This window comes from Phymastichus coffea, unplaced genomic scaffold (assembly GCF_024137745.1).
Source record: "Phymastichus coffea isolate CEN01 unplaced genomic scaffold, Cenicafe_Pcof_1.1 PCOF00004, whole genome shotgun sequence".
In the NCBI taxonomy this organism is placed as follows: domain Eukaryota; kingdom Metazoa; phylum Arthropoda; class Insecta; order Hymenoptera; family Eulophidae; genus Phymastichus; species Phymastichus coffea.
The window spans coordinates 5,574,945-5,862,605 of NW_026706815.1; the positions used below are offsets into that span (position 1 = coordinate 5,574,945).

General features: G+C 38.9%; 1 protein-coding gene and 2 long non-coding RNA genes across 4 annotated transcripts; 1 reads left to right on the forward strand and 2 right to left on the reverse strand.

Annotated features, from left to right (window-relative positions):
• The first annotated feature begins 9,766 nt into the window (after nucleotides 1-9,766).
• On the forward strand, nucleotides 9,767-233,488 carry LOC131666856 (uncharacterized). Its single transcript, XR_009302138.1, has 4 exons — nucleotides 9,767-10,075; nucleotides 94,406-94,594; nucleotides 125,648-125,789; nucleotides 233,203-233,488. It is a non-coding gene; the product is annotated as an uncharacterized LOC131666856 (long non-coding RNA).
• Nucleotides 136,332-137,353, reverse strand: LOC131666860 (uncharacterized). 2 transcript variants are annotated; one of them, XR_009302140.1, is made up of 5 exons: nucleotides 137,319-137,353; nucleotides 137,062-137,172; nucleotides 136,870-136,963; nucleotides 136,475-136,607; nucleotides 136,332-136,412 (listed from the first exon to the last, which is right to left on the reverse strand). It is a non-coding gene; the product is annotated as an uncharacterized LOC131666860 (long non-coding RNA). The 2 variants fall into 2 exon arrangements; XR_009302139.1 differs by lacking the exon at nucleotides 137,319-137,353 and having other exon boundaries at nucleotides 137,062-137,195.
• A 42,706-nt stretch (nucleotides 233,489-276,194) lies between the features above and the next one.
• LOC131667097 (uncharacterized) lies at nucleotides 276,195-276,910 on the reverse strand. Its single transcript, XM_058940302.1, has 3 exons — nucleotides 276,890-276,910; nucleotides 276,269-276,825; nucleotides 276,195-276,213 (listed from the first exon to the last, which is right to left on the reverse strand). Exons 1-3 carry the CDS (start codon nucleotides 276,908-276,910, stop codon nucleotides 276,195-276,197), a joined length of 597 nt encoding a protein of 198 aa, XP_058796285.1.
• Between the last annotated feature and the right edge of the window lie 10,751 nt (nucleotides 276,911-287,661).

Here is a 287,661-nt window from a genome sequence, read left to right on the forward strand (position 1 = left end):
TGACTATAAAATATGGTTCTTTAGCCATCGTGATTGATGACTGATTTACCCTTGAAAAAAAAATAACATTTTCAATTTCTTTACTTAAAAAAAATTAATAATCGATTAGTCACTCATTTTGATTCATTTAGGTCATGGATACATTCAAACCTCAATTACGCTTAAAAAAAATTTATTTGAAAAAATCAAAAAACTACTCAACAGTTTTTTTCAAAACTAAACTTTTCTTTTCGTAAATTCTAAAGAACTTTTTGACGGGTGCTTGATTCTCGTAAACATTAATTTTTTTCATAATGCCTCCGAGGCTGCATTTATCTGCCCCAGAAGTCGGTCAGCTAGTAACTCTTGTTCAGGAGGGGTATAGGTATCGGCAGGTGGGTGAACGACTTGGTGTCAGCCCCTCGGTAGTGTCTCGTGCCTACAACCGATACATGGAAACAAATCGATTTGAGCGACGCCCTGGACAAGGCCGACATCGAGAGACGACTCGCCGAGACGATCGAGCAATCATTCGACACCCCCTTCAAGAACCTTTTGCTCCAGCAAACATCAGCGCCCAAAACTTCCCCAACCGTCAACATCAACGACAACAACATCAACGATAACAACAACAACGACGACAACGACAACAACAAAGACCGCCTCGAAACATTTCTCGAACAACAGTAAGGAATCGCCTTCACGAAGCTGGACTACGTGCTCGAAATACTGCTCGTGAGCCGATGTTGACCGCTGTACATCGTAGAGCTCGTTTGCAGTATGCTCGTAACCATGTGAACTGGCTCATGAGAAACTGGAACAATGTTCTTTTCTCAGATGAATCTCGATTTTGTCTGTATGGTAACGACAGAAGACTTCGAGTTTGGCGCCGTACAGGAGAACGTTTTGCACAACGCTTGGTGCGTTCAGTAGCCGCTTACAATGGAGGAACAGTAATGGTTTGGGCGGGAGTTTCACGAGGATCTTGAACTCCTTTGGTTATTGTTCGAGATAACCTCAATGCCAGGCGTTATATCGACCAGATTCTGAGATCTCATGTGTTACCAATATGGAGAAACGCGAGAAGATTCATTCTTATGCAGGATAACGCAAGGTCTCATACGGCAAACATCACTCGTCGATTCTTCGAGAGAAACGGCATTCAGTTGTTCAGGCATCCTGCAATGAGTCCTGATCTCAATTCAATTGAGCATGTCTGGGACATTTTGGGCCGCCGATTGCGTTAGAGTTACCCAAACCTCCGAAATTTAGCTAAATTAGAGATTGCTTTGATAAGAGTTTGGCGTCAGATTCCTCAGCGGATGATCCGCAATTGCATTTCCAATATGCGGCAGCGATTGCAAGCTGTGATTCAGAGTAGAGGCGGAAATACTCGATACTAAACACACACACATACACTTTGGAAAGTAAGTTTGGAGTCGTAAAATACTGTGGAGCCGACGAGCCACGGGTCTCTTCTTTCTAAAAATCATTCGCCCACGTGCGTAAGCACAAAAGAATCATAAATTCGACCGAGGAACCTCCACGTGGTATGCTTTGGATAACGCTAATGTCGGCGGTAAGTCGGTCATCAATCGCTAGAGAACAATATTTTATAGTCAACGGAAAAAATTTTTTTTTTATTTTTGAAAAATGTTTTTTTGATTTTTGAAAAAAAATGTTTTTTTCAATTTTTTTCAAAATTAATCGTAAACAGACACAAAATTGTGTAAACAGACGAAAAAAAATGGAATTTTTTGATTTTTAAATAGTTTGCTTCAAGTTAAGGAACAAAAACCTTTTTCCTTTAATTTTTTATAAATTTTAATCAATTGGTCCGGAAAAGTCGCTGAACCGATCGCTCTAAAAATTTAGGGGGTTCTTTAGGGGGCATTAGACTGTAAAATTTCTCTTTAACCGTACCTTTTCCGCCCATATTACTGAAGATACAGTCAAGTAACCAAAAAAGGGGAAAATGTCACTTTTTTTCACTTTTTTCAATTCAATGTTAGAGATGGAAAAAAATTTTTCTCTTTACTAACGTTTGACTGTATTTCATCGGAAATTTTATGCAAATGATGAAATTCGGTGTCCGCTCGCTGTGCGACCAGTAGTTCCAGAGATATCGAATTTTGAATGCAAAAGGATCCTTTTGCATTCAAAGTTTGATATCTTGGAGACAAATGATCGTAATTGAGCTCTGCGAAAAGCAGCGTGAAACTGAATAAACAGGCTAAAAGACCTATTGGCGTAGCTCGAACAAATTTTTCCATGCCCGTAGAGTAAGAAACAAAATGTAAAAAATTTGGATAAAATTTTTTTTGCGCTTTGTATAAGGATTGCATGAAATACGGAGCTCCAAAAAATTTTTAACCAAAAAAACTAAAAACTAGAATCTTCAAGCTTCAACAACTTTATTTTTTTATTTCCTGTACGACCATTTCTCTCTGAAATTATTTGATAATAATTATTTGATTATTTGATTGTTATTTATTGTTATTATATTGATATTTGCATGAAATACCGCCTGTTGAAAATCAGCCAAAAATTTGACAAATTTTTTCGTTCCCTTAATTTTTGCGAGGAGTGTACTTGGACTTTCTGGTACTATGAGCAGGACAGGACCAGCAAGAGATTACCAGCTTTGATACAGCTGAAGACTCTTCGAGGTAATAAACTTTTGTTTTTGTCACATTTATTTACATGAATCACAACAAACAAGCAACAGGATGAGACAAGGATGTGATGACATTAGGTTTAAGCAAGGAATAACGATCCATGTGGGAAGATGCTGTCAACAAAAAACAAAGATCAACCAAGCTGGACCGCTTTTGGCTAGAGATTCTGCTCTGTATGATTGCTGAAGGTTTCAATTAATATTCTGATGATGTTTGCGTTTGGAAATTGCTGTTTGGACTGGAGATACTGACACTTCTGCTAGCGTTATGGAGATTGGGTAGTGTAACAGCGTGGTTACGGTAAGGCAAGAAATGTACGACGATTCACGCGATTAGCGCAAGGGCGCCAGGCACTGAGGGGAAGTGAGGGAGCAGTGCCTCTCCTTTAGATATGGCTAGCTCTAATATTGAAGAGCGGGAGCAGGTTCCTGTGAATTTACCTAGAGAAGATGGGATAAGGAACTGGGGATTGCATACAATTAAATGTCTATCATAAAAATTAAAGTAAATGATAATTGTGAGATTTATTATAGATTGAACAAACAACTACTCGTTAATTAAATTAGGCAATTAATCGTGATGGTATTCGAACAAATAATACCGTGATAATGAGCTTCGACTTACTCATTTAGTTCGACAGCTAATTAAACAAAAGATTTAAAATTGTAATTTTAGAACTTTGGCTCTCTTCGGCTTGACCGTACGATAGTCAAGCCAGGCATAGAGGAAAACAAAAAGATTCTAATAACGCGAGGTCACTTACAATCGCTAATGATATAATTGATTCGCTGATAGTCAAATTTCCATTTAGAGTAAGATTTGAGTCACACACATGAATGATTGAAGCAATTTAATAAGCATGAACTGACTGTTACCTTAATTGCTTACAAAGCTATGATAATTCACTTACTGATACATGCTCGCTGATTAACACAGAACAAGACCTTTGACGGTAGGTGATTATTTAGGCAAAATAACGACAAACAATGAATTGTAATCACTATGATTGAATGAGGCACACTTTAGCCAATCAAAGAATGAATTTGCAATACAATTTCGAATGCCGGAGAAAGCGTTATCTCGGCGCAGTATGATGAACGCGGGTTTAGAACATCCGGCGTTGACCGCAGCCTAGAACTCTCTGCCGAATTCCTTTTCTTCTCCGTCTTTGCTAGCATTGCCCCTCCTCTCGTTGTACTTAGCTTCCGAGTGGGCTTGGTAATTGTTTGTGTGTACTTGGTAAGTGTGTTGTAAGTGTGGTGTGACGTCATATGGCCTTGACTCAGGGAAACATGAAATAAATACAAAATATGAAAATATCGTGTGACCTGTACTTTGTCAAATACGTCGCGTGAGCCAATATTACTCATTGCGCATGAGAGAGTCAGCAGCGGTCAATTAGCCTACCGCTGCCTGATCTTGTCCCATGTTACAGTACAGACAATTGTTTATTTTAAGCTTGCGTTTGTTATTCTTATATCAGAAGGATTACCTTTTAACTAGATTCAAACAAAAGTAAATTATAATATTTGTAAAGCACAGTAACATTAAACAATATATTCATATTTCAGACGCTAATTGAAGGAGAGGTTGGGGATTACTTCGAAAAATCAGATAGAATATCAAGCTCATAGAGACCCTATGATGAAGGTTGGAAGTAAATTTTCCATGTCTTGGTCCTGTCCTGTTCATAGTACCAGAGAGTCCAAGTATTTTGCAGAGGATGCTTGATTAATAACTCTGGTGGGTAATCTTCTAAAGCAATTTTTAAATAAAACTATTAATTGTTCCATTCGCTCACTAGACACTGCAATTATATATATTTTATTTATATATATCACTGCTTACCAAGTGTTCAGGATGTTGAAGTAAATTCAAATAATTCAACTTGAGTTAAATAATTCATTTCAATAAAGTAACTCAGGGAGCTCAGGCACTGAACACTGTGCATTTTAGCCTCAAATAATACTCTCCACCAACCAAAACAAACTTGAAACACGGAATTCGGACACGGGATGAAGAATGAACGGTCATAAGTACATGTTAGACCTAGATGCACTACGAATAGGGAAAAACAATTTTTTGGATGGGTGACCGGATTCTCATCACTGCCTGTGAGGGCTGTGAGCCTGTCTGCCTGCGGTATATACAGTTTACAGTCCTTCTTTCGGTTTGACTATCTTGATTGATTTGATTCGAGGGAGCAATTTGATAACAATAAAAATCCATTGAGTTTTCATAAAATTATTTACTTTTTTTAATTACGTATGAATTTAGGTTATAATAACACATTTATAAACAGCTGTGCACTCTTGTACAGTTGCATTGTTTTATTGGAATACTACCAATAATAGTTCAGAAAGGTAGGTAAAAAAATGATTGTCCAAAAAGTTTTTCATTCAAAGCAAAATAAATAACGTATTTAACAATGGCTGTATGATTCTAAATTTACAGTTATAGAATTTATTGTGAACAATTTCTTAGACAATAGTGTTAAAAATGGATATAGATAGTTCTTCTAATAATATGGATACCACATCTATGACTAGAAGTCACGAAACTTTTTCAATAATGCACTTCACTCAAATTCTTATTCAGACATAACAGCACATTCGTGTAGTTCAGATAATGATACTGATAGTTTATTTATAAAATTAAGGCAGTCTTATCAACTATCATTTACAGATAATAATGAACAATCAGGTTTCAGTGTGGACGTCCTATCCAATTCAGAAGGTAATACAATCAAGTTATTACTGATTTCTATTTTTTTCGTAGATTTACTTTTTGCTTGAATAATTGAAAATATTGAAAAGTTTATAATAAAATAATATTGACTTTATAATCTTTTGAAAACTATAGAACTACGTTTGAATCAATTTTATTCAAAATTATTCAGTTATACATGCCATAGAAAAGTATTAACATTTTGTAAATAATATTGGATAAAAAATGATTGGATAATTCTTTAAAATTATACTCAAATAATTGAAAAATATTAAAATCAAATATTTTATTTAGGTTTCAATAATCTCACATACATTCAGATGTTAATCAATCTCAAACCCATTCAAATGTCAACAATCAATCCTGTGCATATTCAGATATAAGCAATCACTGTCATATAAAGAGAGATGAAATCAGTGTACAAAATAATGTAAGTTTGCAATTGATGATAACATTTTCATAGGGTGAACAGTCGATAAATAGATACACTATGATGGCTCTATAAAAGAATATCACTTGAGCTTTTTTCACATTGGAATTTTCATGAGACTTATTATATAATAATTTATTCATTTACATGGACAATTTCATATCAGTTCAACGGTTCAAAATTTACGTTTAAAATTTTAGAAAATGTCTAACTTTTTAGCAGATCAATTTTGGCCATGAAGGACTCATTTTAGGGATATATATATGGAATAACAAACAATTTATGCTGCTAAATGTGTTTTGAGTCAAGTGTGCCGTCATCTGTATTTTAAAGAAAGCATTAGGATATTGCAAAAACACATGGAAGCTAAAGACGATTCCACATGTATACAGTATGTCAAATACTTAGATAATGGATTTGTTGAAAATAGAGTTAAATTTGCATTCAGATATTTCGGAAGGATAGCAGTTGACGACAGAATTATGAGCTTTTCCAATTTCCCAAAGGGCAAGTAAGAGCTTATGGGAAAATGGTGAAAGATAGGTGCTTATTTAGATCTTCTACAAAATAGTTATTTAGATCAGACAATTCATATGCAGTTTTGAAAAACGAAAATTATATAAAAATCGAGCATTTTATCATCAATTTTCATGATGGAAAAGAGTATACAATATATAGGATGCTTCAAGTCGATAATGATAATCTAATAGGTGATGAATTACGCTATGTCAAGATAGTTACTGGAACGTATTTACATATTGATATAACAGAAACTAAAAATATTAACAAATTGTGTGTTTATATGAATAATAATAATGCCATTTACATTTCATCACTTCCCAATATGTATTGGAAATAATAAGCAAGATGATTAAGGAGGTTGGAAACACTCGCACACCTCTACGCATAACCTACAAATAAGTTAATCGGCTTTAATGCCGAAATGATGTAAAAAATACTGCTAATTTATGGGCAGTTATCGTCCTCTATTAAAATTGTTGATTTTTATTAACGTTTGTCTCAATTATATTCAGTCCAAATAAATTGCAAGAACGCTCAGAATTTTTATTTTTTATTTTTATAATCATTATGTAAGTATTTAGAAATTAGTTTGTAATGTTAGTCTAGTGAGTAGAATGTTTTTCTACTGATAATATTCACTTTTGTAATGTATTGCCTCCGCGAATGTAATATACTGAACTGTATTTTGGATTAAATAAAGAAATAAATTTAAATAAAATAGAGGAACTCACATTCAAATAAAAGCACCTGGGATTCTAAAATAATTGCCCTTTATTTTTTCAAGAAATCGACCCCGAATGTAACTAAAAAAATTTACCTCGATTTTGTCCAGTACTATATCTAAATTTGCTCAGAAATCCATCTGTAAATACCAAAAAATCCACCTGGAGTTGCCGAGAAATCCACCTGGATTTGTCAAGAAATCCACCTGGATTTGCCAAGAAATCCACCTGGATTGCCGAGAAATCCACCTGGATATGCCGAGAAAACCATCTGAATTTGCCGAGAAATCCACCTGGATTTGACGAGAAATCCACCTGGATATGCCGAGAGAACCACCTGAATTTGCCGAGAAATCCACCTGGATTTGACGAGAAATCCACCTGGATTCCAGCTGGATATCCATCCTGAAAATCCAGGTCAAATCCATATAGAATCCATATCAATCCAGCTGGATATCCAGCAGGATTTCCATGTGAAAATTCAGCATGAATTTCCAGCTGGATTTTTTCAATAAAGTTGGCTTCAAGAAAGGTGAAAAATTAATTACTTCATAAAAATATTGATTATTTATCAAGAAATTAATTAATTTTTAGTTTTCCGCCTACGTTTCATACGAGGGTGGTCCGATAAGTGCTTAGCCTCACCGCCCGATGGCGCCACTCTCGCAAAAGAAACATTCTATCACGTAGTACAACCTTCTCGATGGTTACTGTCAAGATTTCAGCCGGATCGGAGTTGTAGTCTATTTTTAAGAGTGTGTGAAAGCAAGTATGTCCGTTGATTTTTGAAAAATGGAAAAAGAGTAGTATCGGTCGGTGATTCGATTCTTGTTTTTGGAAGTGAAATCGCGCAGCGAAATCAAAAAGCGCTTGGATGCTGTGTACGGTGACTCTTCTCCTTCGATGGCGACCGTCAAAAATTGGTTTAACAAGTTTCAACGTGGTCGTACGTCGATTTTTAAAGAGCCACGTCCAGGTGCTCCGAAAATAGCTACCACGGAGGATAACGTGACAAAAATTCACGATCTCTTATTGGCAGATCAACAATTGAAGGTGCGCGAGATAGCTAAGATCGTAGGCATTTCAAAAGACCTCGTGGGTCATGTCCTGCATGAAATTTTGGGCATGAAAAAGCTGTCGGCGCGATGGGTGCCGCGTTTGCTCACTCCGGACAACAAGCGCAACCGTGAGACAACTTCAGAGTAATGTCTGACGCTGTTTAAGCGCAATCCGAAGGAGTTTCTGCGTCGTTTCGTGACAGTCGACGAAACATCGATCTACTGGTATACACCAGAGACCAAGGAACAGTCGAAACAGTGGACTTTACCCGGCGAAAGTGCTCCGAAGAAGGCGAAGACTGCCCCATCGGCCGGAAAGGTGATGGCCACCGTTTTCTGAGATTCACAAGGTGTGATCTACATCGACTACCTGGAGAGGGGCAAAACGGTCACAGGGCTGTACTGTGCCAAATTATTGGACCGATTCGACGTCGAATTGCAGAAAAAACGGCCCCATTTGGCGAAGAAAAAAGTGCTGTTCCACCATGACAACGCACCGGCTCACACCTCCGCCGTCGCCATGGCCAAATTGGTCGAATTAGGCTACGAACTGCTGCCCCATCCACCGTATTCTCCAGATTTAGCCCCGTGCAACTTCTTTTTATTTCCAAACTTGAAAAAGTCACTCGCCGGACAGAAATTTGAGTCGAATGAGGAGGTAATCGCTGCCACGGAAGCCTACTTTTCAGACCTCGAGGAAACGTATTTTTCAGACGGGTTAAAGAAGTTGAAGCATCTCTGGGCCAAGTGTATCGAACTAAAAGGAGACTATGTTGAAAAATAAAACGGCATTTTTCCAAAATTTTCGTTTTTCTTTTGTAGGCTAAGTACTTATCGGACCACCCTCGTAATTCGCGTATACAGCTTGAGCATTTGTACTGCGTTGAATGGAGAATCGTTTCTATTAATTATTTGTTATTAGCATTAACGATTTCAAAAAAGTAATATAGGCTCAATTAAGATTAGCCAAGGTTCACAGGCCAATTTTTTTGAACAATTACTTATTAACAATATTGATTATTTTTTGAGACATCGCTGTTGAACGATTTCGTTAAACAAGCAATATTCGTTAATTTTTTTTTAATGAACTAGAATAGTGTTGTTTGAGTTATTATCAAATTTGGTGGGAGCAGTTAGACATAATTCAACTGGTATTTCTTTGTTTTGTAATTTTGATTGTGTGCCGATTGGGTAGTGATGAGAATCCGATGTAGATACAAAAAATTTTATTTTCTTGAAGTTGTATCGCATTTACATCTTTTATACAACTATGCCCAAGATTCGTAGTTGGCAGTGCCAATCATCTTGGATATAGTTGTATAAATAATATAGACATCATATGACTATATGAAAATGAAATTTTTTGTGGCCTCATCGAATTCTCATCACGGCTGGGGTAAGGTAGGTTATTTTGAGATGGTCTAAATAAAGACGAAGCTAATGGCATATTTTGTTTGTCAAAAAAATCGTTCATGCTTCGGCCGTGATCTTATAGACAACTCTGATTGAACCGTAATAGTTTAATTTATAAATTTATTTATAGAGATCTGAGCAATGTATTTCGAAATGTAACACTAGTCTCGTTTATAGTCTTCATCAGTTTCCATAGTCTCCATGTACTAGCCTAGCCGCTACGTTATCTTTAATCTACATGGTCATAGGATTAATTATTTTTTCACTCGAGAATTAAAGTGGTGTTTACGGTAAAACGGAAATAGACCAGGTTTGCTTGTAATTAAAAACATTAATTTAACTTCAATTCAAAATTTTAAGTTAACTTTAATTAGATTTCGTTGAATAATTGATTAAAATTTCAATCGATTGATTAAAATAATTGTTCGTTTCTTCTAATAAAATCCAGTGATATGTCAACAGAATGGTATTTAATCAAAGAAAATTGTTTTAACACTCTTGTGGAATTCAATTGTTGTTAGAAATATGGACAGAGATTAATAAATGGTTATTATTGAATATTGTTAAAATTTATATTATAAACTACAAAATTATAATTATATTAGAGTTACTTATTGATTAAAATCCAAAATAGGATGATAAATGAAAATTAGATGTAAAATCAGATAAAATAATATTTATAAATTATGACTGAAGCTATAATATTTACAAATATAAAAAATTTGAAAAAACATATTACAACCATGAATGTTTTTCAAATCATGTATTATTATTTTTCTTTGGATAAACTTGCAAAATATTTATGAACTAATATATAATCATAAATGTATAATCAAGATGACATATTTTATGACATATATTATCAATTCTGATATCTTTTCATTTGTTTCTGGCTGACTAAGAAATCTATTAAAATTTTGATAAAAATCATGAATATTTTTTTTTAAAAGAAATTTGCATATTGTTTGTTAAATAAAAATATGCTTCTAATATTTTCCAATAATCCTATCAATACATTGTAACTTTTCTTTTGTTGATAATGTTGTATTCAGTTTGACAAAAAATAGAGTTGAATTGTTTTGAAATTCATTGGGACATTTCTAATATATAATATTAGAGGTCTAACCTTCTTTTAGTAATACTTCAGTGAGTTTTGTTAATAACATCTTCATAAAGTTATACATTAATTTTCAAATTTTAATTTACAATAACTTTCACCAGAACCTATGAATCACAGTGAAAATTAGTATTTCACTCTATTATAAAATTAGTAAATATTATACAATTTTTTAAGTATTTGATATCATTTTCAAATGGTCTATACAATTTTGAGCTCATTATTTATAGGCTAATGTAGAAAAAATTAAAATGGTGAGTCAAGCCTTTGATAAAATAAAGTCAACAATGAATTGGTATCTTAAACATATTAATTATCTATAATATATTTATTCTGTATACAAACTGTATACAATAGATTATGTGTAGAATAAATCCGTGCACAATTTTCTTCGTGTCCACCTTTCAATCATGATAAATTCAATTTGATAGTTATTTCTTATATTTTATATAATTGATAATATTTATCACGAGTCAAATAAATTGATGTAATAAAAATATAATTTATGTCAATAAGAATTGCTTAGTTACATGTAAGTATTATTCTATACTGATTAATGAATATAAGGATTTTGGAACTTACAAATCATTTGTAATAGGGTTTTTTTGTAATGAATTAATCAATTTGAAAAATTTTGTGTGATTTTAAATGAGTCAATATAAATGGTAATTTGGTAAGTCATTTAGATTGCAGATGGATTTTGAAATGATTGTTAACTCTATGAATATCCCTTCTTTTAACTAATTATAATTTGTAGTAATGTATAATAAGCATAGCTTAGTTCAATAAAGTTTTAATTAGTAATTAATATTTTAATTTGTTTAAATTCAAACAAAATTATTATACAGCAATTATAAATGAGATTATAGGAATGATCCAATCAACTATTTTAGAAATTTTCTTATGTTTATCATCAAATTGATTAATTTAAAATAATTGAAAAGAATTAAGGTTAGTTATAAATTAATAAATAAATTTCGCATTAGGAGCAATCAAATGTGTTCAAAGTTCTAAAATTTCACTGTGAACGAAAATATGATCTTTTGAAATATTCATTCAAAGTAAAATTTATTAGTTGAATATGAAACAAAATGTACATATTCGACATAAAAAGTCAACTAGATCATAATATTCTTATAAACTACCCTTAAATAATTTACTTAATCATATGCTTCTCTTGAAGACATACATACAAAACATCTGATTAAATAAAAACTTGTACAAAACCAATGGCTAATGTTTCGTAAAATTTTTCTTGTAGAATGGATTGGCATGACCAGATTTGTAAAAAATAGACTTGGTAATTTGTTTAAATAATTTTTTATAAATAATTGCAAAAGACAAAAGAAAAGATAATTGTACTTTTTTTCGTTAGATTTCGTTTCCAACAAATGGTTTAATGCTATCTAATCCAGTTTTGGCCTGGGCGTTTATGGGTTAAATAATTATGATTTAAACAAAATGTACAATTTTTTCGGTAAAACAATAGATAGTCCGGGCGCAGGGGGGGGTTTCTGTAGGCCCTTGGAGCTCCCCTCGGAAATTCTGTTGACTCTTATGTTTTTTGGTGTGGAAAAGCGATTTTTCGAGGGTATTTAACCCAAAACCCGTTAGTTTTTTTGTTATTAACAATTTAATTGTTTAAACAATCAGAAATTTTTTTTTTATAAACATAGAGCAACAAAACTAATGCCATTGTGTTCCTTTTTTTATTTAGAAACTTTTATCTCAGGAAAATTTTTCTCTATCTTGTTTCTAGAAAAAGTTATAAACAAAAAACCGCACATTTCCATGGCTTATGCAACTTAAGCTCACTATTTTGTTCATAACTTTTTTTCTTTTCGACAGAATGGAGCAAAATCAGTCTCATTTTCAAGCTGCGATCTTTCGCTACAAATCTGTCTAGTTTATTTTATAAATTTTGGCTTTTTACAACGCCAAAATTGTTAATAAACACGATTTTTTTTATAAAATTTGTAAAACTAATTTGTTTATAAGGGTTTATTAACAATTTATTTTTTATTAACCTCAGGATTTATACATGAAATTTATTTTATGAAGTCTACAGATTATTTTGAGCTTTGATTTTTTGAATCGGTTCATTTTTCGCCGAGTTATGGCCAAATTAAGATGAATGTTCGAAAAAAAGGTATATTTGTTCGGTGGGCGTAGTTACTCATAATGCAAGCAGTATATAAACCTATCTTAATTTGGTCATAAATCGGCGAAAAATGGACTGATTTAAAAAAACCAAAGCTCAAAATAATCAGTGGACATCATAGAATAATTTTCATGTATTTTTACTGAAGTTAATAAGAAATAAATTACTTTTGTTGAAAATTTTGTTGAAAAAAGAAGTAATGAGTCTCAATTTTTCAAATATGGGAGCAATGTAATAGCTTTAATTCAATTGCTAATGAATATGATTCGTTCTGATCGGTTAGGAAATTGGAAATCACACGTCGAGACAGTTAAAAAGTTACTTCCATTGTTTAGTATTTTTGATAGGATAAATTATTTGCGATGGTGCTCATTGTATTTTCAAGATATTTTAAAATTATCTGAAACGATGCCAGAACTGTACAACGAATTTATGAAAGGAAAGTTTGTTGTAAAAAGGTCCAACGTTCCTTTTACTTCTGTAGGTGCTGATCAGGCCTTAGAACAAACTATCAACAAAGCACAAAAAAATCGCAAAGAGGGAATAATAGGATGTACCGCAAATAAAGAGTACGTTGCACCGTGGAATTTAAATTATCATGAAATCCTAGCTGATTGTAATTTGCATAGAGATATTATAAAGGTCAAATTGGAGAATGACGAGTTACACACGCATCATAATTTCTCTAGGACGTATACATTTAATCATGAAGAACAAGTAAATAAAATTATGTCATTTATACGCAGTCATGGAAATCCTTTTGCCAAGGGCCAACAACCCCTTAAAAATTTTGCTACGCAGGAAATGCCTACTCATGAAACCACTCAAGCACTTTTAAATATTTTTCCAATTGCGTGCGATCTTTACAGTAAGTTTTATACAGAAAGATTTATAGATAAATCCAAAAGTTTGTCCGATACTATTCAAAAATGTAATCTGCCTAATTTCGCTACTATTCAAAACGAAGCTGGTAATATAAAAACTATATCATCTAAAAAAGAAAGTGTGATTGCGTATAAATTAATCGAAATTGCAAAGGAAAGAAATTTTGATATGAAAAGATTATTTTCTTTTGAATTAGTCACGCCAAATATTTTGCACAGCGACGATGGAACACTCAAGAAAGACGCAAAAAAATATCTGCTTGTTAAAGAATTAGAAACAATATCGTCTGCAGAAAACATTATTCAACTAGAGGATTTGAGTGGTTATACGTTGATTGTTGATGTTATTTGTCGTCAATTAAAATGGACGACTATGGTTACCTTTAATGATTTCACAGAAGCTTTTTGCAAGATGATTCTTCATTCCTCGAAAGACGTCAGTAGGATAGATTTCGTGTTTGATTCATACATAGATGATTCAAAAAAATTAGGAGAAAGGTAACATCGCTATAAATCACGCAGCATAGAGCTGCAAGACGTTACTTCATCAGGTATCATGCCTAAGGATGAAAGCTTATTTTGGGGCTCAAATAAAAATAAAGTATTGCTCCAAAATTTCTTACGAAATTATATTTTTGCGCACTCTCATCAAAATTGGCCAGGAATACAAATAATATGTAGCGCTACGAACGAAATTCCTTGTCAGTCCAATTGGCAAATTAATGGTCGGGAATTGGATATTTTGCAAAATAAAAGTATAGAGGAAGCGGATTCTAGAATTGTTTTACACGCGTTTCAAGTAAGCAATGAAGGAAAAAAAAAGATATTGGTACTTTCGTCGGATACTGATGTGGTAGTCTTATTATTATACTACTGGTCTCGTTTCGAACAAAAAAATTTGCAGGTTTAGTAGTACTTTTTGTTTAAATTATTTAAAATTTATTATATTGTATTAACGCTATCTTAAAAATTAATGAAATCAGTAAAAATACATGAAAATTATTCTATGATGTCCACTGATTATTTTGAGCTTTGGTTTTTTTAAATCAGTCCATTTTTCGCCGATTTATGACCAAATTAAGATAGGTTTATATACTGCTTGCATTATGAGTAACTACGCCCACCGAACAAATATACCTTTTTTTCGAACATTCATCTTAATTTGGCCATAACTCGGCGAAAAATGAACCGATTCAAAAAATCAAAGCTCAAAATAATCTGTAGACTTCATAAAATAAATTTCATGTATAAATCCTGAGGTTAATAAAAAATAAATTGTTAATAAACCCTTATAAACAAATTAGTTTTACAAATTTTATAAAAAAAATCGTGTTTATTAACAATTTTGGCGTTGTAAAAAGCCAAAATTTATAAAATAAACTAGACAGATTTGTAGCGAAAGATCGCAGCTTGAAAATGAGACTGATTTTGCTCCATTCTGTCGAAAAGAAAAAAAGTTATGAACAAAATAGTGAGCTTAAGTTGCATAAGCCATGGAAATGTGCGGTTTTTTGTTTATAACTTTTTCTAGAAACAAGATAGAGAAAAATTTTCCTGAGATAAAAGTTTCTAAATAAAAAAAGGAACACAATGGCATTAGTTTTGTTGCTCTATGTTTATAAAAAAAAATTTCTGATTGTTTAAACAATTAAATTGTTAATAACAAAAAAACTAACGGGTTTTGGGATAAATACCCTCGAAAAATCGCTTTTCCACACCAAAAAACATAAAAGTCAACAGAATTTCCGAGGGGAGCTCCAAGGGCCTACAGAAACCCCCCCCTGCGCCCGGACTATCTATTGTTTTACCGAAAAAATTGTACATTTTGTTTAAATCATAATTATTTAACCCATAAACGCCCAGGCCAAAACTGGATTAGATAGCATTAAACCATTTGTTGGAAACGAAATCTAACGAAAAAAAGTACAATTATCTTTTCTTTTGTCTTTTGCAATTATTTATAAAAAATTATTTAAACAAATTACCAAGTCTATTTTTTACAAATCTGGTCATGCCAATCCATTCTACAAGAAAAATTTTACGAAACATTAGCCATTGGTTTTGTACAAGTTTTTATTTAATCAGATGTTTTGTATGTATGTCTTCAAGAGAAGCATATGATTAAGTAAATTATTTAAGGGTAGTTTATAAGAATATTATGATCTAGTTGACTTTTTATGTCGAATATGTACATTTTGTTTCATATTCAACTAATAAATTTTACTTTGAATGAATATTTCAAAAGATCATATTTTCGTTCACAGTGAAATTTTAGAACTTTGAACACATTTGATTGCTCCTAATGCGAAATTTATTTATTAATTTATAACTAACCTTAATTCTTTTCAATTATTTTAAATTAATCAATTTGATGATAAACATAAGAAAATTTCTAAAATAGTTGATTGGATCATTCCTATAATCTCATTTATAATTGCTGTATAATAATTTTGTTTGAATTTAAACAAATTAAAATATTAATTACTAATTAAAACTTTATTGAACTAAGCTATGCTTATTATACATTACTACAAATTATAATTAGTTAAAAGAAGGGATATTCATAGAGTTAACAATCATTTCAAAATCCATCTGCAATCTAAATGACTTACCAAATTACCATTTATATTGACTCATTTAAAATCACACAAAATTTTTCAAATTGATTAATTCATTACAAAAAAACCCTATTACAAATGATTTGTAAGTTCCAAAATCCTTATATTCATTAATCAGTATAGAATAATACTTACATGTAACTAAGCAATTCTTATTGACATAAATTATATTTTTATTACATCAATTTTTAGCGGTAGCTACGTGAGCTAAAGCGTGCATTACATACGCTTACGCTCTTGGAGTCGTGGGTTCAAATCCGATCCACGTTAATTTTTTTCTCTGTTTTTGTGTTTTACAATTATATTTATTCTTGAAATCAACTCATCAAAACAATACATATTATTTTTAATATTTTTATCTATATCATCTATATTATTATCTATATATCATAGAGTATTTCAATAATAATTCATTGAAAAAATGTATTTTGCTTTATGAACTTACTATATTTCATCAAATTATTCGAATTATTACGTTAAATTTATGCATTTGAAGTATAGTAATACGTCAACTTGAAGTATAGATACAAATGCAAATAAATTTATTAACATCAACCCCTCAAAGTTCTCAAAAAAAAAAAAAAAACTTGGCTATGTAATCAGAAATTGTAAAAAGTTACCTATAAATGGCTGTAACAGGCTGTCGTTTAACTGTTAACCTATTAAACCTATTTGTTATTTCGGTCAAACGACGCCTTGTTATCTACGTGCCGTAAGAACGTCAACCTACCTTGTCCGGGAGTGCGCCTGCGCAGAGTTCCCTCGCCAAGTGGAGTTGGGTTCCCGAACTCGCCACTTGGCGGCGCTGTCGCGCTTGCTTAGCGGCGCTCCGTCGGCCGCTGCTGGAAACTCTGGTTGCAAGTCGCTTCTCTCGTTGTCTACGCGATCCGTGCCTTTTTACCGGCTTATTCGAATAAGACGTAAACAATAACATGCATTCCGGACAAAGGAAAGACGAAACAATAACTCGATTACGAATAGCTGTTAAACGCTTTATTGAATTCAATCAATTACACGGGAGGGATTTGCCGAGAGACTCACGCACGCGAAATCGGTTGACAATATAAACGAGGGGAGAGAGAGAGAAAAACTCGCGATCGTCGCGGACTAAACGCTCGCACGCTCTATAACTTCGCCGCGCACGCTGCGCGGGATCGCACGCCAATTACAATAAATATGATGTCGTGCACCTACCGCGGAGTTGCTGTGGATAACGGTGGCCAACCGTATCCGACGCTCTAGCTGCAGGACGACCGCTCCTACGCTCGCAAAACTGCTTGTTGCTGTGCTGCCGCCGGGATCACTCGCTGCTGGGGGTGCTGCTAAGGCTGTTGAGCGAACCTTCGCAACCTCCGAGGTCGCGCACGTTGAACAGTGCGCGCGCTCGGCACTTCACTCGTGACAGTCACTCCTGCTGCGAATGCACACTCTGCGCACTGCACCCTTTCACCTCCGCACTCACTAGTGATACGCTCGTCTCCCTGGATCTCTCAGAAGCTGCGCGTTCGCGTTGGTAGCTCACAAAGGGTAGCTCGATGTAGCCGGACTGAGTGACACAGTCATACTGGCTTACGAACTCTCCCCTCCCGGCCATTGCCCCTACGCGCCCTCTCTCTCTCTCTAACCGATCGCGGCTGCCACGCTTAGCCGCTTCTTAACCTACGCGAGTCGAAACGATTTTCGGTAATCGTTGCATGGCATAGTTAATTTGAGGCCAACATAGCCTAGTTTTTTAGTGGATTTTAATGGGTTACTTTGCAATTAAAAATTTGCGCTATAATTTTCATATACACTTATATATTCCATTACTTATTATATACGTACATAAGATTACTAACTATATACATTACATTTTTGTTATATACAGTACATTTTTTACTATATATTATATTTATATACATGCACTACACAGCCAATAATAAAAGTCAATATATTTACATCGTGGATACGCTGAACAATTTGAGACATAAAATTTCTACACATTCCGTTATTTTTACTAAAAACGTAAGTGAGTGATAAAAATAAAATAAATTAAAAAATAGTGACCCAAAACTCAAGTAGCTTCATAATTAGATTACGTAAATATTTTCACAGATGCCATGAAATGAATCGGGTCGGAAATGAATCTTCGTCTGTGATTGATAGGATGTCTGCAGCTTACAACTTCTTCGCTTATGTCATTGCTAGTCCATACGTATATTTCGATTCACACTTGCAGCGTCTGCACCAATTGCATCTACTTTCAAACCTGAGTTCTCGAAACGTGTCTGAGCTTCTAATAGTATGTGGTCTAAAATATTACCAGTAGTTTTGCTTGCAGTAAAAGCTTCTATTGGCTAGTAAATAAACATTTCTTATTATTAAGATTATAAATAAACGTTACCAGGTACTCTCGCGGAGTACTAACTTGAAAAATTATGGAAGCAGCGAAAAAAAAATTGAAAATGGTTTTATCTACATCTATGACCCAATAAAGGGCTTAAACAGCAAAATAAGGACTTTGTCAGCATGAACGTTGTGCAAATCATCAAGTGTCCAGGATCCATTATCAGTGTATCCTTGAACTAACCAGTTCTTATTAAGAGCAACAGCCTCATTAAGAGCCATTTTGACTACCAAAATAATACCTACCAAATTATAATGAATACATGTAATTTGTATAATAAAAAAATGTAATTTATAAACAAGTTTTACAAAACTTAGAGACCCACCTCTTTTTTTGCTGACTTTGTAAACTACTAGCCTGTAGTTTTAGATTCTCAAAAACTGGATCAGTTTCTATCAATGGCATCTGCTTGTGTTTCGAGAGTATTTGGGCTAGGTAAAGAAAGGATGTCTCGTTCTCATATATTCATACGAAACATTGCTTTTTGTATGCATGAGAAAACTCTGAAGACCCGTTCACTAGAATAACGAATCCTATTTTCGTTTAAACCTGCAAATTTAATGAACATACCAATAATTTTTCTTTGGATCTCGGGCAACTGGTCTAAAAGTTCGTTCTGCGAGTTCTTTTCCAAATGAAGAATTTCTTCTTCCAGCTGAGTGATACGTCGCTTCGTCTCATCATACTAAAAACCAAAATAAATAAATTTTAATGAAAATAAATATTTTTTAACGAATATATGGACACGCAAAGTTAAAATATTATCTTTTTTCTTGCAATAATCATTTTTTTTTGCATCGATCTGTTGCTTTGGAATAAACTGTTATATTTATTCTCAGCATATATTTATTGTTTGTCAATTTCAATCGACCTTTTGAGCATAATGAACACCTTCCACCAATATTACCATTAATGGAGCAATTTTTACCTCGGCTGTAAGAGAAAGAATTATTTTTATTGGTTTATCGAATGTAGAAAACTAAAACACATGCACGAAAATAGTATAAATAGTTTGTTTAAAGCTTTCATACTTATGCCTTTTGGCGAAAGATCAGTGTCCACATACAATTGTTGATTCTTTAGGCGTTGCAAAATTCCCGTGATATCTTGAAATGATCTAACTAAAGTTATACCCGTGAAGATGTAAAATTTTTGCTTATTGTTCAGTAAAATCTACAATATTAAATTAATATGTTAATAATTTGAAAAATAATTATTTTTAAATGTGAAAAATGTTAAATAATTTAACTGTAACTTTCACATCAGAATGAAATGGTAGACAATACCTTACTGACAGTACATTTAAATTAAAAAATTTAAAGAAAATACTATCATCCTTTTCTCCCCATGCTCAATTTAGTCTCAGATAACATTTTTGCAACATATGTACTGTGTGCGGTACATTAAAATACATTTCAGTAGTGCTATCAGTAACATTTTTGCCAGTGACAAAATTCACATACACACACACATACACGCACGCGCGCGCATACACACGCACGCACGCGCACACACACACACACATACACGCACGCGCGCGCATACACACGCATGCACGCGCACACACACACACACACACACACATATATATATATATATATACATACACACGCACTACCTACATGCGTTTAATTAAATCGATATATTAGTATACTCCAAATACATCAATTAACGCAATATTTGAAAACGTTAAGGAAATACGTTCAATAAGTAAAATACATTTCTTTTCAATTAATTATTATTGAAATACTTTTTGTTACAAAAAAATATAAATGAAAATACTGAAAATAATACGCATTGTTTTGATGAGTGGATTTCGAGAGTAAATATAATTATAAAACAACAAAAACAGAAAAAAAACAACGATGATTGGATTTGAATCCACCATTCCAAGAGCTTAAGGGAAGGAAATTTAACGCATGTCTTAGCTCACATAGCTATTGCAACATCACAGTGATCTTACTTACAATGGAACCACCCTAACCTAATTCCGCCGATTTTAATGATTTTTAGATGTTGTAATACTCGAAAAAATATTCGACATGTGTTCTTTTTTATCGACTGATATCCATTTTTAAGGGACGAAATCCACCCCTGAAAACCACCTCAAAAATGGTTTTTTAATATATCTCTGCATCTAATAAATATTTTTACATAAAATATTATCAATAGAAGCATCTAATTATAAGAATTTTTTTTGACATTTATTTTATTTAAAAATATTCATTAAATGCAGAGGTATATTTAAAAAAAATTTTTTCGGGGTGGTTTTCACGGGTAAATTTCACCCCTTAAATGTGGATGTAAGCCGATAAATAAAAACGCGTGTGGAATATTTTTTCGAGTATTACATGTCTAAAAATCATTAAAATCGGTGAAGTCGGGTTGGGATGGTTCCCTTGTTAGACTATGTCACCTATGTTTACACAGTACTCTAGGGCTTGGGTTTATTTATTGAGAATGTACTGGCGATTAATAAATTTAAAACACAACTTGAATGTTATTTTATTGATATACGAGGTGTGTTCAAAAAGTAAGGTAAATTTTTCAATTGGGCGGGCTACGTAGATTCGATCATCGATATTTTTTTTATTATGTTGGTATACATATCTCTCACACATGCTCACAGTTTCAGCCAGTTTGTATGTTTAATTTTGTTTTGCGAGACAGAAGCGTTCGACGTGTTTTTTGTGCTCGGCGATTTTCTGCTGTCGAAAACAATGGATCAAAGAGTTTGCATAAAATTTTGTGTAAAAAATGGAATTAAATGCTTCAAAACACTTGAAATGTTAACAGTGGTATACGGTGAGTCTACTTTAAGTCGAAAAAATGTTTATAAGTGGTGTAAGCTCTTTCAAGATGACCGAGAAGACACCGACAATGAATCTCGCTCTGGATGCCCCAGTACTTCAATAACTGATAAAAATGTTGAAGAAGTGAAATAAATGGTGTTAAAAAATCGGCGAATCACTATTAGAGAAGTGGCTGAAGACGTTGGCATCTCTGTTGGCTCGTGCTATGCAATTTTTTCCGAAGTTTTGGGCATGAAACGTGTTGCAGCAAACTTTGTTCCGAAACTGCTCAATTTTGAACAAAAGGACTGTCGAACCTCAAGAGCTGTTAAAGACGTCATAATCCTGATATGTTCAAAAGAGTCATAATCATGGGTTTATGGTTATAACGTCGAAACTAAAGCCCAATCGTGCTAATGGAAGACTCCACAAGAGCCAAGACCGAAAAAAGCACTGTTTTCTTTTATTATCGTGGCATAGTACATCAAGAGTTCTTACCACAAGGTCGTACGGTCGATAAAGAGTATTACCTTGAAGTTATGCGCCGTTTACGAGGAGCAATATGAAAAAAAAACGTCCGGAATTGTGGAAAAACAATTCATGGACTTTACATCACGATAATCCACTTGCTCACTCATCGTTGCTTGTGTTAAGCTTTTTGGCCAAAAACAAAACCACAATCATGCCTCAGGCACCATATTCAGCGGATATGGCCCCCTATGACTTTTTTCTGTTTCCAAAACTCAAGAAACCCATGAAAGGACAGAGGGTTGGAACGATTGAGGAGATAAAGAAAAAATCGTTGGAAGAACTCAAGGCTATACCAGAAAGTGCTTACCAGAAGTGCTTCGAGGATTGGAAAATGCGTTAGTAGAAGTATATTATATCTGAGGGGGATCAATTTGTAGGGGATAATATAAATATTGATGAATAAATAAATATTTTTTCATACAAATTAAAAGTCACCTCACTTTTTGGATACACTTCGTATTTCCGTTACCGAAAGTTGTGCACGATATTTACCAACTGCGTACACCGTCAATAACCCAACCCTCCTTGCTGATGTTCTCATGGCGTAAACGAATACCGATTGGTTGAAATTTACTGAATAACTTATAATTTTTCGTATTTTACAATCATATATTTGACAAAATTTTAGCATTAGGTAAAATAGTTTTATGATTATATAATATTGTGACGGCTAGCCGTAACTAAATTTTTTTTATTTAATTATTAAATATGACGAACGGAGTGGGAACCTTCCTGATTTCCCACGATGAAAACGCATTCGAGATAAAGTGTTTATAGTGGCCCGAGCCTCCGTACTCGGCCTTACAATCAACGCTATATCCTACTTTGTCCCACGCGCATGTGTTGACAGGAGCCTACGATCATCGCGTATACATCGTGAAGTGCTATCACGCTGATAATGGAAGGGGACCATAAAAATGCAATCTATCTTTTTTTTCCCACCGAATTTTAAGAAAATATCCGTAATTTTAAATAGGTTATCATCAATTTTGTAAGCTATTATAATGCGCATCTTTTTGTCACCGAATAACCAATAAATAGAACAATAATGTATTTTATAATAAATCGTAAAAGGTTTGGATTTTTCTGAATTTTTTATAATAATCATTATGTATCGTTTATAACGAATCGCTTGTATATTCGTTATGTCTCTCTCTCCCCAAGAAGCCAGTGACTAATATATTTATTAAACATTATAAATTTTCATATCGTTTGAATAGTTACAGCATTGCGGACGTCAGCGAACTGGTAAGCGACGCGACTGGCGTACGATAATCGATATCGACTCGCGGCGCGGACCTCGCGGAGAGACGCTTCCTTGCGAGGAGAGAGAGAGAGAGTTTCGAAAATCGACACAGTTGGCTTGCAATCCGCGACCGGCTAAGACTTCTCGCACGAGTCATCACAAGTTCTCCGGCTTTTCTTCGCGAGGAATTAGTATTAGGAGGTAGCAGAGAACATCGCTGCAGCGGGGCTGAAGCAGAGGCCTGCTACGGACGATCAGCACCGCTCCTATCAGGGGAGAAGCGTCATCGCCAGTTTATCGACGACAAGAGCGGATACACAACAGAAGCGAGTTCGCTACTTAACGCTCTTGGACAGCGGCTAGATTAAGCGTGCAAGCGGCGATACTGTAAGTACCAGGTCTAGCGCTTGTCTTCTCTCTCTATGCCGCTCTCTCTCCCTTTTATTACGTTAATAAATATACCGCGCGTTTACGCTCGCCTTTTTTTTCTTGTGCGCGTTGCGCCGCGGCCGCCGTTGATACCGGCATGTTCTCTCTCTCCGCGAGTGCGTTGTCGCTTTCGTACTTTCGTCGTACTTTAACTGAATAAGTGCCGCTTGCCGTGTGTGAACGCCCGGCTCCTACAAGGCGATTTTGCTGCTACTTGATCCGACAAGGTTAAGCGCTGTCGCCTCCTCGTTCGAACGGTGCGCGCCGGTTCGCGGTCGTCATTGTGCACAGCTCACAACAGAGCGAGTGCTTGCGCGACCATAACCGCACAGCGCGTGCGCAGCCTCGTCCGCTTCACCGTCAAATTATTGCGAGTTTCCTTGCGTTACGATTGACTTTGTTTATATCGACGCGTTGTGATATTATGTACTCCATTGTTGTTAATTAAAATTTACACGCATCCACTATTAATCGTAATTGAGTGTTTATTGTCCGCCGACTCCCCGTTCCTCGAACCGTAATTGTGTGTGCGACCGTACCCGCGCGAGTCTCTCTTCTTGGACGTCGCGCATCTTCACGCGTAGCCTACGACACTCTCCGCGGGCCAAATTTTCGACTCGAGAAGGAGGCAACTGAGCTGCTGGACCCAGGACGTTCGGTGCAGGAGTGCCGATCTGCTCTGGAGAGCCATTTATCTACTCTTCCGCGGTTACTTTTATATAGCGTGTCCCGCTCAAGCGAAGCTGAGCAGGAACCCCGTTACATTATTGGCGCCCAACGTGTTCATCGATTTTCGTGTGACTTTGCTGCGATATCCTTCGCGGAAAATTTAGAGAGACGTACGTGTGGCAACGTAAACACAACAAATCGACCAAGCTAGTTATAAAAGCTGCTTGCGATATCAATAGTGTTGAGGAATTCAGAGTGTTTACGTCGTACAGACACACTCGGCGATAAAAGCCCTCGAAACGAAAACCGCTACCCAAGCGTATATTTATATTAATGCGTATTGTCCGAACATTTTCAATTTAAACGTTTGCGCTGTACATTATGTATATGGTTACTGCGAATATAACGATTATTTTGAATTCCACTGTGTATGCATGTCAATCCTGATTTATATTATATATCGTCATAATTTATAGCGATTATAACATAATTTATAATTATTTAAAACGCGCATATAAATCAAATAAATTCTAAATTAAATAATACAAAATTATTTAAAAAGAAATACAGGAACCAAATCAAGAGTCATAACAAGATATAATAATTAATAATAAATAAATAAATATAAATAGTTAACAAATTAAATTAAATTAAATATGGATAACATTAGCGATTTAACGATATTTAAAGATGAAATTGATAACAAAATTAAAGATTGGATAAAATCTTTACCCAGTGACACGTTAAATAACATTTTAAATGACCTTGAAATAGATAATAACGGTTCAATGTATGAGCGCGCTAATAAACTTTACAGGCGACTACAAGGTGATTATTCAACGGATGACTTTATGGAAACAATCGACAATTTAACGCTAAAAGCGAAAGAAAGACGCGATAAACTATGGGTGACGCTGATGCAATCAGAAATCATACCGGAATCTTTACGCGACGATCTTAAAATTATTGCGGAATTGGATAAGGAAGAAGATCTTGACAATACGGATAACACCAACGATGAAGAAGACAACGTACACAAGGACATGTCGTTAACACCAACATCTAACACGGCACGAATTTTAACAAAGGAAACTTTAATCAACAATACGATCGCAGGGAGCACACATACGGCACAGACAATGACAACAACAAGTTTTATCAATACAAGGCCGAGGACATCGACATGGGAGAACAGATCGACAAGCGAAATATCACAGACGCCGGAGAAAATGGTATGGTGTCTGCTACCAACAGGGAAAACGCAGCACATACCAGAATCTACGGCTAGAGAGCTGAAAAAAGCCATAATTGCTGCGACTACGCTTCAAGAAAAAGTCGATAACATGGAAAACGACTTATCAAGAATGCAAAACGAGAACGCTAGACTCGAACACGAAATCGAGTCTCAGCAACAACAGATAAAGTCGATGTCCGAAACTATCAATAACTGGAAAGCAACAAGACAGGACAAAAATGTGAATTTTCGTGATACCTACAGTCTTATAGATCCAGAGTACGATTTAACAGTAATTGAAAAGTCAAAACTGAATCCGAATGCAGCTTTGTTTTCGTCAACGAGAAGATCGCAAATAGCTACCAACAGAACAAGCATACTAAGGAATGCAGTACCTACTGGAACAGCTAATGCGACAAGTACGCAAGACCTTCGGCCTTGCGGAATGACTTCTACCCCCGCAGCTTCGAGCTGGGGAAGGGGGGTCCTAAGAGACGAAGCGTTTTCGCTCTCGCATGCTACGGGATCGCAACCAACAAATCCAACACGGCAAGCGACCACTAGTCACGGACTTCCAAATTGGAGAATAAACGCTAACGGCCTCGACAATACACGAATTCAAACAAGAAACCTGGGAAAAACGGTCAGAGACTGGAAGATCCAGTTCTCCAACGACTCGAGTGCCAGCATCGAGGAATTCCTGGAGCGTGTAGAAGAAAACTGCTGTTTAGACCGTATCACGGAGGATGAAATCCTGGATTCACTGTCTACGCTTTTCAGAGGTCAAGCGCTCCACTGGTACCGCCTCTTGAGACCAACATGGAATACCTACCAAGAGTTTCGAGATGCAGCGCTAACCGCTTATAGCAAGTCACGTCGGCACAGCCGAAACTTGTCGGTGGAAGCGCATTTAAGGACGCAAGGACCTGATGAACCCGTGAGAGATTACCTGTCAGCCCTACATACGATTTTCAGCCGCTTTGAACGACCATGGAGTATCCTTGACCAAGTGGACTTGGCAATAGATAACATGGTCCCAAGACTCAAGAAGGAGCTAAAGAAGCAGCAACACACCATTGCGTCGCTAGCTCAGCTCCTCCATCGAGCGCAAGAGGTGGAAATCGCGGAATCCGATGAACTTTGGAAGCCGCCGCCGTCTCCAGAGCAGAGCTTGCTCCCAGAGGCCGCATATAAGCCGAGGACCAAGACAACGACGAAGTCAAAGGCGAATATCGCTTCAATGGCGGAAGCTTCGAGTTTATCGGACGCTGAGTTAGAGAAATCTCTCCACAATTACCTACTGAAGAAATACCAGGAGCTTACAGTGTCTTCTCCCAAAAGCCTGCCTATCGCTAGTGTGGATACCACTCCAACTTCGACGAAAGCTGCAGCACGACAGTCACCTACTTCTCCACGAAGAGGATCCGATTCTCGTGGCAGAGGGGGCAGGAATGGAGGGCGATGGAACGCTAGAGGTGGTCGAGGAGGTGATCGACTGCCTGGAGGTCGAGCAAGAGTTATCACACCACGCTCAGACAAGAATAAAGATAAAACTCCTGGACCAGACGCAGATAAGTTACTCTGCTGGGAGTGTAGTTGGCCCGGTTATACTAAGGCTACTTGCCCTGAATGCTCGAAAAATGAGCCTGCAAAAAACGCAGACAGGAGCGAGTAGACGGGGTCCCTATCGCTCCCCTGATTCCGAGGGCCTCATCAACTAACGCCGACTCAGGAGACCGTCAGGCACAGCAATCAGCAAAAGTCGTCTGTTCGCCGGCACAGAACGATCAAGCGATTACGCTTCGGCAAGACCAAAGTACTGCGACGTGCGCTTTAGTTGAAACATACCCTCGGTGGTGGCTACCAGTACAAGTAGGCCACTTCACTTTTAGAGCACTTTATGACACCGGTGCATCTCGGACTGTCTTAAGCCCCATTGGCCTTCAAATAGCTGCGGCCCTGGATCGTCCGGTCACATTGTACGACGGCCCAGGAGCGCGCGCTATCGATGGACATTACGTGCCCATCATTGGCAGTGTTCAATTACCGTTTTCGGTCGCAGGAGCGTCTTATATGATAGATGCCCTTATTTTAAGCGAAGCCGAGTCTGAATGTACTCTAGGAGGAGACTTCATTCGTGCGTTTTCCGCTTGTCTTGATCCCGAGACGAATACCTTACGGGTAAAAGGGTGTGATCAACACGTGTCACTTACCCTCTCGTCTTTGAGCGTTGATAGTCCGCTCGCTCTGTCCGCACTTGGTATTGCAGAGATTACTCCAGAGCAACGAAAAGGGATCGACCGAGTAATTGAGGAGATACTGCCGGAATCAAAGAATGGCCACATCGGATGTACTTCATGGATTTCCCATGACATTGACGTTGGAGATGCCCGGCCGATCAAGCAGAAATATTATCCTGTTTCGCATGTTATCGAAATGGAGATGCATGCGCAGGTATATAAGATGCTTGAGGCGAAGATAATTCGGCGTTCGAAAAGCGAATGGTCGAGCCCTGTCGTTATGGTTAAAAAACCAGACGGTTCGTATCGCTTTTGCGTAGATTTTAGAAAGGTCAACGCAGTGTCCAAAGTTAGCGCTTACCCGCTTCCTTTCATGGACGTGATTCTGCGAAAACTGCAGCACGCTAAGTATATTAGCGCTCTTGACTGCTCTGGGGCCTTTCACCAGATCCCTCTTACGGAGCGATCCACGCCGATTACAGCATTTACTGTTCCTGGCCTCGGGCTATTCGAGTTTGTGCGAATGCCCTATGGAGTGGCTGGAGGACCAGCTACCTTCCAAATGCTGGCGGACATGCTGATACCGCCTGAGATGGAGCCCTACGCCTTCGCCTACATAGATGATCTCATCATAGCCACCGAGACCTATGATGATCATCTGAAATGGCTCTCGTGCATCCTTAATCGGATCAAAAAGGCGGGCCTAACCATCAACTACAAGAAGTCGCGCATTTGTATGACAGAAGTTCGCTACTTAGGTGTTTTAGTCAACAAGGATGGGACTCGTCCTGATCCTGAAAGGGTTCGTCCTATTTTGGACTATCCGCCGCCAAAGAATCTGAAGCAGTTGCACAGATTCCTCGGCATGGCGTCCTGGTATCGGAAGTTTTTGCCCGATTTTGCGAGCATAGCGGATCCGCTTACCTTGCTAACCCGAAAAGACACTAAGTACGAGTGGACGGAAGCGCAGCAAGACGCTTTCGAGCGCATCAAAGGACAGATCGCCACTGCCCCAGTCTTGGCACGGCCCGATTTCGCGGCCCCATTTATAGTCGAATGTGACGCAAGCGATTCAGGACTGGGCAGCGTTCTCCTACAACACATTGGAGAAGAAGACAGAGTGCTCTGTTTTGCCAGTCGAGCACTCAGCGCTACGGAAAGGAGGCTCTCAGTAACAGAAAAAGAGTGTCTCGCAGTAATTTGGGCGATTGAGAAATTTAGGCCTTATATAGAAGGTTATCATTTTACAGTGATAACCGATCACTATAGTCTGAAATGGCTACGAGATTTGAAGCATCCGAACGGTAAGCTTGGACGCTGGTCGTTGATCTTACAGTCGTACAGTTTCGATATAGTGCATCGCAAGGGAAAGTTCAACGTCGTTCCAGATGCCTTATCACGGATGCACGAAGAAGATGGCACGACTACTGCCACCGACTTAGCATCGCTCTCAGCGCTAACTCCAATCAAAGACCCTTGGTATTTGAAATGGGTTCAAAAGGTTCGAGAGAATCCAACCGAACACCCATATTGGAAGTATAGCGGAGATAAGCTATATATCTACAAGCCGGATCCTCTAGTTGACGATCTGATGGGCGCGGACGAGGACGCATGGAAACTAGTGCTCCCGCGAGAACGCAGAGCTCAAGTGCTTGTAGAAAGCCACGATAGCCTGACAGCAGGACATCTAGGGCGATATAAGACGCTAAAGCGAGCAGCGCTGAAATATTATTGGCCTGGCATGAATAGAGACGTGGCACATTACGTCCGTAATTGCCTTGTCTGCCAACAAACCAAAGTGGAGCAAGTCGCTCCCGCAGGTTTAATGGGAAGGCACATAGTCTCTCGGCCATGGGAAATAGTGGCAGGCGACACTATGGGCCCGTTTCCAAGGTCAGCGCAGGGCCACGAACATCTTCTCATTTTTGTTGACCTCTTTACTCGCTGGATAGAGTGCATTCCATTACGCAAAGCTAATGGGAAAGCGATCCGCCGCGAGTTAAAGGAGCGAATCTTTCTGCGATTCGGAGTGCCCGATAAATTTTTATCGGATAACGGTACGCCGTTCAAAAATAAGTTGGTGGATGAGTTCTTGGACTCATGCGGCGTAACGCACAGCACGTGCGCGCCGTATTCTCCTAAGAGCAATCCGACGGAGAGAGTGAATCGCACTATCAAGACCATGATTAGTGCCTTCATTCAAGAAAATCACACCACTTGGGACGCGCACATAGCGGAATTCGCTTTCGCTTACAACACTGCGATACATGAAGCGACGCGCGCTAGTCCAGCTTTCCTTAATTACGGGCGGCACCCTGAACTTCCCGACTCCAAGAAAAAAAGGGAAGATAGAGACCGAGTCCGTAACCTTGAAGCTGCGGCGGTGGAACACTGGCACGCAAGGATGGAGAAATTGGATGATTTCCGTGCCGTCGCTAGGGAAAATACTCGGATTGCGCAAGATCGTCAACAGAAGTATTACAACCTAAAACGAAGAAACGTAGAGTATTGCATTGGAGATAAAGTCTGGGCCAAAAACCGCCTACTCTCTTCAGCAGCGATGAAAATAGCTGCTAAGCTGAGCCCGAAGTTTGCGGGACCATTCGTCGTGACCGCCCGTCTAGGCCTGAACTCATACCAATTGAGCACCGAAAAAGGCCACGACGTGGGTAAAGTTGCCGTTTGCGACTTACGACCTTGCCACGACGAGGATCAATGCCCGGACGCGGACCAAGAAGTAGAAGAGGAACCTAAGTCCGAAGAAGAGTTTGACCTCAACGATCTGTTTTCTCCAGTACCCGTCGAGAGCGCGTCTAAACCGAATAGATCGGAAAACAGCGAGGCGAACGCCGAACCGCGGAAAAAACGCGGCCGACCGAAAGGCAAGAAGAGACCCGCGTTGCGTGCGAATCCGCCGTCACCGAGACGGCTCCGTTCCAACCGAAATTAAGCGACTCAATTGCGCCTTATTTTTGTTTTTTTTTCTTGCTTTGTTTTGCTTATGCTTTTACTCGATCTACTGTCTTTCCAACTTCTGCTTTGCTGCTTTACTCCGTCGCTCTCTAATGCTTGATCTTCTCCTGCTTGCTGGGTCACCTTGATAGCTCCAAGAGATACTACTTTACCTTGGGATTTTTCAGATGGAATCTACGCAGCAGAGCTCCGAGGGAGAGCCCCAGCGAGTCGTCGCTCCGGCTGAAGGCGCTGTCGCTGAAGACGCGGTCGCCGAAGCCGCGGTATGCGTCGAGGTCGTAACCGACGAAGGCGAGGAATCGCTGAGCGCCGAGGCTGCTGTCCCCGGGGAAACGCTTGAAGCGACCGGGGAAGAGGCCCTCGACGTTGGAGCCGAGCCCGCTTCGTCGCCTGAGCTCCTCCGACCAGCCCCTGAGGCCGAAGCTCCCGACGAGCGAGTGAGGACGCCCGAGGAAGAGCCGAGCACTGAGGGAGACTCAGCGGTTGCCGCGGACGTCGCTTCGTCACCAGCCCAGGACGACACCGAGTCCAGCGACGACGCTCCCTCCCCCGTCTATGGGCCAAGGGCCCTTAAAGAGGCCTGGGAAGAACTCTTCCAGCGGGTAAAAGGCGCCCGCGCTGCCCGTATTGCCGCCAACCTGGAGGAGACCGCCGTCTTTACGGAAGCGGCGGACTTCATCCGCGTCGTTGGCCCCGAGGCAAGGCGGGTCGCTGGCGAGTACGCTGCGAAGATCCAGCAGGAGCTGGACTGGAAAGCGTACGTCGCTGACGTCCGTACTGAATGGCTGGCGCAGCGCATGGCCGAGGAGGAGAAGCGAGCGCTCGCTGCCCAGATGAGGCAGCTGGATCGCTTGGCGGTGGATCCCCGTCGCCACGCGCTCCGTATCTGCCAAGCCGGAAGGCCCTGGGACACGGAGTCTACCTCTGACCAGGCGGGACCGTGCGCAGAAATGGTCGTCGCCCAGGCTCCGGCCAGGCCTGGAGGCCTGACCCCGAGCTTCGCGCGGGGCACCATTAAACGGCCACCCGGCCACATGGCCCTTAAGAATGCATTCCGCACGGAACCCTGCGGAAAATGGGACGGACCGCGCGACGACCTCATAGGCGTAAGATTTTGCCGCATGTGCGGCCTGACTGGCGTAGCTCGCTCGACTGACTGCCCGAACTTCTCGCTCCACCCGCTGTGGTTGTCGGAGCAGCAGGCGCAGTACGCCTATACGGCAAATGAGCTGCGCGCCCATAAGAGCAGCAAGTAAGCGTTACGCTTCGCGTACACGCTAAAAGCGAGTTTCGCTACCATTTTTTGTTCTTTTTCTTCCCATACTTGATTGTTACGCGGCGCGCGTAACGCTAAGCGAGGGCTGTGCCCCTGATCAAAAAAAAAAGATATAATGTATTTAGTTGCTCACCTTTTTTATTACATTTGTAGCGAATAAACGCCTGTTTTTGTAAGGGAGAGAATTATTCTAACTACCTTGCCCTTCCTATCCTTTGTGGTTGCGCTTGTTTTGCCCTGACATGATGGTCTGCGCTTTAAATTTTCCCTAGGAGGTAAATGAACTCATATGCATGCAGAGAGAGAGACTAGGCTTCGATCTGGTACCCACTGGCAACCAGCGTCTGGGGAAGGGGGATATAACGAATCGCTTGTATATTCGTTATGTCTCTCTCTCCCCAAGAAGCCAGTGACTAATATATTTATTAAACATTATAAATTTTCATATCGTTTGAATAGTTACAGCATTGCGGACGTCAGCGAACTGGTAAGCGACGCGACTGGCGTACGATAATCGATATCGACTCGCGGCGCGGACCTCGCGGAGAGACGCTTCCTTGCGAGGAGAGAGAGAGAGAGTTTCGAAAATCGACACAGTTGGCTTGCAATCCGCGACCGGCTAAGACTTCTCGCACGAGTCATCACAAGTTCTCCGGCTTTTCTTCGCGAGGAATTAGTATTAGGAGGTAGCAGAGAACATCGCTGCAGCGGGGCTGAAGCAGAGGCCTGCTACGGACGATCAGCACCGCTCCTATCAGGGGAGAAGCGTCATCGCCAGTTTATCGACGACAAGAGCGGATACACAACAGAAGCGAGTTCGCTACTTAACGCTCTTGGACAGCGGCTAGATTAAGCGTGCAAGCGGCGATACTGTAAGTACCAGGTCTAGCGCTTGTCTTCTCTCTCTATGCCGCTCTCTCTCCCTTTTATTACGTTAATAAATATACCGCGCGTTTACGCTCGCCTTTTTTTTCTTGTGCGCGTTGCGCCGCGGCCGCCGTTGATACCGGCATGTTCTCTCTCTCCGCGAGTGCGTTGTCGCTTTCGTACTTTCGTCGTACTTTAACTGAATAAGTGCCGCTTGCCGTGTGTGAACGCCCGGCTCCTACAAGGCGATTTTGCTGCTACTTGATCCGACAAGGTTAAGCGCTGTCGCCTCCTCGTTCGAACGGTGCGCGCCGGTTCGCGGTCGTCATTGTGCACAGCTCACAACAGAGCGAGTGCTTGCGCGACCATAACCGCACAGCGCGTGCGCAGCCTCGTCCGCTTCACCGTCAAATTATTGCGAGTTTCCTTGCGTTACGATTGACTTTGTTTATATCGACGCGTTGTGATATTATGTACTCCATTGTTGTTAATTAAAATTTACACGTATCCACTATTAATCGTAGTTGAGTGTTTATTGTCCGCCGACTCCCCGTTCCTCGAACCGTAATTGTGTGTGCGACCGTACCCGCGCGAGTCTCTCTTCTTGGACGTCGCGCATCTTCACGCGTAGCCTACGACACTCTCCGCGGGCCAAATTTTCGACTCGAGAAGGAGGCAACTGAGCTGCTGGACCCAGGACGTTCGGTGCAGGAGTGCCGATCTGCTCTGGAGAGCCATTTATCTACTCTTCCGCGGTTACTTTTATATAGCGTGTCCCGCTCAAGCGAAGCTGAGCAGGAACCCCGTTACACGTTATAATTAATTAAGTTTAGTACGATTTTGTATAAGTAATTATAAACTTTAGCGTTACTCTTGCTCTTAAAAGTGGCACTCCGAGAGCCATCTCTGGAGAAAAGGGCCCAAGTTAAAAGGGGGCCGCCCTTTCTCTCTCTGAAAATTCACGCCCACAGACCAATAAAGAAATCCTAGATATGATTAGAAAATTTCCCACCAATACAAAATTTCGCCGTTATCGCTTCATGGGCCTGAGGAAAGGGATTTCCACCCAACCACCCACTGCTTATAAAAAGCTCTGTACAAGACTGGAGGGCAGTGTGGAGTGGGCACCAGGAAGTGATTATTATCTAACAAGAAGTGATTACCAGTGAGTGAGTGCTGGAGGAAGCATCAAAGAAGAAAAAGTCAGTCAAAATTCAATTAAGAAGCCACCCAAGTATATTCAGAATATATAGAGAGAGAAAGAGGCCAAAGAGCAGAGAGAGAGCGCAGCCTTAATAATAAGTAATTAGAAAAAATAAAAGTAAGTAAAATCTTATATCTGGCTATCCTTTTCTTTCTTCAACAATCCGCCCTTTTTTTTGGAAATTCATTGAGCGTGAGTCTGGTGAATTTTCATTAAAGTCCCTTAAGAACACATTAAGAGTGAGTCTGGTGTGTTCGTAATAACATTTGGTTATTACATTCCGCGCTAGCATACAGTTTTCTTAACGCAACAATATTGCTCGTCCCGGCTAATGTGTTACACGATAGCCAAATGAGAGCAACCCTGAGTTTACGTTTACTCCAAGCGTACCTGAGAGTGACTCCGACGTCTCATAAAAATTTTGGAGGCCCCGGGGGGATTAAATTCTTGCAAGAAAACTGTTAGGGCTTTCCTTTCTTGAATTATATCAGTGATTAATTAGAGAAAAATAAAATTAAAAATAGATACTACTTAAAGTAGTTTGTTGAATTGGAAATCTGTGAAGAATAAAATATAGTAAAGAGATAAAATTTTTTTTTTGAATAAGAATACAAATTTATTAGTCAGAAAATCACTGATTTAATTGAGAAAATAGAAAATAAGTTTTGTGTTAAACAAGGAGATAGCTTAAATTGAAAGTGAAAATTAATTGGAGTTTATTTGGATTGAACTTAGGAAAATTTTGGAAAATTAATGGGAATAGTGAAATAATTTAGAAAATTATTGAAATTTGAACGAGTAAATTAATAGAAGAGTTAGAGAAAAATAAAGAAAATTAAGTTGTTTAAGAAAAGGCTTTGAAAAGTATTTGAAATTTGAAGAAAGTTTTCTGAGAGGAATCATTTTTTATGAAATTAAAATTATAAATCAGAATAGGAAAATTGTCAGAAAAAAAAAGTCTTTTGATCTTGAAGAGAAAAATTTGAAAAAGGATATTAATTACAAAAATTGTCTGAGTCGCTAACCAGAAAAGAATATATTAGTAATAAAAATTAACTTTGAGGAATTAAAAAAAAAAAAAGTGTTTTTACGAATAAAACAATCAATATAGATAGAATAAAATCCGTCTTGGGTTTAATATAGAAAAGAATCAATTGATGAAAGATATATTTAAAACTACTGATCAAAGTAAGTTTTGAAAAATTACAAAATTGTGCTTATTGAAAATTGAATTTGAATTTGAAAATTATTGACTAAAAGTATACATTTATTTTACTCAGAAATAGGGAAAGATTAACGAATAAGTTTTAATAAAAATTTGTTGTTAGATAGATAAAATTTTTGATTTTTCTTTTAGTTGTAATGCCACCGTTCGTAAGTTTTAATACTTTTTCTAACGAAGTAGTCGACACAGTAGATGAATTAATCGAAGACATTACACATTTAAAGGACAGTCAAATATCCGTAATTAATAGGGTTAATAATCATAGTTCCGATATCACAAGAATAAACAATAACGGTCGTAGTCTTAGCGCACGTGTCGCGAAACTTCAATTAGAGAATGAGCATAGAATTGAACAAATAGCTAGTTTGGGAAATATTTGTGTAGACTAAATCAAAACAAATACTGCCCTAAAGAAACAAGTTAAAAATCTTAGGAAGCAAGTAAAAATTAATAACAAATTAATTAATAGGAACACGATTTCAAAAAGGGCTTTAGCAAATAAAGTAGATAAATTAGCAAAGTCATTTGAAAATTAAAAATTATAAGTAAAGTAATTCGCGATAATTCTTAGTTTATACACAGAAATAGATAAGGTTTTATTACAATAAATTAGATTGAAATTTCTAGTAAAAGTATATGAAGTTCAGGCTTTTTTTTGAATCATTCTAATTATTGAAATATGGTATTAATATAAGTTTGGTGTCTCTGTTTCGATATTGTTCTAGTGGAATTAGGATATAGGACAACTACAAACGGCTAACTAAAACACAACAAAGAGCTCTCGGGAGAGAGATTCGAAAGCACGAGTTAGGATTGCCAAAGGACGAGTATGAAAATGGATTAAAAGAGATATCTAAGCAGAATAAAATAGAGTTAGCTCGTCCGATAGAGTTTGGTCAACACCAAAAGACTAGGTACAGGGTCCACCCAAACAACCTGCACCTTCATCAAGTAACTTGCCTACAACATTAGAAGAAAAGGTCACCCAATTTCGAAGATGTTTATGTCGACATTTTGTTATCCAGGAAAAGTGTGTTCGTTGTCAACGATCATTTAGGAGGGAATACAAAATACCGTTTTGCGAAAATCAAAGATTAAAAAAAAGCATAATATTAAAGACGCTGTTATTAAAATTGCAAAAAGTGACGAGAAACTTAAAATACTGAAGGATGGTACAAAAGTAAACCCCGAGGTTTACAAAATTATACAAAAATCTTTACGCGCAATAGAAAATCTGAAAATAAAGAAAATTATTAAGCCTGAAGCCCCTCCATTCCCAGAAGCCTTAGCAAACCCTCCTACATCTAGTTTAAATAATATTTTGCAATTCAAAAAATCGCTCTAAGTTGTGTAAAATAAATTTATAATAAAACTAGTAAAATTAATTTCCTTGTAAACATTTTTTTTATTTTGGGACCTAAAGCCTAATATAATTCAATATTTAGAAAATAGAAAAGAACTCTATCTTTTAATTTTTTTTCCTCTTCTCTGTCCTTTCTTTCTCACATACCAAGTAATATTTATGAGTGATAACGAAGATAATAAACGTTATACGCGTAGTCAATTGAAACATTAAAGTCTTAGTTGGACTATAAGTAAAACTAGCGGAAATTTAAGACGATCAACCGAGTCACTTCCTAATATAGAAAAAGGTGAAGACAGTTTTACTTCAAACCGGAATACAAATAGAAATTTGCATCGAAACAATTCACTAACCAGAATAGAAAAGAAAAGGACCGAAGCTGTGTCCACTACACAGTCCTTAGTTAATATTGATACAAGTATCAGTCCACCGAATCCTTCTTATATTTTAATCCCATCGAATAATAGTAAAGTGCAGCCAAAATTGGATAATAGCAATAATGCTGAGGGAGTTACATATGCCGAAATGAAAGTAGTTCCAGGACATGTAGTATCATTAAATGATGCATTAAGTGTGGGGTCAACATTTGATGGAAGACCAAGCCAATGGACGCAATTTGTAGAAGGATGCAAAGAAGCACTAAGTATAATACCACCAAATATAGAGGAAAATTTAACCAAACGCTTAAGATCGAAATTAGAAGGAGAAGCACGTGCTACAGTAGTAGGACAAACATTTTCGAGTGTAGATGAATTATTAAATCATTTAGCTGACATATTCGGTCCTATCCAAACACTAAATCAATTATTAGGTGAATTAGGCAATGAATTTCAAAGGAACGAGGAAAAGGTATTAACTTTTGGAAATAGGTTACGACTGTTAAGTAGTAAAATTATTGAAGCCAAAAAGAAAGAAGAGAATTGAACAAAACATATTTGAATGCTTTAGAAGAGGACTAAAGCCCGAAATTCGGCTAAATTTACCTAGTGACACCACTATCCTAAATGCGCTAAAGAATGCCATAAAAGTGGAAAAAGACCTAGAATTACAATCAACATTGCGAGCACGAGCCTCTAATAATTCTCGTTCTTTCAGATCAATAACCCTCTGTCAAAATTGCAATAAAGAAGGCCACAATGCCCTAAATTGCAATAGTATAATTAGAGGAAGTAATAATAAACGATGTAATTTCTGCAAAAAGGTCGGTCACGAAGAAAATTCATGCTTCTCCAAGTTAAGGAATAATATTACAACATGTCAAATTTGCAATAGGAAAGGTCACGCTGCTAGTGATTGTCGAACACATCTCAAATGTCAAATATGCAATAGAAACGGCCATATAGCTGTAGACTGCCGAACTCGAACACAAATAAGAATGATAAATCAAGTTATTTGTCAAATTTGTGATAAACCTGGCCACTCAGCGAAAGAGTGTCACAAAAACTTAAGCAACAACCGTGATACAGAAGTTATTTGCCAAGTTTGTCGTAAGTCAGGCCATTCAGCAAAAGAATGTTATAATAGTAATAGTGTTACTCCAAACACTAATTGTTTTTATTGCAAGCAACCAGGCCATTATATCGCTAATTGTCCAAAAAGACAACCGTATCGCCATCAGTTTCAGGGAAACGGGCAGCAGTCCTCTCATCAGAGCGCGATGCAGAGGACCAATTCGAATCAAGCGCATCAATTACAAGAGACGGAAGTATCGCTCAGTCTCATACCGTAACAAATGAACCAAAAATTTCAGCTAAAGTCCCAATAATTAATGCAAACTTCTTAGGTGATATCAAATTTCAAATTATGAATGATACAGGCTCAGAAGCTAACATAATGAAAATAGGAATGATTCAAAGTTACACAGAACATATAAATAGTACTAGATGCAAACAGTTAAAGAGAATAGGCTCAGAGGTGTATATCACATTATGAACAATTACACTATCAATATTTGGTTTACCGACGGAATTTCAATTAGTACCAGATGATTTTCCAATAACTTGTGAAGTAGTTTTAGGGGCTACATATTTTTCAGAAAGCAATTCTGTAATAAATTTCGCAACACGATAATTTATTGTAGGAGATCATGTCATACGATTTCAAGAAAATAATGTTCAATGTAGCAATTTTTGTCTATTTACATAGTACAGAAGGAATAGAAGAAGTTAGTATAAATGCAATACAAAAGGTTTCTTCAAAAGTCAAAGTTTTGAATTCAGCAACTAGTACCAAAGAATATTTCCTAATAGACACCGGGTCCGAAGTCAATCTAATAAAGAAACGTCTTCTGTCACCTGGAAACGAAATTGATACCATGCAAAAAACACAAGTCCGAGGAATAGGAAAAGAAATAATATCAACTCTTAGTACAACCGAAATAAGGATATTTGACACTTACACTATTTTTCATGTAGTCGATGATACTTTTGGAATGACTTACGAAGGAATATTAGGCGCTTTATTTCTCGAAGAAGCTAAAGCCATTATAGACTTTGAATTTAATAATTTTAGAGGAGAAAACTTTGTTGTACCTCTATTATTAGAACGAGACCTCGGAAAAATCATGCCAAGACCACAAGTCAATAAAGTGCAGTTTAGTCCTGATGAGTTTGACAGAATATTAAACGAATTGATACCCTTAGATTTTGGAGTACCGTTTAATTCGGCCGTCAAACACGTTTATAGTATTGCACAAGACAGCGTTAACGAGGAATTAGATATAGAAGATATAGATAATGATTTAGGGATAGCCACGTAATCTTAGACGAAGCCAACGAAGATAGTAATAAAAGCATAGAAGATTATTTAGATTTAAGTTACCTGAACGATACTGAAAACAGTTACATTGTTAATCTCATTAAGGAAGTACGAGATGTCTTCTATCTTCCTAGCGACAAGTTACCGGGAACCGATCTTGTCTTGCATGAGATAAGAACAATCGATGATGTACCAGTAAATAGTAGACAGTATCAATTTCCTCACGTTATGAAGGATAAGATTAACTATCATGTCGAAAAATTACTAAAAGCCGGTATAATACAAGAATCTATTTCACCATACAATATCCCCATATGGATTGTACCTAAAGCAACAGACAGTAATGGAAGAATGGTGTTGGACATGAGAGGATTGAACGAAAAAACAATTGCTGATTCGTATCCAATACCTAACATTACACAAATTTTTGATCAAGTAGGAGGTGCTAGATTCTATTCCGTGCTCGATCTCGCCATGGGATTTTACCAAATCAAGATGCACCCAAAAGATACGCATAAAACGGGTTTCAGTACTCCTTTCGGCCACTATGAGTTTGTGCGTATGCCATTCGGTTTGAAGACGACTTTTCAACGTTTAATGGATACGTTGCTTCGCGGACTTCAAGGGCTAGATCTGTTCGTGTATTTAGACGATATAGTTATATATGCAAATACACTTAAAGAACATGATCGCAAATTCCGAATGTTAGTGGAAATATTATGAAAAGCAGGATTGAAATTGCAGATTGGAAAATGCAAATTTTTAATGCGACGAGTTAATTACTTAGGTCATATAATAAGTGAAAATGGTCTAGAGCCAGATCCGAAAAAAATTGAAGCAGTTAAGGAATTCCCAAGACCAAAGTCGATTAAAGCTGTACGTCAATTTTTAGGGTTATGTGGCTATTATCGTAGATTCATTAAAGATTTTGCGAAAATTACTAAACCTTTGACCAGACTTTTGCAAAAAGATACGGTGTTTGAATGGACAGATAAAATCGAAAGTTCATTTTGTGAACTTAAAGAGTTGCTGTGTAGCGCTCCATTATTACAATTCCCAAATCTTGATAAAGATTACATAATTCGTACGGATGCCTCTGTAATTGCAATAGCAGGAATACTTTCACAAGGCATTATTGGATCGGACCAACCTATCGCATACACCTCTCGAGTACTACGTGGTCCGGAGTTGAATTACGAGGTTTACGAAAAAGAAGCGCTCGCAATTATTTATTCACAGTATCAAAGAATTCAAATCATATGTCTTCGGAAGGAAAATCACCATTATTACTGATCACCAACCTTTAGTTTGGTTTAAGTCAGCCGACCTTAATACCAGGGTTTTGAAATGGCATTTCCAAATTTCTGAATATAACTATGAGATAATTTATCGCCCAGGTAAAGCCAATGCGACAGCCGATGCATTATCACGGAATCCGATAGAACCAGTTAATGTAAAACATATACGCCAAAATGATAGAGAAATTAAAAATCTAGTTTACTCTTATATTAGCAAACAGGCAGTTGAAGAGTTTCAATTCTTAATTGATTCTACTTCCACTACCAATATCATTAAATCCTGTTGTGTACCGGACGATATACCTATCCAAATGTCCAATATCTTACCCATGCAGAGTATTTTTGCTGAAGATGATTACCAAGAATGTGGGTTTGTCAAGTTAACAATAGTCGGAAATGAAATAGTATTTTATGTTGTTGCAAATTGTCAAATGCCATATCACGGAATCATAGGTAAAAATTTCTTATACAACACCAGTACGAGGATAAACTATAATAACAATAGCATAAACGAAAGCAACGCAATAAAACCTGTTGTTAGTGATAGTAACATGCAAAAATATAGAAAAATTTATAATTTATATACGCCACTCGTTGACGAAGAACCTCCTTTATTGAATATATATAATCCAAAATACGGATGGACACAGTATACGATTAATAGTTTATCTGAACAGAGTCTAAAAAAGGAAAAGTATGCTTTAGGAATTCGTGATGAGACCGATCAAATTGACCTAATAGATATTAATGGTTTAACCCATAGAACTTTAGGATCAATAACACTGAAATTATTTGAGATACCAATGAAATTCCATATTGTACAAAATGACTTTCCTGTTAATTGCGAAGGCATAATAGGATCTGATTTCCTTTTTTCTAGTAAAGCAAGTGTTAATTTTGACACAAAGACAATAAAAATAGGAAACACTTACATTCCTTTTAGAAGACGGAAAATACCAACACAAGAGAATGATAGTTACATATCAGTAATCACCGAAGCAGACAAAACACATCAAATTCCTGAAATAAATGTAGTTACTAGAAGGCAAAGACAACAAATGGAACAGTCATCTGACCCTTTGGTAGTTCAAAAGGAAACTGAAGAAATCAAACCAATAAAACGTTCACGTGGACGACCCCGGAAAATTCCTGTTAATAATGATAATAAAAATATTATCCCACACCCAAGAACACCTCCTGTAGAGAAGTTGCCCATACCTGAATCTGTCGAAGTTGTTTCAAAACGTTACCGCAAAAGAACTCGAAATGAGATACCTGATTACGTAGAAAGTGATCTAGACGATAGTGAACTTGAAGGTGAGGCACGAGTTATACCCAAAATACCTGTGCAACCCAATCAGAATCTGCCTCACAATATACAAGATCCTGATTCCGAAGAGGACTCAATGAATAATAGTTCGGGTGAGTCCGTAAATAACGACAACGACACCGCTAATATAGTTAAGGTTAAAGAAGCCATACATGTGCGCAACGACAATGTTGCTTATTTTATAAGCAGCAATGGACAACCTTGTGATGAAGGCGCTCGAAAATTGATAGAAAATAAGAAAATTAATACTAAGGTAATCTTACAAGTGGGTGAAGTCTCAAAAGAAAAGAAGAAGAAGAACTATCATCAATTTGGACTCTGCATACGAGGAGACTGCCTAGAATCGTTAACTTATATTAAGGATTATATACATATTACTTTAAAAATATTAAGAGATTTACTAATTAATACTAATCAAACTAAAGTCTGTATTGCTCAGAGTAAACATGTAGAGAATTTAAGTTGGTTAGAAATAGAGTATTTATTAGATAGTGTCTTTAGAAATAGTGGAATAAAATTAATAATTTGTACAGATAAGTTAGAGTATGTACCCTCAGAACAACGCGACGGAATCTTTTATGAATTCCATAAATCCCCAATTGGAGGACATCGTGGCGTTTCAAAGACCTTTCATCGGATCAGACAAGAATATTATTGGGAAAATCTAAAAGACGATATACAAAGGCGAATCCAACAGTGTGTGGAATGTCAATTGAAGAAATTAACTCGTTTACAGACCAAACAACCTATGATAATAACTGATATATGTGTAACAAAACTTGATCCTTGTTACCAATTCTTTTGCGGGGTAAGTGAGGCGCTTTCGCTCATGACAATTGAGAGGGGAGAATGAGGGGAGGTTGATAATAAATTATATACAGATACGAATCAAATCTCACTTATAACCTATTATTATTAATAATCATTCACACTAAACAAACGCGCGCGCATAACATAATCTCAATTACCGACTAACAAACTAAAAATCGAACAATGAACTACTTAAGATAATCACAAATGAACATTTCGCATCTCACTAATAACAAATCGCATACTTAACCTATTACAAACTTCCTTAAAACTACGCGGATTAATACCGGGAAATTGCCCGGCACGTGGGCGCCTGGACAATTCACTGGTCGCAACTTATATCACTACAAATTAATATTAGCGCGAACCTTCAGATAGCCGGCACGTGAGTGCCAGGCTATCTCTTTCACCGCATACCGGTCGTCGCATCAACAGAGAGAGAGAGAGAGTATAGAGAGAAAGAAGAAAAGGAAGACTTGACCTTTTTTTTTTCTTTGTTCCTTGCAACGTTGAGAGTCCTGGGCGAAGTGCTGCCGCAGGACGTACCGGGCGTCACTGGTCAGATCGTCGCTACCCGCTGTCGCTGACCAGGTCTCCGTCGGTGGCGTTGGCTCTCTTTTGGCAGGCGGGCTGGCTGTTGTTGCTGGCAAAGCCGTTGCCGGTAGGGTTAGTCGTCCTTCCTTCCGGCTATCCCAACTGCTCTCTCTGCAGCGCTCGGACTTCCGTACTCTCGCAAGACTAAGCGTAGACTCCCTCACTCTCGTAAGGCTCGGCTGCGACTCTCTCACGCACTAATTCTTACGCGCATTCTTGCAGTCGCTCTGCTGCGCTCGCTCCTCTCCCTACCTTGACCTATTAGTTAGGCGGCACGCGACGCGTCGCTTATCGGTCACGCGTTGCGCGCCTGCCAATCCCTGCATAGGCCTAATGCTCTCTTTCTCTCTCTCCCTTTCTCTCACTCTCTCTCCGCGCTCTTCAACTTTTCTTGCGCTCAACTACGCTGGCTCGTCCTTAGCGCTGAAACAAAAGACCAAGTGTTAGGCGCATACTTAAATGCGCCCAACGTTGGCCACCACGCTTAGCCGAGTGGGGGAGGGAGAAACGCGGACGAGAGACGGGCAAACGGCCTGCTCTCGTCACATATGTGCTACAGTGTTTGATAAAATTGCTATGGATATTGTAGGCCCTCTAAAAAGAACAATAAAAGGAAATGAATACATTTTAACCTTACAGGATCAATTAAGTAAATTTTGTCTAGCTGTCCCATTAGCAGACACCTTATCATCAACAATAGCGGACGCATTTCTTAAGAAATTTATTTGTGTTTTTGGATGTCCGAAAGCTGTGCTTACTGATCAAGGCAGAAATTTTTTGAGTTCACTAATGACGCGTATTTCCAAGCGATTCAAGATAAAGAAATTAAAAACCACAGCATTCATGCCTCAGTCGAACGGTTCCCTAGAGAGATCTCATCACGTATTAATTAAGTACTTAAAGTAATACACCGATCTTGACAACGATTGGGATGATTGGCTCAACCTAGCTATCCTAAACTACAATACCTGTGTACAAGAAATTACTAAACATACGCCGTATGAAGTTGTATTTGGCCGCTTAGCTCGAATGCCCTCAAATAATCCCGTTCGTGAAAGCGATACGTTACGTACATATAAACAATATATAATAGATTTAGTCGCGCGTTTATGTAGTATACGAAAATTAGCTTACGAAAATTTAGTTAGCTCTAAAGAAAAATCAAAAAAATATTATGATAGACATATAAATCCAAAAGACTTTAGTTTAGGTAATTACGTTTTCTTAAAATCAGGACCTAACCCAGGGAAATTCGGGGATCATTACTCAGGGCCTTATAAAATATTTGGTATTCTTCCAAAACATAATGTAAAAATAGAGACTAAAAAGGGCACAAAAATAGTTCATTCAAATAGACTCTGAATTTCGCATATAAACAAATCAACCAAAGAAAATAAGCCGAAATAGAAAAAGGGGGAGAGAGGAAAAATATAATATAATATAAAATAAAATGAGATAAATCATAAAACAAAATATATATATTATGAAACGAACAATAGATAATTGAACAAAAGGAACATATAATGAAATATTTTCTGATTACAGAACCGAAAACATGATGCATTCTTCTCTGTTATCACTGATATTTTTAACAATAACTAATCCAGTTACAGCCATCATAGGATACGACTGCGGAGCAAGATCTCTTAATATAACCACTATATCTTTATTAAGCGTGGAAGAATGTGAAATGCCTTCTACAAAAATAAACGTAACAAGAAAATACATTCAATTATTACAGTTAAATAACTATGAAACTGCTCAAGTGATTCAATGTAAAGTCCAAGTAGACCGAACTGTTTATTATTGTGGAATGCATTCACATAATTCCATAATAGAGAATAGCGCAATAGAATATTTAATGGATGTAAGCCAATAAACGTGTTATGATTTACACAAAAGCGGTACATTTTATTTTGACAATTCACATGTATTTCGAGATATTAAAGTTAATCAAACCACAGTTAGACCCGCTATACTTGTAGGAAGCGTAGATCATAATGGAGAATGTACCTATGGTAGTTATTCCGATGCTTATGGAAGCTGCATTGCAATTCCGTAGTTGTCCAAGCTAAAATAAAAGTAACTTTACAAGAATATACCGCTTCTGTCGATTTAGATAATAACCAAATAATATTACGTAGTGGCGTTAGATGTATTTTAGGTAGTGAACATTGTATAGATTCTGAAGTAGGAGACACTTTTTGGGAAAGTGTACCTAAAGATGTATGCAAATTTAATCGGTATCAAATATTGTATGAAGGAACAGCTAATCAAATTGAAGGTGAAAGAGAACAAACTTTATACTCGTTAGTAACACAAGACATTGCTTTTGCGTTAATATCCAAATCTAAACGTAATCTATGTGGTTACGAAATTATAGTTATTGAACACCCAAAATTATTTGTTTATATTGTCGAAAATAATGCATTTTTTCTAAGTAAGAAAATATCAATGAACAACCTAGATATATTTGCGTATGTAAATTCTAAGTTTGTATATGTAGAACGTCACATAAAAGTACAATTAAGTGGTATGTACAAGGATGTTGTCGTACATCAATGGAATAACTCTACATAGCATTTATGGATGGTATTTTCATCTGATTGGGGCCATATGGAATAGTTTAACTACGTTTCTGATACATTTAGCACCAAAACCCACAGAAGCGAAAAGGGATGTAGAATCACCAGCAAATATTGCCACCGCTCCTCGACAGGAGTTATATCCAACTCTACGTACAACAGAAAATGAAATAACACAACACAACCAGAGTAATTCGATTCCAGCATCACAATCTCAAGCAGTTAAACCATCGTTTGGGTTCCTCCCATGTTAGGGCAAGATCTTCGAGATTAATAAAATATCAAATAAAATGATAAAACCTTGATTACAGCATGATACGACAAGATCTTTATAATTAGAATAAAAATTTCGATTGCTCTTCCTCGTTGCACTCCTCTAGCAATCGTTTAAGTGTGGGGGTATGACAGCTAGCCGTAACTAAGTTCTTTTTATTTAATTATTAAATATGACGAACGGAGTGGGAACCTTCCTGATTTCCCACGATGAAAACGCGTTCGAGATAAAGTGTTTATAGTGGCCCGAGCCTGCGTACTCGGCCTTACAATCAACGCTCTATCCTACTTTGTCCCACGCGCATGTGTTGACAGGAGCCTACGATCATCGCGTATACATCGTGAAGTGCTATCACACTGATAATGGAAGGGGATTATATAAATGCAATCTATCTTTTTTTTCCCACCGAATTTTAAGAAAATATCCGTAATATTAAATAGGTTATCATCAATTTTGTAAGCTATTATAATGCGCATCTTTTTGTCACTGAATAACCAATAAATAGAACAATAATGTATTTTATAATAAATCGTAAAAGGTTTGGATTTTTCTGAATGTTTATAATAATCACTATGTATCGTTATAATTAATTAAGTTTAGTACGATTTTGTATAAGTAATTATAAACTTTAGCGTTACTCTTGCTCTTAAAAGTGGCACTCCGAGAGCCATCTCTGGATAAAAGGGCCCAAGTTAAAAGGGGGCCGCCCTTTCTCTCTCTGAAAATTCACGCCCACAGACCAATAAAGAAATCCTAGATATGATTAGAAAATTTCCCACCAATACAAAATTTCGCCGTTATCGCTTCATGGGCCTGAGGAAAGGGATTTCCACCCAACCACCCACTGCTTATAAAAAGCTCTGTACAAGACTGGAGGGCAGTGTGGAGTGGGCACCAGGAAGTGATTATTATCTAACAAGAAGTGATTACCAGTGAGTGAGTGCTGGAGGAAGCATCAAAGAAGAAAAAGTCAGTCAAAATTCAATTAAGAAGCCACCCAAGTATATTCAGAATATATAGAGAGAGAAAGAGGCCAAAGAGCAGAGAGAGAGCGCAGCCTTAATAATAAGTAATTAGAAAAAATAAAAGTAAGTAAAATCTTATATCTGGCTATCTTTTTCTTTCTTCAAGCAATCCGCCCTTTTTTTTGGAAATTCATTAAGCCTGAGTCTGGTGAATTTTATTAAAGTCCCTTAAGAACACATTAAGAGTGAGTCTGGTGTGTTCGTAATAACATTTGGTTAGTACATTCCGCGCTAGCATACAGTTTTCTTAACGCAACAATATTGCTCGTCTCGGCTAATGTGTTACACGATAGCCAAATCAGAGCAACCCTGAGTTTACGCTTACTCCAAGCGTACCTGAGAGTGACCCCGACGTCACAATATACATAAATATACACAAGATTATATACTTTCATTCATAAAAAAAATACATTCGCATAGCATTCACATAATATTTACAATGAATATTATAATAAGAATTTAAATTGTTTTCATAGACTTTTGGCTTTTTGTTTTTTTTGCACTGTGAATTTCATTGTGCCTCTTGCACGCCATCTTCTCCCGACTCTCCAAATATTAAATAATGAATTTAAAAGTTAGATTTTTAGAATATGTTTGAAATTCCGTCGGTAATTTGTTTGTGGACCACTAGTAAGGTGGCACTGTCAATTACGTAGAGTAAGGGGCGAGAGGGGGACGATAGATGAGATTTAAAAAATTTTTGTACATGGGAATAGGTTTGGTAACTCTCCTATATACTCGTATAGTCTCCATACAGCATAGTGATAGCTACTTCGCTTACTTGTCTTCCTAGTCGCGCATGCTTACTAATATTCCGTAAGTTATGATTCAATGTAGAACTTAAAATGTATATTAATAAAGGTTTGAATTTTCGAAGGTCAAAAATTTCATATTTTTTGTTAACTTTGACTTTTCATATCTTTTGATGTGTACCTTACTTTTTAAGTAAAATAAACGTGATTATTTTACCAATTTTCTCCTACAGGAAATACCTGTTAGCTTATATTTTGATTCATAAGGAATTGTGCAGGATAAACATGGAAATTTCGCGAGAGCAAGTTGGCAAGTTCATAGGTGGTACATAAGGCGTTCACAAGTGAAAACTTGAACTTAACTCTTAGATGTCTATTTACAATAAAAAAATACCCCTCAGTAAAATATTGTTGACTAATATGACGATAATAATTATGAATTTTAATGTATGTTTAGCATGGTTTATATGGACTTCCGTAAGGGAAGTTTTTTAAGCTTAAAATTAGTAGAATCAGATATTCCTAGGATATATGCCAATGTAATGTTAATCAGAAGTAATAAATACAGTCATTACATTGATTTTTTATTTTTACCCCATTCTCAAGAATTAAAATTTTAATTAATAATATAATAACCAAAGTAAATATAAGTAAAATATATCAACTGCTACATGTGAACAATATCTTACGGTACGGTTCCCATTGCTACAACTACAGCAATATCGTTTGATGCCACTGATGCCAACAGTATTCGAACAGTAGTGTATGGAACACTTGTATGTTTTTCTGTTGATATGCCTAGAGCGTATTTCAAATTGTACTATCTTGGGCTTTTCTTTGGCGTAACTTAGCATAAGAGTATTATCGTCTTGAATCATTTCGGCTAGATAAGAAAGAGATTGTGATAACTGATATGATCCTGTGAAAAGTACTTTCATATCTCTTTTCATCAAAGTCTAATAAGTCATTTCAAGACAATTTCTGAAATGGCTATTTCTTTTGATTCCAATTTTTATCCCGAACTTAATCTGCTAATGTATTTTCTACATTCTTGGTGAGATTTATTCTCTGTATGATTTCGTCCAATAAGCCTACGTCAAAATTCAATCTTTTCCCAAATCGGTTGTTCAAGAAGCAAGCAATTTTACAATACAGCCCGGTTTTTGGTAATGAAGCATTATAGAATTGATGATGTAACAATTTAAACTTCTGTCCTATAATCCCATGAATGGCTTCAACAACCCACCTGAGTTTGGTTATCAAGCGAGACGAATTTGATTCTTGTGTAGTGAGTTGAGATCGTTTACCTTTTAGTGCTGGCATTAATACTTTGAATCCTTGCTCGATCATCCAATCTACAATATCTCGCAATCTTCTGTCAAGAATAAAAATATCACCTTTTTCTAAAATCCGTTTGAGACCATTTGGTTGACCTAGTAAAAGCTTTAGAATTTGCGCATCATTAAGATTTGCTGTAAATGGACCAGGTTCATCCGTTACATAACCATTGGTTGTGGCAACAGTGAATGGTTTGCACTATTAAATATTGTGACGTAGGATCAATATATAAATGTTTAGTTCGATTCATAATTGATTAATAATAATAATTGAAAGTTTATTGTAAATAATCTCATGATTTGTAAGATACAATTTGATTACGTTTGATTACGTTTCTTATATATATATATGAGCCATTACGAGATGCGCTCGTTCGCTGGCAACGTGGCAGACTAACTATACTGCTCGCTTTCTATACACACATGCATCTTTGTCGCTGCGCGCGCATCCTCATACTCTATCATACATATGCCATATATAGATACTCGTTATAGCATACAAAATTACTCTAAAATCCAACATGCACAATGGAACTTTTTTCTGGCCGGAATACGATTTACGCTGATAACCATTATTGCTACTCTTTTGATGACGTAGATATGTACTATCGCATATTATATATAGCGTATCGATTTCAGAATCATGGAGCCTTTTGGCCGCTTCAGCTGTTTGGGCAAGAAAAAAATCTCTATTGTGAGAGTCAAATCCAAAATTGCCAGACAATATATCTTCTTCAAAACATTGCAATACACTATCTATGATGTTTTTAACTTGTTGTTCCTGTAGACCAAAAATCGCAGAGATACATCTGTTTGAGTTACCAGTCCTCATCTTGAATAAGAATATAACTAAGGCTTACAATATGTTTCGATTATGGGATGATCTCATGGACTTCATCATACTTTCAAGTTCCTTAATATTGTGCAATGAGCCTGTTAGAGCTTTTATACGCTCTTCTGTGATTACATACGTACCAATTTGGTCGTGAAGCTTTGAGTCTGCTTTGTCTGATAATTTATCCATAAAGTTAGAGAGCTCTGTTTCTACAATTTCACAATCTTTGGAGTAGATCTGTATTTTTTCGACCTCGTTATTATAAAATCTTTTGTTTAACAATTGAAAACTACAACATTTATTTTTTTGTGGGATAAAAATTTTTCGAGCAATAAAAACTTGCATTCGAGCTTCAAATGGCACATCTTGAATATTTTCTGTACATTTACATATGAAGCAGTACCGATGACGAATGACGACTCTTGAAAATGGCATATGTACGTATTTAACTTCGGGTTTACTGGCTGGAACGAAGCCTGATGTATCGTTAGAGCTTTGGCTACAGCTTTCCCTCAATTTCTGAGTATAACTTTGGCTATCAGTTTCATTCAAGTAACTTCGATTAGAACTCGCTGTTACTTCTGATGAACTATCATTTGATAAAGTGACCTTACCAATGTACTCTTGCATTTCACTAGGGTTTGAAATCGCATCACTTGTATCCACATTATTAGTGTCTGGATCTAGTATCTATTCTTCAACGGGTACTGCAACAGTTTCTCCTTGCTTTCTTCTGAGATTTCTAAGAACACGACACTTTGAACAAATAACTTCATCTTTCTAAACGAAGAACCTTTATTTTTTATTAAAATCTTCAGCTTCTTTTCGACTGGTAATATACAAAGCCGCTCTATTCGTTTTGCGAATGAACTTATCACATTTAGCGCATTTAGTATTATTTGTTTTTAAGCATTGTTTTTTCATCGGCGGCTCTTCTGTGTTGTCCATTGTAATGGTCAATTCTGTTTGAGAAATACATGATATTAATTTAATCAAATGATAATAAATCAGCACTGATATAAGACATGATTATAAAGACTATGAATGTATTGATTACAATGAGAAGATATGTACTAATTGTTCTTATAAATAATAGGGAACTTGAATAAATGAGAAAAAAGCAAACTAATTGCACATATGGGTAGAATACACATGTACGGTCTACCTGTTACGTGATGGACTATTTTCTTTTTTTTTTGCAACCGTATGCTTGATTAGATTCTCGCTTTCGATCCCATACATACACACTCGTGTGCGCGTCTTGACGGGAGCGAGTGGAAGACTCTGAGCACAGCTGCTGAGGTATGCTGCAAAAGCATGCTGCACTCAGTGCCCTGATCTAAGTAATGCGAAACGATTAAAACGTATGCACTAGAGAGAGATGGAGTGTGAGGAACGAGAGGGTAAAAAAAGATATATAATCAACCGGTGAGAATCAGCAAACCAGATTCTTCAGTTAGCAGTGAGCGCTCAATCAAGAAGCCTGCAATTTTTTTCGACTGCATTTAAATCTCTAATAAGAATTTGAGTCATAACAAAGTATCAGAAGTGTCGAATACATTGGTTTAATAATTTTGTGTAAAACGAAATATCAGGAAGTATCATTTTATTGTGTATCATCATATTATCCGATAAGAAAATATATTTCGGACTAGTTAATCTGACCCAATTGGACAATGGAAAAGCGATTGCCCACATAATAAAACGAAAAATATATCGGACCAGTTAATCTGATCAAATTGGAAAAAGGAAAAGCGATTGCTCACATAACAAAAAAAAATATATTGGACCAGTTTTATACTTACAATATTAACAAAAAGTGAGTACCACTCTTTATGTAATAAAAAACATAATAGACGACGCGAGGTGAAGATTACCCGTCTATATATCTCTCTGTATTTTTGCTTAAGTTATTTATGTAGTGAAACTTACTAGAATAAATATTATAAATATAAACGCGTTTAAGTGTATCTATATGCTTCCCCGTTATATTAAAAAAAATTCTATTACATTCTTTTTTTATAAACGAGCGAAAATTGTTATTAACGTCCGATTAAATATCTTATGATCGCGGTGTCGAGTACCGGATTAAGATTAATAGGGATTTCATTATTAACGCGCGAACGGGCCGGGGTACCCGAAAGCCTGACTGCTGCCCGAGTCTAAGACCGCTCGGCTGTTGAAAGGCCTACATACGAGATAAATTCGCCTTGCGCGAATTGTCACCTATCAACTGGTATCAGAGCGTGGTTGCTCAGGCTTTTATCTTTTCTCTTTTCTTTCGAGTTAATTAAATTTTTATTAATTTATTAGACAACTTCATAAAATTAGAATACGTATTAATTAATCCAACGTCATTATTATTAATATTATTTTACTCATATATCATATAATATTTTACCTTAATTTTGTATAATATTTAATATATAATAAGTTAATATTTAATATATAATATATTTAATATTTCATATATATATTTAATATTAAATATTTAATATTTTATATTTTATAATATAATAAGGCGCTCATTTCCGAGCAGGCTAAAGCCACGCTGCAGACGTGGAAAATTGTTTTTATTATAATTACTCACACGATCGGGTGCTTAGGAATTCGGCGGAGTTTCGTTTTTTTTCTTGCAACGGTCGCTTAACCGTAATTAGTGCTTTCATTTCTAAAACCGGGTGCGTCGTCCTTCCGTTCCCACATTTTGTGCTTACTTGGCCGAATGTTGTGCTTATTGGCAACGTCATTCTTTTGTTTAAAAATATTTGAAAGACGATACGCGGGTTAGCAAAATTCCTTTTAGGTATTATTTTACGAACGATCGTTTGAAATTTGATGTACGCATTTGTGAAATATTTCCTTCTGTGAAATAGTCGAATTTATTTATTTTTATTCTGTTGTAATAGAGGATTAATACTTGGCATTATACTGTACCATCCTGTTATTAAAATTTCCCTTAATTATTTTTTTATTATTAAACGATTGGTATATATCATTAAAAAAATAATTAGTATTTTGTTAATAATTATTAAAGGAATTTAGCTTAATAAATTATTATCTTGTTAGGAATCATTATTATTATTTTCTTTATTTATATTGACAGCGGAAAATTTCCGTATTGTCGTCCTTATTTATTTATTATCTACAATATTAACAAAAAGGGACCCTGGGCCATATATAATCCGTAAACTACTGCGGGGAAAATGTAGTGCGACGTTATATGAAAAAGAAAGCGAGATACAAGCTGTAACAGGGATTCAGACTTTCCCGTGGTGGGTGATGCTAAGTAGCTACTCGGCTCGTTGCAGGCTCAGTATGGGGTTACGCGGAACCCAGCCCAGTAGCTCAGCTATGCCACTTGAAGGCGTCCTTGCCTTCGGCCCGCGGAGAGCGTCGCAGGTCAGGTAGTTTCTGGCGGCGCGAGTCAGCTCGTGTATAGCGCGGGAGGCGAGAGCGCCGAAAGGAAAGACACAGTGGTTAAGAGAAATAGCATTTACTAAAATGAAGGAAATAAAGGAAGCTTACAAATGATATGCGCCGTGAGAGTGACAAGCAGGAAGCGAGCGAGAGATAGATAGATAATCGAGCAAGTACTTACACGTCGGCTTCACAGTAGCCTCGAGCTCGCTTCCGAAACACACAAGTATTCAGCCTCGGGGCAGCCTTCTCGACCCGATCAACAGTTCGTCAGCACGCACGCACACAGCACACAGTCCGCAGGATGCACTTCGGCGCCACGGTCTTCCACGTGATCACGCGCACTCTGCACTCTCCGTACCTAACGACCAAAACGCAGACTACGTAGCACACAGGAATCTCCCAATCGCGCGTTCACCGCTACGCGTGCGTACCTCGCGAAGGAGGGCCGCTCATCCTTCTTCCCCCGCGGAAGAGGTCTTCTGTTAGGTATTCATAGTTTTCCTTCTTCTCATGTTGCATATACACCGATGCTATCATGTATTCCTTCCGTCCGATCTTTATTTCTCCTACTATTACCTCACTTGTCCTTTCTTTCTTCCATTCAACCTTATTCATCCCTTTCCTCTCTCTTACCGCCATTATTCCTCCCCCTATTTCTCTCCCCCTTCTTCCTTCTCTTCTTGAATCCCTCCACTCTATACTGTACCCTTTCAGTTGTTTCTCCACATCAGTTCTTGCCCCTTGCCACCCAGGTTTCCGTTAGCCCTATTATTTCGAATTCCCTAACATATTCCCAGTCGTCTTCCTCCAAGCTCCTCATCCCCGCCACGTTCCAGAATAGTATCTTTATTGCCTTTCTTCCCTCACTGTCCCTTCCCTCCTCTCTCTCTCTCTTTTATCCCTATTATTTTCGAAACCCTTCCGCCCTTTTTCCTACCATTTTTCCTTCTTTCTCGCTCCATCACCATTCTTCTTCCTCTGACTTCACCCCGTTATACCACATCTTTACCTCTTTACCTTTACTTTTTATTTCTCTCGCTTTTCTTCTTACTTCCTCTCTTATCTTCCTCTGCTTCCACGTCCAGTCCTGATCTATGCATATCTTTTTCTGTCCCAGCTTCTTTTTCTTCTTCATAATTCCTTCTGTTTGTTCCCATGAAGCGCAGCTAATTTGCCACCTATTTTTTCCTCTTTCTCTCCGATCATCTCTCTCCGTTGTTCCTCCTATTCTTCTCAGATTCACTATCTCTCCTTTCATTTCTAGTACCTCCCTTAACCAGACCTCTGCCTCCCCCTTCTTTTCCCATCTTAACTCACCCTCTAGGTCTGTCACTATTATATTGTTTATCCTACTTTCTCTATCCATTTTTTCTCTCATATGCTCTAATTCTTCCTTATTGCCTACTTCTGTTCCTCTTTGCTTCTTGTTTCCTCCTTCTATGCTTTCTTTTAGTTTCACGCATTCCTCTTCCAACTGGTCCATCTTCTCTCCCCATTTTTCCTGCAGTTTCTTTTCTCTACGTTCTGCTTTTTCTCTTTCTTCTTTCATCTCTTTCTTTCTTTCTTCTCTCTCTCTCTCTCTCTCTCTTGTTATTTCCTAACTTTTCCTATTTCCTTCTCCCACCTTTCTTCTCTTCTTTTCCCCTTTGCCTCCATTCTTTCCATTTTTCCCATTATTTCTTTAAACATTTCTGTCCATTCTTTCCTTTCCTCCTCCCATACCTCTCTTAATTCCCTTATGTCTGTCCGTATCTTTTCCATTATTTCTTCTGAACCACTACTTTTTCCCCCTTCTCTTATCGTGTTGTTCAGTCCTTCTCCCCCCTCCCCGTCCATCTCGCTTCCCTCGCTCTCACTCTTGCATCTCTTTGCCTCCCTCATTTCTCCTCTAATATTCTCCCTTAGCCCCTCCCCGCTCTCTCTCCCCCTCGCCACCTTTACTCTTTTCTTCTTTTCCATCTCTGGGCCTTTCTTATCCACCCTTCCACCTTTATCTCTTAATTTTTCTGTTGTCAGAAATCTTTCCATCCTATCTCGTACGCCTTAATTCGATTCTCTATAATTACCCGTGACCCCACCTTTATTCCCTGTCTTACCTTTTCTGTCTCTGCTTTTACTTCTTACCGCCCCTCCTCTCTGCCTGTCTTTCCCGCTTTCTTATTTTCTCTCTTAACCTCAACTTTTATTTTTTTTCTTTATTCCTTTCTCTCTGCTTTTTCCTGCTCCTCTCCTGGCCTCTCTCTCTCCTCTCCACTCCTCCTCCACCTCCACGCTCTTTTCACCTCTATTTCTCTCCTCAAACACTTTTCCTCTTTGACTTTCTCGCCAAAACTCGCGCTCACATCCAAGACACGTCCACACTTCCCTCAAGTGAAATCTAACCTCCCACTGGACAATATTTTGCGTCATTATTAGGTTAGCTGAAAGAAAAAATCAGAGAAAAACCTCCTCACTTGAACAAAAAAAAATGCTTCTTTCTTCAAGATAATGCTCGAGTTCACATGTGTGCAGTTTCGATGACAAAAATTAACGATTTAAAGTTCGAATTATTTTACCATCCACCATATTCGCCTGATTTGGCTCCTAGTGACTTTGCTTATTTCCTAACCTCAAAAAATGGCTTGCCGGACAACGATTCACGTCGAATGAAGAAGTCACCGCCGAAACAAATGCCTATTTTGAGGGTTTTCAAAAATTATATTTTTCTGATGGCTTAAAAAAACTGGAAGGCCGTTTAATAAAATGTATCCACCTTCAAGGAGATTATGTTGAAAAATAATTCAAGGTAATTTCAAGATCAAGGTCAAAGTCATATTCGGACGTGAAATTTGTCTCTGTTTTCAAATTCGCAATAAAATTATGGTTTGTTATTTATAAAAGTAATGTTGACCTTGATTTGACCTTAAAGGGCAAGGTCAAGATCAAATTCAAGGTCACTACTGGATAGCCAGGGAAATTATCTAAATTTTTTGTAGTGATCATTTAAAAAAAAAATTTTTGAAGAGTTATCCAAGGGTTCCCATACTTTTGCAGCATCTTATATAAGAACATAAGCCATTCTCAAATGGTATCCTTCTAACCCTAGTATTAAAAATAATTAGACTCAATAATAGATAATCTTAATAAAACTGTCATCAACGTTGCAAATAAATCGATTCCAAAAAAAAGTGATAATAGCAAATAAAAAGCAAGTCGCGTGGTGGAATGATGAGCCAGACCTATAACGCTCCTAGTAAGGTAAATGCTCTATTGTGTAGATCACACCCACAATAGAGTAACGCTAACTTCCGGCGTCCACGTCGAGCCCGCTGGAAACGTCAATATCGCGTCGATGCTCTTTGCAGGAGCGCTATAATAGAGACGGCTAACGGAAGCACTGGCTACAGCCGCCAATTGTGGTAGGCAGTAAGGCTGTACGCAACCACTCATCACACAAAACCTACACATCTGATTGACTGTCCAAAAATTCTCTGGGAGCATGAATGAAGGGCTCTATAAACGGGTATTGCCTACGTATGAGATGGAACTCTATAAACGGGTATTTTTTCCAAGCGGGTTGTAAATGAGGGGGCTCTATAAACGGGCATCTCTCGAATGGATGTGAAACCAGAGGAATGACGGATTAGTCGATCAGACTCAAAGCAGAACTTTACCAGACGGTGGCGAGAGCAATCACGAGAGAGTTTACCCTAGATTGTGTGTGTGCCGACTCTGGAGGGTACAATCATAAAACCAGTCTCGCACTCCTGGGCCACCAGTAGTTGGAGGGGGTTGGACTCAGCTCAGCCAGCATGGGAGGCTCGCCTTACACAATGGTAAAGCGCCTAATAAGCGCCAAATCTCGCTTTCTGTAGTAATGCCGATTGGCGATCGGAAGGGCCCTTGCTTCAGGGAGGGGGGAGGAACGGTCGAGGCCACCGGACTCTAGGCACGCTCGGTCAGGAGGTCTACTCAGGAAAAATTGCAGGACTCACTATACCTGGTAATTAGTTCTGACTACTAACACATAAAACACATAGTAGAATGAAGGAGATGAAAATGAGATGAAAGGTAACGAAAATTTTGCAGGTACTAGAGTGCCGCCTGCGCCCATCGACTCAGGAGAGTCACTGGAGCTGCCCAGCTGCCCCGTTACCCCAGTAGGAAACCTGGCTGAAGGACGGGTAATTGCGACAGGAAAAAGGACAGGGTCAACATCGCCAGAATCCTGGGACGCTGTGGAGAGTAAGATGCGAGAACAAACTGCTGACCATACATAGCGTCCTAGGACAAATGACGGAGAAGACAAACGTCTAAAAAAACGTGAGCCGCGTGATTACGAACGGTATGGCTGAGATATATGAGGCTGTAGAAATTTGTATGTATGAACTGAAGCGAATGCGACAGATCAGACAAAAGACGAACGTAACGGAAAGACGAGCGAATGTAATGGAGGAAACTCCAGGACATAAAAGGCGACGGCTAAAACAGACCCCAAGCCCAGACCAAGTAGATGACGAAAGACGGAGAACGCTCCTAGACGTTGCTGCCACACAGCAAACGCCGGGGGTGAATACCGGAAACCGACAGACACCTGACGAAGGGGACACCACGCATACCACTCAACAAAATCCTTCGGAGGATGTTGAGATGAGAGCGAAGGTGTCAGAGGACTGGGCAACCGTCGTAAAAAAGAAAAAGAAACGGAACAAGAAAAAGACCGACAAAGAGATGGTATAAAAGACGACAGACAGACATAGAAGCCAAGGATCGGAGTGTCCCAACCTGAAAACTAGGCACGGGACCATTCTGATCAAGCCGGCGGAAGGACAACTGTACGCCGATGTCTTGCGGACTATCAGACAGATGTAGACCCCAAGACAGAGAAGATAGACGTTCAGACGATTAGAAAAACCAAGGACGGTGCTGTATTAATGCGTCTGGAAAAGTCGCAAGACAGGACTTCCAAAGAAGAAGAAAGTATTAGGACAGACTTCGACAGTCAAAGACTTAACTTCCAGGGTGACGCTGGAGTTTGCTGACTTGGACTGCGTCACGACGGTACAGGTATCGCGAACGCGATAAATCGCGAACTAAATACGGACTCGGAACGGAAAGTGCATCTCTTTGCACCAAACGCATATGGGAATGCACGAGTTGTTTGCGAGTTCGACACGACGGAAGCAACGAGACTGATGGGCAGGGAACGCATCAAAATAGGATGGATGATTTGTCGAGTTCGACTCCGCATTCATCCTCAAAGATGCTTTAACTGCCTCGGGTACGGATATATGCGGAGAGAATGTAAAGGGCCGGACAGAAAGAACTGCTGCATGAAATGCGGACAGACGGGTCACGTGGGCAAGGAGTGTAAAAACACTGCTGACTGCTTCCTCTGTAAGGGGATAGAAGAACAGAACCTGGCCCACGTGCTTGGATCAGGCGGGTGCGCCGTATACAGAGCAGCACTGATGGAACTGAAGACGAAACCGAAAAAATGACCCTGACGATACTACAATGCAATGTGAACAGGAGTAGCGTATCACACATGCTCCTCCCTCAAATTGCGATGGAGACGAACGCAAACGTGCTGGTTATACGCGAACAATACAGGAACAGACTTGAGCCATCGTGGTTCGCTAGCAAATCGAACACGACAGCGGTGTGTGTACGCGGAAACGAAGCGATGCGAGTCTCGGCTAACGGGTCCGGGGCGGACTATGTTTGGGTGAGGATGGGCACTGTCGTTATCGTCAGTGTGTACCTGTCACCGAATTATTCCGCGTTGGAGTATACCAACAGACTCGCAGATATCGTAGACGCAGTGAGGGATATATCCGGAAATACGATCGTGTCGAGCGATTTTAACGCGCGGGCGATTGAGTGGGGTATGACGCGGATGGCTACTACTAGAGATGGCCGCGAGGCTGGAATAAGTAGTGGTGAACGAGAGAAAGACGGCGACATTTAGACCACCGGGGTGGGGTCAATCTATACCAGACGTGACCTTGGCCACAGACAGACTACTGACGCGAATAAGAGGATGGAAAGTGATCGAGGAATATACAGCCAGTGATCACCAATACATCATCTTTGAAGTGATAGACGAAAATACAACTAGACGAAGAGGTAACGTGTTACCCCCTCTATGATGGGACACGAAAAACCTGGACAGAAAAGAACTCGACAGACTACTGCAAAACGCAGTGCCTTTTACGGAAACCACTCGAAGTGGTACGGATCGTGACTCGGAGAAGTTAGCTGAGGAGGTGGAAAAATACCTCCGTCACCTATGCGACTCTACGATGCCGAAAAAACGATACGGACGCGACCGGCGACAGATGTACTGGTGGGGGCAAGAAACCGCAGACATCAGACACGAATATCACTGGCGACGTAGACAGGCACAAAGACAAAGAAACAGACATGACGAAGAAGCCTTGAATAGGCTCTTGAGCCTCCTCAACACGACCAGCAAATTATACGAACTAATACTGAGACCAAGACTGAACGCGGCGGTGCAAGCCGCTGGCGACCTATCGGACCGACAAAGCGGCTTCCGGAAAGGACGCTCAATGATAGGAGCAATCATAGACGTGAGACAGGTAGTTGACAGAAAGAACGAGATTTGCTACGGAGCCAGACCTATAACGCTCCTAGTAACATTAGACGTGAAGAACGCATTCAACTCTGCTAGGTGGGTGGATATTCTGAGAGCACTAGACGGCTTTCAAATGCCCGCCTACCTTCTAAGAGGCTTGAAGGATTACTTAAAGAACCTAAGACTGACGTATGAAACGACGGAAGGATGGAAGCACTGGAAAATTACAGTGGGAGTGGCACAAGGATCCATATTGGGTCCCGACCTCTGGAACGTACTGTACAATGGACTAATAAAGCTCGACATGCCCCCGGACACGCGTCTGGTCGCCTACGCTGACGACATAGCAGCTGTAATAACGGCCCGCGACACACATCTAGCTCAGCTCCAACTGAGCCAAGTGATGAGGCGTTTGGATGGGTGGATTACGGACCACGGACTGAGCCTGGCTCTTTTTAAGACAGGCTTACTGATACTGACGAGAGAGAGAATAGACACGATAATACCGATGACCATAGGTACGGAACGACTGGAGACCAAAAGTGAGGTAAAGTACCTGGGGGTGACTCTAGATACGAAACTGAACTTTTGGCCCCACATACGAGACGCGACCGCCAGTGCCAGCGAAAGGAACAAGGTCTTGAGTAGGCTGATGGCAAATACGAAAGGACCGAGACCGAGTATACGAAGGCTGTTGATGGGCGTAACCCACTCCATCATGCTTTACGGAGCAGAGGTATGGGCCAACTCGTTACGGGTGAGGAGTCGCGCAAAGACTATGACGAGCGTACAAAGAATGGGAGCGCTAAGAATCGCGTGCACGTACCGAACAGTCTCGTTATCCCAATCGACCTCTTGGCAGGCAAGTGGAAACGTATTTACGACCGAAGTGCGACATTAGGGAGGGCCGACGCTACAACAGAGGAACGAACGAAAACGACAGAACAATGGCAGACAAGATAGACGGCAGACGTTCAAGGACGATGGACCCACAGACTGATACCAGACGTTGGTCCGTGGAAAGACAGAAAACTTGAGGAGGTGGATTTCTATCTCACCCAGTTTCTGACCGGACACGGATACTTCCGAAAGTACCTGCACAGAATGGATAAGGTAACTTCCCCAGACTGTGTGTACTTTAGGGGTTCTTGGGACGACGCGAAGCACACGTTTTTTGTGTGCGACCGTTCGGCCGAGCAAAGATTGAGACTGGAGACAGAATTAGGGCCGATTACACCAGAAAATGTGACGAACGTAATGTTGACAACAGCCGACGCATGGCGTAAGATCGCGCTGTATATTTTGAATGTGTTACCAAACAAAAAGACGGATGGATGCTTGGAAAATTGAATGAATGAGAACATTTCAGAGCCTACTTGGGAATGAATGAGTATTAAAGGGATGAATGTATGCTTGGACACGCAATGACAGCCACCCAGTCTGAAGTAATGTGATAAACAGTTCCGAGCTGGTTGCGGTGCGAACAAGAAGAGATATGTTTGGTGGGTATTGGTGGTCTAAGCCACTGAGTTCCACTTTTGGCGGACTTCCGTCAGTTGTCCGTAAATGGATTCAAACTCTCCTAAAAAAAAAAAACCGTGGTGGAAGAAAGAATGTGACATTGCAACAAAGAATCAAAACGTCCATTTAATTGAAATAAAAAACTTAACACAATAGTAAACAAAGTAGAGCACAAGCGCAAAAAATTTGCAAATGCATTTTCAACGAAAACAAAGAAAAAGTTCTGGCTTAAATTTTTTTCATCGTTCAATGCCCATACATCATTGCTTACTATCCAGACTGTCTGATGTGTCTTTGTTATCACCAGATTGAGTCTTGGTCAAGGTGAAAGAAAAACAAATCTTGGATAATTGAGTTGAGAAGGGGCTGACTTAAACAGGATGGAAAATACTCCCAATAATCACTTTTGTTATTTCACTTGAAAAGCTTTTGGAAAATCCACAGGAAAAACCTCTGAAAAGGCTACTGGAAAAACCTCTGGAAACTTCTTTGCTTGATAGTAGGTACTGAAAATCATAGGCGGTCTCCACGGAAAAGCCTTGGAAAAAGGCATTCAAGAAGCCTCTGGTAAGGCCACTGGAAAAGCCTCTAGAACTCTCTTAGTTTGATAGCAGGCACTTGTAGTCAAAGGTAAACTTCAATCCCTGACAGAAGGCTGGAGGGCTTCAAAGATATCTGAAGCTGTTTAAGCTGCTAGAATTAATGGGTTTAATGATTGAAGAAGAAATCAAAAGAGCTTCAGCTGATTATAAAGCTGTGTATATGAGCAAATCTACAGAAATAGGCTAATTTGAAAATTAAAAAAAAAAATTTTTTTTTTGGAGCACCGTTCTGAAAATTTGTATCGGAGTACAGTTTCGGCTTCCAAATGAGAACGTACAACCATAACTCATTTTTTATATGGGCACGGGGGTTAATTTCATGGAATTAAAAAAAAGACAATATTTTAAATCAGTAGTTTTGTAACGATATATTTCTTTTGAAATAACATAAATAACAAGTAACAATTGAAAATTGCAACATTTAACTATAATATAAATAGTAAATAATAATCACCAGTATTTATAATACTCATAACTCATTTTTTCCACTTGTTGATTTTTTTTCAGTACGAGCTTTCTCCTTTGATTGTCTTGTTGCTCTTGTACTTTTCTTAGTTGATTCCAATTTTTTTTTCTTTTTCGGCATTTTAGACGCAGATTTCATTTGTTTTTTCCCATTATTATTTTTACGTTTTTTCAGGTTGGTTGATTTTTTTAGTTCTTTTGACACGGGACGTTCAGCTTTTGTTTGCTTTCTTTTATTTTGATTCTTGTTAGATATTTTTGGCTTCGCGTTTTCTGCATTAAATTCAAATCCTTTACTAGATAAAGAATAATGGATGCAGGGTTTAGTTAAACATGACAGACAAGATAAATAATAAGTGAACTGTGATTCTTCATTGTCTTTCATCCAAAATAACTGAAAAATTTTCATTGTGTTTGGAACTGGTTTCAAATGTTTTGGTAACATTGCGTCTATTCTATCAATATCTTCTGTAGTCACCACAAAAATCTTAGGTTTTCTTTCGTTAGAATTTTCAACAACTTTTACGACATCACTTGCAGACATTACATCTTGCCCATGCAGTACGGCAGGATCGCATAAGCCTTTGATGCAACCACCAATAGCATCCGCAGCACTTTTTCCATGTCCTGAAGTCGTAAAATTCCACGTTGCATTGTTCAATTGTAATAATTTATTGTGTTCTTTAAATAGAAAAAAATTACTTTTATTACGATACTGGGATGTTGGGCCGTCAGTCTTGTAATGCAAAGTTGTAACATGCGGTACTATTTCTTTTATTTTTTGGAGTATTGGTTGCAGGTGTGCCCAAATGGCTGAAGCATCATGACGTAGGTTTTCAGAAGTGGTACTGAAGGAATAGCACTGAACTTTTTTATCTGCCAAAGATTTATAAAAAAAAGCACCTGTATGCATACTTATTTGTTTACTAGATGCCCCAAAGTGAACGCCTTGCACTTCTTCTGCATATTTCCCATTATAGTTTTGTGAAAAGTCACCAACCAGCATAACTTCATTCTCAGATAAATTTTTACACATGTTAGTGAGAATTTTGTATTGGTGAGTTGTATCAAAAACATGTTTCAAATAGTTTACTGTTTCTGAATTTAATTCTTTTATAAGTTCATCAATAGTGCAGGTGATTTTTGTTTTACAAGTAAATTTAACATGATACATTAAACCTTTAGCTCCAGGCCTATTTTCAGTCTTCATTATTCATTTGTGATACCAGGTTTTGCTACTATTATTTTTTAATCCTACTTTTTTATGTTTACATTTGGTACATGTTCTCGTCATACACTCCTGGTTTCCTAAGTCGCAAACTATGGGTTGAATGAAATTTATAGAACTATTAGGAGACAATATTTTCAAACTTGAAGCTCGATTTAACAGGAATTGAAAATTACTGTGCTGTTTGCAAAGACAAGTGTCGCGCCCGCTTAATTTCTTCGTCACTATCCAGAACGGTTTTAACCTATAAAATAAAGCTCTAGATAATGTTACATGACCTTCACTTTTGTACTTTAAATATAGATTATCAACTGTATCGAGGATGAATCTTTTTCTTTTTTTCTCTCCAAACTTAGTGATGGTATCTTTAATACCGGGTGCTATTACTGAATTCTTATCATCTTCAAAAAAACTTTGTACACTCATCCTCAACATTTTTTCATTAAGTTTTCTTCTCTTTTTCAACAGATCGAGGCATCCAAGTGTTTCATTTTTTCTTTGTTGCTTAGCAGAAACAAGGTGGGAGAGTGCAGATGATAATTTGCATGTTTTAATTATCCTTCCGCAAACTATTCGTGAAAACACAGTTTTTTCATGATCACTCTTCAATCAACTCTTATTTTCAAGCAACTGTTGCTCTAAAGCTTCAACAAATATATTAATTTCTTTCTGATAGCAGTTTTTCCTAATTTTTCTGTTTGTAAAACTTTATCTAAAATGGGATCACTTTTTTTCTTTTTAGCTTTGGATCTTTGTATTCTCCTTTGTAAAGTCTTTACTTTCTTTTTTAGATTTTCAATAACATTATTCAATTGTGCTTTTTCTCTGCGAATTTTGGCTTCCCTAATTTTCACTGCTTTCAATGATTTTGATAGTTGATCGACTTTTTTCAGTAACTTTGCCTTCTCATCTAATAATTATTTGTTCTGTTTTCTTAAATTTTCATTTTCGGTATAACCTTGCAATTCAGAGTTATCATTGACAACTGACGAGCTATTGTCTCTATTTAACAATTCTTTATCATTTGAGCTATTAGTATCAATAAATATCATATCGGTATTGCAGTTAGTTGTAACTGACTAGCTCAAATTGTCTACTTTGTTTTTCTTTGATGGAAAATAATACATTTGCCAGTTCAACGTACGTTTGTTTACATCTCTATTCGATACATTTTCTGTTCGAGTACGTCTAATGTCATGAGACGTTACTTCATTTGATATATCAGTCTCTCCACAACTTGAAATCTCTATTGATAACTGATGCGGGTTAGCATTTACACTAAAAATTTAAATATTAATATTATTTTGAATGAATCCAAAGTATAGCATATATAGTTTTAATAGTTACGTGTTTCCTGCAAAAGATTTCGAAGCCTTATTATTTAATCTCCATTCTGCAGTAGATATTTTTTTTCTTTCTCGCTCCTGTTTTTCTCTTTCCCTTTTTTTTCATATGCATTCGCTTTTTTCAAGCTTTGAATTTCTGTCGTTAACTGGGTCACTCATTTTCATCACTATTCACGCTTTTATTCACAATAGAGCTCCATTCCGACGATGTTGTTTGGTCAACTAACGTGGTAAGACTGATTTGTTTATTTACATTCGACGTAAGACCTATTATAATCGCGTATTATATGATACAATCAATCTATGGCCAAATACTCGTCATTTTGAACATCCAATAATTTTATTTTATCAAAGTATGTCAGATAATACAATAATTTATGATTATAGAATGTTATGGAAATTTACATGAAAAAATCATTTTGAAAAACTATTTTATTTTACTATTTTATTTGACGCAAACAAGTGTACCAATGTTTTTATATCGTAATTCCATGTTAGTATAAGATTACACTATGTTTCTTGAATAAATTTTCAAAATTCGAAGTGTGCCATCGTTAAAACATCTTTTTTTTTATGAGTTATGCAGCAACACAATTTGTTAGAGTGGCTCGCATTTCGACCAATTGAAGAGCACATATTTCGAATGAAGCCCATTCTCTTCATTTTTTGCCGTAGAATACGATCCATTTATTTCCAAACTGAGAAACTGAAGGCACGAGGTTTAAAAAATCAGAAAACTAAAAAATAAAAATTTTCGTCAACATTGGCGACACAAGTTTAAGTCCCTATCACACCTTCAATATTGATTGCACCTATTCGGGATAGCGAGAATCGGTTTCAGCGTAGCAAAATGACTTAAAAACAATCTTGCACATATAATTTTTCTATGGGCACGATACTTTAAAACATTTGAAAAGAACAAAAAAATCGTTGGCGACATACTGTTTTTTCTAAAAATCGAAATTTTCACAAATTACTCAGGCATTATTAACTTGTAATACCTGAAATTCATAGTACACCCTCGATTTGATATGTATGTTCAACCATTAATGGTTATAATAACTAGAACATATTTGCATTGAAGAAAAATACTGGCGACACACGATGGTCCATTTCTGTAGATATGCTCATATAGTAGCAGTTGTAAGCTAGAATCATTACCTCGCATATACGCTTAAATGTGGTAGGGTAGTTGATCATAATCATGGACCATATAAGGAGTGTTGGGTCACTCCCGTACGAAATTTATTACTCACTATGCAAAATCGACGATTATAAACTTTTGTAATGAACTCTTGAAAAGCACTTTTTTAGTTAACTTTAATGCTCTGATCTTGAATTTAAGCTTATTATGAGTATTAATTAAGTATTACTTAGTGCGATTTATTTTATAAGTATAAATTATGAATAATTTTGCAATAAACAAATGTGATGCGAATTTGAATATAACACAGCGAAACTAACGTCTTAAGAAAGAGAAGCAAGAATTTGACACATTAAATAGGTAATCTTGATTTTGGATAATGTTCTATGTATGATAAATAATTTTTTCGTCTAACAAATTTGTATAATTCTATTATAAATTTTATTATATTCATTTAATCAACTTTAATTGTTTATAATATTGTGAGGAGATTTTTTAATAAAAAGTGATTTATATTATAAAATTCAGCGTTTTTAACTTAATTATTTAAATCACAACTTTATACTTCGTGCACGCAATTTCGCAATAAAGTTTGTTTAAAGTTTGTGCAAATTGATGAAAACAGCATTGTAGAGGCAACCTAGCATGAAAAGACGAGAATAATCCCTCTTGGGACTACCACATACATATCAATACTCGTTTTTTCTTATAGCAGAATTTGTTGTACAAAATATAGAAAAAATTGTAAAAAAAGTTTAGATTAATCCTTGATATTGACAATAGCTTCTTAAGATAAAATTAAACTATTATAGCAGAGCAGTTATTATTGGTACCAAAAATGGCCATGTATTTATTAGAATGAGTGCTTTAGATTAATTTTGATTTGATAATATATATTTCGTTAATAGGTGGCATATGCAAACTCGCAACAGAAAACTAACTTTTGAAAACTTATAAACAGAGCTGTCGCTCTCTACAATGTAATTTTTTCATTGTGCCGTGAAGGTGTTTTTTTAGTCCAAACACACAAATATTTCAATATTGTTTTTGTAATTGCTGAAAATAATGTCCTTAATAGCGATGAGTCTGGACCGGAGGCAGAACTGGATACAGAAAGTGAAGAAATCAATGACATCGATTCAGAAAATGATTCTAACGAAGGAGAATTTTTGGAAGACACACATTTTTCTCTCTCAATCAAAACTTTGAAGGAAGTTCCAAAATAAATCTGAAAATCTCTATAATAGGGAATAGGCCAATCGATTATTTCAATCATGTTTGTGATTCCTCTCTAATTGAAAATATTATACAAGAGATGAATAGATATAAGATACAATGCATTAACACACCATATGACAATACGTTATCTCGGAAACCATTTAGAAAAAATGAACTTTAAAATTTTCTTGGTTTTTCAATTTTAATGGGTCACGTTTACACAGGCAATTTGAAAAGATTAGTCTGCAGATCTTATGATTCACACTCCAATTTTTTCTCAAATAATGTCTCGCGATAGATATGCTCAAATTTAAGGATATTTGCATTTGCATGATAGTTCAGAAAATAAGAGTCACTATTTACCAAAACTAAACCCGGTAACTAAACACCTCCATAAAAAATTTTTTTATGTTCTTTCCAGGAAACAATTTGTGAATAGATAAAAGTTTGTTGTCAGGAATGGTAGGCTTTGTTTCAAGCAATACTTTTCTGTGATGTATTGCTTTGAAACCATTTTGGCATCAAGCTTTTTGTGTTAGTAGATTACGAAACTGGATTTATATTAGATTTTGTTATTTACGTTGGTATGGATACAAATTATGATAAGTTTGTTTTAGGAATTCCAGGTGATTGCTCACTTTCTGCCACATTATTTTCATAAGGATCATGTTATACAGGGTGAGTCATTTTAATTTCCCCAGTCTAATAACTTTTGAAACAAGCAAATTACGCAAAAATGTTTCAGACCAAAGTTGTAGGGGTTCAAGGGGGACATCTAGGGGTGACTTTGAAATTGACCTTGAGCTTGACCTTGACGGCTTTCTCAAGGTCAAGTCTATTTTTTTATTGGGAACCCCTATTTCTGACCTCGGAATCGGAAAGAGCGGGAAATTTTACATCCAGATAACATCTTTTAACATGGGTCAAAATAAACCCTTAAGGTCATGCTAAGGTCAAAACTATCCTGGAACAAGAATCGAACAATGTAAGCAAAATACGAAAAAATAACTCAGAAAAAAGTTGTAGGAGTTCAAGGGGGACTTTGAAATTGACCTTGAGCTTGACCTTGACGGCTTTCTCAAGGTCAAGTCTATTTTTTTATTGGGAACCCTTATTTCTGACCTCGGAATCGGAAAGAGCAAGAAATTTTACAGGATTTAAATTTTTTAAATTTTAAAATTTTTTAAATTTAATTTTTTTAAATTTTACGGGACTATTCTTGTTTCCGTTCCCTATCCTTTTTTATTTTTCACCGGACTGTATGATTTGTAACGGGGTATGACCGTTTAATGATTATATCGCGCGATTATATTAATTGGACACGCGTAAATCGTCAATGCTCACTACTATTCCGGGAGAGCACGAGAAAGTATGCGCCAGTCAACCGATAATCGTTAATAACCTGTACTAGATTGAGTGGAAGCTATGTGAGATGAGAGAATCAATGAAAACACTTGTTAGTAAGGTAAATCGGATCTTTTATTATTCCTCAAAACTCACAAAAGGTCGGCCCGCGCGTTTGTTTACATGACGCTCGCTCATCGACAACACGCTTTGCCGGTACGCTCGCCGCTCTTTGTTACGAGAGCCATTACATGCACGCATTAAATGTTAGGATCGAGTTATTATTTGTGTAATCACGATCGCGAAATTAAGCTGGCCAGCTTACCTTATAATTGCAGGCGATCGGAGAACAACACAAATACCTCGCACAGCACGGAACAGTTGTTTATCGTCTTTATTGTTCGCGAGTCGCGAATGCGCGCACGCACTGGTTTCGCCCTCGATGGCGAAACCTCACACAATCTCTCTCTCCCTCGATCTGGCCTCTGGCTCGTAGCTGGGTAACTCCTTGGCGGCTGCAATCCGGGATCTCCAATTATTGCTGTTTTGAAGCGTGTGGATGTCAAGGGCACGTGAATTGTCGATAGCGGTAACGAAAGCGGGCGGACGCTAGGATGATCTAGGCTTCACTAGCTCGATTTCAATCGCGCGCGTTCCGTCTGATCGCGTGCCGAATTCCTTCGTTACGTATTTTGTCCCCCCGGCAGGTGCTGCCCTCACAGGCAGCAATTAAGTTAAATAATCAGCGCTAATTTGACGTTTACCGTCACAGATTATTATTAATAAATTTTAAATATTGGAAGTTGTTGCTAATAATTTGCTATTACAAGTCTATTAAATTAATGAAACTATTTCAGTATCAATCTGATGTTCTGCAAAGAAATAAGAGTAAAAGTTAAATACATAAGGATAAATTTCATGTTCAATGAAGAATCTACTACATTTGGAAGTCGTTTAGAAAGTAATCGCAATACGTTCAGTCGTGATTTCAATTTTGAAAAAGCTTTAAATATTACTTTTGTTTTAACCATGGTTGTGTTCATTGTATCACTATCATTATTTCTTCATATTTGAATAAGAGACCTTTCTTATTGCCATCGATCATATGAAATCTAATTTGGACAATATTGCCTCTGTTTTCAGTAATATTTAATTTATATCACCTTTCTATGATCTTTGCCTTTGTTGATTTGTATTGAGGTTTTTTGAAAAAATCTTTTAAATATGGCTGATTTTACCCCAACAGAGATAGTTGATATGATTTGGATTTTAGGAGAATGTAGAGGTAATTACCGTGAAGCGTCAAGGTTGTATCGAATTCGATACCCACAAAGGCGCCATCCTGATCACCGTACCATTCATCGTCTTGAAGAAAGAGCTCGACAAGGGCATCTACGAAGAAGTCGACCAAGACATGAGTATGATGATAGAGATGCTAGGGTTTTGGTTGTCTTAGGATTGGTTCACCTAAATCCTCATATCAGCAGCCGACAAATAGAGAGAGAAACAGGAATACCTCAAAGAACCGTTATTAGAATTTTAAGAAGTAATAGATATCATCCGTATCATATTACCTTAACGCAAGCATTAAACGCTAATGATATGAGAAACAGAGTAAATTTCTGTCGGTGGGCTCTACAGATGATTTTGCAGGATCCGAATTTTTTTAATTATGTCCTTTTTTCTGATAAAGCTACGTTTCATAGTACTGGCCAATTGAATCGTCACAACAGTCATTATTGGTCTGATCAGAATCCTCACTGGTACATACCAGTCGATAATCAACATCGTTGGAGTGTAAATGTATGGTGTGGAATAGTTAATGGTCATCTCATCGGGCCATTCTTTTTTGAAGAAAACGTCAACGGCAATGCTATTTTAGAACTTTTAAGGGATCATCTCCCACTTTTACTTGAAGACGTAGATCTTGAGACTAGACGTCGAATGTGGATACAACTGGATGGTGCAGGACCGCATTTCGCTTTAATTGTACGAGAGTTTTTAAATAGAAATTTCCAACAAAGGTGGATTGGAAGAGGTGGTCCAGTTGCTTGGCCTGCACGATCACCGGACTTAACTTCCCCAGATTTCTTCCTTTGGGGATACTTAAAAAATACTGTGTTCACCGAAGCGCCCACAACAAGGGAGAATATGATAGAAAGGATTAGAGTTGCATGTAGACAAATCTCTAGAGATATCTTACTGCGCACTATTGAAAGCTTCGAACAGAGGCTCAGGCAATGCATCGACGTAAATGGTAATAATTTCGAGCAAAACCGATAGGAAATAAGTTTATTCTAGTTTCATCACGAATTGTGAGAGGCAAGGGGACTCACATTAATAAAGCACCCCAAATCGTGAGAGGCAAGGGGATTCACGTTAATAAAGCACCCCGAATCGTGAGAGGCAAGGGGACTCACGTTAATAAAGCACCCCAGAGGGAACATAATCCTATTACGTCCACGTCGTTGTTCCTGGGTAGTGCTAAAGATAGGAAGTTTATGATCTTAAACATCAGCATCGTTAGTACATGGCCAGTCCCTTATTCTTTGGAAGTTTATTTAACAACGGTCATATGCGATAAAAGCTTCGCCTCGAAATGTAACAAAAATAAGGGAATTTTCAAGAATTTGACCTTTGCTTCACATTGAGAATAGAAGTACGACAAAGGTCTTCGATGCTCGTTAAACCTTTTGATGTTTGAAAGCGGCTTCAATTTCTTAAGTAAAAACTGAAATATTGTTTATGTTCTTATGAAAAAAAACTAAATAGATACTTGAACGTAAAATTTCCCGCTCTTTCTGATCCTGAGATCAGAAATAGGGGTTTCCATTAAAAAAATAGAAATGACCTTGAGAAAACCGTCAAGGTCAAGCTCAAGGTCAATTTCAAAGTCACCCCTAGATGTCCCCCTTGAACCCCTACAACTTTGGTCTGAAACATTTTTGCGTAATTTGCTTGTTTCAAAAGTTATTAGACTGGGGAAATTAAAATGACTCACCCTGTATACAGGGTGTCCCATTTTAAAGAAACCACCCCGAAATTTTCGACGGTCGGCGTTGTACAAAAAAATTGTTCTGATAACAGTTATTTGGAACAATGGGGGCAACCTTTCTGTGAAATCCGATTTGATTTTGAGATTTATTTTCAAGGTCATTTGAAGGTCAAAGTCATTTTTTGAATAGAAACCCATATTTTTGATCCCGGATTCGGAAAGAGCAGAAAATTCTACGTTTAGCTAACGTATTATGTGTGGGGTGAGGTTAACTCCCCCCCCCCCGTCGCCTAAGGTCATGTAGGGGTCAAATTTATAATTTTCTTCATCTATGCACAGGGATGATCGGGCAAGGGTAAGGTTAATTGTAATAACCCAATAACTCCAATACCCAATAACGCGATAACCCCAATAACCCAATAACCAAGAGATATTTTGAATAAGGACCCCCCTTTTTTATCCCGGATTCGAAAAGAGCGGGAAATTCTACGTTTAGATAAAGTATTATATTGAGGGAGCGGTTCATGTCCCCCATCTCACCGGGGCAAGGGTGAGGTTAATAAGGTATTGACTACCCAGCCAGTGAAGGCAAGGTATTGATTACCCAGCCAATGAAAGCAAGGTGGGAATGCTCAGCCGATCAAGACAAGACGTTGACTACAGATAGAGTTATGGTCAAGATTGTAACACAAACATTTATCTCATAAGATGTTCAAAAATACCCCCGTTCAAATTTATGCAGTGTTGAATTCTACGTTCAAAATTTTCAACTGTGGACATCAAAACGTGACGCGGAATAGCTCTGCAAGCTTGTATGATGCGTTGCATCATATCTTGCCGTGTTATTGGTTGCTGTGCATAAACAACATTTTTCAAATAGCCCCATAAAAAGAAATCTGGACTTGTCAGATCTGGTGATCTTGGACACCACTCAGTAATGTCACTACCAATGCCTATCCATCGTCTTCGGTATCGTTGGTTCAAGAAGTGACGAACCATTAGTGAGCGATGACACGGTGCACCATCCTATTGAAGCCATAATCGTCTTCTGGCTTCCAAGTCCACATCTTCCAATAATTCTGGTAATTCATTCTGCAGGAAATCAAGATATGCTGCGCCGTTGAAACTCCCATCGAAAAAATAAGGTCGTATCAGATAACCATTTATTATACCGCACCAAACTACGAGGCTCCATCTATGCTGATTATCAACATGACGTACCCAATGAGGGTTCTGGATAGACCAATAATGACTATTATGGCGATTGAGTTGCCCATTACCATGAAATGTAGCTTCGTCCGAAAACATGACGTATCTGAAAAATTCAGGATCTTCACGAATCCTTGCTTGTGCCCAATTGCAGAATTTGAGTCTGCGGCGGAGATCATCTGGCATCAAAGTTTGAGTCAAAGTTATGTGATACGGATGAAATCTGTACAGCCGCAAAAATCTAGCGGCTGTTGATCTTGGAATTCCAGTACGTCTCTGGATTTCACGCAACGAGATATGATGATCCAAATCAACCATTGCTAAAACGACGAGAATTCGTGGATCATCGTTATTCGGCATCATAATGCGACGACGATTTCTGCGTATTCGGGGTCGATGTCTCTCTTTTTGTTCGATGATTCGGATTCTCACGTGGTTCTGGTAGTGAAGCCTCCCTGGGTAATTTTGGCGGTAATACCTTGCCGCAGCACGATATCGGCCTTGACATGCCCCGAGAGACAACAGAATATCAATTTCGTTTCTCGAATAATCCGGCATATTCCCTCCTTTTAAGTCGACTAAGAAAATTACACATGAACTATCCAGAAGGACTGTTCGCGAATCACTATTGTCATAAACAATACTAAAAAAGTGTTATTAAACAATTTAGTTGAAACTTTTTAGGCTTGTGCGGAATCAGACCAGAAAAAAGAATGGAAATAACATGTTATCCCACAAAATGGAAAATGACACTTTTCATGAAGGCTTTGAATACATGAAGTCGACTTTGAAAATCAACCTGAAGTTTAAGCTCAAGGTCACTGATGTTTGACCCTATAATTTTTTTGGGATATTGGGGTTATTGAATTATTGGGTTTATCGGGTTATTGGATTATTGGGTTATTTGGGTTATAGAGTTATTGGGTTATTATAATTAACCTTACTCTTGCTCGATCATCCCTGTGCATCGATGAAGAAAATCATAAATTTGACCACTACATGACCTCAGGCGGGGAGGTTAACCGCACCCCACACATAATACGTTATCTAAACGTAGAATTTTCCGCTCTTTCCGAATCCGGGATCATAAATATGGGTTGCTATTCAAAAAATGACTTTGACCTTCAAATGACCTTGAAAATGAATCGGATTTCACAGAAAGGTTGCCCCCATTGTCCCAAACAATTGTTGTCTGAACAATTTTTTTGTACAACGCCAACCGTCGAAAATTTCGGGGTGATTCCTTTAAAATGGGACACCCTGTATATATACATAGGGAGGCTCTAGGAAGGACTGGTTGGCGGAAAAAATCTAATCTTTTTCGTTGTAGAATGCTACTGAAAACTTATTTTCAAGATTCATTTCAGATGTTTTTTTCACTATCTTAATGGAGGATACCCTTTGAGAAAATCAATTGAATATCGCAAAACTGATAGTACGGATGTTTCTGTGGTCGCCGATTACGGGTCTCATATCAGTTTGTAGAAATTGCGCAATCTAAGATGGCGGATCCAAGATGGCGGACAATATTTGTCATGACCTTTGTAGTGGTCAAGGTTATGACCAAGTTATTGAGAGTCTAGGTCATTTTAAACGAAAAAATCAAGATTAGATAGGGACAGTGGACATGTTGCTATTTTACCATAAAATCGAACTTGACTACGAGGGGGGGGGGGCAATAAGTCTTTTCAAAATCCAAGAGATGGCGCTCGTCACGCTTAAACTATGATGTTTTGGCAAGCAATACTACTAACTAGATATCGTACAAAGTTTCAGCTCGATTCATTAAGTCGTTTTTTTGTGATCGTTGGTTGAAGAAAACGTTATTGGTTTATTTGAAAAATGGAAAAAACAGAGTTTCGAGCGGTGATAAAACATTTTCATTTGAAAGGCCTTACACCAAAAGAAATCACAGTTGAGTTGAACGTCGTTCATGGCAAGTCTGCCCCTGTGTTTAAGACTCTTTATAACTGGGTAAATGAGTTTAAACGCGGCCGTACAACAATAAAAGATGAACCTCGTTCAGGACGCCCCGTAGAAGTGAGTACGCCCGAAATGGTCAACAAAATCCAGGATATGGTGTTGAGTGATTGAAGATTAAACTTGCGAAAATTAGTTGAGGCCACAGGGGTATCGAAGGGTACAATAATAATAATTTCAATTTTGCATGAAAAATTGGGGATGAAAAAAATATCAGCAAGATGGGTGCCGCGTTTGCTCACTGTTGAAAACAAATGAATCCGCGTGGTCACCTCTGAAACTCTTTTGGCACGTATACGTCGTAATCCGGAAGACTTTTGGCGACGACTCGAGACTGTAGACGAAACATGGGTACACCACTACACTCCTAAAACAAAAGAACAGTCTAAACAATGGATTACCGCAGGAGAACCAGCTCCAAAGAAGGTAGACAGTACATTTTAAATAAAGTCACTGTGTAATGTAAAAAATTCTAAACCAAAAAAATTTTTTTTTCGTTTTATAAGTTTATAAATAGCTTTTTCTGAACAGAATGCAACAACTTTTTTCTTTAGAAGTATTCTTTAGTTTTTTTGTTAAGAGTATATTTTTTGAGATATAACAATTCGCTTCGTAACATGTGTTTTTTAATAAAATACAATATTCGAGGGTGGTCCGATAAGTACTTAACCTTACCGCCCGATTGCGCCACTCTCGCAAAAGAAATATTCTATCACGTAGTACAACCATCTCGATGGTTACTGTCAAGATTTCAGCCGGATCGGAGTTGTAGTTTATTTTTGAGAGCGTGTGAAAGCAAGTGTGTCCGTCGATTTTTGAAAAATGGAAAAAGAGCAGTATCGGTCGGTGATTCGAATCTTGTTTTTGAAAGGGAAATCGCGCAGCAAAATCAAAAAGCGCTTGGATGCTGTGTACGGTGACTCTTCTCCTTCGATGGCGATCGTCAAAAATTGGTTTAACGAGTTTCAACGTGGTCGCACGTCGATTTTCGAAGAGCCATGTCCAGGTACTCCGAATACGGCTACCACGGAGGATAACGTGACAAAAATTCACGATCTCGTATTGGCAGATCGACGATTGAAGGTGCGCGAGATAGATAAGATCGTAGGCATCTCAAAAGACCGCGTGGGTCATGTCCTGCATGAAATTTTGGGCATGAGAAAGCTATCGGCGCCATGGCTGCCGCGTTTGCTCACTCCGGACAACAAGCGCAACCGTGAGACAATTTCAGAGCAATGTCTGACGCTGTTTAAGCGCAATCCGAAGGAGTTTCTGCGTCGTTTCGTGACAGTCGACGAAGCATGGATCTACTGGTATACACCAGAGACCAAGGAACAGTCGAAACAGTGGACTTTACCCGGCGAAAGTGCTCCGAAGAAGGCGAAGACTGCCCCATCGGCAGGAAAGGTGATGGCCATCGTTTTCTGGGATTCACAAGGTGTGATCTACATCGACTACCTGGAGAGGGGCAAAACGGTCACAGGGCTGTACTATGCCGAATTATTGGGCCGATTCGACGTCGAATTGCAGAAAAAACGGCCCCATTTGACAAAGAAAAAAGTGCTCTTCCACCATGACAACGCACCGGCTCACACCTCTACCGTCGCCATGGCCAAATCGGTCGAATTAGGCTACGAACTGCTGCCCCATCCACCGTATTCTCCAGATTTAGCCCCGTGCCACTTCTTTTTTTTCCAAACTTGAAAAAGTCACTCGCCGGGCAGAAATTTGAGTCGAATGAGGAGGTAATCGCTGCCATGGAAGCCTACTTTTCAGACCTCGAGGAAACATATTTTTCAGACGGGTTAAAGAAGTTGGAGCATCGCTGGGCCAAGTGTATCGAACTAAAAGGAGACTATGTTGAAGAATAAAACGCCACTTTTCCAAAATTTTTGTTTTTCTTTTGTAGGCTAAGTACTTATCGGACCACCCTCGTAGCTCAAAAAATCGTATGAAAAAGAATTTCTCAGGCATGAGTTTTGTAGCACTTGAGACAAGCTTTCAAAGGGTAAAGACAGATTTTACCTCCCATTACTTCTCTTCAAATTATAACGCATCAAAGTTGGAAAAAAAATCAATTTCATTTTTTTTTCTGACGTCATAGTTGTGAAAAATAATTAAAAATAGATATGTAGTGTACGCCACTTGATAGATACTAGAAAACCTTACAAAATGAGTACAACCAGGATTTTTTACAACTCGAAGTCGAGATATCAAACTTTAAAGTGTTAAGTTTTTAATCCACAGGGTGGCAAATGTCATTGAGCGGTACTGTACCTTTGGAAGTCCTTTTCTATTAGATTTCACAGTACCACGTTTTTCTGTATTGCACTCGTGTAAAAAATCTGCCAAAGCAGAATTACGTGTACCATCTGTCCAGATATACAGGGTGAGTCATTTTAATTTCCCCAGTCTAATAACTTTTGAAACAAGCAAATTACGCAAAAATGTTTCAGACCAAAGTTGTAGGGGTTCAAGGGGGACATCTAGGGGTGACTTTGAAATTGACCTTGAGCTTGACCTTGACGGTTTTCTCAAGGTCATTTCTATTTTTTTAATGGAAACCCCTATTTCTGATCTCAGGATCAGAAAGAGCGGGAAATTTTACGTTCAAGTATCTATTTAGTTTTTTTTCATAAGAACATAAACAATATTTCAGTTTTTACTTAAGAAATTGAAGCCGCTTTCAAACATCAAAAGGTTTAACGAGCATCGAAGACCTTTGTCGTACTTCTATTCTCAATGTGAAGCAAAGGTCAAATTCTTGAAAATTCCCTTATTTTTGTTACATTTCGAGGCGAAGCTTTTATCGCATATGACCGTTGTTAAATAAACTTCCAAAGAATAAGGGACTGGCCATGTACTAACGATGCTGATGTTTAAGATCATAAACTTCCTATCTTTAGCACTACCCAGGAACAACGACGTGGACGTAATAGGATTATGTTCCCTCTGGGGTGCTTTATTAACGTGAGTCCCCTTGCCTCTCACGATTCGGGGTGCTTTATTAACGTGAATCCCCTTGCCTCTCACGATTTGGGGTGCTTTATTAATGTGAGTCCCCTTGCCTCTCACAATTCGTGATGAAACTAGAATAAACTTATTTCCTATCGGTTTTGCTCGAAATTATTACCATTTACGTCGATGCATTGCCTGAGCCTCTGTTCGAAGCTTTCAATAGTGCGCAGTAAGATATCTCTAGAGATTTGTCTACATGCAACTCTAATCCTTTCTATCATATTCTCCCTTGTTGTGGGCGCTTCGGTGAACACAGTATTTTTTAAGTATCCCCAAAGGAAGAAATCTGGGGAAGTTAAGTCCGGTGATCGTGCAGGCCAAGCAACTGGACCACCTCTTCCAATCCACCTTTGTTGGAAATTTCTATTTAAAAACTCTCGTACAATTAAAGCGAAATGCGGTCCTGCACCATCCAGTTGTATCCACATTCGACGTCTAGTCTCAAGATCTACGTCTTCAAGTAAAAGTGGGAGATGATCCCTTAAAAGTTCTAAAATAGCATTGCCGTTGACGTTTTCTTCAAAAAAGAATGGCCCGATGAGATGACCATTAACTATTCCACACCATACATTTACACTCCAACGATGTTGATTATCGACTGGTATGTACCAGTGAGGATTCTGATCAGACCAATAATGACTGTTGTGACGATTCAATTGGCCAGTACTATGAAACGTAGCTTTATCAGAAAAAAGGACATAATTAAAAAAATTCGGATCCTGCAAAATCATCTGTAGAGCCCACCGACAGAAATTTACTCTGTTTCTCATATCATTAGCGTTTAATGCTTGCGTTAAGGTAATATGATACGGATGATATCTATTACTTCTTAAAATTCTAATAACGGTTCTTTGAGGTATTCCTGTTTCTCTCTCTATTTGTCGGCTGCTGATATGAGGATTTAGGTGAACCAATCCTAAGACAACCAAAACCCTAGCATCTCTATCATCATACTCATGTCTTGGTCGACTTCTTCGTAGATGCCCTTGTCGAGCTCTTTCTTCAAGACGATGAATGGTACGGTGATCAGGATGGCGCCTTTGTGGGTATCGAATTCGATACAACCTTGACGCTTCACGGTAATTACCTCTACATTCTCCTAAAATCCAAATCATATCAACTATCTCTGTTGGGGTAAAATCAGCCATATTTAAAAGATTTTTTCAAAAAACCTCAATACAAATCAACAAAGGCAAAGATCATAGAAAGGTGATATAAATTAAATATTACTGAAAACAGAGGCAATATTGTCCAAATTAGATTTCATATGATCGATGGCAATAAGAAAGGTCTCTTATTCAAATATGAAGAAATAATGATAGTGATACAATGAACACAACCATGGTTAAAACAAAAGTAATATTTAAAGCTTTTTCAAAATTGAAATCACGACTGAACGTATTGCGATTACTTTCTAAACGACTTCCAAATGTAGTAGATTCTTCATTGAACATGAAATTTATCCTTATGTATTTAACTTTTACTCTTATTTCTTTGCAGAACATCAGATTGATACTGAAATAGTTTCATTAATTTAATAGACTTGTAATAGCAAATTATTAGCAACAACTTCCAATATTTAAAATTTATTAATAATAATCTGTGACGGTAAACGTCAAATTAGCGCTGATTATTTAACTTAATTGCTGCCTGTGAGGGCAGCACCTGCCGGGGGGACAAAATACGTAACGAAGGAATTCGGCACGCGATCAGACGGAACGCGCGCGATTGAAATCGAGCTAGTGAAGCCTAGATCATCCTAGCGTCCGCCCGCTTTCGTTACCGCTATCGACAATTCACGTGCCCTTGACATCCACACGCTTCAAAACAGCAATAATTGGAGATCCCGGATTGCAGCCGCCAAGGAGTTACCCAGCTACGAGCCAGAGGCCAGATCGAGGGAGAGAGAGATTGTGTGAGGTTTCGCCATCGAGGGCGAAACCAGTGCGTGCGCGCATTCGCGACTCGCGAACAATAAAGACGATAAACAACTGTTCCGTGCTGTGCGAGGTATTTGTGTTGTTCTCCGATCGCCTGCAATTATAAGGTAAGCTGGCCAGCTTAATTTCGCGATCGTGATTACACAAATAATAACTCGATCCTAACATTTAATGCGTGCATGTAATGGCTCTCGTAACAAAGAGCGGCGAGCGTACCGGCAAAGCGTGTTGTCGATGAGCGAGCGTCATGTAAACAAACGCGCGGGCCGACCTTTTGTGAGTTTTGAGGAATAATAAAAGATCCGATTTACCTTACTAACAAGTGTTTTCATTGATTCTCTCATCTCACATAGCTTCCACTCAATCTAGTACAGGTTATTAACGATTATCGGTTGACTGGCGCATACTTTCTCGTGCTCTCCCGGAATAGTAGTGAGCATTGACGATTTACGCGTGTCCAATTAATATAATCGCGCGATATAATCATTAAACGGTCATACCCCGTTACAAATCATACAGTCCGGTGAAAAATAAAAAAGGATAGGGAACGGAAACAAGAATAGTTCCGTAAAATTTAAAAAAATTAAATTTAAAAAATTTTAAAATTTAAAAAATTTAAATCCTGTAAAATTTCTTGCTCTTTCCGATTCCGAGGTCAGAAATAAGGGTTCCCAATAAAAAAATAGACTTGACCTTGAGAAAGCCGTCAAGGTCAAGCTCAAGGTCAATTTCAAAGTCCCCCTTGAACTCCTACAACTTTTTTCTGAGTTATTTTTTCGTATTTTGCTTACATTGTTCGATTCTTGTTCCAGGATAGTTTTGACCTTAGCATGACCTTAAGGGTTTATTTTGACCCATGTTAAAAGATGTTATCTGGATGTAAAATTTCCCGCTCTTTCCGATTCCGAGGTCAGAAATAGGGGTTCCCAATAAAAAAATAGACTTGACCTTGAGAAAGCCGTCAAGGTCAAGCTCAAGGTCAATTTCAAAGTCACCCCTAGATGTCCCCCTTGAACCCCTACAACTTTGGTCTGAAACATTTTTGCGTAATTTGCTTGTTTCAAAAGTTATTAGACTGGGGAAATTAAAATGACTCACCCTGTATACATAATACGGGTATTTTCACATTTTATTTTTTTTCTTCGGATCTAAAAATGATATCGATAGCGGGTTTCCGGCATTCATATTCCCAGAAAATGTAGTTTCACTGTGATCCAAGATTATTCCAAGATTACAGACTTATGGGACCTAACCTAAAAAAAAAATTTTAAGCTTCAAACTCCTCTAAAATTCAGCCATATTGACGTACAGACATAAAATTTTTAGAAGATATTCAAAGTTATCTAAGAAATCTCCTTAAATTGGTTTGAAATGGTACGCCATCTTCAAAAATGTAAAAAACCCGTTCTGTAGTGGTTTTTGGCCCTTGGCGCTCTACCAACGGCAGCTTTGGTAAAACTAATATCACCATCGTATTCTACGGGATAAGATACATCAAAAACATGTATTGTATGATCTCTTTACTATTTTCTACTCTGCGGCAAACAAAAGAATAACAATGGCGGGTACGCCAGGCATGCCAAAATAGCCTCCCGCCTCTCATGACTCATACCTTTAAAGCTAATTATCAAAGACTTTATCCATCCTTACATATATTCTTTCGTGATTTTTCCCGTACAATACGATGGCGATGTTTGTTTTACCGTTATTGAGTTTCGTGAACAGCTAACGGACGAAAACCGGGTATAAATCATGTTTTCAGTCGTTTATCAGCGGCCTTTCGCTGTTACCACTTCACAAAACTCAGCTTCGGTAAAAATAACGTCACCATCATATTATATGGAATAAAAGACATTGAAAACATGTGTAACTCCATTTATAGATCTATTACGACCATCTAAAGAATCCAATGACGCAAAACCGCACTGCTGTAGAATCACGAAAAAACCCATATTCTCGTCGTCGATTCCGTCATTGCTTCTCAAAAACACTCTTACCTCGTGCTACACGTATATTTTTCATATATTCTTCCTAGAATACGATGCATCGTATCCTCAGCATTTACGTATGTATAATTAAAAATCAGGTAAAAGTGAAAAAAAAACATACATTATACAAATGTTGATAGATACACTTGTGCCACGAAATGAAACAATATAATCTTGAGTCTAATAGTTGAACCGTGTGGACTAGAAATGAGTATTGATGAATGCGGGAAACATTTTTTTACTATTTATAAGTATAGCACTACATGATGTCTTTATAGGTTAACCTTGACCGTATAGGAAGTGAGTTTGCAGAATGATTCTGACAAATTGAAAATGACACGAATTCTGACATGTAGAAAAAATATTTTAAGCTTTAGTATACTTAAAATGTTAAAGTAGGCATTATCGTAATAATTAATTGCACTGAATATGATATAAAAAACATTTAACACTTTTTTGTACACGCAGTCTTTTAATAACATGACACAAATCTTGTCATAATTCATGTCATTTATGCTATCTGACGACTTCCATCTGTGAAATTGATTTTGAGTTTTTCATGTTATTGCAATTATGTTATTATAATTTTATTAACATTCCTAGGGGTTTTTAGCCAATAATGAACCATCTCTACACTTGTAATATGTCAGAATCCATGTCTTCTTCAACGTGTCATAATCGTTGTGTTGAGACTTTGTGTTGAGAAGTTTCATGATTGAATGAAAAACTATTCTTGAAAATATGTTTCAGATGTTAATCATAATTTAAGCCTGACAAGCGCCATCTCTTGTATTTTGTAAAGACTTATTGACCTCCCCCCTCGTAACATTTGACCGGAGGGAATTGAGAAGCTTTGCGATTTATTATCTTGTTGTAAAATATCAAGTTTCAGACAAAAAAACTAAAAATTAGATTTTCAAAAGTAATTTTTAATATTTTTTATTTCAAATAAATCGCTCTAATTTCATGAACTATTGTTTGAGCTAATGAGAAATGGAAATATTTTTTTTTAATTATACCTTAGTTTTATTTACTCTAACGATAAGCAATAATCGAGTAACAAATAATCTATGATTATATGATATTTTAAACACTTAATACAAAATAAACTCATTGAATGGTTCACTGTATACAACACAAACACTTGACCTAGCTACCTCTTATTTTAAAGGCAGTAATTTATGAGATTGTATTTCAGAAGTATAAAAATTAAGCTGACTATGTACAAGACAGACAATGGAAGGATGACGACACCTTAGCGCTCGAAGGTCTGATCGGGTCTGGCCTCCTTTCGTGAACCGCTGTTAACAATTTTTACATCTGTCTTTCTGCTGCTTTCCCCTGTTCAAAGTCAAAAATCCTGGTTGGCACTTTTCCGAGCCTGATCGACAATATTGTGCAGCCTACTACCTCGCTCCTCGTAAAAACAAACTCCTTCGGCCTTTGAGATACTTTTTAAACCTCCAATCCGAAATTATATTGAGAAATTACTTCTCTATTCCTCCATATGGTACGAATATGAAATACTTCATGAAACATCAAACGTCTATGCATGTAAATCTAGCATTGATGGCCATGATAGTTCATTTGCAAATGGTTTTTATCTTTGTTGTTTTGGCTTGAGTTGAGCTGGACAAGCAATAGAAGGTGGAGGTACCTTTTCTTTCAATAAATTTAGGATGTACTTGCTTCTCAGAGAAAACATCGGATGTCCGCGTTTCAAGTGACATTGACCTCTCGTTTGCCACGTAATTCATGATCCCAGTTCGATTCGGTCACTCGCTTATTACATCGGTGAGTCCTCCGTTGTCGGATTCATTCCTCATTAAGTCATTCTTCACATAATTTTCTTAGTTTATCGGTCGCATTCGATTGCCCTCACACAATTGCATACTTACACTGCCGGTCCCCTACTTTGGGCCTCCCGCCGCAAAATTAGTCAAAACTTTAAAGTTCAATATCTGTAATAAAAATTAACCTACATAGTTACCCAGGGCACGTTTGAAAGGTCTTTCCAAGAGCTGTCAAATTGTACGACTCGATTGTTTTTTAATTTTTTGCAAACAATAATTCAACATTGAAAATTCGGAAAATTTTTTGCTAACTTTGAAAATTTGCCAAATATGGAAAAAAAAATCTTACGAAAATTTGATTTAAAGCATTTTTTAGCTTTTACTAAGATCTATCTGAATCACTTATCAAAAAATTATTTTCGTCAAAACCGACGCGCGCACGGGTAATTTTTCCGGGAAGTGACAGTTTTTTTAAGCATTTTTTGTCTCCGTAAATTCTGAAAAATCAAAAAAAATGTATAGGAGAAAAAATGTTTAATTTTACAAGTGGAATACTAATCTAATAATACTAGTCTAAAAATACTAATCTAATAATACTAGTCTTCTGCAATCAATTTATGCTGCTGTTCACTGCTGCTGTATTTTGCTGCTACTTTTATTGTCCGCGTTCATTCGCGCACGCATTCAAAAACCAAGTAAACTTTCGAATTGAAATAACGGCAAAATACAGAAGAAATCTATTTGGCAGTACTCTCTCACAAGCAACAGCTGAGACTTAACTGAAAATTTGAACTCTCATGCGCCCCCTCTCTCTTTTAGACGTTCACTCAAGCTTCGCGAGTGCTACCGAATTGCGAACGTATCGATTGATCGAATAGACTACCGTTGCAGCCCCCTCCAAGTCCTGACTACCCGGACAGGACGAATACCCGCGGTTCGCCGTTATCAGGAACCTGTTAAAGTAGAGAGGAAAGAAAACAAAAGACCAAAAACCCTTCCCTTTTTTGCCTTAGGGCTACTTTATTAATTGCTCTATAGGGCCTACATTATTTCTTAGCTACACCTGGCGTTCTGTGCTTCGGATAGCACCAGTGTGTAACCTTCTTCGAGCACTGCTGGGAGTTGGTCACCCCAGGCTCCCCGCAGATATAGCAGCCCCTCAGCTGCGATCGGGACTGAGTAGCTTCCCGATCTGGTGTAGTCTGCTGGGCAGACCGAGGGGACTACTGGGCGCTGACTACTTTGGAGACGGTGATTGTCACGCCTCCCACCGTGGTGGTCGCACGTCCATCCTGCGACCTAACCACGATCGTGGTGTCGGGAGCCACGCGCCCGTCCACGTGGACCGTGAACATCGACCCAGCACCAGTAGCTCCCGGGGTCCTCTTATCTTAAGTCGTCGCCGGGAGCGCTGCGGGGAACTCCTATCCATTATCCACCCGCAGCAGGGCCTCTCCATAAACCCTCTGGCGTTGAGACACCTCTGCCCATGTACCGAGTAGCTCTTCTTCACCCTGGTGGTTCAGAAAACGTCTCAGGTGCTCATGCACCTGAAACTGGGGATCTTCGGTGAATCATCAGGCACTCTCCACCTTGTTCAGCCCCAGACGTACATGTCTGAAGTCGAGGAGGAGAGTCTGCTGCTCGGGGATACGTGGGTTGTTTCAGACCCAGTGCTGAGCTCCACAGATCTCCCTGGGCCCAGGGCATTAGCTCGCACCCTGGTGAACCTACGCAGATCTTCAACTAGCTGCGTTGCATCAGAGCTTAGCTGAAGATGCAAGTGCATCTGTGTAACAACCTCGAAGGTCTCCTCCTCCACGACGATTCTCCGGTCCATTTGTAACATCCAAAAGAAAAAATTTGAATGAAACTACCTGCACAAAGAAATAATCTACTATGCCACATCCCACCGGGGTACGCGTTCCCTTGCTTTTCCTTACGTGAACGCCCTGGCCCTCGTCGGTTACCGCTCCCTTTTCTTCTCTTATTCGGGATGATCGGCCCAACCGTCCTTTATACGACGGGCACGGTCTTTCGAGGCCTACCTCTCCCTCTAGATTCCTTTAAGGAAGAGCTGTCGCCTCCTGCCTGATTGGTGACCGTCTCTGGGACCTTCCGAGGTCGATCTCGACCTCTCTTGGTTGGTGCGGATATCGGTAAATCGGACGACTCGGTGGGATAGTTACCTACGGCCGTGGGGGCCGCTATTTCGATAAATCTCCGCCCGGATCTTCGCACGTTCTCGCGGAATCGCTCGCCTCCTTCAGTCCTTCTTCACGCGGCTCGCGAGGTTCTCTGTCGGTCGCTTCTTCGCTCTCTTCTTCGTCCGGACCATAATACGGTTTAAGGTCTTTGGCATGGAAGAGTTCGGGCAATATCTCCAGCTGATTACCCAGTTTGTACGTGTTGGAACCACATATCTCTTCAATCACGTACGGACCGGTGTATTTCGGCGCCGATTTGACTGATATGCCTCGGGTAGCCGAGGAGAGTACCCTGTTTCTCTTCCATACCCAATCTCCGACCTTAAACTCTGGTTGCCGTCTCTTCCGGTCGTAGTAACCCGCCTGACCCGCTGCTTTCTCCTTTGACTTGGAGTTGGCACGCTCCCATAAATTAGGAAGCTTCTCCATATGTTCAGCCCAATCCACTACAGCTTGGCTCTCCGAACAGTCAAGGGCCTGCTGATCCTGGGATCTTCTGAACGTCAAAGGAGGTACCGGCCCAAAGATGAGAATCGCAAGATGTGATACAAACTGACCGCAAGGATCGGGTGGTTGCAGTATTGGGGCGGAAGTCATCGCCTCCTGCAACCTCGTGAAAGCTCGCTCTTGCTCCTCCATGCAAGAAAAACGTACATTCTTTTTCATCAGGCGGTTTATAGGTTCAGCGATCATGACGAAGTCGGGTATAAAACGTCTATACCACGATGTCATGCCCATGAATCGCTTTACCTGTTTGACTGTCCGTGGTGTTGGATACTCCAGTATCGATCGTATCTTCTCGGGACCTGGTCTTACTCTGTTCTGATTCATGAGAACTCCTAAGTACCTTACTTCCTTCTTACAGAAGTGGTTTTTGGCTTTGTTGATGGTTAGGCCCGCACCCAGAATTCTCTTTAATACCTTTTCCAGGTGCCACTTATGCTTCTCAAATGACAAATGGCACAGCCTAAAACCTCTCCTACGTCAGGAATCAATCTTCTGACGAGTTCTTCTATTTCCTCCAGCTGTGTTTCCGTGGCCTCCCACAGTCCTACCGGTGCGAGAAATGCCGTATCATCAGTTCCAGCCACTTCCATTGGTACTTTCACCTGGGCGTCCTTAAGCCATAATTCATCCTCATCGGGATCCAACACTGCGCGGAACTCTCTTATAAAATTCGCGCCTACGTAGCAGTCATCCGTGAGCAGTGGCGTAATGTCGACTCTGATCTCCTTCGTGATTCCTTCTACCTTAAAGGAGAACATCACGTGACCAATGACGGCATGGGCGCCCGTCGGCGAGCCTTGCATCACCCACCCTAGTCACATCAAGCCCGAGTTCCATCTCCGTTGCCAATCTCAGCCCTAACTAATCCATTACCGTAATTGAGGCGCCGGTATTATAGAGTGCTCTAATCTTAAAGTCACCTATGTCTACTCGGAACCACCATCTGGTCTCATCCTCTGGGTCGTATCCACGAGTCGCATCCTCTCTTCTATCTTTCGTGCTTCTTAGCGGCTTTTTTCTTTCCGCTGCTCCTACGACGATGGGCTTGTTCATACTCGTGGATTTATTAGGTGAGCTTTTTGTGTGGAGGATCCCGAACCTTTCAGATCTTCGGGTTGCTCGATCCTCATACTAATCGAGTCTTCTCCCTCCTCCACAACTTGTATGTGACCACCTGGTCCTTCCAAGATGACCGCTTCCTACTTTACCGAGGGCTGGCATCGAGCTCGATCGCCTTCTGTTCCTTTACACTACTAGATCCTGAATCCTCTTGATGCCCTACTAGGACCTATTTGGATGCCTGGATCGCCGACAACTTGCTCTTTCCAGTCGACGACCCGCGGCGAGAGGTCGAACTCACTGGATAACCGAAAATTTGACAATTTCTAGATTAAAAGACATTTTTCGTGATCATGGGATCATTACTACCGGTAACAAAGCTGAATTAGCTGCCTTTGTTTTGTAATTGAATGTATAGAATACTATTATTGAAAGATTGGTTGACGAAAAAAAAGGCTACTAAACAAGTGAAACTCAAAGAAACGAAATATTAAAAATGAAACAGCAAACGACCATATCTCCGTTGAAAAAATTATACAATTAATTTTAAATAGTGCTTTTTGTAGCCTAAGAGTCACACTTTTAGGAACTGTGGTTAAAATTACGCAGAAGAAATCGTTCGTCACGTTACAGGTGGTCAAATATAGCAAAATAGCGTGTTTTTGACGCTTTTTTTAGATGAACATATTTGGAAAACCAAGGGTGATAGAGCAATTCTGAGCCTAGATTCGTAATTAGCGCATGAAAATCTATTATGTATACTATGGTTTCAGGTACTTAAAATTGATGACGTGTGTTATCTTATTGAGGATATTCCCGATGAAATTTTACATGATCAAGTAAAAATGCAAAGGTTTGAAAATAAAGAGGAATTACTAAAAGCTGTTGAAAAAATTAAATTAAATAATAAATCAACTTTGGTTACTAACAGTAACGAAAAGATTCAGGACTCAAATATCAACAAAGTAAAAAATAAATATTACTAATTGTCAGACAAACGAAAATGAAAATCAAAGTTCTGAAAAGTCTGCCGATAAAAAGAGAGCATAGTGTTACAGCTGCAATCGTTCTGGACATTTTTCAATAGATTGTAAAAGAGAGAATAGACACAGAAATTCTTATTTTATTTGTTTATCGATAAATCATATAATTAAAAACTACTCTAAAAAAAAACTTGAAAATTAGGTAGTAATAAACATTGAACTTTAATTATTGATATTACAATTGTGTTATTATACTAATAATTATTGTTATTATAATAACAACAATTATAATGTAAGACTGCGAATTTCATTCGAAAATTTTATTTGTTCTGAATATGGAGGTGAGCGATTTGAAATGAATATTGTCCCTTTATTGGATAGTGAAAGTCCAATTAGCTTTATCAAATATTAAAATTTTAATATAATTAAACTATATACTAGTACAGAGCTTTATAGCGTGAATGACACGAAATTGAACATTGTTGATAAGACGAAATCAAAGTGCGAATTTTTGATTGTACACATGATATTAATGTATTGGTAGTGGAACATAACACAATGGTTTTGTTAGTTGTTCTGGACCAGCTATATTTAAAAAATTTGGATTAGGAATTTCGAAAGAAAAAATGATAACATTAATAGTAGTAAATATGTATTGGCAAATATTGATAACAGTATAAATCATATTATGAATATTGAAATTGTTAAAACTGAGATTGTTGATTTATTAAATAATCTATTCCTCATAACTACTGAAAGTAATTAAAAGAAATGTTTGAGGAAACATATTGCAACAGTAGTCGATTCAATTAATCGAACCGTTCGCGATTCTGATTTTCGCGCGTTAGTTCTAAGAATTCAGAGAGAGAGGGGGCGCGCGATCTTTCAAATTAGCAGTTACGCTTCAGCTGTATTCGAACGAGCATCGCCGAAGTTATTTGCACTGTTTTTTCTCGCCGACTAATAGTTACTAGTCCATAATAATTACGTGCGTGAGTGCAACAACGAGACCTACAGATTGCAGCGTTTTGGTAGCAGCAGATTTGCAGCTGATAGGTGGTACGAGGCAGCACAGCTGATAACCTAGGACCGGAGGCAGTTGATATTTTGTTGACATCAACAATTACGGCTGATCACCGTAATTGCACCGCAGGGTAGGTGCACCTCCCTTTATTATCGCGTGTCTAAATATATTTATTATTTTGCTCAGCCGCGTTAGCGTTGATAATTTTGTATTCGCGCCGAGCGTTAGATCGCGCCAATTTTCGTATCTTCTCTCTCTCTCTCTTTCTCACCGAAAGTTGTTTAATTGTAAATCCTGTTCGCGTGCGTCAGTCTTTCGGCCCGATAAAGACTGTAGAGATTTTTATCAATAAAATCTATTAAAATTATTCGCCAATTTCGTCATATAATTTTTCCTAATAGATTAAACAATTGAAATAGGCTTAAGTTTTAATCCGATCACAGCTAGGGGATTAAGTGGATTAGGAGCAAAGTCGATTACACTTAAAACTCATCGTGTGTCACAGGGCACGTGACTTAAGGTGAGTTCAACTCCGCTTGATCGAAGACAACCAAGTTAAGTCAGCTGACGTTAAGGCGAATACACGTATTAACATACGTGTTAACGGAGCGGCGGTTTGCTCTGCATCGTGGGAGTTTGCTCTTATATAAATTTCTCATTTTGCAGGTTTACCCCCCCGTTACAATATATTATAGCTGAAAAACACGAGAGACCAAAAAGAGGCGGAGCTTCAACTAGACTTTGATTCCTTAAAAATTTTTTATATACCTCAGTCACAGTCTCGATGTCTAAAATAAATATTAGTAAATTTGTCCGAATATAAGAATTTATTGTTTAAACAAAATTACGGCTAGTATAAAAATTTTATTTACAAATTTAACAAATTTTTTTTTTCACAACTATAAATTTTTGTAGGAAGTTTCTGTGAACAGAATTATCGTGAAATTGATCAAATAATACACTCAAATTTTTCATAACATTTTTGAATTTTCGAACTTACGGATTCGAAAATTCGAAAATTGTATCAAAAAATTCTGAAATAATTCTAGGATACTCTTTGAATAATTCTAAAATATTATTGTTCTTAGAAAATTTGTTGTAAAATATGTAGTTTTCGAGTAAAAAAATTATCGTTGAGTAAACTTTAAGAATTTTTTGCTCAAATCAGTTCTATGTCTTTTCGGTTATCCACTGCGTCCGTTTTCGTCCTTAGAGTTTCTGTGGGGTAACTTCGGCTGACGTAGTTACCTCTACTAGTAGTTCTTCAAAGCTTGATCTATCCAGTTTTCGAAAGTTCTAGTACTTAGAAATGTAATCTGCCGTTTGTCTGTTTCACGTTCCTTACTGCTTGGTTATTTTAAAGACGATATGCTGGTACTTGCTGGCTGTATAGTTGTCGATCAACTGCCATTGTTTTATCTGCGTATTGATCCGGTCCGAAACCATGGTCACATTGGGTATAGAAAAACCATAACCCACTCGTCTATAGGTCAGTATTATTCCAGTGTTTTTTACTGCCAGGTCTAGTCTTGTGGCCATATCCAACAGTAGTCTATCTCATCTACAAGTCGTTATCATATCCCACTCGATCATCCCGGAGTTCAGATCGCTCGCAATGATAAGATCAACCGGGCGGTATCTTAATGTATGCTCCAGCTTACCGATTTTATCTTCGAAGACTGCCATCGTGCAGTTTGGCGTAAGGTATATACTGACGAAGGTGATCGTGTCTACCGTTACCCATACGTAATATTCCCCCCTTGCAGATGGTTCTTTTTTACTTACCGGTTTATCCTTTACCCAAACGGCCGATATGCCGAAAGCATTTGAAAATCAGCCGTCATGTGTACGTAGGTTCCATAGCTGCTCACTCAATATCGGTATGTCAGCGTTTCGTTCTTTCGCTGCTTATGAGAGCCGCAGCTGAGCGGCTTCACACTTGCGTAGGTTACCTTATAGAATTTGTCATTTTGGATTTACTTCCATCGCTGCTCCAGCACTATCCGACAAACCGCATACGCTCCTGTTTCCGGAATGTGCGCATTTCCTAATCCGATTATTATTATTATTACTATTAATATTATTTGGTGGTAAAAAGCAGGGAATCTGTCTAAACCAGACCATCTTGTCTACCAAGGTAGATGTCGAGGATCCCGCCGGTATGACGGGAACACGTCATCCTCAGCAGAGGGTAAACGCAATTGCTCCAGTCCATCTGTGGCAGAGGCTTCAGTGCCTATGCAGACCATCTAATCGGCCATTTGTCGAGTATGCCCTTGGGGGGTATTTAGAAACATGCCTCTCCGATGGAAAATTCTACCTTCTGTCTAATCCATAGCGTAGGACTTCTTTCGTAATAATTCGCTACTACGGATTCTGTTCAAACGTCTGTTAGTTTCATTAGTTACATCTTTCCGTTTATTTCATTTGTTGAGTCTTTCGTACATTATTAACCTGGGATTTCTTATACATTCATCCAAATTTCAGGTATCTGTCTGTCTTCTTCCCTCTCAGAACAGTCTTAACAAAGGTAGCAACCGCTGTAAAGTTGTGCTCATCGCGTAACAGCTTCGTCACAGTATTGTTTGGCGTGATTGTACCAATTATCGTTTTCAGTTACAGTCTGTCCGTACTTGATTGCGTCTAAATAAGTTGTCTGAAGTATCCGTGTCCAGTGAGGAATTAGGTCAAGTAGAAGTTAACCTCTCCGAAACCTTGAGAAATTTGAGGCCACTTATCAAGCGTCTTGTCCACGTTGATGTCTCGTTTTATATATATTATATTACATGATTTGAACGTATAATTTCCTGCTCTATCCAAATCCGGGTTAAAAAATAGGGGATTCCGTTTGAAAAAAACAAAGTTGACCTTCAAACACCTTGAAACTCCAGTTCAAGGTTAAATCCAAGGTCACCATTGAATTCCTTGAAAAAAGTTACGAAAGATCTGACCCTAGCCTTTTTCGAAGATACCTTACCTAAAAAAATACAGGACTGTTTGTTTCGGTACTTTTGTTACGCCCTGAATAAGGCCAAAAGGTCAGCTTCGTATCCAGGGTCACCCCTAAATATTTCACCTTTCCCTTGGTCTTCATCTATTCTGTCCCTATGGATATTGGAATAAGGGTTTGAATCATCTCACTCATCAGCAAGATTAATTCTGTCTTTCCTAAAGCCTGTGACAGTCCGTGCTCTGACATCCACCTGTCTATCCGTCGCATGACCCAGTTCAGCGTCAGCTATGTCAATTCCGGGTCTCGCTGGACGATTACAACCGCTACGTCATCGGCGGAAGTGACCAGTAAGGCGTTCTCTGGCGTGTCCAGTCTTAACAGGCCGTCGTAAACCGCGTTCCAGAAATTTGGTCCCGAAATTGATCCCTGCGCAACGCCCGCAGTGATGTATCTGTTAGCTTGTCCTTCAGTCGTCTCGTACGTAATTCGTCTGTCTCGTTGGTAATCCCTCGTCACCCGCATGAGATAAGCGAAACTCCAAAAGCTTGTAGAGCAGCCAAAATGTCCCCTAACCTGTTGGAGATAAAGGCATTTCTCACATCTAATATTGCAAGCTAAACCAATGGTCTCGTACCATAACATACTCGGTTTACCCGGAGGAAAGTCTCAGTAACCTTCCTTATTATTCTTATCATTCAGTGTCCTTTGCGGAAGCCATGTTGATTATCAATTTTAGGCTGCCATATTGGATCCGCCATCTTAAATTTTGATAATCTGATGGTAAATTCATAATCAGCGACCCAAAAAACTCCTATATATGATATTTGATGAATATTGATAAAAAAAATATTGTTTTTCCAAAAAGTACAAAAAGTAGCAAAAAATTTCCTTCTTTAAACCGCCATATTGGATGTCGTTATGTTGAATTTTAAAAAACCTACCCCTATGATTTAAAGTCCAGAAGTCGAGGATGCCTTTTATGCGCTACTCATAAAGATCTACATTGAGATTCAACTGGAAAACAAGGATTTAAAAATTTTTATCACTCAAAATTTCGCATTATTTGTTAAATAAATAATTATAAATGTATTAATATGCATTTTTTTCACAATTCTGACAATGTTAATCCAAAGTTCAAACAATTTTCCGTCGGAAATGTTTTTCCCTGATTTTTTTGAAGACCGACTCACATTCAAATAAGCAATTGAAAACAGTAGAAAAAAATCGCCGATTTGGGACTTCATGGATTTTGAAGACAATAATCTATTTGTATTATTCACACTCATATGCATTATAATGTCTCCGTGTTCACATGTTTTTAATTTATGTTTCTCTCTGATTCTTTGATTAAATTAATATTTCGATTTTTAAAAAACTCATTCAACTATTTTAAGACGCTCAAGAAAAAAAGTTCATCCAAATGAAAATGTAATTTACACAAAAGTTTATTTTTGAGGCTAATGTATGTATCATTAGTCTACAACTATAATATAATCATAAGAAATCTCTATTACTTAATCTTTTATTATTTTTACAGATATAGAAAATTTCTAGCTATTCATTGTAAATTAAAAGGACAATTGGGATATTTAAATAGAATGGAATGGAAAGTTTGTTCAGGGATATTGTGCTAATAATATAAAAATACTTTTGGAGTTCCATAGAATCGTTTTAGGGAATATCTGCTTCAATATTCTCATTTTTGCATTTGCCGTTGTAAAGATTGGTGAGTAATTGTTTTCGCTTTTGATATTCAGTTACATAACTAATAGATGTCTTTCTAGATTTTAATTTTATGTTGATAATAATATTTTTACACCAATTCATTTATTGAAATATGAAGTATAGATAACAAAATGTTTCACTTTTAGATTGTAACGGGGTTTATACCGTTTAAATAGGTTATTCGTGCGATCGTACTGATGGGCGCGCGTAATTACCTACATCAGACACAAAATTCGGAGAGCAGGAGGGAACGGGTGTCAGTCAACCAACTAACTACAAATACGAGAAGAACACTTCGAAAGTACTGTTAACATCACATACGAGAACTTTTATTATCTCTCAATATTACATTAAATTCGGCCCGCGTGTTTATGTTTACGTGCCGCGCGCACGACAACAACATGCAGTGTCGGATCGCTCGCCGCTCTTTGTTTGCCGAGATGTTACATGCACGCTTTTTGTCGAATCGAGGGACTAGTCGTATAGCAATTATATCACGACCGCGAAATTAAGCTGGCCAGCTTACCTTTATTTTGCAGACGTACGAAGAACGAAAGAAACGATTCGCACTCTCGTTGCGGGAAAGTTTGTCTTTAATGTGCGGAAGCTCGCGTTTTCGGTTTCGCCCTCGCTGGCGAAACCTCACACGCGCACTCTCACACACGCTTTCCAGGCAGGCGAAGGCACCGCCGTCTCAGCTCCGACTCGGATCGAATCGGCACTCCGGTAAAACTCGGGGAAACAGCACAGCTTTGCGATCAGGTTCTAACTCTCGACTTTTGGCTCGTGTATCGGTAGCTGATTATGCACTTTTGGCTAGGCATGTCGATGGCCGATCCTTCACTTGCGGCTCTCCGTATCGGTAGTTAATCCTGCACTGGTTCATTTTCAATCGCGCGCGTTTTGTCTCGTCGCGTGCCGAATTCCCATTACATTTTTCGTCTACCGGTAGGTGCTGCCCCCGCGGGCAGCCACCAGGTTAGGCTATCAGCGCTAATATGACATTTATTGTCACAAGATATAGACAGCAAAACAATTATTCAAATAAAAAAAGGTTTTTAAGTTATTCTGTTACCTTCAACTTAATTGAAAGTTTCTAAATTCAAAAATCGACTACGATTTAATAGCTTATATTATAAATAACAAAGAAGAAATATTTGTATTTGATTATAACGTTTAAAATTTAAATAAATTAAATTAGACCAATTTTATGTATGAATCCATTGGTTACTAGTTCACTCAAAGTTGTGGTCTTTAATGTACGATTTTTTATGATTATATACATATTTATGTAACAGCTTACTATATAGCTGTTTCATGTAGTCAACAGATAAAAATAATTATTAAGTGCATATTACATTTATGAACTGATCTTTCTGATAAAAATTCAGCACATTTCATTTTAGTTTCACTAAATCTGCATTCATAATTTATAATATTTTCATAAGTCTTTTCATAAGTCAGAAACCAAAAATTTAAAGTAAATTAGTTTATTTCTAAATCATTAGCAGCTATTATGCAAGTATGAATATATTAACAACATGATCGACATTACGTTCTATACGAACTTTACAATGATAAAAAAGTTTGCTACGATCAATGAAATTATCTTTAACTCAAATTACTTATTTCACATGTACTCATTTAATATTTACTTTACGTAAGAAAGCAAATTCTGTGAATTTGAAAATATAAAAAATATTTTTTCATTACAAAACAATAATCTTTAGTCTTATACTAATCTTTAATCAATTTGATTTGTTTCAGTTCACCTTAATATAACGTGTCTTTAATTTAAAAAATCAATTTAAATTCAATATATATTAATTGGCTTTAAAAACTTATTAGTTTATTCGAGCATTAATAATTATAAAATATCCATACTTAAAATCGCCCACGATAATGAGGTACCCTGATAGGTCTCTTAACGCCCCCTCGAGTCCTTCCACTTCATCTCAAATTGCGTGACTATACAAGTTTGGGTTACGTGGTCGTTGACATACGAGACAGTGTTCACCTTTGCCCAGACGTAGTTGTCTCCTGCCTTACAACCCAAGATCTGCATAGTGCTGACTCCCAAATTCAGATAACTTACGTATCCGAGACATGCGAAAACCATGTCGCAGACGTCATATTTCGATACTATTCGCCAATTAACACATCTGCGTTCCGTTTCACCCCGATTTCACATAGCAGCAGTTGCGTTGCCTCGCATTTGTGTAGGTTTCCTTGTATTATACCTGTCGTTACGTCTTCGTGTTTTTTTTTTGCACTCCTCCAGCGCATTTCTGAAAGCTTTACACTCGCCAGAATCTGACTTGTGTTTAACATCTTTGCGATCGCCTCAACACATAGGCAACATATCACATATGGTCTTGCAGTCTAATCGACCGGATTTTCATCCACTCTCTACGGACCAGCGTTTGAGGGATGCTTTTTACTGCTCGTGTCTATTAGGTCCGAAAACTTGTTTCTTATAATCACCGTTTCTCACATGAAAATCTGTTTCTTATTCCCCGTTTCTCACACGAACGCGTATGTTATGTCGCTTATTTCGGTCACACAGCCCAGGTCCAAGTTCTCCAGATATGTACTGGAATTCATGACCTTGATCCGTGCATTTTAATACAGAACTTGTTGAAGTTGCTCTTGTCCCGGAAATCTCGTCATGGTGTTTTGTCGCTACGTAGCCGTAGCAGTAGCAATCCATTTTTCGTCTTACGGAAGTGCTTTACCTTTACTTTAGAGATTGTAGAATTCGTCATCGTTTTAATCTGTCTCAGTGTGCATTTTTCTGTCTATAGACTTGAGAAGAACTGCTTCCTCTCCCATCATTCCTACGTATCTTTTTTTTTCTGTGATCTTGAAGACTGTGTAGTGGCAGTTTTCAATTCTTCGACCGTGAAGTTTGGCGTTTTTGTATTTGTCTGTTTCATTTGTATCTGCTTTTGTCTCTGTCTCCTGAACGCTATTCCTCTACAGCCCTGTAGTCATGCTTTTTGAAGTAGAGTGTCACGCTTTTTTAAAAGCGGTAGCCTCATCTAGATTACTTCCTGTGGCTTTTTGTTGTATAATCTGTCTTTGATAGACGTCGACTAGTTCAGCCCTGATTTCTATGATTAATTTACGCTTAGTTTCATTTCTGTTCTTGTGTTCCTTTCTTTACAGCATTTTCCAGAAGACAGTTTAGACGATCGCACTTATTCCATGCAATCTTAACTGCCTCCTTTACTACAGCCGTTATACCTGTAATTACAATACTCTGTATCTTGGTTTGTTTCTCCATTTTTTTTGGCACTGCATAAATGCGTTAAGCTGCGCCTGGAGGTTCTGGAAATTATTGATCATTTGTTCATTATCTGAGGTATCAAAGTGTTTGACTAATATTTTGATACTTAAATGTGTCGTCGATGTATTAGGGTGTTGGGAACTGTCCTGCGTAGGTAGTACTAAGAAGCTTGTAACTTTTTATTTTTATCGTGCATAATTTTCTACTAATGTATTTAATGTGTATATCATGTGGTAGTCAAAATAGCTTACTCGTATTTTGATTCGGCGACACCAGTGATCGGTCCTCGATCGCCCCAGTAGTAGAGCGCCTCGTCAGTCCAGTAGTCTCGAAATACAACGACAATTATACCTATATAACCTTTGCTATAAACGTTGCTAGTCATTTTCGCTCTTACATCATGGATCCATGGACCCAGTAGGTATTATTACACGAGGTGAGATTTCTAGCTTATGTTATACCAATGTACAGAGTAGCCTTCCATGTCGGTTACACCGGGTTCGTGCCCCATCCTTTTGACGGCCTCACAGTGCCTAGTAGTGTTAACGTATTCTCCAGAATAGAAGCACGTACTTTTTCTTGATTATTTTTATTCTCTATCCTGACGTTCATCTGTTGAACCAATAAGTTACTCTCCATTTTTTTCCGTGAGATGCTTGTTTATAGAGCTTCCTTCTGATGCATTCATTAGAAATTTAACCGTTTATAGATCACCTTTCTCCTTGTTCCCTAGTAGTATTAGTTTATAAAGCGAATTTATTTATACCGCAGAGGCAAATTTAAGTCCGTGTAAGTGTGTGCACGCGCGCGCGCGTGTGTGTGTATGTGTGCACGCGCACTCGTAGCCAATAAGGAACTGGGTGAGATAAAAACTTACCTCTCTAAATCTCCTCCCTAACCAGGGTCGTAGATGATCTATCGAACGTCTCGTTCATTTCTGAGTATCACCTCTGGTCCATTGTTTTTGCCATTTAGTCAATATTGCCTCCCTTGCCGTGAGTGTTGCATTATCTCGTGTCATATCCGTGCTTTCCTCATATAACCGCTTAGCTAGCAGGTCTATGGGCCCGCAATAACCAGCATAGCTTCTTGCGAGACTATTTGATATGCTTACATAATATTAAGTACCTCTGTCTTTGTATGTTCAGTAACCATTTCCGGTATTTCTAAGACTTCAGTACGTCGGCTCTGGTGTCCATCTCATATAATAGGATAAAACAAATCGTTGACATCAAAAGTCTGTTTTTTCTGTTTCGGACGTTGTCCATGTAGGCGGTAAGAGATACACTCCGAGGCATCCTCTGGCTCAGCTAGTCATCTTAGACCACTTTATATAAGTCTGATTTCAGTTAAATTCCTGTGATGCCATTATCTCCCAGATTTCTTGTTCTTTTATTGTTTCATACGTCAAATGTCTGTCTCTGAAACAATTTCTCATCACTTTTGTCAAGTAGGAAGGAACCCGGAAGGTTTGTAAAGCCTCCTTGATATTCCTTTACCAAATAGAGTTATGGGGATTTCTGATTTCTAACGAAACCAACATTACTAATGGTCTACCTCCGTGGTAATTCCTTCTTGTACCCTTGACCGCTGGTTTTTTCTCCTATCGTGACCTACCTTTGCGGAAACTATGCCGATTGTCCTTAAGGCTTCGGGCGGCTGTTATAGCGTCCGTCAGTCTTATTCTTAGAAGTTCAAATACTTTGCTTGCCGTATCTAGTAGACTCAGTGATCTGTAAGAAGGCAAAAACTCTAGTTCTCCTTCACTGTACCTTATACAGAAGCACGAAGTGGGCCATTTCCCTGTGGTTAAACACGTATTCTATTTGTCCATTATTATTAATATTATTATTATTTTTTTTGGTGGTAAGCAAATCGAGTAATCCATTTTGAACTGTAGTATTCAAGTGCACTAGCCAGAGACCACGACTGCAGCCGACGCACTCACCCTGCTATGAATTGGACTCATCAATAATTGTCAAATTGGACAACTATATATATCTGTCAAATCATCTCACGTGACTTACCAACTAATCCCGCCTAATCTTGTTTCAGCAAGAAATTGCTTGGAAAAAATAGGATTATTTACCATTTATCTTCCCCAATGTGGAATTGCGATAGCATTACTTCACCATTAGGGATGTACTTTGTCATACATACATTCTTTGAGTCATTTATCACACATTCATCTGTACTTTTTGCTTTCACTTGCTCCATCGCATCATACCCGCGTCATACACAAATTCCAATTGTTTTCTATCCGTTTCCCATCGAAGCATTTAAAGAACCTATGTTCCATGTTGTCCCTCGGATGTTCGGATAGTGTGCATGGCGGGGTGCGAACTCTACTCATACGGTGATGCTAAACCCTAAAGTACCCGTGGCCCATAAGCATTTCTATAAGGTAAAAATTTAATTTCAAAATCCTTCCCTAACCATGACTGTTCCATTCCTACTCGCATCATCAGATCAGTGTCTGTTCTCTGTCTCGTTTGCAATATGAGTTCGATCTTGTGCAGTGCGAGATCCAATCCGTGCTTCCTCATCAATTTATTTATTTGCATCATCACAATATTGAGTAGTCGTTGTGCTAGTTCCGATGTTTCCGCCACTATCACGATTACCACGTTATCGGCGTACGCAACCAATGAACGATCTCCAGTGATCTTCGTGCTTGTCTGGCCATCCGCGGTATCAGATATTACTTTCCAATCTTGGAGGTAGTTGGCAACTATTCTTATCAAATATAGGGGTATAGCGAAGGTACAAAGAATATTCAAAATCTCATCTCACGGAATTAAACGCGTTTAAGTATCTAGGCCATGAGCACCATCAGTCTGGCTCCATAGCATGCCCGCCTTAATCTATCTACTGTTTCTGTTATCATATCTTTCTTATATCATCTTCTATAGACGAAGTGAGTATAAGCTCGTACAGCCTGCCCGCGGTGTCTAGTAAGCTAAGCAGCCTATGAGATGATGGTACTCTAGATATGATGTTTACTTCCTGGAATACTACCAGGTCCTGGCGCTTTACTAGTTTTCAATAGGGATGTCGCAATCTTAAGCTCCTTTTTGCTGAATTCTGGTATCATTACCCTTCATTATCCACAGTTTTTCATCTTAACGGATGAGACAGAAAAAAACCATTTACGCATGGTATATAGGTTCTTAATCTCCAGAAGATCAAAAGCACTCAGCCTCATCGTTAGTAATTTGTATCTCAAACCACATGGATCTCAATCTACCTTCTCACGTAGCATTTTCTAGCATCGGCTCTTGCTGCTCCTGATTGCTTTCGATAGCGTCTACTTAGTCGTCTTATATTCCTACGAAAGAAGGATCTACGTAGTTTCTACCTCTTTCTCGGGCATGGTATAGTCTTCTGCGGCGCTTTATGCATTTACGAGGTCTGTCCGGAAAGTATCGAGCCTACGTTTATATCTTCGCGCCATAGTGTTCGATCGACCTCTACCGGACAGAAACGTCAACAGTAAAGCCTCACGAATCTATTGGTTACTTACTGACACCTGCCGGACGTATACTTCATGCGCAGCGTGTCTTTGTTTATAGTGCCTTTTTCGCGTTCGTCGGATTTTGATATTGTCAAAAATGACTGAAAAACAAGATCAACGAATTTGCATCAAATTTTGCTTTCAACTCGGAAAAACGAATTCGGAAACTATTGAAATGATGCAAAAGGCCTTCGGAAGCGAGTGTATGAGCAAAACACGAATAAAAGAGTGGTATAAACGGTTCAAGGATGGTCGCACTTCTGTCGATAGTGATTCTCGTTCCGGCCGACCTTCGACGACAAAAACCGCAGATAATATTGAGCGGATGCAACTTGCAATCGAACAAGATCACCGTATGACTGTGCAAGAACTAGAAGAAGACCTTGGGATATCAAAAACTATCATTTCAGAAATTTTAAACGAAAATTTAGGAATGAAACGCGTGTATGAGAAATTCATCCCAAAATTGCTCACAGCAGAGCAGAAGAACATTCGCTTAGAAATCGCTCTGGACAATCTGGAAATGGTCAATAATGATGATAATGTGCTTAGAAAAGTTATTACAAGTGATGAATCATGGGTTTATGGTTATGATCCTGAAACAAAACAACAATCTTCACAAAGGAGGCATTCTGAACCGCCAAGACTAAAAAGAGCATGTCAAAGTCGGAGCAATGTTAAGTCAATGTTGATTATTTTTTTCGATTGTGAAGGTGTTGTACATTACAAATATGCACCAACAGGTCAGACAATCAATAAAGAATATTACGTTCAAATTTTGAAACGTTTGCGTGATGCAGTATGAAGAAAACGGCCGCACTTTTGGGAAAGTGGTGACTGGCTTCTCCATCACGATAATGCGCCAGCGAATTCATCCAATCTTGTGCAGCAGTTTTTGAGCAAACACAATATCGCATTCCTTCGACAACCTCCATACAGTCCCGATATAGCCCTGTGACGGTCCAGTCTGATTTGTCTCCTATTTTCCTCTGCAAAACGGCAACTCGTCACACATGAGACAATTAGAGAAAATCGGTAATTGAGCGTAGGCGCTTTTCACACGTATATGCAAATGTGTTAGGGCAACTCTGCGAAAACATTACCATATACGAGGTGTGATCAAAAAGTAAGGTGAATTTTTATTTTTCTCAAAAAATATTTATTTATTCATCAATTTTTATTTTATCTTCTTCAAAGTAATCCCCCTCGGATATAATGCACTTGTGCCAACGCTTTTTCCAATCCTCAAAGCATTTCAAAAAATCATTTTTTGTGATCTTGTTTAGTTCATCCTTCGATGCCGTCTTTATCTCCTCAATCGTGGCAAAACGCCGTCCTTTCATGGGCCTCTTCAGTTTTGGGAACAAGAAGAAGTCACAGGGGGCCAGATCTGGGGAATACAGTGCCTGGGGCATCGTTACTGTGTTGGTTTTAGCCAAAAATTCGCGCACAAGCAACGATGTGTGAGCAGGGGCGTTATCATGGTGCAAAAGCCAATTTTTATTTTTCCACAAATTCAGACGTTTCTGGCGGATTGCTTCGCGCAAATTGCGCATAACTTGCAGGTAATATTCCTTATTTACTGTTCTACCCTGTGGCAAGACCTCATGATGCACCACGCCCCTGCAGTCAAAGAAAACTGTAAGCAAAACCTTTACATTTGATCGAACTTGGCGTGCTTTTTTTGGTCTTGGTGATCCAGAATGCCTCCACTGGGACGATTGAGTCTTAGTCTCGACGTCATAACCGTAAACCCATGTTTCGTCACCTGTTATAACCCTGTTGAGTAAATCTGGATCATCGTTGACGTCATTCAGTAGCTCTTGGGCGATGCTCATGCGACGTTTCTTTTGGTCGAAATTGAGCAATTTCGGAACAAACTTCGCTGACACACGTCTCATGTCTAAAACACTCGTCAAAATTGATTGGCACGAACCAAATGAGATGCCAATATCATCAGCAATTTATCTAATGGTAATTCGACGATTTCCCAACACCATTTTCTTCACTTCTTCAACATTCTCATCAGTTGTTGATGTGCTGGGGCGTCCAGAACGAGGTTCGTCGTCGGTGTCTTCTCGGCCTTCTTGGAAGAGTTTATACCACTTGTAAACATTTTTTTGGCTTAAAGTAGACTCACCGTATGCCACTTTCAGCATTTCAAGTGTTTTGGAACATTTGATTCCATTTTTCACACAAAATTTAATGCAAACTCTTTGATCCATGTTTTTAGACAGCAGCAAATCGTGGAGCACGCAAAACACTTCTAACCTTGATGCCTCTCACAAACAAACCAAACATACTACAAAGCTGAAATTTGGAACGTATGTTCTAGACGAGTGTACCGACATAACCAAATAAAAAAGTCGAAGATCGAACGGACGTAGCCCGCTAAATTTCAAAATTCACCTTACTTTTTGATCACACCTCGTAAGGAGCGTGACGTCACGACCGTGGGAAAATTTATTGTTTACAACAGAAAATCGTTAATTATAAAGTTTTTTAAACGAACAAAAGTATTTCTTAGTTAAATTTGGTGCGCTGATTCTGAATTTCATGTTGATATAACTCTCAAATCGATATTTGTTAGTCAAATCTAATCTACAAGTTAACATTGTTAGTTATTTTGCAATAAACAATGATATTGTTATTTCGAGCATACGATTACAATCTCGACGTATTGAAACAGAAAAGCAAGAATTTGACACTTTGATAACTAATTACTCATTAAGTTATCAATAAATAAACAATTTATAATTTTTTTAAACAATTAAAATAACACGGTTAGATGGCAAATCGATCATAAGTATCTGTAAAATTGATGATTATGATTGTTACTAATTTGCTGATTTTTAAACCGCTAAAAAAGAAAATTGCAAATCTGTTTTTTAATTATTATTCAAAATTAGAGAGCAACATTAATCATCTTTTATATGGATAAGAATCTTCTAACCACAAGCGATTTTTCCATGTAAAAATTTTCCATAATTTTATTGTAAAAATGGCGTAATTTGATTATTAAATTGTATAGCTTATAACTTTAAGAGGCGATTTTTCCTAGAGATGTAATTTATGTTAAAAAATTCATCCTTTCCAGTTTAATTTTTTAAATCGCATAATTGTAATTTCGATCGAGCCATTTTGCGATAAAACGTGTACAAAATTTGCGTCAAAGACAAAAATAACGTTGTAGGGGCTACCAAGCGGAGAAAGGAGCCCATTTCGCATGTATAAATTCGCTCGTCGCTGCGGCAAAAGGACTCACTTTCCTACCTTGCTTAGCAGCGCGAGCACTGTGTAGAAATAAAGCCTCAGCTATTTCCTGAGACGAATTTCTTTTCAGTGGTTAGCCTGTTGAACTCCTTTCCTACTGATCTCTAAGAGCTCAACTCATGAGACTATTTCTCTCATGAGAAAAAAGCAGCCTTAGAGATCTTCCCTCCTGAAACATATCTATTGTTGAGAAGTCAAATTAAGTAGTAATCGCGGCGCTGTCGGGCCTCTCCCCGATAGATGCGATTGCTATCAATTGCACTTCGAAGCAGCTCATCGAGTTGGCAAGCCTCGTGGTTTGCCAATCGAAAGATTTTCTTTTGATTATTTAGATTGCGCGCGTGTCAACTTCTTGCTTTTCTCGGAGACGTTATTGCGAATTTAACGTAAAGAGTCCGAACTAGTATTTTAATAACGCGAGATACACTCAAACGTTACATTTGGCGCCCGAACAGGGACTCTTTAGAAGTTTGTTAACAGCTTTCGAGCGAAAGATCCTTGATTTGTCGCGTGCGTATTCGAATCTTTATAATGACGAATAGCCGAAAATTGAAGTTAGCGAAACGCAAAAATGCTGCATTGAGGAAAGAAGTGCAGGAATTGCGAGAACGAATAATAGTTATTATTTTTTAAACATAAAGTTAATTCGTAATAAAGAAAAATAACAAGTAATAACAGTTAAAAATTATTAATTTCAAAAGTGAAAGTTTAATATAGTTATTATTTCTTTTTTAATCATTTACAATTTGTCAATGAGAAAAGAAATTATAACAAATAATTGATTATATTAATAGTTATAAATCGTTATTATAGTCTCAATTCCTATACTTATAAACTGTTTACTTTTTTCAATTTTCACTTGTGGTTTAGTTTACTTTTTGTTGGTACTTTACTTTGCTGTACACTTTATCTTATTTACAAGTTTGTCTTATCAATGGCTCGAAGAAGATAAGTTATATCAAATCTACGCCCCTTACGATAATAAGACATACATATTTCATTATTCATAGTAGTTGAAGAAAAGTCAAGTATTTAAAAAGTTAAAGTTTTTTTATAGTGCTGGATTTATAAATAAACTTATTTCTATATTTCCATACAAATTTCTCGAACACGAAAATATAGTACATAACAAGAAAAAAAGTTTTTGTCTTTTACGTAAATAGTTATGTCTCTTATCATATATAATTTTATTCAAATAAAGTGTAATGACCCCGAGACGTTACACCTTAAGTTTCCCAACCCACGAACCTTTTTTCCTGACGCAATAAATCTGAGATGCTACCTCTCAAGTTCTTTAACCCACGAGTCTAGAAGTCTGCTTAACGATTACCCCAGACCATCCTATTCCAAAATCCTTACGCTACAACCCAATCCTCCACTCAGGAATACCTTATCCTTCGAGGCTTTGAACAGAGACCGTAATAGCTTAAAACTACAGAGCCAATTGATTCAGTTTACTTGATTTTTTTGTGGAAACATTTTCGTTTTTCTTTAAATGATTTTTTTAGAGATTGGTGATGATGATTCCTTGCAAAGCTATACCTATGCAAGGACCAACAGTAATCCACCATCATTGCCTAATCCCATCTCCCGTTGCAGTGTCGTACTTTTTTATTAAAGTCTTGGTGAAAACGCTCACCCATTTCTTCACTAAAGTCTCCAACATTCTCAGAAAAGAAGTCCTAGTGCGAAAAAAGGAAGTGCAACTTCAAGCTCATCTCACATTTCAAATTTTTTAAATTCTTCAGTATTATCGACACAATAATTTTGTAATCTGGATCTCTATTATTCCCTAAGAAATTTTCGTATCAGATAATAATAGTTTTCTCTTTATGAGTCTAGAAGTTAATTCTGCAGAATCTTTTGGAAGATTTAAATCACGAATTAAATCGTCCAAAGATTCATGATCAAATAACTGTGGTTTTTCCTCATAAGATGAATGTTCATCTCCACTGCTAACAACTTCATCTAGTTGCTTAATCTCAGCAGATTGCAGTTTCTGTAACTAAGAAATAGACCTCTCAGGACTTGTAATTGTAGCATGTTCAGCAGGTATAAATATTTTGATTTGTAAACATGTGAAATATAACTGTTAAAAACGTATGATCGAATTCTATCTAAAGACTAGGTTTTCTTTTGTCTTTTGTAAAATTATTCAACTGCAAAAAAGAGTATTTATATCTTGATTTTGTTTTAGATTCAAACATGAAGATCAATCCTTTGAAGGTAGTCAATTTATTATTAGCATATTTTCAAAGTTTACAAATACCAGATAGCGAGATTAATTTCAAAGAAATTAAATTGTCAATAGTTGAAAGAAATATTAATAGATGCCGTGTATGAGTTTAATGATATTGATATGATTGTTGAAGAGACGTTAAATTTTCATGAAGATTATTAAGATACTGATGCTAAAATAATCGAAGATGAAGTTCAACATCACTTTCCTGATCCTGATTTTGCACCAACAAATCAGTGCGCAAATGATGATGAAGAAATCACATTTGATTATAAACAAAGAGCCGTAGAATTTTGGAGGAGCGGAAAAAACAAAAACTTAAAACTGGATACTGAACAACATAGATTCAAAAAAGTTTCATCTATAAGTCAACTAAACGTTGGGCGAAAACAATTAATAAAAATGGAAACTTACCGAGAAAAAATTGCCCAAATTTGCCAATACACGTTTGATAATTTAAAAGCCGCTATTGCAGCTGGTACGATAGTGCATGATCGAGATATAAACGTATATTTTTATTTGTCATAAATTATGTTTGAGCTACAGATATATTTTATCAAAAAAAAATGTGTAGAAATCAATTATTTTAAGAAAAAGCAACTGATAAACTCAAATCTCCCAAAGTTATGTCTATTAGCCTACATTTGGTTGGGTAAGGGTGGTTTATGGGGGTTTGGTGGGTTAGAGGCAGGTTGGTTAGTTGAGGTAGCTCGCTCTGACGTAGGATTAAATTATTTCAGGAAATAACAAACGACTTAACTCGTGTTTTCCAGCGTTAGGAGGTTTAACCTGCTTGTGTTTCAGTAAGTATGGTTTATAAGGGTGGTAATTAGATAGGTTAGGGGTAGGTGGATAAGAGGTATGTTATACAGCTGGGATAACTCGCTTATGGTGTAAAATTTAATTATTTCAAGAAATAACAAACGACTAAAGTTGCTTTTCACAGGATTAGGTGGGTTAGCCTGCATGTGGTTCGGTAAGGGTGGTTTATGGGGGTTTGGTGGGTTAGAGGTAGGTTGGTTAGTTGAGGTAGCTCGCTCATGCATAGGATTAAATTATTTCAAGAATTAACAAACGACTAAACTTGCTTATCCCAGGGTTAAGTGGATTAACCTGCTGATAGTTTGACGGGGGTGGTTTCTAGGTGGTGAAACACCCTTTAAACATATTTTTTTTTTAAATCCGGAAACACGTCAATTTAATTTTGATATTTTCTCATTATCAGTGCGATTTTTAAATCACTCGAGCTGATTTACTACATTACATGTCGTAAAACAGTACAAAAAATAGTGTATTTATCCCTATTAAAAAGGGGGTTGCAATCCTTCGGTATAAATGTTATGCCCTTAAAAGCGCCTTTTTATAAGAAATTTGTTAACATTGAGTTTACTGAAAAATATTAATTTGATGCTGAGAAATATTAAAAAACTGATTTTAGGAGTTGATTTTCAAAGTGGATTTCACCCCTTAAAAGCCCTTATGGGCCGATAAAAATAGCACGTATCTAATTTTTATTCAAGTACTACAACATATCCCAAAATCATTCAAATCGGTGAGGTCGGGTTGGGGTGGTTCCCTTGTCAGTGCGTCTTCTAAAGATTCTAGCTTGTCATCCAAATTTTTAATTGTATAGTTGGACGTGAAGTAAACGCTGATGGAAGTAGTCATACCTACTTTGACTCATACGAAATCACCTTCTGATACTAAACCACGTATCTTTGATTATGCGAATCCTTTGACCCACATAGCTGATATATCCGACGTATTCGCGAGTCATTTTGGTATCGACGTTCAATCTTTACATTGTTCGCTGATGATCATAATATGCGCGTTGCCTTATGTTCCTATCTGTGGTAGAAGCAATTGCGCTACTTCGAAGTTACGTAGATTTTCCTACAGTACTACCTCCGTGTGCTAACCAACTTCCGGTATTCTTCCAATGCAGTTTTAAAAACCAATCATTTGTCGGGGTCCTGCAAATGTTTGGTTTTCTCATGCTTTGCATAGGAGTAGAAGAAATATTTATGTCCGTGGTTTTAATCGTACAGTTCTTCTTGGTGTGACCCCCGAACCACATTTCCAGTAGATCTCATTTGATCTATTCCCTTACACTCTTGTCTCATATGGCCACAATCAAGGCAACGGAAACAGCGGGAAACCGATCTTTTCTCTAACGTGGTAGTTCGCCCATCCAATTTTTCGGAGTCCTTTCTCTAACAGCGCTCTACTCGCGCTCCCACCCACTTCGCATATCACGTTGTATTATTTTCTACTGTTTGACCTGAAAATGTGCATACGGGGATACTTTTCAGCGCGTCCGCAACTTCCTTAACCTGCGAACTGCAATCCAGATTAAGGATTTCCAGGTGGATACCGTTCATTATATCCCTGACTTTTGTCTCCAACCCCAAACTCTGACTTACTGTTGCTAGAAAAGTCTGCCTGTGGGCAGGATTCTCTATAAACGCAATAACGGCCTCCTTCTTCGTCTTATGATGGTCTTCTATCTTTATGTTTGTCGCTCCAAAGTTGACATTTTTCTTTATTTCGCGAAGGGTATCTGCTTAGGACTTTTCTGTGCGATTGATGAGTATCGCGCTCCTGTCGTCTATTATTTTCCTATTTTTCATTTTTGCCTTCTTTTTCTTTTCAGGTCTGACGTTTGTCGCTATCAAACTAGCTATCCTGGTCATCAGTGTCCTCGGTGTGTTGTCTTGTCCTTGCGTCTGTATTTATCACTGTCTCGTTTTCGTTTTCGAGTCGTCTCTATAAAGTTTACCGATTTGCCTTTACGTTTTCTCAAGATTATCCTATTCCATCTATCGGCCAGGATACCTATCTCGATGTAACCATTGTTCTTTTGGGGACTATTGCTGAATTGATCTCGCGGACGTTTCTGTCTAGAAGTAATTGTCTCCTTGGTGACTTTCTCCGCAGAGACTCTTTAATTCCCTCAAATTCGGATCGTATATACTACGCACGCTCTCTAATGATCGCTATATTACTCGTGATAACTGAGCTAATGTTTCTCTACTCCTTCTTTTACTCTTCCATTTTTTAACCGCTTTATAGATGCTTTATGCTTCGACAACAATGAATATATGGTATTCATTGCCACGTCGATCCCGCTTTCATCAATCATTTCCTTGATTGCTTTCATAAGTTTACCAGACGTTCCGTTTGATGCTCCATTTGTTGATGGACTCGATTGCTTCTTGTCTTCAAGCTGATATGATTTTTTATTTTTGACTAGGGAATCTAGAACACAGATTGCGCCGATAGCTGTTATGTTTTATCCCCCCCCCCCCAGCAATCCAGGAAAAGGAGCGCTTTCTGTCTTACTCGGCAGTATCCAGCCTAGGTCAGCAGTAGCCTCGATAGACCCTCCTGTGAACTAGGACCCTATCTCAGGCACCCACATCTGGCACTGCGACATAGTGAGATTATACACATGTTGATAGGAGAACCAGGATTGTAGGCTAGTCCTTCTGGGCCCCTATACCATCCTACGGCCCGGCAACTCTAACTAGATTTAAGCTAAATTACCCAGCCCAGATATAAAATTCTTTAAAAATTGCTGTGTATTTTCTTTATAAAATGAAGCATTTCCTTTCAAATAAACATTTTTGCATCATTCAAATGTTCAAAGACATGGAGAATCGAAATTTAACGTTGTTTTGAAGAAAATGCTTTTAAAATCGCTGAATTTGAATACAGAGATGAGCACAAATTTCTAAAAAAAAATTTTATTTTTTAAGATAAGATTAAGGACAAATTATTTAAAATAATTGTGACTTTCATGTTTTGAAAGAATTTGGAAATACCTTTAAAATGAGCTCTAGCTGAACTCTGTAAGTTGATTTCGAACTAACAAGGAAAGGTACCCAACCCGAACTCACCGATTTTTATACATATTGTAGAACATAAAAAAATAAGAGACACGTATTTTTTTTATCGGGTAATTTTCACTTTTAAGGGGTAAAAACCTCCCCTAAAGTTAACCCCCAAAAAGCGTTTTTTTTAATATCTCGGCTTAAAATTAATATTTTTCAGTGAAACAAATTGGAGGTTATTTCTTACAACAGGAGCAAGTATTTCATGGTAATTTGAAGAGTAAGGGTAGCATCCCCTATTTTTTAGAGGTTGAAAACATATAATTTTTGGCAAAATTTTATAATAAAAAAGTTTAAACCGACTAAAAAAATTGAAAAAAATGTGAAAACGTCCATAATAACAAAATTTAGTTGACGTCTTTCGTTGTTTTAATAAATATTACCCTAAGGGGGTAAACCACCCCTAACACAAAATAACTATAAATATGTAATTCAATACATAATATTTCGTAGAAAGTTTGTATATAGAGGTTTTCGAGGTCGCTGATTACAAATCTGTTATCAGATTTTGAAAATTTAAAATGGCGGAACCAATATGGCAGACGGAAATATCGGAAAAAAAATTTTATATAATAAAAAAGTTTTAAGCGACTAAAAAACTTGAAAATAATTTGTAAACATCTATAATAAACAAATTAAGTTTATTGGTTTTTTCATAGATACTACCTCTAAGGGGGGGTAAACCACCCCTAACACAAAATAACTATAAGTACACTTCAATCCATAATATTTTGTAGAAGGTTTCTATATAGGGGTTTTCGAGATCACTCTTTACAAATATGATATCAGATTTTGAAAATTTAAAATGGTGGAACCAATGTGGTGGACGAAAATGTCGAAAAAAAATGTTAACTTTCATAAAAACTTGTTTACAAATGTGTGATCTTTGTAGCCTGTACATGTGAACTGAAGAGCCTTAAACCCTAAACGCCTAAACAACAAATAGGCTAAATGGTTGTGCTTTTTAACCAAACGACTCTAAACCCCTAACCGCCAAACAGGCCTAAGGCCTATACTTTACCGTAGATATGAGTTGTAACGATTAGGCTTGTTAAGGTGTAGATGAGCGAGATTTAAAATAGCGCGCCATGCGCAATAGACCCGCGCAGCGATAAAGAGAGAGAGAGAGATAGCTAGGACGCGTCGATTCGAGAGAGTACACGTGAGACCGGCAAGCGAGCAGCACGTGTTCGAGGATCCTTTGTAGATTTGACTTTTTGGGTGTGGAGAATCGAGTGGAATAGTGTGATCGTTGAGTGAGATTGAGCAATTGTACAGAAGGAATACGGTGGTCGGGATCGACATCCTACTACGATCAGCATACGGGGGCGACCGAACCGAAAGTTACCAGCAGAGCGAGGAGTCTCGACTAGTCGCCCACAACATCAGCCCGGAGACCTCCCCGATCTCGACAGTATTGGGCGACGATCTGCACACGACTAGATTCGGGTTACAGGGAAAAGCTATCTACGGCTGCGACCGACCGAGTAAGTCCCCCTCCGTTGTAACGTGATTGCGAGTGCGAGTCCTATTAAGCGAGCGTATACGAACTGCGTCGACCGCGCGCCACTTGAAAATGTATCACCTGTCTCTCTCTCACGCGTACGTTAAGTAGACCGTGCGCCGTGAACCTCTCGGTCGATGCGGAATGCACGCGAGTGTGTAAACAAAATAATCGAATAAAATCCGTTCTGGTTGTACTGAGTAAGACGGCGAGATTATTCGATTACACCAAATCTTTCTCTGCGTTCCCTTCTCCTTCGCAACGTTTTCGGAGAACCTGCAACCGTCGCTCTTCTTCGTTTTCCCGTGCTTTCGCGCTCGTTTTCAGGTAGAGCCGCCGGCACGGAGCTAGCCGAAAAGAAGGAAATAACGACGACATAGATATTTTGTTAACGGACAGTGATTCGCTTACGAAGGAAATTACTCCCGTTACAGAGTATAGACATATTACCGATATTTTATTCAATCATTTTGTATGTAACAAATAACGTCTCGTTTTATGTTTTAATCAAAGATTATTTATTTTTCTCCTTTTATAAATTAGCATAATTTCAAAAGTAATTTCATAAATTATAAAGTATTCCGAAAATTTCATAAATATAATATTTTATAAATTTAAAAAGTCCACACTTTTTTGCAAATGAAAAAACATATGTTAATAAAATTAGTTTATCAACCTCTTTTGCGTTTTGTAATAAATTTTAATGTTGGCAAACTTAAGAGTTTTTCATTGTTACAATTATTTTGTAAGCCAAAAGTTTTTTAGACGAATTCTCGAAGTAATGATTATTCTATCTATAGTAAAATATTTACAGGCTGGAATTCCATAATAATACTATTTGATACGATTTAATGAATTTATCAAAAAAATCTAAATTCAATAATAAATATTATTGTCATTATTCTTATTATTTTTCATTATCATTGCTATTATCAGTATTACTGTTATTATTGCTATTGTAATTATGCTTATTTTTTTTTTTTTTTTTTTACAAGGAGTTGCGGAATCCTTTTTGCGGATTCCCCTTAGTCTTGATATCTAAGGAGGTACGTGGGACTCCCCAAAAAAAAGACAGGCCTACCCACTAAACCGCCATCTCCTTGTTGTCCTTCCCCCAGCCAGGGACTATGTTGATATTACTTCTGACTGGGGGTTCTGTCTGTGTTCGATCGTTCGTATCGTTTCACCGTGCGTCGTTATGTCGCGTCAATCCGTCTGCTCAGTCGTCCTTCAGACAGTCGTCCGCGTTCTTACGTCTTAGTATGGTTTCCGTATAGGTAGCGACTAAACGCCACCATTCAGGTTTATGCAGCATCACCTCTACAATGTTATCGGGGGTGATGTTGCCAACTGTTGTCTCTAGTTCTCGTCTGAGTCTTGTCTAGCGGTCGCACCCGAAAAACGTGTGTTCCGCGTCGTCTCGTTCGTGTCCACAATACTTGCAGTCGGGTGTTCATACTCTGTTCATATTGAGGAGGGACCGTCGAAAGTACCCATGGCCCGTCAAGAGCTGGGTGACATGAAAATTCACATCACCAAAATTACTTCCGAGCCACGGTCTCACGTCCCGTATCAGTCGTCTCGTCCATTTGCAACCTCGTTCTTATGTCCATCGGTCTTGCCACATGTCGATCGTCCTTTCGCGTTCAACGATTGCCGCGTTCTTTCGTCCTATGTCTGCGCTGCTCCCATAGATCCTTTTGCGTTCAGAGGCAAGAAGATCCACGGGTATTACGCTCGCCACCACCAGGACAGCCTGCGCAGAGACTGTTCGGTAGGAGCAAGCGATTCACAGAGCGCCCTGTCTCTGTACCATCGTCATTGCCTTATAGTACTTCTTTGTCTTCAAGGAATCTGCCCATATTTCCGCGCCGTATAAGAGGATCGAATAAGCTGTCGCCATTAGCAGTCGCCGCTTTCCTGGTCTCGGTCCCGTCGTGTTTGCCATCAGGCTGCTCAAGGATGCTATTCTCTCTGCCGCTTTTCGGGCTGTCTTCTGTATGTGAGGCCAGAAGGTCATCTTCGTATCGAGGGTTACCCCAAGGTACTTGACTTCCCCCTTGGTCTCCGTTTCGTAAGTACCCACTCTCATGGGTAGTATCATCTGTATGCGTCTTCTCGTGAGAAGCATAAGTTCCGTCTTTTCTGTTGCGAGTTGCAGTCCGTGTTCTGTCATCCATCGTCCAACTCGTCTCATGGTCTGGTTCAACGTCAGCAGCGCCAGCTCGGGAGATCTCTCCGTGATCACCGCCGTCACGTCATCAGCGTAGGCGACGAGGGTCACTCCGAGTGGCATCCCAAGCCAAAGCAGACTATCGTATAGACCATTCCAAAAGTCGGGTCCCAGTATCGACCCCTGAGCCACCCCAGCGGTGACCTGTCTCGTTACCTGTCCTTCGATCGTCTCGAACGTTATTCGTCTGTTTCTGAGATAATCCTCCACAACCCGAACCAGGTACGGTGGGATCCGAAAGTTGCTTTTCAGCGCCTCCAAGATATCCACCCACCTGGTCGAGTTGAAAGCATTTCTGATGTCGAGCGTCGCTAGCAGCACAATGGGTCGCGCCGCATGGCAGTGTCTGTCTAGTTCCAGGAAAGAATCAATCACCTTTTGGATCGCTCCAATCGTCGACCGACCCCTCCTGAAGCCGAATTGCAAATCTGAGAGACCCCCTCCGGCCTGTATCGCGTCCGTCAGTCTCGGTCTGAGTAATTGTTCAAAGAGTTTACCAGTAGTGTCAAGTAAACTCAACGGCCGGTAGGCCGAAGGAATGCCAGGGTCGCCCCTACCTTTTTGAATAAGAACGAGCCTCGCCTCCTTCCACCGATCGCTGAACGTTCCTGTCGTCAAGCACGTATTGTACAGGTCGAGAAGTATCTCCGGCCGTAGACAAGCCACGAGCCGGAGGATCTCGGATGGTACTCCGTCCGGTCCCGGTGCCTTACCCGTCTTCATCGCATTCGTTGCTCTGATGAGCTCCTCAGCGGTAAAAGCGGGGGGGCATTTGTGCGTCCACGTCATCCATCACGTTTGTCCTAATCGGGTGCGTCGGAAACAATCCGTCAACAATCCGTCCTGCTGTTTCGGCATCTTTAAGTTCCGGTGAGACTCGGGCCCCTAGTTTCCCGGTCACAATCTTGTAGCCGGTTCCCCAGAGATCCTCGTTCACCTCCTCGCAGAGCTTCCTCCAGCATCGCGTCTTGCTGTCCCGTATTTCTTTCGTCAGCGTCTTCCGTGCTGTTTTGTATATGGCCTGAAGTTTTCCCCTTTCGGGTCCACCTCCAGCCCTCGTCGCACGTCGCCGATTTGCCAGGCATATCTTGCGTAGCTCGGCTATTTCGTCCGTCCACCAGTATTGTGGTCGTCTTTTTTGTATCTGTCGTCGTTTCGTCATTGTGCTGGTGCACAAGTTGTTTATTAATTTCGCTGTCTCGTCTGTCAGTCTTTCCGTTCTACGCCGGCCCGTTAGCTCAGGAGGAATCTTCGACCCCGGGGCTGATGCCGCCATCAACTCCTCCGAAAATTTTTGTCGGTCAAGTTTGTTAAGGTTCCACCGCGGGGGTTGGTGGATTCTCGTTTGTCTCGTTTCTGTCCGTCCCGCCACTTCGAAGACGATGTATTGATGGTCGCTGGCTGTATAGTCCTCGACCACCCGCCACCCCCTCAGCCGTGGCAGGATTCTGTCCGACGTCATCGTCACGTCAGGGATGGAGTCTCCAATCCCTGGTCGTCTGTACGTCGGCGTGTGTCCCGTATTTACTACTGCTAGGTCCAACCTTGCGGCCATTTCCAGCAGCAGTCGTCCACGTCGGTTCGTTTCTTTCATTCCCCACTCGATCGCCCTCGCATTAAGATCCTCCGCAACGATGACATCTCCGGGCAGGTCCCTGATCCCGTCCTCCAACAGCGTCGCCTTCCTTTCGAACTCCGCCGCGGTGCAGTTGGGTGTCAAGTAGACGCTGACATAAGTGACAGCGCCGACTGTAGCCCAGACGTAGTCGTCCCCGACTCCGCGGTTGGAGACTCTAAATTGAGCGGCGCCCCTTACCCAGATAGCAGTGGTCTCTGTCCTGTTTGTAATATATGTCTGGGACATCCTTTTCCTGTATGGTTCACACAGGATCAGAATATCCGCGTCATGTTCGTCGGCTATCTACGGTAGGAGCATGTCTGCAGTCCTACTTCTATTCAAGTTTCCTTGTACTACTCTGTCCGTCTTCCGGCACGCCTCCTGCACTCCTCCAGCGCGGCCCGGAACACAGCACACCTGCCGTTTCCGGCGAGGTGGGCGACGTCCCCATGCCCGGCCTCGGAGCACAGTGGGCAGACCGGTTCTCCTTTGCATTCCGTCGCGTAATGTCCGGATGAGCCGCATTTGCGGCAGCATTTCGTCCTGTCCTTGCCCGTACATTCGGCCTTCACGTGGCCGAAGCCCAGGCACCTGTAACATTTCGTCACCGTCAGTCTTTTTCGGACGCGGCAGTGCACCCAGCCAATTCCGATCCGACCGCGCCGCAGCAGCGCCTCGGCTTCTCACGATTCCATTTCGCAGACCGCCATATACTGCTCAGCGCGGTTAGGACCGAAAATGTGGACCCGAAAGTCTGTGTCTCGCCCAGACTCTCGTCTGAGCGCGTCCGTCACATCTTCCGGAGTCGCAACGCAGTCCAGATCCATGATCTCCAATTGTACCTTGGAAGTCATAGCCCTGACACTGCCTGCTTCCCCGATGGCCTCCTGGATCTGTCGCTCAAACACGTCGCGTCCGTCTAGTTTGTCTGCGTCTACCTGCAGCTTCAATAGGCACAGACCGTTCTTAGTCTTCCTCAGGGTCGTCACCTGTACGTGACTCTCCTTCGGATCGATCGTTGTCCGGATTTTTCAGACGATATCGGAGTACGACGCGTGTGTCCCCGGTTTGACGAGGACAGCGAGTCCCCTTTTCTGGTGGGCCGGTCTGTCCTTGTCAGGTCGATTCCTTGCGTCCGTTTTCTTTTTTGTTTTTTTCCGTGTAACGGTCTGCCAGTCTTTGGTCGAATCTGTCGTCGGTGGCCTCTTTTGTGAGGGCTCCGGCGTGGTTCCGGTCAGCGAACGTTTCCGTTTCGTCTGTGGCGTCTCTGCGTTGTTGTTCGTCGTCGTGCTTGTCTTGTTGCTGTCTCGTCGGTGTCCTTCCGGAGCTGTGTCCATCCGCTTGTGAAGCGCAATGTCCACAGTCTCGAGAATTGTCTTGATTCCAGTCTTCACTGTCATATTCATGTTTTTTTGTATGTTTGCTGCTTCGGCCATTTTTGTCGCCATCTCTTGTATTAGCCTTAGCAGTTCAGTCATGTCTCGTGTTTTGTTTATCGTGGGTGTTCGTCCTGACGTCTGTTCTTGGTTGTCTGTGGCGGAGGCGTAACTCACCCCGCTGCCGCCACTTGATACACTGTCTGTCCTCTGTCGTTCTGGTATGTTCAGTGTATTTTTGTTCGTATCGTTTCGTTTGGTCCTCCTCTTCGCCATGCACAAGGTGCGGCCCTCAAAATCCTTGCCGCTGCCCGTGGCCACCCGGGCTTTGACCCGATGCGAACCCGGGGTGGATTCTCCCTGAGAAGGGATTACCACTTGAGGTAAATCAATGTTTTCTTTGTGCATTTTCCATAGTTTTCTGTCCCGTTATGCTAGAGGTCCCTCGTGGTCGCGACTCCACGAACCGCGCTGGGACAACGCGCGGCCCCTGAGGTCCCCCCCTGTGTATTTACCCTGTGTGTTCAGTGTTCCCCCCTGTGATGTGTGCGTGTATGTAAGTGCCAATGGGCAAAACCGGGCTTCGTTCACGGGGAGAGCCCGTTTAGAGAGATCCCCTTCACTCGCTTTCGGGCGGCTCCGTTTATAGGAGTCCCGTACCATTCGCTTTTCGGTAAGGCCCGTTCATAGGGTCGCCGAGCATTCACTTCCCCGGTTAGCCAGAAGGCGTGTGTGTGTGAGTGTTTGCGTAGTGTGTGAGTGTGTATGTGTATAAGTGATTAATGGTTGGACACATCGGCAGAATACCATTATCTTTTGCGTCATTTGTGAGCCATATCTTCCTCTTGGCCGTGTCCGTTATGGCGTTGCTGCTCAGAGCATTGACGCGACGGACATCGTTTCCACCGGGCACGTCGTGGACGTTGGAAGCTAGCATTTGCCCAGTGAGGTGTTACCACTCACTAGACCAGCCCGGCTTTATTATTATTATTATTATTATTATTATTATTATTATTATTATTATATTACTATTATGATTTTTTTTATTGGTAAAAATACATAAAAGAATATTATTACTCGAACTTCATTTGCAATTAAAGAACACGTTGTTATTGAAAGGGAATACTATATACATTCATTAGTTTAATGAATGTTATCATACATTCAATCATAATTCCACAGATAAATGTCTTTCACTAATAAAAGTTGTTGACAATATGTGTGAATCAGTATATTCTTTTTTTAGATTGTTTTCATCAAGTGTTTACCTCAGCTGCCTGTGTTATTTTTTCGATAGTGCGTGAGTTTTATGGGTATTCTAGTTCGATGCCGGAAAGTACGAATAGTACGTCTTTTTTTTTGTCAGTGGTATCATACAGTTGTAGAAAATTTTTTTTAGTGATTTTATATAGATTTTCATTATTCAATTTCAAAGTGAATAAAAGCTTCTATAAATTTTAAAAGTAAAAATAACACAGTCCGACAAGATTTTTGCACAATCAAACCATACATGGTTCCCCGAAGAATTTTTGGTGCTGAAACCGAATCTGGCCTCAGAATTTCTCCAACACGTCAGGATTTTGAGATATCTTAACCTAAAAGTGCAAAAATAGCGATTTTTGCCTATATTTACAAAAAACTATAAACGACATCTTAAAGTAGCAGCCTAGTCCTTTCAAATGCCGTTGAGTTTGCTCAAATAGCTTATTTTTTCTTTAAGATATTGTATTTTAAAGTTTTTCGTTTTCATAAATATTGTACCTCTCAGAACATACTCGTACAGCTTTGAAAGTTTCGACGTCGAATTTTATTACAAACAACTTCAATTAACTACTGTTCTGCAAGAAAATTAAGATATATACCATAGACAGGCTAACCTACCTTTAACTTAAATTATATCATTCCTATAAATCTTTACAACCCTTAAAAACCACCCCTGCCAACCCTTAAACAGGCTAACCTACCTACGATAAATCTGGGTAGAGCGAGTTTAATCGACTGCTTTTCCATGAGGAACCTAAGATCTCAACCACAGATAGGCTTATCTGTTTTATTCTTGACGTACTCTATCTCCAGATACCCTTACAACCCTCACAAACCGCCCTACCAACCCCCAAGCAGGCTAACCTACTTAACGCTGGTTAGAACGAGTTTAATCAATTGCTTTTCTGTAAAAAAATGAATATCTCATTGACATTGTCTCTGATATACCCCTCCTCAGGTAGGGGTGGTTTATAAGGGCTGTAAGGGTTCATAGGGATGACGTAATTTATGTTAAAGTTGGGTTAGCCTGTCCATGGTATATATCTTAATTTTGTTGTAGAACAGTAATTGATTGAAGACGCTTGACAAAAAATTCGACGTCGAAACGTTCAAAGCTATACGAGTATGTTCTGAGAGGTACAATATTTATGAAAACGAAAAACTTTAAAATACAATATCTTAAAGAAAAAATAAGCTATTTGAGCAATCTCAACGGCATTTGAAAGGACTAGGCTGCTACTTTAAGATGTCGTTTATAGTTTTTTGTGTATAGAGAATGTCGTAGTGCTACATAACCTCAAATATAGGCAAAAATCGCTATTTTTGCACTTTTAGGTTAAGATATCTCAAAATCCTGACGTGCTGGAGCAATTCTGAGGCCGGATTTGGTTTCAGCGCCAAAAATTCTTTGGGAAAACATATATGGTTTGCTTGTGCAAAAAATTAAGGTATTTTTGTAGGACTGTGTAATTAGTTTAAAAGTAATTATTTAAAAAATACGTAAGTATTTTATTCACTTTTTGAGCATCTTTTCAGTAATTATTACGTTTTATATAAAATGAATAAATAAATTTTTGTATTTTTTCTTCTTCAAATTAAACTCTATACCGCTCAAGGGGCTCGTCTAGAAAAGGTGCTGTTTTGTTTCATGTTTCGAAAATTTATTGTAACGAAAAAAAATTGTTTTTTTCAAAATTCCTTCAGAAATAAAAATGCTTCGACCAGTACAGTCTCTTGTTTAGCGATTTCAAGTGTAAAAATACTATTGTAATAGTTACTTATCATTCATTTTGGGCACGACTCCTACACAATAGGCCTTATATTTTCACCAGAACAAAAAGTGTAACCGATTAAAAAATGATTATTTAAAGTGTGAAATAAATTTTGAACTAATATGAGTTCGCTGAAGGTGCCATGTCTGTTTTCAAAGCGAAAAAACAACACGCGATTTTCGGTGATTTTTTAAAAAGGAGTTAAAAACTGTATTTTATTACAAAAAATTGTTGGTTCACAAGGGTTTTTCGAAAAATTATTTGAAAGAAAATGACGGCCGTTTTATGAAATAACGTGGTTTTTCGAAGACTCAATTTTTCATTTTGCTTCCTCCCAGAGAAAGCATTATAATAGTAAAATTTTCAGTTAAAACTTCATAGAAGTAAGTTTGAAGGTGTTTGGAGGTTGAATCACGTATTTTTAGAAAATGTTTGGGCCTAGTCGGATTTAATTTAAAAGATATAACGTTTTTAAAAAGGAAACCCTTTTTGTGAATAACAAAGTTATGGTTATAGCTAATTGTAAGTAAATGTTCTTTTAGTGAAAAGATAAGTATTTGGTATTCTTTCAAAAACAATTTGTACGATCTTAAATATCTTCATTTTTTTCATCTGAAGAATAGAAAAACCGTTTTTCAAAAATCGAAAATTCACTATAAATCAAAAATGTGTTGATAAAACATACACATACACACACACACACACACACACATCCGTACGGACATTTTCTAAAAACACGTTTTTTGAACTTGAAACGAAGTTTTTTTATGAAGCTGAAAATTATACTATTACAAAGCTTCTTCTAGGAGGAAGCAAAATTTTAAGACGATTGCTTTTACGATTTTCAATTTATCTTCGTCACCGAAAAACAACTCTGAAAAAGACAGGTTTTCTTAACATGGCTATAATTTCCTTAATTTACAATATTTTTCAATACCAAAATTCATGAAAGTTTTTCAATACATCTACTTTTCAACCAACAATTTGCTGTAAGCAAAAAGACTGTTTTAATTTCTCAAAAAGATCCACGAAAATCGCGTGATTTTTCGCCTTGCGACTAGGCATAAACCATCATTAGTATGTTACGCATTAAGGGCGGAAAGAAGGCGATTACAGACGAGTGTGACAGTTGTCACCCTAGCGAAGTGAGGCTGACAATCACTCATTATTATCGTCTTCTTTCCACCCATTATGCACACCACATTTTTTGTCTAATCTGCACCGTAAGTGTGTTATTACATACATTTAAATTCGAGTGGAAATTATAGCACTCTTTTCCGCTCTAGCGCGGAAAAGAGAGCCCTACAATGGAATGTAAGCTCTATGACGGAAATTTTTTCCTTTTCTGTACTTTTTCGCCCGTAAGTTTATTTTCCGCCCGATTTACATGCATATAACAGTATACTTTCGGTGGAGACAAACTCAAAGAGTTTTTTTATAACATGTGAATAAAAACTATCATTTTCGGCGCCTATAAAGTGAACCAAAAATAGAGTTTCCCGAACATCACAAAGTGGAAAGAGAATTCTTCTTCAATGCATGAATTAATGATTTAATTCAATTTACATTCACTCGTTTTATTCTGGTAAAAATGTAGCAGTCGTGCCTTACATGCAAAAATATAGCTTGTATAAATTTTACCGCTTGTTTTTATTTCAGATTGAAAAATGAAAATTAATCCGTTAAACGTTCTAAACTTATTATTAGCATACTTTCAAGCGTTAAAGATACCAGATAGTGTCACGAATTATCATGAAACAGAGTTGGCCGAAAAAATAAAAGAAATTTTAATAGATGCAACACGTGATTTCAACGATGTAGAAACGATTACTGATGACTCTTTGGATTTTCAAGAAGAGTATATAGACCATAATGCGGAAATAATTGAAGATGAAGTGCAACATCATTTTCCTGATCCGGATATAGCACCAACAAATCAATGTACAGCAGATAATGAAGAACTAGATTTTAAATACAAAAAAAGAGCTGTAGATTTTTGGAGAAGTAGCAAAACGAAACAAAATTTCAGTCTAAAAACAATGCAAAACAGATTCAAAAAAGTATCATCTATTAGTCAGCTACGTCGTTGGACTAATTCAATTAATAAAGGTGGCACGTATAGAGAAAAAGTAGCACAAATTTGTCAGTATACCCTGGATAATTTTAAAGCAGCTATCGACAGTGGTTCAATTATCCATGATGATGATATAATTCGATAGGCCTTATAAGCTAAAAAAGAAATTGGTTTTGATGATATTAGATTCAAAGCTTCTAAACATTGGTTACTCAAATTTAAGCAAGCACACAGAATAGTTTCTAGGAAAATAAATAAGTTCATAACAAGAAAAACGCTAGAAAGTAGTGCAAAACTTACTGCTAAAGCTGAAGCATTTATCGATGACGTTAAATCGTGTATACCAAGGATTGGACTCGAAAATTTGTATAATTCAGATCAGAGCGGATTTCAGCTAGAAATACATTCTGGAAGAACATTAGCAGTAGAAGGAGAAAAGCAAGTGCAATGTCTGGTACAGTAAATTTTAGCAACAACGCATAGTTATACTATATAGCCACTAATATCAGCTACTGGACAACTGTTGTCACCGCTATTTCTAGTTTTAAAGGAACCAAGTGGCAAGTTTGGCCCTATTGTAGAACAAAACATATTTAGACCAGAAAACGTGTACGTGGAAGCATCCAAATCTGGAAAATTAACAACAAGTAAGGGAACTAATAACTATTTTTACATTGTAATATCGTTGATCAGTTAATTAGTAAGTCGTTTAATTGCAGATCACTTTAAAATCTGGTTGTAAAAAATATTTTATCCCCATGTAGGCCATCACTTAATATTATTACTTGATTCTTGGAGTGGTCATTGTGACAAAGTTATAGAAGAAACGATGCCACAAAATAAAATTATTAATATAAAAAAAATTCCAACTGGAACCACAGGAAAAATACAACCACTTGATGTCTATGGATTCCGTATTTGGAAAAACTTTGTCCAAACATTTTCTGATAATGTAATGTTAATGGATCATGATATGAATTTACATGTGAGAAATAATATAATTAAACTTCAATCATTGGTTCACAACCAACTGTCTTCACCGAGATATATAGATTTGTTTAAATATTCCTAGTATAAAAGCGGTTACGTCAATGAAAAACCAGATAAATTTGATAATCCTATAGATTTCAGTTTTGGAAAGTCCTGTACAACACATTGTGAAATAGAAGGATGGACAAATATTGCAATTGTACGATGTTGGTGCAAAAAAGCATTGTGCTTTAAACACTTTTATGAGGACTACCATTATTGTAAAAACTTCGTAAAATAATATATTTTATGCTCAATACACAAAATGCACTATGGCAAAAGATAAAAGATTGTAGATTATAATTATTATACTCTAATATTATAAACAATAATATATTATAAGTTAAATTTACAATAAAGGAATTTCAATAATATTCTGATAACAATTTCTACGGAAATTATAAAACTGCTTCACACACAGAATTTTCTTGTTTACAAATTTAGGAATTTGAAGTGGTTTGGTTAAAAAGCACAGGCATCTAGCCTATTTATTGTTTAGGGGTTTAGGGTTTAAGGCTCTTTAGTTCACATGTACAGGTTTTAAAAATCACACATTTGTAAACAAGTTTTTATGAAAGTTAAAATTTTTTTTCGACATTTTCGTCCACCACATTGGTTCCGCTATTTTAAATTTTCAAAATCTAATATCAGATTTGTAAAGAGTGATCTCGAAAACCTCTATATACAAACCTTCTACAAAATATTATGGATTGAAGTGTACTTATAGTTATCTTATGTTAGGGGTGGTTTACCCCCTCTTAAGGGTCGTATCTATAAAACATCCAAAAAACTTAATTGTTTATTATAGATGTTTATAAATTTTTTCAAGTTTTTTGGTCGTTTAAAACTTTTTAGATATAAAATTTTTTTTTCGATATTTCCGTTCACCATATTAGTCCGCCATTTTAAATTTTAAAAATTTGATAACAGATTTGTAATCAATGACCTCGAAAACCTCTATATACAAACTTTCTACGAAATATTATGTATTGGATTATATATTTACAGTTATTTTGTATTAGGGTGGTTTACCCCCCTTAGAGATAAATATTTATTAAAACACCGAAAGACATCAACTAAATTTTGTTATTATGTATTGAATTACATATTTACAGTTATTTTGTGTTAGGGGTGGTTTACCCCCTTAGGGTAATATTTATTAAAACAAAGAAAGACGTCAACTAAATTTTGTTATTATGGACATTTTCACATTTTTTCCAATTTTTTTAGTCGGTTTAAACTTTTTTATTATAAAATTTTGCCAAAAAATATATGTTTTCAACCTCTAAAAAATAGGGGATGCTACCCTTACTCTTAAAATTACCATGAAATACTTGCTTCGGTTGTAAGAAATAACCTCCAATTTGTTTCACTGAAAAATATTAATTTTAAGCCGAGATATTAAAAAAAAACGCTTTTTGGGGGTTAACTTTAGGGGACGTTTTTACCCCTTAAAAGTGAAAATTACCCGATAAAAAAAAACCTGTCTCTTATTTTTTTATGTTCTACAATATGTATAAAAATCGGTGAGTTCTTGGTTGGGTACCTTTCCTTGTCAGTTCGAAATCAACTTACAGCTAGAGCTCATTTGAAAGGTATTTCCAAATTCTTTCAAAACATAAAAGTCACAATTATTTTAAATAATTTGTCTTTAATCTTATCTTAAAAAATAAAATTTTTTTTTAGAAATTTGTGCTCATCTCTGTATTCAAATTCAGCGATTTTAAAAGCATTTTCTTCAAAACAACGTTAAATTTCGATTCTCCATGTCTTTGAACATTTGAATGATGCAAAACTTAGAAATTTTAGTAATTTTATGTTTGGATGCGCAATAACTTTTGACCGGGAGTGTACATATATTATCTAGCACGTAACAGTCGATGAATTTTATTTATTTATACTTAATTATTATAATAATTAATACTTATCTTAACCAATAATAAAGTTGTGTTATTTATGAAGTGTTTATTTTTTTAGATAAGATCCAGATTCTGAATAATTAAATAAAATGCCAAATGGATGCACGAGGATGAAAAATGAAAATAACTCGAAAAATATCATACCTACTTATAAAGAAAAACATAGTGATCTAAAGCGGAAATTACGGTACCTTATTTATGTAAGTAATTTTTTATTTGGATCCTGTTGTTCGATAGGAAAATGTTATCATTTCGGTAGAGTTAAATAAATTTAATTATTAACACCGTTGAAATATCTCTCGCTGTGGGGCTAACCGTCGTCCCGACCTGTTACTTAAGAGTTGTGTTGTAGCAAACACGTTTCGCACGGAAACATAAAACAAAGCAAGAAACGAATTAAATGAGATTATGGGTTCTTATTGCGATCAAGGATTGGTAGGATGTTATCACAGGTGATTACTTGTGATAACATCTTACTTAATCTTTAACTGTGATATGAAACTATAAGAAAAGATAAGACGAGTTTATTGCTTTTCCATCAATACATTAATTATATATTCGTGCCGAGAGATTTCATTATACACGTGATCGCAAAGAAAAATTGTAGGCCGCACTTGTTTTTTCTTGTTGATTCGCGACAGAGAAAGAAAGGTAAAAAAATCAATCATAAGTGCGAGCTATGGGTAAGACGCGAAGCACGCGACGAAATCAAAGACGCTCGTAAAGTAAATTATTATTGATTATCTGGGCGATGATATTGCTGCTGCAGACAGCAATACCTCAATCAATTGGCGAAAGACACATGCACTGAAAGAAAATTCACATTTAGATTACACTCACATAGCAACGATAGCACTGCCAGTCAGTTGCAGACCGTGAACCGAAACGAAGTATCAGCTACTGTTTTTCTTGAGCAATCATTGCTCTAATCCTTAAGTATATATGGTACTTTTTACATCTTAGTAATAGGTATCCATGAAATGACATCGTATTTGATGAAGTATATGTGTACTCAACGATATGAGATCTTCATAATACAGGCACACAAATAAAAAAAAAGTAGGCTATCAAAAAAAGATGGCACCTATGTACCCTTATGTTTTTTTGGTGCGCTGAATCCGAACCCACCGTCAGAATTGATCCTACACCTTTCAGTTACTCGTATTCGGGGTAAATTACCCATAAAATTCAGAAAATCCTTTCTAAACTTAGATTCTTCCGTTTATAATACATTTTCATAGATAAGTTGGACCCCGGTGTAATATTTAATGGGCTGAAGTTGAATTTTCAGGTGTCAGAGCCATGCACCCCTCTAAGTGTGCATAAAATCACCCCTAATACAGAAAAATTCTTGTCATGGTAGAAAATTGCGGGGATTGACGGAATCGGAGTATCCGGTGCTAAGCTTAGAGTTTAAAGTTGCACGTACACTCAGGTGCAGAGCATAATTTATAGGTTTTCAAAATTTATAACCCTCTAATCTGCAGAAAACCACCCTTAATCGGGAACATTCCCTGTCTAAACGAAATACTGCGGTAATGGTATCAGAGTATCAAATGCTGAACTAGAAGAGTAAAATTGTATGTACCTCCGAGGCAGAACAGGATTTCGAAATTTTCAAAACTCGCAACTCCCTAAGTCTGAAAAAAAACTGTTCCTTCATCCGGAACATCACATAGGAATTTTTGTTCGAAAGAAAAAGAATTTCCTCAGTATAGTAACGGTAAGAAAAATTTTGATAGTCAAAAAATTACTCTGCGTCTACATGAACTGATTCTGCATCAAAATAACCGTAAACTTATTTCATAAATCCGTCATTTTCTTCGTTTGTACCAAACCCTTGTCACTTCAAACGATCTGTGTAGTGGATTTTTTTTTCTCTTCTTTCCTTTAGTTTCAGTATTCCTCTTTAACATCCAATAGAAATCTGTCATAATGTTTATGTCCCATCTTCCTTGGTATCTAGGTTCCATTTCCTATATATCTCAATTAAATAATTCACCTTATTCTTTACTGTAGTCCTCGAGATTTGCGGGAAAATAGTCCAGATGAGAATGTAAGAAATGTAATTTCAAATTCATCAAACAACACAATTTCTAGTAATTCTCCAGCAGTTGATTAACCAGAATCTGATACTGATCACTTTTTTGATTTCCCAGGAATTTATGTACTACTGCTTTGAATCTGATCCATGGTTTCTTCTCGGTGTCATTCATTCTCGTAACAAAGTACTAATCTGCAAATAAGGTTCGAATTTGTGGTCCGTCGAAGATTCCTTCTTTTAACTTCGCATCGCTCATTCCCAGAAATTCATTCTGCGAAGCAATCACTATCTTTGTTTAAAGCTTTGACAAACTGTTTCATAAGACCAAGTTTTATGTGAAGTGGAGGCAAGAGGATATTTGTAGGCTCAACCAGAGATTTGCGAATAATATTTTTAGAGCCTGGTTCCATTTCTCCTCTCCTAGTCCATTCCATTTTTTAATAGTGGTTGATTCGATCTCTACTATCCCACAAACAGATGAAGCAGGGATATTTAGTGAATCCTGACTATGGACCAAGAATAAGTGTTGCGATCTTCAGATCACCGCATATTTTCCATTTGTTCTCTGCGTATTTGATCTTCTCCAGAACTATTTCCAAATTCTTATACGTCTTTTTAAGCTTGGTGGAATGTGCTTTTGGAAGAGGTGCGAAGGTTTTTTAATTGTGAAGAAGAACAGCTTTGAGGCTTCACTTTGAGGATTCAATAAACAGCCCCCATTCTTCTTCTCTATAGACATTTGGTTTAATTTTATCTACCAAACCTTTCACATATACCAATGACTTTTCATCATCTTTCGTAAAAAATTTCCTGAAACTTTGTTCTCTGTTTCAGTAAGTATAAGCGCTTGTCCCTTTCGATAGTAAGTTTTTCTTCTTCAGAGCTACCGCCAAATGTTCAGTTCCATCCTTAGACAGTCCTAGTTCATGAATGAGATCGTTCAATTCCTGTTGAGTGAAAGTCTGAGAGGTTGCCGTTTTCAATATGATATATTTCTCATCTTCACCTTATTCTTCACTATCCTCCTCTTAGCTTGTCTCATTCCGATCATCATCTAACTCTTCTAAATTGTCTATATCCATAGGTTCATGTACCGTTCCTTTCTCTGTTTCTGTTTTAATCGGCTTTTGCACTGCGAAAACCGTAGCGTACTTGATCTTCGATTTGTTGTTGATACTGAAGCCTGTGATTTTTGTCATGCAGAAATAGCAATCATCTTTACAAATCAGTTTTGACCATATCATGGGCTTTGTGAATTTAAGCTGATCTTTTTCTTTAATTGTCCTATATCGTAATAACATTGTACGACACGAACTGCAAAAAATATGTGTCATTCCCGTTGATCTTGATGTACAACCTGCAAGAGTTGTCAGCCTCCGTGCGCCTTGGGCTGGTCTTTGCTAATTTTTCTGGGTTCTTTCTCGGTAAAGAAAGCCGGCGCTGACTTTCACAGGCCGAAGTTCGCTCTGGTTGGGGAAGGTTGATACAAAGAATCGGACACTTTAATTCAATTATATTATATATGGCGATCTCATTTATTGACGCCTTTTCATAAATATCGCTACAAGATTAACTTCGCCGCGGTGAGCGCGCTCGCTCAACCTTTCCGCGACCAGAGTTCGCGGGATCACGCGAGCAAGATCACTCAGCGTGCGCGATAAAATCAAAATACGCTAATGTCCATAATCGAGCGAGAGCTGGCGCGAGAGAGATAAACTGGCTTTGGACCCACCGGATGCCGACGGTCCGTCGACAGAGAGGCGACGCCGACGAAAGGGTAGTCCCGCAGGAAACGGCGCCCTGGCGACGATGGAAGCTGCTGCAGGAAGGGCCGCAGCACGGCCTTTGCCTCGTAGACGGCGAATGGTCGCTGCTTGTACTGGCTCGGCTTCGGACTATTGGCTTCCCGGCAAACGTGGCAGTCGCACCGATGGCAGTCGTTCCTTTCCGGCCGAATCTCGCTCCGTCCAGTCTCTCTCTAGGCGGCCCTAATTACTTGAGAGCTCGCGCCTAACTGCCCTTCCTCTCTCTTAATTTCTAAGCCTCGCGCCGCCGCGCTCCCACTTCTCTCGCCGTCAAAAATCAGTCATAATCGCTCTCTCTCGCTCTCGCTCTTCTCGCTCTCACTCGCACTCACGGCGACACCTCGCCGATCGTCGCGCTCCTCTCTCCAGATCCTGCAACGACACAAGTATGTAGTCGCTATATAGCGTACACTTGGTCGCTGCGTTCACGCGAGGAGAGAGCCGTACACAGGGCTAGCGAACATCGCTATAACCCTGTCACAAACCTCTAAACCTGCAGTAAGATATCCGAAAACCATTGATCTTTCTCCTATTCTTAAATCTTCAAAAGTCGCCACATACATAGCAGAACACGTCTGCACTCTCTGTGCAGTCGTGATATACTAGATCATAACTTGTAACTTCATACTCTACAGAAACCAAGTTTCCCACTTCTGTAGAACTGCGGTAGCATGATGACGACGCCTATGGGCCCGCTTTTTCACCCTGACCAGCCGCCGATACTAGGGTTTCACTCCCCTGCATCATAAAACACATTTTATCTGTGCTTGCAATGATGGAATGAGGCAACTTTACTTTAAGTTTGGCATCGGATACTCCGATTTTGTCAATCTCCGCCATTTTCTGCCACGACAAGAATTTTTTTGTATTAGGGGTGGTTTTCTACAGACTTAGGGGGTTGCATGTCTCTGAACCCCGAAATTCAACTTCAGCTCATTAAAATACAGAGCTGTAGTTGTAAATATTACACCGGGATCCAACTTATCTATGAAAATTTATTATAAACGGAAGAATCCAAGTTTAGAAGGGATTTTCCAAATTTTAGGGGTAATGTACCCCGAATACGAGTAACTGAAGGGTGTAGGATCAATTCTGACGATGGATTCGGATTTAGCGCATCAAAAAACATAAGGGTACATAGGTACCATCTTTTTTTTTATAGCCTACTTTTTTTTATTTGTGTGCCTGTATAATTAATTAAATATTAATGTTTACTATCAATTATTATTAATATAATAATTTGAACAATTTAAAAAAAAATTTTTTTCCTAATTAAATGTAATAACAATACAGTACAAATGTATGAATGTAACAAATTAAACACGTAACACTTTATAAATATTTATATGACCATTGCTATTTATATCCAGGAATGTTTCAAACGCATGCTTCTTTTCAAACTTACTGCTGTTGGAAATGGCGGAATTTCAATTCTTCCAATATTTTTTAATATATCTGTACATTAAGCGACATAAATTATTAGATGTTCATCAAAATGAAATTCTTCATATAATTTTACAGTAAACTGTATCCATTCTATCATTTCTCTTTAACGTGAAAAATTTGTAGTCTTTTCTACTGGTTTGGAAATTTTTTTTTATATCTAATATTTCTTCAAACTCCACTTCATAACATTGGTTACAATAAATGTTCCAGTAGTAAATTCTGTTTCTGTTATAAATATCGACTTCTGATTGACACCGTTTGTTATATTACTAGATTTCGACTCAATAATATTATAATCAATGTCAAAGGTTTGAAACGCTTTCCGTATTTTCAAAACATGCTTGAACGAAAATTTTGTTAGCAAATGTTTTTAGTAAATTTTTCTTGCTCTAAGTACGTATTAATTGTACTAGCTTTTATATGCCTATGCCTTGTCTCACATCGTGGTTTAAAAATATACGACGAGATCAAAATAATAGATACTAGAACACGACAGCGCGCTTTGTGCGCACAAATTCAATAATATGCATGTTTAGAATAAAATATTTAAATATATTTGCAAATATCGCTTGCCAAGTAAATATATTAAACAAATATCAGGTTCCATCTGAAGTTGAAAGTAAACGATATTTTTTTGAATATAATTCTGTGTATACGTAATTTTTAACCAATAAATTATGCCTTTGATTTCCCAGATAAATTTTTAACGAATCCCATGATCTTACTCTAGACATAGCGACATAGAGTTGACCATGATTGAAAACATCTCTCCGAAGATCGATTCCAAGTGTTTTTAATGTTTGTCCTTGAGCTTTATTAATCGTCATAGCAAAAGCTAATCGAATAGGAAATTGACGTCTTTTGAAAGTAAATGGATATAGATTTTCACAATACAATGTGATTCTATTAAGAAATATTATGTTATTACATTTATCTCCAGTCAATATTTTACACTTTAGTAAATGATTTGAAAAATCAATTATTTGTAATCTCGTTCCATTACATAATCCTTCATTGATGCTTATATTCCTAATTAACACTACTATGCAATATTTTCTTAGGCGTAATTTATGAGGCGGAAAGTTCGGTGGATTTAATGAATTGAGATATTCTGGCAGAAGAATCTCTTGCATCTCCCCATTGTCGCAGTTCTCTGTACTGTCTATACCAGTGTAGATGTGTTCAGTTTTTTTATCTAATAGATTAGTAACTTTCATGTTCATTTCATCTACATCAGCATTTCGAGCAGATAAAATTGCACAGTGGGTGATATCATCAAATTTCTTATCTTTAATTAAGTTACCGAAAATATTTTGAACAATACATTCATTTGCAGGAAGTACACTTTGCTCTGGAAGCTGTAGATTATCATTTTCATCATTCAACGTTCCATCACCAACTTGTAACAAAAATTTAGCAAATTCGATTTCATTAGGCAAAACTCTCATGTTTGTTTTCAATTGAAATTTGGAAAAAAATGTCCACAAATGACTATTTTTTAGAGACAAATTTAATATTTCACTGCGTGTTCCATTAACGTGTATTGGAAGAAGCTGTCTAAAATCACCGCCCAGAATCATTATTTTTCCACCGAATGGAAGGTCATTGTTCATTATATGCTGTAATGTTCTGTTAGCGATTTCCAAAGCATACCTCGGGGCCATTGGTGCTTCATCCCAGATGAAAACTTTAGCATTTTTCAGAAGTTTGCCTTCGTTAGATTGTATTTTAATATTTGAAGATGAATTTGAAGATGAATCATGAAACATAGGAACCGGTAAACCAAAAGTCTTATGTACTGTTTTACCATTAGGCAGTAATATTGCAGCAATACCCGTGTATGCCATCGTAGAACATTGTATGTTCTCTGACATTAAAAGATTATAAATTGTAGTATAAACAAACGTTTTTCCAGAACCCCCTTGTCCATCTATATAAAAGCAAGTTGAGCCAGCATAATTCTGTGAACGTGATGCTTCAAGAATGATATCAACTATTTGTTTTTGTTCTGCATTTAATTTCTGATATTGTTGATTGCCAATTTCCAATCGGCGGTTTTCTTCATCATCATTATTTTTAAGAATATCAACTATTACATTTTGATTCATTGTCGGAAAGTCAATTAAACTTCTTCCTTCTTTAATTAAAAGGTTATTTATTTCAGCATAAGCCTCTTGATAGCTAGTATTCAAATCATTGTTACGTGAAAAGTCCTCTGACATTGAATCTTTAAATGCTTCCCACAATTTTTCAGGATAAATTGGTTGACAATGAATCAATATACGAACGAATAAATGTCTGAGGCGCCGCGGCATCATCCAGTTTACTGCTTCTCTCATAGCTTTGTTTCATTCCTCGTCGTCTTCAATAATCCCTAACGCTAGACAGGCTGCTGTGAAAGAAGGATGTAATATATTATCTACAGTTCTCAAATCATTGTAATTTGTGGCACCTTTCACATGCAATAACAACTGTCGTAAGTGGAATAATTCAATATGTGTAGGGCTTATTGAATACACGCGTCCAATACAATCAGAATGTTTTTTCCTGGGTGCCCATGACGAAGTCATTTGCCCATCAACTTTCTTCTTTATATGTCTAAAATACTTCGGAATGTCAGTGTAGTAATACTGTCTTGCTTCACCATTAGTTGCATTCAAAGTAAAATAATCAAGTAATATGCTACTTGAATTGTTCAAACACGCTAACAATGCCATTTCATCTTCATTTTCGGGAATTATTACTGCCTGTTCATTAGGTAGATGTATGGGTAATCTTGTAACTTAATGACTTTTATGTTGTAGTGGTTTACTGAAAATTCTGTAGCATGCTTCCACAGGACCAACGTAACGGGTTTCAAGAAAATTGCGACACTCATTGTGTTCAATAGTGTTCTGATTTTCAGCTTCTCCGATCACCCCTGTAGCGGCGTCGTGTCCTTTATAAATATATTTGTATAAATATTTAACAGCTTTGATACTGGAAACAATTTCCACGTTGATATGACAGTCGAACATTTCTAATAGCTCAGGACAATGAGGAACAACCCACCTATTATCGGTTTTGTGTCCATTAGGGCATTCATACTCTTCACCGGTATCTGTTCTTCGGTAACTTGGATAACCATTTTCGTCGATAGTAGTTGTGGCTTGGAATTCTTATGGAAAATTTTTGGAACATTTACCGTCTTTCATACACCAGTCACCACATGGACCATGAATCATAGTTCTCAAAACAATTTCAAATAAGCGTGGATTTCTCACTTCAATTGGTATTTCGGCTGAGATGAATTTATCAACTATGTCAGGAGTAGTAATTTTGTAGCCTTGTTCCAGTGTGATCAGTAAATGCATATGTGGCAATCCTCTTTTTTGAAATTCAATAACATAATTATAAGATGCTACTTTTCCAAAAAAATTTTCTTTTGTAACAACATGAAGAAAATGATCTTTTTTCAAATCAAAAACCCTAGCTACCAAATCTGGTCTATCAGCAGCTTGCTGTCCTGGTAATAAATTTTTAGTTATTTCTAGCCAATTGGGATTACATGTCATAGTCAGAAAAATGTCAGGTTTCCCAGTTTCATTTACAATAGCCATTGCGTCTTGATAACATTGTTGCATATATCGAGGGGAACCAAGAAATGTTGAAGGAAGTATTATAGTTCTACCTACTTGCCCATCAACATCATTTGCACGATTACTCATGTAATCATTCAAACCTTGATACGTATCAGCCCTTAATTGTTTTTGATAAGAATTACACTATTGAATCCTATCTCTTTCAATTTTTACGTAACTGTCTACTACCCATTGTTGAAACAGTCTACGTCCTCTTATGATAGGATTAAAATCGTCATTTATGATTGCCATTCTGGTCCTAGCATAATCTAGTCGGGTAATTGTACGTTCATGATCTGTGCGAAACATACATTACATGCCAACCTTGTGTACCGTATGGGTAAAATAAAGGATAAATCCACGGTTTAACATTAGGATCTAGAGAACTGACATATTGCAAGACTTTTGTATTTTTATTCCTAATTGTTATGTAAGATTCGGGTATTTCTCCATCAGCGCTAGTTGAAAATATTGCAACAACTTCATTTACTCGTTGAAAATTGTATCTACGATGGTCTTGACCTGGTTTTAATGAAAATAATAACTGCAATTCAGGTTGTGATGTATTCCCATTAGTTTCTGCAATCAATTGCTGCATACGAATTTCATCTATCATCATTTCATATGATTTTGCATAAATGTTATTATTACGGATTATACCATCCAGTATTGCCATCAAGTTATAATCGAGAACAGAATTTTGCTGCATTGAGATACTGCATTGCTTCATTTTGATCAATTATGAAAAACTGACCGAATGCAGGATTTTCGCCTTCGCTAGGGTACAGAGCTGTATTTATTTGATAATATATTTGACCTTGAATTTTGAAACAGTAGGGAGCTGATCTTTGTGACCGAAAATTGAATAAATTGGCATTGAATGATGCGAAAGATAAAGAATTATTATAATGGCGTATGCGATCAAAAAATCTTGATGATTTATTATGCTCTCCATCAAATAAATTTTTGAGTTCAGGAGGAAAATTTGGTAATGGATCTAATTTTATTGTTCCATGACCACAGCAATCATTGAAAGATAAACCTTTGTTTGAAACTTTTTCGTCATTAAAATGTTTAGCTTTACAATGCTGACATAGAACATCCATAGGTCCTAAATAATGTTTAACGTTTTGCCTTGATGCTCGATTATTGTCAATAATTCGTTGACGTTCAGCTTGGCGCCTACGGCGTGCATTCTCTGCATCACGAATACGCTTTTGAGCGCTCGCAACCTTTGCTTCTTCGTCTGTGAGTTTTCGTCTGCCCATGTTTCCGAATAATAGAGCAAAAATTTTTGACAATTTATTAACAAATAATTACTCTTCATAAAAAGACGATTTTTTCGATATTAGTTCGAATAGAATTTGAATATTAATATAATGAAATATATAATTCAATAAATACCCAGTTATTGAAAGAGCATGCTATAACTTTTCTATTTTACGTTACTATGCTTAGGCTTTGTTAATTTGGTTTTGGTATTTTGGTTTGGTATCGTGTAGTTAGGTTTAGTTTGGTTTGGATTGGTTTATTTAAGTTTGGTTTGATTTGGTTTGGTTTGGTTACGTTTGGTTCGGTTTAGTTTCAAGTTTGGTTCGGTTTAGTTTGGTCTCATACAAATATTATATAGATACATAATTGAATATGTGAATACGTTTTTATGGAAAAAGATGATAATCTTTATTCGTAACTTACAAATAGAGTACACTAATATGTCAACAATAAATTTTTTATATTTCCCAACTTTTTTTTTTAATGAACACTTGGCAAAAATTAAAAAATAATGTAAAAACAATTCCAAGTGTAACGAACCCAATAATATCATATCACTATGTTATTATACGCACCAAAGATTCCTAGCCAAATAAAGGAGACAAACTTTGAAATAGACATGAAGCACAAGATTTTCTGAAACATAAGAATAATTATAGATTAAATATAGAATAATATAGAGTATATATTATAGTCACCTGAATATATTATGACTTATTCAATTTTACAATATTCAACTCATCAATCATTATTCAGATTCTGTTTTCAAGTAGAAAGCTTCAGAGAAAAAACAAATCACGGCTTGCTCCTAATCTTGAAAGAAAAAGTTATCTGAAAAGAAAAAATCAATAGTATGAATCATAAATGAGTATCGATATAGAATTAAGCTGCATCATAAGAGGATATATCTAAAATAATTTGTGATAATGATGCCATAATATAGGATATAACGATTCTTTCCTCATTGTTGAAATACTTTCTTCAAGTTAACTTCATAAAAAAATGTCAAATATTCTGATACGTCATTGTTTATCATTGGCTTACATAAAATTTAAAGGTGGATTTGGTACACTAATATTATAATAGTACTCACTGAGGTTTCATAAGCAAATGGAAATTCAAAATTTTGCAGCGAAGCTTTAATCCTTGAACTATCAATTCTTATTACTTTGTTGGTATATGATTACCTGGAACATGAAAAACAATTCCATATACAGAGTAGAGATCTAAGTGTTATCACATAATACAGACAATATTATAATTTAAACACATAGAATTAATTCACCTAGCATATATCCAGTATTTAATCAACTTTCCCTGATAAGAAGCTCCTGAGCTTCTATATATCTTGGATCCTTTGTTCACAATTGTGGAATTATGTGATAACAAAAATTGTCTGGAATAGAAATGAAATACTGCGTATATAAATAATGCAAACTATGATATATAATCGTTTTTCATTATGCTTTCAATAAACACATGACTAAGTAAAATGATTCAAAACTTGTAGAAAACTGTTAATATGGAATGGAGGTTAAGTACCCAATAAAAGGGAACAATGTTATACTTGCCGAAATCCTGCAATATTCTTCAAACACAAAAACAGATACACCCCGGCCACTGTGAGAACCGTAATCATTAACAGTATTTCTGGTCTATTTTCTTCTCAAAATAGACAAAATATTTTTTCAAATTCATGTACACGTTATATACTTTTACGTTAAAAGAATAGAAAATGTGCTCAGTCACAGTCACTCACTCACTCTCTCGAAAGAATGAATATAGATACTCGATAAGCTTGAAAAAAATTTGTGTTATAGGCTAGTTTAGGGAGCATACTAATGAGGGCGTTGTACTTCAGAATCTCGTACGTTTTCGTTTTTAGTGTCAAATTATCAATGAAATCCTAAAAAAAATTCCAAACCAAAGTTTACTCAGCACATTTAATCCAACTATTACTTCATGTGCTTATAAAATTAAAAAAAAAAAAAAACAAAAATTGGTATTGCTTTAAAAATCCTGTTGAATGATCGGGGGTGAAAAAAATTATTTGAACAAAACCCTATTAATGAGACCAAAATTCTGTTATTTTTATTTATTTTAATAACAGAAAACTGCAGATCCATATGGACCAGATCATGGTAGAAAATTTTTATTGAATAGTATCTCCTTTTACAAAATTTTACATCGTACAAGTATATTAAAATGTTATCAAAACAGTTGTTACATAATTATTCGAACATAACACATAGAAATTTTAAGTGATTATATCACCTGCAACGGTAGTCGATTCAATTAATCGAACCGTTCGCGATTCTGATTTTCGCGCGTTAGTTCTAAGTATTGAGAGAGAGAGGGGGCGCGCGATCTTTTAAATTAGCAGTTACGTCTCAGCTGTTGTAAATATCGCCGAAGTTATTTGCACTGTTTTTTCTCGCCGAGTAATAGTTTTCCTGGGACAATTTCGTGCGTGAGTGTGATAGCGATATTACAGCAAGTACGAGACTTCGGAAGCAGTTTGCAGCTGATAAGCAGAGTGAGGCAGCGCAGTCAATTATTCAAAGGACAGAGGCAGTTGATATTTTGCTGACATCAACAATTACGGCTGATCACCGTAATTGCACCGTAGGGTAGGTGCACCTCCCTTTATTATCGCGTGTCTAAATATATTTATTATTTTGTTCAGCCGCGTTAGCGTTGATAATTTTGTATTCACGCCGAGCGTTAGATCGCGCCAATTTTCGTATCTTCTCTCTCTCTCTCTTTCTCACCGAAAGTTATTTAATTGTAAATCCTGTTCGCGTGCGTCAGTCTTTCGGCCCGATAAAGACTGTAGAGATTTTTATTAATAAAATCTATTAAAATTATTCGCCGATTTCGTCATATAATTTTTCCTAATAGATTAAACAATTGAAATAGGCTTAAGTTTTAATCCGATCATAGCTAGGGGATTAAGTGGATTAGGAGCAAAGTCGATTACACTTAAAACTCATCGTGTGTCACAGGGCACGTGACTTAAGGTGAGTTCAACTCCGCTTGATCGAAGACAACCAAGTTAAATCAGCTGACGTTAAGGCGAATACACGTATTAACGTACGTGTTAACGGAGCGGCGGTTTGCTCTGCATCGTGGGAGTTTGCTCTTATATAAATTTCTCATTTTGCAGGTTTATCTCCCCCCCGTTACATGGCGCCCAACTGGTATTAAGACCCGTGTCGTGCGAATAGGATTGTGCGTCGAAGGTAATCGACGCACGAGAGAGAGAGACGATTGCGCGAGCGCTTAGGAAGGTTTGAGCGGGTGGTAAAGCGAGATCGTGAGCGGTACGCCCTCTGCTGGGGAAAAAACGAAACCACTTCGAACCTTTGGTTAAAAATTGTTAAGATTATTGTAAAAAGGGCCGAAAGCGATAATACTTGGTAGGTCGAAGTGGTTTCAGATCGTACGGGAGAATCAGGTGTTAACCCATTTCAACCATAGTTTGGTGTATAAAGGGTGGTTGGTAACACCTGATCAACGATAAAGCAGAGAGCGCGACCCAAGCGTGCAGTCCAAATATTAGCCAGGCGGGGCAAGCAAAGAGCAGGCTCCGACCTTAGGTAGGATATTTTTATAATATTTATAGAAAGTTTGCGGAGACTGCACGCGCTCATAATCTCCTTTTAAAAGGCCTTATAAAAGGAGGCATTAAAAGTAGTGACAATAAATAGTGTACACCCCGCTCATACCTTGGGTGATAGGAAGCGGTAGTGGTCGATTAGGCCGAAATTTTAAACCTCAACCGCATCCTACACCCGTGCGGAGGCAAGATGGCTCTGTTGTCAGCTCAAATCGACAATTGGGCATTAGAGCTAACCTCCGCACAGCGCGAACATTATTTAGCGGATTTGGAGCTGCGCAAGGATGGAAGTGTCATCCAACAGGCGGCTAGGCTTGGGAGATGGTTGCTGGGTGATTACACCGCCACAGATTTTCAAGAGACCACGCACAGCAAAGAGGTAGCGGGGCGCAGGAGGCGATCCCGACAAGCGTGGCTCGACACAGTCTGTGACGAGTTGGAAAACTCCACCACGGATGATAACAGCGACCATCCCCTCAGGATCATCAATAGGGGGGGGAATATCATTGACTGACATGTCAAGGACATTCACCTGCCCGGATGAGGACTTTGAGGGTGAAGCCAGCCGCCAAGAAGAGGATGAACTCATCCAGAAGGCCCTCAGTACGCAAGAGCAGGAGAAGGAGGAGAGGAGACGGAGCAATCCGGACCCCAGGTCGCAGGAATCCTGCACTCGGAAGGAACCTCAGGAAGAATTATCCTTGAGTGAAGCCTTCCGAGAGATAGAGTATCTGAAGGAGGGAATAGACCATAACCAACAGTTGGTAGGTCGAATCCTAGAAACCCTTCAGACTCTGCAGGGATTACAGGTGTGTGCGGAGCGCGAGGCGCAGGACATGCGCATACGAATTCGAGAGCTGGAAGACGCAATGCATGACATGGCCAGTGCTAACCGTTCTTCTCAGCGTGACTCGGTTCAACCGCGTTCCGGACGTAATGTGGACTTTCAGGACACATACAGCTGTCACTACGACTCGGGGATTCCGGGGAGTACACCGGCTCCTCCCAGACCAATACCTAGGAGAAGGGACGTCACTACACCGGAAGTCCTCCAACGAAGAGGAGGTGAAGAGGATTCGGAAGTCTATGGGAGATCCGCACCCGTTCGACAGAGGAGTCGAAGCGGATCATCTGGCACCGGACATCAGATATTCTCAGGGCTCTCCACAACCCGAGATGTTGGGAAAATTGTCCGCGGATGGAAATTGAGGTTTGCGGGCAGTAGGGCACAGAGCGTAGATACGTTTCTGTCGAGGTTGGAGGATCTGCGCGTAGGTGCAGGACTAACTGACGACGAAGTGCTTTGTTCCGTATCAGAGATCCTCGAAGGTAACGCGAGGACCTGGTACGATAACAACAAGTACCAGTGGCTCAGTTATGACGAGTTCGTCGCGGACGCCCGGGATTGGTTTGGCACAAGTACGCAACAGCAACAAAGGCTGTTGCAGGAAGCCCAGAACCGGTTCCAGGGAGAGGACGAACTAGTGCGAGACTACGTGTCCAACCTGGTGGCTCTTGTCAATAGACTAGAACCGCCCATGCCCTTGGAGAGGTTATTAGACCTACTCCATGCAAACCTCCTTCCAACCATCCAAATCCAGCTGCGTCGGACCGAGATGACGTCGATACGCGAATTCAACAGGAGGGCGACCGAGGTACAGAACACCTTATCTTATGGTCGCCGTCCACGTGTATTCGCTGACCCCAACTCGACGATCTTCCCTCAGCACGCCTACCAGCCGAGCAAAAGAACGGCTGGTAGTAAATCCCAAACCGCTGCAATGGCCAGAGAAGGGAAGGCGCGTGCGAAGAAGGAGGGAGATCCGCAGCGCGGACTGGGCGTGGAGAACCCCGTCAGGAGGACTACCGAACAAGCATCGGTATCGGCTACGCAAGCTTCCACTTCTGATAAGAAGATGGAAGAACGCCTGGAGGGCATCGAGCGGATATTGCGCAAGTTGGCCGCTGACAAGCAAGCCAGCCCTCCAGAACAACGTAAGAGCCGATGGCGTGGAGGAAGGAAAAATTCTCCTCTTTCCAGGTCTCCTGGCGAGCGGCGAGAAGGGCAGAGGCGGAAGATAGACTTTACTAAGCCTCTCCAGTGTTCCGCTTGTGGCAAACTGGGTTTTAGTCGCAAGTTCTGCCCAGATTGCAACAAGGGAAACGACAAGGAGAGCGAAGAGAAGAGGTCATCTTCGCGCCTCCAGTAAATTCGACCTCTCGCTGCGGGTCGCCGAAGGGAAACAGCAAGTTGTCGGCGACCCAGGGATCCAAACAAGTCCTGGGAGGGCATCAAGATAGCCCAGGACATAGTAGTATATTAGAGCGGAAGGCAATTGAACCCGATGTCAGCCCTCGGCAGAATAGGGGAGTGGTTATCCTGAAAGGACCAGATGGCCACATGCAGGTTGTGGAGGAGGGGGAAGACTCCAGGGAGAGCACCTCCACACAGAAAGCTCCTCTGCCGAAGGGATCCACGAGTAGAAGCCAGCCCACCATCGTCGCGGCCGCGGAAGGAAAAAAGCCGCTGAAAAGCACGATGAAAGGAGGCGAAGATGGGACTCGTGGATATGACCCAGAGGATGAGACCAGGTGGTGGTTGCGGGTAGACATAGGTGACTTTAAAATCAGAGCACTCTATGATACCGGCGCCTCATCCACGGTCATGGGTCAATTAGGGCTGAGATTGGCATCGGAGATGGGACTCGGGTTGAATGTGACCAGGGCGGGCGATGCAAGGCTTGCTGATGGACGCCCGTGCCCTATAATTGGTCACGTGATGTTCCCTTTTAAAGTAGGGGGAATCACGAAGACAGTCAGAGTCGCCATTACGCCGCTGCTCACAGATGACTGCTATGTAGGCGCGAACTTTATAAGAGAGTTCCGCGCAATTTTGGATCCCGATGAGGATGAATTATGGCTTAAGGACGCCCAAGTGAAAGTACCAATGGAAGTGGCTGGAATTGATGGTACGGCATTTCTCGCACCGGTAGGACTATGGGAAGCCACGGAGTCACAGCTTGAAGAAATTGAAGACCTCGTCAGAAGATTGATTCCTGACGGGGGTCAGGCTTTAGGTTGTGCCGTGGGGGTTGAGCATGAAATAGATGTTGGAAATGCTCGACCCATCAAACATAAGTACTACCCAGTCTCAGATAGAGTGCGAGATACACACGCTGGTCAAAGAAATGCTGGAAAAGGATGTTATCGAACCAGCGACCAGCGGATGGTCAAGTCCAGTAGTAATGGTAAAGAAGGCAGATGGAAAGTATAGGTTTTGTGTGAACTATCAAAAGGTAAATGCAATTACCAAACCTGATGCCTATCCTTTACCATATATGAACGACATCCTAAGACGAATAAGGGATGCAAAGTTCATATCTACTTTGGACTCGAGCAGTGCGTACCATCAAATTCCCTTAAAGGAAGAATCGCGTCCAATATCAGCGCTTACAGTTCCTGGATTAGGGCACTTTCAATTTAAGAGAATGCCCTTCGGACTGTCATACGCAGGAGCGACCTTCCAGAGGTTGATGGACAAGGTGATAGGCCCGGATATGGATCCATTCGCTTTTGCTTACCTTGACGACGTAATTGTGGTTTCGTCGTCCTTTGAGGAGCATAAGCGGCACCTAGAAAGGGTATTAAAAAGAATTCTAGGTGCGGGCCTAACCATTAACAAAGATAAAAGTCACTTCTGTAAGACGGAAGTCAGGTACTTGGGAGTTCTTGTGAACCAGGACGGAGTAAGACCAGATCCCGAGAAAATACGCCCGATATTAGAGTATCCAACACCCCGGACTGTCAAACAGATGAAGCGATTCATGGGAATGACTTCGTGGTATAGACGTTTTATACCCGACTTTGCCATGATCGCTGAACCTATAAACCGCCTGACAAAGAAGAATGTACGTTTCTCTTGGGAGGAGGAGCAAGAGCGAGCTTTCACGAGATTGCAGGAGGCGATGACTTCCGCCCCAATACTGCAATCACCCGATCCGAACGGTCAGTTTGTACTCCAAACTGATGCTAGTGACAGTGGGATCGGGGCAGTTCTCGCACAGGATGTCGATGGAGAGGAGCGTGTAATAGAATACGCCAGCCGATCACTCAACAGTGCTGAGAGAAATTATACGGTCTCCGAGAAAGAGTGCTTGGCAGTGGTATGGGCCATTGGAAAGTTCCGGCCGTATATTGAAGGGCATCACTTCAAGGTCATCATTGATCATAGTTACCTGAAATGGCTCCACAATATGAGAAATCCCACAGGAAGATTAGCGCGATGGGCGCTAGCATTGCAAGGCAATGTCTTCGATATAGAATATCGAAGAGGGGATCTCAATGTGGTGCCAGACGCTTTATCTAGGGCCTATGAGGAGGAGGGGATTGAAGTGAGTGCTATAAATAGTCGGCCGGAGACCACTGACGCCTGGTATTTGCAACAATACCAGGAAGTATGCCAGGACCCACACTCTTATCCTACTTGGAAGGTGGTGGGAGGGAGACTGTATCATTATCAGCCTGATGAGGATGGTGAAGGGTCCATCGACAACGATGAAGCGTGGAAGCTTGCGGTGCCTAGGGAGAAAAGGTACCAGGTGCTCCAGGAAGTCCATGATGCTCCTACAGCAGGACATCAAGGACGAGGGCGTACGTTCTCCAGGGCTAGGCGCTTGTACTACTGGCCTAAAATGTATGATCAGGTCAGGGAGTACGTAAAGAGTTGCCCGGTATGTCAGCAATGCAAGGTGGAACAAAGAGCACCTTGCGGGCTGATGGGTCGTAGACAAGTATCACGACCCTGGCAGGTGGTGGCCGGTGATATCACTGGTCCATTTCCCAAAAGCTCTCGAGGTTTTGAGTATATCTTAGTCTTTATAGACTTGTTTACTCGCTGGGTAGAGTGTGTTGCGATACGCAAGGCCAATGGGAAGACAATCGCAAGGGAATTACACGAGAGGATCGTCACTAGGTTTGGTGCGCCAGAGGTATTCTTGTCGGATAATGGAACCGAATTTAAGAATCAGGAGGTCGATTCATACCTGCAGATGAACGGCATCCAGCGCGCTTTGACTCCCGTGTGTATCATCCCCAAGTGAATCCCACAGAGCGAGTAAACAGGACACTCAAGACCATGATCACGTCTTACGTAAGCCGTGATCATAAGAGCTGGGATGAACACCTGTCAGAGTTCAACTTCGCGTTGAACTCGGCAACTCATAGCGCCACCGGATATAGTCCTGCGATGCTCATGTTTGGGCGTCAGCCGGTACCTCCTTTGACGTTCAGAAGAACCCAAGATCAGCAGGCCCTTGAATGTTCGGAGGGTCAGGCTGTGGAAGATTGGGCTGAACATATGGAGAAGCTTCCTAATTTGTGGGAGAGAGCTAACTCCAAGTCAAAGGAGGAAGCTGCGCGTCAGGCGGCTTATTATGACCGGAAGAGACGGCAACCCGAGTTTAAGGTCGGAGATTGGGTTTGGAAGAGGAACAGGATTCTATCTTCAGCTGCTCAAGGTATTTCAGCTAAATTAGCGCCGAAATATGCCGGTCCGTACGTGATTGAAGAGGTTTGTGGTTCCAACACGTACAGGCTAGGCAATCAGCTGGAGATCCTGTCTGAGCTCTTCCATGCCAAAGACCTTAAACCATATTACGGTCCGGGTGAGGATGAGGAAAACGAGGAGGTCATCGAACCTCGCGAGCCGCCAGAAGAACTGCCGTCGGAGGATGCGAACGATTCCGCGAATGCGCGCGAAAATCCGGGAGGGGATTTATCAGATAGCGAGCGGGTCCAGTTAGCAGCCCCCACGGTCGTAGATAAAGTTCCCACCGAGACGTCGGAGTTACCGGTATCTGCCTCAACTAAGAGAGGTCGAGGTCGACCTCGAAAGGTTCCAGAGACGGTCACCGGTCCAGCGAGGGGCAACAACTCTCCCGTGAAGGTGAATAGAGGGAGAGGTAGGCCTCGAAGGACCGTGCCCGTCGTACAAAGACGGTTGGGCCGATAAAACCGAGCGGTAACCGACGAGGGCCAGGACGTTCCCACAAAGAATCGCGAGGGAGCGTATAACTCGGTGGGATGCGGCTATTATTAGGATTGTTTCTTCGCGCAGGGAGATTCATCCGAAATTTGTTGTTTTTTGGATGTTTCAGATGGACCGGAGAATCGTCGTCGAAGAGGAGACCTTCGAGGTGGTCACGCAGATGCTGTTAGATCTGCAACTGGGCTCTGATGCGACGCAGCTAATTGAAGATCTACGGAGCTTCGCCAGGGTCCAGTTGGAAGGGACCACCCGAAGGGATCGGCGTAATGCCTCGGTGGCAGAGGTTCTCCGGGATTCGTCGTGGGTCGCCCCGAAGAAGGCTTCTCGGGACGCTTCGACACAGACCGAGGACCAGGACAGTGTCGAACGTCCCAAGTCTACAGTGGACCAGGGGGTGCAGACCCTCAAGTCCGGCGTAACCCTTACGTCGGACAGTGCGAGCCAATGCCCAGGACCCAGGGAAACCTGTGGGGCCTCGCACTGGGTCTGCAATCATCCCCGGATCCCTGAGCAGCCTACTCTCCTCCTCGACTTCAGACACGTGCGTCTGGGGATCAACGAGGTGGGGAGTGCCTGGCGGTTCGCTCAAGAACTCCAGTCTCAGGTGCAGGAGCACCTGAGACGCTTTTTGAGCCGCCAGGGCGCAGAAGAGTTGCTCGGGGAGTGGGCAGGGATGGCTCAGCGTCAGAGGGCCTATGGAGAGGCCCTGCTGCGGGTGGATAACGGACAAGAGTCCTCCGCAGCGCTCCCGGCGCCGGCTCAAGAGAAGAGACCCCCGGGAGCTACTGACGCTGGACCGACGCTCACGGTCCATGTGGACGGGCGCATGGCTCCTGATACCACCATCGTGGTTAGGTCGCAGGATGGACGTGCGACCGCCACGGTGGGAGGCGTGACCATCGTCGCCTCACAGGGAGTCAGTGCCCAGCAGTCCCCTCTGGCTGCTGAGCAGCCATCACAAGGACGGGAGGCTGCTCAATCTCGGTCGCAGCTGAGGGGCTGCTACATCTGTGGAGAGCCTGGGGTGACCAACTCCCAGCGGTGCCCGAAGAAGGCTACACACTGGCGCTACCCGAAACATCGCGCGCCAGGTGTAGCCAAACAATGATGTAGGCCCTGGAGGGCAAATAAATTAGCCGAAATAAAGAAGGGAGTGTTTATTTTGTTCCCTTTCCTTCTTTATTACTTTCAGGTTCCTGATGGCAGTGAATCGCAAGTATTGGTCCTGTCCGGGTAGTCAGGACTTGGAGGGGGCTGCAACGGTAGTCGATTCAATTAATCGAACCGTTCGCGATTCCGATTTTCGCGCGTTAGTTCTAAGTATTGAGAGAGAGAGGGGGCGCGCGATCTTTTAAATTAGCAGTTACGTCTCAGCTGTTGTGACAAGTAGATATCGCCGAAGTTATTTGCACTGTTTTTTCTCGCCGAGTAATAGTTTTCCTGGGACAATTTCGTGCGTGAGTGTGATAGCGATATTACAGCAAGTACGAGACTTCGGAAGCAGTTTGCAGCTGATAAGCAGAGTGAGGCAGCGCAGTCAATTATTCAAAGGACAGAGGCAGTTGATATTTTTCTGACATCAACAATTACGGCTGATCACCGTAATTGCACCGCAGGGTAGGTGCACCTCCCTTTATTATCGCGTGTCTAAATATATTTATTATTTTGTTCAGCCGCGTTAGCGTTGATAATTTTGTATTCGCGCCGAGCGTTAGATCGCGCCAATTTTCGTATCTTCTCTCTCTCTCTCTTTCTCACCGAAAGTTATTTAATTGTAAATCCTGTTCGCGTGCGTCAGTCTTTCGGCCCGATAAAGACTGTAGAGATTTTTATTAATAAAATCTATTAAAATTATTCGCCGATTTCGTCATATAATTTTTCCTAATAGATTAAACAATTGAAATAGGCTTAAGTTTTAATCCGATCATAGCTAGGGGATTAAGTGGATTAGGAGCAAAGTCGATTACACTTAAAACTCATCGTGTGTCACAGGGCACGTGACTTAAGGTGAGTTCAACTCCGCTTGATCGAAGACAACCAAGTTAAATCAGCTGACGTTAAGGCAAATACACGTATTAACGTACGTGTTAACGGAGCGGCGGTTTGCTCTGCATCGTGGGAGTTTGCTCTTATATAAATTTCTCATTTTGCAGGTTTATCTCCCCCCGTTACACACCTTACAAAATCTTTTTCGCCTCGATTTTTACAATGTAAAAATATTATTTGGATAGCCTTATAGGAACATGTGACTGGCTATATGTACTATTTCCAACTACTGCTATTCGCAAACATCGTAAACAAACACATTTACTCATAAGAATACTAAATTTACAAAAGTATTACATTACGTATTCTAAAAATTACTCTATATTATTCTCACTTTCCATGTTTACTCAAAGTATGTATTGAACTTTTATATTTAGATAGGAACTTTGCATAAAACTATTATATTACTGGTCAGTCATTAAATAAAACAGTTCTGTTATTGCATTAATTTAAAATAAGCAATGCTTCAAATGCTATACATACGTCTATATGCTATTTTTCAAATAAATATATATTATCTATATATACTTATGAATAATGTATCAGAACATATTACATAAACATATTAAATAGTGTATGCATGTTTACTTATGACGTTAGGCATAAAATTTACTTTCAATATTTTTACCAAGTAATATCACTTTTCATTTAGTTCGAAGTTTAAAGTAAAAAAGTATATAAATACCCTTATTTCAAACAATATTGTTCTCGTACATTAGACTTTTACTTTACCTTATCACCTCATTATACCATATCGCAGTATAATACGTCAATACTTCGAGTTTATGTAGAGGAATATTTAGCAAAAAAAGGAGGCACAAAAAATGGAAAAGCTAACTGATGCAAATAAATAAGTATGGTAGTGAATTAATGATGACATATGACTAATCGCGTCCTTTCTTAGGTGTCTTGTTTCCGCGAGAGACATCCGCAGCAGACATTTTGGGAGCGCCTTCAACTTCAGTCACACATAAGTCATTTATGCATTTTATGGATACTGGTCCTGCTCCTATAAACGTGACAAATGAGAAAACAAAATTTTATGTACCTGCTTTTCACAATCCTTAAAGGATAAAATACATAACTATTTCAAAGACGACAGTTACTCAAAACATGATCAGTATTCAGTAGTAGTTAAATTTTTGTTCATAAGTACATACCACTGGTATCCACTGTTCCTATAACCTTCACACGAACACCTTTTTCAAAATTCAATCCTTGGTAATTTGAAATGTTTATGGTGACATTGTACTGCCCATCAGTTATGCAGCCAACGCCCCCAACTTCAGTATTGAATTTAGCCTCAGGCTTGTAGAACTTAATCTTGATGTGTCCTTCAACACCTATAAAAAAGATTAAACTTATAAAAAAATGGACTTACGAATAAAAAAATGACTCTTACGCTGTTAATCTACATAATTATATACATTTGAATAAGCTGAGTGGGAGATTAAAAATATCTAACAGAGGTTAATTTTTCAATGAAATTGAACAAATATTAAACAATTACAAATACTGGAATTAAATTTTTCAAAAAAATATGAAAAAATATATCTTACTTATGATTCCCTGAGATTTTCCAGTCTCTGCCAATTTAAAGTGAGAATTTAAACAGTTAGCTTTGCGCTGCATGCTTTTACAAATGCAACAGCAAAGTATTAATGCAAAAAATAGAAACTATATTTGTAATACTGCTTACACATGTTTATCCTTATCCCGGATATCAGAAAAATCATCATCAGTTGTGTAAGGTAAAATTTCCGGTTCATCAACTACTTGAGCTCCATTGTTGTTAGCTGCCAAATGTCCATTCTGCGGATTGACATTTGCAGCCGATGCAGCACCATCTCCTCTCACCTGATTCTGATCTTTCTCTACCTCATTTGGATCAACTGGATTATGTTCGTCCATCCTTATCTATTCAAATAAATCCACAAAGAATTACACTTCACTCCGTTAAAGTAATAATATCAGTTGTTGTCAATTACTTCTGTTAAATCTCTATCAATTCTCTCATCATTATTTTGAATCGAATTCTAGATTTTGAAATATAAAATGAAAACTATAGAACTGTAAATAAATAGAACAGATTTTTGATAGAGTAACATTCAACATTAATTTTTTTTACACATTAATTACAGAACATCAAAAAACTAAGACAATTAAACCACATGTTTCAAGCTAACCTAACTCACTCGTTTTTTATAGATTTCTAATTCTAATAATAGTGTACTTCAAAAATACGCAACCATAAATAATAATTATTATCTGATAAACTTACCGTCAATTTCTGTAGTTATCGTTTAAACAATATATGAAAGACGATGTTAATCGATAAAGAACACTCTCAAAAAGCAGCGATTGATGAATCAGCACGACGTGTACATGCATGCAGGACAGCTAATTTGAGAACTATACCCAATTAGCACCTTTAAGGCCGTATACTCATACACAATATATCGCGACATCAGCGACACATATATGCACGAATACTCATACACAATGTATCGCGACATCAATAACACATACATGCACGCAGTGATATAATTTATTTTCAATCGACATTATTACATCATTATTTTATTTTATTATTATTATTAGTTAATCGACATTATTTAAAACTTTCGATGTGTATATACTCCTGAACTTAATATACTCTCTCTCTCTCACTCACTCTTCTATACTCTCCCCACCACGTGACTCCTCAGCCAATCACATCACGAATAAAACGCGACACTTTTTGGCCATCTTATTTCTTAAGAAGGAAAAGAGGTGTACTGCGATAAAAAAAAAATTTCTGATTTAAAAAATTATAAAATTTAACATAAGAAGAACATAAATTTTTTACAAGACTATTTACTTTATTATATATTAGTAGACGATTTTAGGTGACATTAATAAATCGACCATTATTCTTAACAATATATACATTTATCTGTACCGGTCCTATCTATGAGCTAGTTTATTATTTCACTGAATCACTACAACCCGTTAAACTCATCTATCTGTTTACATCAATTAGTGTATTAAATGGCGCCACCTTACCTATTATTTGATTGTCTTAGTACAAGAGTCTAATTTCATGACCATATAAGGAGCGTGACGGCACAGATTGATAGATATAGATTGTAACAGGGTTGCTTACCGTTTAATTAATTTTATTGAGGCGATCGCGTAAATACGAGGTGTGTTCAAAAAATAACGAGAATTTTCGTTTTATGAAAAAAATATTTATTTATTCATCTACATTAATGTTGTCGCCTTCAAAGTAGTCCCCTTCGGATACAATACACTTATGCCAACGCTTTTTCCAATCCTCGAAACACTTTTAAAACTCGATCTTTGTAATAGCTTTTAGCTCTTTCAGCGATTCGCTTTTAATGTCATCTATGCTTGTAAAACGACGGCCTTTTAATGTTCTCTTTATTTTTGGAAATAGAAAAAAGTCACATGCAGCCATATCTGGCGAATATGGAGGCTGAGGCATCGTTACAGTTTCGTTTTTGGCCAAAAATTCACGAACAAGCAATGAAGTGTGAGCAGGCGCATTATCGTGGTGCAAAAGCCATGAATTGTTTTGCCACAAATCCGGGCGTTTTTTTCGGATTGCTTCACGCAAACGACGTTGAACTTGTAGGTAGTACTGCTTATTGATTGTTTGACCTTGTGGCAAGAATTCATAATGCACTATGCCATTAAAATCGAAGAACACAGTGAGCATAACCTTCACATTCGACCGCACTTGTCGAGCCTTTTTCGGTCTTGGCGATCCAGAATGCCTCCACTGGGACGATTGAGCCTTAGTTTCGACATCATATCCGTAAACCCATGTTTCGTTACCTGTTATAACACGTTTTAGTAGTTCTGCATCGTTATTGACTTCATTTAGCGACTCCTGAGCAACTTCCATTCGCCGCTGTTTTTGTTCGAAATTCAACAATTTTGGAACGAATTTTGCTGCCACACGTTTCATACCCAAAACATTCGAAAAAATTTGATGGCATGAGCCAACTGATATGCCAACGTCATCAGCGACTTCTCTGATTGTGATTCTGCGATCGTTCATAACCATTTCTTTCACTTTTTTCACGTTTTCATCGGTTGTTGATGTGCTTGGGCGTCCGAGTCGTTCGTCATCTTCAACGTTTTCGTGGCCATCTTGGAAACGCTTATACCACTCATAAATCCTTGCTTTACTCATAGCAGACTCACTATATACCTTTGTTAACATTTGACAAACTTTACTACACTTTATTTCATTTTTTACGCAAAATTTAATACAAATTCTTTGATCCATTTTTTTTCACAAACGAAAATCGCCGAGCTCGAAAAACACGTCTAACGTTAGCGGCTGCCACTTAAAAAGTAAGCAATGAATACTGCTGAAAATTTTATCGTACTTCAGGGGCATGTGTACGAACATAATAAAAAAAAATTTTATACAAGCGGACTCTCCAAACCCGCGAAATTTAAAAATTCTCGTTACTTTTTGAACACACCTCGTACGTTCGTAATCACCTATATCAAACTGGGAAGTCGGAGAGCAAGGAGAAACAGGTGTCAGTCAACTAACTAACTACGAATACAAAGAGAACGCTCCGAAAGTACTTGTTAATATCATGTACGAAAACTCTTTATTATCTTTTAAATGCTACATTAGAGTCGGCCCGCGTGTTTATGTTTACATCGGCGCTCGCTCGACAACAACATGCAGTGTCGGGACGCTCGCTGCTCTTTGTCCGTAGAGCTATTACATGCACGCTTCGAGCGCGGAATATTAATTATTACACGTGTAATTACGATCGCGAGATTAAGCTGGCCAGTTTACCTTTATTCTGCAGACGCACGAAGACAAAAGGAACAATTTGCACTGCGGGAATGTCTGTCTGTTCTTTTGTCGCGGACCGCGAATTCGCGCGCACGTGGTTTCGCCCTCGATGGCGAAACCTCACACGCACACTCTTTTGATGTCGCAGGTACGATGGCCTTCAGCTGGCTCAGGTCAGCACTCCAGACAACTCGGTGACGGCGGTCGCTGATATTCGGCTCTGGTTCGGACAATTCTATTGTAGAGTTCGATCTGGTGGCTCGCGTATCGGTAACTGGCGTCGTAATTACGGGCGAGCGTGATGATGGTTAGTCCCTCACTGCTTCGTTTTCAATCGCGCGCGTTCCGTCTGCTCGTGTGCCGAATTCCGTTGCTACATTTTTCGTCTACCGGTAAGTGCTGCCCCCGCAGGCAGCTACTAGGTTAGGTAATTAGCGCTAATTTGACGTTTACCGTCACAAGATATAATCGTTTTTGTTATTTGAATAAAATATGTTTATTAGACGTAATTTTGATATAACAACAAATTTCTTATATAGATTTTAGTACATAGATTTAAATTATAATAATACGAATTGCGTTTAATTATTAAATAATGATGAATTTAAATATGCAAAGTTAATTTATTTATTACGCTAAAAATATGAATTATTAAAAAAATGTAAATAGTCCATATGCAAAATGAATAACTAAATAACATGAGTAAGAATTGGTTTCATTAATAACAGCTTAATAATAACTGTTATTAATAAATAAATAATTAATAATTTATTTAAACAATAAGTTGTATATTGAACAAAAGCGTTAATTTTATACGCAATAATGATAGCTTTGTAATTTATAAATCTTAAATAATTAATCTAGTAATTGCGTTAAAAGATTATAGAAAAAACCGTTACAACTATGAAAATGTGTTATAGTTCAAATATTATTAACTAATTTGAATATTTCTTTTTATAATTTACTTCTAAAATTAATAAACGATAATGTTATGTAAAAATTTAATATTGTTCTATTGTAAATATTGTAATATTGCATTAATTAACTTTATTAGTTAATAACTTTTGACGATACTATTTGTGATAATTGTAAATTACACTAAATCGACCAATAACTAATTCTGTAAAGTTTACATGTGTTGAAAGTTTAGTATTGATGTTTATTTACTTGTAAATTTAGAAAATTCATTTCTCAAAATTCGCGAATATTTCTCGAAGATTCGAAAACTTCTCGAAGAGAACTCTCCTGCGAAAATAGGCGGGAAAATCTATGTATAAATATGCCAACTATTACACAGGCTGGCATTCACTTCTAGCCTTGCAAAGTGAGAGCATGAGATTGAATAAACTTGGCTAATACCTAAGTTCTTTCTCTCATTGTGATTAACTGAGCAAGACCTTTCCTTTTCTATAATTCATGACCAACTTATAGAACATTTCGCGCTATAAGAAACTTGGACTTAATTATATCCTTTATAAGGAAGACTAGCTCTGCTTATGGGACAATTCGCACCATAAGAAACTAGGACAGAGTCTAACTTTCCTTGAAACTTTACTTATATTTGCATATATTTGATTTATCGATTTATTTCATATTGACAATTAGAGTAAATTTGAAAAGAAACGAATTCTAACTCATTAACGCGACAATACCACCAGAGTACGAACTATCAATTATATTATAAGTGATACGAATATCACATATCAATGCTCGTCACCAGGAAGAATGTTTTTATCAATTAGAACGCCTAAATAACGCATCAAATAAAATAATTCTACCGCCGAATATTTTCAGTATTTTTTGATCATACGCTTAAGTTCTTTGTGTATGATGAAAAAAAAATTTATTTCAAAATTCTAATATTTCAAAGAAATATACTTTTTTTATACACTCCCGCCCAATAATCTTTGCCCACCTAAGAACAAAACGACTATAACTTTGAAACTCCATATCTCGGCTGGAAATACACCTACAGAGCTTTGCGGGAGCTCATTTGAAAGGGTTTTTCGAGCACTTTTCAATGGTGTATATTAAAATCATGCTTAGATATTTCCCTTGCAGACAGGACGGCAAATATCAAAACAAAAATTACGAAATTTTTGCTTTTTCTTTAACCGCTTGCCATTTCGAGAAAAAAAATCGTAGAAAAATTCTAAACATAGCATTTTTTAGCTCTTTTTCTGCACTATCCAAAACACTCATTCAAAAATAATTTTCGTCTAAATTCAGCGATTATATGAGCATTTCATTCAAAAACAGCATCTATATTCATTGCTCTGTATCTCGGAAAATTCGAATTGTAGAAAAAAATTTTCTTGGAAGAAAATGCTCTATTTTGTAAGTAGAATACGTGAACGAAATTTCATAATCATATGAAAACATTTTTTTTTCAGTCGTAATATCAAGTAGTCTAATTTTTTCAATATTTCACTTTGGAATAATAAAACAGATCATTTATACTCGAAGCTATTCTATTAATTGTAGACAAATTTTAATTGTATGCAAATCTCGATCAACGAAAAATCTAAGTAGAAAAATTAATCTAATCTACCAAAACTGACATAACTAATGATTAGTGAAAAAAATTTTTTTTTAATGTTGTTCTAATCTTCTAAAAAATTGTTTACCATAGTAACATATTGGATTTCACATAAATGGTAAAAGCAATCGTTTCCGCGATCTACCAGAACGCTTCTTGTCTTCAACACTGCCGCTACTTTTAAATTTATTTACATTGTAGTCTACGGTTCGACGAGGAATATTGAGAATACTAGCAATCTGACGATTGCTTTTACCATTTATGTGAAATCCAATAACTTGATAACGTTTACTAAAATCTCTCGGTGCCATACTTCAATAATATGTTACTATGGTAAACAATTTTTTAGAAGATTAGAACAACATTAAAAAAAAATTTTTTTTACTAATCATTAGTTATGTCAGTTTTGGTAGATTAGATTAATTTTTCTACTTAGATTTTTCGTTGATCGAGATTTGCATACAATTAAAATTTGTCTACAATTAATAGAATAGCTTCGAGTATAAATGATCTGTTTTATTATTCCAAAGTGAAATATTGAAAAAATTAGACTACTTGATATTACGACTGAAAAAAAAATGTTTTCATATGATTATTTACAGAAAATTTTTTTCTAAAATTCGAATTTTTCGAGATACAGAGCAATGAATATAGATGCTGTTTTTGAATGAAATGCTCATATAATCGCTGAATTTAGACGAAAATTATTTTTGAATGAGTGTTTTGGATAGTGCAGAAAAAGAGCTAAAAAATGCTATGTTTAGAATTTTTCTACGATTTTTTTTCTCGAAATGGCAAGCGGTTAAAGAAAAAGCAAAAATTTCGTAATTTTTGTTTTGATATTTGCCGTCCTGTCTGCAAGGGAAATATCTAAGCATGATTTTAATATACACCATTGAAAAGTGCTCGAAAAACCCTTTCAAATGAGCTCCCGCAGAGCTCTGTAGGTGTATTTCCAGCCGAGATATGGAGTTTCAAAGTTATAGTCGTTTTGTTCTCAGGTGGGCAAAGATTATTGGGCGGGAGTGTATATAAACTTACAAAGAATATTTCAAATGACATATGCGCACATTCCCTCCGAAATGTCGTGTATAAAGTCAATCGATTTGTTATATGAAAATTGTATATTTTATGAAATACAAAATTTTCTATGATACCAGTAAGTCTTATTAAATTTGCATCAATCTACATTATAATTTTCCGGAATGTGTAATTAATCTTACATTTCAGATAACAATTTAGCGTATTCAGCAGAGCTGGGTCTGCATATTCTACAAGCATTGACAAATGACTGCACAAATCCACCAATCGTATTCAACCCTAAGTTATTTCTTAAAATATAAGAACTGTCTAGAATTCAATTTCAAAGGTTAGATTTTCTAATGAGGAATTGCAAAAATGTTGCTGTATATCTGAAAGCACTTGCGTATTTTGTAAGCTGTTATATTGTAACATTCTATTTCTTCAACTAATTTTAAGATTGTCACCACTTACGATTTATAATAAATATCTATAACGCAATTGTGGATAATTCCAAATACAATATCAACATGACATTTTAAGGGATAACTCTTTTCCTTTATTAAAAACGAATGTAAAATGCAAAGTAATTGGCCGATCTGGCTGAAACTTGGTGTGTGCTCTTCCAAGATATGCCACTAACTGAAAATAACCTTGATACGCACTAGTAGCGCCATCTTTCTGACTTTGCACGGACTTTTCAAACGACCCTCGTATGTGTAAATATAGCCGGAGCATTTACAAAATGAAACGGCATTCGCTCAAATTACCATAGGTCGAAATCCGAAACTATGAACGCTATATATTTTCTGCTATTTTTTGACAACGGAATTCGCCAAAACGCCGCTTGCAGATCTATTTTCTCCCGATATACTGCTCCTCGTAGCCTATCTAAAATAACGTCTATGCTGGGCATTGGATATGCGTTTGTCTTATTTATCTTATTTACCAGCCTAAAGTCCGAGCATAATCTTAACTGCCTTCTTATTTACGTAGGAATCAGTGGCGCACTACACTGTAACGGCAAGCTATTTTTTTAATTTTTATTAATATTCTCTTCTTTTTCTTTCCGCGAATTATTCATAATTAAGAAATGAAAACCTTTGTCTAGTAAGAAAACGAGGTTGAGCACCCAGGTTTAAAAAATACTTCTCAGAGTTTTCAAACAAAAATCGCAAGCTAGAGTTTAGGAAAGATAGTCAGAAACTTATATAAAAAAACCCTCCATAAGATAAGCATTGGCCGTTGTTTACCGGTACGCTGTATATCTCTCGCTCCCCAGCCTTCCTCCCGGGCCTGAAAGCAATAAAGCGCAACACGTATCCTGTTTACCAAAATTATTCCTCGAAACTTTGCGTTCTTACCTGTAGCATGAAAAACGTGAAACTTTTATTTTCAAGCACATATCAAAAGGCAATTGTAAAAATTACAATATTATAGCTGACTAAAGTACTCTTTAGAACCTGTACTAACTACATATTACTTTATACTCTGCACTATAATTTCTCTGTTTACGCTAAGTGCATTTAATTATTATTAAGACCTTTTTCTACTTAGAATCTTGATATACAGATGTACAAACATATATATATATAAACACATATATATTACATGCCTTTTTTTGTGTACTCTTGTGTATAGTGCATGTTTTTAAGTAAAATAATCATATTGAAATAATGTTCAAATATAGTTTAGACAGATTAAGTCTCTTTTATTATTTAAAGTTCATTAATTTACTACTAAATAATAATTTTTCCACTCATGTTGATGTATTCGGTAATAATTATAAATTCAAATAAGTTTTCTATATTTAAATATTGTAAAAGCTTTGCGCGTCTCACTAATGACATGACATACCAATTATGATTCTAACTTTGGACAAGAAAATCGAAAGACCAATCCGAAAAATCGGAGCTAACTTCATGAGTCACTGAGAACCCCGCTCCCAAACACACTCTAAAGCTCCATTACCTGCCAGCCAAACCAAGTAATGGAGAAATAGGAGTTAGCGATTTTCTTCTTCAAAAAATCGAGAGACCTAAACACTTTCGAATAAAAAGCGCGCAAAGCTTATAGAATTCAAAATAAAATAAGTGAAAGGGAAGAAAAATAAATGCAAAAAGTTGGTAACTATATAACTACAGTTTTTTTCTATAACGTTTTACTACAGTTTTCTTCTTTCCATTAGTTAATAAGCGAACTGTTTTGATTTGTTTGACATTGATCAGCATAGGTTTGAGCTAGGTCAAATAAAAAGCAATGACGTTAAGACATAGGGTTTGGGCGCTCGCTACTCAAAATTGGACACTCTATTCTTCCTATGCAACCATCGATTACAAGTTTAACAGGCGCTTAACTCTTATAGAAGAACCTGAGAAACGACCTCACCAGTCGTCCTGAGAACCACAAAAAACACGAGAGATTTGAGCATAGATCTGTGTTCTTTCTGTTTCCTAGACTCTAGTGAAGATCTAAGCATAGGTCCGTGATCCACTACTAGACGTCCTAGTTAGTGTTACGTCTCGATAAGGCTTACACATGCAAGATCGATCTGAGGACACCGTAAATTTGTAAACCTTTGTTGTTGATTCTGTAGGAGAGCTCATAAAAGTCTTCTTACGATGTCGAGTGGCAAAGGCGGACGCAATTAGTTAATACCGCAAATAACTGATTCGCGAGCGCGCGCTATATTTAAAATAAATCCACCTGTGGGAAAGTCAGTAAGAGCGCAGCGTAATACCTCCGTCAAATTTTTAATTTCCCGAACTCGCGATGAGCCAAGGTGGGAAAATTAGCACTTCCGCTATGCATTTTTTGTCAACGATAGTTAGTCTAGCTCAAACATCCCGACTAAGTAGTACAACTCTCTTTCGATAAGTGTTGAATAAGATACCGCTCAGTTCTAAGTCTATTTTTTGTCATTCTGTTTTTTCAGAAATAAATATCTAATCACACAAGTGCAACTGGCAGTTCCACATTCTCATTTTATATTCCACCAATCCTTCGACGAACTTGTGCTAAGTATGATTAGCTGAGAATGGCACGTTCGTGCAATCGTTGTTGTATATAGGAAGAATCACATAAGATCCGTAACATTTATGACGGGAACACGCGACGACGTTTTGTCGTGCGTCACTCCCTCTCCTTTCTCTACTCTCAACTGGTCTAGCAACCGACGTTGGGGCATTCTAAGCGTGCGCCTAATTTTATTTGCGGTTTATTGTGCGGTTTATTTACTTTCAGCGGCCAATAGTGATCAACAAGCCGAGAGTGGGCTAACGAGGGCGACAATGAGCGAGAAAAGAAGAGAGCGAAGAAAGGGAGAGAGAGAGAGAGAGAGAGAGAGATTAGATTAGATTAGATTATTTCTTTATTGCGCCTTAGGGTAGAAACCCTATCTGGCAAAGTGAATACACGGTGAAAACTTGATATGTACATGTGGAGATATAAACAAATGATAGTTAAAGAGTATCTAAGTAGTAGTAGTAAAGATAACAAGAGATGTAAAATTATGATAAAATAGATAGATAACGAATAGTAACAAATAACACGGTATAACAAAGGTAAAAGCTTAAAACTTATATATGAACGATACGTGCCGTGCTATACTAGCAAGTGCCAACTTATAACTAACTTAAAACTATACAAAGAAATGCTGTGATAACAAGGTAAATTAGACTTACAATAGTAGATGCGCACGCCCTTAGAACTATCCGTACGTAATAGGGAATCGCAAGGGAGAATAGTAGGGGAAGAAACACTGGGACACTCAGCCAATGAACCATAGTCGTAGTTGTAGAACAGATCCGGCAGGGAAGTCATAACCGCTGAAACGGGCTCTGTCAAGTGTTTGAGGGACAAGAGAATACGAAGAAAGATCAGGTAGCGGTAGGAATCCCTCAACTGAGGCGATACCAAGCCAGTTTATAGTCTCCAGATGAAGAAATACTGAGCGGATCCAGGTCTTAAAGTCGTCGATGCGATCAGGGTCGAAGGATGTTACACTGAGGGCATTAAGGAGACGCTGGCCAAGAATTTTGAAGGAATTGTTGTAAGTTTCAGTGCGTGGCGCTCTATACTCGAAGGCCATTGGTGGTAGACGACGAGAACGTCGAACAATCACTTTATCTGAGAGAAGAGAAATAGGTTCATGCAAATAAGACGGTGATCTCCTGGCGATGGTGGAATATATGAGGACAGCGAGGGCCCGGTGTCGCATAGAAATAAAAGAGATCCAGCCAAGCATAAGCCTGTGGTGTGTGACATGAGAAGAGATAAGGTTATTTGGGAGATAAGGAATGAAACCAGCAACGAACCGAACACAGGAGTTTTGTAGTATTTGTAGCTTTGAAATTCTCTCTTTATCGAGGTGCATATAGACCACTGGAATATAAGCTACGTGTGGGAAGACTAACTGCTCAACAAGATTCTTCTTAAGGTTGCGTGAAAGAGAGTGTTTGTAAAACCTTAAGGAGGCGAGAATTCCATAGGATTTCCTAGTGATGGATTTAACGTGATCCTGCTAGTTAAGTGTAGGAGTGATAATTGCTCCTAGATTCCTTGTTGACGTGGTGTACTTGATAGGTGTGCCATTAATGAAAATTTTTGGAAGCAGATCAAGGTCGATATTACGTAGGTACTTATCAGTGCCAAGGATCATGACCTTAATTTTTAAGAGGTTAAGGGGCATACCATTTGCCAGGGCCCAATCGGCAATAGCTTGACCCCCCCCCCCTTGAGCACGCCGGATATTGTCCAATAAATCACTTGGAGCACAATGTAAGTAGGCCTGAATGTCGTCAGCGAAGCACATATAGCTAAGGTCAAGGGTAAGAGAGGACAAGTCACTGATATGGATACTAAAGAGGAAAGGACCAAGGATACTGCCTTGAGGAACGCCGGTACTAACGTGAAGCTAGTCGGAGATCTTGCCACCACTATCAATCACAGCCTGTAGACGATCCGCGAGATAACCAAAAAACCAGTTAAGAACAGAGTCAGAAAGACGAAGTTTCCTGAGCTTGGATATCAATTTGTCGTGAGGAATAACATCGAAGGCCTTTGAAAAATCAAATAGTAGAAGTATGGTGATTTTATAATTGTCGGAGGCTCGTCTGGTGTCGTCGAGAATTTTGAGAAGAGCCGTTTGTGTGCTGTGATTCCTAGTGAAGCCGGCTTGATGAGGATCTCGTAACCCATGTAAGTCGAGATGCTCACAGAGTTGCGTGTGAACTATACGCTCCAGCACCTTAGAAAGCTCAGATAGCCTGGCGATGGGTCGAGTATCGGAGACTACCTTGGGTGAAGAGTTTTTGGAAAGAGGAGTGATGAGTGTTCGACGCCATGCTGATGGAAAAACACCGTTGGTCAGAGAGTAGTTAACAAGATGAGTGATTTGTGGGAGACATGTAGTGGAAGAAAGTTTAATCATCCTGCTAGAAATACCATCGTAACCAACACTCTTAGATGAAGAGGCATTGATGACGTCGAGAACCTCTTTGGTGGTGGCACGCCGAAAGTCGAATTTAGGTATATTACCAGGGATATTGACAGGAGATACCAAGATAAAATCGAAGGCACTGCGAGCGAGGGGAGGAGAGGCGTTCACAATATTAGCGTAGTGCGAGTTTAGGACACCTGGTGTGAAATAATCGAAAGGGGATGGAAGTTGCTTCTTAGTTAATCCAAGATTATGGAGTTCACGACTTGATACGGGTCAGAACCTGGACGGAGTTTTTCGGCAATGTAACTATTTTTAGACGCACAAAGGAGTGAATTCACCTTATTCCTAAGGGACTTGTAAACCTGGTGATCATCGCAAGAACCAGTAATGAGTGAGGTTTTGTAGGCAAAATCTCGACGCTTCATGCAGTTTAGGATGTCGTAAGTGACCCAGGGTTTATACTTCCCCCAAATTACGATGGTCTTGACCGGTGCAACGGCGTCGAAGGAAGAGACCAATGCGCCAGTGAGTAGCTGCTCGAGACTGTCGATAACGGCCAGTGATGCGGTTAGACCAGAAGCAGGTGAGGAGACCGTGTTAGAAGGTGGCGATTGGAGACATGCATTGATCTCAGCAAGATTGATAGAGAGGGAGTTAGACAGACTGGTTGAGCAGAGACGAGTAAGCTGTCTGGACTTGATCTCCTTGGTAGTTGGCTTAAGCGATTCAGTATCATAAGTAATAGAAATGAAGTCGTGACCAGAGATAAAAGGTGCAGGTGATTTAAAGAACCTCGACACTGAATTAGTGTTCTTAACAATGATTAGATCAAGAGTTGTGTGTGATGGAGGGTGAACGCTAAAACAGTGATGAGTAGGTTTAGTTGATACGACGTGGAGAAAGTGGGTATCAAGTAGTTCTCGCAGCGCGATAGTTTCGGAGAGAGTTGGTAGCATCAAGTTTGAATTAAAATTGCCAGCAACTATAACATCATTATACAAAGGCAGATAAGTGGACAAGCAGTTGAAGAAGTGTGTGGGAAAGCAGGCAGCAGAACGACGATACACTACTGCCAGAACGAGTTTCATTTTACCTGTGTTGACTTCACCAATAATAAACTCGGGTGAGTTGTCGTAGACGGGGTCGGAGTTGGCCAGTAGATCAAATCTTAAGTGTGTGCGGATATAGAGGCCGACACCCCCACCATGCTTACCTAATCTATCAAGTCTGAAGAAGTTAAAATCCGGCAATCGCAAATGGGAGTCAGGTATATCAGGCTTTAGAAATGTTTCAGAAACAGCTATAATGTCGTAGTGAATAGTTGAGATGTGGGACTCCAAGAGAGCGAAATGCGATGCCGAATTGAGACGGTCGACGTTAATGTGACCTATAGAAAGCGATTATATAGAAGGGCGATTCTTCGGTGACAGAGGGAGTCATGCCACTGGTTTAGTAGAGGAATTACTATTGGCAACCTTTTTGTTGAAGGATTGCGGCTTAATGAGGTTAGAGTTTGGTCTAGGAGGTAGCTGCTGATTTTGCGATTGAGTAAGATGATAACCTGTTGACGAAGAGTTGACTTGTTGAGAGTCAGGTCCTAGAGAGCTAGATCTCGGTTGGGTAGTAGCAGAGTGGGCAGTGCTGTGAGCAAAGCCAAGTGGAGGCTGATGAGCCGGTATAGAAGTAGTGGCTTGCTTTACAATACCGTAACCCAAACCATTTGCGTGTGGATCCGGAATAGATGATGGCGGAAACAGTGAGTGATCAGTGGGCATTGATTCCTGAAGAGATTTTTTAGGCTGGATTTGCCGAGGAGGCTGATGAGAATTTGGTTGTTTGTCGTACGGTGGTTCATTTCGACTGAAATGAGTCGGCTGTGAATGCTGTGATTGCTGTGATAGGTGAGAACTTTGCGACTGATGTGAGGAGTCAAGCTGCATTTGGTCGTGAGAATTTTGGTCCGAGCTCGTTGGAGCAGGCTGGAGATCAGCTAGCTCTTCGAGAAAGCAGATTGGTATCGGCTCAGATCGTAAGGTTTGGTGCATATGAATAATCATAGAGGAGACAAATGGACGAGCATAACCCAACTCTCTGCTACGTTCGGTAGCTCTGACTAGGAGGTCATAAAGAGGCTTGGGTAGTAGTTGACGAATGGAAACTGGGTTTCCCCCGCCAGCCCCAAAGATACTGTAGGCTGATTTGCCCCTCAACCTGCTAGCCGATTCAAGAATAAAGTCTCGAACCACTGTAGAATCAACTCGAAAGACCAAGGCGCAAGTGGTAGGCTCGTTTGTAGCATTTGTAGGGGACGAATTTCTTTGCGGTAGCCAATTTCTTGTAGAGATGATGTGAGATCTGACCGCAGGACAGCCCATGGCCTGAAGGAGTGGCAGCAGTGAATCATCGAGATTCCGAGTAAAGTGATTTGGTATACCGAGTACCAGAAGTTCTGCCTTGTCCTTCAGTCCCACCACACGCTTGAGGCTACGAACCTCGGGTATAGCAGCCCTAACATCATGATGGTTTTGATTCAAACCCGTACGAACCTCCTCGGTAAAAGGTGTAAAAAGATTGTCTTGGTAATGTAGAAACCAAGAGGGAGTCGAGTCGTTAGTGGTTGACATGGTGTAGGACTGTTCGGCAGTTAAGAGTGGTAATAGATTAGAGTCTGACTGAGAGGTAGACTTTGTTGGACTGGAGAGGGTACGAAAAACACGTGGTGTAGCCGGCGAGCTTATGTTAATAGTAGTTGACGTCGGTGGAGAACGCTGGTGGACGGGCAGTAGAGACTGAGTGGTAATTGCGTCTATTGGACGAAGTTGCTTAGCAATGCGATCGAGTGGTTGGGCCTTACGCTTCCTATTAGCCGATACAGTGTGAAGGAGCGTGGCTTGGGAGGAGCTGTCTAAGGCAGTATTGTCGGTGTGTGCAGTGGGTTTGGCAGATTCGGCGCAACCACAATAAAAATCTTTGCCGTGAGAGAGCGATCTGGTATCAACGCAGGCCGCGTGCGAAAGTTTAAAGCATTTAATGCACTGAACAACAGTGTCAGATTTTCTCGATAAGATACGATCGCAATAAGCACAAATAACCATTAGAGAGTAAGTAACGTTGTTACTTCCAAGTGCGTAGAGGTGGCGCGCCGCGTTGATACCGACGGAGAACACAAGTGGTAAGGTAATATCGAGAGACGAGAAAAAAAATTCGAATCTGAGCGCCTAAGAAGTGCCAGCCTAGGGGTGCGAAATATGACAGCGCAAAAGTATAGCCAACGCAAAAATAACAATTTACGCAGAAAACATGAATGTGCAAGTCATCGCAAATATTATAAATGCACTGCCCCGAGGTTATACTAAAATGCACAGTTACCACATGAAAAGTGTAATGATAAACAATGCGAAAAAGACACTACACTATTAAGCTGCAACAATGTTGAGCGCAGTGATAGACGAGACGAAATGTACTAAGAAACAATCTTGCGGTGAGATCAAGACACATAATGGACACGCAATCAGGAATAAATAGTAGAGCTGCGATGCTATGAGTTGCTTGGGCTTCGCGTTGCAGCGGAGATTAATCTGCGAGTTGGCAAATGATAAAAATCGCTGAAGGTGGTTGTTGTTTAGAGATGTTGTTGTTGTTTGTTGTTGACGCTTGTGTACGTGTAGCAGGCGTTGGAGATGTCGCTGTGTTATTGGCAGTGCAGAGTTGAAAGATTGGCCGGTGAGAGTGCGAGGTTATGTTGGTGTAAGAAGCAATGCAGTTTTCGGGCACTAATTGCAGCTCAAAGTGCAAGTTGATAGCTGAAGCTTGTCGGTCCAGTGAAACTGCACTGTCTGTGAACTAATTTTACTCGAGAGCGAAACAATGGTATTAATAACAACACAAAGAACGAGAGCCGATGTGAAGTACGTGCGACACCTACCAGAGAGAGAGGGAGAGAGAGAGAGAGAGAGAGAAAGAGAGAGAGAGAGATAAGGGACCAAACGTTGGTATTAGGCAATGGTTAGCGGCAGGCGCGTGACCGATTAGCGGTGTCGCATACCGACGCGAAATTAGGTCAAGAGGGGATGCATCAAGCGTCAAGAGAAAAAAGAGTTGAATGGTAGTCAAGGACAGGCAGTCAGAGAGTTAAGAACAGGTAATCAAAAAGTCTGGAGGAAGTAGTCAGAGAGTTAAGTTCAGGTGTGAGTTAAGGGAGTTGAGTACCTACCCGCCTAGTAAAATAAGAGCTAAACACTCAGGTTGACTACAGCGGTAGTCGATCTGGCAACGTCGCGTTTTGTTAACTTGTGTGCGCGTGCGTGTGTAAGTACTAGTCGCACATGTGGTAGCTCGCATGCAAAACAACAGAAATAAGCTGCTATCAGTGTAACAATCATGCTTAAAGTAAAATCGAAACGGTTTTATTGGAAAGGAGTTCCAGTAACAGAAAAGATTTACAGTCTTCGATTGAAGCAGCAAGAATCTGGCAGAAATCTCCGAAATGTGTATGGAACAAAAAATGTCAAATCTAACCTTAAAGTTCAAGAGAGAGAGTGTAAAAAGTCAAAGCATGTTGATTTGAAAGACGAAGGCAACAAACTGGTCAACATTGACACAATTGCCCATCAATTAGTTTGCAAGTCGTGTGAAAATATTTTATCTCTACTGGATATGACCTGCAGTATTCCTTCTGGGCTAGGCACTACTTACTACGTTACTTGTCGCACATGTAAACAATCCAATAGTGTACTCACTGACAGCCAACACACGATTGAAAAATCAGGAAAATCAACTTTTGATTCAAATACTACAGCTGTAGTTGGTTAGTACTGTTATCATTTAACAATATCTCAGCATTGATGTAAATACGTATTATACACAGCTAACACGTTATACTTACTACATGATTGTGAATATTTTTTGTTATGCTGCCAATGATTTTATAATACGTAATTGCTGCTTGCATATCAGAAAAATCTGCATTATCAATGAAATATAAGTGTATCTAATGAGTGATATTTTTACAGGTACAATAAATGGAGGTGGCGGCAGGACAAGTTTGAATAAACTTCTTTCAGCGTTAGGGGTGAGCCCCTTGAACACAAGAACATATAAAACTCATGAGAAAGGAGTATCTCACATTGTTGACAAGATGGTCGAGGAGAGTTGTATTAGAGCTAGCCAAGAAGAAAGAGAGTTGACGATAGAAAGTTCAGAAGAGTTAAAAATGTTATTGTAAGTTCTTCGAGTGATTAGGAAATGTTCTTCAGTTTATCAATTATAAATTTCCATGGAAAAATTTCTAGGAAAAATTATGTATACACTGTCTGTTTATCATCTAAACTATTCACTGTTTTTTTATCATGTGGACTATAATGAATTTTTTCAATCTTTATTGAGTATGTGACAGTTGAAGTAATTATTATTTATTTTTTATAAAGTTAGTATAACTTTTATAATCAATTTTTTAATCTCTATTGAGTACTGGACAGTTCAATTAATTATTGCTATTTATTATAATGTTAGTATAAATTTTTTATAATCAATTTTTTTAATCTCTATTTTTATTTTTTATAAAGTTAGTATCAATGAAATTTTTATTTTCCAAGATTTTTTATATATTTTTTTTCTGTGAAGTGCTGTGATGTACTACGTTTTATTTACCAAATAATCGATTATGATAATACAAAATTGTAAAAAGTTTGATGATTTCATTATCAAATTAGTTATAGCTCTAACTAACTATAGTATATTAAGATAGACTATTAAAAGTATTGATAATTATTTTTAAGAATGTATTGTATCATCAAATAATTTAATAAAAATGATATTGATCAGCATAAAATGAAAAATCTTTTGATAAAACTCAATAAACCTCTAATTGTTATTAATTCTGGTTTCTACTAAATTTTTAGGCCGGATCATTTACAAACAGATTTTTTATTTCCTGGTGTTTCAAAAGATGACGAAGAAAATAAAAATATTTCGCCTGACACCATCGTTCGGATTGCAGGATCATTTGACATGGGCTGGCCAACAAAAGGGTCGGGAAGAAGTTACGATAGCTTATCGGGTACAGCAGGAATCATCGGACGTTTTGACAAAAAAATCATTTCACAAGTTATTTTTAATCGCAAATGCCGCTTATGTGATTGTGGTCACTCCAAAAGTGATCACGATTGTAAATTAAATTATTATGGCACTGCCAAAGGCATGGAGCCCAAAGATGCTGCGTTGCTCGTTGGCGAGAGCAATAAAATATTATCGGCATGCAAAATTCAGCTCGGAATTTTTATTGGCGACTGCGACTCTTCAGCAATTCAGGCAGCGCGCAATGCTGTAAATTACGAAATCGTAAAACATGATGACGTAAATCACACAGCTAATACGATTACTTCAAAATTATACAAGAGTATAAAACAATATAAAGAATTGAATGCTGCATCAATTAAATATTTGACTAAGTGCTTCAATTACTGTGTTGCACAGAACAAGGGAAATGTAGTTTCATTGGCTGACGCTATTAGAAATATACCATCCCACTGTTTTAATTTGCATGCGAATTGTGGTGATTGGTGCCAGTATGCGAGTGATCCAGAGTCTTATAAGCACTCAGTGATAGGTAACGGATTTGAAGATCCTCAATTGTTCGATTTTTTGACAGAAGTTTTTGATGGTATGGCTGATAAATCTGCTAGTTTTGCCGGAGGAGTATCGAGTAATGGTAACGAGAGTTTCAATGCGATGGTCGCTAGCAAATCTCCAAAGTCTAAACTGTATGGCACTTCATTTTCTTACAATCTTCGCGTTAATTTGTCAGTATTGAAAAAAAATGAAGGAGAACAATATATAATCGAGCTTTTGCGTAGATGTCATGTAACTCCTTCTAAAAAACTTGTAGTATACTCGTATTGTACAAAGGCGGATAATAGTTCTAACATTAGATGCTGTAAAGCTTTCACTCCAGAGTTCAAGCGACGAAGAATATTGTTGAGACAAAAAAAAGCAGAGCTTAAACAAAAACATGAACTACTTGAAGGTCCCACCTATGAATCTAAAGCTTTTTTAGATGACTGTATTCACAGTAGCATCAAAGTTGCTTCACTAAATAATAAGGATGATCATATTGTCGTATTCTTTGATTTGGAAACGGGTAGTCTTTCTAGCGATTGTGATATTCTCCAAATAGCGGCAAAACATAAAGATTACAAGTTCAGCACATATATCAAACCATGTCAAGCGATCTTGGATCAATCTACTAAGGTGCACGGATTATCATTTACTAACGGTAATTTATTAGCTCATGGGAAAGTAGTGGAAACTGTTAATCTACAAGAAGCACTTATTGGCTTCTATCAATTTTTATACAGCTTTAAAAAATTATGTGTGTTGACCGCCCACAACTGCTCGTTCGATTATCCAAGATTAATGAAAGCTATAGATAAGACATATTTGGATAGGCACTTTCGGTCTCTTATTTATGGATTCTCGGATACATTACCAATAATTCGACATATCACCAAAGAAAAAACAGCAGGTAGCAACAAACTAGAAAATATTGCTGCAAAGTTAGGAATAAAAGGTTTGAAAGCTCATGATGCTTTAGGCGATGTTGTGATATTAGATAAAGTTTTGTCTAAGTATAAGGTTAGTGATGAGCAAATAATAACGGCAGCTATAACATGGCAAGAAGCAAAACAAAAAGAAGAGTTAACCAAAAAAATTAATTCAAGCATGAAATCTTATAATGAGTTAAAATGCTGCACATCCGCTCAAATGAGAAAAAAATGATTGCATGTGATATTACGGTACCTATGGTTATCGACGCTTATAAAGAGCAGGGTTTCGATGGATTATCTCGTTTATTGGGTGCTGATGAAAACGGTAAAGTTCGTGTGACCAAAAATAAAAAAGTAAAAGATAAAATCTGTGATTATCTGAAAACCAAATACTAATATAATTGAGTCTAGTTCTTGCTATAAAGACTATAAAGAATAAGCGTAGAATAAAAAAATTTTACTTATTAAAAAAATTGTTTTATCGATTCCAAGATTGTTGAAAAATCCTTGTATCAATATTGCATGGAACAATATTTACATGTATGTCGCTATATATAGAAATAAAGCTTTTTTGTATATTCTTACTACAATAATGTATTAGACGAATAATTATATATTAAATTTTATATATTAAAAATCCAATCTTTCAAACAAATTTTAATACTTAGTCACTACGAACTGTTAACTGCGTATGCGACGTTGCCACATAATGTAACCAAACAAGCTAAAAACAGCTATTTACAGTAGTTATCGTAATAATTATTACTGATAGAGCTCACCCTTCTATGTTATTAAAGTTGATAAGTATTCTAGGATATCTTATCTATCTACTTTTCAAATAACATTAAAATCTGTTCGTCAATTAAAAAGATATCAACGATCTTATGCGTAAAACTCTGTGACTCCGCATAAGACCACGTGTTCAATTTGCTTGTAACGACCGAAAATGAAAGTACGAATATCTTTTATAAAAACCCACCTAGGCTCCCGAAAATTGGTTTACGTACATAATTTGTTACATTCTAACGCTCTGCAAAGTTTCAGATTTTTCTGTTCGTTAATTCTTGTAGGTACTCAACTCCCTTAAGGAAGAAGTGAGCGAGCAAGTACCGAGTCAGTCAGTTGAGGACGTCAACGACAGAGTTGAGTGCGAGAAGTGAGTAGAGCAATGATCGTGAGAAGGAGAGCTGAGTACGAGGAGCAAAATGTCCAGGAGGAAGCTACTCAGCGGGAAGACGACGACGCGCCTTCGAGGAAAGGTGGCCTACCGTTTTCCGTTCATCGAGGAGTCGCAACAGGACAAAGGTCACGCGCTCTTCCAGAATTTCTCTCTCTCTCTCTCTCTCTCTCTCTCTCTCTCTCTCTCAGATGTGGTGATCGTCCTCACTCGTTACGGGTACAGCGAGAGTTAGGCGTTTACCCGCCAACTATTACGACGGTCCTTTCTGCCGGTATTCGCGCCATTGCCGTGGCGATATCACGCCAGACAACGAGCTGACTGATTGTCGGGTTTCTTTGTACAGTAGGTTAAGTTATTGTGTAGAATATAGAATAAGACTTGGAATTGATGAGTCTACAGCCCTTTATTTTTCCTTTCTCTTACTCTATTCCTCTCTCAATTACTCAGAGCGTCATTGCCTCTCTTCCCCGCCCTAAACAATTAGTCACGAGCCGTATTATCTCGTTACACCATGAACATAAAGAAGCTGAAGCGGGCCGACTAATAAAGGGTATATCACGGTCAAATGAACAATAAAGGAAAAATAATAAATCCAACTAAAGGACTTTAGCCAACACATCGATAAGTATGGGTAATGAGAGTTGACGCCTCAGATAATGATCTGAGGTTACATTTTTGTTATTAATTTATTTGATATACAGTATTTTTTCCTAATTTTATTGCTTTCACGCTATTAAATACTATACTATTTTCGTATATAATCCGTATTATTCCATGAACCTTTGCTATTTGCGGGAACATGCGAATTATCTCCTTATAAAATAACATAAAAACAAGACGTAACACTTAGGTATTTAGGACATACTCCTTTAATGATTGCGAAGGTTATGAGTTCTGGTAGTTTATTTATATCGCAAGGTCTATAAATAGATTCGCGTGTTGATATTGATATTGTTTTCTGTTTTCATTATTGCATATAAAGTTGCTCCTTTTGGTTTTGGTGTTAATGATCTTGATCTCCACCATGGATGTTTAGCATTATCATTTCCTCCGACAAGGAAGCAATTTCCTAGACTATCAAAATATTGTTTGTGGTGATCCGTATTTATGCGTGTCTTGGAAGATAATATAATTTGACCGTTATTATCTATAATCGCAACAATTATTACTTGTAAGTATTCGTATTTGTATGCTTCGATTTCGTTATTTTTAATATTGTTTGTAATTAACATAGCTGTTACTCCGTCTCTTGCTATTAGGATGGTTTTTACTGTATAGTGTGTATTATGGGATTTTTAAAAAGTTTTTATATATGAAATATGTTTCAAATATTAACATATGGGTAAATCCCAGAAACTTTTGATTTTTGTGTTACTCGCTTCTACAGCTGTGTAGATATGAGTTTGGCCAAGTTGTGATGCTTAAATTGAAAGGTCTGCAACGTATGTACCAGAAAAAAAACTATTATCAGTTTAATATTATTTTCGTATGCGATTCTGAAGGTCAAAAAGTCAAAAAGTTGGAATATTGATGAATTTTGCATGTTACTTTGCAAAAAAAAAAAAGTTTTGAACTGCTGTAAAATTTGGAGCATTGTTTGAATTCTTATGAAACTTTAAGGAGTTGTTCTATTTACGATGCCCTTAAAGAAATATCTTCATTTTTTTACGTGCCCATAATAAAAAACAAATGGGAGTCGCGACATGTTTTGTTACTATTTTTTTGGTAAATTTGATTATTGTCGATTTTCGCTTACAGTTGCGGGCAAAAGTGTTCGGCCAAAGTTGTTTTTATGTTTTAATCATGTACAAAGGGTGCAAAGTGGCAACACAAATACATCATCGTAAAGTACTTTTATTATATACTCAAAACATGTAATTTAACAATTCATTTTAACAATCAACAAAATTTAATATCGATAATAACAATTATGGCTTATTCATAAGTATCCAGCCAACTATGAATGTGGCAATTACAAGTAGAAAAAATATAGTAACATGAAACAAAACAAACTAGAAATGGTTTTAAATGTAACACAGTAATCAGAACTTCGTAGCCATACCCCTAGAAGCTATCACGGCAGCACATCGGTGAGACATCAATTCAATAAGTGTCACAATCCTATCATGAGAGATATTGTTCCACTCTTCTTGCACTTTTTGCCATAGGGAGGCTTTATTAGCATAGTTTTGATTTCCTAATCTCATTTTTAGCTCTTGCCATAAGTGTTCAATAGGATTTAAGTCTGGAGACTGACTCGAATTTTTTTCTTACTAAAAACTTGCTGAAAGAGGTGTGACCTGTGTTTTGGATCATTATCCTGTGGAAATATCCATCCTCTGGGCATTTTTTGTCGAGCATAAGGTTGCATTTGCTCCAATATAATATCCTTGTACATGACAGAGTCCATATTGCCTTCTATTTTAAAGATTGGACCGACGCCTTTCCATGAAAATGCACCCCATAGCATTATGCTACCTCCACCATGCTTCACAGTCGGTATTTGGTATCTTGCATCATATCTACTACCTACCGGTCACCGCACATACCTTCTACCATCATTTCCAAATAGATTGATTTTAGTTTCATCCGAAAACAGCACTTTTTCCAGTCCTCAACAGTATAGCTTTCATATTTTTTAGCAAATTCTAGTCTGACCTTCTTGTTTTTCTTACTAATAAGTGGTTTTTTCACACCAACACGTCCAACAAGTCCCACTTAGTCTACGTGATACAGTACTACAACTGACGTCTGCTACATTTTCTTCGCGTAATTCGCGTGCAATAATGGCAGCATTCTTTTTAACATCTACGACAACTTTTCTTTTGATCAATTTGTCAACACGATTAGTGGTTTTTCTTGGTCTCCCAGAACTTTTTTTATCTTTCAGAGTGTTAGTGCTGTGGAATCTAATAATTATATCATTCACAGTCGATTTTCCTATGCCTAGAATTTTAGATATATCACGAGAAACCTTTCCTTCATTGTGTAATTTAATTACGACTTGTCGAATATCTACAGACGTGCGTTTCGGCATGTTTACAGATTGATACTGATGTCAGAGCATAACTGATAGACAGTTCCAGCGCTTACATACCTTTGTGACCGATAATGTAAACAAAGCCACGCGAATTGTATCTACGTAATAGTTGGCCGGATACTTATGAATAAGCCATATTTTCTATTATCGATATAAAATTTTGTTAAGCATTATAACATATTGTTGGATAACATGATTTGAATGCATAATAAAAGTACTTTACTAAGATATGTTTGTGTGGTTACTTTGCATCATTTATACATGATCAAAACATAAAAACAACTTTGGCCGGACACTTTTGCCCGCAACTGTATGTAGGTTGGAGCATCCAATGAATAACAATATAACCAATTTCTATGTTTAATTGACGGTAAAGCGAAGCTATTTATGTACCAACAAAATATGAGCTCGCTAAAACGAACTTTTAAATCAATGTCAAAGACCAAAATATCTCGCGAAACTTTTTTCCAGTTCAAGTAGCACAAAAATAATAATATATAAAAACCGTCAATAATCACTGTGCTCTATTTAATAATACCAATGGAATTTCATAACAAAATGCTAGCTTGATCAAACTTTTTATTTAAAGGATAGAGCTATTATAAATTTTAATGTAAAAAATCATAAGTATCGAATTTTTTATATTAGCGATTTGAACATTGTAGATTAATTTTTCACGTTTTATATGTCTATATTTTACGTTCTGTAATGAAAAGTAAGTATAAATAATCAAATTAATAAATTATACATGAATCAATCAAAATTTCATTTTTGTATTGTTGAAAATATTATGTTCACGTCGAATACAAGACCATTCTATTTAAAAGTTTAATAGATTCGAATTTGTGAATATAGTCTGTTTATCAACATAAATTTTTTTTTTTTTGAAGGGATGGAAAAAAAGTGTGTTTATGTCTATAAGTATGTATTATACATGGAGAAAGACAGAGATATATGGAACATTTTCGGTATTATTATATTATTAATAAAAAAAGGTTTGCAGATGGTGGAACATTGTATAAAAAATAAAGTACAGTTTTTCTATCAATTCTTACACTAATTTTTATGGTCCTGAACAAATTTCATAAGTTGCTCCAAAAATTAACCTTTTATACTTTTTTTGACGAAAAATCAAAAGTTTCTGGGATTTGCCCATATCTATATTATTTTCGATGAGAAATAATTCTCATTCTATGTTTCTTTGCCTTCAACCATTAGAAATCCACATTGCTATTTTTATACAGACATAACACGGACCGGACTTTACGCAAACTAGTGTTCTATAAAAGTAATTTTTGATATGATTATATTCTTGGCAGCGCGTATATTATGGAATTTCTTTTTCCTTACGCGGAGATTCAAAGCTAATAATTTATTAGATTACACAAGCCGACAAGGAAAAAATACAGAAACCAGGCAGTACGTTCCCAAAGGTTTTTGGTGCGCTGAAACCGAATCTGACCTCAGAATTGCTCCATCATCCTAGGTTTTCGAGAAATCCTAACCTAAATGTTCAAAAAACACGATTTTTAACTATATTTCGCGTAGTATTACGTCGTAAGCCAATTTTATTTTAAAAAACGAGTAATGCTATCTCAAAGTACTACTCTTATCCTTCAAAACCCTTTTTTCAGATTTCAAAAATCTTTTTTTTCCATCGAGATATCGTAGATTGAATTTAAGTGATTTAGCGATTTCGTTACAGCACGAAATAGTGGCGAATTTCCGAATAAGGAGTTATAGTGTAATTATATGTTTTTTGGATCACTGTATCCAAATTTAATGTCAGAATGACTCTATAATCTCAATTCCCTTAACCTTAGAGCCCCATAACCTGCGACGCTGTAACCCCTGACCGACATACCCCAATTTCCTTAACCCTCGAGCCCTTTAACCTGCTGCGGTATACCCCCGACCCTCATACCCCAATTTCCTCAACCCTCGAACCTTTAACCTGCGAAGCAATAACCCCCGACCCTCACACCCCAATTTCCTCAACCCTCGAGCCCTATTACCGCGACGCTATAACCCCCAACCCTCATACCGAAATTCGCTACGCAGAATACCTCAAGCCTCCAAATTATATTCAACCCCCGAGCCCTGCAAGTCTGCAACCTCAGACTCCTTTGCCAGAATTCCCCCAATCAGCACTTCAAGCTGCTATCGTATAACCGTATGTCTCTACATTTCAATCCTTTCAATATCCAAGCCTTGTATTCTACGCAGCTTTCAATTACGCCTTTTAAATCTCATTTATTCAGTTTGTGAGTGTTGCATCTGAATATCTGCAACCCTACAGTTTTTCACTTCTTTTTTTTATGAAAACGCTGTCGTTTATCTTAAAATGAACGTTTAAGAGATTTGCGTCTATGATAATCTGTCAATGTATCGTGTCGGTATAGAGCTCAGCAATAGTCAGCCATCATGCTCTCATTCCATCTACCTTGATAATGTTCCTCTTTGTTTCTGAAATCTTTCACCCATTTCTTCACTGAATGCCCCAAGATTGTCCGGAAAGTATTCCAAATGTGAAAACAAAAAGTGTATTTTCAGGCTCATCAAACACCCTAATTTTTGAAAATTCTGTAGCATTGTCGACACAATAGTTTTGTATTTAGGATCCCGGTGGTTTCCGAGAAAATTCTCGGTGACACTTTTGAAACTTATCCAAGCATTTCTCTCATTAGTCGTCATTGTCAAGAGGTATTCATCATCTTTCATAAGTGCTCGAATGTCTGGCCCTACAAATATGCCTTCCTTAATTTTCGCTTCAGACAATTTAAGAAATTTGCCCTGAAGATACTTGTAACATTCGCCTTCCTTATCGAGTGCCTTGACGAATTGCTTCATCAAGCCCAGTTTTATATGGAGTGGAGGTAACAAGATATGTTTAGTATCAACAAGGTTCTCATGGACGACATTGTGTGATCCAACAACCATTCCGATTCTTTTCGTCCATTCTTTCCGAACCCAATGTTCTTCTCGTGCACGACTGTCCCAGAGACACAAAAAACAGGGGTGCTTCGTATTTCGAGATTGCAAGCCAACTAATATATTGATCATCTTAAAATCGCCACAAACGAGCCATTTGTGTTCATTGTAATTGATTTTCTCAAGAAGGAATCGAAAGTTATAGTGAGACTCTTTCATCACAGTGGAATGAGCAATGGGAATAGCTGCATACTCATTCCCATTGTGCAGAAGTACTGCCTTGAGACTTTGTACAGATGCATCCATAAAGAGTCGCCAGTTCTCTGGATTATAACCTCCTTGCACTCCATATAAACTCATGAGATGCTTTATATCGTTGCAGTAAACAAGGTTATCCACGCAAGTAAAATATGGCCGAAATTTAATATCTCTCTTTCTGTAAATAGAAACTTTTGTCTCAGGTAATAAAAGATTTCTTTCTTTTAGTCTATAACGGGGTTTTAGCTAACTCGTCGTTATAATCGAGAGGATAAATTGATTGACAGCTCGGCTTTACCAGTTACGAATGCCACGAGGCTAGTACGCTGGTGCACGTGTGGCCAAGCCCTTCAACTAGCCACAATGTCAAGCAGCCTCGTGGCCCGCGTAGAGCGTCGCAGGTAGCAGTGGCTGAAAAGCGCGAAAAGTAGCGACGAGCGCAGAGAATTCGCTAGGGATAGGGAGTGAGAGTCGGGTGCAAAGTCAGAGAAGCACAGAGGATAAAAAGGGTAAAAATAATTTATATAAAGCATCCAAGGGAAAGCATACAGAGCAGTAAGTCGGCAAAGAGAGAGAGAGAAGCGGCAAGCCAGCAAGAGAGAGCTAGACAAGTCGGTACTTACAATGCGATGGCAATGGCCAGGCCCTCTGTACAATGAGTATTCGCTCGCCGAACGGCGTTCCCGGACGCCGGATGCAGTGGTGAAGAAGCGAGGGACTGCCTAGCACTAGGCTCCAGCACGCGCACACCACTCTGTCAAATCGCCGCACCACTGTACGCACTCGCAAACAATCCCAGGCAAAGCCAGGCCGAAAGTCCAAGCACTCCAGTAAAGAGAACGAAGTCGAGGAACGCTAAACCGCGGCAGCTGCCCAAGCAGGAAAAAAAAAGGAAAAGCCTCTGCTAAAATGCGCGTCCAGACACGTGTCGCCCGTGTTACGTTTGCCAGTCAATTGCCGCGGGAGGCGTCCCCACTCTTTCATCGCGCTTTTCGGCAGCGCGACACACGCATACAGGCATACACACGGACGCGACTCTCCCTGCTTGTAGGCTCGTTAGTAGACATGCCGGGCTCTCTCTCTTACCTTACACTTCGACGTTGTCGTCTGCTGCAGGCCACTGTACAATATAATGTGAATCCAAATATAGTATAAGTATATAAATTGTGTACATGCATGTGTGGGAAGAGAGAGACATAACGAATGAATTAAATTCGTTATAAGTCTTGAAGCTAAGAGTTCTGAAGAATCTTTCGGAAGATTCAAATCACGGATCAGATCATCAAAAGAATTTTGGTCGAAAAGTTTGGGCTTTTCTGAGTCAAAAAAATCTTCTTCATCACTACTGCTGCTTTTGTCTGTTACCGGAACTTCTATTGGTTGAAGTTTTTTTGGCTCAGAATCAGAATTTTTTTTTTTTCTATTTTTCCACACTGAGCTGTTGTTACACTAGAAACGTTCGGATAAAGGAGAGAAGCTTTGTTATTATGATTAAAACCTAAAGTATCACATTTACAAAAGTAACAGTCATCATGGTGATTTTTAGGTTCACGCCATATTGTTGGTTGGAGAACAACTTCGGTTTTAGATTTATTCCAGTTTTTCAAACTTCGGTGGCAGTCTTCACAAATATATTTAGGAACCCATGGTTTGTCTCAATTCTTCATAGGTGTCTCGTAACATTCTTCAAACTGATCTTTAATCATATCAGTGATTGATCGACGAAGTCGAGCTACCTCAAATTTACCGCAGATATTACAAAAGGAATCGATTTTTCCTTTGCATGGAATTCTACATGCCAACATCTTCAATAACTTATAAGTTAATTGGAAATCACGAGTAATATTATAAACTTATTCTAATAACGAAATGGGTAAATATAATTAAATTTCTAGAAGACAAAGTAATAATAAAGATCAGTAAAAGTACTGCACGCAGTGTACTATGAGAAATAATAGAAAGTATTTAATTCCAGTGACTTCTCCGTTAGCCTGCCGCTCAAACACGATCTCTAACACGGATGAAGAGTAGAACACAAAAACTTGGAGTTTTCGAGCAATGTCATACACGGTTATCCTCAAGTAAGGAAATGTAGGCCCTAAGTGAATCCGATATCTGCTAACATAGATACTTTCTTCATCGTTAGTAGATCAGAAAAATGTAAGATTAAAAATCCTAGCTGATCGATTTCGCAAGTTATAGACACTTGTATGTAAACGTAAATTGTACTTGTATACGTAAGTTGGATATGAATTTTCCTATCACAGGCACAAATTCTTCTACCTTCTTTTACCGCAGAAATGACGTCTATCGTTGTTCCATTGACCCAGTGGTATTCCCCGTCCACCAAACCCGAATTTCTTTAACCCTCGATAGGGCCGGGGGTTATAGCTTCGCAGGTTAAAGGCTCGAGGGTTAAGGAAATTAGGGTGTGAGGGTCGGGGGTTATACCGCAGCAGGTTAAAGGGCTCGAGAGTTACGGACTTTGGAGTATGTCGGTCAGGGGTTACAGCGTCGCAGGTTATGGGGCCCTGGGGTTAAGGGAATTGAGATTATAGAGTCATTCTGACGGTAAATTTGGATTCAGTGCCCAAAAAACATATAATTACACTATAACTCGCCACTATTTCGTGCTGTAACGAAATCGCTAAATCACTCAAATTCAATCTATGATATCTCGATGGAAAAAAAAGATTTTTTAAATCTGAAAAAAGGGTTTTGAAGGATAAGAGAAGTACTTTGAGATAGCATTACTCGTTTTTTAAAATAAAATTGGCTTACGACGTAATACTACGCGAAATATAGTTATAAATCGTGTTTTTTGAACATTTAGGTTAGGATTTCTCGAAAACCTAGGATGATGGAGCAATTCTGAGGTCAGATTCGGTTTCAGCGCACCAAAAACCTTTGGGAACATACTGCCTGGTTTCTGGGTTTTTCCATTTTTTAAATTTTGTCGGCTTGTGTTATTAACCGTACTATTACTCTCCATTAAATTTTGCGAAATATAATGCAAAAAAATACGAAATAAGTACAAAGAGAACCCCTAAATACTATAAATAAAAACTCAATGTTCTCTGTTATATGACGGACCATTTTCTTTTTTTATACATGCCTAAATGTATGAGCGAGAGAGAGAGAGAGAGGTTGCCTGCGATAGTTTCACTTGCATCGCTCCAAGGCCAAGGGCATAGCGTTAAAATGCTATGGTTAACAGCACATGTGTACGCGCCTCGGCGAGAATGAGTGGAAAAGACCGAACACATTGCTGTAGCATGCTGCAGTCAGCGTGTTTGCTGAGGACTAAGGCAGCGATTAAAAATGCGTAAATCAGAGAGAGAAAGTGTGAAGGAGAAAAAGTAGGAAACAAAGTGTGCGGACTACATAGCGAGGACCGGAGCAGTTAGACGTGAGCGCTCGAATAGTCAAGCTGCATTTATTTTTTTCTGACACTGATTTTGTCGTTTAGTAGTCACTTTGTATATATATACACTCACACACACACACGCATTATCGAACTTATTGGATTGCAATAGTTAGAACGAATTACGTTGTACGTAAATACATAATTGAATTTATTGGAATCGTTGAATTTATTGAATTTACTGGATCTTTTGGATTTGTTTCAATTTATTGGATTTATTGGACTTGTTGGATTCATTGGACTTATTGGAATAAAATACATTAGACAGTTATATATATATATAATATACCATTAAAACTTTAACCAAAAGAAGTGAGTAGTCATATATACCATTAAAACTTTAACTAAAAGAAGCGAGTACTCATATAATTTCTCTTTGTAATAAACATTATTACGCGAAATTATACAAATCTTTCTTTCGTTGTCTTCGACTATTCTATCGCGTATAGCCATAAGCATGAGTTATATCCACGTGTTTGTGCGCACGAAGTTGGTGATCATTAATTAATTTTGACCACGTACGAGGTCTGTCCGGAAAGTATCGGGCCTACGTTTATATCTTCGCACCATAGCGTTCGAGCGACCTCTATCGGACAGAAACGTCAACAGTAAAGCCTCACGAATCTATTAGTTACTTACTGACACCTGCCGGACGTATAGTACAGCGTGTCTTTGTTTACAGTGCCTTTTTCGCGTTCGTCGGATTTTGATATTGTCAAAAATGACTGAAAAACAATATCAACGAATTTGCATCAAATTTTGCTTTCAACTCGGAAAAACGATTCGGAAACTATTGAAATGGTGCAAAAGGCCTTCGGAAGCGAGTGTATGAGCAAAACACGAATAAAAGAGTGGTATAAACGGTTCAAGGATGATCGCACTTCTGTCGATAGTGATTCTCGTTCCGGCCGACCTTCGACGACAAAAACCACAGATAATATTGAGCGGGTGCGACTTGCAATCGAACAAGATGGTCGTATGACTGTGCGAGAACTAGAAGAAGACCTTGGGATACCATTTCAGAAATTTTAACCGAAAATTTAGGAATGAAACGCGTGTGTGCGAAATTTGTTCCAAAATTGCTCACAGCAGAGCAGAGGAACATTCGCTTAGAAATCGCTCTGGACAATTTGGAAATGGTCGATAATGATGATAATGTGCTTAGAAAAGTTATTACAGGTGATGAATCATGGGTATATGGTTATGATCCTAAAACAAAACAACAATCTTCACAGTGGAACCATTCTGAATCGCCAAGACCAAAAAAAGCACGTCAAAGTCGGAGCAATGTTAAGTCAATGTTGATTGTTTTTATCGATTGTGAAGGTGTTGTACATCACGAATATGCACCAACAGGTCAGACAATCAATAAAGAATATTACGTTCAAATTTTGAAACGTTTGCGTGATGCAGTAAAAAGAAAACAGCCGCACTTTTGGGAAAGTGGTAACTGTCTTCTCCATCATGATAATGCGCCAGCGCATTCATCCAATCTTGTGCAGCAAAAGTATAAACAATACGATTATAATAAATATAATATAAATTCTAAATATATTTTTTATATTGATTTTATAATCGCATCTTTGACAAGTAATAAATATATTTCGGGTGCTCACGATTATAAATAATAATGAAATTAAATTTACACATAGAACAAAGTTCAATTAATTTGTCTATCGAGGTATGACTCAATTTTCATTTTGACATTAATATACGTAATTTAATTAATTAATTCATATTATGAATTGATATAGAATTCCAAATAGCGTTAATAATTCAATTAACGCTAATGCCAAAACTAGATAAGATAGCACTAAACTAATCATGCTAATCATAGCATAAGGGAAAAAACTACCGGTATTTCTTTCCTATTTGCCATTATTTATAAAAATTAAATCAAACCAATATTTGAAAAGTTAATATTTAAAAGAATCAACTGCGGCAACTGATTCTACGGTACAGAAAAGAAGAAAACATGTATATAACATCTTGTCAGACTTCGGATTGCCATTTTATATTTTTCACTTTACGTCTTACAAGATAACGTTATATATAGTAACGGTTGGCAACAATTGCGTGTTATGAGCATAATCAGCTGATGGTCGTCGATCACACAGGTACCCATAAACGCACGACACGGTGGCCTTCTAACATATGTGCGTAGCCGAAAGTGAGGCAAGAAGAAAGAAATTAGTTGCACAGGTCAAGACGAGTAGTATGGTTTGGTCTTCACATGTGATAGTTCTTCTATCGTGATCCCAAACAGCGTACTTGTTACGTTCAACGAAAACAACATTGTTTCCGGATTTGGAATACCAGTCGATTAAGGAAGAAACGAAAGGACGGCAGGTCAATCCAGACGCCTTAGCGGGAAAGATAGAGAGAGAGAGCACACCAACACATCTACAACTACATCTGTAGTGGGATTTACACCTCACTTCTACAATGGCTTACCACCCTAACATATAAAGCTCATAGACCTCAATGTTCTTTATGTATAGTGCTTGTTTTTTACCTGTTTATAATATAAACGTAACGAAACTCAGCGTTCTTGGCTTATAGAATTGTGGTTTACCGCTCTGGCATATAAGACTCACGGAGCTCAATGTTCTGGTGTTATAGTGCTTGTGTTTTACCAATCTGGAGTATAAACGTAACAAAACTCAGCGTTGTTGTGTTATAGAGCTTGTGATTTACCTACCTAACATAGAAAGTTCGCAATGCTTAGCGTTCTAAGGCTAGAGATATTTTCGTTTATGAACGTTTTTACAATACTCATTTAGACTGAGTTTTTGTAACTACTTTGTATCCAAGTTATAATGGTTTATAACCATTGATAAGACAAAAATCTCTTGACTCTACCATTTTGGTTGAAATATCTCCAATTCTGGGGTATTATCTATCAGTAGAAATTAATTTTAAATTTAGTGACTTATAAACCTTTAAAGTTGTTGCTTGCACTCCGCCGATAATTTTGGGTGCGGTTATTTTGTGAAAATGTAGTCAGATGAGTTATTTTCAATTGAACATATTTCAACGAAAAATAACAATTTTTTCAATGAAAAAATACCTTTTATAGGTATAAAATGAATTTTTGTCATGGCGTTTTTAGTTTTGAAAAGAAATTTTTTTTTTCGATGTTATATAAGCTAAAATATAGCAAAAAAAATCGTCTTTTTTTTTACTCTTTTAAGTTAGAATATCTTGGAAAGTTAGGGTGGTGGATAGTTTTTGAAGTCAGATTCAATGTTAATTTTCTTTGGAAACGTAGTATCTACTCTGTGGAATTTTTTTTAAATTTTGTCGGCCTATGATAATTGATGGTAAAGTTGCGTATTCGTTACATGGTATTTTTTTATCTAGAAGAGCAATCGAAGAAGGAAGAGAAAAAATGGAAGAGAATAATTTCTTTTGTGTACCAAGGGCAAAGATAGTGCGCGCAACAAACGTTCGCAAAGGATTGTCGATTTTCGGGTTTTGTTTATTGTCTATCAGTGATCTTTTCTTTTATGTTGAGGAATCGGGTGACCACGTATGCGTATAATGACGCGTATTGACGCTAAGCGTGAACCTAATATCGTTTTTATTTTCCTTGAATTTAGACTTAAGAATTTTATTTTGCTGCTTGATGTTTGGGTATTTTTGATGCAATGAATTTCTAAAATTCAACCGTTTCTTTTTTTACGTTAAATAAGGCGATCTCCCGCCAGCTTAAAGCCTATAAAGAAATTATTTGTGGTGTGTAGGAAAATGTCGGATTACATTACTCGCGGCTAAATTACGATTAGTCAGTTTAGCCCGCGTTTACTCCCGTAGGCGAAAAATTTTCTTTTACTTAGAAATAAAAGTCTTTGGATATAAAAGTGAACCTGTAAATACGAGATTTAGTGTATGAGAGAGCATACTCAGGCATTACGCTTTCACCGGAGTGTGCTTCGATAAAGGTTGCTGTCGTGGGCGAAAAGAATGAACCTATTAAATGTATTATAGTTTATTGTTGAGTGGGCATTCGGTTATTAGTATCAATGCAGCGTATATTTCGGTGCGGGAAACTAAAAGCTATTTAAGCCAACGTTAGTCACAGTAGTGAAAAATAGGTTTTTAATAAATTTGTCATAGGCAGGGAAATCTACAGGGTGAAGAAAAAGTATGGAAACCCCGGAAAATTCGGAAAACTGTATGAGTTTAGTCATGAAACAAAGGTCATACCCTATGTTACTTTCAACAAGTAATCCAACGGTGACCTCTGATTTGACCTTGAACCTCATTTTTAAGGTTATTTCAAGGTCAACCTCATTTTTTCATGTGGGAACCTCTATTTTTTATACTGGAATCAAAAAGAGCGATAAATTTTACGGGTAGGAACGATTCAAAGATAGCGTGACCCCTAATCCTCCTTAAAACCATGTATTTTCAAAATCATCACATTTTAACGACTGGATAGCTGAAACAATCTGATTTCACAAAAGTGTGTGTACCTACACGTTTAATATTTGAGGATATTGAGTGTGACTTTCTCTCACCCAATGAGGATTTTGTCGTACCAATATCTAAGGTTATGGCGAATGACTTTGCCATTTAATTGACATGTATCTTCGTCTGAGAAAACAACATTTTTTTAAAAATACAAAAACAGGGTTGATTTTTGCTAGAAAACGAATAAAAAGCTATTTGAAGATCTGTCTTTCTCGTATTTTTTTAGAATTTTGAAAAAAGAAGACAACTCTTTTTTCACACTGCACAGTTCATCTGGATTTCATTTTTTTCGCAGTCTTTATCTTTCATTTTAGAAAATAGAAAGTCACTATTTTGAGCATAAAATATCATTAAAATTATCAAAAACTGGAAAGTCACGTTTTTTTTTCGTCAAAAGTTACGTTTTCTCCTCTTTCATGGGCTGTAAAGCTAATTGTTTATTAGAAATATAAAATTATTTTGAAGGTATTTGAAAGAAGTGAAAATTTAAAAATAAAATAGAAGTGCTTTTACAAATAATAATTAAAAAATTGTTATCATTTAGATTTTAAAATCTTATTTGTTCTTGACGTTGACTAATTGTAATTTGAAACCATATTTTGTTGTTTGCATAGTAAATAGGCTCTAGAAAAAAAAAATACTTGACCAATAAAAAAAAAACAGATTCAACAAATTCGTCAAATAATTCATAGTTTTTTTAATTACAATAACAATATTAAATTTTTGTTTTTTTCAAACTTTTAAAATGTTTCGTTTGTCTGAAAGAGAACGAATATCTCTTCTAATGATAAGATGTTAGGGTGATCAGCAAAGGTCGTATACTAATGTTGTTAATCTCTTTAATAGAACGTTTCGAAACGGCGATGGCGAAACTCCTATGTCTAAATCCACAGGTTTAAAAACCTTAAGACTTTTTCAAGAAACGGAGTCTATTAAAAATCGTTCTGTTAGTGGAAGACCACGAACAGCAACAAATGAAGAAAAATCTTTAGATGTTTTACTGTCTTTTTTGGAAAATCCACATGAATCATCTCGATCAGAAGCTTTACAACAGGAGATCCATCAAAAATCTGTTCTTAAAATTTTAAAGGTAAACAAGTTTCATCCTTATAAAATGAAACTTCTGCAGGAATTGAATGAGTATGATCCTGATCGTCGAGTAGAATTTTGTGAGAGAATGATGCAAATGATTACTGAAAATCCAATATTTTTACAAAATATTGTTTTTCAGACGAAGCGACATTTCAATTAAATGGCGAAGTCAATCGTCATAACTTTAGATATTGGTCTAACACAAATCCTTGTTGGATGAGAGGAAGTCACACTCAATATCCTAAAAAATTAAACGTGTGGGCAGGAATAGTAGGCGATACAATAATAGGTCCCTTTTTTATCGAAGGAAATTTAAGCACTGTAAGTTATGAACAACTTTTGCGCAATCAAATTGTTCCAGCTATCCAGGCCTTAAGAGGTGATGATTTTGAAAATACATGGTTTCAGCAAGATGATGTTACAGCTCATTACGGTGTAAATGTTAGACAATACCTCAATGAAACATTTTTTGATAGATGGATAGGTAGAAAAGGTACAGTAGAATGGGCTCCAAGATCTCCAAATTTAAGCCCTTTGGACTATTTTTTGTGGGGGTATTTGAAAGATCGGGTAGACAGAAGTAATCCGCAAAATCTTGAAGAATTAAGACGTAAAATACTCGTAGTTAAAGAAATTAATGCCATTCCACGGTAGATGATCCAAAATGCAACTCAATCATTCTACAATAGGATTGGTTACTGTCAAGAAGCGAATGGAGAACAATTTGAACATCTGTTGTAAATTCATTTACGTGAAAGGCAAGGGGAACTCATTATTAAAAAGCACGCTGAAGTGAGAGGCAAGGGGAACTCACTATTAAGAGCACCCTGAAGTGAGAGGCAAGAGGAAATCACTATTGAAAAGCACCCCGAAGTGAGAGGCAAGGGGAACGCACTATTAAAAAGCACCCCGAAGTGGAAGGCAAGGGGAACTAACTATAAAAAAGCACCTCGAAGGGAACAGATTCCTTCTACGTCCACGTCGTTATTCCTGGATAGTGCTAAAAGGAGAATTAGGAGTTACGATATCTTCGGACTTCCCCCAATCGTTCCCACTCGTAAAATTTATTGCTCTTTTTGATTCCAGTATAAAAAATAGGGGTTCCCACATGAAAAAATGAAGTTGACCTTAAAATAACCTTAAAAATGAGGTTCTAGGTCAAATCAAAGGTAACCGTTGGATTCCTCGTTGAAAGTTACATAGGGTATGACCTTTGTTTCATGACTAACGTCATGCGGTTTTCCGAATTGTCCGGGGTTTCCATACTTTTCCTCACCCTTTATACAGCGCTATTGAACTCAGGTGCGCAAGTATCGGTCGTACCGCCAAATTGATTATACGGTTTCAAAGCTGCTTGAGGCCGCCTCGATGAAATTCGTGCAAAGTATTTCTGGTGAGAATTCGTGAACGATGAGTGACCTATAGTAAAGTTAAATCTTGAATTCTGTGGTAGGATTGATTGGCTGATTGCGACAACGGTGTCTACGTTGAAACACGACTTGATCTTAGACGCATAAATGAAACATTAATATTAATTACGGAAATTGCGCTTGGTGGTCAAACGATCAAGGAAATTCGTATCAGTTAGTGGAGAAATATAGAGCTATAGATGCTTACATAAAATGCAATTACATAAAAGCATATTCGTGGTGCACAACGCCCTTATGATCGAAAAAAAACAGACTAGAACGAGGATCACTGTCAACAGATGTGCAGCCACTTTTAAACCGCCTATACCATTTTTTTATTTGTGTTTTGCCTATACACTCATCTTTAAAGGCCTTTTGCAACATTTCAATATTTGACGTACAACTTTTATCGATATTAAAGCAACATTTTATGAAAATTCGCTTTTTGGTTCATTCTGTTATTTTTAGCAATAAACAAATTGCGACAAATGCAAAAAAATCATTGTAAACAAGTACACGTTATACGGAAACTAAGGCGTTTCATTGATATCTCTCTACAGGCGAGAAGGTTAGGAATTGCTGGTAATGTTCGTACACTCTAGAGCTCCCCTAAGTTTCTCCGCGCAAAGGTATGAACGTAGGTCAGATACTTTTGGGACAGATCTCGTATTAAGATTTAAGAAATGTAAATCACCATTTATACATATATTTAGCTCTGTCAATTGCGAAGATTAGTATCATGATCAATATTGCGCATAATATAATCTTTAAAATTGTTTAGTACAAATTCGGAAGTTTTTCCATATATATACCGCTTTTATTAACCTGATGTCCCCAACAACGTAATTGTCGTTCAAACGATACGTTTTTATACTTCTGTCTAACAGTATCAATGTGTAAATTTTTCGTCATTGTAGATCTCCAGTATTCAAAGGCTTTCTGTTTATATTCATAGTCTTATTTTTTAGCATTCCCGATATATTCATCAGAATCAGTAGACTATACCGTATATTATATTCAACGGCTATTGCTTCATAATTTTTAAATTCTTAATTAAGTTCGAGTATATTATCTTCTAGAGCTTTCATTTTGTTAAACTTATCTATACCATTCAAAAGAATTTTTTTAATATTTTCTTTCAATTCTAATTCTGCATGGTTAACAGGACTTTCTTGTATATTCATAACTTGGAATGTTATTAGTAGAAGATTAATTTGATTGATTCTCATTGTTGTCAAATATTAGAATCCTTACAATTAATACCATTGAAACATAAACACTTACTACCAAACATTTTTGATAGATGCTGTTTTTCATTGTCAAAATATCTCATTCGCCTAATCTTATATTTATAAGAGTAGAAGTTATCATAGGAAATAAATAAACGAAAATAGCAGGTTATCAAAGTGTAAAATTACCAGAGGCTCCCACAGACTTTGTTTTTCTTTTCTAAAATATTTCTTTGTACTTATCTTATCAGTAAGAGTTATCACAGGAATTTAAAACATGAGAACAGAAACTTTTTAAATGTAAAAATTTCAGCACTTTAGGAGACAAATAATAGTCATAGAACTGTCATTTTATTGTTTCCATACTTTAACATATATGGGCAAATCCCAGAAACTTTTGATTTTTCGTCAAAAAAAGTACAAAAGGCCAATTTTTGGTGCACACTTATGAAATTTGTTCATGACTATCGAAATTAGTGTAAGAATTTATAGAAAAGCTGTGCTTTATTTTTTATACAATGCTCCACTAGCTGCAACTCTTTTTTTATTAACAATATAATAATACCGAAAATGTTCCATATATCTCTGTCTTTCTTCATATATAATACATACTTATAGACACAAACACACTTTCTTTTCCACCCCTTCAAATAAAAAAAAAAATTTGTGTTGATAAACAGACTATATTCACAAATTCGAATCTACTAAACTTTTAAATAAAATAGTCTTGTCATCGATGTGAACATAATATTTTCAACAATACAAAAATGAAATTTTGATTGATTCACGTATAATTTATTAATTTGATTATTTATACTTACTTTTCATTACAGAACGTAAAATATAGACATTTAAAACGTGAAAAATTAATCTACAATGTTCCAATCGCTAATATAAAAAATTTGATACTTATGATTTTTTACATTAAAATTTATAATAGCTCTATCCTTTAAATAAAAAGTTTGATCAAGCTAGCATTTTATTATGAACTTCTATTGGTAATATTAAATAGAGCACAGTGATTATTGACGGTTTTTATATATTATTATTTTTGTGCTATTTGAACTGGAAAAAAGTTTCGCGAGATATTTCGGTCTTTGACATTGATTTAAAAGTTCGTTTTAACGAGCACATACTTTGTTGATACATAAATAGCTTCGCTTTACCGTCAATTAAACATAGAAATTGTTTATATTGTGATTCATTGAATGCTCCAACCTATATAAGCGAAAATCGACAATAATCATATTTACCAAAAAAATAGTAACAAAACATGTCGCGTCTCCCATTTGTTTTTTATTATGAGCACGTGAAAAAATGAAGATGTTTCTTTAAGGGCATCGTAAATAAAATAACTTCTGAAAGTTTCATAAGAATTCAAACAATGCTCCACATTTTACAGCAGTTCAAAAATTTTTTTTTTTTTGCAAAGTAAGATGCAAAATTCATCTATATTCCAACTTTTTGACTTTTTGACCTTCAAAATCGCATATGAAAATAATATTGAACTGATAATAATTTTTTTCTGGTACATATGTTGCAGACCTTTCAATTTAAGCCATCACAACTTGGCTAAACTCATATCTACACAGCTGTAGAAGCGAGTAACACAAAAATCAAAAGTTTCTGGTGTAACGGTCCTATCTATAAGCTAGTTTATTATGTCACTGAATCACCGCAATTCGTCAAACGCATCTATCTGCTTACACAAATCAGCACATTAAACGGCACCACCTCACCGATCATTCGATTGTATTAGTACAAGAGTCTAATTTCATAACCAAATAAGGAGCGTGACGTCACAAAGTAATAGATATAGATATAATGATTTTTGTTATTTGAGAAATTTTTATATAACAAAGTATTTCTTATATAGATTTTAGTACGAAGATTTAGAATATAGTAATACGAAATGCGTTTAATTATTAAATAATAATGAATTTAAATATGCAAAGTTAATTTATTTATTACGCTAAAAATATGAATTACACAGGTCAAAAAAGTTTCAGAACCAGAGACCAAACACAGTACACCCGAAGGATTTTGGTGCGCTGAATCCAAATCCGAGCTCAGAATTGCGCCAGCACGTCAGGATTTTGAGATATTCTAACCTAAATGTGCGAAAATCACGTTTTTTGGCTATATTCGGTACCTTATAACATTATGAATAAATTTTTTCATGCAAAACTGACAACGGCATCTGAAAGAGCAACTCTTGGCCGACAAAATGCATTACCGATTTTTTTATGTCTTTTTCCAGCAGAGATACCGTCAATTGAAATGTGCCATTCATCAATTGATTTATACTGGAGTATGAAAAATCTTGATTTTTTTTGCAATCTTCAGTAGTAGGAAAAACTTACACTGGCATATAAAAGTCTACCATTGTACTAATTTACGGTGAATCTAGCTGAATTTATTAGATGCACTCTAAAATGGCAGCTATAAATTTAGGGCAGGCTAAGGCAGATGATTATGACCTAAATGCACTGAAAATCCTATAACTCTAGAACCAGCGACAGATTAACTTAAATACGCTATAACCTGCAAGCTCAAAACCATGACAGGATTGTCTAAGTGCGCTATAACCTACACTCAGCTTAAAACCACGACAAGTTAACCTAAGCGCTCTATGACCCGCGAGAGGTTAAGCTAAGTGCGTTATAATACGCGGCTGGTTGACTCAAGTGCGCTATAACCTGCAAGCTCAAAATCACGGCAAGTTAACCTAAATTCGCTATATATAACCTGCTACAGGTTAATTTAAGCGCGCTATAATCCGCAACAGGTATATTGAGTACGATATAACTTGCAAACTAGAATCCACGACAGTATAACCTATATGCGCAGTAACCTTCGAGCTCTAGACCACTACAGGTGAACTTACGTTCGCTATGTTCTGCGAGCGCTAAACTCACAACAGGTTAAACTAAATGCAGTGAACAGTGAGGGTCAAGCACAGGACAAATTAACTTAAGTGGATTGTAATCCATAGCATTTCAACCTAAGCTCCAATATAGTTAGAGAGGTTACACTAAGAAACTGACAATCTTTAGAATGTATATTCTTAAATCTATAACCGCCAATTCTGTGATGTTATGCTTTCTTTTTGTGAAAACGTTAGCGCTTCATTTCAAACGATCGTTGAAGAGATTTACGTTTGTGACTAGTAGGGTTATTATCATCCCTTTTCAATGACCAGCAGTAGTCGGCCATCATTTTTTCGTCCCACCTTCCTTGGTAGTATTGTTCCTTTTGTTTTAAGTCTTGGTGAAATCGTTCACCCATCTCCTCACTATATGCTCCAAGATTTTCTGGGAAATAGTCCAAATGAGAATGAAGGAAGTGTATTTTAAGGCTCATTAGACAACCCATTTTTCGAAAATTCTGTAACATGTTGGACACAATAGTTTCAAACTGCGGGTCTCGATTATTGCCTAAAAATTTTTCTGTAACATCTTTGAAGCTCAACCAAGCATTCTTTTCAACGAGAGTCATGATTTCGATAAATGTATCATCTTTCATGAGTTTTCGTATATCAGGCCCAACGAAAATGTTTTCCTTAATTTTTGCATCACTCATTTTCGGAAATGTGGCTTTCAAATGATTGAAACATTTACCTTCTTTATTCAAGGCTTTCACAAACTGTTTCATTAAACCTAATTTGATGTGAAGTGGTGGCGGTAATACTCTCTCTCTCTATCAACAAGACCTACGGAGGCGACATTATGAGAACCTATTTTCCATTTTGATCTTGTGGACCATTTTTTTGTTATCCAATGCTTATCTCTTGCACGACTGTCCCAAAGGCAGAGGAAACACGGAAATTTGGTATTTCCCGACTGCAAGCCAACTATAAGATTTATCATCTTAAAGTCACCACAAACAAGCCAATTGTGAGTCTTGTAATTTATTTTTTCCAGTAGAAATTGAAAACTATTGTATGATTCTTTTAGTGCAGTTGAGTGACCTACAGGAAGTGCTGCATACTCATTTCCGTTGTGTAGTAACACAGCTTTGAGACTTTGTGTGAAAGAATCAATGAAGAGAAGCCAGTTTTTTGGCTTGTACAAATCTTGGATATATAAGTTAACCATTCTTCGATAAATTCTTCGATGTTATTACAGTACACCATCACATCCTCCATTGTAAAGTACTTTATGAACGCCTCTTCTCGGTTTCTGTAAATTGACACTTTTGTTCCAGGTAATAATAGCTTCCTTTCTTGGAGTCTTGAAGCACAGAGTTCAGCTTTATCCTTTGGAAGATTGAGGTCTCGAATAAAATTGTAACACGTACGTTAATGATTTAAGCCCGAACAACGTTGCGTCACAAATTATTTAAGGGGGAAAGGCTCGGAAGGCACCTTCGCTTCGTCGCGAGAATTTAACGAGGGCTATGTCGTCCGGCAATATCGATAATCGCAATTTAATTAATTACAGAGAGACAGGTTTAACAGAATGAACTCATCAATTCTAATATTTTTCTCTTTATTACGACAATTTTATACATCCGGCCTTGACGTGTGCGTCGGCCGAGCCCGGGCTAAGTTCGCTCCGTGCGAGTGAACGCACAGGAAACAGAACGTCACCTTACAATTCGTCCCGCGAATTCCGCGAGGGCGATGCGAATTTACGCATCTATCCACTCGTCCGCGTCCGGCCTATATGATGCTCGGAGAGAGAGAAATCGAGGCGCGCACCGATAAACTAAAAAGGGTACCTGACCTTGAGAGGGAGCGCTGTTGTGGAAGTCCACGTCCTCTGGGCGAGCGATGTAGTCCTCGCAAAGCAGGATCCTCGATGTAGCTGATCTTCCCTCTTGCTGATGGTCTCCAAACAGCACTTAACCGCACAAAAAACCGTTATCGTCGCGAAGTTCTACTAGCTGGCAATTAATTGCCGGTCAGAACTATACTGCCCGCGGTCTCGCGGCTTCCGCGCTTTCTTACGCGCCCCTCCCTATAGGTACTCAACGACCGAGCGCCGCCGGCTACGCACACATGTGCGGCTCATGCCGGCGACACTATTTCTCTCTCTCCTCCTCTGCTCTCCGCCTATGCCTATCCCTCCAGCGCCAGGCATCTCCGCCGATCAGGAATCAGACCTGTAACAAAGCCACATCGTGCGTCGATACTCGGTTTTACTCAACCAAGACCGATGTGGCAGCGGCTCAGGGGAAGGCACGCGGAAGAGAGAGAGAGGCGAACAGGGCGATCGAATCTAATGGTCGATTCGCCCGTCACACCCCCTCCCAAGTCCAACGATACCCCCGATCATCGGTGGACGACCACCTCGACCTCCCTAGCACCGCCGCCATCGGCCTCGGAAACTCAGAGGGACAAAAACGGAAATAATACCAGGGCAACACTCGCACACGCCAACAATCATACTCAACATTCATTCCAATTAAATAACCTTCACCACTACTCACCCATTGGCCTTAATCGGCACTCCGGGCATCAGGTGTGCTGGCTTGCAACGCGAAGCGTCGCAGCCGCACCATCCTGATGTATTCGGCCGTGGTGGGGTGGCTAGGATTAACCGCCCCAGCCAATCTACCTAACTCCTGGGCCTGTTCGTCCGTCCACGGCTCTTCAGGCGTCGACCCCACCATCTCCGCTCGGGGTTGAAGAGGCTCCCCAGAGGGACCAGGGGCAGGATTAGCCCTCTCTGCGTCGTCGCCGGATCCTGGCGGAGTGCGCCGCAGGGCAACCTCGGCGTCTCGCTGAAGAGAACTTGCAGCCTGGTGTTCCAGCCGCGCGTCCTCTCGCAGCCTTAAAACTGCCTCGTCCGGACCGGCCCGATCAGCTTCGAGAGCTCGTCTCCTCTCCATTCTTTCTCTTCGGAGACGGCCACCACGCCGCTGCTTCTTCTTACGCGGCTCGGTTGCCATCTCTTCCCCGGCCTCCTCGCTACGAGCCCCTCCATTCCTTTCACCCGGTGGTTGAGGTCCGTCCGCCTCCTTGTGCTGTTGCTCCTCAGGCGCCCTGGCTACAGCGTCGGCCCCCGCTCGAGCGCGTAAATACTTCGCGTAAGCGGCCGCACATCGCACGCAATGAGCAACCGTCGCGTCCAGGCGCCCACAATTCCTGCAGCATTCCCGCGGGTTCGGCGGCTCCGGGCATCTCGAGCGGCGATGTTCTCCGGTCCGGCAATTAAAACATATAAACGGCCGCACGTCCAACTCCCGGTCGAACGGCACCGAGTTCAGGCCGGCCAGAAAGGTGCCCGTCAATCGGCCCATCATGACGCCCTCCTCCCTGGCTCCTACTACTGGAGTCTCGGCGGGAATGGCGTCCTGCAACGGGAGCCGCGAGCCCTCACTTGATACAATCGGCCCGTCCTCCTCGCCTCGTCGCGGCTCGGGTCGGACCACAGCCGACAAGCGCGGGGTCTCCGGCGGAGGCGGCCTCTCGTCAGGAATCTCCCACTCCAGTCGGCGGTGATGGGGAAAGAAACCCAAAACCGGCCGGGCCCCGTCCGTCTCCCGGATCCACCGCCCAGCCCGGAGCACCAGACGCGGCGGCTCGGCCTCCGACACCTGACCGGCCGAGTCGCGAGGCTTCAGGGCAGGCCTCGCGGAGACTCCCCCATCACGGTCATCAGGGCCACCCGCCATCGGCGTCTCACCGGAACGCGGAGGCGAAACACGCGCCTGCCTGGAGCGACGGGGGCAGTGCAGCCCACGGGCTCGTCCTATCTCTAGCCTCCGCGGACGCCTCCCCAATGCTATTGCCTCCGCGGACGCCTCGCCATGGAAACGGTGCGAATTTACGCACTCATTTCCCGGCCCAGCGTCCTCGGTGCGGCGGTGGCTCCTGGACGGCTGCTCCGGTTCCTCCGCGCTGGCCTCGGTTAGGGGCGAGACCCAGTTGCTCGCCGAGAAATCCGGGCCCCTGTTCTTCTTCTTCTTCTTCTTGCCGCCGCCCCGCTGCTCCTCCGCGGTCCTCCTCCGCTCGTCCTCCAGGTACCCGGCAGGCGGGACGCTCGACGGCGGTCCCTGTCGGCGGAAACTGTATCTTGGGTCCAATCGCTGCTGGTGCATAGGCACCCACTCCATTGGCTCGTGGATGTGCATCTCCGGCCGAACCACCGCCGTTGCCGCTGCCGAGCCCGCCGCAATTCCCGGAACCGGCTCCCCCTCTAACTGCAGCCTCCCGTTGGTAAAGCCCAACTCCTGGGGTCGGTCCGCTGCCGCTGATGATGGTAGGCCGGGCAGGTCCGCAGAGCCCTCAGGGTTCGACGGACGTGCGAATTCACGCACAGGCGTCTCGCCCCTTAGCTCCTGCGGCTGCGCCGGAGGACTCCTTAGCAAGAGCTCCTCCAGCTCCATTTCTGCGGCGTTGCTGTCCACTATCAGGCCAGCCGCTTCTCCTCCCTCGGCGCCCGGTTTCTCTTCAGGAAACCCCGGGCCGACGCTCAGGACGCGATAGGCCGAAAGCTCCGCGACCATAGCCACGGCTCGCCTCAGCACTCGCGTACCCCGGGTTTCAAGAGTCCCGGGAGCCGCCTCTTCGGTCGTGCTTTCCAGGCCGCACGGATCCGGGAGCTCTTCCTCTCCATCACCCTCCGCGGAGCCGGCAAGCGACTGCTCGGGCCGAGCCAAAGATGACGAGGGCTCGGCCACGCTTGCCTCCGTTTTCTCGGGTTCTGGGTCCACCGTCCGGTCTCGTCCTGGGGAAGGCTCGCTCCTGACGCCTATTTCGGCTGTCAGAGCGGCCAACGTCGTAATTTCATCTTCCATCTGTAAATTTAAGGCGTATTAGTCATTTGGTCTTTCTTCGGTCAAAATCAGTAATAAAAAAAAACAATTAAAGAAGAAAAACGAAAACACGATCCAACCCGTCTACTTCGTTACCCGACGGCGGTCGGTCGCCGTCCGTTGCCCACACCGCGCGGCGGAACGTAACGCTTCAAGTCCTTCACGTGGACCATCGGGATCCGATAGTTATTGTCAGTCTCCAACTCGTATATTAGGTTCGAGACTTTCTTCACTATTTTATACGGTCCGGTGTATTCGGGGTCCAGTTTCGCGTTCCTGCCCGTCGCGGCACACGACAACGAGTAGTTCCTCCGCCAAACTAAATCGCCTACGCTAAAGACTACGTCCCTTCGCCTCTTGTCATATTCTCTCTTCTGTCTTTCCTGCGCCTTCTCGATATGACGTCCCACCAAGTCTCGCAAAGCATTAAGTCTTTCTAATCGGTCCTGCCAAATTTCGGGTTTGATCCTGATCACGGGAGAACGCCGCTCCATTTCCCTCCTTAAACTTTTCACCGGCCGAGGATTCCGACCGAAGTTCAGGAACGCCGGCGTAACCCTCGTAGAAGACTGAGTCGCGGTATTAATCGCGTGCCTGAATTCGTGCAGGTAGCGGTCCCAAGTCCGGTGATCGTTGTCCACGAACATAGCTATCATCGTCTTCAGCGTCCGGTTAACTCTCTCTACTGGGTCACTCTGCTGATGGTACGGGGGACAGAACACATGCTCAACGCCGTATTCTCGGAGCGTATCCTGAAACGCCTTGCTCTGATAAGCTTTCGCGTTATCACTAACCAAATACTCGGGTGTTTCCCATCGGAACAGGATCATTTCCTCAAACGCGTGCGAGAGCGACTTTCCGTCCGCGGAGCTCAACGGTTTGAGCTCGACCCATTTAGTAAAGAGATCCTGGAATACTACCATGTACCGAAATCGATTTTTACTTCGCGGCAACTCTATCACGTCCGTCGCAACCACCACCCACGGGCGCTCTATCATCCGCCTTCCCATCAACCCTTTCGGTACTTTCTGCTCGACTTTATATTTTTGGCAAACCTGACACTGATTTACGAACGTCCGTACGTCATATCGCACCCCTGGCCAATAATATTCCCTTATGACCCGATCGCACGTCTTATCCTGTCCAAAATGTCCGGCCGAAGGCGCACAATGGGCGTCCTGCAAAACCCTTTCCCGATACTCGAGCGGAACAACCATTCGCCAGCACTCCTCGCGATTGGTAACTGGATCAAGCAGATAGTCTGTCATGTAGCGATACAACAGGCCGTCCTCTACCTTCCAATTTTTATATTTCTCCGGCCGCTCCTGGACTTCTTGGCGTCTTCGCTGGTACCAAGAGTCCTTGATTGCCGTAAATTCACCGACCTCTGCCTCGTCCTCAAACTCGCGCGAGAGTGCATCCGGGACATGATGCAAGGCACCCTTCCTATGCACTATCTCGCAGTCGAGCTGTTGAAAATCCAGCACCCACCGCTCGAGTCGGCCGGTCAAATCTCGCTTGCTTAAAAGCCTCGTCAACGCGCTATGATCCGTCACTACTACGAAGTGAAATCCCTCGATATACGGCCTAAACTTCTGAACTGCGAATCGAACCGCCAAAAATTCAATCTCACTCACCGTATATCGTTTCTCATGCGCGTTTAACATACGACTCGCATAGCAAATCGGGTGTTCCCCATCCTCAAAAATCTGCACTAAACACGCTCCCACCGCGTATGACGAACCATCGCAATGCAGATAAAACGTCCGCTCGAAGTCCGGCCTCGCCAGCACAGGAGCCTCAGTGAGCGCCCTTTTCAGTCGCTCAAAGGCTTTCCGTTGCTCCTCGCCCCAAACCCACGACTGATCTTTCCTCAATAACTTCGTGAGCGGTACCTTTATATCGCTCTCGTTTTCGATAAATCGCGCGTACCAACCCACCATACCCAGGAATCTGCGAAGCTGTTCTATTGAACGAGGCGCCGGGTAGTCCATAATCGGCTGAATCCGATCCGGGTCCGGGCGCAGGCCCTCGCCGTCCAACCTATAGCCAAGATAGGTCACCTGCGTACAAAAGAAGTCCGACTTTTCGAGGTTGATCTCCAACCCTACCTCAACTAAACGCCGCAGTACTCTTTCTAACCACTGCATGTGGTCCTCGAAATTCGCGCTCACCACCAATAAGTCATCCATATACCAGAAAACGTTATGCGCGAACTCCGGTCCGAATAGAGCGTCCATGAAGCGCATGAACGTCGCGGGCGCGTTTACCAGGCCGAAAGGCATTCTTTCGAACTCCCACAGCCCCAACCCGGGAACCGCAAATGCCGTAAATTGTTTGCTGTTTTCGTCCAAAGGGATCTGCCAAAACGCCGACCTAAGATCAACCTTTGACAAAAATACGGCGCCCCGCAATCGATCCAGAATCGAGTCGAGACTGGGCATCGGGTACGCATCGATCTTTGTCACTTTATTTACCGGACGGAAGTCCAGACAAAATCGATACGTCCCGTCTGCCTTTTTCACCACGACCGGCGCGCTACTCCACTGACTATCTGACGGCCGGATTACCCCTGCATGCCACATTCTTGTCGTCTCCTCCTGGGTAAACTTTAAGATCGGCGGCGACATCCGACGTACAGGCGTTTTGATCGGTCTCGCATCCCCCACATCTATTACGTGTTTAATCAAATTTGTCACAGCCGGAGCAATTCCGGGTTCCGGTACGATGCGGTGCACCAACGCCAACACTCGCTCACGTTGCGCGCTCACGTAACTCACGAGTCCCGCACACTCAGCAAATACATGCGCCGTCCCGTCCTCATTATTCACGAAAGGAATCCATTCTCGCGAGCCCCTCGGTCGCCATTCCCGTCTCTCGATGCTGATATCCTGCATCCACGCATTCCAAAAATCCGCGCCCAAGATTAGGTCGTGCGCGCACTGCGCCACGGCACACGCGATCAGCGTCCCGCTCTTTCCCCCTATCTCGAGGTACAATTTCAGATCGCCCAACGGGTCCGGTTCCTCACCCGACACTCCTCTTACAAATATCGTTGGCGGCCTCAACCGTGACCTAAACCTATTTGCCAATCCTGGGCCCACCACCGTAACCTGCGCACCTGAATCCAATAACGCGAGATAATTTTTCCCATTTATTTTGATAGCTAGAAAAAATCTGTTCTCTACTACGGCCACCTGGGCCACGTCGTCATTCTCGCGCGGGCTCGCTAACCGATCATCTGAGCCTGGCTCGGCTCTTCCCTCCGTTACTACGGAAGGCGTCTCCGCCACCCTCGCACGGCTCGCCGGATCCTCGCCCACCGATCCCTGTCGCATCACTCCACTGTACCGCTCACCGGTGTCCGAGAGCCTTGGCGAGGCTCGCGGTGGTTCTGCTTCTCCGCGCCCCCCTCGCGCTCCATCGGACCCCTCTCCTACCTGAGGCGCACCCGAGGGCTCCAGGGAGCGTCGCGGCGGCTCGTCGGCCACGCGCTCAACCTGCGCTCGCTCGGATCGCTCACTCATCTTTAGCGCATCCGAGAGCAGCGGGGAGCGTCGTGGTGACTCCCCAGCCACGGGCTCAACCTGCGCTCGATCGGATCGCTCACTCATTTTTGGCGCATCCGAGAGCAGCAGGGAGCGTCGTGGTGACTCTTCAGCCACGCGCTCATCCTGCGCTCGATCGGATCGCTCTCTCACTACTCCTAACTTCCCTTTCCCGACGGTGCAATCTTCCTTTCTTTCGCTTCCTATCGCTTTCCCGAACTGGACATCTTCGAGATCCGACACGTTCAACCGCTCATAACGGCGCGACAGACTATCCCAGAATTCCTCTGACCTACTCTTAGCTATTTCCGGATATACGCCTCCAACTCCGCGCGCCGTCCCCTCAATCGCGGCACTCTTATTCTGGTCCGGCGCCTCGGCCGCGAATAACAACGCAGCCTCCCCAGGCCCGACCTTCTCGCCCCCATTGATTTCCCCGTTACCGGTTCTGGTTGCGCGAGCCACCCTATTCCGATGCAGCTCAAGCGCCAACCGCGCTCGCCCGAGCAGACTCAAGCAGGGGTCGACGAGCGAGTTTCGGCCCCCGCCTGCGAGTTTCCCTGCTGCGCCAGGCCAGCCGCACACGTGGGGCAGTTCTGGAAGACCGCCCCCGCGGTCCCGCAAACCTGGCAACTAACCACGGCCCCCGGACACGCATTAGCAAAGTGTCCGGCCTGCCTACACCGATAACAAGTGGGGGGCGGCCTACTTCCGTCGCGATTAACGCGATTCGGACACTGCGAACTCCTATGTCCCTTGCCTCCACACGCGAAACAATTACCTCCGAACGCGCGCGAACTCGCGCCAGCGCCATCACCGCCTCGCTGCGCGCCCCTCTGCTGGGGAACTAAACTTGGCGGAACCGGGGTCTGTGTCCGCGCCGCACCTGGATCCGCCGGAACGGCCGAGGTTGCGGAATTATTCGCACTGACTCCCCCGCCGGTTCCGGAACCCGAGGTCGGCCCCCCGCCCCCGCCGGGCTGCGCGGCAGCCGTGAGTACCTCGCTCTTGGACGCGTCGCCACTCTTTCCCTTTGGCCGCCTCTTAGAACGTCGCGTACCCGATCCGTCCTCTGGTGTCACCTCGGCGCCCTTTTCCGCCTCTAACACAGCGGTCCTTGCCACCTTTCTCGCTGGTCCCGCCGAGCTCCGATACGCCGCGTCCTGAACCAGCATGCTGTCGGCCGCCGGAGGTGGCCGCCACCTCTTCTCCCTTGCCCGCTGACGCTCGAATTCGCAGCCTACCCTCTTCAGTTCCTTGAGCGTAGCAAACGACTTCCCGTACAAATACCTCGCGAAGGTGGGATGCAAACCTTCTTTGCAGATCGCCACCTGCCTTCTCTCCGAAGGAGGCCTATCAAAACGGCGAACAATACACTGGAAGGCGGTTAGGTAGTCACCCAGCGTCTCTCCCTCTGCCTGCGTCCTTAATCGTAACTCCTGATATAAATCCTCCCGCTTATAATGCCTTCCGAATTCCTCCTTTAAATCGGTAAGAAACTCCCCGAGGGTTCGCCAAGTATTTTCATTGTTACGGTACCAGAGCGCCGCCTTCCCTGTTAATATTATGCCCACCGCCCGGAGTACTTCCTCATTTCTTAACCTGTAAAAATCCTGGCATTTCCTAATATCACTTACGAAACCGTCCACATCCGCTCCCCCGTCACCCGAAAACTTCAGCGACCAAGAACGAAGGGCCTTCACCGCGTCCACCGGTTTATAGCGTCGGGGCTGACGCAGACCTGAGCGCCTGCAAGTACTCCGGCGCTTCGGTCTGCGACTGACCAACCCCGCCCCATCCGGCCCGTCCTCATCCGAACTCGGGGACTCGCTCCAACTATCTTCCCATTCGCTTGCCGATGGGCACCTCGGCCTATACCTCTCCCCAAATTCCCCTGGGTTGGCAAACCGTGGCCTGGCCCGCGGCGACGTTCCCTCGGTTTTCACAGCGTAATTTCCTCGCGCGCCGTCCTTCAACATTTTCCTAACTAAATCCTCCCAATTCTTCATGGCCTCTCCAACCTCGCGTGGCAGTGCCGGGGTACTCGTTCTCCGGTCGAACGACCCCAATACTCTCTCCTCGGTGGCGTCGCTTTCCACTTCGGAGAAAAATTCGTCCTCCGAAACCGGCTCCCGCGAGCTACTTTCCCTCCGCCGGCGCGACGCCGAGCGAGATCGTCGCTCCTCTCGCGCCCGTCTATGTGGTGTCCGAGTCGTCGTTATGTCCTCGGCGCGCGGCGCATCCCGCCTACCCGCCTGCATCTCCAACGCGGCCTCTTCTACGCGATATAAGTTATTCGCGCTTTCCGATAATGCTGCACGTACTTCCCTCCGCATAACTAAGCCAGGCAGGCTTGCGACGATGTTCCACGCCTGTCCGAAAACGTTCGGCCCTCCCGCGGCATCCTGGAACGCCACCTCTCCGCGAGACGCCAACTCTCTCCTCGCCTCGGCGAGCGCCGTCGCCCCCTCATGTGACGCAACCCGGACGTTATCCTGCCCGTCTTCGCTCCTATGCTCTGGCCCGCTTCTCTGCGCTGCTACCGGCGGCGGCCGCTCGTCTGAGGATGCCAAGCTTTCTCGCCTGCGAATTAACGCAGGCTCGATCTGGCCCTCCAGACGTCCGCGGCTCACCTCGCCTCTATCAGGCTGCAGGTCCATGTTGACCTCACGCGACTCCTCCCGCAGAATAGCCTCCGGCGGGCCCGGCACAACGCCCGACTCAAAGTCACTCGGACCCAGGGGCGGATTAAGCTCCGGCCTCTCACGCGAGATCATGTAGCGCAACATGCGCTCCTGAAGTACCCCGAAGCTACCCGTCACGCTAAGGCCATAGCTCTTAAGGAGACTCAGCAACTCCGCGGGCGGCGTTTCGTTGATTCGCCGCTTAAGAGCCCGCACCGACCTATCTTTTAATATTTCGCGCATAATCGCGCCTGCCGTCCCGCTTGGCGGCATCCCTACAAGCCCCCCTGCTTCTCACACCACCCGAACGCTCGGTCCAATATCACGCTCGCGATGTGGGCACAACCGACGACCGCGTCGCGCAACTGTCCAAATAATAAAATGAAATTAAAAAAAAAAACTAGCGACCAACACTAACTTGCCCTAAATTATCGTCCGGCCAATTTTCATCAACGGCGAATGCGACTTCTACGCATTCGCTTTCTTTCGTTCGGCCGTTACTCAATCAACAATATAAAATAAACTTTCAGGCAGTGCGAATTATACGCACTGCTCTGCGTCCTTAATTTCAAAATAAAACTCAAAATAAAAACACAAAGACTAACTACTCTCACTCTCGTCGCGGCTCTGGCAAGGGCGCACCTTTCTAATCCGCTGATCTAAACAGATTAGTACCCAGTGGCCATATCGCATAAGTATCTAACTACGCTAACAACACCCGCTTCTTAAATGGACTTGTCTATCCGTCCTTTTACTGGCCGTATACCGTGGGTATGATGAATAGTGGCCTTCGACACGTTAGGTCGATGACTCACTCGCCCGTGCCTGAGTATAGCGACGGCAACACAACTATGCTACAATTTCGGCCTCGTATCTCTCTCTCGATCGGCGCTCTCTGTGAACCCGAGATGAGGAATGTAAACAAACACCGCTCGAGCCGCGGCTCAACGCAGCTCGGCCGATCGTTCGATCACCTCCCCTCTCGGCGTCAACCGACCTTTTCAAATTCTTTTGTCTACGCGAATTACTTTTCTATTTAGAATTTCGCGTCCTGTCTCTCTTTCTCGCGATCATCTCAATCCCGATTTCCGCGATTTCCCCACAAGGGATGCCATGTAACACGTACGTTAATGATTTAAGCCCGAACAACGTTGCGTCACAAATTATTTAAGGGGGAAAGGCTCGGAAGGCACCTTCGCTTCGTCGCGAGAATTTAACGAGGGCTATGTCGTCCGGCAATATCGATAATCGCAATTTAATTAATTACAGAGAGACAGGTTTAACAGAATGAACTCATCAATTCTAATATTTTTCTCTTTATTACGACAATTTTATACATCCGGCCTTGACGTGTGCGTCGGCCGAGCCCGGGCTAAGTTCGCTCCGTGCGAGTGAACGCACAGGAAACAGAACGTCACCTTACAATTCGTCCCGCGAATTCCGCGAGGGCGATGCGAATTTACGCATCTATCCACTCGTCCGCGTCCGGCCTATATGATGCTCGGAGAGAGAGAAATCGAGGCGCGCACCGATAAACTAAAAAGGGTACCTGACCTTGAGAGGGAGCGCTGTTGTGGAAGTCCACGTCCTCTGGGCGAGCGATGTAGTCCTCGCAAAGCAGGATCCTCGATGTAGCTGATCTTCCCTCTTGCTGATGGTCTCCAAACAGCACTTAACCGCACAAAAAACCGTTATCGTCGCGAAGTTCTACTAGCTGGCAATTAATTGCCGGTCAGAACTATACTGCCCGCGGTCTCGCGGCTTCCGCGCTTTCTTACGCGCCCCTCCCTATAGGTACTCAACGGCCGAGCGCCGCCGGCTACGCACACATGTGCGGCTCATGCCGGCGACACTATTTCTCTCTCTCCTCCTCTGCTCTCCGCCTATGCCTATCCCTCCAGCGCCAGGCATCTCCGCCGATCAGGAATCAGACCTGTAACAAAGCCACATCGTGCGTCGATACTCGGTTTTACTCAACCAAGACCGATGTGGCAGCGGCTCAGGGGAAGGCACGCGGAAGAGAGAGAGAGGCGAACAGGGCGATCGAATCTAATGGTCGATTCGCCCGTCACAAAATCATCTAACGAACTTTGGTCAAAAAACTTAGGACTCTCGTCATCAGAACTATCTTCAAAAGAGACATCTTTAGTTGTATCAATATCCATCGGTTCAACTTTTGCCGAACCAACTTCTTTTCCGGGTTTACTTACTTTTCCTACTTTGGCTGGTGTTACACTCGCTAACGCAGGGTAGATGATTTTATTTGAATTTTGTTTATTGAAACCAGTTGTATTACATAAGCAGAAGTAACAATCAGTTTCATGGTCCTTGGGCTCACGCCAGATGGTCGGTTCAATAACAGTCATATTGCTGCTATTATCATCCCACTTCAACATAGCAAGTCTGCAAGAATTACAAATTGAAGATGGTATCCATGTCTTATCTAAATTATCGATCGGAACCTATAACATTTCATATATAAAGTTTTGATTGAATCATTAATCGATCGTCGATAAGAAGTTGTTTCAAACTTCCCACAAACATAACAAAATATATCAATTTTTCTTGCACAAGGGCTTCTGGAACTCATTTTTCTTATAATAAATAACAAAGAGGATAAAAAATGTTTGGCTACATGCGCGGCGTTCGCGCATGCGTAAGTTGATACGAGGAGTCTCGAGAAAAGGTTTGGTCGCAGTGTGAGCTAGCCAGGCTCACACTCGGACGGTCGGTAAAGAAGGAAGCGTTTCGTTCCGATGTTACCGACTGGACTCGTCAGTGAGGCTCGACGGCCGGTAACATCTGCCTCATACGCTCGAAGTGCGCAAGTCGCTATGCGGACTTATATATTTAGGGAGCGTATTTCTTGCCGCTCGTGGCTAGCCGATGCCATCTAGATGTGGATGGCCGAATCGTGGGACCGCCACAAATGTTCTTATGATAAATATTCTTATAATAAATAAAGTAGAAGAAAATAAGATAATAGCATTTACAGGAAATTCAACCGTTAGCCCGCCACTCAAACGTGATCTCTAACACGGATGGATTAGCATGTCACAAAATCAGTTATCTCAGCTTTCACCTATCTCAGCTTCAGCATACGAGTACAATCATACATTTCAAGTTACGTAATATTCTACATTATCTATCTACAGAATTTCAAAAACGAATGAAAGATTTCACGGTTTTTGATTCCACTGATCGTATCGGATATCAGATTTTTAAAACTTCTTTTATTCAAGCAATTTGTTTTTAAGCAACTTGTTGTTAAACAAATTTTTGCACAATTGAATATTTTTGCAAGTTACACCTCATTTCCATGGTTTTAGGGGTCACTGATTATGAGTTTGATGTCAGATTTGTGAATTTAGATTTATTTAAAGAATTTATTTAAACAAATGTTGCAAGACTCAATGTTTTTGTAAGTTGCACATACTTTTGCTGAATTTTTATGTCGCTGGTTATGAATCTGATATCAGATTTACAAAATGTGTTTTATTTAAGCCACTTGTTTAAACAAATTTCTGAAAATTGAATATTTTTGCAAGTTGCACCTTATTTCCATGGTTTTAAGGGTCACTGATTACGAGTTTGATGTTAGATTTGTGAATTTAAATTTATTTAAACAATTTATTTAAACAAATGTTGCAAGACTCAATGTTTTTGCAAGTTGCACGAACTTTTGCTGATTTTTGAGGTCTCTGGTTATGAATCTGTTATCAGATTTGCAAAATGTATTTCATTTAAAAAATGTCTTTAAACAAATTCCTGTATAATAGAATATTTTTGCAAGCTGCACCACATTTCCATGGTTTTAGGGGTTACTAGTCACGAGTTTGATGTCAGATTTGTACATTTAAATTTATTTAAACAAATTATTTAAATTTTTAATTCTAATATTTGTCTGTCTGTCACAGGCCGACAAACTTCAGAACCAAAAACTATACATAACGCACCCGAAGAATTTCGATGCGCTAAATCCAAATCCCAGCTTAGAATTGCGCCAGCACATCAATATTTCGAGATATTCTAGAAGGCTATAATCTACGTGGCCATAACCCTAAATCCGTTAACCCAAAAATCCCCGAACCCTTAACCTTTAACTACCCCCTTAACCTTCAATCCGTTAACCCTGTAGTTCTGAAACCTGTGATGTTATAACCCTCGATACCGTTACGCAAATCCCTTAATGCTTGAGCCCAGTAATTTGCGCCACAAGGAATCTAGGGCTATTGTATCGCAGGTTACAGGATTCCGAGGTGAAGAAATTCGGTGTTAAGTTGGCAGGTTTTATTGCCGCGCTTGTTATAACCTTCTTGGGTTAAAATATTTGGGGTTAAGCGGACGGGGATTATTGCATCGAAGGTCACAGGGCTCGGGGGTTAAGGGATTTAGGGTTAAGTGGGCAAGGTTTATTGCCCCGCAGGTTACAATGCTCCAAGATCAGGGATTTGAGTTATAATAGTCGAAATTCATTGCGTTGCCGTATAAACCAATTGATAAGTAGTACATTTCAATTGACGATAAAAGAAGACATAAACTAAAGTTTGTTAGTGCTTTTGTACGATAAGAATTGCTTTTTAGATGCCGCTGTCAGTTTTGCATGAAAAAATTTATTCGCAATGTTATAAAGTACCGAATATAGCCAAAATACGTGATTTTCGCACTTTTAGGTTAGGATATCTCAAAATCCTGACGTGCTGGCGCAATTCTGAGCTCGGATTTGGATTCAGCGCATCAAAATCCTTCGAATATATTATGTCTGGTCTCTGGTTCTGAACCTTTGTCAAATTTTTTTGGCCTGTGTTATTAAAAAAATGTAAATAGTCCATATGCAAAATGAATAACTAAATAACATGAGTAAGAATTGGTTTCGTTAATAACAGCTTAATAATAGTTGTTATTAATAAATAAATAATTAATAATTTATTCAAACAATAAGTTGTATAAAGAACGAAAGCATTAATTTTATACTTAATAATGATAGCTTTATAATTTATAAATCTTATATAATTAATCTAGTAATTACGTTATAAGATTATAGAAAAAACCGTTACAAATATAACAATTTGTTATAATTCAAAGTTATTAACTAATTTGAATATTTCTTTTTAGAAAATATTTCAAAAATTAATAAACGATAAAGTTATATAAAAATTTAATAATTTTCTATTGTAAATATTTTAATATTGCATTAATTAACTTTATTAGTTAGTAACTTTTGACAACACTATTTGTGATAATAGTAAATTACACTAAATCGACAAATAACTAATTCTGTAAAGTTCACATATGTTGAATGTTCAGTATTGATGTTTATTTACTTGTAAATTAAGAAAATTCATTACTCAAAATTCGCGAATGTTTCTCGAATATTAGAAAACTTCTCGAAGAGAACGCTCCTGCGAAAATAGGCGGAAAAATCTGTGTATAAATACGCCCACTATTGCACAGGCTGGCATTCACTTCTAGCCTTCCAAAGTGAGCGCATGAGACTGAATAAACTTGGCTAATACCTAAGTTCTTTCTCTCATTGTAATTAACTGAGCAAGACTTCTTCTTTCCTATAATTCGAGCTAAACTTATAGAACATTCGGCGCTATAAGAAACTTGGGCCAAATTACATCCTCTCCAAGGAAAACTTTGGCTTTGCTTATGGAATGATTCGCACCATAAGAAACTAGGGCATAGTCTGACTTTCCTTGAAACATTGTTCATATTCGCATATATTTGATTTATCAATTTATTTTATTGACAATTAGAGTAATTTTACTAGAAACGAATTCTTAGTCATTAGCTTCACTAGATACGAGAGTACGAATTATTATTTATAAGTGATACGAACATCACACTGGGATTTGCCCATACGAGGTCTGTCCGGAAAGTATCGGGCCTACCTTTATATTTTCGTGCTAGCATTATTCTTTATCATCTGGTGGGTGGCATCCTTCAAAGTAATCCCCACTTGATTGAATAACACGGTTCCATCGATGTTTCCACTTTTCAAAACAGTCCTGGAACTCACTTTTAGGGATAGCCTTAAGTACACTCGTCGCATTGTTTTCAACCGTTGTTTTGTCATCGAATCGATGTCCTTTGAGTGGTTTTTTTTAATTTTGGAAATAGCCAAAAGTCACAAGAGGCTATGTCGGGACTGTATGGAGGTTGTCGAAGCAATGCAATATTGTGTTGCTCAAAAACTGCTCCACAAGATTGAATGAATGCGCTGGCACATTATCGTGATCGAGAAGCCAGTCACCACTTTCCCAAAAGTGCGGCTGTTTTCTTCTTACTGCATCATGCAAACGTTTTAAAATTTGAACGTAGTATTCTTTATTGATTGTCTGACCTGTTGGTGCATATTCGTGATGTACAACACCTTCACAATCGAAAAAAACAATCAACATTGACTTAACATTGCTCCGACTTTGACGTGTTTTTTTTTGGTTTTGGTGACTCAGAATGCTTCCACTATGAAGATTGCTGTTTTGTTTCACGAGCATAACCATAAACCCATGATTCATCACCTGTAATAACTTTTCTAAGCACATTATCATCATTATTGACCATTTCCAGATTGTCCAGAGCGATTTGTAAGCGAATGTTCTTCTGCTCTGCTGTGAGCAATTTTGGGATGAATTTCGCACACACGCGTTTCATTTCTAAATTTTCTGTTAAAATTTCTGAAATGATAGTTTTTGGTACCCCACGGTCTTCTTCTAGTTCTCGCACAGTCATCGACGATCTTGTTCGACTGTAAGTCGCACCCGCTCAATATTATCTGCGGTTTTTGTCGTCGAAGGTCGGCCGGAACGAGAATCACTATCGACAGAAGTGCGACCATCCTTGAAGTTTATACCACTTTTTTATTCGTGTTTTGCTTATACACTCGCTTCCAAAGGCCTTTTGCATCATTTCAATAGTTTCCGAACTCGTTTTTCCGAGTTGAATGCAAAATTTGATGCAAATTCGTTGATCTTGTTTTTCAGTCATTTTTGACAATATCAAAATCCAATGAACGCGAAAAAGGCACTGTAAACAAAGACACGCTGCGCATGAACTATACGTCCGGCAGGTGTCAGTAAGTAACCAATAGATTCGTGAGGTTTTACTGTTGACGTTTCTGTTCGGTAGAGGTCGCTCGAACACTATGGCGCGAAGGTATAAACGTAGGCCCGATACTTTCTAGACATATCTCGTATATAAACGTCGTTTATCTTTAAATTGCGTAGCTACTCCACGAAGGTATATGTTTTTATTTTAATTTAATTTAAGCGATTTCGAAAAGCTGATACTCGAAAAATCGTAAAAAAAGCAACATTTTTACTTAAAAATTTTTTAAGCCATTTTATAGAAAACAATTTGGTGTTGCAATTATATCAATATTCACAATATTCAATTTTTTTCAGAGATGTTAAAAAAAGTTAATTTTCAGGGGTGATTTTCAAGGGTTGATTTCACCTCAGAAAATGCTTCTCTGCCGATAAAAAAAATACGTGTCTTATTTTTTTATCTTCTACAATATATTATAGTTACATAATCGGAGGTGGACATCGTGCAAGAGAAGTTTTCTGTCTAGACTTTGACTGTGATAAGTTCTTGATCGTTGTAACAAATGTATTACATTGACTAATTGTAAGATTTATATTGTTTAATTAATTAAATAACTTCTTTTACTTGATAATGTTCAAACAGCTTTATATTTAAGTTAGTTATATTTTTATTATCGCGAATATGTTAAATATTTAAACAGGGTGATTCAAAAACATATGTAAGTATGGATACCGTTGGCTTCGTCTTGAAAAGTTATTTAAGACGCCATTATTAGTTTTTTTCCGATAATTAAGTAATTAGATAATTAACTTGAAAGATCGACCAATCAGCGCGCGGCTTTAAAAGCCAGGGCGAGCGCGGAGCGGCTAGGGGGCTAGCCAACGCGCGCCGCGGCTATATGGAAGCGGTGCTCAACCTTGATGCGCGACATGAGCTCCCAAAGCCGATCGACTCATATTCATTTTATAGATCGAGTCCTATCGATTGATAAACAATAATATAAAATTATGAGGACGCACGATTAATTGACAAAATCAATAATCTAATTATAATTATTTCATAGACCATGTAAATAATATAGCATCACATACGCTTTAATCCATGCGAAAAGCAACGCCCAAAAGCCAGATTGTTAAATGATAAATTCGTCAACGTGATTATTCGCACCAAGATTATGGTAATTACAAGACTGCAATCATCTAATTACGTCACTTGTAGAGTGATGTTCTTGGGGTTGAGTTCTAAGTGTCAGGTTAATTTTTCGACTAGCCTGGAGTTGCGTAAATTTTCCTGAGAAAATTTTTCCCCGAAATACTGGAAAATTTCTATTTTCGTTTTACGGCCGTTAAGATGAATCTATTAAAATAATGTTAAACGAATAAAATAATATTCATTTTAAGCTCCGAATCAAATCATAGTATTTAAAACTAAACAAATATTGTAATTAATATTATAAATAGTGAAAAGTAGAAATAGTATGAATAGTAGAAAAGAAGTATGAATAGTAGTAAAACTAAATAGTGTTTTACCAGCCATAGTAGTTTCATAATAAATCAGACGAGTTCACAAATAATTAATCATAAAATTTCAGTATTTTTGCGTCATATAAATTTATTATTGATTCCTGAGTCTTAAGTAACAATGTTGAATTACAATTAAGTACTGCGACAAACACCTATTTGCTGAAATTAATTAATAATTATTGATAATCAGAGGACTTTTTGGAGGACTTTATCATTCTGAAATATGATATTTATTTTTAAAATTATTTTCGAGCATCATTTTGACATTTTTTAATAACTATACTTTTATTATTTTATTGTGAAAATTAAATACTTATTATATTGTTAAACTGTGTATAACTAGTTATTTTTATTTCGGTTACGTAAGTTATTACACATTTGGTTGAGTGTACCGTGATTGTGAAGGTACTCAATCGATTCTTATTATTAATTTCTATTAATTAATTAGGATAAAAAAAACCTTCGAAAAAGTCCTCAAACAGTCCTCGCAAAAGTCCTCAAAAAAGTCCTCGATAAAATCCTCAAAACAGTCCTCAAAAAAGTCCTCGAAAAAGTCCTCAAAAAAGTCCTCAAAAAAATCGTCGAAAAAGTTCTGGAAAAAGTCCTCTTGTTATCAATAATTATTAATTATTTTCAGCAAATAGGTGTTTGTCGCAGTACTTAATTGCAATTCAACATTGTTACTTAAGACTAGGGAATCAATAATAAATTTAAAAATACAGAAATCTTATGATTAATTATTTGTGAACTCGTCTGATTTATTATGAAACTACTATGGCTGCTAAAACACTATTTAGTTTTTTTTTTATAATATTAATTACAATATTTGTTTAGTTTTAAATACCATTGTGACGGCGGACCATTTTTAAATTTCAATTTGTATAAGAATATTTTTTTTGTATAGCATCTAAGATAAGCGCGAAACGAGAACAGTTGCTCAACAGCGAGGGGGACCGAGATGAGTGTCGCGATAAGAATTTCCCTCGAAAAGCAATAAAATCCGTACTGCATCCGAGCCAGCGTTCTCTCGCGCATGCGAAGAACGCGTAGCCCCCTTGCACGTGTTGAACAGGCGTCAACATGTCGATGAGAGGAGAGAGTCGTAAAACCGCGACTACATCCTGTATGCTACTTTTCCCAACAGATTTTTCCTCCTTTTAAGATGCTCGAAAATTTACCATTGAGATGAAATAAAATTTAAAATTATTCAAACGTAATTATTTAACTTTCGCAATAAATCCCTGATAATTATGACTTCTCAAACGTCTCATCGAGTTCTCACTCCGAAGTACTGATTAGCTAGAAAATAAGAAAAACAGAGAAAATCCAAAAAAAAAATGATATATACGCACTATATTGTTAACCGAATTTTTATTATAAAATAATCGCCTTGTTAAGTTACATAAGTTTTTTTTCTTGTATTAATACTCCGATTAAAACTTAAATAGAACTGCATGATTAGTGAATAATTTAATAAACCACCCATAAATCTGTACAATTCAGCTTGCAAAATAATAAGATTATATTTTATAACTTATTTTCAATACACAATATATACTTATAATTAATTGTAATACTTATTTTCAATACAAATTATAATCAACTGTAATTGCGAAAAAAAAATCTACAATATTGTCCCCAGTACAAAGTAACTTGTAAGTTATCGAGTTTATATAAAAAAATAATTTTTAAGTTATTGTAAACTCGCTTATTGGATAAATCTTGGTTGAGAACGGTCCTCGAGGAGCCATTTCGCGAGCCAAGGTCTGTACCTTTGCGTCCGCTCCCCCGATTTTATCCACGCCCCCGCTCCAATTAGGGCTCAAAAACCCAGCGAGGAAAATGAGAAGAGACAAACGAGCAAATGAACGTATCATCGCTTGCTCCACTCCTCCCGAAACCAAAACGCTAAGAGATGGACTTACTATCTAGCCACCTCCAGTGTATAAAAAGAGCTGTACGAGCCTCGAGAGGCAGAGTGTGGAGGAAAAAATCAAGTGTAAAAGAAAAGAATCGAGCAGTTAAGGAAATACCAGGCAGTGTCAAGGAAAAAATCAAGGGAGTTGAAGAAAAAATCACGCAGTGCTATCTGTGAGGAGCAGGAAGTCAAACAGCTAAGCGGAATGAGAAAACAAGGGAAATCAACCAATTTAAAATAAGGACGCGCAGGCCGAAAGAGGCGTATTATTCAATAAAAAACAGTAAGCAAACGAAACAATTTTTATTTCCTGTTTTTTTAATCTATCTTTCTTCTACTTAAGAAATAGCTCGTGCCTCCCTTTTTCTCTTTTTTTTATTATCTGGAGACTATTTTTGATAGGCTACAGGTATTAATTCTGTTAGGAAAACCCGGGTACTACTATTGATAGGACCCGTGGTGCTTCTCGCTCAAGGATTACGACTTTCAATCGGAATCTAAAGGCAGAAGTATAGGCTCTGTGGCACTATCCCCCTCTGTTAAGCATATTTCTTGACAAGTGATCCACCCCAGTTTAGGCGAGAAATCTCAGTTCTGGCGACATCGAAATCCTGAGACTACGCTAAGCCTCAGGCGCACCTGAGCTGTGTCGTTGCCACGACGTCACACTATGATGTGATTCGGAGCTTAAAATGAATATTATTTTATTCGTTTAACATTATTTTAATAGACTCATCTTAACGGCCGTAAAACGAAAATAGAAATTTTCCAGTATTTCGGGGAAAAATTTTCTCAGGAAAATTTACGCAACTCCAGGCTAGTCGAAAAATTAACCTGACACTTAGAACTCAACCCCAAGAACATCACTCTACAAGTGACGTAATTAGATGATTGCAGTCTTGTAATTACCATAATCTTGGTGCGAATAATCACGTTGACGAATTTATCATTTAACAACCTGGCTTTTGGGCGTTGCTTTTCGCATGGATTAAAGCGTATGTGATGCTATATTATTTACATGGTCTATGAAATAATTATAATTAGATTATTGATTTTGTCAATTAATCGTGCGTCCTCATAATTTTATATTATTGTTTATCAATCGATAGTACTCGATCTATAAAATGAATATGAGTCGATCGGCTTTGGGAGCTCATGTCACGCATCAAGGTTGAGCACCGCTTCCATATAGCCGCGGCGCGCGTTGGCTAGCCCCTTAGCCGCTCCGCGCTCGCCCTGGCTTTTAAAGCCGCGCGCTGATTGGTCGATCTTTCAAGTTAATTATCTAATTATCTAATTATCGAAAAAAAAACTAATAATGGCGTCTTGAATAATTTTTCAAGTCGAATCCAACGGTATCCATACTTACATATGTTTTTACGTTTTTGAATCACCCTGTATATTATTCTGGAAATATTATTTTTACTCATGATAAATGAAAGTTTTTAATTTAATCTAATCTTATCTAATCTAATCTCTTCATCTTCTTCTGGTTGTTTCTTTCTTTCGTTGGCTCAGCCAATCGGTCAGTGCCAGTACTTCATGCATGCAAAAATATATATGCTGTGACGGTAAACGTCTTGTTAGCGCTATCGCCTCAACCATGCAGCTGCCTGCGAGGGCAGCACCTACTAGTTGGGGAAAAATAGATAAAGGGAACCCAGTATGAGACGGGACGGAACGCGCGCGAATATAAATGAACCAGTCGAGGATAAGTTATTGGAGCATCCAGGCATAGTGAAGAGTAGCCAGAGTTTTCCCCGAAGTTTTCCCGAGAGATACGAAGTGAGCCAGCCGAGTTACCCGAACCTTGCGTGGAAGCGTCACCACCGAGATCGAGATGTCCGTTTTCGTCGCTATTGTAGCGAGGGTGTGTGAGTGAGTGTGGGTGCAGAGTTTCGCCGTCAAGGGCGAAACCGGGAGCGAACTGTTTCCAACGAAGAACCGATAACGAACTTGTCTCCTTTCCACCTTTCAAGCAGTGCGACTGATACAAAAGTAAGCTGGCCAGCTTTGTATCGCGACTTTGTTTTACTTTTCACATGACTGCGCGGAGCTAATTGCTAATCCCTCGTACTCGGTAAGAATCGGTAGCGTGCATGTGCTAACTCTGCGAACAAAGAGCTACGATCGCTCCAGTGCGGCATGTTATTGACGCGCGCACGCTTCGTAAATATAAACACGCGGGTCAAGTATACTGTAGAGAGTAGGTAAATAAACTAACTCGCATGTGATACAGATCATAATTTCGCCGTTATTATTTCTAACAAGTAGCAAGTTGGTTAACTGACTCCCGTCTCCTCCTGCTCTCCAATTAAAACGAAATTCACACCCGGTTACAATGCATGAGATAATGAATATATATATAAATATATGATTGAGATAATGAATGTATATATGAATATAGATATTATATATATATATACAGGGTGGCCCATTTTAAGTGATCCACTCAGATATCTAGATTGGAGTGAGTTTTATCGAAAAAAGTTTCAGACAAAAGTTACTCAACTTTGAGGGGGCCATGTTTCTATGACCTTGGATTTACCCTTGGAGGTCATGTTCAAGGTCATTTCAAGGTCAACTTTGTTTTTTTAAATAGGAACCCCCATTTTTGACCCCGGATTCGGAAAGAGCGGGAAATTTTATGTCCAAAACGGTATTTTTAAATTTTTTTTCATGGCCTTGAGAAGGTCGATTTAAGGTCAAATGCTTGAAAAACTGCATAAAAGCGTTTTTTTAATTTTTAAGATATCGAAAAATGACCTCTACAAAATTTGTTCAGAATAGAGTGGGCCACCAAAAACCTTTGACCTTTAACCTCATTTTGAAGGTCATTTCAAGGTCGAAGTGTTTTTTGTAATGGAAACCCCTCTTTTTGACCCCGGATTCGCACATAGCACGATACTCAACACAATACCTTATCCAAACGTCGGATTTCGCGCTATGTGCGTATCCGGGGTTAAAAAGAGGGATTTCCATTACAAAAAACACTTCGACCTTGAAATGACCTTCAAAATGAGGTTAAAGGTCAAAGGTTTTTGGTGCATTGGGTGGCCCACTCTGTTCTGAACAAATTTTGTAGAGGTCATTTTTTGATATCTTAAAAATTAAAAAAACGCTTTTATGCAGTTTTTCAAGCATTTGACCTTAAATCGACCTTCTCAAGGCCATGAAAAAAAATTTAAAAATACCGTTTTGGACGTAAAATTTCCCGCTCTTTCCGAATCCGGGGTCAAAAATGGGGGTTCCTATTTAAAAAAACAAAGTTGACCTTGAAATGACCTTGAACATGACCTCCAAGGTCAAATCCAAGGTCATAGAAACATGGCCCCCTCAAAGTTGAGTAACTTTTGTCTGAAACTTTTTTCGATAAAACTCACTCCAATCTAGATATCTGAGTGGATCACTTAAAATGGGCCACCCTGTATATATACCGGGTGTTCCAGACCATCCGTACAGCCATTTTAAAATCGAAAATTCGTGTTTTTGTGAAAAATGTTTCAGATGAAAGTTGTTTACGACAAAGGGGGCCATCTATCTGTATAATTAGTTTTGACCTTGAACATCGTTTTCAAGGTCATTTGATGGTCGAATTGTTTTTTTTAAATGGGAACCCCTATTTTTGACACCGGATTCGGAAAGAGCGGGAAATTTTACGTCCAAAACGGTATTTTAAAATTTTTTTTCATGCCCTTGAGAAGGTCGATTTAAGGTCAAATGCTTGAAAAACTGCCTAAAAGCGTTTTTTTAATTTTTAAGATATCGAAAAATGACCTCTACAAAATTTGTTGAGAACAGAGTGGGCCACCCAATGCACCAAAATCCTTTGACCTTTAACCTCATTTTGAAGGTCATTTCAAGGTCGAAGTGTTTTTTGTAATGGAAACCCCTCTTTTTGACCCCGGATTTGCACATAGCGCAAAACTCAACATAATACCTTATCCAAACGTCGGTTTTGTAAGTATTGTTTATAGAAACTCGAAATCATCATAAAATCATGAGATTTTATCATGAATATTCTGAACTATGATTCAGTGGCTCCAAAAACTAGACTACTGTTTAATGAAATATAATTTTACGAGATGTTTTCAATCTTAAAGATATTAAGAGATTTTCATATAAAAAGAAGTTGGGCACATGAATTGGTAATATTTTTTTTAAGTCTGATTATCTGAACTACAAACCTCACCAACTTATTAGTAATGTGAGAGGAGATATATTTTATTAGTTAGTTTACTTGGTTTATTTTGAATATATTTTAAATACTAAGATATGCAGTATCATACTTTAAAAAGTCTAACTTTCATACAGATTGCACAGGCCAATACTATTTAGAACCAGAGACCGAAAGTAGTATACTCGAAGAAATTTCTTGTGCTAAATTCGAATCCGGGCTCATAATTGCTCCATCATCCAAAATTTTTGAAATATCTTAGCCTAAAAGGATAAAAAACACTGTTTATACAGTTTTTTTACAGTTATTATATGCCCTTCTACAGTTATCATAGTTTTTAGGCTTTCCTAACATCTCAAATTTGTATTCTGTTACATAAAATTTGAAATAAGAAAAAAAATTTTTCTATTACTTATTAAATCTGGAAACAGTAATGAAAAGAGGAAATCTTTTATTTCAATTCTAATTCAATTCTACTTAATTTTTTAAAACCGATTATCACAACTAGAGATATCGTTCATTGAAAAGTAGAAAATTTAGGTTTCAGCTATACATGTAATACATATATGAAAAAAAATTTTCCAGATATGAAATAACAGACTAAAGCTTCATTTTCCATCTCTGAATCTAAATTTATCATGTATTTTGTTAAAATACGCTCAACAAGTGTGACATTTTTTTCTTATATACTACTGTGGGCAAAAAGTAAGGTGAATTTTCAATTTAAACTTCGCGGGCTTAACATTTCGGGCTAGTTCTTTTTTTCTTGAGTTGGTAGGACTGCGAATGACATCTGGGACAAATTTCATGTCAATGTCATCATCAGTAATATATTTACGCTTGTATATCGTTCCGCAACCACCGTATTCGCCTGATTTGGCTCCGTGTGACTTCTGGCTATTCCCAAAACTCAAAAGACCACTCCGGGGAACGCGTTTCGAGTCGATTGAGGAGATAAGAGCTGAATCGAAGAAGGCGCTGATGGCTATACCGGAAAGGGACTATTTGGCATGTTTCGAGGATTGGAAAAAACGTTGGCATAAGTGTATTTTATCGGGAGGGGATTACTTCGAAGGGGATGACATTGATGTAAAAGAATAAATAAAGATTTTTCATTTTACAAACAAATTCACCTTACTTTTTGCCCACAGTAGTATTACATGTATTCACAAGTTAAATTTTTTACTTTTCAATGAACAATATTTATGGTTGTTTATTGTTTTAAAAAAAATTAAATAGTGTTTTTTGAGTAGATTATCTGTTCTTTCCGATACTTCTTCCAAACTTTCAACAGAATAAAAATTCGAGATGTGAAGGAATCCCAAAAACTGTAAAAAACGGTGTTTTTTGTACTGCTAAGTTAGGATGTTTCAATAATTAAGGTGATGGAGTGAACCCGGGTTCGAATTCAGTACATCAAATTTCTTCGGTTACACTATGTCTGGTTTCTAGTTCCGGACTTTTTCGAAATTTGGTAGGCCCTTGTTATATTTATTTATATATAATAATGAATAGTTGTTAGTAACCCAAAGACACTATTTTAATAACAACCTCTTATTACTGTTGTAACGGTGGACTGTATTTTTCATTTATATTTTATTCTTAGTTATTTTTTGTTTGTGTTTCATAGAATTGAGTAAGAATAGAGTAAGAACCTTTACTTGTTTAAGAATAAAAAAAGTTGAATGTCGCGGATAACAAAAATTGTCTTCAAATTTCTAGTCGAACATGTCGCTGAACAAGGAAGTCTATATAAAACAAGTATATAAAACAATTGGCTTGAGCATACGTTCTTCTGCCGCGTGCATACTCTTTACTTTGTTCTATCTCACTTGCATGCACTACGAAAAGTCGACGACCCTCGAACATTTAGCTGAAAAATATCAAGCCAATAAGGACAGTGTACATAAAACTATAACCTTAATTTTCCTATCAACTTTTTTTTTTAAATGTTTTAGAATTTATCATTACAATGAAATATAATAGCAATGATAAAATTCTGAAATTTTTTTATCGAAATAAATTTTATAACGAACTTTGCAAGCTTGCAAGTTTTGCCCATTGTTTAATATTTAATTATCCCACTATGTCCATAGCTATTTTGTCAAATATTTGGAAAGGTGTGTCTGTGATAATCATAGATTGTCTAGTTTTTACTGTCTTTAATTTATTTCTTTGGCAATCATCGTAGTTTTTTATTCGATTTTCAATATTCGTTTTCATGTTTTTCCAGAAGTATTTATCTCTAATGCGAGTTAATGTTCTATTTATGCCTGAATGACCACCAAATACTGATGTGTGATGTAGGTCGAATGTATTATCACGATCATTTGTTTTTATGTATTCTATGTAGTTTAAGCATAGTGTGATATTAATTTCAGTATCTCTGAAGGTATCATATAAGTATTTTTTTAATATTTGCCATTCAAAATTTCGTATTAGTAAGTCCTTAGAGATGCTAAAGTTTTTGATTTTCCATTTGGTCATGGGTTCTTTGAGGATTTCGAGTGTTTGTTTAATGTTTTCTATTATTAAGAGAAATGATTGTCCCGTATCAATACATTGTATGAATAACTCTTTTGAATTTAGTTTTAGAATTTATATTTCATTTGGTTTTAAATTTTCATTAATTGATATTTTTTCCTTGTTATATATTAAGTGTCCCCTTTTTTTCAAGTCAGTTTTGTAACTTATCGAAAAATATTGTGATTTTATCTTTTCGAGATTCTACAGACATTTCTATAGGGATGATTTTGTATATGTTGAAATTGTTATTATTGTTATGTGTTAAGTTTTATATGTTATTATTTTCATGTTTGTTCTCAACTTTCTTAATTTGTTTTAGTTTTATATTATTATTTGGACTTTTTCTGTTTGTTTTTTTTCCATTACTTTTGCTTTTTAGGCTCTTGTTAAAACGTTTATATACTTTTTTCAACCGGATTTCGTGATAGTGCATATGTGTTGGCATTGAATTTACCTGGTTTATATACAATGTCGTAATCATAATCTAGTAATTTCAATCTTCACTTTTGTATGCGTGTAATATTATCTGCTGATCTGAACGACAATAGTGGCTTGTGATCTCCAACAATTGTAAATTTATTTTCGTAAATGTAATTTCTGAAAGTTATGACTGCGAATATGATTCCTAGTGCTTCCTTTTCATACATGTGATATCGTTTCTCTGCTGGCTTTAATACTTTTGAAGCGAATGCAATTGGTTTGTCCTCACCTATTTTGCCTTGAGAGAGTACGCATCCCAGCGCAAAATTGGATGTATCCGTTGTTATGATAAATGGTTTTTTCATATCTCCATATTGCAATATTGGGGCTGAGTATAGACATGATTTTAGGTTTTGAAATGATTCTTGCCTTTTTTTATTCAATGTAAATGGTATGTCTTTTTGTAACAACTGTAACAGAGGTTTCGCAATTTCAGAAAAATTTTCTGTGAATCATCTGTAGTAGCTTCTTAGTCCTAAAAATTCTCTAATGTATTTGACTGTTTTTAGAACTGGAAATAAAAGCTAACTGCTTCTATTTTCTTTGGATCTGTTATGATACCTTTCTCACTTATTTATGAGTCCTAGGAATTGCACTCTTTTCTGAAAAAATTTGCATTTAATTCTTTCTAATTTTAAGTTTGCCTGTCGTAGTGCTTGCGCTACTTTAGTAAAACTTTCATTGTGCTTTTTCACTGTATTTAAGACAATTATAATGTCATCAATATAGACATAACAAAATCCTTGTTCTAATAGATCTTCAACTACATTTATTATATACATATATAAATACTCTCCGTGATTTTATTAATCCGAATGGTAGTACTTTGAATTCAAAATGTTCTAGGCCGGATATACTAAATGCAGTTTTATAAATGTCTGATTCCTTCATTCGTATATGACGAAATCCTGACACAATGTCCATGGTGATGAAATATCTGTTTTTTTCAATGCTATCGAATATTTCCTATAATCTATCACTAATAAGAATTGTTTAAAATAAATCGGTGTATCATCTATTAGATTGATTTTATTTTTTTCTATTTTGCATACACCAACTTTTTCCCCTTCTAACCAACACATACTTCAAATGAAAATATTAGATTTTCTATAATTTTCCATTTCTTTTTTTCCTAAATGATTTAAATTTATGGTGTTTAATAACAATACTTTCTTCACCTCATTATTTTTTATTTCGTCTAAGTTTTCTTTTAATTCTGTTATTAAGTACGAGGTCTATTCAAAAAGTAAGGTGAATTTTTATTTTTATGAAAAAATATTTACTTATTCATCAATATTTATGTTTATATCCCCTTCAAAGTAATTCCCCTTAGATATAATACACTTGTACCAACGTTTTTTCCAATCCTCGAAGCACTTCTGGCAAGCACTTTCTATGCTGTCCTTTTATAATATTTATTTTTTTAAATATTTTGAAAATACTTTAAAAATATTTATTAATTCTTTTGGTGTATATCAAATAAATAACCTTCAGTTCTTCCAGCGATTTTTTCTTTATCTCCTCAATCGTCCAAACCTCCGTCCTTTCATGGGTTTCTTGAGTTTTTGGAACAGGAAAATGTCGCAGGGGGCCATACCGGATGAATATGGTGCCTGAGGCATGATTGTGGTTTTGTTTTTGGCCAAAAAAGAACTTCATGCTGAAAATATCTGCAAATTTGGCAAATTAGTATTTTCATCGATTCTTCATATCTGTTTCCGTTACACATGTTAATAATTACTTTGTCCATTGCCTTTCTTCTTTTGATGAAATTTTCCATTTCTATGGCTCTTAGTGTAATAGTGTTTACCGTGTTCTTGGCATAATTCGTATTTAATTTCTGATCTAAATCTCTTTTTATAACTTGCAGTAGCACCATCAGTCAAAGTGTTGTTAAAGATTCTTTTATTTTCGGATGAGTCATGTTCTAATTTTTTTAATTCTTTTATATTTGTTACCAATCCCCGTAGTCTATTAGTATTCTGTTGTAATAATGTTTCATTTTCTCCTTGAATTATTCTTCGTAGCTTTGCATATAATTCATGGATGTCTTCCGTTATTGGGTGTAACGATTTAATTCTAGCTATTAACTCGTTAATGTTGTTTATATTGGTGCCACCAAGTGCCTCACCGACTTCACCTTTCATTCTTACTTTTAGCAAATATGTGAGATTTGTTTATCATCTATAAGGCTTTTTGTCTAACTCATTTTCTTTATGTATTCTGTCGTTGTCATATTTTTCCATCATATTCGGGGACATAACACAGGCACACAACAAAAGGGGGCTGTTCCAAAAATGGCATGTACAATGGCATGTAGCAATGTACCCTTATGTTTTTTGGTGCGCTAAATCCTAATCCACAGTCAGAATTGGCCCTACATCCCTAAGTTACTCTTAATCGGGGTAAACTACCCCTAAAATTCAGAAAATCTCTTCTAAACTTAGATTCTTCCGTTTATAATACATTTTCATAGATAAGTTGGACCCCCGTGTAATATTTAATGAGCTGAAGTTGAATTTTCAGGTGTCAGAGCCATCCCACCCTCTAAGTCTGCATAAAACCACCCATAATACAGAAAAATCTTGTCATGGTAGAAAATTGCGGGGATTGACGGAATCCGAGTATCCGGTGCCAAGCTTAGAAAATAAAGTTGCAGGTACACTCAGATGTAGAGCATCTTTTATAGGTTTTCGAAATTCGCAACCCCCTAAGTCTGCAGAAAACCACCCCTAATCTGGAAAATTCCCTGTCTAAACGAAATACTGTGGTAATGGTATTAGAGTATCAAATGCTGAATTAAAAGAGTAAAATTGTACGTACTCTCCGAGGCAGAACAGGATTTAGAAATTTTCGAAACTCGCAGCTCCCTAAGTCTAAAAAAAAAAACTGTTCCTTCATCCGGAACATCACATAGGAATTTTTGTTCAAAAGAAAAAGAATTTCCTTAGTATAGTAACGGTAAGAAAAATTTTGATAGTCAAAAAATTACTCTGCGTCTGCATGAACCGATTCTGCATCAAAATAACCGTAAACTTATTTCATAAATCCGTCATTTTCTTCGTTTGTACCAAACCCTTGTCACTTCAAACGATCTGTGTAGTGGATTTTTTTTTCTCTTCTTTCCTTTAGTTTCAGTATTCCTCTTTAACATCCAATAGAAATCTGCAATCATGTTTATGTCCCATCTTCCTTGGTATCTAGGTTCCATTTCCTATATATCCTAATCAAATCATTCACCTTATTCTTTACTGTAGTCCCCGAGATTTGCGGGAAAATAGTCCAGATGAGAATGTAGGAAATGTAATTTCAAATTCATCAAACAACACAATTTCTAGTAATTCTCCAGGAGTTCATTAACCAGAATCTAATACTGATCACTTTTTTGCACTGAGGAAACCGTAGCGTACTTGATCTTCGATTTGTTGTTGACACTGAAGCCTGCGATGTTTGTCATGTAGAAATAGCAATCATCTTTACAAATCGGTTTTGACCATCATATCATGACTACGATACGAAGTGCAAATTATATGCGGTACCCACGCTGTATCCTGATGTTCAATCTCTAAACCAAAACAATTTCCGTAGAGAGATTCTCAATGACCTATGATCTTTCTTCTATTTTTAGAAACTTTCTTGTCATACAATGTTATTACAATATAGGACAATTGAAGAAAAAGATAAGCTTAAATTCACACAGTTCTTGATATGGTCAAAACCTATTTGTAGAGATGATTGGTATTTAGGCATGACAAACATCGCAGGCTTCAGTATCAACAACAAATCGTAGAGGTAATATCTTTTTCCCGCTTAGAATGATGTCTATTAAGTTGGCTTTTGAGTTAAAACAGATATCTTTAGAAGTTACTAGAATTAGGCTTTGTTCTGCTGAATATCCTTCGATATCTCAATACCTTTCACTAGTGTTTATATAAAATGTTATATCAGGGTAAAGAGGTAGGACGCTATTTGCTTCTTCTTCTAGTTTTCGTTTTAAACTACTCCTTCTTTTTATTAATGGTTTTTTCAAAGCTTTTAGGATGACGCTGCTATTTCCTTGTTCTGTTAAATGAATATCAGCTATTGGATCTTCACACTCGATTCTCGTTGGTGACCTTGTTATTTTTGAACTTCTTTTGAATGCACTTTCTTTTAGTGCGTACTAAGTTGATGTCTAAGTTTTGGATTTTGGCATACGTGTTGACGTGTAAGTTTAATTTGACCGAATGGTTTAATATCTGCTTTTCCGTTATTGCTCATTTAGCCATCTCTTTAATGAATAATGACAAGCTGATGATCGACCTATTTACTATATGTTGTTTTGAAATGTAATACCAATTGTAATAATAATATATATGTAATAATATAATCACCATTAGAGAAGTTTCTAAGGATTTGAACATATCGATTGGCCCATGCCATTCGATTTTAACCAATGATTTGAGCATGAGTCGGGTCACCGCAAAATTCGTGCCAAAACTGCTCAATTTTGACCAGAAACAGCATCGCGTTAACATTGCTCAGGAGATGTTGGACTCGGTCCGTGACGACCCAAATGTGCTCCAAAGGATTATAATAACTGGAGGTTTATGGTTATGATGTGGAAACCAAAGCTCAATCAATCCAATGGAAGCGGCTGCATGAGTCAAGACCGAAAAAAGCGCGTCAAGTTCGGTCGAACGTGAAGGTTTTGCTCACAGTTTTCTTCGACTACAGGGACTTGGTGTATCATGACTTCTTGCCCGGGGTAATACGGTCAATAAGGAATATTACTTGAAAGTTATGCGCAATTTGCGCGAGCAATCAGCCAAAAACGTCCGGATTTGTGCAAAAACAAAAACTAGTTTTTGCACCATGATAACGCTTCTGCTCACACATCGTTGCTTGTGCGCGAATATTTGGCCAAAAACAACAAAGTAATGGTGCCGCAGCCATCGTATTTTCCAGACCAGGCCCTTTATGACTTATTCCTGTTCCCAAAACTGAAGAGGCCCATGAAAGGACGACGCTACGCAACGATTGAGGAGGTAAAGATGGCATCGAAGGAGCTGAACGAGATCACAAAAAATGATTTTTTTAAGTGCTTCAAGGATTGTAAAAAACGTTGGCACAAGTGCATTATATCCGAGGAGGATTACTTTGAAGAAGATAAAATAGATATTCATGAATACATAAATAATTTTTGAAAACATACAAAATTCGCGATACTTTTTGAACAGACCTCCTACATAACACAGTCAAACAAGTTAATCAGTCTATCAAGAATGAAGTGTTGCATCAAAAATATTAATTGGAAAAAGTTTAAAGAAAAATTAAAATTAATGAAACGTATTGGCACGCATACGAGTAGACATAAAGCATCTGCGGAGCTGCGGGGCGACTGCAAAAAATTATAATTGACAATAGTATTTGGTGCGCACGAGTACTCAATAAAAGGCTAGTATCGGACCCATTTCGATTCGTACAGATACTGTTTCTACATAATTTCATTCAATTACTATTTTGAAATTTATTTTATTTAACTAAAAGGAATATAATATAATAGGAGTGAAAACTTCCCTCGTTCAGTCTCTCTCTCTTCTCGGACTTTATATTAAATATATTAATATTAATATTAATTTATATTAATCATATTTTATATTAAATACATTTATACTCTTTCTACATGTTTCCTTTCAGCACCATGAAGAGAGGGAGTGCAAGAGTTCGCGTACCAATCGCCGTCGGCTAGACAAAGAGAGAGAGAGAGAGAGAGAGAGGCCGGGTTACACAAAACCCCCAGCGTGCCCTACTTCGCGTTATAGCATTCTTCCCTTCGCATACTATTAATTGCATTTATCATATCAATATATATCAATTATATCGGTGCACTCAACTCACCGTTATAAGATTTTAATTGGAAATAAAATAATATAATCTTTAATAAAAACTTAGATATTATTGATACACGGTTATTTTCTACCAAATAATTAATTGAAATTTGATTGTCACGAAATATTGCACCCGTTATAAATATATATTACATGTTTTTTTAAATATTTAAAAGTATTTATTATTGAACATGTAATATTGTACTTAACCATATTATTATTCTACACGAAAAATGTACAAAATATATTACATAATTCGATTGTACACAAATTTTTTTCGGTGGTAATTATGTTGAAAAATTCTACAAATGATTTTTTTATATTAATAATGAGAAATATTATTCCGTACATCTCTTTTCTTTATATTTATGATATAAACTAACAAAATTTCTCGTATATGTAACAAAGTCTCTCATAGAATTTCTCGGCTATATCATCAATTCAAAGGGCATTTGCCCAACCCCTAAAAAAGTCGAAACTATTAGTCATTTTCAAAAGCCTAAAACTATTTTAGAACTACGCCGTTTTATCGGCATGGTGAATTTTTACCACCGCCATTTATCTCACGCTGCTGCCACTCTGGCACCTCTTAATTCGTATTTTGTCGATTCCCGTAAAAACGAAGCGTGAGATTGTTTGGACTTCTGAGGTTGTAGAAGTATTTGAAAAAATAAAAAATGATTTCATTAATGCGACTCTGTTGGTTCATCCACGCTTTGACGCTGAACTTCGCATCGTTTCTGATGCATCCGATTTTGCTATGGGTTGGGTGCAGCTGCAGAACAGTTATCGACCGAAAATGTTTGGGAACCTTTAAGTTTCTTTTCACAGAAATTTTCCCCTGCTTAGTGCAAATATAGCGCTTACAATCGTGATCTTACTGCTATTTACGAAGCGATCAAATAATTTGCATATCTAGTTGAGGGTCGCAATTTTAAAATCCTTACGGACCATAAACCTCTAATTCATGCATTTTTTCAAAAATCAGAGAAAGCGTCCTCTCGACCGATTTGCCAACTTTTTTATATTACTTAATTTTTTACTTGTATTGAATATATACAAGGATCAGCAAATCTAGTCGCAGATTCACTTTTACACATTGAGTCGATTCATTTTCCATCGGAACTTTACCTGCTTAATCTTGCGCAAGAACAAAAAACTGATGAGCAACTCAAATTACTTCTTGAATCTTCCGACACTTCTCTTAATCTAAAGAGAATTCAATGGGGTCCTGCCCATACAATTTTATATTGTGCATAATGCAAATATGCATAATGCAGCTCATCCTGGTCCCAAAGTTTCTGATCGTCTTATTAGACAACGTTATGTATGGCCTGACATGTATCGCGACACTACTGCTTGGTGCAAAGGTTGCTTGGATTGTCTACAATCTAAAGTTTCGCGACATGTCAAACTCATACCAGAACACTTTGTTGCACCTGATGGTCGCTTTGACCATGTACTCGTACATATTGGCATTGTAGGGCCGTCACTCCCTAATCACAATGGCTTCAAATATATCCTCACGATGATCGATCGTTTCTCAAGATGGGTGGAGACAGTTCCCCTGAAGGAAACGTCAGCTAACACTATTTGTAGAGCATTTTTCGACTCGTGGGTATCTCGATATGGTGCACCTAAAATTTTATCTTCTGACTAAGGTTCACAATTTGAATCGCGTTTATGTAGGCGAAATAAAGGTTACGTGTTTTATATTTATATGAATACTTTATTAAATGATAGAACACACAGCGTAATCAATACATTTCTTATGAAAGTAATATAAAGTATATAAGTGAACAGAGAGAAGCTCTGCACTGGATGAGCGGTACTCTCGGACTAACTAGCGTTGGCGTGGGCTCGGGCCTTCCTTCCTTGGGGTAATAAAGTCCAGGTCAAAAGGGACCGATGGGGCTGAAGTACATCTGTGTCATCTGTTTGTGTGTGTGCATATTTTCGTTGTATAATAACACCCTTCCTCAACGATAATATGTACTTAATTGCGTACATTCAGTCCACTCTTTCCAGCAAAATACTGTAGCTTGATTCGATTGAGTGGCTTCGTTAACATATCTGCTATCATTTCTTCGGTGGGGCAATATTCAAAATTGATGAGTTTCTTGTCCTTGACATCCCTAATGAAATGATACTTGGTGTCGATGTGCTTCGTGCGATTACTGCTTCTTTTATTATCGACCAATTTCAAGCAACTTTGATTGTCTTCAAAAATTGTAGTTTTGATACCCTTATCTTGTATAAATTCTTTTATCAATTGCTGCAAATATATAACTTCACGGCAGGCTTCTGCAATAGAAATATATTCAGCTTCGGTAGATGATAATGCAACGCATGTTTGCTTGCGACATGCCCAACTAATTGTTACTTCCATGAATTGAAATAAGTAGCCACTATTGGACTTGCGATCTTTCTAATTTTCTGCCCAATCTGCATCTGCGTAACCTATCAATTCTTCCTTTTTGTTTCCTCCGAGTGTGAGCTCGTAATCCTTTGTGCCCTTTAAATAACGAGCAATTCTTTTTGCTTCGGTCCAATCGGCTGATGTAGGCTGTTTGTTCGATTGACTGAGTATAGTCACACTTGCACTGATATCTGGTCTCGTATTTACTGCTACGTATAGAAGTGCCCCTATTAATTGCTGATATAATTCTTGATTTTTCATTATAGGCTGAGCTTCTGTAATTTTTAAATAACCTACATCGAGCGGTATGCGTGATACTTTTGCATCCTGTAAGCTGAATCTATTTAAAATTTCCTCGATGTATTTTGTTTGCTTTATGCAGTAAAAACCATTGCTATTCTTGCTGATATCTATTCCGAGATATCTCTGTAAAATTCCCAGATCAGTCATCTTGAATTTTTCTTGCAAAATTGCTGCTGTCTCATTGATAGCTGAGAGGCCTTTAGCGGCTATCAAAAAATCGTCTACATGAACGATCACGTACACAACACTGCTATTTTCTCTTTTTATGTACAGGCATGGATCAGCATCGCTCTGTATAAATCCGTTGCTCTTCAGAACTAAATCCAATTTGTTGTTCCATATATTTGCTGCTTGTTTTAGACCGTAAAGCCCCTTTTCTAGTTTGCAAACGAATGCCTGTCCATTTTTGTCCTTTATTTTGTATCCTTCTGGCTGCTTCATGTATATAATTTCCTTGAGATCGCCATTTAAAAATGCATTCTTCGCATCGTAGTGCTTGACCAATAAATTTTCTTTACCTGCGATGGCGAGCAAAAGCCTGAAGGTAGACTGTTTTACGACAGGTGCAAAGACCTCGTCATAATCTGTGCCGAACTTCTGTGAAAAACCGCGTGCGGCGAGTCTAGCTTTATACTTGCTTGCTCCGTCTTCTTCATTTCTTTTTGTCTTGAAAATCCACTTGCACGTGACGATATTTTGATCCTTTGGTGCAGGCACGATCTTCCACGTATTATTCTGCAGTAACGCGTTATGTTCTTCATCCATTGCCTTTATCCATTCATTTCTATCCGGCTGTGATAACGCTTCATTCCTATTCTTCGGATCTCCATGTGAACTTGATGCCAGCTTTGAAGTTTCCATATAATAATCGGGCGGGACTCCTTTATTATTCCTAGCAGAACGCCTTACGGAGGCTTCTTGTATGTCTGCTACTGCTGGCGCGTCGCCGCTAATCTCCGCACTTGCGTCGTCGATTCTGTCCAGCTGCGCGTCGTCGCTTGTCCCTGGCATCTCTTCAGCTTCGCTTGAACCCGATGATTCTTCACTGTTTATTTCTTGAGTCGATTGTTGATTAATCAATTCTTCTTGATTATTTTCTTTCTGGAAAACATATTCTATATTTGAATTGGCATCCGCCTTTGCATCCGCATGACTCTGTTTTCCATCGAAGTATCCATCGAAAAATGTGGCGTCGCGACTAATCTTGAGTGCTCCTGTTGTCGCATTAATAAATCTGAATGCTTTAGATTCTTCGGAATAACCAATAAAAATATGCTCTTCTGATTTTGAATCGAGCTTCTTTCGGAGTTCCCTCGGCACATGTACAAGCGCTTTACTTCCGAAAATGTGCAAATTTTTCACCAAAGGCTTTTCGTTGTGCCATAACTCATATGGAGTTTTATCGGTGGCTCTTGTTGGCAAACGATTCTGCAGAAAATTTGCTGTACTTACGGCTTCACCCCAGTACTTATTGTCCATATTTGCATCGATCAGCATGCATCTTGCCATTTCCACAAGTGATCTATTCTTTCGTTCAGCAACTCCGTTTTGCTGCGGTGAGTAGCCTGCTGTAAATTGATTCTTAATTCCATTTTCAGCGTAAAAATCGTGCAACGCTTTATTGACATACTCCCTTCCTCGATCGGACCTTACACACTTTGGAGTTTTTCCAAACTGCGTTTTCATTAGCTGGACAAATTGCTTTATGTGGGCTCCCACTTCGTCCTTTGTTTTCAACAAATATACCGTTGTATATCTTGAGTAGTCGTCGATGAGGGTCAATAAATACCTTTTCCCGCCCGGCGTCGCAGTTTGCATTGGCCCGCAAACATCTGTATGGACGAGATCGAGTATAGCCTGAGTTTTATGATGGGACTTCTTCGGAAAGGGCTGGCGGGTCATTTTTCCTTTTTCACAGCACTCGCATACCTCACGCCTTCCGCAGTCCGTAATCTGAATGCCGATCGCTAATTGCTTCTCGACTAAATCCTTAATTGCACCAATATTCCGGTGCCCGAAGCGTCTGTGCCAAATATGTTGACAGTTTTCTCCGTGTTCAATCTTTATTGCTGCACAAGATCTTTCGTTGGCCGTTTGTACCTCGTACAAATCATCTACGTTCAGACCACATTTTGCTACTGCTTTCTTTTCTCCGTCTTTTATCATTGTGCAGATGCCACGATCGATTTGAATTTTATATCCCTCGACCTTGTCAAGTTTCTTCACGGACACTAAATTCGATTCAAATGATGGCACGTAAAGCACGTCCTTAATTTTCAGTTCAGTTTTCTTTCCGTCGACTAAACACTTTATGACACCCGAGCCTTTTCCTTTTATTTCACTCACTTTTTCAGCGTCGGCCAGCCTCACGAAACCTTTTACAGCTGGGTCGAAATCGGTGAAAAAATCCTTTGAGTTCGTCATATGGTTCGTTGCCCCTGAGTCGATAAACCATGTGTCCTTATAATTTTTCTTTTCTCTCACACTAAAACGCGCATATTCAATACAGTCTGTTTGCTGCTTTGTACACTCACTTTCCACAGCCATGAATAATTTTGCATCGGTGACCGTTGAGTTTTCCTTCACTGCATTTGCTTTATTTCCCTTCTTGCTTTTCCAACTTTTAAATTTTTCACAAGCCTGCTTCATATGGCCCGGCTTCTTGCAAAAGAAACAACACTTTTCCTGTTGGCCACTGTAATTACTTTTATTCTGTCCACTATTTCCGTATGTGGTTTTCATTGCTGATTCGCTTGCCGCGATATTATCCCTTAAATCCTTTTGCCCCTTTCGCCTCTTGAATTCATCAATCAACTTGCTTTTGATAAGTTGCGAGGTGATATCCTTTTCGGGCCTGCTTTCCAAAGCTGTGACAAGCGTGTCATATGATTCCGGAAGACTTCCCAGCAGCATCGCTGCCAATAAACTGTCGTCCAACGTAGTTCCAAGAGCCGTCAATTGATTAACTGTATGCGCAAAAGCCGCAATATGAGCTTCCATATCACCATCCTCAGTGAGAACTGTACGGCACAACCTTTTTAACACCAACACTTTTGAAGTCAAAATTGCTTTTTGATGATATTCCTTGAGAGCTGTCCAAGCCGCTTTTGCTGTATCAGCGCTCCTTATGTGAATTAATTGATCATCCTCTATCGATAGACCAATTCTCACGCGCGCCTTACTGTCACTCCTTTCCCATGCTGGAATATCATCTTGTTTTTCAGGCTTTTCCTTTGTGACGATATCCCATAAGTCTTGATCTGTCAACAAAAGCTCCATTTTATAACTCCAAACGGCGTGGTTTTCGCCATTGAGCTTCTGGAAAGAGCACTTAAATCCTGAGCTTTCTGCCATTTTTCCGTATGTCCTATATTATTCACTTAAACTTCACTTTAATGCTAACACTGCACTTTTAACTGTCCTTTCATTTAACCTTTATGAAATGTATCGAATCCTGGGCCCATAACCTGTAGGCGAAATAAAGGTTACGTGTTTTATATTTATATGAATACTTTATTAAATGGTAGAACACACAGCGTAATCAATACATTTCTTATGAAAGTAATATAAAGTATATAAGAGAGAAGCTCTGCACTGGATGAGCGGTACTCTCGGACTAACTAGCGTTGGCGTGGGCTCGGGCCTTCCTTCCTTGGGGTAATAAAGTCCAGGTCAAAAGGGACTGATGGGGCTGAAGTACATCTGTGTCATCTGTTTGTGTATGTGCATATTTTCGTTGTATACTAACAGTTTATTTATGGCTTTACTATCTTTAATGGGTTGTCAACGAATTCGCACGACCGCTTACAATCCAGCGGCGAACGGTCTAATCGAGAGGTGGCACCGTGTTTTAAAAGCCGCTATTATGTGTCATCAGGACACTGACTGGAACCACACGTTATCTACGATTTTACTCGGTCTTCGCTGTCATGTTCGCGCTGATACAAATGCATCCCCTGCAGAATTTATGTTTGGTATAACGCTTCGTTTGCCTGGCGAGTTTTTCCTCTCAGAAGATTCTACTCCTGATCCAAACATTTTCATCGAAGAATTTCGCGAGCACATGCGTTTAATTCGTCCAGTTCCCGTAACGCACAAGCATTAAAAATACGCTTTCGTATTTAAAGATTTGTACTCTTGTACTCATTTATTTTTAAAAAATACGACTAAAAAATCGCTCGAAAGACCGTACAATGGTCCATATAAAGTATTAAACCGTCCGTCTGACGGTGTTTTTGATATTGATGTAAATGGTAATAAATGTAGCGTTTCTGTAGAATTAATAAAACTCGCTTTCTTTTTACCAGATGATCTCGATAATTTAGATGTAAATAGCGATAATCAAGGCAATCAGCCTTCAACTAGTCAATCTGCGCCAAAAACTTATTCGCGTAAGAAAAAAGTCACTTTCGCTGCTGACTCGCAAATGTAAAGAAGTTTTACCCTTAATCATTGAGCCTGATTGTTCTACTTTAATTTTAAGCATTACTCTAGATTTAAGTTTCTCTTATCCATTGTAAAAAAACAAATTCAATTTGTATTCAGTGTTATCATTCATTTTACGATAACATCTCTCCGGGGGGGGGGGGGGGTGTGTAGGGTATGCCATGTTTCATCTCTCTCTCTTTAGAGGAGAAGGGTTAGCGAGCGCCGTAGCGTAGAGCGAGAGAACGTTTCTTTATTTCTTCACGGATCGTCTTCGTGTGAAGACCTGTATCATTGACAATAAATATAGTTACTCTTACACGGTCATCCATTCATTCCCTGGAACACATAAATATATACATATATAGGAAGTAGGTCTGCCTTCCAGTCCACTCCACATTCTAGATCATACACGCACCATCCCAACGCCAAGGAGAAACTACAACCACTTATACATTGACCTAACCTTGCATTAGCGTCTATTTTCATTGGTTGAACTTACGACGGATTTAAATTGATTTAGCGAATTTAAGAATACGTTTATCATAACTGTACGATTGATAATTTTTACTTTACTTTGTCTTTATTTTAATATAATTGTTTGATTTTCAGGAAAACGAGTGCCTTCATGAAACGCTTAGATCTATTCAACGCCAACTTTTAAAAACTAATAGAGATACTAAATTCCTGTTAGATCGAATTCTACAGTATGAAAAAATATTTGCAGTCCTTAGTGAAAATGATGACGAAACTGATACATCAGAAGACGAAAACTTAAATTTAAATAGCCTATAAACTTTACTTTAAAATTTACAACAGATTTAAAAATACCTATTTATTTTCTTGATAATTGATACCAATGTTTAATAAAGTAATAAAAATGTTCTTATTCTATTTAATCTTTTCTGATTATTGCATATTCTTATTTATTTAATTTATTATAGTTATTTTAATTATTTCCGTTTACACTATTTGCTGTGGAAAGCTATGTATTTCCCAAACATTTTTTTTGGATTATATACAGTTTTTCTTCTACATAAATATTATCAAATTTGCAACATCTAATATAATAAAATTTAAATTATATCTCGACTATTTAAAATGTATGAAGTATGAATAAAGATAATTATATGGGTTGGGTTGGGTTATTCTTGGCTATTTCGATTGACTTATAACCCTTAGGTTATAAGTCGGATTTTTTTTTAATTTGGCACAATTGTTGTACACATGAAAGTGAGACTTTTCCCAAATTTTGATGTCGATACATTAATTATATCAAAAGTTATTAACAATTAAAGAAAAATGATAAAAAATTTTCAAACGGCTATATTTTAAAAACTAATAAAGACATCGAAGTCGGATTTTTTTCATAATACTTATAATGCCTTAAAATATCGAAATAATTACAGCAATAAACAATAAAAAATTTTTTCGAAAGTTATTAACTTTTTGTTTATATAATTGCTAATATCTCAAAAAGTATATTTTTTGTTTGAAAAATTCTTGCTCCTGCGTGTTCCTGAGAATTTTTGTTATCGAAATCAATCATAAAATTCAAGGACCCGACATATCGGAAGGTGTAGCCCTAATTAGAAGAAAATGCCTCAGCGTAAAACCACGAAGACGTCCCGCTGCCGTTGCGATGTACTCGTACACCGAGGCATCTTCTTTTGACTAGGGCTATGCCTTCCGATATGTCGGGCTCTTGAATTTTATGATTAATTTCGATAGCAAAAATCCTCATGAATACGTAGAAGCAAGAATTTTGTAAAAAAAATATACAAAGGTTTTTTTGTGTTCAAATGAGAACGATTATCCTATATTTCCTCACTTAACCCGTCCAATGATGTCGCATAATATTCTCCGATGATTAAACAGGCCGACAAAATTTCAAAATGGAAAAAATTTATAATCGTGATTAAATATACTCGAAGGTTTTTGATGCGCTGATTCCGAATCCGGTATCAGAATGGAACCATCACGTCAAGTACTCAAGATATCCTAACCTAAAAGTACAAAAAACACTGTTTTTGGCTAACTTTGAGATTATGTAACACACTCAATAAATTTTTTTTAATCGATCAACGGCATCTTAAAGGAGAATTCTTAACCTTACATAATCTTTTTTCAGATCTGAAAAAACTTTTTTTTTTCGTTGAGATATCGTCGATTCTAATTTAGTATTTTGACCATTTAGTTAGTGATTTGGAATGGTTGGACGCATTTCTCAGCCCTTATTCAGTAATATTATTATTAACAAAACTAAATTAACATTATATTGAATTGCTATTTCTCTTGAGTATTGCAAATTCATTTATTGAAACAATAACTTACAAGATTTTTCAAAATTGATTTTTGTGATCATTAAAAAAAATCGAATTCTACAAAATAAAACCATCTACGAACCATTATCGAAACACATTTAATTCTGAGAAAAATTCTAAATGCTTAACTTTGCTAACTCTACACGTCTTAAAAAAATATTAAAAGTGTAAGACCTTACATCATAATTTCCTAAACCTACAAACTCAGTACCCTGGGACACCGTAACCCCAAGACCTCATATAAAAATTTCTGAAACCCACAAACCTTGTACCCTGTGACGTAGTAATTCCGAAACGTTAAACCCGTAGTTTTTTAACTAACTAGCCCTATAAACCTGCGACGCAAGACTCCGAGATACTACACCCCATTATTTTCAACCCACAATCTATTACTCTGCAACGTAATGGATTTAAGACGGTACACCATAAATTCCGTAATCCACGACTCATTTACCCAGTTTCCCAATACCCTGAGACACTATACCCTACGTTGTTTACCCCCCCCCCCCTCCCCCACATAACATATATTTTGCAACGGAATATACTTACACATCCCCCAGAAGTTCTGTAACCCAAGAGCCTCGAACCTTTCGACACCATCACCTCGACACGCTATCCCCGATGTTCCTTAACGCGTGAGCCTGACGGCTCAAGGTGACTGCGTCGCCGAGTTTAAGACTCACGTATTAAGGAACATTGGCGGTAGCGTGTCGAGGTGATGGTGTCGAAAGATTCGAGGCTCTTGGGTTACAGTACTTCTGGGGATGTGTAAGTGTATTCCGTTGCAAAATATATGTTATGTGGGGGTGGGGGGGGGGGGGAGGTAAACAACGTAGGATATAGTGTCCCAGGGTATTGGGACACTGGGTAAATGAGTCGTGGATTACGGAATTTATGGTGTACCGTCTCGAATCCATTACGTTGCAGAGTAATAGATTGTGGGTTGAAAAACATGGGGTGTAGTATCTCGGAGTCTTGCGTCGCAGGTTTATAGGGCTAGTTAGTTGAAAAAACTACGGGTTCAACGTTTCGAAATTACTACGTCGCAGGGTACAGGGTTTGTAGGTTTAGGAAATCATGATGTGAGGTCTTGGGTTTACGACGTCGCAGGGTACTGAGTTTGCGGGTTTAGGAAATTTAGATGTAAAGTCTTACAGTTCTAAGATTTTTTTAAGACGTGTAGAGTTAGCAAAGTTAAGCATTTAGAATTTTTCTCAGAATTAAATGTGTTTTGTTAATGGTTCGTAGATGATTTTATTTCGTAGAATTTGATTTTTTTTAATGATCATAAAACTCTATTTTGAAAAATCTTGTTATAAATTATTGTTTAAATAAATGAAATTTGCAATACTAATGAGAAATAGTAATTCAATATACCGTTCATTGATTTTTGTTAATAGAAATATTTCTGAATAAGGGCTGAGAAATGTGTCCAACCATTCCAACTTACTGGCTAAATGGTTAATGCTAAATTTCAATCGACGATATCGTAACGAAAAAAGAGATTTTTCAGATATGAAAAAAGATTTTGAAAGCTTAAGAATTCTTCTTGAAGATGCCGTCGACCGATTGAAAAAAAAAATTTATTGAGTGTGTTACATAATCTCAAAGTTAGCCAAAAACAGTGTTTTTGCACTTTTAGGTTAAGATATCTCAAGAACTTCACGTGATTGCTCCATTCTGATACCGGATTCAGAATCAGCGGATCAAAAGCCTTCGGGTACGAGGCTAATTTAATTTAATTTTATTTTATTTAATTTAATTCTCGTACATCTAGTCACGGTTCTAGGTTTTTTCGGCTATCGGCCTATGTTATTCATCATTTTTGAAATAGTCGATGAAGATGATTCCACGTGTATCCCAAAAAAACAGTAGCCATAAGCTTGCCAGCTGAGATAACTGTCTTTGCCTTTCTATGGCCTGTTCATCTATAACAATCCACTGATTTGACTGTTCCCTTGTCTTGGGAGTACAGTGGTATATTAATGTTTAACACACAGTTATGGATCGTTATAAAATATCGTCCGGATTACGGTTGATGCGCGCCAAAAGAGCCTTAGCGGTGACCACAATTCTGCGTTTATTCTCCACTGTGAGTAAATACGTCATCCTATCTTGATGTACGGCCATATTAAAATTAACTTACTCAATTGCAAACAGTTGCAAATACAAGGGTTGATATGCCATGAACTGCATCTACTCAGCTTTGATTTCTTTCAGTGTAAGGCCTTTTAAATAAAAATGTTTTAAAAAGAAATGTCACCGCTCGGAACTCACTTGTTACCATTTTTGAAGGATCAGCAAAAGATGTTCAATTTGATTGACAATAAAAACGGAATTTGATAGATCTGGCTGAAACTTTGACAGCAATGTAATTCGAAGTGACGCTTGCTATATCAACATAAGTTGTGATACCTCGTGCGCCATCTCTTGATTATTCTAAGTACTTATTGACCCACTCTTATACATGAAAAAGTGTAACATAAAAGTTGTAGAAAATTATGAAAGCTACAATTTGATTCATAAAGCGATTCTTTTCGTTTATTAGTTAGTGCAAAAAGTGCAGAAAGTAATCGAATAGTCCCATGTTTAACATGTAGTTGTTAATATGTCGAATATTTATTACAAAAATAATTATATTTAATTTTTATTCGTACTAAATGAAAGCTTTTATGATTCTATAAAAATGGTACTCTATGCAATGGAATCTATTAATTAGTACCGAGATATTTTTATTAATTAACTAAGAGATGCTCAAAGTATGGGACTGTAATATTTTCTTCAAAAATATTGAATTTCGAAACGATTCAATCTCTTCGTCAAAATGTCAATTTTGATATTTTATTATGGGCAAGTAGAAAAATTGATTTTCAACCTTGTAATGTTAAGAGATAGGCAAGAACTAAAGGTGGTGTGCCTAATGTAGTGAATCTCCACGCGCGAGGTAAAGTATTAGAACATACTGGTAAATAGGCAAACTCCTTACAAATAAAAATATTATTAGGACTCTGAAAGCCTTGAATATCTAAAATGTAGTTCATCTTAGAGTATAAATTCAATTATTCTCTATATGTGAACTGAATCGTATCTCAAAGCAATAATGACTATATTTTTATTCTGAAGATCTATATATAAACCCTTTAATACTAGATTAATAAGTTAGATGGTGCTACAGTCGGTTCACCCCCACTCTTTCGTTTTAGATATCCCTTCCATATACTACCACTTTGCTAGCAGCGCCCTCACTTTGTAGGCAGAACCCTCAGTTTGCTGGCAGCGCCCTCACTTAACCTTTATAAGCGGCTTCGGTCTAACAAAAGAGCGCAGTTTCTCGAGATAGCCTGCGAGCTAAGCTTGCCTTACCTTACTCCATTTGCAAGTACGAGGTCTGTCCGGAAAGTATCGGGCCTACGTTATATCTTCGCGCCATAGTGTTCGAGCGACCTCTACCGGACAGAAACGTCAACAGTAAAGCCTCACGAATCTATTGGTTACTTACTGACACCTGCCGGACGTATAGTTCATGCGCAGCGTGTCTTTGTTTACAGTGCCTTTTTCGCGTTCATTGGATTTTGATATTGTCAAAAATGACTTAAAAACAAGATCAACGAATTTGCATCAAATTTTGCTTTCAACTCGGAAAAACGAGTTCGGAAACTATTGAAATGATGCAAAAGGCCTTTGGAAGCGAGTGTATGAGCAAAACACTAATAAAAGAGTGGTATAAACGGTTCATGGATGGTCGCACTTCTGTCGATAGTGATTCTCGTTCCGGCCGACCTTCGACGACAAAAACCGCAGATAATATTGAGCGGGTGCGACTTGCAATCGAACAAGATCGTCGTATGACTGTGCGAGAACTAGAAGAAGACCTTGGGATACCATTTCAGAAATTTTAACCGAAAATTTAGGAATAAAACGCGTCTGTGCGAAATTCATCCCAAAATTGCTCACAGCAGAGCAGAGGAACATTCGCTTGGAAATCGCTCTGGACAATTTGGAAATGGTCGATAATGATGATAATGTGCTTAGAAAAGTTATTACAGGTGATGAATCATGGGTATATGGTTATGATCCTAAAACAAAACAACAATCTTCACAGTGGAACCATTCTGAATCGCCAAGACCAAAAAAATCACGTCAAAGTCGGAGCAATGTTAAGTCAATGTTGATTGTTTTTTTCGATTGTGAAGGTGTTATACATCACGAATATGCACCAACAGGTCAGACAATCAATAAAGAATACTACGTTCAAATTTTAAAACGTTTGCGTGATGCAGTAAGAAGAAAACGGCCGCACTTTTTTGAAAGTGGTGACTGGCTTCTCCATCACGCTAATGCGCCAGCGCATTCATCCAATCTTCAGTAAACACAATATTGCATTACATCGATAACCTCCATACAGTCCCGACATAGCCCCTTGTGACTTTTGGCTGTTTCCAAAACTAAAAAAACGACTCAAAGGACACCGATTCGATGACAAAACAACGGTTGAAAACAATGCGACGAGTGTACTTAAGGCTATCCCTAAAAGTGAGTTTCAGGACTGTTTTGAAAAGTGGAAACATCGATGGAACCGTGTTATTCAATCAAGTGGGGATTACTTTGAAGGATGCCACCCACCGGATGATAAAGAATAACGCTAGCACGAAAATATAAAGGTAGGCCCGATACTTTCCGGTCAGACCTCGTAGTTTCTCAGTAGTTAGTTGAATCCTTATTGATTTGTTAAACAAATCAATATTAATTACCAACTGAGAACCAGTTTATTTTAGAGCTGTTCACTACCTTTTCCATTCTTTCATCATAATAATCCTTTATACAACTACAGACAAGTGACTCTACAAAACAATAAAAACTAGATAACTAACAACATGACTTCTATCGCCTATTTTGAAGAAACAATTAAAAATTTGTGGAAAGCTTATCATCGTTCGGACGATTTATTAGATTATTATTTATTATATAGACGATTGTATTAGATGGAGAAATCGATCTATTAATGCTATAATTTCAATTAATGAATTTATGAAACGACCTGATTTAAGTAGAGCAATTCGGCAAAGATGTCAATCTTGTGCTTGTCATTTGAATTCTATTGAATCAATTTAAGTAAAACTATAAAAGTTGGTGGAAGTATACATCCATTAACAGCTATTGAGCATGAAATTCCAGGAAATGGAGTTGTTTGGAGGTCAATTCATTCAGCCTTTGAAAATCGAATTAGTACAGGCTGTATAGTTAATCAGCATCATTTAAATATAAAAATATTTCTAATTGCTGCGAAATCAACTTTTACAAATTAAAATACCTCAATTTTTGCTATCCATAATAACTTGAAAATAAATACAGAAATGGCATCACAATTTATCATAAAGAAAAATCAAGAAGAAGATGTTTAAATCAAGTATTTCAATATAGAAAATGTTTGCATTTATAATATTCTTGATAGCATCTGATCTTGATAGATGGTTTCAAAATAACGTTAAAGATAATATACTTAAACAAATCGAAGAATTTCAAGAAAGAGACTCAGGCCGGTCGTTAAAAACTATTGTTGGACTTACTATTAATATAAGTAAGTATAATCTATTTAAACCATGCTCATATATACCATTACCGTCAAGCTTAAATAATAAAAGAGCCTGTGTTAATGATAAAAATAAAGACAATGAATGTTTTAAGTGGGCTATACTTTCATTCCTTCATCCAGTTGAAAAAAATTCAAACAGAGTAAGTAAGTACAAGCCTTATGAGAATGAACTGAATTTTGACGGTATAAGCTTCCCTGTAAACAAAAAGTATACCTTAATTTGAAAAGTTGAATAATATAAGTGTAAATTTATATATACTTAAAAAATATGGATCGAAATATAAAGTCTCACCGTGATACAAGGGGGTGTCAATAAGTCTGTACAAAAAGAAGGAAAAAAAAGTTTTGCGTATATAATTTTTTTTTATTTTTCAACATAATCTCCTTATAGGTCGATATATTTTATTAAACGGCCTTCCAGTTTTTTCAAGCCATCAGAAAAATATGATTTCTGAAAATCCTCAAAATAGGCATTTGTTTCGGCGATGACTTCTTCATTCGACGTGTATCGTTGTCCGGCAAGCCATTTTTTAAGGTTAGGAAATAAGAAAAAGTCACTGGAAGCCAAATCAGGTGAATATGGCGGATGGTCAATTAATTCGAACTTTAAATCGTTAATTTTTGCCATCGAAATTGCACACGTGTGAACTCGAGCATTGTCTTGAAGAAAGAGGCATTTTTTTGTTCAAGTGAGGACGTTTTTCTCTGATTTTTTCTTTCAACTAACTTAATAATGACGCATAATATTGTCCAGTGATCGTCTGGCCCTTTTTCAAGTAGTCGATGTAGATCATTCCATACGCATCCCAGAAAACCGTGGCAATAATCTTGCCAGCTGACTTTACTGTCTTTGCCTTTTTTGGGCTGGTTCTCCTGCGGTAATCTATTGTTTGGACCGTTCTTTGGTTTCAGGAGTGTAGTGGTGTACCCATGTTTCATTTACAGTTACGAGTCGACGCCAAAAGTCTTACGGATTACGACGTATGCGTGTCAAAAGAGCCTCAGAGGTGACCACGCGGGTTCGTTTGTTTTCATCAGTAAGCAAACGCGGTACCCAGCTTGCTTATATTTTTTTATCCCCAATTTTTCATGCAAAATTGAAATGATTCTACCCTTTGACACCGCTGTGGCCTCAACTAATTCTCGCAATTTTAATCTTCTATCACTCAACACCATATCGTGGATTTTGTTGACCATTTCGGGCGTATTCACTTCTACGAGGCATCCTGTACGAGGTTCATCTTTTGTTGTACGGTCGCGTTTAAATTCATTTACCCAGATATAAACAGTCTTAAACACAGGGGCAGACTTGCCATGAACGGCGTTCAACTCAACTGTGAACTCAACTGTGATTTCTTTTGGTGTAAGGCCTTTCAAATGAAAATGTTTTATCACCGCTTGAAACTCTGTTTTTTCCCTTTTTCAAATAAACCAATAACTTTTTGTTCAACCAACGCTCACAAAAAAACGACTTAATGAATTGAGCTGAAACTTTGTACGATATCTAATTAGTAGTATTGCTTGCCAAAAAAATCATAATTTAAGCGTGACGAGCGCCATCTCTTGGATTTTGTAAAGACTTATTGACCCCCCCATCGTATATAAAGAAATTAAAACAAACTAAACATATGAACTTACTCTTAATACAAAACGAGTATATTGATAAAAATGATACTAATAGACCTCGAATACCAATAGATGATGAAAAATTCAAATTAGAAATTCTCTACGCATGGATTAAAAATTTATCGCTCTTCTTAGTAGTCAAATTGTGTATTTTACTAACGAAGAAAATTTAAAATCTCATGAAGTTGACTGTTCCAAAATAAATAAGTGTCGGATTAATTTACCTGACGATGCTGCTTTAGAATTTAAAAATTTTAAACATAAAGAGCAAGTTCCATTTATTATATACGTCGATTTTGAATGTCTTTGAAAACCTATAGAAGATCCAAATAGAAATCTCAATGTTAAGAGATATAGTTTCCAAGAACATGAAGCCTTTGGTATTGGATTATATGTAAAATGCCATTGTGATGATAGTAAGTCGATATATAAGTCATATAGAAAAAAATTAAATGAAGACGAATCACCAGCATTATGGTTTATAAAGCAATTGAAATCCCTAGTGATTGACTTAGAAAAGATATATAATAATGCAATAAAAATGGATTTATCATTTATTAATGAACAGGCATTCAAACCGGCAAGAAGATGTCATATTTGCAACCAATATTTTCAAGATAACCAAAAACGAGTTCGTGATCATTGTCATTTAACAGGAAAATTTAGAGGTGTTGCTCATAATCATTGCAATTTGAATTATAAAAATGCTGCTTTCATACCAGTCGTATTTCATAACTTTACAGGCTATGACTCACATTTTATTATAACAGAAATTGCTACTAACTCAGAATTTGAAGGAAAAATCTCTGTTCTCGCTGAAAACAAGAAGCGATACATATCCTTCACAAAAGAAGTTGCAAACAGTCGAATTAGCTTTCGTTTCATTGATTCCTTTCGATTTACCCCTACATCTCTAGATAAATTAGCATATTATTTACCTTAGCTAGATATTGCACAGAAAGAATTTCAGAAAGATAATTACACTTTAGAACAGATTAATTTACTCAAAAAAAAGAAGTTTTCCCATATGAATACATCTAAAATTTAAATAGACTAACTGAGACAGATTTACCATCTATGGAAAAATTTCATAGTCGATTGACAGATAGTGATATTCCTACTGAAGAATATAAGCATATCCAAAACGTATGGAATATTTTCTGTAGTATTTGGAAGAAAATAGATTTAGGAATGTATTCTGATCTTTATCTGAAAACTGATGTACTATTATTAGCTGATATTTTTGAAAATTTTTGATCAACCTATAAGAATGCATATGATCTCGATCCTGCTCATTGTTACACCACCCCTATATTAACATGGGACGCGATGTTAAAATATACAAATATGAAGCTGAACTATTAACAGATATAGATATGGTATTATTCTTTCAAAAAGGTTTTCGCGGAGATATTAATAAATGCTGCAATAGATTTTCAAAAGCAAACAATAAATATATGGGTGAAGAATTCAATAAGGATGAGCCAAACAAAATTTTAATGTATTATGACGTAAATAACCCTCTATGGTTGGGCTATGACTCATTCACTACCATTTGAGGGCTTCAAATGGGTTTCAAATGTAGATATGTCAAATTTTTTCAATGTATCCGATGATAGCGCCGTAGTCTATATTTTAGAAGTAGATCTGGAGTATCCACAAGAGCTACATGATGATCATAAAGACCTACCTCTTTGTCCCGAACATACTTAACCACCTGGATCAAAACAGAAAAAACTTTTGACAACGCTTTATGATAAAGAACGATACGTTATTCATTATAGAGCGTTAAAACAAGCTCTCAAATATGGACTAAAACTCAAAAAGATATATAGAGCGCTAGAATTCAAACAAAAACAATGGCTGAAACCATATGTTGATTTAAATACTGAAAAAAGAAAGCAAGCTAAAAATGAGTTTGAACAATTATTTTAGAAGCTTATGATTAATGCAGTATATGGAAAAACAATGGAAGACGAAAGAAAACGAAAAGATGTCAAACTGATCAATCAATGGGGTGGTAGATATGACGCTGAAGCTCGAATTGCCCAAGCAAATTTCCATAGTAGTTCCATCTTTCATGAAAATTTAGCTGGTATTCAATTATCCTGGACAACTATCAGTATTAGAAAACCTATATCGGTCTATATGTATTAGATCTCTACAAAACATTAATCGATGACTTTCATTATGGATACATGAAGCAACGAATTGGTGAAAAATATAAATTACTTTATACTGATACTGACAGCCTCATTTATGAAATTCAAGATATCAATATGTATGAGATCATGAAAGTAGACATTGATAAATTTGACTATTCTGCTGATAATCAATTTTGTATGCTTCTAGCTAACAAAAAAATTCTCGATGTTATGAAGGATGAGTGCAATGCTGCTATTATGAGAGTACATTGAGTTACGAAGTAAACTATACAGTATCGAAATAATAAATAAGGATCCCTTGAAAAAGGCAAAAGGAGTGAAAAAACATACAGTAAAAAATACAATCACTCACTCAGATTATTGAAAGTGTTTAAACAAAATGGAAATTATTAAACGTACCCAATGTAATATTCGATCTAAATTACATCAAGTTCACAGAGAGAGAGAGAGAGAGAGAGAGAGGAATAGACAGCACTAAGCCCTCATGATGATAAACGGTGTATTTTTAATAATAATTCGGACACACTTGCATCGGGGCATTATAAAACTCTCGAAATTGCCGAAATGAAAGAAAGAGTTCAACAGCTACGAAGAAAAAGGTATATAGATAAGTAGTATTAGTAGTATCCACTTTCTTCTCCACTATTCTCAAGTCTTCGATAGCAAGAGGGACTTGGAAATGTTAAATAAAATAACTATGAAGCCCTTTGATCCACTACCGGAGAAAAATCATTATGAACTTGAAGATAATCATTGTTATTTATTGACAAACTTTAAGTAAGAAGATAACAATCGAATCATTCTCGATGCTGAATTCCAACTTACTTATTTTACTAGAACGAATTTCAAGAGTCATCATGAAATATTATAATCTTTATATTGCAACGATTGCCGAAAATCGTTTGGACTCGCGTGAGCTACTAAGCGTGGCTGAGCGTAACAGCCGCGATCGGTTTGAGTTAGAGAGAGAGAAAGAGAGGGCGCGTTAGGGGCAATGACCGGGAGGGGAGAGTTAGCTAGCCAGTATGACTGTGTCCTTCAGTCAGGCGACCTCGCAGCTCTTTGCGTCGGAAAAATAAAGTGTTCTTTCTTAGCCGAGTGATACCGTGAGTTGGAAAAGATAATTAGCGAGTGACGAGGCGAGTGTGCACACTGCAGAACATGTGCACCGCTAGTGTCAAGGATCATTGTGAGTGGAGTGCTGAGTGCGCGCACTGCTCAACGTGCGCGGCCTCGGCAGCTACGAGAGCAACCTCAGCAGCTTCAACAGCAACGCGACAGTCCCAGCGGAGAAGCAGGCGCAGAGGCAGTTCGTCGTCCAACAGATAGTCGGATACGGTTGGCCACCGTATCCCCTTCGATTTATCGGTAGGTGCACGGCACTTTTCCATTGTGTTAGCGTGCGATCCCGCGCAGCGTGCGCGGCGGGTTTATTGACAGCGTGCGTGCGAATAGTCTGCGACGATCGCGAGATTCACTTTCTCTCTCCCCGTTCGAAGAACTCGTTGAGCTAGCGCACCAGCGCCACTGTGCGGAGGGATCGTGCACCCAAGTAGTTCGCTGAGCGGACACAGCGCATGCGCACAGCGGATCAAGGTGAGTGAGTGTGCTGGAAGCACACAGTTAATAGCGCACCGTCTGGCCGTATTGAGGAGTACAATTATCCGGGATTTGCGGCTAGGCGGCAGCCTGTTACAATATATTACTTTCACATAATGTACAAAAATATTGTTTACAGATTGAATATCATAGCGCTGGTAGATTTCAATTTATTATTTAATATAACAAAAAATGTATCTTTATTTCAATAAAGTATGTACAATAAATTTATTATAAAATATATTGTAGAGAGATAAATGAGTCACAGGTGTTTCTACTAAAGCAGGTTTTGACATGGTCTACTGAACTCACAAGTGATGATGCTTAAATGGAAGTACCTCACAGGTGAGAGCGAAGGTTAGAGCTCTTACCATTAAAAAATTAAATAAAAATTATTTATTACTATTATTTATGATATGTATTTGAATAAAAGTTACTTTACATAAACGTCTTTATTCTTTCATACATTGTAATGCAGTACATTGCAAGGCTTTGCCTGAGAGGGTTCCATTATTTGCAACACCTCAAGAAAGCCATCCCCGTCCCTTGCCGCCCCGTAACCAGTCGTAACCAGAATTAACGCGAACCCAGACGCGCCCTAAAACAAACACTCATTTTTTTTATGTCCGAACAACAACACCGGAGAAATTGGCAAAGCAAGCCAGATCAACGCGATTCGACGGACACTCAAAAATGAAGCGCACTTCAAAATAAGAGAGCGCACATACACACTCACGACCACGTGTTACCGACCGGAGAAAAGCACGGAAAACTTAACTGAGAAATGCAATGGAAATGCATGTTGATGACACATGCAGATCCGTTATACTCCCAGACACTAACACTAACACTCGTGGAACACTGGCACACCTGGGGCGAGCAGAAAATTGCCGATGAAGTGGCAACCGGCAACCAACTGTGTCGGGCTGCCGTACACCATCGACGACATCCTGAACGCCACACATTCACAATGATGACCACTAATAACACCCGGAAAAACAAACACTCGGAAACACATCACCTGACTAAAACAGGAGCGCTCCAGGAGGCGCTCCAAAGACCGGTATAGGAAGGAATACGAGGTGCACGAGCGAGAGAGCGAGTGGCCATTTTGAAGCGCCGAGACAAACTGAATATGAGCAAGCGAGACAGACTGAGAGCAAGCGAGCGAGACAGACTGAATGTGAGCAAGCGAGACAGACTAAACAAGAGCGAGTGAGACAGACTAAACAAGAGCGAGCGAGATAAACTATATGGAACGAGCGAAATGATAAATAGAATTAAATGTAAATGCGAAGATGAGGGGGCTACGAATGAAATGACTTAAATTATATTATTACTCGCAATTAATTAAAGTTGAAATTAAAAACGAAAATGAAAAAATACCGAATTATGAAAATTCGTATGCGACCAACACACCCTTTATTGTAATAACGAGCGACAATATTCCGACAAATTAAATTGATAAATTAACCGACGAAATTCGCTGGTGACGTCACGACCAATAAGCGAATTAGAATAAAATTTGATTTCTGTCCGCATACAAAAATAGATAAGAGTAGGGGTAGATCTTTCCCATCAATCAATGCTAGCTAACTTAGTGGGGGAGGGGGTGAGAGAGGGTAAATAGCGACGAAAGTAGGAGAATAAATGAGGGCGCTGTATCTTTCTAATTTACATACGGACCAATGGTGAAATATTCGGAGGGCGCTACCAATATCCGAATTAGCATATCGACCAATAATAGTACTTCTTCTCGAAAAGAGGAGAAGAAGAGCGATCTTTGACCGCGAAAAGCCGATTCTCGTCCATTTTACCGCTACTCTTCTAGCCAGAAGGAGTGATTCTGCTAGTTCTTCCTGCAGTAATTTCGCTTGTCGAATCTTCAGCAGAAAATTGTAAGAAAGCAAAGTGCCACTCACTATTAGAAATCGCTGAGTGCGGGTGTGAATCTCTCGATATAAGAGGTCACCGCGACACGTGGATCCGTCGACGCCGATACTTATTGTTTCAAGTGATTCGCGCTGACCTTCCCGCCATTTCTTGGAATTTAACGTGAGTAATGAAATTAGACAAAGGAAATCCGTGCTTAGATCATTCGCGCTGACTTTTCGCTAGTATCCTAATTTACCGCGAGATTTAGGCGCGAAGAAGATTAGTGTTTAGCTAATTCATGCTGACCTTACGCCTTTATCCGAATTTAGAATAAATGTTAAATTAATCGGAGGATAATTAGTAGTTGAGTTAGCTCATGCTAATTAATTGTTTGATTATTAAGACGTAGTTGAAGATTAAGACTAATTAAACCAGGTAGTAATTCTTCGATTACGTCGCACTGACCGTTTCGCCATTTTCATTTGATCAAAGACCGACTGAAAGAACTTTGGTTTCTCTATTAATTCGTGTCCTTGCTGTTACGTCGGATTGTGCTGAATTATACTGACCTTTAATTAATTAGACCACGTGCGTATGTAGGGTGAAATAAATTTAATAAAGAGTGATTAATTTTTCTTTATAAATTTTGCTTCTTGTTACCCTACCTTATTTGCATGCTGATTATTTTCAACCGTGGACGATTGTAATCGAAAAACGCTGGTTCGTAATTTTTCGGTTCCCACGATAGGTGACATACGCGCGAATTCGAACGAACTTCCGACCTGAGGCAGAATGACACAACCTGAGCTGCCGGCATATTACAAACGAGAAGATGAAGGGAACCACAATGTTGGACATCAAGGCCTAGAACAGAGGAGATCGCGAGTCCCCATACGTTTGCCCACACTGCGCAGTCGCCCTGAAAGCAAACCGAAGTACCTTGCGACCTTAGTCCTTATCCCCGACGATCGCCCTAATCACACGGCGGTCTGGCGCCCTAAATAATCGGGGATAAAGAGCCTTGTGGCGGAAGAGATTCGAGAGCGCGGCTAAAACCCCCCGAAATTCCCTGCCACAACGTATAAAGTCTTATCTATCCATGAATTGTGCTAGTTGTCGAATCACAACCATTTAACGTATACTTGATTACCACGTTTCCTTAAAACTTTTTCAATGAGATAAACATCGGGATACATAGCTTTCTGTAGTTCTTTCTCGTAAAAACCTCCAACAATTGGATTGCCTTTGTAATCTCTTAAATGATAAGTGATAGGCTTTGTCTTTGCAACTCATTGAATAGTAAAAATCTCAGTAGACCAGTTAGGAGTGTATCCTTTTTCGAACACGTGTTTAGACTTGCTCACACATACTTTATCGCCTACTTGGAATTTAGGGTTCTTAACGAAAAGACGTCGGTCTCAACACCTGCATTTCATTCTCTTTAGTCACATCTTTAGACTTCATATCTATTGTACGATGTTTTCAATTATTGTTAGATTTCAATAAATCAACTAAAATGTCGATCCAATAGGTAATTTCCTTGTAGACTGAATTTTTTCCACATGACATTTTTTAGCGTACGATTGAAACGTTCACAAATAGATGCCTTAAGATTGCTATACGTTGAATATAGATTTATTTTATACTTTCTTATTAGTTTTTGAAAATTTGAATTGTAGAATTCTTTGCCATAGTCCACATGTAGATTTCTAGGAGTGCGATCTTTTTTTAATATAGACTAAATTGCATAAGCAACATCCACACCAGGTTTTTGTTTCACGGGAACTGCCCAAGCGTACTTTGAAAATATATCAATGACAGTTAATAGATATCGAAAGCCTTTGTTCTCTCTCGAATAACCTTGCATCTCTACAAGATCAGCTTGCCATGTCTCATCTATTCCACGTACATCAACTTTTCTACGAGGATAGTTTCGATGTACTGGTTTGTGTAACTTATCCACCACTCTTTGATGTTTCATTTTCAATCTATTTGTTAAAATTGATTTAAAAAGTCAAACGTCGTAAGTCCCACAGTTGCTCGCTCAGTATCAGTATGTCTACGTTTCGTTCCTTCGCTGTCTGTGATATAAGCAGCTGGGCTGCCTCACACATACGCAGGTTTCCTTGTAAGATTCCTGTCATTGTCGTGTCTGCTTCCGGCACTCCTCCAGCGCTGCCCGGTAGGCCGCGCACGCTCCCGTTCCCGGGACGTGCGCCCTCTCCGTAGCACGCGCCTCGGAACATAGGAAGCACGTCGGCTGTTTGGTGGGGCAGGCTCTCCCGACATGGCCGGTCTCCCCGCACCTCCAACAGCACTGTCCTCTGTCAGGTCCTGTGCAGTCCGTTCGTCTATGTCCGTATCCGAGGCACCGATAGCACCTCGGGACCGTCAATCTTTCTCTCAGCCGATAGTTGACCCAGCCGATCTTTATTCTGCCCTTCTTGAGCAGTTTGTGGGCCGTGTCTCTGTCTGCTTCGAACACTGCCATACAAACGACGTGTTTATTCGGTCCGAAAATGTGGATCTTAAAGTCCGCATCTTGTCCTGTTTCTCGTTTCAATGCGTTCTGTACATCATTCGTGTCTGTAACACAGTCGAGGTCTAGTATCTCTAGCGTCTGTCCGTGTGTCATGTCTCGTACATTACCCTCATTTCCAAGAGTAACCTGGAGTTTCTCCTGGAACTTCCGTCTTGCGTCTGCGTTACAGCGAAAGCGCATGAGGAGTCCTCCGTCCTTAGTCTTTCGATATCCCAAGATACTCACTTTAGAGCCCTCGGGATTGATCTCCGTCTTTAGTCGGCGCAAGGTATCCGCGTACGTTCGTTCGTCGTTTGGCCGTACCAGTATAACGTTGGTCCCCCCCTTCCGGCGAGGACCAGCCGCCCTGGGCCGGTTCTTGTCTAGTTCGGACCGTTTGTTCCCGTGGGTAGGCGTCGCCGCTGCGGATGTCGAAGCTAGTGGCCTCTCCCTCCGCGCGCCCAGCGCCACCACAGGGGTAGTCTGTTGCGTCTTCTGTTTGAGAGAAGTCGTCTCCGTCGTTTGGTCTTCTGTTTAGACTTCCTCTTTTTTCTGTTCGCGGAGTTCACCGTGGTCCAGCCTGACTCGTCCGCAACCCTTTGATAGGCCACGGCTTGCTCAGGGCTGGCCCTCGTGTCCTCCCTCTTTCTTTTCTGTCTTTCTGTCCTGCTATCGTTTACGGACTCCAGGAGGGGATTTAGACGGTCGCATTCACTCCATGCAATCTCCACCGCCTCCTTTATTACAGCCATACTAGTCGTTATGTCCGTACTAATATTTCTCTGTATCTTAGTCCGTGCCTCCATCTTTTCGAGCGCGGCATCAATGCACCTGAGCTGCATGCGAAACAGCTGGAGGTTTTCTGTCATATGTCCGTTGTCATTGTCCACGTCTTTCATGTCGGCGTCAGTGTTGGAGGTCTGCTTTTCGGAGCCCTCGTTTTTCCGCGCAGGTGGCACTTGTATGCGCCGCAGCGGTACCGTCACGTCTCGTGTATCATTAATTCTTGTCGGTGTTCGTCCTGTCGTCGGTTCTTGGCCTTCAGCGGCAGAGACGTAGCTTACCCCGCTGCCGCCGCTTGACCCACTGTCTGTCCTCTGTCGTCTCGGTATGTTCAGTAATTTCGTGTCGTTTTTTCCTATCTTTCTCCCCATTCCCGTGCACAAAGTACGGCCCTCAAAATCCGTGCCGCTGCCCGTGGCCACCGGGGCTTTCACCCGATCGGAACCCGGGGTGGATTCCTCCTGAGAAGGAGTTACCACTTGAGGTACATCAATGTTTTCATTGTGCATATTCATATTGTTGGTTTTGTCCCATTGTGCTGAAGGTCCCTCGTGGTCGCGACTCCACGAACCGCGCTGGGACAACGCACGGCCCCTGAGGTCCCTCCCCTGTATGTATACCCTGTGTGTTCAGTGTTCCCCCCTGTGGTGTGTGCGTGTATGTGAGTGCCCATAGGCGAAACCGGGCTTCATTCACGGGGAGAGCCCGTTTAGAGATATCCCCTTCTCTCGCTTTCGGGCGGCTTCGTTTATAGGAGTCCCCGACCATTCGCTTTTCGGTAAGACCCGTTTATAGGGTCACCGAGCATTCACTTCTCCGGTTTGCCAGGAGGCGTGTGTGTGTGAGTGTTTGCGTAGTGTGTGTGTGTGTGTATGTGTATAAGTGATTAATGGTTGGACACATCGGCAGAATACCATTATCTTTTGCGTCATTTGTGAGCCATATCTTCTTCTTGGCCGTGTCCGTTATAGCGTTGCTGCTCAGAGCATTGACGCGACGGAGAACGTTTCCACCGGGCACGTCGTGGACGTTGGAAGCTAGCATTTTGCCCAGTGAGATGTTACCACTCACTGGACCAGCCCGGCATTATTATTATTATTATTATTATTATTATTATTATTATTATTATTATTATTATTATTATTATTGTTATTATTATTATTATTATTATTTTTTTTTTTTTTTTTACAAGGAGTTGCGGAATCCTTTTTGCGGATTCCCCTTAGTCTTGATCTAAGGAGGTATGTGGGACTCCCCAAAAAAAAGACAGGCCTACCCACTAAACCGCCATCTCCTTGTTGTCCTTCCCCCTGCCAGGGACTATGTTGATATTACTTCTGACTGGGGGTTCTGTCTGTGTTCCTTCGTTCGTATCGTTTTACCGTGCGTCGTTACGTCGCGTCAATCCGTCTGCTCAGTCGTCCTTCAGACAGTCGTCCGCGTTCTTACGTCTTAGTATGGTTTTCGTATAGGTAGCGACTAAACGCCACCATTCGGGTTTATGCAGCATCACCTCTACAATGTTATCGGGGGTGATGTTGCCAACTGTTGTCTCTAGTTCTCGTCTGAGTCTTGTCCAGCGGTCGCACCCGAAAAACGTGTGTTCCGCGTCGTCTCGTTCGTGTCCACAATACTTGCAGTCGGGTGTTCGTACTCGGTTCATATTGTGGAGGTACCGTCGAAAGTACCCGTGGCCCGTCAAGAGCTGGGTGACGTGAAAATTCACATCACCAAAATTCCTTCCAAGCCACGGTCTCACGTCCCGTATCAGTCGTCTCGTCCATTTGCTACCTCGTTCTTCTGTCCATCGGTCTTGCCACATGTCGATCGTCCTTTCGCGTTCAACGATTCCCGCGTTCTTTTGTCCTATGTCTGCGCTGCTCCCATAGATCCTTTTGCGTTCAGAGGCAAGAAGATCCACGGGTATTACGCTCGCCACCACCAGGACAGCCTGCGCAGAGACTGTTCGGTAGGAGCAAGCGATTCGCAGAGCGCCCTGTCTCTGTACCATCGTCATTGTCTTACAGTACTTCTTTGTCTTCAAGGAATCTGCCCATATTTCCGCGCCGTATAAGAGGATCGAGTGAGCTGTCGCCATTAGCAGTCACCACTTTCCTGGTCTCGGTCCCGTCGTGTTTGCCATCAGGCGGCTCAAGGATGTTATCCTCTCTGCCGCTTTTCGGGCTGTCTTCTGTATGTGAGGCCAGAAGTTCATCTTCGTATCAAGGGTTACTCCAAGGTACTTGACTTCCCCTTTGGTCTCCGTTTCGTATGTACCCACTCTCATGGGTAGTATCGTCTGTATGCGTCTTCTCGTGAGAAGCATAAGTTCCGTCTTTTCTGTTGCGAGTTGCAGTCCGTGTTCTGTCATCCATCGTCCAACTCGTCTCATGGTCTGGTTCAACGTCAGCTGCGCCAGCTCGGGAGATCTCTCCGTGATCACCGCCGCCACGTCATCAGCGTAGGCGACGAGGGTCACTCCGAGTGGCATCCCAAGCCGAAGCAGACTATCGTATAGACCATTCCAAAAGTCGGGTCCCAGTATCGACCCCTGAGCCACCCCAGCGGTGACCTGTCTCGTTACGTGTCCTTCGATCGTCTCGTACGTTATTCGTCTGTTTCTCAGATAATCCTCCACAACCCGAACCAGGTACGGTGGAATCCGAAAGTTGCTTTTCAGCGCCTCCAAGGCGATTCAACCACCTGGCCGAGTTAAAAGCATTTCTGATGTCGAGCGTCGCTAGCAGCACAATGGGTCGCGCCGCATGGCAGTGTCTGTCTAGTTCCAGGAAAGAATCAATCACCTTTTGGATCGCTCCAATCGTCGATCGACCCCTCCTGAAGCCGAATTGCAAATCTGAGAGACCCCCTCCGGCCTGTATCGCGTCCGTCAGTCTCGGTCTGAGTAATTGTTCAAAGAGTTTACCAGTAGTGTCAAGTAAACTCAACGGCCGGTAGGCCGAAGGAGTGCCAGGGTCGCCCCTACCTTTTGGAATAAGAACGAGCCTCGCCTCCTTCCACCGATCGCTGAACGTTCCTGTCGTCAAGCACGTATTGTACAGGTCGAGAAGTTTCTCCGGCCGTAGACGAGCCACGAGCCGGAGGATCTCGGATGGTACTCCGTCCGGTCCCGGTGCCTTACCCGTCTTCATCGTATTCGTTGCTCTGATGAGCTCCTCAGCGGTAAAAGCGGGGGGCATTTGTGCATCCACGTCATCCATCACGTTTGTCCTAATCGGGTGCGTTGGAAACAATCCGTCAACAATCCGTCCTGCTGTTTCGGCATCTTTAAGTTCCGGTGAGACTCGGGCCCCTAGTTTCCCGGTCACAATCTTGTAGCCAGTTCCCCAGGGATCCTCGTACACCTCCTCGCAGAGCTTCCTCCAGCATCGCGTCTTGCTGTCCCGTATTTCTTTCGTCAGCGTCTTCCGTGCTGTTTTGTATATGGCCTGAAGGTTTTCCCTTTCGGGTCCACCTCCAGCCCTCGTCGCACGTCGCCGATTTGCCAGGCATATCTTGCGTAGCTCGGCTATTTCGTCCGTCCACCAGTATTGTGGTCGTCTTTTTTGTATCTGTCGTCGTTTCGTCATTGTGCTGGTGCACAAGTTGTTTATTAATTTCGCCGTCTCGTCTGTCAGTCTTTCCGTTCTTCGCCGGCCCGTTAGCTCAGGAGGAATCTTCGACCCCGGGGCTGATGCCGCCATCAACTCCTCCGAAAATTTTTGTCAGTCAAGTTTGTTAAGGTTCCACCGCGGGGGTTGGTGGATTCTCGTTTGTCTCGTTTCTGTCCGTCCCGCCACTTCGAAGACGATGTATTGATGGTCGCTGGCTGTATAGTCCTCGACCACCCGCCACCCCCTCAGCCGTGGCAGGATTCTGTCCGACGTCATCGTCACGTCAGGGATGGAGTCTCCAATCCCTGGTCGTCTGTACGTCGGCGTGTGTCCCGTATTTACTACTGCTAGGTCCAACCTTGCGGCCATTTCCAGCAGCAGTCGTCCACGTCGGTTCGTTTCGTTCATTCCCCACTCGATCGCCCTCGCATTGAGATCCCCCGCAACGATGACATCTCCGGGCAGGTCCCTGATCCCGTCCTCTAACAGCGTCGCCTTCCTTTCGAACTCCGCCGCGGTACAGTTGGGTGTCAAGTAGACGCTGATATAAGTGACAGCGCCGACTGTTGCCCAGACGTAGTCGTCCTCGATTCCGCGGTTGGAGACTCTAAATTGAGCGGCGCCCCTTACCCAGATAGCAGTGGTCTCTGTCCTGTTTGTAATGTATGTCTGGGACGTCCTTTTCCTGTATGGTTCACACAGGATCAGAATATCCGCGTCATGTTCGTCGGCTATCTACGGTAGGAGCATGTCTGCAGTTCTACTTCTATTCAAGTTTCCTTGTACTACTCTGTCCGTCTTCCGGCACGCCTCCTGCACTCCTCCAGCGCGGCCCGGAACACGGCACACCTGCCGTTTCCGGCGAGGTGGGCGACGTCCCCATGCCCGGCCACGGAGCACAGTGGGCAGACCGGATTATTATTATTATTATTATTATTATTATTATTATTATTATTATTATTATTATTATTATTATTATTATTATTATTATTATTATTATTATTATTATTATTTTTTTTTTTTTTTTTTTTTTTTTTTTTTTTTTTTTATGGTGGTAAAAAAACAGGATAAATCCTCATGGACCATAACGGTTGGAGTGTGACGGCAGTTCACCGAAGCTACCCACCTACACTCTCCCACCCGCCGTGTGACGTGACTCGCTGATCCTCTCAGACCGGGCTGTTTCAAGCGATCTATCAATCGAACGCAAGGAGCCTCCGGGTCGTCGAAGACCAGCTGACCGCCCAAATCCCGCTTCTCTTCAACCGGAGGGTAAACCATCCGGGGAAGAGTAGTAAAGTCCACCTACACCATTCTCCAGCGGGGAACCGCGTAAGCATTACTTCCCGCTGGAGAACCGCGTCAAGTCCTCTCGTTGTCCACGGGTCCTGTATCGTTTCGTTACGTCCGTTTATTCACATTCATCCATTTGTTCATACCATTTACTCCCGCATTCTTCTCGTCTAACACTCGACTTCCAGGCAACCGTCCGCCTTTTTCCCTCGTAGGATAGTCTCAACGTACGTTGCCGTTACCGTCCAGTAGTCTTTGTCTTGTAGCATCTTTGCCACAATGTTGTTGGGCGTGATGTTTCCAAGCGTCGTCTCCAGTCTTTGCCTTTCGTCGTTCCAGTGTGAGCATTTGAAAAATGTATGCTCTGCGTCATCACATTTGTATCCACAGTATTTACAGTCGGCGCTGTTAACTTTGTTTCTGTCAAACAGATATTTCCTGAAATACCCGTGGCCGGTAAGAAACTGGGTCAGGTAAAAATTCACTTCCCCAAATTGCCTCTCCGTCCACGGTCTCAGGTCGTCAATGAGTCGTCTAGTCCATGCTCCGTTCGTGCTCATCCTCCATTGTTTGTTCCAGTCCGTCATCGTCCTAGTTCTTTCGTCCTGGGCAGCTTCCGTTCTGGTCATGTCGCTGTTTCGTTCGTACACGCGTTTCCGCTCTCTGGCGAGCATGTTTATCGGGATAACCCCCGCCACCACCAGGACAGCCTCAGCCGAGACTGTCCTGTAGGCGCAGGCTATCCTCAGTGCTCCCTGTCTTTGTACGTTTGTCAGTCGTTTGCAGTATTTCTTGACCCCCAACGCGTCGGCCCACACCTCCGCCCCGTAGAGCATGATCGAGTGGGTCGTTGTCATCAGTAGTCGTCTCTTCCATTGTCTCGGTCCAAATGTATTTGCCATAAGACGACTGAGAGCGGAAGTCCTCTCTGCCGCCTTCCTCGCTGTCTGTTGTATGTGCGGCCAGAAGGTCATCTTCGTATCTAGGGTCACCCCCAGATACTCGACCGCCCCACTGGTCCGCAGCGATACCTCTCCGACTGTCATGGGAATCAGGGTATTAATCCTGCTTCCCGTCAGAAGGATGAGTTCTGTCTTGGCCAGGGCAAGGCTAAGTCCGCGTTCAGTCATCCATCTATTGATTCGTAACATCGCGCGGTTCAGAAGCATTTGCGCCAGCTCCGGGGTACGGGCTATTATCACCACAGCCACATCATCGGCGTAGGCAACCAGCTCCACCCCCGGTGGCATCGGTAGTCTTAGTAGTGCGTCGTACAGTATGTTCCAGAAGTCGGGTCCAAGGATTGAGCCTTGGGCGACTCCTGCTGTGATTCGTCTGGTCACTGTTCTGTCGGTCGTCTCGTATCGAATCCATCTGTCGTGTAGGTACTCCCTCATCACCCGCATCAGGTATTCGGGAACCCTGAAAGTTTGTAGGGCCTCCAGAATATCCCCCCACCGAGCGGAGTTGAAGGCATTCCTGACATCAAGAGTCGCGAGAAGTACTATTGGCCTCGCTCCGTAGCACACGAGCCTCGTCCGCCGAAAGGCGTCGGTCACTTGTCGAATCGCCCCTATAGTTGAGCAGCCCCGTCTGAATCCGTACTGGTTTCCTGCAAGTCCTCCGTTTGCAGTTACCGCGTTCGTCAGTCTTGGTTTCAATAACGCTTCGTAAAGTTTACCCGCTGTGTCTAGAAGACTCAGGGGTCTATAGGAAGACGGACTATTCGGCTCTCCTTTTCCTTTATGCAGGAGAACCAGTCTAGCAGTCTTCCATCGTCTGGGAAAGATGCCCGCACGTAAGACCGCGTTATACTTATCCAGGAGGAGTCCTGGACGTACGCTCACGATCTGCTGGAGGATCTCTCCCGGTATACCGTCTGGTCCGGGTGCCTTACCAGGCTTGATCGTGGACACAGCCTTAATAAGCTCTGCCCCGACAAACTCTGGCACTGTCGTCTCTTGTTCGTTCGTCATTTCTTCCGTCTCTGGTTGGTTTGGGAAAAGTCCATCTACTATTGCTTTCATGGTGTCTTTGTCTTTTGGTTCAGAAGGGCCAAGGGCCCCCAATTTCTTGGTCACAATCTTGTAGCCAAGTCCCCAGGGGTCCCGCTCCACTTCTTCACACAACTGTCTAGCGCATCGGTTTTTACTGTCCTTTATTTTAGTGGTCAGTCTCTTACGTGCCATCTTGTACGCTGTCGATAGTTCGTCCGCGTCTGGTCTGCTCTTTTTCCGTGCGCGGTTCATCCTCCGGCGGCAGGCAATGCATTCTCCACGGAGGAGGCCAATCTCGTCCGTCCACCAGTACATTGCTCGTTTGTGTGTTCGGCCCTTGCGTCGAGTCATCGTGGCGTCGCACAGTTCCGTTATCAGTTCCGTTGTCTTGTCCGTTATCCATTCGGCACGCTCCCGCAGACCAAGCTCTGCCGGGACAGACTCGGCGGGTAACGGTGCCTCCCTTAGCAGTTTGTCAAACAGCTCTCTATCTTGTCGTCGTAAGTTCCAATACGTTGAAGTCCTGTCTCTAGTTTGTCCGTTTCGTATGTTCGTCGATTGATTTGTCACCTCAAAGACGATGTGCTGATGATCGCTGGCTGTATAGTCCTCGGTCACCCGCCATCCTCTTATCCGCGACGAGATCCTGTCTGACGTCATCGTCACATCGGGTATTGAGTATCCGAAGCCCGGTCGTCTATAGGTCGTTGTCGTCCCTTGGTTGACCACTACCAGATCAAGCCTTGCGGCCATTTCCAGAAGCAGTCTTCCTCGTTTGTCCGTCGTTGTCATACCCCACTCGACCGCTCTCGCGTTCATGTCTCCCGCGACGACAAAGTCACCCGGGAGACCTGTGAGGGCGTCTTCCAGCTTACCGACTTTTTCCTCGTACACTGCCATCGTGCAGTTTGGGGTCAAATATACGCTAACGTAGGTGACGGAATCTACCCTCACCCACGCGTAATCTTCCCCCCTGCCAGACGCTTGTATTCTCCTAGCCGGTTTGCCTTTGACCCATATGGCCGACGTACCGAGGGTATTCGAGAACCAGCCGTCCTGTTCTCGTAAGTCCCACAGTTGCTCGCTCAGTATCAGTATGTCTACGTTTCGTTCCTTCGCTGTCTGTGATATAAGCAGCTGGGCTGCCTCGCACCTACGCAGGTTTCCTTGTAAGATTCCTGTCATTGTCGTGTCTGCTTCCGGCACTCCTCCAGCGCTGCCCGGTAGGCCGCGCACGCTCCCGTTCCCGGGACGTGCGCCCTCTCCGTTGCACGCGCCTCGGAACATAGGAAGCACGTCGGCTGTTTGGTGGGGCAGGCTCTCCCGACATGGCCGGTCCCCCCGCACCTCCAACAGCACTGTCCTCTGTCAGGTCCTGTGCAGTCCGTTCGTCTATGTCCGTATCCGAGGCACCGGTAGCACCTCGGGACCGTCAATCTTTCTCTCAGCCGACAGTTGACCCAGCCGATCTTAATTCTGCCCTTCTTGAGCAGTTTGTGGGCCGTGTCTCTGTCTGCTTCGAACACTGCCATACAAACGTCGTGTTTATTCGGTCCGAAAATGTGGATCTTAAAGTCCGCATCTTGTCCTGTTTCTCGTTTCAATGCGTTCTGTACATCATTCGTGTCTGTAACACAGTCGAGGTCTAGTATCTCTAGCGTCTGTCCGTGTGTCATGTCTCGTACATTACCCTCATTTCCAAGAGTAACCTGGAGTTTCTCCTGGAACTTCCGTCTTGCGTCTGCGTTACAGCGAAAGCGCATGAGGAGTCCTCCGTCCTTAGTCTTCCGATATCCCGAGATATTCACTTTAGAGCCCTCGGGATTAATCTCCGTCTTTAGTCTGCGCAGGGTATCCGCGTACGTTCGTCCGTCGTTTGGCCGTACCAGTATAACGTTGGTCCCCCCCTTCCGGCGGGAACCACCCGCACTGGGCCGGTTCTTGTCCAGCTCGGGCCGTTTGTTCCCGTGGATAGGCGTCGCCGCTGCGGATGTCGAAGCTAGTGGCCTCTCCCTCCGCGCGCCCAGCGCCACCACAGGGGTAGTCTGTTGCGTCTTCTGTTTGAGGGAAGTCGTCTCCGTCGTTTGGTCATTAGTCTTCTGTTTAGACTTCCTCTTTTTTCTATTCGCGGAGTTCACCGTGGTCCAGCCTGACTCGTCCGCAACCCTTTGATAGGCCACGGCTTGCTCAGGGCTGGCCCCCGTGTCCTCCCTCTTTCTTTTCTGTCTTTCTGTCCTCCTGTCGTTTACGGACTCCAGGAGGGGATTTAGGCGGTCGCATTCACTCCATGCAATCTCCACCGCCTCCTTTATTACAGCCATACTAGTCGTTATGTCCGTACTAATATTTCTCTGTATCTTAGTCCGTGCCTCCATCTTTTCGAGCGCGGCATCAATGCGCCTGAGCTGCGTGCGAAACAGCTGGAGGTTTTCTGTCATATGTCCGTTGTCATTGTCCACGCCTTTCATGTCGGCGTCAGTGTTGGAGGTCTGCTTTTCGGAGCCCTCGTTTTTCCGCGCAGGTGGCACTTGTATGCGCCGCAGCGGTACCGTCATGTCTCGTGTATCACTAGTTCTTGTCGGTGTTCGTCCTGTCGTCGGTTCTTGGCCCTCAGCGGCAGAGACGTAGCTCACCCCGCTGCCGCCGCTTGACCCACTGTCCGTCCTCTGTCGTCTCGGTATGTTCAGTAGTTTCTTGTCGTTTTTTCCTGTCTTTCCCCCCATTCCCGTGCACAAAGTGCGGCCCTCAAAATCCGTGCCGCTGCCCGTGGCCACCGGGGCTTTCACCCGATCGGAACCCGGGGTGGATTCCTCCTGAGAAGGAGTTACCACTTGAGGTACATCAATGTTTTCATTGTGCATATTCATATTGTTGGTTTTGTCCCGTTGTGCTGAAGGTCCCTCGTGGTCGCGACTCCACGAACCGCGCTGGGACAGCGCACGGCCCCTGAGGTCCCCCCCCTGTATGTTTACCCTGTGTGTTCAGTGTTCCCCCCTGTGGTGTGTGCGTGTACGTGAGTGCCCATAGGCGAAACCGGGCTTCATTCACGGGGAGAGTCCGTTTAGAGATATCCCCTTCTCTCGCTTTCGGGCGACTTCGTTTATAGGAGTCCCCGACCATTCGCTTTTCGGTAAGACCCGTTTATAGGGTCACCGAGCATTCACTTCTCCGGTTTGCCAGAAGGCGTGTGTGTGTGAGTGTTTGCGTAGTGTGTGTGTGTGTATGTGTATGAGTGATTAATGGTTGGACACATCGGCAGAATACCATTATCTTTTGCGTCATTTGTGAGCCATATCTTCCTCTTGGCCGTATCCGTTATAGCGTTGCTGCTCAGAGCATTGACGCGACGGACAACGTTTCCACCGGGCACGTCGTGGACGTTGGAAGCTAGCATTTGCCCAGTGAGGTGTTACCACTCACTGGACCAGCCCGGCATTATTATTATTATTATTATTATTATTATTATTATTATTATTATTATTATTATTATTATTATTATTATTATTATTATTATTATCTTCTAATTGTTTAATCACTTCTCAATGCATTAGTAATTCTGATCTTATTGTATTCAATGATTTTATAAGATCATTTATCGTAGCCGTAAGCGTAGTTAGCTTCACTAGTTTTTCGCAACGTTCGTAAGTTTACAGCATCGTTACTCTCCTGAGAATCGGCTATATAACAAATTCTTTTGTCATTCGCGTCGTATTGTCCGTCTTTAGTAATTATATACCCTACACCAGGAGGACCTCGATTACCCTCCTTTTTATTCAATATACGTCCAAACACATCAACACTCATTTTATTACTGAGCAATATTTAGGATTCTCTTAATATATATAACCAGCTTCACGTAATTCTTCAATAACTGAATGAATTTCATTAACATGACTAGAATTACCGGTGATTTGTTCGGCGATAAGCAATCTCAATCGATCAACGAGTTTGTTTGGATCATCCCAATATACATAATCAAATAATGTTCCTTTTCTAGCTATTTTACAGTTAGGAAAAAGACCTCTTCCATCAATAGTCGATTTTCGCTTCTTAGCACTACTGCTCAAAGATAAATTTTGGACTAATATACTTTTTGAATTTTTTTACATGCTTATTGCAATATTCACGATTACTTTCGTATCTCTTTCGATGAGCGTTAGTGATTTCAAGAATTTTTATATAATTTTCAATATCCGATAAGCTGATTAATTTAGAATTAGGTTCTTTACGAAAGAAAAGTTCCATTAAACCAGGTATCTTATTGTATGCTTTATCGTTCACAGTCACGTTGTCGTTTTGGAAGGAAATTGGAGAATTGCCTATGACATATATTTTCATGCAAGCGAACACCAAATACCTTGTCTAAATTACTTTTCTGCTCAGGTTTATGCAATAATCGAACATAGTTTTCTACAATTGAATCATCCAATGGCTGTTGTCTCTGTTCTGTAGTTACATTTGAACTACTTTTGCTCAAATTTATAGCAGTTGTATCAAGTGATGATTCATCATCATAATCATCAATAGAAATAGCAGACTCAAATGTAGTATCAAGCGGATGTTATGTAGAATTTAATTCATTAGCAGTACTATTGAAATATCTAGATTTGTAGGGAGTGTCAATTGCTACTTCTGACTTGAAAACATTATCGAACGCGATTTTCTTTTTCTTTTTCGTTGGCTGTTCAGCAGTAGTAGCGTTACTTTTATCAGTAGTTGCCTCTACGAGTTTCTTCAATGGATCAACCATAGGTTTAAAAGTTTCATACAATATCTTTTATAAATCAGATTTACCGCGTTTTATTAGTTGATACTTGCGTCTTATGGCATCACGAGCCATGGATAATTGCTGGAGCACTTTCTTTTCTCTTTCAAAGTCAGCCATGTTTACGCTTGTAATTTCTAAAGTTAAATAATCTTCATCCACTCACTCCGCTATATTTATAGCAAAAGAATCAAATCCCTTTCTATATTGTCCATGATTTATTAGTCTGTCTCTGTCGATAACCAAAAATCCATGATTATCGTCTCTCCAACATTTTGAACAAATTGCTTTCAACTTCTCAAAAAACATATCCAAGTTAACGTGATCATTGTAAATGTGCTTAATATTCACTTCATCTTGTCGAAAAAAAAACAAGTAAATTCACGTTATCTCGAATGAGATGCTTCGGATGCGACCGTACGATTGACAAAAATAGAAACTATCTTCTTTTTCATATCTTTCCATACAGAAGAATGCTCTTACGTTATCTTGCTTCTCAGTGGCTATATCGTCAAAAATCATAATAAAATTTGGTCGTGTTTTATCTGGTGAAACAACTGTCTCATGTTCGCTGAAAGCATGATACCATTAATAGATAAATCTTTCAAAAATTTATACTTAGGCTGATTAAGGAATTTTGAGTAGACATATACGTTTTCAAATCTAAGACCATTAGGATGAGTGATTAATGTTAATAAACAATTAGTTTTTCCGCAGTTACTAGGTCCACAGAAAAGGGCACGGATACTATTAGGCAATAGTTCACCATGTCTTTTTTCTTGTTTTTCCGTCTCTATCACTCCATCGAAATTAATGACTTGAAGCTTGAGAGGCTGTTCTTTGAAATCCATGTTGTTGACTTATCATAGATATCTCAATGAATAAGTTTGTTAGGTATAAAAAGACTGCTTATATATCTTTTATTTCATTAACATGTTGTCTTTCGAAGAAGTATGATCATGTACTATAAAAGAAAGACTGGTGGTGATCTAGTGAACAAGATTATAAATAACTTGTCTACTGAAGCTCACTTACCTGGATATCAGTATTGTGGTCCTGGTACAAAATTGAAAAAACGATTGGCACGTGGAGATCCTAGTAAAAATCCACTAGACGTTGCTTGTAAAGAACACGATATCGCTTATAAGCAAAATCTGGAGGATATTGCGAGAAGAAATAAAGCTGACGAAATTCTAGCTAAAAAAGCTTGGGAAAGAGTGCTAGCTAAAGATAGCAGTCTTGGTGAGAAAGTAGCTGCCTTCGCTGTAACAAACATTATGAAAGTTAAAAGTAAGCTTGGTATCGGTGCTGATATGAAGAAAGGTAGTAAGAAACGAGGTAGAGAATTCAAAAAACGTCAAGCACGAAAAAAATGTAGAAAAATCAAAAAGCCATGAGTTACATTAAATAAAATTATTAAGGTAGCCTCGAAAAGTAGTGTGCCTAACAATCGAACTCTTGTAGTTATTCGTTCAGCTATAAAAGGAGCTAAAGAAGCTGTGAAAAAGGCTGGCGGTAGAAGGAAAATAATTATACCACGTATTTTACCTATTCCCAGTAAAGTTGGTGGAACATTTCCTTTTCAAATTCCATTATTTGCTACTTTAAGCGCCACTAGAGCTCTAGCTGGAGAAGCTGCTTCAATAGCGAAAGCTGTAAACAGCGTTAAAGCTGTTCAACATGAGTTGAAAGAGTCTCAAAGACATAACAAAACTATGGCGGCTATTGCTATAGGTAAAAGTCTTTATCTGAAGCATCATAGTAAAGGTTATGGTCTGCATCTCAAACCACATGTGAGCGGACAAGGTTTAAGAATAAAAAAACTTTGAAATAGTTTTGCCTAAACGCACTCTGACTGATTTAGATATAAAAAAATATGCTAAAATACTAAAAATAGCAAATTTTCGAGGTGTTTTCATGCGTAACGATTTACCATCTGACGAACCTCACTATCAAGAATCAGCTGTTATCAATTTAGATGATAAAAATGGATCAGGTACGCACTCGGTAGCATATAAAAAGAAAGGTGATGAAGTTATATACTTTGATAGTTTTGGTGATCTTCAAACCTTATATAGATTTATTACTCTATCTTAAAGTCAAAAGAATAAAATATAACTATATGAGATATCAAGATTTCAATATCTATAACTACGGACATCTTTGCCTAAAATTTCTTTCGAATAAACTATAAATAGATGCAATGAATGAGAAAACAGTCATTTAATAAAAAACTCTGATGGAGAACACAATATCTTTAAGTCTGTCAGGAAATTCATCAGTTCTTGAAGCAAATTACTAACACCAATAGAGCTATCGCCTAATAAAAAATATGTACTAGGCTGCGTGGAGCTATTAACATTCAATTCAATACCAAATATTGATGTTGGTAATCATAAATTTTACATTGGTAAATACGAAATCGTTTTACCGACAGGTAGCTATGAAATAGAGGATATTGAGAGTTTTCTATAAGAAACATTAACGCTTAATCAAATATCAATTAGTTCAAAACCAAACAATAATATTCTATGTAGTGTTATTCAATGTAATCATAAAATAAATTTCAAACCAAAAGATTCTATTGGTTCAATTTTAGGCTTTACCAGACGAGAGCAATCTGCAAACGAAACTCATAGCTCTGATTTAGCTGTAACTATACTTAAAGTGAATGCTTTACGCGTAGAGTGTAATATTACTACAGGTTCTTATATAAACGGACGTAAAGTGCATACTATACATGAATTTTTTCCAGCAGTATTACCAGGATATAAAATCATTTAAGTACCTTCACATATAATTTATTTACCAGTCGCCGTAAGAAGTATTGATCATTTAGAAATACGTATTGCTGATTAAGACGGAAACCTAGTTAATTTTCGAGGAGAAGTCATCACTGTACGTATTCACATCAAAGCAATATCGTGATGGGAATCATATTAAACAACAATAAAATTGGTCGAGGATATATGAATAGACTGAAATGTCAGTCAGCGATCAGTCGACCAAGAGCTACCGCAGTGCTCACACGTCAGAACATTCAGTTCCTGAAAAGTCTAGGACTAAAAATAAAAGAAAATACATAAGCTGATGTAAAGTATCGTGTATATTAGTGTGTTGCTTACAACAAAATGGACGAAATTCTAAATATTCATTCAGGTGTCGCTTTCGATGAGTCGATAGCTCATTACGAAGTTCATGTGCATCAACCTTATTCATTATCACATTTCAATAACAATGATGAAGTTCATATCTCAATTCAGCATCAAGATTTATCCATACTTCCATCTCGCAGTATGATTCATGTTTGCGGTAGATTAACTCAGGAAAATTAAAATGTAGCAGTTAAAACTAAGTTAGTTAATAATGCTATATATCATTTGTTCGATGAGATATGATTCGAGATAAATGCTATTGAAATAGATAAAGTAAAACATATTGGCTCGACAAGTCTTATCAAGAATTGGCTATCACTCAATCCGAGTCAAAGTTTAATAGCTGAAAATGCTGGTTGGACTAGTGACAAAGAAGTATCACTTACAAATGACGCAGGTTATTTCGATGCTACTATACCCCTCAGTATGCTGCTTGGATTTGCTGAAGATTATCGAAAAATTGTAGTAAATGTTAAACATGAGCTTATTGTTACAATATCGAGAAATGATTTGAATGCTACCATAACTATACCTACCAATATAAATGGAGTAATTACTTATGAAAAAATTTAAATTACTCTGAATAAAATTGAATGGTTAATGCCATATGTAGTAGCAGCTGATAGAGAAAAAATCAAATTACTTAATCAAATTAATCGTGATAGAGTGACCACTATGAATTATCGCACATGGGAGTTATACGAGTATCCAAAATTACCTCGCACATCTAAACATATTTGGATTGTGAAGATATCCAATTAATTGGAAAAACCTAGTTTTGTTATTTTAGCCTTTCAAACATAACGAAAAAATGAAGTAGCTGCTTCTGCTAGTCAATTTGACCATTGTAACATTTGTGATGTTAAATTATTTCCAAACTCTCAATGCTATCCATATAGAAATCTTAATTTAAACATTAATCAAAATCAGTATGCAGTACTTTATGATATGTACGCTAACTTTCAAAGCATATATTATGGAAAAGAAAATGAGCCATTGCTTAATAAAATAAATTTCATTGAAAAATTACCGTTAATCGTGATAGATTGTTCGAAACAAAATGAATCTATCAAAGGTGCTCCTGTAGACGTCCGCCTAGAGTTTGACATGAGAGAAGATTTTCCTGATAATACTTCAGCCTATTGTTTAATTCTACACGATCGAATTGTACAGTATAATCCTATCAGCGACGATATAAAGAAATTAGTTTAATATATTTAATATACTGTAACAGGCTGTCGTTCAGTCGATAATCTCTAAAATTGCCCTTATTATAACTGGACGAAGCCTTGTTATCTATGTGCTCAAAGCACAGTAACCTACCTTGCCTCGGAGTGCGCCTGCGCAGAGTCTCTTCACTGTTCCGAGTTGGGTTCCCCCAACTCACCGCTTGGCGGCGCTGTCGCCCCTTGCTAGTAGCGCTCGTGCGGCCGCCGCCGGAACCTAAGTAGTCGACTCGCGTCTATCGGAATTCGCACGGTTCGTGCTACGCAACCGGCGAATTCGAATCGAACGTAAACACTGACGCGACCTCCGGACAAAGGAAAAAACACAATAACGGAAACTCGTTTAAATGAAAATAATGATTGATTTATTCAATTAAATCAATGACACGGGGAATCTGCCGAGAGTCTAACGCACGCACGCGTGAATGGCAACACACGCAAATTGAGAGAGAGAGAAAAAAACCGCGATTACCGCGAACTACCTGCTCGCACGCAACAAATGAATTCTCCTCGCGCACGCTGCGCGGGATCGCTCGCAAATTAACAACAATTAAAAAGGGGGAAAAGGTGCACCTACCGCAAGAACGACGAGGATACGGTGGCCAACCGTATCCGAACGACAAATCGTTGGAACGCCGCTACGCTGCTCGCTGCACCGCCTCGAATGCTGTTATTGCTGTTGTTGTTGCTGCTGTCCTTGCTACCTCTGTTGTTGCTGTTTCTACTGCTGCTGTTGCTTTTGCCGCAATTGCTGCTGCTACTGCACCCTCGCACTCAAGTTCGCAAAGTCACAGGAAACAAACGAGAAACTCACGAAGGTTGGAGGTTAGCGCGACGCTGACAGACTGAGTAACACAGTCATACTGCCGGTCGGAGCCTCCCCTCCCGGTCATTGCCCCTTACGCGCTCTCTCTCTCTCTCTCGCGAACCGAACGCGGCTCCTCTCGCTTAGCCGCTCGTTAACCTCGCGCGAGTCTTACGATCTTCGGTAATCGTTGCAATACTCTCTAAATAAAATGTAATTAATGTTTGCTAATGACGCGTGTTTCTAAGCGGTTTAAGATAAAAAAATTGAAAACCACTGTATTTATGCCTCAATCCAACGGCTCTCTTGAGAGGTCCTATCACGACTGATTTAATACTTAAAACAATACACTGATATTGACAATGATTGGGATGATTGGATCGATTTAGCTATACTCAACAACAATACCTGTGTACAAGAAAGTATCAAGCATACGCCATATGGAGTCGTATTTGGTCGATTAGCACGAATGCCTTCAAGTAATACTCTTCGTGAAAGCGATACGTTACCTTATAAGGGATATATAATAGATTTAGTTACGCGTTTATGTAGTATACGGAAATTAGCTTATGAAAATTTAGTTAGTTCTAAAGAAAAATAAAAAAAATACTATGATAAACATATAAATCCAAAAGACTTCAGTTTAAGTGATTTTGTTTTTTTTAAAATCAGGACCTAAACCAGGGAATTTCGGGGATCATTACTCAGGACCTTATAAAATAGTGGGTATTCTTCCAAAACATAATATTAAAATAGAAATTAATAAGGGCACAAAAGTAGTTCATTCAAATAGACTCCGAATTTCACATATTAATAAACCAACCAAAGATAAAAAAACAAAAATAAAAATATGATCACAATAAGATCTCTTTGATACTCAAAGAACATATAATGAAATATTTTTTGATTACAGAACTATAACACGATGTATGTCACTTCTATTATCACTGATATTCCTAATCATAGATAACCCAGTTACAGCCATCATAGGATACGACTGCTGAGCAAGATCACTTAATATAACTACTATACTTTATTAAATGTGGAAGAATGTGAAATGCATTCTACAAAAATAAATGTAACAAGAAAATACATTCAATTATTACAGTTAAATAACTATGAAACTGCACAAGTGATCCAATGTAAAGTCCAAGTAGACCGAACCTTTTATTATTGTGGATTCACACAATTCCATAATAGAGAATGGCGCAATAGTGTATTTAATGGATGTAAGCCAACAAACTTGTTATGATTTGCACAAAAGCGGTACATTTTATTTTGATAATTCACATATATTTCAAGATATTAAAGTTAATGAAACCACAGTTAGACCCGCGATACTTGCAGGAAGAGTAGATCAGAATGGAAAATGTAACGATGGTAGTTATTCCGATGCTTATGGAAGCTGGAGTTCCGTAGTTGTCCAAGCTAAAATAAGAGTAACTTTACAAGAATATACCGCTTCTGTCGACTTACATAATAACCAAATAATATTACGTAGTGGCGTTAGATGTACTTTAGGTAGTGAACATTGTATAGAACCTGAAGGAGGATATACTTTTTGGGAAAGTATACCTAAAGATGTATGTAAATTTAATCGGTATTTAATATTGTATGAAGGAGTAGCTAATCAGATTGAAGGTGAAATAGAACAAACTTTATACTCGTTAGTAACACAAGACATCACTTTCGCGTTAATATCCAAATCCAAACGTAATCTGGAAAAATTTGCCCTAGTTACATTTTAGTCCCTGAAATACAGCGTTTTTGCATATTTTAATAAAACATCTTTTTTATTAGTTCGACAACCGGTAAATTTTTTCCAAGAGTAGTTTTCGTAAGTAATATTACATAATATAATCGTTTTTGGAAAGGATCGCATGTGTAGTTTTGAAATTATTAGAATATCCGTTATTGCGCGAAATGTACCTCTTATCTTACTAATATAAAACCGCTGGAATTTGATCATTTATTTCTATTGAGTATGGTCGGTAGCCTGCATTTTCTGTAATGGCATCTGAAAGCTAATGCGAAATACTTTGCATATAAAAATTACTTCTCCGCATACTGCGCGCACAGTGGCGACTGTAAGCCTCGAGCGGCCGTGAGCAACCGACGTGTCCTCTTAGCAGGGAGCACAGAACCGCATGGTCAACTTGTGAATACAGTGCTCCGCGCATACGCGATGCGCACTTTGACTTGAATCGATTACATGTCTCAAAATAATTCAGAACTATGTTTGCTTCATTTATAGAATTTTCTTTGTCATTAGATTTTTCATTAACAGCATTGGGAAGAATTTTTTTTTCTTTTACTTAAAATATTATACTCTACACCATCAGGATTGTACGGATATAATCCACAAGCTTTGAAGCCACTCTTAATATCTTCTGTTAAATTAATACAATCTAAAGTGTTTTGGAACGAAGTTACTTATCGCGGGTTGCGCAGGGGGGCTAGCCAGCAAAAAATGTAACGTTGCCAATGCGCGTGCCGTTACCTCGTTGTTAAGAATGAGAAGCGAAGAAGTTCGATACTTGCCACTACCACTCTCATTACATATCCCCACTCCGAGCGTTCTCTCTCCTTCTTTCGCTTGCTAGCATACTTTATTTCTCTCTTTATCTCTCTCTCCTTCTTTCTCTTTTTTTCTCTTTCTTTATTTCGCCCGCTCGTTGCGTCTGTCTCCTTTGTACGCGCGCTCAGGTTTTTAGCCTGTCTTAAAAATATAGCGGCTGCCAAGCGGATATTCTTAATTAATTAAATGTTTTAAAATACTATTTTTAGTTTGGTTCAATATATTTTTTAACGAACATTGATTTGTTTCGATTTCTCGCTGTCTCTCTTTATTTCAGTTACCATTGGTTTATTATATCAATGATTGAATTTTCTAATTAGATTTGCTTTTTATAAACATCGTTATATTGTGAAAATTCTTAACAATTCCAGTTAATTATATTTGTGTATTAATGTAAAATGTATACATACACTGCCCGTCAATCACTTTTGCCATGCTTACCTCAAAATTAGGCAAACTTGAAAGTTTTGTATCTCGGTCGGAAATCATCCTATCACAAAAAACAGCAGGGCATTTTAAAGGTAATTGCAAAAGCTTCCATGTAAGACGTGCAGAGACTTAAAAATGAAAATATGTGTTTTTTATAGTAAAAAAAGTGATTGAAAAAATTTCAATTTTTTTAACCTCGACTTAAATCAATACGAATTTAGAACCAGGCGGTGGAGAGCAAATCGACTTAAGGGGTTCGGAGGGTAATGTCTTTCCCTTTAAAATTAGCCCCCCGCGGGGTTCTATCCGATGTTTTTCAACCGAATTACGGCGTTTTTAGTAAAAAAATCACTTTTTTTTTCAATCCTCAATTACTTCGACTTGCGTACGTTTTGGAAAAAAATGCCAAGGAGAAAAAAGTTTCATTTTGTGGCCAAGAATACGAAAATAAAGTCAAAATAAAGAAATAGAGAAAAAAATTATTTTCGGTTTTTTAGCGCATTAAAAAAATAAAGGAATTTAATTTTTTTTTACGCTTAGTTTTAGTTTTTTTGTGATTTACTACGTCCCTAGACATTTTAAAACGAAGCGTAAAAAAAAAGTTAAATTCCTTTATTTTTTTAATGCGCTAAAAAACCGAAAATAATTTTTTTCTCTATTTCTTTATTTTGACTTTATTTTCGTATTCTTGGGCACAAAATGAAACTTTTTTCTCGTTGGCATTTTTTTCCAAAACGTACGCAAGTCGAAGTAATTGAGGATTGAAAAAAAAGGTTATTTTTTTACAAAAAACGCCGTAACTCGGTTAAAAAACATCGGATAGAACCCCGCGGGGGCTAATTTTAAAGGGAAAGATATTACCCTCCTAACCTTTCCGGTTGATTTGACCTCCACCGCCTAGTTCTAAATTGGTATTGATTTAAGTCGAGGTTAAAAAAATTGAAATTTTTTTAATCAGTTTTTTTACTGTAAAAAACACATATTTTCATTTTTAAGTCTCTGCACGTCTTAAATGGAAGCTTTTGCAATTACCTTTAAAATGTCCTGCGGTTTTTTGTGATACGATGATTTCCGACCGAGATACAAAACTTTCTAGTTTGCCTAATTTTGAGGTAAGCATGGCAAAAGTGATTGACGGGCAGTGTACCTTGTACTATGGAACATAAATTTATCTATTAAAAATATTTAACGCAAAAATCCATTACAAATAATTTTGTATGTATGATTATTTTTTGCTTTAACAATCATATTAAAGAGAGAGAGAGAGAGAGAGAGAGAGAGAGAGAGAGAGAGAGGGATGGGACAGAGAAAAAGAGGCAATCACTTTACTGATTAATTAAGCTGACCTTACATACGAAGGGAACTTCGTTCCAAACCTTTATACGTTCTTTACATTTAGACAGTCAATCCGGTTCTGTATCGCTGATTGAGGGCACAAAATCATCACTTCATTGGAGTGTGTAGAAATATTGTATAAAACACGGGAGTATAGTTGACAGGCAAGAAGTGCATGATATGAACACGTCAAGCATTGCGTACAGTGCTTACTATACTTCTTTGGTGACTAATGTACTCTTTTAGCACATTTAGCTGCAATTATAACTTGCGCACTTGCACAGATTTATTTTCCATTCCATAACAAAATGGTGACAATTAGATGAAAACTGTTTTTAAAATTACGTGCATTAATTTTAATAAACTTTATTTGAATTGACATTCTATGTTATTAACTGGAAATACTGTAGATGCATTTTTACATTATAATAGATAAACTTTAATATATAGAGACCATTCTCTGCAAGTCGATATACTAGTTTTATACAAAAATTTCTTGAAGTAGCATAAACTAAGGTACCTGTACTCCATATCGGGCTACTAAGCGCGGACGGACCTAACTTCTGATTCGAAGCAAATTTTCAATCAAGAGTTGCCTTATTTAAAAGCTGCTATCAGAAGCTTTCAAATCAGCCCTCACACGACCAGAAAATTGCTTTTTGTCAGAAGTTACAGCAATTTTTAATCGATCTACTTTTTTCCGAATTCGAGCTAGTGTACCTAATATCGGACTTTCTGTAAAATGCGCTTTCAAAGTTCTAAATCAAAACTTAACAGGTAAAATATTACAGATTGAGATGTCATAATTAATTATTCTTTCGTTTTATAAAGAATTTGACAAAATTTAATTAACTCATGAAAAAAAAATGAAGTAAGATTATTTTACATGATACTTTAAACATTTTAAAAATCATACTGATTTGAATAAAGTCCATCTTGCTTTCTGTGTACTCATAAACTCAAAACAGATGGCCGAATACATAATATTTAAACTTTTTATTCGATGTTGATATTAAGATTTGGAAATGTCCTGTTACGTCTCGTGCATAAACTACGAATAGCGAATATGCGAAACGTACCAATATAGTACTAGTGGCTGATTGAGGCTCACAAGTAATGAATAATATACGATGTATGAATAAGAATGAATGTGTTTTATTATTTTATTGTACTTACAGTTTCTAGAGTACTTTCAGTATCGTAGATCTCGGTATTTGGATAGGTTCAATAATGAATTCGCACGTTCTCACTTTTAATGGATCGCGTATTTATTGAGATCAAATAATATAGTTTGACAGATAATAATTGAATAATTAGCCAAATTGTCGAACAGGCTTGCACGCGACTGTAGCGTCGATACGTAGAGTTTATTCGTCAATTGTCGAACTGACGTGTACGGAGTAAGGATAATTGCTGATCACCTTTCGGGTGGTTCATCTTATATACATAAATTTGTGCTCAATTAATCGCTGATGTTTCTGTGTAGTTGAGTAATTTTCCTTTTGAGTTCATTGTGTGTTGTGTAACGCTGAGTACGGTCTTTGTGTTTTGCTGCCGTATCGTTTTCTGGCGGACGTGTACTAGTATATAGTTTTGATTTTACGAAATTCGGGATTGCACTTTTAAAGAATGTAAATGAGTAAAGATGCGTCTTGAGACGTAACAGTCCGATATTGGGTACTTTCGAGCATTAACAGTAATCAGGCTGGCATTTGAACAATTTATGTATAATCTGGGGGGGGGGGGGGAATTTCAACCTACCTTTGAAAAAAAGTCGTAGGGAGCTGAAGTTAGAATCGATTATGTAGTATTTCGTGCTAAATTCAATGTTGCTATCAAATTTTTTTAAAAATTCTTACGACATTTTTAATTTTTTAGTTTTTTTTTTTATTTCGTGGAAGAAATCAATATTTTCAAAAGCCTATTCGCTAAGTTCTTGAAAATGTAGCAATAATTTCACGTCAAGTGAAAGCATCACAATCTCAAGCAGTTAAACCATCGTTTGGGCTTCTTCCATGTTAGGCCAAGGTCTTCGAGATTATAGAATATAAAATATAATGATAAAGCCTTGATTACAGCGTGATACGACAAGATCCTTATAATTAGAAATAAAAGTTCGATTGCTCTTCCTTGTTGCACCCCTCTAGTAATCGTTCAAGTGTGGGGGTGTGACGGCGGGCCATATGATCAAAATTTTCAAAATTTCAAAAGAATAATTTTTCCTAGTATTAAGACCAACGGCAGAGTTAAAACCGTTTCCCATGAGCTGTGGGAATCGAATCAAGTGTCGCAGGGAAATTTTCCTTGATAATCTCCAAACGGCAATAAAATCTGTAGTCTAAATTTATGTAAGCGTGTATTCCTTTTTTTTATTACGCTCTTCCACTCCTCGCACCCTCACACTTACATATGAAGTGCATGCAGCCTCCGTACACATGGGCGCCGAGATGCCGATAAGAGAAGAGCGCCATAAAATCGCGTCTGCATCCTGTTCACATCATGACTAACGAATTTTTCCCTTTCCAACTAGAAATTAGGCATTAGAAATTATGAAATAATATTTTTTGAACTTGAATAGTTTGACTTCAATAATATATCAGAAATAATTTTGTCCTCTCAAAACCTCTTATCGAGTTTTCGCTCCGAAGGTTAGTTTAAGCAGAAAATGAAAAAAATAAGAAAATATACGTTAATTTTAATGAACTCACTGTTACTTAGCGAACTTTTATTATAAGAAATTAATCTACGAATTTATAGAACGTAGCGTACGAGATAACAAGCATCGCTGTATTTTTATTATATTTTATTACTACATAATTATTAAGCGGCATATTTAATTGTAATATTGTTGTTAGTATTAAGTAGTGTATAGGCTATGCACGGTCGATTAGATTTATTCCGACTTCGATTATTTAATAATTACAAAATTATGAACAAATATTGGCTACGAGCGATACTCGAGGAGCCATCTCAAGAGCTAAGGCCTGTACCCTTGTGTCCGCGCCCCCAATTTTCTCCATGCCCCCGCTCCAATCAGGGCTCGAAAACCCAGCGAGGAAAATTAGAAGAGATAAACGAGCCAATTATCGCATCATTGCCTGCTCCACTCCTCCCGAAACCAAGAGGCTGAGAGAGGGACTCATCACCCAACCATCCACCTGATGTAAAAGGGGCTGCATAAGACCCAGAGGGCAGAGATTGAGTACCAGTGAGTGAGTGCTGAAGGAAGCACAGGAATCAGTAGTGCCAAGAAGTCAGCCAAGGAGTTAGCAAAGAAGTGAGCCAAGAACTCAACAAAACTCAGTCAAGAAGTCAGTTAAAGAGTTAAGCAGCCAAGAAGCCAAGAAGCCCAAGAAGCGAAACAAGAAAGACAAGAAAAATCAATTAATCTAAAATAAGGACAGGAAGGCTAAAAAGAGTGAATTATACAATAAAAAAAGATTAAGTAAACAAAAATTTTTATTTGTAATTTATCTATCTCTCCACTATCTTAGAAATAGCTCGTGACGAAAAATTCTTCCTTTTTTTGTATCTGGAGACTACTTTTGATATGCTCTAGGTACGATTTTGATAGGAAAACCGGGTTCTACTATTGATAGGACCCAGGGGACTTCGTGTTCTCGGATTATAACTATTGATTGGAATCCAAGAGCAGAAGTATAGGTTTAATGGCACTGTCCCCTTCGGTATTATTAATTTTCGAATAGTGATCCCGCTAGCTTATGCGAGAAATCGCAGGCTAGCAACAACAGAACCCTGAGACTGTGCCAAGCCTCAGGTGCACCTGAGATGTGTCGTTGCCATGACGTCACAATTGTTTTAATTTTTTTAATCCGAGGACCTTCGAGGGGCGAGTAGGTTTCTTTACTGTTGGTTGGGCCGGAATCAATATAACTTTTCGTCGAACATACTCGACATTCTTCACCAACGGAATATTTCTCTGTAAAAAAAAAATTTTAATTATAATTTTTAATTTATATTTATTAATCATTTACTTATTTCTATAGTAGTTATTATTACTTATAGTAGTAGTCAAATCGAGTGGCACATCAACTTGCGCTTCTTCTCTTTGACAGCATGTGGATGTTGCTGTTAATAATGACGATGACGTTGCTGTTGATGATGACGTTGACGTTGCTGATGACGATAATGTTAACAAATCCATTGCCTCATCCTGTAAAATTTCAAGCGAAGGCATTGATGTCGCAGATGTGGCAGACGTCATAGACGACGCAGACGTCGCGGACGCAGACAACGTAGCCGACGATGACAACGTCACCGATTCAGAAGATGATGATGAGGGCGATTCTGACGAGGACGATTTTGTTGGAACTACTCTTCTTTTTATTTTGTCCACCAATTCATCCTGCTCCGTCTTGGCCAGCTCGGCTCTTCTCTTTCGCTCCAATCGTGAGAACTCCTGTTTCTTCCTCATGATTTGCGGGCGCTTCTGGCGACAAAGCTGCGTCGTTACTCGATCTTCGACCGTTTTTTCTATTCGATAAGCTAATTGCTGCGCAACCAGCCTGTCGATCAATGACTCTTTAATCCACTGAAAAATAAAAAATCTGAATAAGTATATGTACAGAGTTAAATAATAATAATAATATACTTACTTTTCGAGCAACTGCAATCATTTGCGTGAGTTGGGCAACGTGCTGTGTGTTGCCCGCACACCTGAATAACTGAAAATAAATAATTATTAAAATATTAAATAATAAATAATTTAAAAAAATAAAAAGAACTTACTGCGTTCAACAGCACGATAAGCAGTCGGTACAGCAGCAGGGATTGTGTTAGAATTCTATAAATTATTAAAATTATTTTATATATATATATATTGTGAAGGTAAACGTCTTATTAGCGCTAACAGCCCAACCATGCGGCTGCCTGCGAGGGCAGCACCTACCGGTTGAGGTAAATGTGTGTAATGAGGGAATTCGGCATGCGACGGAACGGAACGCGCGTATGAAAATGAACTAGTTGAAGATTAGAACCCGCACACTCAGCTGCTGCTAATGTACAAATAGAATTTTGCCGAGTTTTCTTGGAGTGCTAAGAGGAGTCAACTGATAAGGATCGACAGGAGCTGTGCCTGAGCCAGACCAGAGCTAGTACGTGCTAGTGTGCGTGAGTGAGGGGTTTCGCCATCAAGGGCGAAACCGAAAACGCGAAATACCTCGTGACAAAGACAGACTTTCCCGCAGCTAGAGTGCGAACTTTTTCTCTCGTTCTCCGTGCGACTGCTAATAAGGTAAGCTGGCCAGCTTAATTTCGCGATTGTTATATAATTGTCAATAACTAATCTCTCGTACTCCATAAGAAGCGTGCATGTATTAACCCGGCGAACAAAGTCCGGCGACCGATCCGACACTGCATGTTATTGTCGCGCGCGCGCTTTGTAAACATAAATACGCGGGCCTAATACATTGTAGAAATAAAAGGTAATAAACGATCTCGCATGTGATATTGACCGTAATTCTGATATTATTATTTCGTATTAGTAGAAAGTTGATTGACTGACACCCGTTCCCTCCTGCTCTCCGATTTTCGAATTTGAACGTGTAGATAATCCCGCGCGCTCTTCGACGTGATCGCGCGCATAAATAATACGACGGTTTACCAACCCCGTTACAATATATATATATATATATATATATATATATTTATAAATATTTATAATATGAAATTGTTTTTTTAAGTCTTTTAGTAACTTTTCATAATGAGTAATCTGTTGCTTCTGTAGGACTCAGTGACTTGAAATAATTCTGTGTTTGTGTTTCTTTTTTCATATAACATTTTCTTTAGATCTTTGGTTGCTTTATTTACTTTAGTTTTGTCTTGACTCGATCTAGTTATTTGATACCTTTTTCTTAATAATCTCTTTTCTTAAATTTTTTAAATTATTTTAGTAAACATGATTTACTGTGTTTTATGTTTATTTATTGTAGTAGAGCATTTGTCAATAGTTTCAGTTAGAATAACGTTGAGTAGGTTAATGCTGCTTTCTATATTATTAGCTGTTCTAAGAGAAATGTTGCATGTTATGCGTTCCTCTATATAAAGAGCATATTTTTTCCAGTCGATTTTTATGTTATTGTTTACTTCATCAAAGACTTGGTGGTGTAGAGTAATTCATACCGATGAATGATGACACTTCAAAATAATTTTTGTGTATACCTTTTACTATAGCAAAGTCAATCAAATTCGGAAGCTTGTTTACATCGATAGGCCAGAATGTTGGTTCTTCAGTGAATAACAGAATATAGTTATTTTTTTGTAGTATTTCATAGAGTATTCTCTTCTGAAAGTTAGAGTTGATGATAATGATCTCCACCACGGATATTTCGTATTATAATCGTCTCTTACTATCAAGCGATTTCCAAGTGTGTTTAAGAAGTCAGAAGATTTTGTTCTAGGGAACAAAAAAAGTCACAGGGTGATATATCGGGCGAATAAGGCAGCTGTTGCAACACGGCGATCCTTTTAGAGGCCAAATATTGGGCGAGTTACGAGCGATGTCTAGGCGCACCGTGTTGGCTCGTTTTCGCAATCTTTTGAGTACTTGGCATAATAGTCTTGATTTACGGTTTACCCCGATGGAACAAATTCTTTGTGGACGATTCTACGGCGATCAAAAAAGGTAATAATCATCGCTTTCACCTTCGACTTGCTCATGCGAGCTTTTTTCGGGCGGGGGGCATGTAGAGATAACCATTGTGAGCTTTGACGTTTGGTTTTCGAGTAGTATTGGAAAAACCAGCTCTCATTGCCTGTAATAACTCAAACAAGCAGCGTGGGATCATTTTCCACTTGTTCAAAACAGTGTTCTGCGACGGTCATTCGATGCTGCTTTTGCTCCTCAGAAAGGTTCTTTGGATCCATCTTCGCGCACAATTTTTTCATATCAAAATCGTCGGTTAAAATTTGTCTGACTGTTTCACGGTTCATACCCAGTTCCGAGGCTAACATTCGAACTGTTAAACACCGACCTTCACGGATTAGGGTACGCACACGCTGCACATTCGCGTCAGTCCGCACCTCGTCTGGTCTCCCGCTCCGCGTCTCGTCTTCCATGCTTTCACGCCCCTCCTTAAAATCTTTATGCCATCAAAACACCTGGGCATGACTAAAAGCACTATCACCATACACTTTTACAATTTTAGCGTACGTTTTTGAAGCTGTTTCCCCTAATCTGGCGCAAAATTTTATAGCGACGCATTGTTCTTGATTTCATTTCTCCATTTTCGTGACGAGCACCACCAACACACGTCTACTCAACACGACACAGCAGGCGAACTAAACAAGCTAGAGCGATGGTAAATATATCAATGGAGAAGGAAAGGATGCCGGGTAAGTGGGAGGAAATTCCAAGGTCGCAGGTTTACCACAAGCGCGGCATCAAAATCAGTCTCACTACTTAATTGTCACACCTCTTATGATAGGCACAACTTTAGCGACAATGGTAACAGAAATTTTGTGAGGAGAGTAGGCTGTTGCCTGTTTCTCGTCGACCCCTCTGCCTCCCCCTTTCCCCTCGGTAAGGCTGAGTGGTCAGTATTGGGCACACTTTTCTATACGCCTAATACTGTACCTCTTTTTCAGCCGCCATAAATTGCTAGGCTCGGCTAAGATAGCCTAAAGAGAGCAAGAGAGAGCGTTGCAGAAGGACAAACGTAAGAAGACGCTGTAGTTGAAGAAAGAGAGAGAGAACTAGAAAAGATAGAGAGAGAGAAAGAGAGAAAGAGCGCTCACGTGAGCGTATGATAAGCGGTTATTAGGCAGGCGGGCGACGCGTGATCAATTAGCGCTTCGTTGCACGTCACCTAAAAATGGGCTAAATAGGGATAATTTGCGAGAAAGCGGTCACTGCCAGTGCAGGAATGCGTGGCATCAGTCATTTACTCTACGTCAACCAGCAATCGACGTCAGTCGAACAAGGAATTAGCTCGCATTGCTATCATCTGCCGTTGTTCCCTGGAAGAAGAGATTGGCTGTTTTTCATCCCGAGCGGCCTCACGCTCTGGCCTTCTCAGAGCGCGCACCATCTGTAGTAGCGACAATGACAAGAGGCCGGACAGTTGGCCTGCCCGAGTTGCCACTTACGCCTTCAAGGGATCATCGAGGAGAAAAACAAAGGTCAGGTTATCTCTCTCTTGCAGTAATGTGCGGCCGCGCGAATTATTAGGTAACCAGGCGATCATTTGCCGGTCACCTTTGTTTAATTCCTTTTTCGGTAATTTGTATTGCGTGTTTCGTTGAGTTATAAGTGTGCGATAGCCAGGCGATCGCTCGCCGGCTACTTTACGAGTTTCTTTGCATTAGAATAAGTCGTGTTTACGATTAAGATGCTTAGATTTTTGATTAGTTTCATATTGTAGACATACGAATTAGGTGTTCATAGTTGATTAGTTTAAGCGCGCGTTTGTTTGAATGATAAGATAATAAAAAGCTTGTGATTTGGTATTAATAAAATTGGTTTATTTTCCCGCCTACTCTTCCGATTGCGTCTAGAGCAAAAGCGCCTCTCTCACCTTCCCCTTTTAAAATAGGTAGAAGCGCGTCAAAACTATTACAATTTCAATAATCAAGCTCGGAGAAAATATATTAATAGAAGAAATTATGATAATAGTGGTAGAGAAAATTACAATGAATGAAATGATTTTCAGCGTGACCAAGGCTGCGACAACTATTACAGAGAACAGTTACTCAGCGATAGAAAGCACTATGACAACGCACCACGACAAAATAAAAGAAAATTTTGTGATAACGCATCGAAACGAGAGGAGAGACGTTACAATAAGACCCCGAACCGACACGACGGAGAAGAAAATTATGAAAATGCACCGAGCCGCAATAACAGATTCAATAACCGCCAAAATATTTTACAGAACGCTCATTTAAACTCCCCGGATGCTCGGATGTCACATATTATCAATAGATAACATCAAGCCGGAGAAGCCAAATGTAATTGAGACAGTGCAAGAAGATAATGGTAAGATACACGATAAAACTTGCGAGTATCGGACGGCGACCTCCTAGTAAAAGTAAAACCTGAACAGTAGCAGCAGTGACCTTTTCGTTGATACAAGCACAATAAATTTCGGCAATTAAGATAAGTTGCATAGTGAGCGGCGTATCAATCGACTGTAGTAAAGTAATAAAAATATCGGGTGTCACGCGAGGCGTTGAAATATTCTCACTATGCGTTGTATATTTAAACTTCAAGGTAAGAACAGTGAACTTCATGTTGTAAATCAGGACTTTCCGATTGAGACTGATGAATTACTTAGTTGGATAGTTTTAGCAGAATAAACAAGGTAGGTAAATGCTGCCAAAAATCGGGTTCAACTTAATAACTTCATATTACCCTTTTTGCCTGATTGTGAGTCGTATTTCATCTTAAAGGGCATATTATTTGAAAATTTTGACGGTGCAAATATAGAAAGGAGAGTGTGCGCATTTTGTATAAATACAACAGAAAGGGAGGTGGAAAAAAAGATGCCACAAATAACAAGAGTATATAAGACAACCACAGAACATCATAAACCTTTTAATGATAATATTAAAAACAATAATGAGACTGAATATTGTCTTTATTGCGCAAACGAAAACAATAAATTTATACCTTTGCACTTGTAGATAACACATTGCATGCTTTTAATGCCAATAAGTGTAGAACACAGAATTACAGTGTAAAAATCGATTACGGCAAAATCCACGAAGGGAAAACGAGTAGAGTCAAATAATCGTCAAAATGAAATCCAAGATGAGCTCGAACTGTAAAATAAATCAAATGATAAAAAAGACTAAATTTCTCAAAATTGATCAGAAGTTTGAAATTTCAAGGAGAAATAACGACATGGACGTAGTAAAATCTGTTCCCTTTGGGGTGCTTGATTAGCGTGAGTTCCCTTGCTTTTCACGATCGGGGTGCTTAATTTACGTGAGTCAATCAGCTTCTCAATTGTAATTATTAACATATTGATTATATTTCTAAGTTATGAACTCATATCTAACTAATCTTAAGCTTTCAACCCTCACAAAAAGAACTAACACTTTATCACTAATGACTAATAACTCTGTAAATTAATACTTTAAATTTTTAATTTAATAAGTTTTAAATTCCGAATTATTTTATCTTTAAAAAATCTAATTTACATGTAAATTTTGATACAGCTTTACCGAAAAATATCAGATTACAGTTATCATTTTTTAAACTAGTATCTCGATTGTGATTTTTTATTCTGATTGATTTTTGAGTAAGGTTTGGTTCGTAAACTTAAAATGCAATGCCTCACTGAAAGAGAAAAAATAACTTTTTTTATGATGAGAGACTGGGGTCAAATGGAAAGAGCAGTAATGAATATTTTTAATGAAATATTTAGGGTTGATAGAAATCCAGTCATACTTTCAACTGTTCAAAATACAATTACATAGTTTAATAATGTTAGCAGTATTAGAAATCTACTTAAGTTTGGCACTTCAAGGTCATCAACGGGTGAAGAGCAATCACTGAATGTTTTATGATCTTTTACTGATTTTATATTTACATTATAAGATTTAAAAAAAAACGAAAATTAATTATTATTCAACTATTATTAACCAATTTAAGTAGTTCCTTTTGGAATTATATCTACAAGTGATAAACTATTTTTATATGTAAAAAATTTTTATTATTTTATTGTAAATTTTGCGCTATTGTATTAACAAACTTTATTAGTAAATAACTTTTAACTACGATTTTTGCGACAAGTGTAAAATATGCTTAAATTATTTATACCACCTTCTGTATTTTTTACACAATTAAAATTTTTTTTTCTATTTTATTGTAAACAAGAGAAAATGATTTTGCACATTTGCGTAAACAGCGTGAGGGCTATCTTACAAAAATAGGCGGGAAAATTTGTGTATAATTACGCTGAATTTTGCACAGTCTGGTATTTTCTCCTAGCCTTGCAAAGTGATCACTCGAGATTGAATAAACTTGGCTTATATCTAAGTTGTTTCTCTCTAGTAATTAGCTAAGAAATCCTATTATGATTTACGTTCGAGTCATAGAACATTTCGCACTATGAGAAACTTGGGCTGAATCACATCCTCTCAAAGAAAAGACTTAGGATCTAACTATGGAATACTTCACGCCATAAGAAACTAGAGTAAAGTCCATCCTTGATTATATATCAAATCATCATATATTTTTTATATATATATATATTTTTTTTAATGTATAATTTTTTCAATTCAATACTTTAAATACTTCAATATTTACGAGGGTGGTCCGATAAGTACTTAGCCTACAAAAGAAAAACGAAAATTTTGGAAAAGTGGCGTTTTATTTTTCAACATAGTCTCCTTTTAGTTCGATACACTTGGCCCAGCGATGCTCCAACTTCTTTAACTCGTCTGAAAAATACGTTTCCTCGAGATCTGAAAAGTAGGCTTCCGTGGCAGCGATTACCTCCTCATTCGACTCAAATTTCTACGCGGCGAGTTGCTTTTTCAAGTTTGGAAACAAAAAGAAGTCGCACGGGGCTAAACCTGGAGAATACGGTGGATGGGGCAGCAATTCGTAGCCTAATTCGACCAATTTGACCATGGCGACGGCGAAGATGTGAGCCGGTGCGTTGTCATGGTGGAAGAGCACTTTTTTCTTCGCCAAATGGGGCCGTTTCTTCTACAATTCGACTTCGAATCGGCCCAATAATTCAGCATAGTACAGCCCTGTGACCGTTTTGCCCCTCTCCAGGTAGTCGATGTAGATCACACCTTGTGAATCCCAGAAAACGGTGGCCATCACCTTTCCGGCCGATGGGGCAGTCTTCACCTTTTTCGGAGCACTTTCGCCGGGTAAAGTCCATTGTTTCGACTGTTCCTTGGTCTCTGGTGTATACCAGTGGATCCATGTTTCGTCGACTGTCACGAAACGACGCAGAAACTCCTTCGGATTGCGCTTAAACAGCGTCAGACATTGCTCTGAAGTTGTCTCACGGTTGCGCTTGTTGTCCGGAGTGAGCAAACGCGGCACCCATCGCGCCGACAGCTTTCTCATGCCCAAAATTTCATGCAGGACATGACCCACGCGGTCTTTTGAGATGCCTACGATCTTAGCTATCTTGCGCACCTTCAATCGTCGATCTGCCAATACGAGATCGTGAATTTTTGTCACGTTATCCTCCGTAGTAGCCGTTTTCGAAGCACCTGGACGTGGCTCTTCAAAAATCGACATGCGACCACGTTGAACTTGTTAAACCAATTTTTGACGGTCGCCATCGAAGGAGAAGAGTCACCGTACACAGTATCCAAGCGCTTTTTGATTTCGCTGTGCGATTTCCCTTCCAAAAACAAGAATCGAATCACCGACCGATACTGCTCTTTTTCCATTTTTCAAAAATCAACGGACACACTTGCTTTCACACGCTCTCAAAAATAAACTACAACTCCGATCCGGCTGAAATCTTGACAGTAACCATCGAGAAGGTTGTACTACGTGATAGAATATTTCTTTTGCGAGAGTGGCGCCATCGGGCGGTGAGGCTAAGTACTTATCGGACCACCCTCGTAAAGTATTTAAACTATTGAACAAAACTTCAATAAAATTCAAACGAATTCTTATTCATTAACGCGACAACGAACAGAGTACGAACTATATAAAATAATAGGTGATAAGTAATATCATAATGCAATTGTAATAGAATTTTAAACAGAAATTAATTAGTTTATTTATAAAGTGTAATCTTAAAAAAAATTATTTCTTCGATAATTTATTCAATCGACGGCGGACTTGGTACAAATTATTATCTAATGATTAAACATTATAAGTTTTGTAACGGGGAGGTTATCTAAAAAATGAGAAATTTATTTAAGAACAAACTCCCACGAACCAGAGCTAACCGCCACTCCATTAAACACGTATTATTGTACGTGTATTCGCCTTTACGTCAGATGATTTCGCTTAAGTGTCTTCTATTGAACGGAGTTGAACTCACCTTAAGTCACGTGATTTGTGACACTCGATGAATCTTAGGTGTGGGCAACTTTACGCCTAATCCACTTAATCCTCTAGATGTAATCAGATTAAAACCTAAGCCTTTTACAAATCGCTTAAACTACTGGGAATATTAAATGACGTAATCGGCGAATAAATTTAACTAACTTTAATTAATAAAAATAACTACAGTCTTTATTGGGCCGAAAGACTAACGCTCGCGAACAGGATTTTACAATGAATATTATTCGGTGAGAAAGAGAGAGAGAGAAGATTCGAATTTTACCGCGAACTAACGCTCGGCGCGAATACAAAAAATCGCTATAACGATTAATAAAATACCGAATGTATTTTGTCACGCAATAATGACGGCAGGTGCACCTACCCTGCGGTGCAATTACGGTGATCAGCCGTAATTGTTGATGAAATATATCAACTGCCCCTGCCCTCCTATTTATCAGCTGCGCTGCCTCGATCTGCCTCTATCAGCTTTTATACTGCTTCCGCACTGCTGCTGTTAATTAACAGTTATAACTCTTTTGAGCATATCAGGATCATCATATATGTCGTTTAACAGTTCTTGAGCAATGGAGTTTCGGAACAAATTTTGCTGCTATATGTTTCATGCCCAAAACTTTGGAAAAAATTGCATGGCACGAGCCAATAGAGATGCCAACGTCTTCAGCCGCTTCTCTAATAGTGATTCGACGATTTTTTAACACAATTTGTTTCACTTCTTCAACACTTTCATCAGTTATTGAAGTGCTGGGGCGCCCAGAGCAAGATTCGTCGTCGGTGTCTTCTCGGCCATCTTGAAAGAGCTTATATCGCTTGTAAACATTTTTTTGACTTAAAGTAGGCTCATCGTATGCTACTGTCAATATTTCACGTGTTTGGAGCACTTAATTCCATTTTTTACACAAAATTTTATGCAAACTCTTTGATTAATTGTTTTCGACAGTAGAAAATCGCCGAGTATAAAAAACACGTCTAACTTTTCTGTCTCGCAAAAAAAAAGTAAACATACAAACTAGCTGAAACTGTGAGTATATGTGAGGGACATGTATACCAATATAATAACAAAATATATCGATGATCGAATCTGCGTAGCCCGCCCAATTTAAAAATTCACCTTACTTTTTAAACACATCTCGTATACAGATAAATCCATCGTTTTTTCGAATGCTTTGAATGTAGTACATCAGTATGAAAACGACACATATATCTTTTGTAATTCATTAAATATTTTTCAAGTTCTACAAAATATAAAAATTAGCCCCTCAATCAATCACATAATTTTTAAAATTAAAAAAGGATACATAAAATTTGATTACACTAGAGATACATGTAATATAATAAAAATCCCACACACTAATTACTTCACAATTTATAAGAAAGAAATTTAGTTAGAAACTAACTCAAGGTTAAAAAAAGGAAGGGAACAACTAAGCTATTTTGAAAAATGTTACTCTGATAAAAAGAAATCATGGTTTCACAATATTATATTAATAAGATAATACATAGTCACTGTTAATCGCTATAGAGCTAACCATTACAGCTTCAATGAATCGTTATTCGGCATAAATGTTGACTCACCATCATGCTGACGTGAAAATAAAACAAATCAAAGTATAAATCGTGTAATATGGCAATGTTCTCTGTAGGGCAACGAATGAATTGAGTTCATAAGCGATCATTTTAAAATAAAGCTCCAGTTACTGCTTAATGTCGATGAGCTTCTCTATAAATCAAATATATCTGCCTGTATTATAATGCGCGAATACCTTAAACAGTATAAACTTAATATCTAAAGCTACATAAATAATTCAACATAATTATATTATAAGTTGCCCCTTCACATAGCAGAATAAACCTTTAATACTTTACTAAAAAACTTCAACAGTAAGATGAAATTTTGCAGTCATAATTAAAGATGTTCTGATCAATAAGTTAAATGAAAAAATCTATATAGTCCTCAGAAATCTTCGATCTAATGACTTTGAAGATTTTAATTTAAAACAAGCATCGGTTTGAATATCGCGGCAAGCTCTCGGTGATCGTAAAAGAACGGGGCAGAGCATTCTGAGATTATGTTGACAGAATAAGTAACATCAAAAACTGCTTGTGAAAACAATTAGAAATGAGATAAAATCAGAATTGTTCTTGATAGAAGTTAAAGTTCAGTAACGAAACCAAGAAAGTTTTAGCGACGATTTATATTTTAGTTTTCTCTGTCAAGGGGACAATTGATAAAGAATGAGGCTGCTTGAAGTCTTTAACAAAAGTCTCATTTGATTAGTCACACCGATAGGACGTGTTTAAGCGCTGCTCGTTCAGTCGATCGACAGACCGCGTATGTTTACGCTTTCGTTTGGTATATAATAGTGCTTAGCATTCTGT

Coding starts and splice junctions, on each gene's coding strand:
- LOC131667097 (XM_058940302.1), bottom strand. CDS start 276,910: ATGATTGCAGTTGCTCGAAAA. Junction 276,826..276,889: donor TGATTGCAGTTGCTCGAAAA/GTAAGTATATTA, acceptor TTTATTTTTCAG/TGGATTAAAGAGTCATTGAT.